The sequence below is a fragment of the Ambystoma mexicanum genome, chromosome 12 (genome assembly GCF_040938575.1).
Source record: "Ambystoma mexicanum isolate Mex_15411 chromosome 12, UKY_AmexF1_1, whole genome shotgun sequence".
NCBI classification, from domain to species: domain Eukaryota; kingdom Metazoa; phylum Chordata; class Amphibia; order Caudata; family Ambystomatidae; genus Ambystoma; species Ambystoma mexicanum.
Window position 1 is genome coordinate 783876030 of NC_090936.1, and position 288358 is coordinate 784164387.

Here is a 288358-nt window from a genome sequence, read left to right on the forward strand (position 1 = left end):
GTTTCCAGATCCATTTCCCATTTGTCTATCAGTTTGAATGTGGGAATGGCTGGATCTTTTGGGAGTTGGTGGAACATGGCTTCGCTGATGAAGCTCTTACCGTTGTTCACACACACTCAAGCGAGAACAGAATCCTTCCCATCATTTAACTGAACAGGGATGAACAACTGCTCTCCAATTTGCTGAATATCAGCCAGGCTCTGAGCTGATTTCTCATCTTTCTGAACTATAGGAGTGGGAGTGTCTGATTGTGGATTGGTAAAGAATTTCAGAGTGTTTCCTTCCAGTGTGGAATACCACCTTAAACTGGAAGGAAGGTTGATTTTCAGAAATAGAGAGGACCCCCCATCACCAGTCTGTTGTCCTACTGCTATTACTGTCACATCGGGAATTTGGTTGTTGTGGAAGTGAAATTCTACTTGGTCAGATTTGTGTTCAACCATGTGGCAGGTGCCGTTTAAACTAATATGGTTGACGCTCTGTTTTAATTTTATTGGTCGGCTAGTCTGGGTCCAGAGGACCTTGTTTACGCAATCTATTAGAGGTGACAACCTTCTCAGGAGGTCATTCCCTAGTAAACAAGGGGTGCCCTCTGGAGTCACTACTATGACTGGGTGTTTCACCCTGTGTCGCTCAATTTTAATGTCCAAGTCTGCAGTCCCCTCGACGGGAATTTCCTTCCCATCAAAGTTCTGCAGTTGTCCAGGAAGAGAGGTGAGATGAATGCGGTAATTCATTTAGTTCATCAAAGGCCCTTTTGGACAGAAGGGTAGCTTGGGATCCAGTGTCCACCAGTGCCAAAATTGTACCCTGCCCCTGTACTTGTACCGGGGCATAGTATCTTCCCTCCTTCTCCTCAAGGGGGCACAGATAATGCACATTTTTGGACAACTGGTGGGCTAACTTTCTGGTTTTGGACATGGCGAGAGAAGAGATTTGGGCAGAATTCTGCGGAGAGTCATGGAGAGTCATGGGAATCTGAAAGAAAAAGTTTGCAAATGGATATTGATGCGGTTTTTGGTCCCCCTGGTTCCGGTTCTGGGCCGCCCCCCCCTTTTTGGAGGCAGTCACCTGAATGGGTTTGAACCAGGGGTTTTCGGTCTTGTTGGTTCTGGGATAGAATGATGGGCGGCGACAGCTCAATCCCCACATCTACCCAGTCTATTGATTCCGTTTTAGGTTCCCCTGGTTTCGGTTCTGGGCCGCCCCCCGCTCTTTGGAGGCAGTCACCAGGATGGGTTCGAACCAGGGGTTTTTGTTATTGTTGGTTCTGGGATAGGATGCTGGGCGGCGGCAGCTCAATCCCCACACCTACCCAGTGTGGGTTAGAATCCCTTGGGACCCATTTTTCTTTGGGAGGAGTTCCCCCATCTCTGAAGGAGAAAATACTTTTCCCAGGATCCTCTGAGGATCCCTCTACCTCAAATTGGAAGACCTGTACCTCCTCCACAAAATGGGTCTGTTTGGGTCCTTTGTTTCTCCTACCTCCTCTCTGCTCCTTGGGTGGCAGACTTTCAGGGGTAGGAGATTTTGTTTCCGGTTCCTGGGTTTCCAGGGGCTGTTTACAAGTTGGGAAGGAAGCTTCCTCCAAGGCTTTACACCCCCGTTCCCCTTGTGCCTCCTCCCAGGGAACCAGTGGGTTATCGGGGTGCTGCCCCCGTCATTGTTCTGGAGCACTAGGTCCAGAGTTTGGGGCATTCTGTGCTGGCATGCCCATCTGAGGGTTTTGTTGGGCCCTCAGCATGCGGCCCAAATCCTGTGCAATGTTCTGATCCTGGCGCTCTAACTGGGAAACCTGCTCAGGCTGATACGGGGTCCGGTTTTCTCCCCTGGGCTGATCCAGGGAAGGGTAGCTATCCCTTCTCTGGTAATACCCTGGGTTGGGAAGATTTGGGTACCCCTCCACCCTTGGCCTCCCCTCTCCCGGATTAGGTTGTCTGGGCTCAGGGAATTGGGGAAAGAAGGATGGATGGTTTTGGGGTTGGAATTTGGGTGGATACCTGGGGAAAAAGTTCTGCCCAGGATTTGGTGAATTTCTGCTCTCCTGGGGGAAGTTAGGAGGGAAGTTCCCCGGGTTAGGCGCTTGGCTGGATCCCCCCCTTGGGCTGGAGGAGTCCACACATAACCCAGGATGGGTCGGTTTCCCTTTTAGCTGGGACTTACATAATCAGGGGAGCAAGGGACCCCATTTGTGGGACTACCTCCTTGACTCCTTGTCTGTGACTGGCCTGAGGGCCTTCTGGTGTTAGAGTTATTCTGCTCAGGCAGGTTTTAAGGCCCCCCCATGTCCAAATCTAAAACAGGGGCAACCTTTACCTCAGCCACCTTGGCAGCAGCAGGGGTGCTGTTGGTTTTGGGGTTTTTCTGTGCATTACTTTTATTTTCTATGGGCTTCTGCACCTCATATATCCGGGTGGCTTGCTCAATGACCCAGTCTAAAGATCTTTTCTCGTGAAAATCTCTCACGAGCTGGGTCATTATGTACTTGGGAAGAGCATGAAAAAATGTGTTGTTGAATTCTCTGCTGTCCATGCGCACCCTTCTGGTGGTCTGCGCAAAGGCATGCTTCAATTCTTGCACGAATTCTTGTGGGGCCTGATCCTCCCCACATTGCAAATTGTAGGCTGCCTTGCAAGCCTCTTGGGGATTTCTATGCACAGAAAAGTGTTTCAAGATGGCCGCCCTATAGGTGGACCATCTTGAATGATTTCGGTCCTCCAGCCCCGCAAAGAAACTGGAGTATTCTGGGGAGAATGTCCATTTGATGTACTGGATGCAGCTACTGCTCTCCTTCAAATGGAAGGTCTCCATCATTTGCTCAAAGAGCTCCAAGTGTTCCCACACAGAATACTTGGAGTTCTTGTGATAAGGCGTGATGACACTCCTGATTGCCTTAATCTGTTTTAAGGGGTCCTTAAGCAAGGCCCTTTTTGCCTTATTGGCCTTTTTGGTTCGGGTAACCCTGGTCCATTCATCCTCTGATTCAGAAGCACTGCTGTAACTGGGCAGAGGTTTTCAGGATGCCCTTAGTGGGCCTACTCTCCTGGGGTTCCCCACTAAATTGCACTGTGCTTGGGTGCCCATACCCGGATGCCCACCCATCCATTCCTGGGTGGTACTGGCCTATGAGCCCCAGTCTTTTGGCTGGATAGTAATCTGCCATCCCTGTGGCCCTGTGCTCATGTGCGCCAGGGGACATGGGGGTGCAGAGTCCAGGGACTTGGAGAGATGAAGGCCTCTGGTGCTAGGGCTCCTGAGGTTATGCTCAGGCGTTTCCCTTTCCCAGCGAACCTCATCTCTATCAGCCCCTGCTCCCTGTTGCAGTGCAAGAGCCTGCACTCAGTTCCTCAGTTAAGGCCTTACTAGACTCTATCAGTCTCTCCTGCCTGCTGGAGCCTATCATTGTGCTGGCAGAGAGCCTCATTCTCTCTCTGTGCCTCCTGATCGGTCCTGGAGTACTGGGCCAGTCTTTGCTGCAGGAGGGCTACCTCCTGAGTCCCATCCCTACTGGCCTGCTCCTTTCTTGCCAGAGCCTCTTCCACCCTCCTGGTGTGCTCTAACAAAATCTGATGCTCTTTTTGGAGGTCACCCAGCCCCTGGAGGGCCAAGTGATTTTCTTCAGTTTTTCTTTTTAAATGGCAGACTTCCTGGCCTAAGGTGTCCCTTTCCTGACTAAGAGTCTGCATCTGTGCCGCCAGGTCGTCCCTTTGCCTTTGAAAGGCACCAGCTTTCTGGCACTCCTGATCAAACTCTGCCTGGGTATCCAGGTCTTTCAGGATCAGTTTATTGCTCTCTGCCTTTTCCCTATCTAGGTGGCTTTGCAGGGTAACTACCTGCTCAGCACATGCCCTATTGAAATCTAATTGTTGCTCCAGCTTTTTCTGGCTCTGCAGTAGGGAGTCCAAACCTTCTTGGTACTCCTTCTGCAAGGCCAGAAATCTGGTATCCTGGTCAGACTTTTCCTGTTGCAGGATACACATGTCCTCTTTGATTTTAATGAGATACTGTCTGCTCTCATTTTCTGACTCCTGGCTTCTGTGCATCCTCTGCTCAGAAGAGACCAGGTCAGATTGGGCCTTCTCTAACGCGATCTGTTGCCTATTTGCCAGATCTTGGCCTTCAGCACATTTGTCCTGCATTGCTCCCATATATAGATACAAATATGCTACTATCTTAACCATCTTGTCGTGTTCATCTTTAGCTTTAGGAGCCATGTATAATTCACTCCGGGCCACATGTAAGGGACCCTGATCTCTCCAGATATCTAACCCAGTTGCAGTGACCTGTTGTGTGATTGCCTGCAACCACGCATCCTGGCCCTGCTCAATCCATTCACCTCTCACAAATAGCTTATGTAAGAAGTGCTCTCTGGCTATTTTGATGTCTACCAGTGTTGTCATTCTGGAATTTGAGTTCCTTCCTGACTTACAGCAGTTTGTATGTTATTTTGCAAAACAGACCGTTTCCTTAGAGCGTTCCTTTGAGGGGTGCTTTCACAGTGTAAAACAGCATGGTGATCTAACCGGATATGTGTATCCGGTCAGTTGGCACACTGTATTAAGCTGCACAAGTGGTAATTCTAACCCAGAATCTCCCGGCTCCAAGCCCCCACTTTGTAAGCGGATTCAATTCAACACTACAGCTAAGTCAATGCCTAGTCTGGGATGCTGAGGGAAACCCTTATTGATATATTTTTAAGTCCAGTTCGTTTACTCTGGATGACAACCCTTATATAACACCCCTCTCTTAGAATCCCCCTGACCCCACTGAGCCAAGAAGTAGGTTTGTTTTGCAAATTAAAAGGTTTATTTGAAAATTAAATAATATATAGATATCACACTTTTATAATAAATTAATATTTGATATCACACTTGAGAATATGATGTTGATCAACAGTGGATAATGTTCTAGTGGTACACTCTTTTTAATGGCTTGGAAGTTGATATAGAGAGGATAAAGTAGCTAAGAATGCTCATATGGCTTCAAAGACAATGCAATGATGAATGAAATGCAGTACAGAAAATAAACTTGATATGATTTCAACCAAAACAATGTAATCACTTTTCCCCCTGGTAGCAATTCACCCCCCTCCCCCTTTATGCAATGTAAAGAGATGGAAGGAAAGCACACAGTTCTCAGGAATGCAATCAAATATAATTCAGTTCCCCCCCTAGCAAACTTAGAGGAAAACAGGAAGAAGTTTTAAACACAGGCCCAAAATGCTTTGAGTGTGATGACAATGAAGTGAGAAATGTGCTAAAATTGCTTTTAATTCCCTATAGGAGGCTCAGGGTAGGTGATAGATACTTGGAATGAGTTCAGGATCACTTTAAGCAATGCTCTATGGATGATTGTCAGGTTGCAAACGAATTTCAGCAAAGGAAACAAAAGGCAACTATTTTTACACATGGCTGAAATGAAGCAAAATGTCAAATCGCGGCAATTTAGTCGCGTGCGTCAAGCGCAATTACGGAGGCACTATAAGGAGTAGCAGCTCGTTGGAAAGCTTAGAGTACCTAGGACAAACGGTTCCGGAGATACGGGTGATTTTGAGAAGGTAGTTGTTCAGAAATGAAATCACAGTTTCAGAATGACAGATGACAGTTTTCATCTTTAAAGATCACAGAAGGAACACACGATTTCTAGGATGCAGTTCTCAATAGGTTAAAATAGTTTGAATTAGATTATTTTAACTAAGAGATTGGGTTTTGCACAGTTCTGGCGGTACTCACACTATATTTTGGACAGGAATGTGACTTCGCCACGGATCGGGTCAGGATTGGACTGTGGTTCCCTCGCCACGGAAGGTCTCTGCCTGGTTCTGCTCACTGGATAATTCTGCCTTCTGGGTCTGTCAGGCACCGGTTCTGCTTACAGCGGTCTGGTCTGGGTACAGCTCTGCTTTCTGGTCTAGTCTGTGGTTCAGGATTCCGCACTGCTTTCTGGGTACTGGCACAGGGTACTAGCCAGAATCAGACAGCTCAGCCCGGCTGTCTGAATAGTTTGGTTTGGTTGCTAGGTTTTGAAGGCCTGCTGATAGGAGTTCAGCTGTTGGGTTCTAGAGTTCTTGGAGTTTTGTTCTGGAGTCAGGAGTCTCTGGATGTGGAGTTGTCTGTCAAAATGCTCCGCAGAAAGTGAAAAAGAAAAAGTGTCTATCTAGCTTCCAGTGGCTCTTTTTATGTGTTTAGAAAGTGGGTGGGTCGGCTAATTCTGCATGCCCAACCCTCTCAAGATTTGATAGGTCAAAGGATTCTTTGGTCCCTATTTTGAGAAAGGATAGTGTGTCAGAGTGATGTCAGCCATTTACGATCTATTGAAGAAATGCCCCTTTGCTTTTACCTTAGAAATCATTTTTCATAACTACACATATTTCCCAGATACACAGTTGTTTGACATTACATGTACAAATTACCGATTACTTAAGGTACATTCTGGCCCAACTCTGATCTTCCTGGGGGCTTGCATTAAAAAATGACAACTTATTTTCATTTTTAGTTGATTTAACAATATCGGACGTTTACCAAAAATGGCACACATGTACACCGCCTTTCTACCCATATTCCATTAATTTACTAGGTCTATAACATAAACACAGTGTCTGTAGTATTAATAAATAGCGGGGTTTTGCCTCAGATCATGGTACAAAGTTGAATCAAGTCTTGAATTGTGGGTACATTTCTTATATTAAGGATCTTCAAATTGCACATTTTTGTAAGCTTAATACAATATTTTAGAAGCATTTAACTTAAACATATATTTGCTGCAATATGTTTCCACAAAAGTGTCTGAGCCCACCCCCAGAAACTTGGGAGTACCACATGTCTCTCCTCTCCCAGGCAGGGTTCTGTTTATAGTCCACACTGAAAATCAACATACTCCATTCAAGGGAAAGAGTCTATTGTGTTGTGTCCGGCAGGCTGAGGTCAACAGACCAGGGGGGCCACTCTGCATTTGATTAACAGAAACCTGTGATTTCCTGGCCTGTTGTGTGGGTCTCTGAGGTGAGAAGGTTTCCCAGCCTCTTGGCCTGTTAATGCAATCAGATTGTCTCTGGGGACAGCGGGTGGTTAAGAGTTTTAATTAACCAGTGGGCCTTTGAAGTTTCCAGCTGTCTCAGGAGGCTGATTAGCTTCTGAAGTATCAGTTCTCCTGTCAGAGTTTACACCGCTAGTGCCGGCTTGTGGACAAAGCTGGTACTGCACCCCCATGATTTTAGCAACTTTTTGACATCAAGAAAATGAATTCCCAACAGCTCTGGGTTGCTTTTGGCAATCAGCCTTGCCATTCCCAATGGTTTCAGGCTACTGTGTGTGTAGCCCAATGGTGGTTTTAGGCAGTGCCCTCCTGTGCTCACAACATAGGCAAAAATGGGTGGCAGCCTATTCTTCATGTTTTCCCGGTGCATTTTCTGGGGAGTTCTGGCCATCATGATGTGTTCAATGCCAGTAATGCACAGCTTTTGTGGTAGGGCTTGGTTGCATGGGTAAAATATCCCACAAAGCCCCAGTTCATCAAAACATTTGGGAAATGTTATGTTTGTGGGTCAACTGACCATGTGAAAGGGGATCCCAGGTCCCAGGTGTAAGAGTAAACCTTCAGGGGTCCACATTGTCACCTTACCCTTCTCCCCAGAGGAAGAAGTACCTATGGCAGGTGGAAACTTTCACCTAGTGGCTGATGAACCCATGAGAGTCACAGCTAGTGTTTCTTTAGTGTCCCTGGGTTTGTGGGAACAACAGAACTTAAATGTCTATAATTCTAAAGAGTATTATAAAGATAGTGTTCTTTTGAATGGTCAGGAGACCCCTGTCATCAGAGACACTGGAGCAAGCATAACTGTGGTTGATGAATCATTTTTCAAGGTGGAGGATGTTGCTAAGCCACCCAAATGCCTAACCAAGTTAGCTGGAGGCCCTGTGCAAATGCTTCCCCATCAACCAGCTCTCATCTAGTGTAATGATATGCCTGTCAAGATACCTGTTTGTGCAAAGTGACATGCCTGGGAGAATCCTGTTGGGTAATGACCTGAAAATTCTTGGCGTTGTGTCTAGTACCCCCAGGCCTCCCAGTAAAAGGAAACAGGAGCTCACTAGGTCTACAAGGGAGAGGACCTTGAGAGGCTCTCCGGAGGAGTTGGTAGAGGAAACTATCACTCCCAGTCCACAGGAGTTACTCACTGGTATTTCGGGAAACAAAGAGGCAAAGGGGAAGCCTAAGACCTCAAAGAAAAAGACAGATAGCACCTCTGTGCTACCAACAAGGAAATCCCCAAGATTGTCCAAAGTCACACCTGTGACTCCGCCTCCTGCTGAGGCAGAGTGTGAGGTACAATCCTGCGTGGTTAAACCAGTTTCTGAAGAGTCAGATCTGGAGGATGACATTGTTTTAGTTGGAGATCTAGACCCTGTTGACCATCCTGAGCTACAGTCTTTACTGTCAGAAGGTGGACCCAACAGGGCAGACTTCAGCAGAGGACAAATAGAGTGTCCACTCTTGAAGGTCTTCGCCTACAGGAAACTTCTCAGCTTGATGGGCAAGATCCTGGGAAGCATAGGTTGCACAGGGAAGATGTTCTCTTCTACAGTGAACCGACTGAGTCTATCCCTAGGACTGCAAAAAACTTGTAGTGCCCCTATCAAACAGACTCCAGTTCTTACAGTTGGCCCATGAGATACCTTTGGCTGGTCATTTGAGTTTCAAAAAGATCAAGGAAAGGCTCTCCTTATACTTCTACTGGCCTAAAATGGGTTCCGAAGTTGACAAATTCTGTAGGAGCTGTCAAACTTGCCAAACCTCTGGCAAGAGTGGAGCCAAGAATGTGGCAATAGCAAAACAAAAGAGTTGATGGCTGGAAGGTTTAGAATAAATCTTGACCTCTGGCATTGCTCTGGGCAACCCTCCAGACCATCGTTCTTCGCCTGCCAAGCCATTACAAAAGGGGAAAGACCATATGCAAATCAAGCTTGGTCCCACCCCCAAAAGGGTAGTCCAGCCCGAACTGCTAGGTCACATCCCTTTTGCACGAGACCACAAGCATCCCCAGACATGTTTCAGCCTTGTTGGGCGTCATCAGTGAGGAGTAGCTTGGGTCTCTAGGCCCAGCAGGCAAGGGACCCACGTCTGGGCATACCCTTCCCACTCGGGGTGACAATAGCAAAACAAAAGAGTTGATGGCTGGAAGGTTTAGAATAAATCTTGACCTCTGGCATTGCTCTGGGCAACCCTCCAAACCATCGTTCTTCACCTGCCAAGCCATTACAAAAGGGGAAAGACCATATGCAAATCAAGCTTGGTCCCACCCCCAAAAGGGTAGTCCAGCCCGAACTGCTAGGTCACATCCCTTTTGCACGAGACCACAAGCATCCCCAGACATGTTTCAGCCTTGTTGGGCGTCATCAGTGAGGAGTAGCTTGGGTCTCTAGGCCCACTGGTGGGAGTTCCTTTTGAGAGGGTGGGCATCGACATTGTTGGTCCCCTTGACCCTCCCACATCTTCAGGGATCTTGTTTATCCTGGTGATAGTAGACCATGCTACTAGGTACCCTGAAGCAATACCTATGAGGACTGTTACGGCTCAGGCTGTGGCTAAGGCTTGTAAGTGATTTCAACCCAGCACTCCACCTAAGTCAATGCCTAGCATGTGATGCTCACCTGGAACCTTTAATTATATATTTTTTTATTTCTAAAGTTCTTTTATTTCTGAATGATGTACCCTTATATCACACCCCTCTCTTTGGACCCCCCCCCGGTCTCAATGAACCAAGGAGTAAGTTGTTTTGCAAAGTTAAAAGATTTATTTGATGTATTTGAACAAGATATATATCACACATTTGAACAATATCTAGTAATCACACTATTAATATTTATACAATGATCAGCATTGGGTGATATTACAATCAACAATCTCTTTAATCAATAGGAGTATGGATGAGAAGAATACTGTAGCATAGAATAAAACTTTGTGTGGGTTCAATGAAATGCAATGCTAGGAAATTGATGCAGCACAGAAATAAAACTTGGTATGAATTCAATGAAATGCAATGTAATCACTCTTTCCCCCTGATACTACTCAACCCCCCCCCCCAATATGCAATATAGAGATGGAAGGAGAGAAAACAGGTTTCAGGAATAAACACTCTACAAATGCAGTTTCAATCCCAATTCCCAAGCAAGCTTAGAGCAAGCAAGTTTAGAGAGAAACAGGAATGATTTCCAAACAGGTCAATTGCTTTTGAATGTGATTTTAAATGAATGGGAAAAATGCTAAAAATGGACTTAATTCTCTAAATTGGATTCAAAAATAATGGGAGCCGCTTTGGATAGTTCCAGGTAGACCCTAGCAATGATGGTTGGCTAACTAGCAGATAGGAAACTGAATTCAGAGGTTGAATGCAAGAAATTGCTATTTTACATGTGATGAAATTGAGCCAAATGCAGATTCTCAGCAAACTTTTCAGCGTGTTTCTAGCATGTACGGTTCAGAAGTTAAGAAGGTTTTAGTAGAGGTCAATTTCTTTTAGAAAGAGTCAAGGTTTTCAAATGAAAGATGCGCTTTTGACTATTACAAACAATAATTTTCTTGGCACTAAGGAGGCTATGAAGATGCAAGATACCCAACGGTACAGCCACCAGAACAGTGTGCCTCCGCTCTGACTTTTGCCCGCCAAGACACTTGTCTTTCTTCAGTAATATATTAGCGCACAGATGAATTTATCACTACAATTAACACAGGACTATATGGATGAGGGAAAGATTCAGGACATACAAAAGAGATTCTACAATGCAGTCTGGATATGTTAGAATGGGTTGGATAAGATTACTTAAGAATAAGAGATTGGCTATGGACAATTGTATGCTAGATACTCACAACTATGGTTTTGGAATAGGCCCGTCAGGATCTGGTCTAAGATTTTGGACTGGAATTCTGCTAGCCCACCGGACAGGATTCAGGCACCCGGTTCTGCACTCAGCACGGCACTCTAGACTGGATCTGATGGGTTGGTTCTGGAGTTTACAGCTATCTGGTTTCAGCTCTGCTCTACTGGTTTGGATCTCTGGGTTCTGGCAAGAGTTCTTGGCATGAAGAAGAAAACAGCACAGCCAGGCTGTTCAATCTTGGAGGTCTGGGGGTAAAATCAGGTTGCAAGATTTTAAAGGCCAGCTGAGAAGGGTTCAGCTTTGCAATGGGCTTTCTGCTTTCAGAGTTCTGGAGTCTTGGATTTGGGTCCTCCTGCAGAGCGCTTTGCCAGTAAATCAGTTGGTGGGTGAATCTGTGTGTCTTCTCTAGGTCCTAAACAGTCCCTATTTATCTATTTCCCAAAGGGGTGGGTAGGCTGATTATACTAAGCCCACCCTCTAGGGTTCCAATTGGTCAGAGTATTCCCCCTCTCCTGATTTGAGAAGGAAACCTAGTTTCATAGTGATGCTGCAATTTACAATCCAGGGAAAAACCTCCCCTTTGCATCTACACAGAAAATCTATTTTTCATAGAAAGCATATCTACAATATCACCAACTTGCTAATAATACATATTCACATCACATATTTAATAAAGCACATATCCGTCCGAGTCCCATTTTCTTGAGAGTTTCGGTTCAAAACTGACAGTTTTTCACACTTTTGGTTGATTACCCAGTGTCAGATCTGTACACATTTTTCCACATACATGCGCATGGCATCTGTGCATAATCCTGTAAACTTTCATATTCCTAGCATTATCACAATTGCTACAATATCAACATTTTATTAGTCCGGTCTCGCACAGGGTTCAGAGTAGTTTCAAACTGTGAGCAGCATTTTCATATTAACAACCTATAAAATACAGATTTTTTCCAAATTGTTCACAGTCTTCTATGAGTCTTTTTCCAAAAAGATATTTCCTTGAAGTTTCAGATACACATATCAGTCTATCTCCGTCTCCAAGGTTTGGCTGGGACAAGAGCAACCTGAGCCTCTCTTCCTTAGCAGTTGGTTTCTGTTGACGCCCAAATTTGCATTTCCTTTTAGTCAAGGGAGCCTTTTGTCCCTACTCAGAGCAACAGGCCAAAATCTCCTCCCACTTCCATTAACAACTCAATGCCAGTTCCTGAGCAGAGAGGAGGAGGAAGATTCCTTTGTTTGGGGAGAAGCTGTGGAATGACTTTGAAGTCCAGTGTGGCTGACATTAGCTCACTTTAAAACACTGATTAAAAATGGGCTTTTCTAAAATACAATTTTACATTTTCTACAAATATCCACACAAATCTCTTCATTCCAGTCTTTTTAAAACATAGAAATTGAAATGTAGCAACCCGTATTGCTTTTGATGGCAAGTCTGTTCTTTTCCACAATTTGATTTTAAGACACAAGTTTTAAACTGACAGTATAAGTAATGAGAGCTTCTGACACAGGCGAGCTGTGGTACTGTGCCCATATCTGACATATTTTTCCCATGCAAGCACCTTTTGTATGTGGATTTTTTTTATGATGAAATGTGCTTCTCCTGACATTGTGCTTATGGGGATTCCTTAAATAAGGTGATGGTGAACACCCCACAAGGATGTTGGATCTTCTCTGCTGTTTGGGAGCCATGATTTTGCACTTTCAACAGCCAAGGAAAACCAGATTTTAAAATACTTCTGGGTTTTCCTTGGAATGTAGCACTGCCTTTTCAAGCAGTTTTATTTTATCTGTGGGCAGCCCAATGATAGGTTTTGGCAGTGTGGCCTCCTGTTTTACCACTTACATAGGCAAAAATAGATTTGGCAGCCTATTTTCCATGCACACTTCTCACAGATTTTTAGCGCACATAAGGCTTTTTGGCAACCATACTGTTGTTGTTGATGAAAGCAGCACACAGTGATGTGGCAGGGCATAGGCTAGTGGGTCAGAACATCCCACAGGCTCTACTTGGTATTTGTTTACCAGAGTATGGTTTCCTAAGGATGTGATATCCGACAGGGGATCCAATGTTATGTCCCACTACATGCAAGCGATGTGGAAAAACGGTGGTGTCACTTATAAGTTCTCTGCAGCCTACCATCCACAGACAAATGGACTGGTAGAGAGGTTTAATCGTACTATGAAGAGCATGACAGGTGCTTTAGAGGAACCCCTTAAAGGAAAGTGGGTACTACTACTGCCATGTCTTCTCTTTGCTTATAGAGAAGTCCCTCAGGAGGGAGTTGGATACAGTCCCTTTGAACTTCTCTATGGCCATCCAGTCAGAGGTCAATTGGCCCTGATTAAGGAGAGGTTGGAGAGTGCTCCTTCCCCCAAGTCAGTCAGAGTGACTGACTATGTGATAGGTCTCTGGAGGAGAATGTCACACATGATGGCAGAAGCTAGTGATAACTTAAAAGCAGGTCAGGCTCCGGTCAAACATTGGCATGACCAGAAGGTCAGCAAGGTTGAGTTTACTCAAGACCAGCTTGTACATGCTAAGGTGTCAACAAGGCATAGGGCCTTGCAGGACAAATGGATAGGACCCTTCAAGATTGTGGGCAAGATTGGAGAGGTGAACTATTTGGTGGATTTAGGCAGACCTAAGGAGGCTCCCAGAGTCTTTCACACCAACCGTTTGAAGGCGTATGTCTCGAGACCAGAAGTGGGAGCTTTGCTTCTAGCTTCATCTCAAGAGGAGGAGGAGAGTGAACCTCTACCTGACCTTCTCAGAGGCCAACCTTTAGGTGAGAACATAGAAGGAGTTAATCTCTCTTCTAATATGACATTTGGACATCACGATGAGTGTAATTTTCTGTTGAATCAGTTTGCCTCCCTGTTTTCACACTCACCAGGCTTGACCCCTTGGGGCCAGCACGATATTCTCACAGGCAATGTTCCCTCTAAGCTGTGCGCATGTGCGCTTGCCCAACTTCCTTCTGAGTGCCGCTCAGAAGAATTTTAGCAGCGCACACAGGCAATTCCCATCCTTAAGAATTAATAAGGCACAAGCCACAGCAGTTATCTGGCATTTGCTTTCTCTCCTAATAAAACTAGATTATTCAAACTAGTGTTGATATTCTGGTAGCCTATTTACGCTACTATCAAAGTGTAACCTTAAAAACCTCAAAATCCTAAAACGGAACACAGCCTCAAGAGGTTAAAACTAATATGAAAAAGTGTCTCCATGAACAGAAGGTATAGCTCAGATATGCCAACATACATCATTCAAATAGCCTTCCACCCCCCAACATGCCTCCAATATTTGACTCTACCACACTTGTACCTTATGGCTCCAACTTCTGCCTCAGTCCACATTTAGATATTACAGAACAACCTTACTCTGCCTAAATTGGCTCTGAAAAGGTTACCAAAGTTGTACCTATATCCACTTGTTTTATGTTTGTTGTAATATCAATAATATTCAGGCACCAGCATTTGTGTTACTCATGGTGCCTTAGCAAAAGCATCAGCCACACTATCTAACCCAACTGTGAGCTCAAACATCCGATACAGACTGTCAGTAAGCAGGCTACTTGGATGTGTAACCTCCCCCCATGGTTCCTATTTTTGTACATATGCATCCTTTCCAGGTTTTCAGAGTTCCCTTGGGCATGGGCCTTAACAAATTATACGAAAACTCTGTTATGAAAGAGAAAAGGTTTCACTGAGCCCTTATGTAATCCTACCCAATAATATTATGGTGAGTTATGTTGCATATAATCTTATATGCACTGCAAAATAATTGTGTACATGCAGATTTGTGACATTTTCTTAAACTGCCCATACAAGTACAGTGAAGCTTTAAACATGTTTTGCTTGCAAAGTATTGTGGGCATGCACATTTACTAGTGAGTGTTTTACAGCTAAAATCCCTCACTTTTTACAGAGCCCTGCCAACTAGAATTGGAGGCTAGCACTTGAGCTGTGAATTGCCTTGGCTGGGGGAGAAGACTCCTTGGGGGTGAAACACTAAATCAGCAACTTTCAAAAACCAAGTCAGATGTTTCAGCAGTACAGCACAGTGAATTAAATGTATTTTGTTTGCTGAAGGATAGGAAACTCTAGGAGCAGTCTAAGAAACTGCACCTTCTGTTTCTTTCTACGCTCATTAGCGGAGGGCTTTTCCATATAATCATGTGGTCTGTGTTTAGTGCCCTTAGCATCCCCATACATCTTGTTTAACTGATAACAGTCAATTGCAGAAGAGGGGTCCCTAGTTACGGAAGATGGAACTCAAATTGCTGTACCTCTGAGAATGCTGATATTAACAGAAAAGGAAAATGCATCTGCTTCCCTTCCACATGCTCCATAAGAAAACTCAGTAAGGCTCGTGTTGAATTTTGTCTAGGCCGTGGCGAGGAAGGGTGGGCAAAACTAAACTGTATCATGTGCCCTCGCATTTCATTTCCTATGTCGGGGTTGCAAGTAGGGCTGTGATGATCTTTTACTCCCTACATGGAATCAAAAAAGATTTTTCAGGGAGTAGAAAAGTAATTTGCTTTGCCAATAGGGATACTTTATGCCTATTAAAAGATGTTCTTTCCCCTTAAAATTCCTCCTGAAATCAGCAGAGTTCCGTCCTATGCCACTGCTCGGCTGGCTACTGTTTCGAAAATATCAGTGGAGCTTTGTGGGTAGAAGCAGGGGGTAGGCTCAAATTTTTATTGTTTACTGTTTGTTTGGCACATTTTCCGGTTTTTAGTGTATAGAAATGGGTGATGGTATGCCTACTAGTTGCAAGACTGGCTTTGAGTAAGTGTTGTCACAGCTCTGTTCACAGTACAATGTAATGTGGATGGTAAGCAGAGGCAAAGGAATTTTCATCATGTTCTGTGGTGCAGTTATTCTAATGTCATTTTCATCCTTATACACATTTTCTCTTGGCCTTTAAATTACTTCATTATAGTGGAGGTTCCTTTTAGTTACCATTAATCCATTTTCCAATATTGTATCCTGTCTAAATGTGTTGCCAGCCACATCAGTTATGAAAGATTTTTTGTAATAAAGATGAGTTTTTTTTTCCAGTGGAATAAAACGATTTTTCTGCATTGTCTAAGAAGGATTACTTTTGATAAGTAGTGTTACCGATTCGGAAAGGAGAAACTCCCTTACAAATGTGTTGGGAATTATCGCTGACCGTCTATGCATGTTGACAAAGTGGCTTACCTCGTTAGTCAGTTGTGCACATGGAAAATAATGTGCGCACAAAGACCAGCCATTTCCGCAAATAGAGAACAATAATTAGAAGGAACATTGCTCACAGGTGACTGTTTACCGGTGAAAAGCAGAGGTTACAGAATGTCAGAACATGTGAGATCCCACATAAAGGAAGAGGTCAACAAGATGCTTGATCTCAGGGTTATAGAGCCCTCTACAAGTCCATGGTCTTGTCATGGGTACCAGGCATATAGTCGGGGCAAGCTGGGTGGAGGCAAGGCAGGCCTGGCATAGTCACACAAAAAACCCATAGCAGATACCTCCTTTTAAATTACTTCCTGGTGTTTGTTGTAACTTCCTGGTTACCACTTCCTGTTGCCAAACAGGAAGTGCATAACAGTTCATGAGCTCTCTAGTGTTCGGGTGTGGCTGGCTATATAAGCCACACCCAAGATTCTTTCAGTGCTTCATGTTGCTTACTGTAAGCTGCATCAGTAACACACTCGCCGTGCTCCAGATCAACCTGCTTCCGCTTACCTGCTCTGGATCATCTTGCTTTTGCTTACCTGCTCTGGATCATCCTGCTTCTGCTCACCTGCTCTGGATCCTCCTGCTTCTGCTTACCTGCTCCGGATCAACCCCCGTGCTTTCTCCACGCCGCAGCTTTCTCCGGTCACGAGGTGAAACCTACACTGGCACCTGTAAGCACAAAAAGAACTTTCATTAGCGCGCTCGCTCCAGTAACACTGTGCATACTCACAGAATCTTCCCGCTGCGCTGGAATCCAGGTTCGTAGTCCGAGTGTGCAAAGTCCTGCAAAAGAAAGGAGAGACATTACTTACTGCGCTCGCCCCAATAACGCTGTGTATACTTACTGAAGCCTCAGTGCATACTTACCGGACCACGGAGGCCCTCAAGTAGCAACGAACCCGGGCTCGTGGCACAAGCACTCCATAAACCACTCCTGCAAGGAAAAGGAGAGACATTACTAGGTGTGCTAGAACCTATAAAGCTGTGCATACCTACGGCTCTGAGTTCTACACGCAGCGCTACCCATCCAAGATACCTTTGGCAAAATAAATACAATTCGGACAATACCAGGCTCTCAACATCCACTGCACAACGTTCACCTTGGGGAAAAGGCTTTCTTGCTAGTGAAGGAAGAAGTACATTGAACACTCTGCCTCTCTGTGAAGACATATAACAGTGTGTCGCATCATAACTCGGCAAACGGACATTGGTATCAGCCCTACGAGTGTAGGGCTGGGAAACTCCCATAGAATCATGCCCCTGCAGATGCAGGATGTTGAGCACACCCCACTAAAAACCAAGGTAAGCCCTTAGAAGACATCATAGCACCCAGTACAGAGAAGGGAAGGAGCTCAGGGGAATCAGGTGAATCGTGGTCTAAGTGTACATCTTATCTTTGACAGGTGTTCCTCTGGGTAAACAAGGGAAGTGAGAACTCTGGGTCAAAAGAGGCTCATCCATCGCTCCTGCAGAGACACAAGTGAGTGTGACAAGGCTAGTCCAGTTGTTCTAGTACCAAAGGCAGGATCCAAGGAGTTGAGATTCTGTAAGGACTATAGAGCTCTTAATGCAGTCACTAAGACTGATGCCCATTCCTTACCAAGTACAGATGAACTGGTGGATAAACTTGGTGCAGCCAAGTACCTCAGTACATTTGACCTAACGTCAGGCTATTGGCAAATAGACCTGACAGACCATGCCAAGGAGAAAACTGCATTTTCAACCCCAGCAGGCCTCTACCAGTTTAAGCTTATGCCTTTTGGATTACGTAATGCACCTGCTACATTCCAAAAGTATGGTCAATCAAGTTCTGAATAGGTTAGAGGACTTCTGCATGGCATAGTTGGATGACATTGCAGTGTTCAGCCATACGTGTAAAGAACATGTTGATCACTTAGGGTATGTTTCCAGGCTCTTGAGCAGTCCTATCTTACCATAAAGGCAAGCAAATGTCAAATTGGTCAGAGCAAAGTGCTCTACCTTGGTCAGGAGATAGGAGGAGGTGAAATAAGGCCATTGCCTAGCAATGTACAAGCTGTACAAACCTGGGCCAGCCCTACTACCCAAACACAAGTGAGAGCCTTCCTAGGTCTCACTGGGTACTACAGAAATGTCATTGAGAACTATTGGTCCATGCCTTCTCCTTTGAATGTAATCTCCTCTCCAAAATTCCCTAAAAAGGTTAGATGGAATGAGGAGTGCAGTAAAGCCTTTGAAAACCTGAAGAAAGCCCTTTGTCAAGCTCCAGTCCTAAGTGCTCCTGATTACCACCAACCCTTCATTGTGCAGACAGATGCATCCAATACAGGTATTGGTGCCGTCCTTAGTCAACTGGATGAAAAAGGTAGGGGGCACCCCATTTGCTTCATCAGTAGGAAACTGAAGGAACCAAAAACAAGGTGGGCAACCATAGAGCATGAGTGTTTTGCTATTGTGTGGTCTCTGAAGAAGTTTAGACCATACTTGTATGGATCTACTTTTGTGGTTCAGACAGACCACCAACCCTTGAGATGCTTAATGCAAATGAAAGGGGAGAACCCAAAACTTCTAAAATGGTCAATCTGCCTGCAAGCATTTGATTTCACCATTGAGCACAGGTCAGAATGTCACCACCAAAATGCTGATGGTTTCTCTAGGATGTTTATAACCGACTAGAGTGAAGAGATTCATCCAGGAGTACATTAAATCCTCCTGTCCCTTAGTCGGATGGGGCGAGTGTTAGGGAGAATTCTTTAGAATGACTAATTTCCCTTACCTTCTGGGTCCCTCAGCAGCTTTTCTGGATTTCTAGGATTTATTTTTTTCACCTGGTAAGCGTGTGAGCCTTTTTCCCACTCTTACATGTGTTTTGCTGTGTGTGTTTAACATTTATTGTGTTCATGGACTGTGGAGCCTTACCTACTCCACAGGCATAATCGTTTTACTGTGTGTCACACAGCACCTTTCATGCAGTGACACAGGGTTGTGTTTTTGGACTTCCCAACTCAGACTACATTTTCTGGGACTGACTACTGTCTCCCAGAACATGTAAAGTTGCCATTGACTTTATTAGTCTTTTTAAATTCACAGACCCAGTACAAACTATTTTACGTAGAGTTTTGGAAAGGGTTAATAGTTGTCCTTTTTGTCTTTTTCTGGTGGAACATTATTGTGTTCCCCTTTCTTTAAAATTTGGCTGGTGGCAGTGGTATCTACCCTATTTTTCCTACCGCAGTCTATTTAAATACCCTTGGTACTGTTTTAGGCTATATTAGTAGCCTTGAACATAAACCTGCTGTACCCAATTTACTTTAAGGTGGTTCTGGCTAGGTTTATTCGCCATTTCTTTTTGTAAAGGTCTTTCTTGTGTTTTACTCTGCGCGTCAAACCAGGTTTGGTTCCTTTGTTCACCGTCCTTTGGCGGGCTTCTGCACTGAATGTCTGAGGGGGACAGGATGTGAGGGAGGGGTTTAAGACTCCCTGCTCAGGGTCTCCTTGGAGACCCATGTTGCACTTTGTATGATTGGCTGTGGTGACTGTTCCGCCGGACAGCCACCCTGCTGTGTGATTGACAGCCAGGCTGTGTGAATGGGGGAAAACTGCATAAAAAGCAGCTCTCTGGGACTGAGAAGGCAGAGTCACCACTGGATCAAGAGAACCGAAGAGAAGTTGACAGAAGAGGACGTCTACCACAACTGAACCTCCCGGTGAAGCCCTGCTGCTGGTCCGAATATCCAAACTTCAACGACAGGGAAGATCTACAAGGAATCTTCTCCTCTTGAGCTGGTGGGACCAACCAGTTCACCAAACTACAAGCCAGGCCTCCCTCCTCTGGTCGAATTTGCTGTGCACGGCTACAGTGAACCGGATAGCTAGGAGGACCGGACCCTGCTTGGGTTTTAAGGAGCAAACCTTTTATGTTTTGCTTTGCTCTGCTGCTGGTTTCTTCCCTGGTCAGTGCAGGACCGTCCAGTCTTCCTACTTCGTGTCGGTCCGACAGTTGCTTCAGGAACCGTGAGCCTGCAGGACCTGCCAGGAACGTCTGCCTCAGCTACAGACTTCTTCTTCATTTAAGGTACTGTTCAAACCCGGTTGTTCATTCCGTCTGACCGTGGTGAAAGTGTTTAAAACCTTTCGCCAATCCGAGGGCTTGTTCTTCTCTATTCTTTAAAGTAACTTTTCATCCTACCAACTTCGTTCTGAACTCTTGGCAAAGACTTAACCGCAAACTACCCTGAACTGTGTGATCCTTTGCAAAGACTTTGGTCCAATGACTTTGAACCAGGCCTCTTGATTTGATTTCCTCACTGTGGTTACTTTTTCTAGATTGCCCTGCTTACTTACTTGTTAGTCCTGCTCAACTTTTGTCTAAGCTTGTCTTTCCCTCCCTTTTAAATTGCTGGCGTGCCAATTTGCTCACACTTCATTTTGAGCTAAACTTGTCCAGAATCTATTGGGTAGCGTGTAGTACATTAAACGTTTGATGTTTCTACTGCTTTACTTTGTTGAATTGTTTTACAACGATGTGTAAATAAATGTATATTCTTTTACTCAGAAACCTTGAGTCAGTGTTTGTTTGAACCATAGTAACTGCTGTCATTTGTGTAACTATTGGTACTGCTCACTTTACTCTTGAGATACGTCTGGCTGCTCAGCCATCGCTACCACTTTACTGTGTAGTACAGGCTTGTACCAAAAGTAAATTTGTTCTGCCACTTGTAGTCTTAATTCATAATTGGTTGTGGTGTTCCCAAAGCGTACTATACATGATTCTGCCTAACACTGAATTACACAAAGTCAAGAGGTTCATTCACCCATAAATTACTGCATGGTTTCTGAAGGATGCAGAAAGTAAACATTGGACCCACTGACTGACAGATGATTCCTCTTGGCACATACTGTCATGATGCCTACCCCCGGAGCACCAGGCCAGGCCCAGCACCCCTGGGAGCAGGCATCATGCCCCCGAGTAAAAGCCCAGAGGCCCGTTATAGGGGCTCTTTGGACTCTGTCCTGGCGCCGTTGGCGCCAGGCTCATGTTGGACATCAGTCGCCAGGCTCATAAAGGAAGGTGTTTTGTGCACTTACCTGATGCAGACCATGCTGCAAGATTCAGGCATCCCTGAGACCTGAAAGGGACTATTTTTTCATTGGGACTATTTTGCCACTCGGGCGTGGCCAGGGAAGGATACTTACCTGGAACTACTTTGGGGGCTATTTAAGCCACGCCCTGACAGTAGCTCACGCTTTGCGTTGTTCTGCATCCAAGCAGCTGAACGCTCACCGTGTCTGCTCCTGCATCTGGTCTCCAGCCACGCCCGCCTCGATCCTGGAACACCTGTAAGGAAAGAAGAGAAGAGAAAGGTGAAAACCAAGAATCTTATCAAACTTCTTACCTGCATCCGGAGCCTTCACGCCAGCGTTCCTGAGAAAAGAGTTTAATTTAAAAGCACTGCGTTGCAGCGCTGCGCTTCACTCACCTGTCCTCGGGAGTTCTTCTGGCTCCACCGCGACTGTCTGCACCGGTCGCCACATCTCTGCGCCTAGGGGAGAGAAGAAGAGACTAAAGGTGAGCAGAAGGAACATATGAGGAAAGCCTAATTTTCCGCCATAACACTTACCGGTCTTCTGTTGGTGGACCATTCTTCATTTCGGGTCGGCGCCGCTTCGTTGGCAGGTACCACACCCCGGCCCCTATGGGGAAAGGACAAAAGACATTACTGGAGGAATATAAAGACATTAAGAGGGATCGCCCCCATCGCTAACTCACCTGAGTTTACCATCGGCAATTCAATCCCTCAACGCATCGCCTTCATTCTGCACCTGAAATAAAGGACAGATCACAGGTTAGGAAGGCAACAGAAAAGGAGGCTCAACACTTGAACTTTTGTAATCTTCATACTTACAGCGTTCCGCTCGGAAAAGTCAAGTGGATTTTGCCAGCGCCATTCTGAAAACCAGTGAAGTAACTGGACAAACACGCGCCCCAGCACCAGAAGCAGGATGGAGAGTTCATCCTTTCAAACCATAAGGTGAGCTTCAACCGGGGATTTCGGAGGAAGTTAGAGAAGAACGAAGGGGGGAAGGGGGGAGCATGCACACTATTCTGCAGACTGTTAATCCTCTTTCTCATCTGCAGAAGGATATTCCTACCGACCAGACAAGCAAGATTTGAGGGTCCTGTTCAGTCGGTGTTCCAAGTTCTGCGCATCACGCTCGAAGAGGCCACAGGAACCCAGACTAGACCAGCGCCTCCGTGGGAGTCAGGTGAGCGTTACAGAATGCGAAGACTTCCTACAAATTCCCACCGAGGCGCTATGGAAACTTCTGAGACTGATCAGTTGGCCCAACTACTGGGGGAATTACGGGCCGAAGTACACACCGCTCGTCAAGAGACTAATGCTCTCAGGAGGGAAGTGATTGTATCAAAGGAAAGAACTGATGACCTGGCTAGACAATTTTTGCAAGGTCAAGCTGGACACACTCCTCTACCCGGTTCTGGGGGAACCCCGCTCCTGTGGTTCCCAGTAACCCTGTGCAGATTAATCTACCTGGAAACATGCCGCTGGCCCCACCCGAATGCTTTGCTGGGGACCCCAAACGATTTGCCGTATTCATGAATCAGTGTCGTTTGCACTTCCTATGCAGACCTGGGGCCTTCCCTAATGACCAGACCAAGGTAGCCTTTGTATTGTCATATCTCAGCGGCTGTGGAATCTTCTCCTCTTGAGCTGGTGGGACCAACCAGTTCACCAAACTACAAGCCAGGCCTCCCAATCTGCCAGGCCTCCCAATCTGCATTGGTCTGTTCCACTGGTTACTCAAGATGACCCGATTCTCTGTGATTTTCAAGGATTTCAAGCAAGCATGGAAAGGTTATTTGCTCGACACTCTCAGGGGCAGGCTCTGGATGACGAACTCCTATCCCTGCGACAGGGCAATCAGGACCTTCTATCCTACATTGCAACCTTTAATAGACTAATTGTGGAAACTGGGTGGCCAGAGGATAAAAGAATCATGTTATTTTATCGAGGTCTACGCGGAGAACTTAAAGATGTCCTGGCCCAAGTTGTAAATCCGCCCCAAGAATGCACAGAATATATAGACTTAGTGGTCCAATTGGATCACAGACTTCAAAACAGAAAAGCAGATCGGTCCAAGTTTGAGACCCGGGTGTTGGTCAAGACCCACGCTAACCCCAAGGGTGCTGATGTCTCTGAGCCTATGCAAATTTGAGGGGTTAAAGGACCTTTCACTCAAAAAGAATGTGAAAGAAGACGGCAGATGCAATTATGTCTTTATTGTGGGTCCTCTGGACACTTTCTACGAGATTGCCCGGCAAAACCGCCCAAGAAGGTGGTAGGAGCCGCTGATAAAAACCATGAAGACTCTGTTTCGGGAAACGACCACGCCCGACAAGCGTAGGGGTCCGCTTGCCGAGCTTGAAAACTAACTCTCAGACCTCGCATTTCATTGTGCCAATGGTCCTCGTACATCCGGAACAGCCTAAGCGGTTGCATGCAATAAAGGCATACATCGATAGTGGGGCTATAGGAAATTATGTGGATTGTGAATTGGTCTCTAGGATTAACCTCCCTCTGCGTCCTAAAACCAGCAAAGATGTCATCACCACAGTCGATGGAACCGAAATTGCCTCTGGACCGGTAACACATTCCACTGCTGAGGTGACACTTATAGGTCCGGACGGCCATCGGGAGGCAGTTGTGTTTGATGTAATCAAAGCTCCACAGTTTCAGGTTATTGGTGACACTTATAGGTCCGGACGGCCATCGGGAGGCAGTTGTGTTTGATGTAATCAAGGCTCCACAGTTTCAGGTTATTCTCGGAATCCCTTGGTTAGAGACACATAATCCTCGAATTGATTGGCGAGCGAAGAGAATAACCTTCCCGGATTGTGCACAAACCTGCTACCCAGAAAATCTGAAGATTAGTCTAGCGTCTGTAACCTCTGTCTCCATGCAACTACCTCCGGAATATCAAGACTTTCAGGACGTCTTCCAAAAGGAACAGGCCAACACGTTACCTCCCCACAGATCGTACGATTGCCAAATCGATCTGGTGCCCGGTGCACAACCCCCTTGTAGCAGGATTTATGCCCTTACTGAACCTGAGAATCTGCATTTGAGACAATATTTAGATCAATACCTAGCCAATGGTTTCATTCGCCCGTCAAAGTCTCCGGCATCCTCGGCTTTGTTCTTTGTGCCCAAAAAAGAAGGCGAATTTAGAACTTGTATCGACTACCGCGCATTGAACCAGATAACTGTTAAAAACTGTTACCCTCTGCCTCTGATCCCTGAACACCTTGACCAGGTGAAGGACGCTTGCGTATACACCAAGTTAGATCTCCGGGGGGTTTATCATCTGGTGCGAGTAAAAGAAGGCGACGAATGGAAAACGGCCTTCCGTACAAAATATGGATTATTCGAATACCAGGTGATGCCTTTCGGGTTGTGCAACGCGCCTGCTGCCTTCCAATTCTTCATGAACGATGTCCTTTGGGAACTCATCGATGTTTGTGTTGTTGTATATATCAATGACATTCTTATGTACTCCTCTTCGGAATCTGATCACAGAAAACATGTCAGGGCCGTCCTTGAGAAATTGTGCCAGCACAAACTGTTTGCAAAGCTGGAAAAGTGCGTTTTCCATACCATTGAGGTTGAGTTTCTTGGATTCATCCTGACACCTAAAGGGGTCCGAATGGACTCACGAAAAGTGGATGCCATCCTCAAATGGCCATCACCTAGTTCGGTGAAAGGTGTCCAAAGCATGCTTGGTTTTGCTAATTTTTATCGCAGATTTATCCCGGAATTTTCACGTGTGGTACAACCCATCACTGCACTCTTGCGAAAAAATAAACGCTTCGAATGGACCGTGGAAGCCGAACAAGCCTTTCAGGAATTGAAAGCTAAATTCACGTCCGCACCTATTTTGAAGCACCCGCGTCCTGATCTCCCTTATATAGTCGAAACCGACGTGTCCAGCTTAGCCATGGGAGCTGTCCTGTCTCAGAGAGACCCTGAAACCAACCAACTGCACCCCGTAGCATTTTGGTCCAAAAAGTTCTCGCCGCCTGAGGTAAATTATGCAATCACCGACAAGGAATTATTAGCCATTAAGTCCACCTTTAAGGCTTGGCGGCATTATCTTCTTGGTGCGAGGCATACCATCACCGTGATCACTGATCACCGAAACTTACAATATTTAAAAACTGCCAAGGCACAATCGTCACGTCAGCTCCGATGGGCTTTGTTCTTTGCTGAATTCGATTTTGTAATCACTTACTGCCCCGGCTGTAAGAATGGCTAAGCGGACGCGCTATCTCGAATAGGAATGGGAGAAATAGACACACACTCAGAACCTGTGCCGATAATTCCCGAACAAAGAATTTTGGGGATAACCTCTTTACAAACCCTTGAAGACATTCAAGCACGGGTAAAACAACTCCTGGACTCTACAGCCTTCCAGGATTGGATCCAAAGGGGGTCTTACTTTTCGGTCAACGATGGCCTACCTTACTTCCAAGGATGCTTATTTCTGCCAGAAAAGGAATTGCAAGAACTGGTTATTTCCCGTCATCATGATACCCTGATGGAAGGACATCCTGGCATTGCCAAAACTGAGGAAAAAATTAAACGACAATTCTGGTGGCCTTCCTGGCGAAAGGATATTAAATCTTTCGTGATGTCCTGTGGAGTTTGCGCCAAAAACAAAGGCCAAAAGACAAAACCCGCCGGTCTTCTTCAGCCTTTAGACATTCCAACAGCACCTTGGCACACCTTGTCACTAGATTTTATCACAGACCTGCCCCCTTGTAATGGATACAATACTATTCTGGTTGTGGTGGATTTATTTTCCAAGATGGCCCATTTTATTCCGTTGAAAGGATTACCTTCAGCTTCTGTCCTAGCCAAGGGATTCCTCGAAAATATCATCCGTTTGCATGGATTCCCATCCATACTAGTCTCCGACCGAGGAAGCCAGTTTATTTCTCATTTTTGGAGAAAGTGTTGTCAACTGGCACAAATCGACGTAAGACTCTCAACCAGCCACCACCCACAGACCGATGGTCAGACGGAGAGAACGAACCAGACCCTTGAACAATACCTACGATGGATGTTGCACCAATCGGAGGGTAATTGGAAGGATATTTTATGGGTGGCCGAATATGCATACAATAACTCGGTACACTCTGGAACTGGACAAAGCCCCTTTTTTACCCTATATGGACATCACCCTCGTACTTCAGACCTGGACTCACCTCTGAGCCTTGAAAAGCCCACAGTGGACCATTTGCATTCCACGATTACTCAAGCCTTCAAGGATGCAACTGCACATTTGCAACAAGCGAAAGGGAAATACAAAAAGAATGCAGATCTGCATCGGAGTGAGGTGCCTCCATACCAAATAGGGGATCAAGTATGGTTGGCTACCAAACACTTATTGCTCAAGGGACCTCGAACTTTTAATCCAAGGTATTTGGGCCCTTACTCGATCAAATCTATAATTAACCCAGTGGCAGTCAAGCTCGATCTACCAGCTAACATGCGGATTCACCCCGATTTTCATGTGTCACTTTTGAAACCAGTGCAACCAGGAACCAGATTAATAAAACCACCAGAACCAATCCAGATAGATGGGGAGCCTGAATTCGAGGTGAAGAACATTTTGGATTCTAAGATCTCAAAATCAAAACTTTTCTATCTAATTGATTGGAAAGGGTACGGGCCTCAGGAAAGGTCTTGGGAACCCAGCGACCACGTACATACACCTCGGCTGGTAAAAAGGTTCCATCGGAATTTCCCAAACAAACCGAAACCTCCAGAGGGAACAACCTTGGGAGGGGCCTTGGGGGGGAGTGCTGTCATGATGCCTACCCCCGGAGCACCAGGCCAGGCCCAGCACCCCCGGGAGCAGGCATCATGCCCCAGGGTAAAAGCCCAGAGGCCCCTTATAAGGGCTCTTTGGACTCTGTCCTGGCACCGTTGGCGCCAGGCTCATGTTGGACATCAGTCCTGGCGCCATAGGTGCCAGGCTCATAAAGGAAGGGGTTTTGTGCACTTACCTGATGCAGACCATGCTGCAAGATTCAGGCCTCCCTGAGACCTGAAAGGGACTATTTTTTCATTGGGACTATTTTGCCACTCGGGCGTGGCCAGGGAAGGATACTTACCTGGAACTACTTTGGGGGTATTTAAGCCAGGCCCTGACAGTAGCTCACGCTTCGTGTTGTTCTGGATCCAAGCAGCTGAACGCTCACCGTGTCTGCTCCTGCATCTGGTCTCCAGCCACGCCCGCCTCGATCCTGGAACACATGTAAGGAAAGAAGAGAAGAGAAAGGTGAAAACCAAGAATCTTATCAAACTTCTTACCTGCATCCGGAACCTTCACGCCAGCGTTCCTGAGAAAAGACTTTCATTTAAAAGCACTGCATTGCTCGCTGCAGCGCCGCGCTTCACTCACCTGTCCTCGGGAGTTCTTCTGGCTCCACCGCGACTGTCTGCACCGGTCGCCACATTTCTGCGCCTAGGGGAGAGAAGAAGAGACTAAAGGTGAGCAGAAGGAACATATGAGGAGAGCCTCATTTTCCACCATAACACTTACCGGTCTTCTGTTGGTGGACCATTCCTCATTTCGGGTCGGCGCCGCTTCGTTGGCAGGTACCACACCCCGGCCCCTATGGGGAAAGGACAAAAGACATTACTGGAGGAATATAAAGACATTAAGAGGGATCGCTAACTCACCTGAGTTTACCATCGGCAATTCAATCCCTCAACGCATCGCCTTCATTCTGCACCTGAAATAAAGGACATATTACAGGTTAGGAAGGCAACAGAAAAGGAGGCTCAACACTTGAACTTTTGTAATCTTCATACTTACGGCGTTCCGCTCGGAAAAGTCAAGTGGATTTTGCCAGCGCCATTCTGAAAACCAGTGAAGTAACTGGACAAACACGCGCCCCTGCACCAGAAGAGGATGGAGAGTTCATCCTTTCAAACCATAAGGTGAGCTTCAACCGGGGATTTCGGAGGAAGTTAGAGAAGAACGAAGGGGGGAAGGGGGGAGCAAGCACACTATTCTGCAGACTGTTAATCCGCTTTCTCATCTGCAGAAGGATATTCCTACGGGCCAGACAAGCAAGATTTGAGGGTCCTGTTCAGTCGGTGTTCCGAGTTCTGCGCATCACGCTCGAAGAGGCCACAGCAACCCAGACTAGGCCAGCGCCTCCGTGGGAGTCAGGTGAGCGTTACACATACAGACTCGCAGAATTAAAGATGGTGGACAACTGAGGAAAGGGCTCATTCTGTGAAGCAAGATGGGGGGAGTCTAAAATACAAACTGGCAAGAAACACTGCTCAGGAAGAAACGCAGACCAATGAACACTCAAGAGGCCAGACTACACACGCCTACACAGCATCGGCTTGGGCCAAGTCGTTGGGTTGGAAGAGTATATGAGGGGTGCACAAAAAGGGGTATTATCAGTGTTTGGTAAAAGGGAAAGAAAGAAAAAAGCAGAACAAGATCAGGAGGGGAAAGGTTTGGGGGTGGTTGGAAGAGTGGAAACGTGGTGACTAGGAGAAAGAATAAGGGGGAAGCGATGTAGAGGATAGAAGGTGACTGGGAGACTGGGAGATGAAAGGCAAAGGAGGAGAGATGGCAGATAGGGTATTTTTGGGAGAGATGAGGAGGAGATTTGGAGAGGGGCAGAGGAATGACAACTCACCCACCAATGAATCATCCAGCAAAGTGGCTTTGTACAAAGAGATTGTGAGTAAAATGGGGAGAGCCTTTCTAAGTCCCGGGAGGATAGCTCAGAGGCAATGTGCTTGCCTTGGAAACAAGACGACATGAAGCAACACAGGTTCGAACCCCCGGTCTGCGCTTAAAAAACCACTTAAAAAACCGTGCGTTATAAATACGCAATTAAGAGACATATTCCTGTTACAGCGCCTCGATGCCCCTTGAGTGCTTTAAAAATACAAAAATAAATAAATAAGTTACAAAAACGTTCTGCCATTGCAAACCTTTTTGAGTTGGCCAACTGTGCATATATCCACAAACAAAGCTGGTGAAATGAATCCCTAAATTGTACACATTGTGCAGCCCACTTTTCTTGAGAACCTGTAAGGAACTCATGGTGACAACAGTAAAGACAGACACAAGTGATCACAGATCAAGGGTATTTATTGAACTATAAATTCAAGGTGGAAAAATGCCTAAACCAAAACCTAAATCTAAGATGGGAGCAAGTGTCGACCAGCAAATGAAAAATAAGGCAGTCCTAGTGGTGTTGTGTCAAAATAAAAGGGTCTATACTAAGAAATCCTATTGTCAATTCCTTGCAGCTAATTACAAAAAGAATGTGGGATAGGGTATCAAAATAAAGAAGAAAGTGTCCATAAACAATAAGTCAGGATGTGATTGCCTCAAGGTCTCCCTTCCCCACGTTTTTAGCACGGGACAAGGTGGGACTTTGGAGCATTCAGACGTACATTTTGGACGTATTTAACAAATTAACAAGACAGTTCCTTTTTCAACGAACTTTGGCTGGTAACTTTCTACCCCTGGATCTTCCTCAGCTGGGCACGGACCTCAGAAGACAAGGGGGACACTTTGTTTTCCCTTGTCTTGCAATGTCCATGCTTTCATAAATCTAAATGTCCTTTTAACCAGTTTTTCAGCCTTTACCCCTGATTGTCGGCTTCCCTCTGCTGGGTTCACTCTCACCGACTTTTGGTTGTCGGCTTCCCTCTGCCAGGTTCACTCACGTTGACTTTTACCAACAATTCCTCATGGAACATTTAGACTCTGTCCATTTCTATTAGCATCCCTCACCCAGATTCACTCTTTCTAATTTCCACATGCGGGATTCACTTTCCTTAGCTTCCACAGTTCTCTGTCGGTCAAAGACTTTTGACGGTACAGAGGATTTTTCGAGACCCTGTATGATCACTTTGACCATTCTTCGCCTCTCCCGAAGGCCCTCTGGTTATAGTAGTCTTTTTACCATTGGGTAATCACCCAAAGTTTCCTGCGTGAACACCCACATGGTGCTGAACTTCCCTGTATCTGGTTTTACCCCTCTTTCTCAATAGTATCCTTTAGCTTTTCAAAGTTCAATTTATCCTATGGCTACTTTTAATTCAACACAGTTCAGTTTCCTATCGACACTCCCCTCGACTCACCGGCTGGGATGAACTGCTTGGCGTTCTGATGTCATGGAGTCAAGGTGTGTACCACTGAGACCAGTGTCTGTTGCCGACTTGGTAATCAGCAGAGGAGGATCTTGCCTACTCGGCACATCTGTTGAAATAAACGTTGACTCTTGTTCACTGACTTATTGCTCCCTCTGCGGAGGTTCCACGTGCCTTGGTTGGAAAGGGCAAGGTCGGCTCTCTCCTTGACTCCCTCTCAGTCTGTTAGCTCTTATGTCGTGTTGTCTGCCTTGCTCATCCTGTGCTCTTGTTTTCCACCTTTTATCCCTGTGGGGAAGGGAAAGTGCCGTCAGGTGTGTGTGATTCTGGTAAATTGCCTGAATTTTCCCGACCTTGGTATTAGAACACACCAGGTAAACTGCTCTGGTGTTAGTCCATTGTCTTTCATGTTGTTCGAAAGTGTTCATGTGGAAAAGGGGTGGGGGGCAGTGTTTTGGAATATCCTACGTGGTAGGAGAGGGAAAAGGTGTTGAAAGAAGGGGGGTAGTGTGTTTTGCACATCAGTGTCCCATTCCACTCTCAAAGGACTTAACATCCAGGTGAGCCTCCTTCACTGGTCCACCCCCAGGGACTTGATCCAATTACGATGGCCGTGTCCTGGCCACTTGGATGACAGATCCCCGGGAACTAGCTAGGGAGACACTGTCAGGTTTTCTCACAAGCCCCAGAAATCAGTAAATGCCAGCTTACTTCATTTATGAACAGCAATAAGCAGCAATTTCCATCGTTCCACCTCAAGATTTCCGGCATATAGACTTGCATATAGAGCTTCCATGGTTTGATTAACGTCATTTACAGGGGACAGTGCGTACCCGCTATCACCATTCCTAATGATGCCTATCTGAAATACCACCACACCAGAAGAGGACCACTACAATGCAGCCCAGATTGCCACCAGAGGCATAGTCGAAGGCACATTTGGAGTTTGCATTTGGGTGATGCAGATTATTCACAGCAAATCTTGCTAGTTTGCACTTGCGCCACGTAAACCTAAGAACAATCTGTCACACCGAATTCCAAAAAGCTCTGCATCCTTAAACCATTTGGATTATACAGCACAGATGCATTCTGCGCATGTGCCCCCTATTTTTAGTTAGCACCGCATGCGCAGTTTGCTGCGTGTGATACGCGTAACTCACGTGATTTGTGCCTTGCTTTTTTTTACCAGCTGATGCTGCCACATGGTGAGGCTGCTTCTAGTTGTCAAATTCCTCTGCCTGCTTCCTGCATCCTGTTCCTGATCCAGCATTGCTTGCCCTCACACTCCTGCTATTCCTCCAGTGTGCAATCTGGAGACTGTTTGCTGAACACTGCCACTGCCTCATCTGGAAATTGACACATCCTCACTGCTCCTCAGTACAAGTAAGTGGGGGAATTGCAAAAGGGAAAGTAGTGGTTCCCTGGATGCATCCAAGAAGGTCGGAGCGGGATGGTGACACAAATGGGGGGAACTGCTGTGTGATGCACCGTGTGTGGTAGGTCAGTGCTGTGGTATGTTTTGCTATGTTCCTGTGGAATGGTTACTGGTGCTTTGGATAGTAGTACACTTTCAATTGTACCATCATGCATATGGAAGCGTGTACTGCAGATGTAAGATTTGTGTTTGCAAGGTGCTTAAGGTGGTTATGCTGCAGAGCCAGGTAAGGCTGGGCTGGTTGTGGTGTGTGTGTGCCTGTCCATGCCTGTGTGTCACTTCTGATATTAGCAGTGCCTGATTGTCCAGTCCCAGCTGAATCAATATTTGATCAGGGACAAAGAGAAACATCCAGCGGGAATGGATGAAGAGAAACATCCTGTGAGAATTATTGAGCCTTTGAGCAGTAGGCACGCTCTCTAGGGAGAAAATGAAATGGTGGTACAGCATACCAATGATGAATTTTACACTTCCATCTCTGTCTCAGGTGCGTTCAAGAGACCGTTCCCAGCCACCAGCATCAGCACCACCATGTCTGCCACCTCCACTAGCACCTCCAAGTTTGTGAGGATGAGGGCTGCAAACTTCTCGACATGCTGTGTCCATGGTGCATGCAAGGTTCTACACTGTGCTGGTGCTAGGGGTGGGAGGGTCTGAGGGGGATGTGCAAAGAGGGTCTGTGTCTTCCGCTGTGGCCTTGAGGAGTTACATTATAGCGTTATTGGGGTTGATTCATCAGTTACAGGACAGTGATCCCTTCTGGATCACTATCCAGTTGTCTTTTGACTGATGACATATGTGCTCCAAAGCTAAGGTGAGGGCCCAGACCAAAACAACAGGTGAAGGGAACTTGTCTGTTGGTGGCTGATGTGATACGTGTGAGGGGGTTGGGAGCCCTGTATAGGCATTGATTGAGATGGGTGATGGATAGCGGACTTGTCTGGAGGCTGTTGGAGTCAATGGAGGAAAGCAGGGAGTCTGCCAAGGTCCAGTGTTCCCCTGACCATGTTCCATAGTGGAAAGCGGGAGGAGGGCCCTTGGTCAGTAAAGGGTGAGGAATAGTGCTGTTGATAGTGCAGTGATGATGGCTGTGTGTCTTGCCAATATTAGTGGTCAAGGAGGAAGTGTGAAGATCAGTTCAGGGAAAATGTAGATTGTGTATGGGGTGTGGCTTGCGGTGTGTGTGTGGGGCCTGATACTGGTTGCTTCAGGTGGTCTGTGTCCACGTTCATGATTCTGACTTTGTGGCCAGCAGCCAATCAGGGTCACAGGACCAGATCCATCTCAGCTGCTGGGGATCACTCCTCACACACACACGCACACACACACACACAAACAGTCCGCAGGACTCATCCTTGGAATTGCATCTGCAGTCTTTTTGCTGTAGTGTCCTATGGTCTCACAGATATCCCACTCAAACTTTGCTCCTCACACGTGTGACCCACACTGGTGCACTCAAACAGTCACTGTAATGTCCCACATCCTCACAGCATAGGCCTGATGTCTTGTGATGGCTGCAGCCAATGCTTGCAAAATGTGTAGGCAATGGGATCTCAGGTGCAGATGATGAGTGTAGGTGAGATTATGTTCCTGGAGGGTGTTCTGATGTCAGGGAGACACATAGTATCTGACTGTCAATTAGTCGAGTGTACTTGTCATACTGTTTTGTTGTTGTGAGTGGGTATGTACCCATTGTCAGATGTTCCAGATGCAAGCTGTGACATTACTGTGTCATACAGTTGAGTGGGAGGATGAGGCAAATGATCCACTGCTGAGATATACACATGTGGCTAGTGAGGGGACATCATCGGATGGCACTGTTGATGAGGTGCAGGACGCTGCCAGAGTCATGGAGGGTGAGTCCTCAGAGGCAGAGGGGCAGGGACATTCCGCCGTACCCATAGACAGCCTGACCAGCACATAGGTGCCATCTGTGGTGTCAGGGTCAGGTGTGGTGGAAGAGTAAGGTGTCATTGTGGGCCTGTCCTTGGTGTCTGATGCGGGTATAATATTGGATGTGCAGGCTGCAGACTTGGACCTGGGGTAGGAGGTTGTCCAGGACACAGTGGTGTAGTCAGCTCTCTTCACTGTCCCAGAACCATCAGTTGCAGGGCTACACACCTTCAGTGATACCTCAATGCAGACGAGCCCCACAGTGAAGGCCAAAGAGGCGATACATGATGCAGTGTAACCCCTTCTCTTGTCGGGCCGTGGGACGCAGGTGGCTGCACTCGTGACCCTTGCCTAATCCGTCGTTAGGTCATGGGCCATCACGGACAGGTGTGCCACATCATGTTCCAAATGGCAAGTGCCCTGCTGTGCGTGGTCAAATTGGTACAAGCAACACCATTGCCACACACCTCCTCCTCAGCAACTGTGCCCCTGGCACCATGAGGTGTGGCCTCTGTGCTGATCACCACCTGTCATGATACCTACCTCTAAGGAGCCAGGCCGGGCCCAGCAACCGCAGAGGCAGACATCATTTTCCCCAGGGAAGTCTCAGCGGGCCCAAGTCGGGGCCCTTTGGACTCAGTCCTGGCGCCTTAGGCGCCAGGCTCATAGTGGACCCCAGTCCTGGCGCCTTAGGCGCCAGGCTCATAGAAGAGGATATGTGTTTAAGTGCTTGGGTGCACACTTACCTGATGCAGACATTGCTGCTTCATCCAGGCCCTCTTGAGGCCTGAATGGGACTACTTAACCTGTAGGACTAGTTCACCACTCGGGTGTGGTCGGGGAAGGATACATACCTGATTGGTGGAAGGATACATACCAGGAACTTCTTCCAAGGCTATTTAAACCCCACCCGAACAGCCACACATGCTTCGCGTTGTTCTGCACCTAGCAGCTGAACGCTCACCATGTCAGCTCCAGCATCCTGACTTCAGCCACGCCTGCCAGCACCCTGGAACACCTGCAAGGGGAGAAAGGAAGAGAACAGGAGAAGAAAAGCCCTTACCTGCTAAATCTGCATCCCGGAGTCATTTCTCCAACGGCCCTGAAAAGGAAGACATCATTTTAAAGGCATTTCGTTTCGATCGCTGCAGCGCTGCATTTTACTCACCTTTGCAAGGCGCTTCCATCTTCAGCAGCGATCTTCCGGATTCAGCTATGCCCCGGCGCCTAGAGGAAAAAAGACAAGAACAAAGGTGAGAGGGAGAAAAGGAATAAGAAAAGCTCAGTTTCCTTTTAAGTCTTACCTGTTGGATTATTCCCACTGCATTTCGGGTCCTGCCGCTTCCTGGCATCTCCGGACCCCGGCCCCTATGGGGAAAAAAGACAAAGACATTGAATGAGCGAATGCAAAGACATTACCTGAGCGCTCATCCAGAACTGTTTCACTTCGGGTCGGCGCCATATCTCCGGCACTCCGAACCCCGGCCCCTAAGGGGAAAAAGACATAAGCATTAGCGCTTGCTACAATTAGACAACGAACATTATTATTAAGCTTGAACTTTTGAACAGAACTTTTACAGCGCCTTACCTGAACAGTCAAGCTTACCTGAACTCCCATCAATCCTCAATCCAGTGAAGTAACTGGGTTTCAACGCGCCCCTGCATCAGAAGCAGGATGGAGAGCTCATCCTTCCAAACCCTAAGGTGAGGCTTCACGGGGAATCGTGGAGGAGGTATCGTGGAGGGTTGGAAGGGAGTGGGAGGCTTGAGCATTGTTCCACAGTTGGTAATACTCCCTTTTCACGCACAGGAGGGAATCCAACGAGCCAGGGAAGCCAGAATAGAGGGGCCCTTCCTGTCCATCTTCAGAGTTCTGCGCCTTCGACGCCGCGCCTCCGTGGGAACCAGGTGAGCGTTACACCACCTCAGGCTCCTCTGCCCTGTTACCCTGTCAGCATGTCTGGTGCCTCCTTCATGCTCATTGGGGGTGCACGTGGCCACAGAGGCTGGTCAGGTGATCCTACAGGCTGTAATAGCCTTTACAGAGGAACAAGCAGTGCAGGGTGACATGGCACTGGAGGCGATTGGGTGGTGCAGTACTCCCCTTCAGGAGTTGTTCATCTCGCCGGAAGGAGTCCCAGCTCCGGAGGTGGGCTGCTAGGCAGCTGGAGCTGTTGCGGAGGCAGGAACACCTTTGACTTATGGCACTTATTGTGCAGTAGGCATTCAATGTCAGGCAGGAGAGGCAGGTGGCAAGGCACAGAATACGTGTAGCCACCTTCTGCCAGCTTGGACACCTGAGGCAGCAAGAGGAGCAGAGACAGCAGGCAATGGAGGAGGCAGCTGCCAGGGCCGCAGCACTGGAAAGGATGGAGGAGTTGTGTACTGCCATTCTGGAGGAGAGTATGAGGGCTGCACAGCAAATAGAACTGACCACTAAGGAGGGCCTGCAGGCCCTCAGAGATACCACTGAAGCTTACCTGCAAGAAATCGAGGTGGAAATACAGGCAGCCTTGGGCCTGGCATTGTCAGACATTGGACTGCGGCAGTGACTGTACATAGTTTTTCTACAGATTTACACCATTTCATTTTTTGAAGGAGGATTCCTGTGATTTTGTTTTGTGCTAGTGTTTTCATGGTTCATGTTCTGTTTGCATTATAATACGGTTTTGTCTTTGGATCGATTGAATTCATGTGGTTATTTTGTTTTTTCTGTGTAATTCACTTTCTCTGACGTTCATGTCTGTGTGCATTCATCTTTTGGTGTGCATGTTACACTGGGGTGCTTTAATGGTTGCATGCAACATACTACCCTACACAGAATATAAAAGGGGGACCTCCCTCCAGCTCACCACAATACATGACAATAGCATGGACGCATTATCACAGGTGGCCAAAGAGGAGGAGGTATGATGGAGCGTCACCACTAACCAACCCACTGAAAATCTCATACTTCTGTTTACACCTCACAAATTCTACACATAACACAGCCATACCTATATCACACAACAAACCACATGCACTTCAGTACAACACCACAACAACAAAAGAAATCACACACAGCCTTGCACAACAGCACATGACAACTACCGACTGAAAAATAAATCACCTACATGCCCAGCGAACGGTGTGATTTTCCCGTTCAGTCAAACTAACCTACCCTGTTGCTTTTCAGATCTGCCAAAGCACCAAGGGACCACTCTGGTGGTGATAGTGTGCGTTATAAATGTGCTTTAACATAATATAACACACTCATGTGCTATGCTTGTCTTGATTTATGAGGCCTCAGTCATGGTTCTGTGTAACAAGTACACATTGCCAGCAGGCACTATGCGTGCTGTATGCAGGTGTCAGGCTCACAGCCATGCACTTATGGATCAGCATTGTAAATGCAATCATTGTGACCTTCTCAGCCCATACATGTAGTCGCTGCATGTGCATAGGATTGGTACATGTATTTGTGTTGAGTGAAGACTGTCATGTGCATCTCTGGCTATATGCATGTAAAGGTGGTGGTGGTGTATTATTATGATATGATATGATATATGTGTGTAAAAGGTGTGTTGGGCGTGGTGATGTTGCCAGTGAAGGTGTCTGTTGCTCTGTGCTTTTTGAGATCCCAGTGATGGTCACTGTCAAGCTCAGTATATGTAATGTAAATGTCTGTGCTGCCTGATTTGGCCTTTTGTGCAGAGTTGCGTTAATTGCCTCCTTGTGCGATGCATTGTGCCATGCAATCCTAGTGCATGCACTGGAACTTTTGCACACACATTGCACATTTTTCTGTTAATCAGGCCCAGTGCATGTTATGCTTGGGCCATAGCTTAAATAGAAATGGCTGAATGCCATGCCCTAGACAAAGTGTGCCATGAGCACAGCCACAGGGCATGCTTACTGTTGACTCACTAGCAACATACACATTCTTTGAATATTCGTTGATGAAACCATCAGGACATTATCATTAATAAAGAAGCCTTGAGATTCAGTGCAAATACTTTGTATAAGTATGGTATCAGGTAATATTGTCCCTATATTTATGGTTGCTGTACATAATGTTGCCGGGAAAAGGTTGCGGCAACATTAAATAGGTGAACATATATATATAGGGACAGTGGGAGTGGGATTGTGGGGGTGCCCTCCCTCACCTTGAAAAAAATAATAATAAGATTTTGGGGGTTGCGGGGGTGCCCCCTGCATGTTTCATGTAATAATGTCTCTGCAAAAAACAGCAATTATTTTGGGCCAATTTTTGGGATGACGACATTTTTGCAGGGACATTATCACATGGAACCAAAAGAATGGTCAGTGAAAAACCAACGAAATCACAAAAAATAAGGCAGTTATGGCTCCTGATGGATTCACGACTCTGGCATCGCTGTGCACTGTTCAAGCCATCTTACAGTTGCAAACTGACTTGGCAAATCAACTCTTAAAAATAGTCTGTTCCATTTTTATACTGAGCCTCAAATGTGTTTAAAAGTGATAGCCAGGTTGGACTTCCACTGGTTTCCTTGGCGCTCGGTCCTCATTTCGTGTGAGAGCTGCAGATGCAAACATGACATTTGTCAAGGCGTGTGTGGCATCATGACCATAACCGCTCTATTTGAGGGGGTTTCGTTGCTTGGCACTGCACCATCATTTCCCCCGTAATATATCACGCTTATAAGGATCAATAGCATCGACCTTACATAAATGCATGATGCAACCATGAATGTTGTGCCTCAACAACTATTCCTGTCCTAAATGTTCACATTCTTTTCAATAAGACTCACACACACGGATTGTCTCTCTCACACACAGAAACAGCACTTCTGCCTTCCAGCCAGCTACGCTCAATCTCTGAAGCCCTGTTCTCTGCCCTTGGCCAGTCATATTAATAGTTTGGACACATTAATGGCTTCTGTGAAAGCTTTCCTTGGCTCTGCCACTTTGATTTAAGCTTTCTTTGTTCCTTGTCTCGCAGGGGGACCGTGCACTTAGCTTCTTGGTGTCATTCTTATTCTTCCCATCATTCTCCGAGCTGTCATTTAATATGTAACTTTTTGATTGAAGGTGCTGACAATCTGTCTTTGTTAGCATCTGACAGATTTTCTTGTGGGTGTTGTCAAGTGCAATGCCCTGCTCTTAATTTGAAGCATCCTAAGCGTGTCTGCCCATTTCCATAAGACACATTTCTGCATGGACTTCTGAAAGCTTTAGCACTGCTGTTTCATTTATGATGTTATGGCAGACGCAATTACATTATTCTTTATATCCGTGCGGATTCTTTTTTCTGCCTAACATGCCGTGCAGCAATCTGTTTGCTTTGCCGGAAGATTATTGCTTTGATACGTTAGTCACACAGCCCAAATGTCTTACACTGTAGTCTGTGAGCCAGCATCATCATGGTCAGATGTGAGAACTTGTTAGCAGGCGCTAATGAGATTGTTCTGCAGACACACCATCACTTGGCAAGGCTGGCGGTTTATTCTCCCCGTCAATGCCAACATGACTGCTTCATTTGGGCTGAAGGGGAGATGCAAACCCGCACATATCACTGTGTATCCAGACAACCTTGCAACATCTGCGACAATGCAAATGGTGCGCGTGTGTGCGTGTGATCTGCAGGTGCAAGCATGTCATTTGTGAATACACGTGTGGCATCATGACCCCGATCATGGTGTTACCTTTTTTTTTTTATAGCAACGATAACTGCTGAATTTTTTGGGGTGTCGTTGTTTTACTCTGCACCATAACCACCCCCTTAGAATGTGCTATGCCATGGCCAGACCTTAAGTACATTTTATCTATTGTGCATTTGTATGGCGCTTATGCATCAAGTAAATTGTGTTTCAAAGTGCCCATAGGGCAACGGGGAGGGGACATGGGAATGAAAGGCAATTATAATAACGATGAAGAGAGAGAGAGAGAGGCGGTCCTACTAGGCCTTGTGAGCAGAGCATGTAAGTGCAGAGAGAGAGCGAGAGAGGGCATGGGGGTGTATGCATGGGCATAATTTTAGGGGGGGCAGGGGTGTTTGCCCCCCCCCAACTTTCATGGCACACCATTTTCCCCCATTCATTTGGCTGGGGCACCTTACCTTTTCCTCAGATGTCATGTCCCCCCCAACATTTTCAACAAAGTTACTCCACTGGGTGTATGTGCTAGGAATGACATGCAGGGAAGTGCAAGAGAATACGTTTGCAAGCAGCTGTAAGTGCCTGGCAGAGATCACTAGGTAAGAGTGGTCAACTGGCAGAAACAAGAAGTACAGGCCTGTGAGATAGCACAGGCCAGTTGGAGCCAAATGGCAAGTGCTGAGGAGGCCGTAGGCTGAAGGCTATTGGGGTGGGAAGCCAGGACCTGGAGGGACACATAAGGTCCCTGGTGCCCAATCACAGTGACTGAGGGATTTAGGAAGGGAGAGGGGGGAGGAGGAGGAGGTGAAAAGGGAAGTCTTGAGGAGCTTCCGGAATTTAAGGAGATCCAGCTCAAGACGGAGACGAAGGGGGAGGCTGTTCCAGATGAGGGAGCCAGCTGAGGAAAGAGATAGGCCACCAGTCCGTTGTTTAAAGAAGAGCTTGACATTCGGAGAGTTGGCATCAGGGAGCATAAAGTTCTGGACGGAGAGTATTTGGTGAGATCCAGTTATAGATAGTGTGGTCCCTGGACACAGACAGCCTTATTGATGATGCAGAGGGATTTGCATTTGATCATTCCAGCAACCAGGAGTCAATGGAAAGATTTTAGTGCTGGAGAGATTTGGTCCCTGGGATTTAGGCCAAGGATAAGTCTTTTAGTATTATTCTGGATAGGCTGGACGGGATGTAGAGAGGGAGAGCATAGATTGAGGAAGAGGCTGTTGTAGTAGTCCAGCCTAGAGAGTACCAGAGCTGTGGAGACATTGAGCTTCTGGGGGAAAGTGAAAAAAATAAATAATTCCTTTGAGGAAGTAGAGTTGAAAGTGGTCCTTCTTGGAAAGGTCCTGGATGTGAGGGAGGAAGGAAAGGGAGGGGTCGATGATGAGTCCAAGGTTTCTTACTTCAGATGAAGGTGAAGGCGGAGAGGCCATAGAGGGTCGCCAGAGTGATGGGAAGAAAGAGGGAGCCGGGGTCCCATTGGGTAGGATCTCAGTCTTGCTGGGGTTGAGGCAGAGATCATTGGAGGCACACCAGTACTGGGTGGCAGATAGGCAATCAGGAATGATGGGGGAGGTATGGAGAGGATCAAAGGGTAGTTTGAAGAAGAGTTTTGTGTCCTCTGCATAACACTGTAAATAAGGGAAGAAAGTTGAAATTAGGTGTACAAGCGGAGCAAGATAGATGTTAAAGAAGCAGGGAGAAATGTTGAAGCCCTGGGGAATGCCACAGGTGGAGATAGAGGTGGGAGAGGAGAAAGACCGTAGGATAACTTGGGAGGGGTGGTCCCTGAGGAAGGAGGTCAGCCAGTCCACTGTCCGCTACAAGATACCAAGGGTATCATGGAGCTGTTTTATGAGGATGGAGTGGTTGACCATATCGAATGCAGAGGAGAGAACGAGTACAATGAGAACTGCTGGACAGTTAGAATCAAGGGATGTGAGCAGTTATTCGCCTGTGTTCAGGAGATCTGTTTCCATGCCTCTGGATACTCGAAATCCAGATTGATGGTCATGTAGGCAACCAAAAAGCTCAGTGTGCTGGGACAGTTGGAGGAAGACCAGCTTCTCCAAGATTTTCCAAAGGAAGGGAGTGATAGCGATTGAGTGGTAGTTAGTTTGACATGAGTGGTCAGCAGAAGGTTTTTTTCAGGAGGGGTGCACAACAGAGTGCTTGAGGGAAGAGGGGGAAGAACCAGTATTGCAAAAATCAGCCAGTGCAGGGGGAAGAGTGCCTACATTTTCACTAATTGTTCTGGAAGAACAGGGGGAGATTTGTTTGGATGAGGCCTTCATAGAGCATACAGCTCCAGTGACCTCATCAGAGGTGATAGGAGAGTAAGGCATATGGGGATGGCGGGAGGATGGGGTGAGGTGGGTTGAAAGGGAAGAGAGAGTGCTCCGGATGTCCTGAGTGTTACAGTGAAGTGTGTGGCCAATGCACTGCAGAGGGCCTGGGAAGGAAAAGGTGAGGTGGCGACTGTGGAAGGGTTGGCTAGTTCCTTGCAGATTTTAAAGAGTTCAGCTGTGTTGTTGGATGCCCCAGAGACACAAGCTTGGATGTCGACCCTTTTGTTGGAATGAACCAAAAGTCAGCAATGCCTTTGGAGAAGGCGACAGGCCATTTTGTCAGAGTATGAACCTTAGGTCTGCCACTCTCTACCGCAGCTCTGCACTTGCGTTTCAGGGCTGCAAGTTCAGAATCATACCAGGTGTAACACTTAGATTAATGACTGAGGCAAGAATATAGAGAGTGTTAGTGATGGCAAAGTGGAGGTTACTGAGAGTGGAGTCAGAGGTAGAGTCAGCAGTGGGGAAGAGGGGGATGAAGGTGGATGCAAAGGCAGCAGCTGACACTTGTTTCATTGGGTGGATGTCTGTGAACAATGTTGGCAGAGCTGGGGGAGGTGAGATCAGATGACAGAGAGGAAGCAGGGTGAGAGGAGAACAGGGAGTGGCCTGACCAGGAGAGTAGGGTGGTGAGTGGGGAGGAGAGCAAAAGATCAGTATGGATCAAGGCATCAAGAGTGTGTCCAGCCGAGTGGGAAGGACCAGAGGCGAGAACAGAGAGGGAGAGCGAGGTGCAGAGTTCAAGGAAGAGAGAGGAGACTGTGATTGAGGAGTCAAAGTGGAGGGAGAAGTGAGTCAAAAGGATACATCCATACATGTTGTGCCTCTCCAATTGCTCTTGTCCTAAATGTTCATGTTCTTTTCAAATAAGACTCACTCAAACAAGGTGTTTCTCCCACACACAGAACCAACACTTGTGCCATACAACCAGCGGAGTGTGTGTGTCTGTGTGTCCCAGACTAGCATGCATGTTGGGCCTGCACTTCAGGCATTGCCCACTAGGCCAGTCCGAGCATGCTTTGGCCGAAGGATGTGAGGCAACTATTCTACCAGCAGTGATGTATGTGCCAGGGATGGACTCTGCCCAAGCCGAAGATACCCAGAGCAAACCACTCCTTGAACTTTCCCTACACCTAGGTATGTATTGGCTGGCAGACCCTCCATGGGTGGGAGGCTGTTGCCAGCACTCTACCCAGGTGTGGCACTATGCATATTTACAATGGAGGACCTTAAGGAATATGTCACCACAAAGTACAAGTTTATTTTTCTGCATGTATTGCTGAAATGGAAATGTACATTTCAAATAAGAATGTTCATGCTTAGCATGAACATTACAACTTGTGTCAGTCAAATGCTGTCAGGCGTCTGTACAAATCTGTGGTAGCATTGGGAATTCTCCTGCCCATAGGTTTCTGAAAGCGGAGACCACGTGCAAGGGAATGAGTGCAGGGCTAGCCACAGTTCAACATGCGTGCATATGTGAATCAGGGATGCACTTTCAACTGTGTCAGGCCCTCTCCAAAAAGCTCATATCCGGATTCAGGAGGAGCGGCTTAACATTAGTGAATCGGTGTGTGCACAGACATGTGCATGTACAATTTCACTTTTGTTAATTAGTGCACACCAAAATGAGCGGGTTCTGTTCAATTGCTTGTGTCCAGTGCACTTGCAAGTGGAGAACGCTTCTTGGTTGATTAGCCCAAAAATAATGTGCATTAGCCCATAACAAGCAGGTGGGAAACCATTTAGTCTGGCTGTAGTAGAATGGTTGTAGATATTATTGTAAGAACATATCTTCGCTTCTCCACTGGGATGTTGCCACATTACCGTTTTCCTATTCACTTTCCTGCAATTATACAGTGTGTATGAATTCATACATGCTGTGACAGGACAGACCAGGGACCTAGTACCTTGTTTCAGAACGGTCACTCTAGCTTTATTATCCTTGTTCCACATCCATCTCTGTAGTTCCTTGTATTGGAACAGGGAAAGTGCCCACAGCATATTATTCTTTTGTCCTTACTGCGCCTCTTTCCCTGTAGCACCAAATGTACATGTGTCCACCTATTCTGTGTACACATGTATGGTGTTTAAATAGCTCTCTTGAATTTCCAATTTCTTTTCAGCCCCGAACGTGGATGGAGGTTCATTGGGGAAACAACTGTCATGTTAGCTCTAGTAGATAAGTCCTTTTTGGTACTAGGCCAAGGGAAATGTTTGATGCTAGGGCGAACATGTGGGATCGCATGTAAGGCATTGAAATAAAGGAAAAGACGTCCAATGCTGCTACATTTTGTCCACACTTTATGTTCATCCATCTTCTGTCATCGTCATGCTCTCATCAAGCTGAACTCTTTGATAATCATTTACTAACATTGTCTGCCCCGATGTTTGATGTTTGTATTATAATGGCATAGGTGCTTTACCAGTTTAGAGGCTCACGTAAACACACAACTAACATTGCTGGTCAATCATTTTTGGGACCAATTTAGACAAACGAGCTATAATGAAACTTCTCGTCGCTGGGACAGACTTTAACAGACGAAATGAAAACCACTTTACTCATTCCCAAATTCTTTATTGTTTGTCTGTATTTATATAACTTCCTTTCTCCAAAGCAACATTTTTAGTCAGGCGACGTGGGTGAGGTAAACAAGCCAGTACTGTACATTTACATGTTTCAATCTGAGTAGAACATCCTCAGGTGGCAAAAGTACAGACACCAGGTTGTCCCTCCATTCTACAGTGATTACCTCATCGTGCTAGAAACGGTAAAGGACTGGGTCTGTGTCTTGCCCTTTGTTTAGGGAGTTGTTTTCCACAGCTCTCTATCTATCCTAAGGGTAGCCCTGGTTCCAATCAAAAGACTCTTTGGTGGTAGCTATGACAGGGCAGTCAAGACTCTCTTAAGTGGGATAGGAATGTTGGTGATTAGCTACTGCTAGTGCCAAATAATCATCCCATAAGAATACACCACATGTCTATAATGAAATTTAGTAGCCCGGCTGCCATTGTCCAGCTTACCTGTATCCTCCAATTGGTCCTTTCACAGGCCTTACCTGCTTGAGAATCCCTATGCTTCTGTTCTTTCCTGCTCCAAACACCTCTCAACATTCTTTCCCTTTCTGCGCTTGAGATAGCAGCCTGCAGCTGGGGCATTCTCCATCATCCTACCGCATTTCGGTCAACGACACAGCTTCTGACGCCATTTCCACCTTGAGCCCATTTTTCAGCTCTCTCCAATGATCTCGGCCAATGTGCGCCCTGTGGGCCGCAAATGCCGGCACTCAAGTGTCTGATCAAGCCCCCCTTCGAGACCACTCCTATTATGATGATGAAGCCACACTATATAATCCTTGACCGGTTTTTCAATGATTGTGCTTTTCATTTGAATTTTCTCCTTTCCAAGTTTTACTTTCCATGTGTTTTACATGTTTTTTTCAATAAAGTAATTTTTTGGCAAGTTGAAATGCTTTTTTATATCACTTTCGCCAGTGGAAGATCCTTCCAATGAATCTAAATGTGCAGTCTAGTCTTTCCAAGCAAAGCAATGCTTGCCTTAATTGGTTTGTCAGAGACCGGACACGGCAGAGCTTTCAAGCCACTTCTTTCCTATTAATATCGCTATTAATCACTAGCAATAAGCCTCTCACTGGGGGGTATTACTGCTACTATGGGCTCAAGGTCATTACCTGATGTTGTAATGCAAATCCCCCCTCACTCCATCCCGTGGCTCTGGGATTATTTCTTAAATATACACTTTTTTTAGAAGTTCACGAATTCCAACTAGTAGTTCATATCAGACCTTGGATTAAACATACCACACAGTAAAACACAGTGTGCCTCCAAAATAGTAAAGGGCCAAAGACAGACCCTTCTCACTCACACTTCCAAGCTAATGGCATGACTATTACCTGGTGGTAATCCCTGTACCCATAGCAATAGGAACAGGGAAGGAAAAGGAAACCCTAGACAACAGTAAAATGCACTTACACAGACATAACAAGGTCCCAAAAAGCCAACAAATAAACTGTCACTGAAAATCGCATAACTTCTAATATATAGTGAAATGATGTATACACATACAGACTCCATACCCCATACAGTAGCTAGAGTGAGTAAAGGGGATTAACAGTACATAGCCACCAAAAGTCAGAATACTCTCAGATTTACCAATGCAGACGGGCATGGTTTCATTTTACTTCTAGAAAGTAATAGCTAGAATGTAAACACAGAGAAAAACGGTATCAAAGGCATTTCTATAGCAGGAGAGATTTAGTATATTTGCATCTGCAAAACATCAGGGTAATTTCTAAAATTCCAATCTTTGGGGGCGACCCAGGAAAAATGTAAATTTTTAGGTGAGAAAATTTAAAGTAACTATGTGGAGTTTTAGATGTGGTAAAAGATTCCTATTGAAATCAGTGTGACAAGTCCTAGAGCTGGAGCCACAGATACAGGATAATGTCAACCATATACTTTGTTTATGCCATATGTTTGGACAAACAAGCAACTGACCCGAGAACATTTCCGAAGAGGGTTCTATGTCATTTCTTCGACGGGTGCAATTTTGATGTTTTTTTTACGAGTATGTTTTACCGAAAAACCTCACTGAAATTGATTGATTTTTATTTTTGGGGGTTCCACTCCACACCCCCATCCCCTATTGTTTTTTTACCTATTCTTGATCCCTCCACCACTTATATATAATTTTGCAACTCCCCCATATATTTCAATGAGTTTTTTTCTGTAGAGCTCTAGTCCTCTAGTCACAGTTTACCAGAGATGGAAGGAAGCAGAGCACGACTTAGGCCAAAAGAAGTTGAAGGGTAAGCATGGTGAACGGGGCCTGCCATGGTTCCTTGTGTGGGAAATATGATGTATAAAAGTATAAGGGTTGTCACCACCAATTTTTGTTGTCATTAATATGAAAATGTATAAAGACATAAAGAAAGGTGTTGAGCACTGCAGAGAAAATGCCCTTGGTCCCAGGGCACCAATAACGCATTTATTGAAATACCCACAGCATCTCCTTAGGTACTGAGTGCTCATCAAATGAGTCTGCAAGACTCTTCAACATATTATTCCATGCATTAATATTCAAAAAGGCACTTTAAAATTACACCAATTAACAATTTAATGCAAAACAAAAATAAATATAAAGAAGGATAACAGATGCAATTAGTCTAGTCAATGAATTTCGGACAGAGTCCATCTCCAGGGCCTAGACTGTATCTCTGCATTGTGACTGTGATTGCGCAGGTACACGCCTTCTTCGCCTTTATCAAGGCTGCAAAGTCCATGTTATTATCTGATAGTGCTTGTGCAAGCTTCCATGTGGTGGGTGCTCGCAGCTCGGATATTGTTCAATGCTACCTTGCAGAGGCATTGTTTATAGCACCAGTTGGTGCTACTATGATGTTAAAAGCCATAGAGGGTCATTCCGAGTATGGAGGTAACCATGCCGTTATTAGCAGCATGGCTAACCCCATACCGGGTACTGGGCCATTCTGACCTTGGAGGGCCCGGTAATTCCTCATTCAAGGAACCTGGACCCGGTACATCCCCATTCCCATTTGAGCCCACATAGCGCTCAATGGGAATAGGGAGGATGCTAACAATGGCCCTGTTGATAACGGGCCCGTTGTTAGCATCCTGGTCTGCTCGTGGTACACGCTAAGGACGCCTGGTTTTACCAGGCGTCCTTATCGGGTTTCCACGAGCAGACTCGTAATGGGGCGGTAAGGGGTTGACGGCTCTGGCACCTTTACCAGCGCCATTAACCCCTTACCGACAAGGTTGTAATGACCTCCATAGTGATGAAAGCGGATGGTGCTCAAGTCGCTCCTATTAAGGAATCTTAACCAGCAGACCAGTCCCTATTGTGGGGAGTGCCACCTGTGCTTGTTAGTGACCAGTCTTTAACGGGTTTGGGCAGAATAAGGCAGAAGGGAATGGAAAGAAATGTTCGCCTGAATGCCCAGAGTGCTTCTACATTACTGTAATAGGGTGAGCGTAATGAGTTGGGCTCTGCAAAGATTGGTATGCATAGACCCTTTCCACTTGTTAGTAGGAGCGTGTGTTCGAAAAGAAGTCATATGCTTGTTTAACAATACTGTTATTAAATTAGGTTGCTGTGCATAATATCAAAACAACTAATTTGGTGGTCTCTTCTTGCCCATGGACAGATCTGTTTTTTGTTCATTTAAGAATAGTCTTGGAGAAACCCATAAAGACTAAGGCCATGAAAAAAATCAGTATTACAGCAATGAAATAAAAAAACCGACCCCAGAACCTTGGAGCCCTGGTTACTGCCTATGCTTCAGGAGGTCACTAAACTGGTGGCGGCAGAGGATATTGCCAATGAGTATCTGCAGTCTATGCAGGAAGCCACGCATACCCTGGCGCCCTTCAGAACCAAGTTGGCCAGCCATTGAGAAAAAAGGCAACAACTGGTTTCCCCCACCTACAAAAATTAAAAGCTACTAAAAATAAATGCTTCCATGCCTGGAGATCCTCTCAGGATATTCCTAATAAAGAGGCATACAAGATGGTAGCAAATGAATTTAAACTAGCATTCATTGCAGCAAATTTCTTTTTCAATGATAACATGGTTAGTAGAAGGCTAAAGAACTCTTTAAAATATATTGAGGGAATTAGAAATCCCATATCAGAAAAATTCTAATATGGCGGTAAAAGATGTTGCTTTCTGTACACTGATCCAAGATGCTATGCTTGGGAAGCTGGACCGGATCAAAAAGAATATTGAGGCTAATAAGAAGATGCTTGGTCCGGTTGTTAACATTGATGACATGGTGGTACCCATACAAAAAGTGCAAGACACTCAGTTTAATTTTATTTCTATATCTGAATCTCAACTGGAGAAGATTATTGATGATCTCAAACTGACCAGCTGTAAAGGAGATCCTTACCTGACAACGATTATAAGGGCATGCTCTCCTATCCTGATTGGTACTTTATGTCAATTTGTGAATTCATCTTTTGCAGAAAACTACGTTTCAGCTGGGCACTAGAGTGCCTGGATTACACTGTTACTGAAGAAACCAGGTTTATGCCCAAGCAGAGCAGCTAATTATTGGCCAATTACTAATACACTGTTTCTTGTAAACATTTTCAGGCCGATTCATGGAATAATTAGCGCGGCGCAAGTGGGCAAAAACGTGCGAATCGCAGTGGAATAGCGAAAATCGCAGTGCAAGTGCGAAAATCGCACGAAAAGCAGCGCACGTCGATTCATGGAAGGCCGTGCGCGAGAAAACCAGCGGATGTGCGATAAAAAAGTGCACGGCGCACGTTGGCGCACAGGCCATCTAACAGCGTGCGCCAGGTCACAGCGAAAATCGCACAGGCCACAGCGAAATTCGCACATAGCGCGGCGCACGCAACAAAAGTAGGCGTAACACGGGCGTAACACTCGGAATGGGGAACAACTTGCCAAAACGTGGGCGTCACGGGGGAAGTACAGGGCACAAGTGCGCGGAACGCCCACACGCTCGCCTACAACAAGTATTCATGGAATAGAATAGGGGAAAAAAGCGCACGCTCAAACCAGCGCACAGGCACAAACACGACCGCCACAAGAAAGCAGGCGGTAGCGTCTCTGCGGCTGTAAAAAATGTGCGCCAAAAGGTGCGCCAACAAATAGCACCTATATACTGCCATGATGAATGTCCCATACTGTGGCCCTCCAGGAAAAATGACGTGCAAAGGGGTACCCACAAACACGGACACCCGCTGACAAAAAATACGTGTGCGTGTATACCGGGGTGCACGGGAAGTCAAACACGCGATTTCAGCAGGGTACGTGCATCACAGGGGTTTGCGTGAAGTTATTCACGCGATCGGGCCTGGGGGAGCGGGCTACGTGTATTTCAGGGGTTCGCGTGAAGTTTCTCACGCGATCGGGCCTGGGGGAGCGGGCTACGTGTATTACAGGGGTTCGCGTGAAGTTCCTCACGCGATCGGGCCTAGGGGAGCGTGCTACGTGTATTTCAGGGGTTCGCGTGAAGTTTCACACGCGATCGGGCCTGGGGGAGCGGGCTACGTATATTACAGGGGTTCACGTGAAGTTCCTCACGCGATCGGGCCTGGGGTAGCGGGCTACGTGTATTACAGGGGTTCGCGTGAAGTTCCTCACGCGATCGGGCCTGGGGGAGCGGGCTACGTGTATTCCAGGGGTGCGCGGGAAGTTCCACACGCGAATAGCCTGGGCGCGTGTATTTAAGGGGTGCGCGGGAAGTTCCACACGCGAATAGCCTGGGTGCGTGTATTTCAGGGGTGCGCGGGAAGTTCCACACGCGAATAGCCTGGGCGTGTGTATTTCAGGGGTGCGCGTGAAGTTCCACACGCGAATAGCCTGGGCGCGTGTATTTCAGGGGTGCGCGGGAAGTTTTACACGCGATTTCTGCACGGTACGTGTATTTCAGGGGTGCCGGGGAGTCCCACATGTGATTTGACAATGTGGGTCCTCCCAGGTGTACCCTGTACACCCTCCACGGCCCCTGCAGGCAGCCCACACCACAGGGGACTACCCTGCATCCCTGGTCATGTCCCGCAGGCAGCCCACCCAACATGGGCATGCCCCCCAGCAAAGGCACATGTCTCCTTGAACTAATGAACACCAACTCATGTCCCCTTGCGCCCCCACCCCCCAGCACTGTGGGGCACCTGCCAGCAGGCCCCCACCCATGTCCAACTCATGTCCCCCACCACCCCCACCCCCCAGCACTGTGGGGCACCTGCCAGCAGGCCCCCACCCATGTCTCCCACCACCCCCACCCCCCAGCCACCAGGGGCACCCTCCACCAGGCCCCCACTCATGTCACCCACCACCCCCACCCCCCAGCAGTGCAGGGGCACCCTCCACCAGGCCCCCACTCATGTCTCCCACCACCCCCACCCCCCAGCAGTGCAGGGGCACCCTCCACCAGGCCCCCAATCATGTCTCCCACCACCCCAAACCCCAGCAGTGCAGGGGCACCCTCCACCAGGCCCCCACTCATGTCACCCACCACCCCCAGCAGTGCAGGGGCACCCTCCACCAGGCCCCCACTCATGTCACCCACCACCCCCACCCCCCAGCAGTGCAGGGGCACCCTCCACCAGGCCCCCACTCATGTCTCCCACCACCCCCACCCCCCAGCAGTGCAGGGGCACCCTCCACCAGGCCCCCACTCATGTCTCCCACCACCCCCAAACCCCAGCAGTGCAGGGGCACCCTCCACCAGGCCCCCACTCATGTCTCCCACCACCCCCACCCCCCAGCAGTGCAGGGGCACCCTCCACCAGGCCCCCACTCATGTCTCCCACCACCCCCAAACCCCAGCAGTGCAGGGTCACCCTCCACCAGGCCCCCACTCATGTCTCCCACCACCCCCACCCCCCAGCAGTGTAGGGGCAGCCTCCACCAGGCCCCCACTCATGTCTCCCACCACCCCCAAACCCCAGCAGTGCAGGGTCACCCTCCACCAGGCCCCCACTCATGTCTCCCACCACCCCCACACCCCAGCAGTGCAGGGGCACCCTCCACCAGGCCCCCACTCATGTCTCCCACCACCCCCACACCCCAGCAGTGCAGGGGCACCCTCCACCAGGCCCCCACTCATGTCTCCCACCACCCCCACCCCCCAGCAGTGCAGGGGCACCCTCCACCAGGCCCCCACTCATGTCTCCCACCACCCCCAAACCCCAGCAGTGCAGGGGCACCCTCCACCAGGCCCCCACTCATGTCTCCCACCACCCCACCCCCCAGCAGTGCAGGGGCACCCTCCACCAGGCCTCCACTCATGTCTCCCACCACCCCCAAACCCCAGCAGTGCAGGGTCACCCTCCACCAGGCCCCCACTCATGTCTCCCACCACCCCCACCCCCCAGCAGTGCAGGGGCACCCTCCACCAGGCCCCCACTCATGTCTCCCACCACCCCCACACCCCAGCAGTGCAGGGGCAGCCTCCACCAGGCCCCCACTCATGTCACCCACCACCCCCACCCCCCAGCCACCAGGGGCACCCTCCACCAGGCCCCCACTCATGTCTCCCACCACCCCCACACCACAGCCACCAGGGGCACCCTCCACCAGGCCCCCACTCATGTCTCCCACCACCCCCACCCCCCAGCCACCAGGGGCACCCTCCACCAGGCCCCCACTCATGTCTCCCACCACCCCCACACCCCAGCAGTGCAGGGGCACCCTCCACCAGGCCCCCACTCATGTCTCCCACCACCCCCACCGCCCAGCCACCAGGGGCACCCTCCACCAGGCCCCCACTCATGTCTCCCACCACCCCCACACCCCAGCCACCAGGGGCACCCTCCACCAGGTCCCCACTCATGTCTCCCACCACCCCCACCCCCCAGCCACCAGGGGCACCCTCCACCAGGCCCCCACTCATGTCTCCCACCACCCCCACCCCCCAGCAGTGCAGGGGCACCCTCCACCAGGCCGCCACTCATGTCTCCCACCACCCCCACCCCCCAGCCACCAGGGGCACCCTCCACCAGGCCCCCACTCATGTCTCCCACCACCCCCAAACCCCAGCAGTGCAGGGTCACCCTCCACCAGGCCCCCACTCATGTCTCCCACCACCCCCACACCCCAGCAGTGCAGGGGCAGCCTCCACCAGGCCCCCACTCATGTCTCCCACCACCCCCACACCCCAGCCACCAGGGGCACCCTCCACCAGGCCCCCACTCATGTCTCCCACCACCCCCAAACCCCAGCAGTGCAGGGGCACCCTCCACCAGGCCCCCACTCATGTCTCCCACCACCCCAACACCCCAGCAGTGCAGGGGCAGCCTCCACCAGGCACCCACACATGTCCCCCTGCCCCCAGGTCCTGACGATACTCAATCATGGCAGTAATGGGCAGCATACCCAGCACAAACACCCAGGCAAGGATTGCATCCACCCACATAGTGAATGCAATTACATGATACAACCCCAATGGCAAGTCTGTAAATGAACACATGTCCGTCACACACACATACACAATGGGTGCAAGTCAATGTCAAAACCCATATCATGACATGTATGAAACCAATGAGAAAATACCACAAGTGAAAGTTAAAAAGAACATGTATTAAAGATGAAAAATAAGTAATAAAATCAAACATACAACAATGGGGATAACAAAATAAATGGTCCATGTCCGAGAACAAATGCAAAAATAAAAATAAAAAAGTAATCCAAAAACAAATGTTGTCCAAAGCAAAATCATGTGGAAGTAAAATAATGAAAAACCATTTCCTCATGGTGAACACAATAATTAATAAAAAAAATGTTTCTTCAAAAAGCAAACTATATACACGAAATTTCCAGGGTCCATGAGCCCACACCATAAATGAAACCTACTACTACCTAATGAAAATAATATATACAAAAAAGTGGCCATTGTCCGAGCAGTCCTAAAAATTAATAAAGGAAACCTAACACTAACTAACTAAATAACTATATACAAAGGCAGCGGGAAAGTCCTGCGGCTCACTCGGTGATGTTGCTGGGCAGGGCATCATCGAACTCCATGTCGATGTCCTGGAGGCGGGACTCTGTCCTGGCCCCGAGGTCTTCCAGGGATAACCCCATGTCCAGCTCAAACTCCCTGCGAGCTTCCTCGAGGCACTCAGCCCGCCTCAACGCCCGACGCATGGAGAACTCCGCCCTGACCATGGTGAGCCGCTCCTCTTCCGCCCGCTGCCGCTCCGCACCTATCCGCTGGACCAACTGCTCCCACACGGAAGACACCACCATCCCAGGGTTGCCCTGCCCTCCGGCCGATGCCTGCCCCTCTGATCTTGATGGCCCCGAGCCATGATGCCTCCCACGTCGAGCCCGCTGCTGCCTCCGACGCCACTGCCTCTGCCAGCACGACGGCATCCAGGCTGATGGAAAACACCGACGCCGTCGTGCACGTGCCCTGCCTGATGATGCTGTCACATCTTCCATCTGCTGGGGTCCAGTTGCAGTGTTGTCCACCCCTGCTGGACCTCCGACTCCCAACTGTGGCAGGGATGGGATCCCCTCCGAGCTGGCTGCATTGGTCGGGGCAGGTCCACAGGGGGCCCTGGTGGCATCTGGGCTGGAAGACGGCAAGGAGAACGATTGGTGGATAGCCTGCACAGAGGAGGAGAGAGCCGCCACATTGGCCAACACATGCAGGAAACCCCCGAACATGGCCGATCCTAATTGGGCCACGTCGGCACGGTGCACTTCGTGATGACGTGCGTGCTCCTCCCGGGAAGCACGCACGGCATCACGAATCACAGCCGTGCGCATCGCGACCCCAATCAGGACCTTCTCCGCACGGCCAGGGGTTCCCACGTCCGCAGGTGGAGGGGAGTCAGGTGACATGGACATCCCCTCTACCTGCGGACGGGCCTGGGACGGGGCATCCCTGCTGGTGCATGGTGGTGCACTCACAGGGTCAGGGACAGCGACATGCACAGGCCCCTCCACGGTGACCTGTGCTGCCTCCAGCCCCTGGCCCTGGACTGCACCACTTGCACCAGCAGGGATGCCCCCACCAGGCCCCATGTGTGCCCCAGTGGCGGCCTACTCCTCCTCTGTGCAAACCACCAACCTGGATGGCTCCTCACCGTCTCCCACTGTAGCAGGCCCCTGTGGGGGCTCACCCACCCCTTCCGCTGCAGCCGTGGGGGCATCCCCGCCGCCTTGCTCCACAGCGCCGTCTCCGCCCTCTTCTTCACTAGCCGCTGCGTAGAGGGAGACAAAGAACACAAGCATCAGGGCACTGTACAATGGTCCCCTAGACAGGAAGCAATAGCAGATGAGCACCACTGTCAAAGTACACTTCCATCATGTCCCTCCACAACACATGGGTCAGTCCAGGCAAAACACACACAGTAACAGGCATGGTGCATGCCATGGACATTTCCATGCATGTCCAATGGACTCTTGAAACATTCAATGATATGTAACTCACATGCATCATGGCTCATGCCTATCACATGCACACACTTCACCTCAGTCACATCCATCTGGCCCCAAACACACCAAACACAGCGGATACAAGGGTAATTTGGCTGCTTCACTGAATCTGTGCATTGTCACACACATGTGTCATGCATCCATGGCATGCACAAGTCACAGACACGCAGGTCAGGCACACAGACATGGCTACCATATATGTACCTGGCATCAGCACCCATCCCTCACTCCCACCCATGTCCAGGTACAGAGACTGGCATGCTCTCATGTTCAAAATCTGCATAGGGCTCCCCATGCGGCATTTCAACACATGCAACAACCATGTGGATCACACATCACTGGTCGCACATGCATTACCATGATGTCCCTGCACACATACATGCATACATGGCCTATGGCACACATACAGGCAAGTATCATAGAACCAGCACACCACAACATGCCCTGTCTCACACAGTAATGCTTGGACACTTACCGCTCAACTCCAGACGGGCCTCCCTCTCAAGGATCTGGGCGTGGAGCGCTGGGCGTACGCGTTCCAGGACCCTCATCTGGATGGAACTCATGCGGCCCCGGCCCTCCTCCACGAGGCGCCGGGCCTTCACAAGGGTCCTGGACCTCAAGTCCTCCCAGCGCTTCTTGATCTTCAGGACGTCGCGGGTTGCCACCCCCTCCGCGTTGATGGCAACCACACAGTCGGCCCAGATCCTCTGCCGTCCTTCCTTGCTGGCGCGGGACGATCCAAAGAGGGCATCATACTGCCCCAGGACATGCTCCACCAGGACACCAACTTCGGTGACAGTGAAGCTGGTGCCCCTCTGCCCCTCTGGCCTGGGGTTGCCACTGGTGCCAGATGTGGAAGTGCCCGACATGGCAACCCCAGAGGCAGGTGTGGGTGGGCAACTGGGTCCTGGGGCTGGGCTGTGGAGCGATGTAATCCCAGTCGGGAGTCTTCAGTTCCAGCAGGGGTGGACACAGCAACTGGACCCCTGCAGATGGCTGATGTGCAGGCACCAAATGGCAGGGCACAGTGGCAGCAGGCAGGCAGACAGGCAGCAGCAGATGGCACGTGGGAGGCTGCTCGGGGCACTGGGGGGCAGTAACTCGGCCTTCTGGGCAGGATCGTGGTCTTCCGTGTGTTTTCGCGTGGCCAGCTTGATACGGAGTGATTTGGCACGTGAAAATCCTGCACGTCAGCGTGAAATCCGAGGAAAGGCCCTTAGCGCGTAAGCGCGTCAGCACGCATACGCGATTCTATTGGACCAGAGTCCCTCAGCGCGTAAGCGCGTCTGTGACGTGACCCGCACGGGTGTTCCCCGCTCAGCACGTGATGACGGGGCACACGTGGAAATACTGCACGTCAGAGTGTCATCGTGTGTAATTGGACAAAAGTGCGCGTACACGCGATTGGCCTATGTACGTGTATTTAATGGATGCGCGGGCACTTACACACGCAAGTACGTCAGCGAACTTGTATCCCGTGGTGCGTGTGAATTTCCACACGCTATTGGACTGGGAACTGGATTCCAGGGGTGCGCGGGTCACACGCTGTATCCCGTGGTGCGTGTGAATTTCCACACGCTATTGGACTGGGAACTGGATTCCAGGGGTGCGCGGGTCACACGCTGTATCCCGTGGTGCGTGTGAATTTCCACACGCTATTGGACTGGGAACTGGATTCCATGGGTGCGCGGGTCACACGCTCGCCTAGAACACGCGCAAAGCATAAATTTGCGCACTTTAACAATAACAAGCTCAGACGCCAGGATGAACATACCGTTCCTAGCAGCAGTGGCAGTGGGCTACCAAAGGAGGAGGAGGAGGATAGTCAGGGCCAGAATATTCACACCCAGAACCAGCCTTTTCGGGATGCCTGATGACCAGGTGTATGGGAGGTACAGGTTTCCACCACACATTATACTGGACCTGGTGAGTGAGTGGGAGGATGACCTCACATCACCCACCCTGTGCTCCCAAGCACTCAGCCCCCTGGAGAAGGTCCTCAATGTACTGCACTTCTTAGCCACTGGATCATTTCAGCGGACAAGTGCCATAGTGGGTGGGGTGTCACAGGCCACCCAGTCACGCTGCCTACACCAGGTCTTGAACATCATGACTGCACGGCCATCAGTCCGCAGGCACATATACCTGCCCAGAACACCTGCAGAAAGGCATGCTGCCGCCCTGGATTTTTACGGTGTGGCACGATTCCCCAAAGTGCTAGGTGCCATCGACTGCACCCATGTGGCTCTACGTCCCCCCAGGGCATCTGAGCACATCTATAGGAACCGCAAGCACTGGCATTCCATCAACGTGCAGGTAGCATGTAATGCCAAGGGAATCATCACCTCAGTATATGCCAACTATCCCGGCTCCACCCACGACAGCTTCATTTACCGAATGTCCACCCTAAGCCGGGACCTAGAAGCTGGGCGGCATGGCGATACATGGCTGCTTGGTGAGTATGTATGCCACTGCACATGCATGCATGTTGGATACTGAGCAAGGTCACAACCCCACCAATGATACCAATCACCACCTCCACAGGGGACAGTGCCTACCCTCTCAGCCCCCACATGATGACGCCAATTCGGAACCCCACCACGCCACCCAAGGTAAGATATAACACAGCCCACATTACGACCCGGGGCATAGTGGAGCGCACAATCGGAGTGCTAAAGTCACGCTTTCGCTCCCTTGACCGTTCTGGCGGCCAGCTGTTATACACTCCCCCAGTAGTGTGCAGGATCATAGTGGCAGCATGTGTCCTGCACAACGTTGCAACACGCCGGGGCCTGGCCGTGGACATGGTGGTGGCCCCACATCCCCAACCACATGCACAGCCGCTGCGCATGGGAGGGGAAAGGGCACGGGGGGAGGCAGCCCGTACACAGCTAGTGGCTAATTACTTCACATAGAAATCACACCCCTGTGGAGTGCACACTGCCCTGGCACATTCCATCTGACAATCAATGATGACTCAACCTGACACTGATCCTGAATGTCTGGAGAATGAACCGTGAATACCATATCAGCCTGAGATTGTTCACCTGGAAGTGTCACAATGTGTGCATCCCTACCCACACAGACACCACCAATGCAGTTTTGTGAAGTTACGCATTCAAGCAGCTAAAATGATTACCCACTTGCAAAATGCAACAAGAGGACAGTGCCATGTCAGCCAACCCAACCCCAGCACCACCACACGACACACCGTGCCATGTCATGCTAATTGCAGGTAAACAAAGTAATCCCCACAACATGACACTAGTCTCACTATGTACAGTGTCCCTATTAGAAACCTGCAACACCTGAAATGCTCGCAGCAATGCCGGACCAACTACATACTTGAGCACGTAGTACCATTAACATGACATCACAATTGTTACATATTTGTAGTCTCACCACCTGGAAATGCCTGCACTCCCACCACTACCAACTGTGCAGTGTTGGCGCCATGTAGACTTGTAGGTGCAATGCTGCCAACATGGACACCATCTCCAGACTAGAGGTCCTTGTGTAGACATGAGGAAGGGACCTGCAAATTGGGAGGTAGACACAGAAGATGAGATACACATCAATGCAACATGCAGCGTACAACACAACAGCAATATGCACTAGGAATGTATACACAGTATTGACTACAGACTGCCCACACAGCTCATGGGAGTCCAACGTCACTGTGTAATTCACTGTCACTTGGGCACACCCTTTGCAAGCCCATGGAAACGGGAAGCAGGAGGGGTGTGTGTGACTCAAACCCAAGCATCTGAACCAAATACATTACAAGCCTGCATGTGCCCAGCCACAATGCAGCGTATGCCCACAGGAACCACGGAAGCCAACAAATCGTCCCAAAAAAAATAGGGAATAAAAGAAATAACAATAAAAATAAAAATAAGAAACAATCAAAAATGGCCATTGATGGGCCCGGGGGGGTTGGGGAGGCCACCCAGGAGGTCCGAGGACAGGATGCACACCAGAACCCACCTGCGTGGATCCTGGGAAAATAAAACACCTCCATGGGCTCATGGCCCACAAGGCTACCCTGTTGTGGGAGTATCACTGCTGTCGCTATTATCACCCTGTGCAGCTGCATCCGGAGGTGGTTGCACTATGGGAGGCAGCCCACGCAAGGCCCTAGTCTGCTCCTCCATGGCTGCAAGCATGCGGGTGTGGTAGGTCTGGTTCTGGAGGATGAGTGTGCGGAGGTCCCCATGCAACAACTCACGGGATGCCCGGACCTCCGCCCTCGTTGCCTGCATCTCAGCTGAGAGCGTACGGGTGAGACGCTCCAGCTGCTGTTCTGTCCTTCGGTGTGTTGAAGCCTCAAGCTCAACAAGAGTCGTCCTGAGGTGAAGGAGCTCCTGCCTCAGGGCTTCCCTGTGGCCCTGGGACTCAATGGAGATGGCCTCCTGCAGAGTCGCCAGTGCCGCCCGCCTGTCCCTGTTGGACCCCAACATGTCCTCCCTGTGTGACTGGCAGATGGAGTCGGTTGCCTGCTCTAGTCGCTCCATCAGCCTTTCTGGGGGGACAATGGAAGTGTACAAATATCGGAGAGGTGGGCACCACTAGTTTCTCTTTTATTTTCTTTGCTTAAATTAAATCTATAAGTTTCACCTTCGGTGTCAGGTAAGAGTCATTTTTTGACCTGGAGCTGCCAGTTTAAATTTGATCCTATAGCACAAGGATCATAATGAACTGAAATTGGAGAAACAAGGCAAATCTGCCTTATTATAACTGGCGCATCTCAGTTGGCCCTACTATGGGGCTGCAAATTTTCAAAAGATATTTTTCAAAAAAATTCACGAAAAAATTCAAATTCAAAAATCTTCTTCTAAATCTTATTTCAATCAATGTTTACAAAAGTTTTTAACCAAGAATGTTTATTAACATTCTTCTTTATTGTTTCACTTAGTGCTATGTTGGGCGATCAGATTTTGCCTTCAATATACATTTTGCCAATGCATTTCGGTATAAACCTTCGTCAGGGCTATATAGAGGCACTTGATTGCATCATCAAGCTCGTAATAATTTTATCTTCATTAATTTCAATACATTTTATGGTTTCAATACAGAATTTTAACATATTAACATAATCACACATACCGTTTGGAATGTCCCACGTATAAGCAATAGTTCCGCCAAATGAAAAATAAACAACCAGAGAAAGCCATTTAGTTTCAGCGTTACCAGTTCTGTTTACATTGATTTCTTGCCAAAAACAAGTCCTACCTGATCGCTCTGTATGTGTTTTTCTCTCGCAGCCGTGTGTGTTTGATGCGTTACGAGTCATATATTTCCATCGTCTCTCTGTTGAAGAGATAGGCGGTTAGGGCGGCCATTCTCATCTTGTTATATCTAAAGCGCGGCGAGTGTTCACCGGTGCTTACCTCAAGTACTAACGTTATCCTGTTGTCTGTAGAGAGATGTGCGCGCGCAGGCGTCTATGTGTGTCATTTATACGTAGTCATGGAGACGGAGGCGAGGCGCCGTGGTCCAACCATGTTGCCGGAGCACGTACGCCTCGCGCCCCACTCCCGGGTGGTAACCCAGGGGCGGGGAAGTCTCCATGGCAACCTATGTTCCGCTAAGTGCGGTAAATCGAGCTAGCAATGTCTAACACATATACTCTACTTTAAATTCCGATGGCTAGATATACTAATAGTTAAATGTTATATGTGTGATTTTACGTGAGTTCCTTCAGTACCTTACGTATATTATGTGTGTGCTGTGTTATCATTCATCTACGAGTTCAAGCAGCAGACATTTCCCCAAATCGACTTTTAAACAATTAAAGCATGCAATGATTATTCAGCATAACTTGAATATTAATATACATCTCAAAGTAAACCCGTTACATGTTCCGATGCCTGAAGTGCATCTTTAGTTGTCCAGCATCTGTGAATATGCATATACAATCGACAATACTAGGTTACAAGAAACACATATAGTTAATCTCTTCGTTCATTCCTTTAGGCATCAGAGAGCTCAATCGGTCAATCCAAAAGGTTTCTCGTTGGTCCATAGTTTTCTGGAAATTTTCATGTGGATCTCTCTTCTCCACTAACTCCAGAATTGCAAAACGTATTTGTGCCAAGTTGTGTCTCTTCTCATGCCAGTGTCTTGCCACAGCCGAGGTTATGTTTTTATTGCGTATGCAAGATCTGTGTTCGTTCCATCTTGTTTTGGCTGTTCTCATGGTTTGTCCAACATAATGTAATCCACAGGGACATTTAATTGTGTATATCACATTTACAGAGTCGCATGTCCCGAAACTCCTTAATTTAATGGTTTCTCCTGTGTACGGATGTTTCAAAGTATCCCCTTTCATTATGTAGCCGCAGTTGTTACAATTCAGACAGGGAAAGGTGCCACATCTTTTCGTAGTTTTCTTTTTTTGTGCTGGTCTGGTTTTTACCAGTTTATCCTTAAGATTATGGCTTCGTTGGTATGCGAATACCGGGACTTCTTTGAAGAGGTGTTCAACTCGGTGGTCGCAGGTCATTGTGTTCCAATGTTTTTTGATGATTGTCTTGATTCGGTTACTCTGTCTTGAATATTTTGTCACAAAGACTAAGGGAGATTCATCTTTCTTTTTAGTTTTTATTTTCAATAAGTCTCCCCTTACCTGTGTTGCTATGCGTGTTTCTGCTGCCAACACTTCTTCTTGCTTGTAACCGCGGTCAAAGAATTTCTTTCCCATTTCTTTAACCTCCCTTTCGTACTCTATTGGATCGCTCACTAATCTTTTCACACGGAGCATCTGACTGTATGGTAAATTTTTAATGAGGCTTGGTTGGTGAAAGCTTAATCGATGTAGTAAATTATTTCGATACGTGGATTTACGAAAAATGGTTGTTTGATATCCTGTATTTGTTATTCTGATTTGTACATCCAAGAAATGTATGCTTTCGCGAGAGTGCTCATGTGTAAACTGTATTCGCGTGTCTATACTGTTGAGATAATCAAAGAATTCAAGTAGTTCCAATTCACTGCCTTTCCATATTCCGAATATATCGTCAATGTATCTTATCCAGATCCCTAGCTGTTGTTGCCACCGTTGGTTTAGTAGGATATTTTCAGTTTCGAATTTGTGCATGAATGAGTTAGCGTAGGACGGTGCCATGGTTGCTCCCATGGCTGTGCCAGCTACCTGTAGGTAATAATGTTCTTCGTATCTGAAGTACGAGTTGTTGCTAATGAACTCGAGGAGTGCCATTATGAATTCTTTTTGTGCTCCTATTTCATCAGCTTTAAGGAGTATCCACTCTACTGCTTCATTTCCTAGATCGTGTGGGATTGACGTGTATAAGCTTTTAACATCGATTGTGAAGCAAATGTTTCCAGGGTCGAATGGTGTTGAATTCAGATGTTGCAAGAAATGGGTGGAATCTCTGATGTATGTACTTGTTTTTTGTATAAGGGGTTGTAAGAAGTAGTCCACATATTTACCTAGGGGTTCTAGGATGCTGTTTATTCCTGCAACAATAGGTCTGCCTGGTGGTTTCACTGGATCCTTGTGTACCTTTGGGAGAGTGTAGAAATGTGGTATCCGAGGATATGAGTTTATTAAGAATTTCTTTGTGTGATGATTGATCCATGCGAGTTCCTCTGCTTTATTCAAAAGGGTCTCCAAGTTCTGTCTGATCTCTGCTGTCGGATCATTCACTAGTCTTGCGTAGGTGTTACTGTCTCTGAGTTGTCTTTCACATTCCTCATTGTAGTCGGTCGTATTCAACAGTACTAGACCACCTCCTTTGTCTGCTGCTCTTATTGTAATATTGGCATCACCATATAGATCTTGTATTAGTTTTAGTTCATGTGGTTTCATATTTCGTCTACTTTTAGACTTGAAATGTATCTTTTCAAAATCTCTCGTTACTTGTTTTTGGAAAATATCTATTGATGGGACACTAATTGGAGGGATAAAGGTACTTTTACTTCTGAACTCTTTAAGGTCTTCTTCTTTTTCCCTTATGCTTTCAGTCTCCAATTCTTCGAAAAATACTTTCAACTTCATCTTTCTGATTAGTTTATATAGTTCAATTTTGGATTCAAATAAAGTACTATCATATGTTGGTACAAAACTTAAGCCTTTTTGTAGTGTCTGTAGTTCTTGGGTCGTCAATATCCTTGTTGATAGGTTTATCACGATATTTTCTTTTGTTGTAACCTTGTGCTCGGTTTCCCTCTTTGTCTTTCTCTTCCCCCTTCTTGTTCGCCTCTGCCTTTTTCTAAAAAAGCTGTTCTTCCTCTTGTTGAGACTTCTGAGGGTCTTGTATTCTCTGAGGTTGTTGGCAGATTTTCTTCTTCCACATTAGTTGACTCTCTTTCTGTATCTGTGCCTGAACTGGACGTTTCACTCGTATTCGTGGGTTTAGGTTTTCTTATAGGAGGACCATATCTGTCCATCCAGGTGTAAACTTCGTCCTTTAAATAATCGTATGTATCTCTTTTGAATTTTCGAATCTTTTTTGTTTCCAGCTCTGCCTTGTATTCGGCTAGTTTGTTATTTATTTCTTCCAAAATTATATCAACTTCTTCTCTATTTAATGTTGCCACCAGTTCTTTTTCTATCTCTTGAATTTCATTGTTGAGGTCTGCTAGATTATTTGCTAACTCTTGGATAGTCAATAGTATGAGGTCCAGTGAGCATTTATTCAATATGGCTTCCCATTTCTTAACAAAACTTTTGCTCTCTTTGCACAATGTCGGTCGTAGTTGTATTCGTAGTCCTCTTGGGATCCTTTGGCTCTTGTGATATCGTCCTAGTGTGATTGCATGCAATTTGCGATTTATTTCTTTCCGTATCAGATATTCCAATTGTTTAATCTGTTGTTTAGGATCTTGTGTCTTCTTGCTACTTGCTCCAAATCCGCTGTCTTTGATTAACCCGAGAATTGTTTCTGCTTCTTCTGTTGTGAAGCCCAACGTATCCGCTCTGTTACTTGTCAGAGCCTCAATCTCTATATATGACATTCTTGCTTAGGGTCTTCTTTTTGTACAATTTTTCAGATCGGTGTGCCTCCGCCTCAATTGTGCTGAGAAAGAGAAATTATACAAATATCGGAGAGGTGGGCACCACTAGTTTCTCTTTTATTTTCTTTGCTTAAATTAAATCTATAAGTTTCACCTTCGGTGTCAGGTAAGAGTCATTTTTTGACCTGGAGCTGCCAGTTTAAATTTGATCCTATAGCACAAGGATCACCGAGTTGAACACCTCTTCAAAGAAGTCCCGGTATTCGCATACCAACGAAGCCATAATCTTAAGGATAAACTGGTAAAAACCAGACCAGCACAAAAAAAGAAAACTACGAAAAGATGTGGCACCTTTCCCTGTCTGAATTGTAACAACTGCGGCTACATAATGAAAGGGGATACTTTGAAACATCCGTACACAGGAGAAACCATTAAATTAAGGAGTTTCGGGACATGCGACTCTGTAAATGTGATATACACAATTAAATGTCCCTGTGGATTACATTATGTTGGACAAACCATGAGAACAGCCAAAACAAGATGGAACGAACACAGATCTTGCATACGCAATAAAAACATAACCTCGGCTGTGGCAAGACACTGGCAAGAGAAGAGACACAACTTGGCACAAATACGTTTTGCAATTCTGGAGTTAGTGGAGAAGAGAGATCCACATGAAAATTTCCAGAAAACTATGGACCAACGAGAAACCTTTTGGATTGACCGATTGAGCTCTCTGATGCCTAAAGGAATGAACGAAGAGATTAACTATATGTGTTTCTTGTAACCTAGTATTGTCGATTGTATATGCATATTCACAGATGCTGGACAACTAAAGATGCACTTCAGGCATCGGAACATGTAACGGGTTTACTTTGAGATGTATATTAATATTCAAGTTATGCTGAATAATCATTGCATGCTTTAATTGTTTAAAAGTCGATTTGGGGAAATGTCTGCTGCTTGAACTCGTAGATGAATGATAACACAGCACACACATAATATACGTAAGGTACTGTAGGAACTCACGTAAAATCACACATATAACATTTAACTATTAGTATATCTAGCCATCGGAATTTAAAGTAGAGTATATGTGTTAGACATTGCTAGCTCGATTTACCGCACTTAGCGGAACATAGGTTGCCATGGAGACTTCCCCGCCCCTGGGTTACCACCCGGGAGTGGGGCGCGAGGCGTACGTGCTCCGGCAACATGGTTGGACCACGGCGCCTCGCCTCCGTCTCCATGACTACGTATAAATGACACACATAGACGCCTGCGCGCGCACATCTCTCTACAGACAACAGGATAACGTTAGTACTTGAGGTAAGCACCGGTGAACACTCGCCGCGCTTTAGATATAACAAGATGAGAATGGCCGCCCTAACCGCCTATCTCTTCAACAGAGAGACGATGGAAATATATGACTCGTAACGCATCAAACACACACGGCTGCGAGAGAAAAACGCATACAGAGCGATCAGGTAGGACTTGTTTTTGGCAAGAAATCAATGTAAACAGAACTGGTAACGCTGAAACTAAATGGCTTTCTCTGGTTGTTTATTTTTCATTTGGCGGAACTATTGCTTATACGTGGGACATTCCAAACGGTATGTGTGATTATGTTAATATGTTAAAATTCTGTATTGAAACCATAAAATGTATTGAAATTAATGAAGATAAAATTATTACGAGCTTGATGATGCAATCAAGTGCCTCTATATAGCCCTGACGAAGGTTTATACCGAAATGCATTGGCAAAATGTATATTGAAGGCAAAATCTGATCGCCCAACATAGCACTAAGTGAAACAATAAAGAAGAATGTTAATAAACATTCTTGGTTAAAAACTTTTGTAAAAATTGATTGAAATAAGATTTAGAAGAAGATTTTTGAATTTGAATTTTTTCGTGAATTTTTTTGAAAAATATCTTTTGAAAATTTGCAGCCCCATAGTAGGGCCAACTGAGATGCGCCAGTTATAATAAGGCAGATTTGCCTTGTTTCTCCAATTTCGGGACAATGGAAGTGGCCACCCTATCCATGGCCTGAGCCATCATCTCGGATGATGCAGCCTGTTGGGTTGCCATACCGTAAATGGATTGCTCCCATGCGATATTGCCAGGTGGCGTACGGCCACCACGTCAGCGGGCACCACACCTGTCTGGGGCAAGGCGAACTGCGCCTTGCTGTGCCGGCACTGCCTGAGGCTGCAGGACTGCATTCCCCCTCTGATCTGCTGGCCCAGGAACAGGATCAGATGTCGCGGAGTGTGACCCTGCATCCGTAACCACCGAAGGCGTAGCTGGCAACACTGACATCCCCAGGGAGGGTTCTGACCCTGGTGCAGGTGGGTGAGACAGAACAGAATCCCTCCCTGGAACACTCACCTGCGACGGCATGTAGGTCTCATCCGAATCAACACCTGAGTACAGCTCGGGGGAGGTGCAGCCAGAGACACCCCTTGAGAGCACGACCTGCAGCACTTGTGGGTTCTCCCCCACCACCACACCACGTCCCTCACTGGTGGTTGGTCGGCCCTCGGACCCCTCCTGGGTCTGCACCATCTCCACAACCCCAGCAGTATCAGGTGCGTCTTCCCCTGCAAAGACATGAAAACAAAGAAATGGAAACAGGCATTAGCACCATGGCACACAATGAGGGCTGAGAAGCAAGAGAACCAGTACTTGATTGACACATGTCCCACATGACTAAAACCCTCCCATGCATGCACCCTCACTGCGTATGAAGTGCAGGCAAATGGCACACACTGATGACACCAAGATGGAAAATGAACACATTTTCTGCATGCTGCCTGGCAGTGGCATCACACATTGGCCTGTGATTGCCAGGTGAAACACACATGCCATCACACAGATGGCATGTACCATTGCTATTTAGTGAAGATGGAGAGGAGGGCAGCACCTATTCATTCAGTCCAGTTCCCGCATGTAATTGCTTTTCTAATTCTAACAGGTCAGATTTTTCACCTGGAGCTGCCAGTCTGAAATGGTCCAATTGCACAGGGACATGTGTGTACAAATGATATCCAGGTAACAAAGTCACTCCACTTCACCATTGCCATGTCAGACATGTGACTAGTGGACAGTGACATGGCTAGTAAAAGTGGGGGAATGCAAACAATCTGACTGAATGAACAGTGAAAAATAAGCAACAATGTTGTGGCAAGGTGACACTTCAAGGGCAACTGGCGTGCAGTTGGGCTAGATGTCTACTGTTGGCAGAAGGGATACTGCTATGGCCAAATGCAGCTGCGCAGGAAGTATTGCATGAAGCACATGGCTGACCCATACGACTCAGGCGCACACACTCTCACCTGGCACACAAACAGAAGCCCTCACACACACACCATGCACATGGATGACACACACATGCATGTGCACTCACCGGACAATGCCTCGTAATCAGCCAGATCTCCCACGCCTTGGATCTGTTCCTCCGTGACGTAGGTCCCAGTGACTGACTCATGTGGAGTGAGTTCCATGTCTACTACTGGAGACCCACCTCCAGTCACTAGAGTTGCGGCATGACTTGAGGCCAGCTTACTCTTTGCCCTGCGCTTTAGGTCATTCCAGCGCTTATAGCAATCATTGGCTGTGCGCCTCACGATTCCAAGGGCACTTACGATGTCCGCAACGGTCTGCCAGTGTGCCTGGCGTTGTGCAGGTGTGGTCTTGGATCCTGCAACAATGACCATCTCGTTGTCATGTCCGGACACATACTCGACAAGTGCATTCAGTTCGTCATCCTTGAAGCTGGGCTTCCTGGACGGGCCGGACTGTGTAGCCGTGTCTGGGGCATCAGCCTGTGCCAGACGAGCACTCTTCCTCTTCCGCTTGGAAGGTGGTGGTGATCCTGAGTGTCCTGCGCCGCTCTGGACACTAGGGGCAGGAGCCCTGGTGGACTCTGTATCAGGAGTGTGGGATTGCACACTCAGCATGGGAGTTGGTGCAGGCATTGGCTCTAGTGTGATGGTGTCAGGGGGAATGTCAGCAGCATGGACTAGGACCGACACTGTCCTGGCTGGGTGTGTGAGGGCTGGGGTGGATGGAGCCGCAGCTGCCCCTGCAGCCTCTCCGCCCTGCCTCCTTGGTGCAGCAGATGACCTTGCTGCCCCAGATCCACGTGGCATGATGGCATCAACGTGCACCAGCGCACGTGTCGTAGCCCTGCTGACCTGGAAGTCAGCCATGGAGTCAGCCAGGTCTGGTGCCACAATGGGCTGGTCCAACAAGGGCTGAGCATGGATGGTGTCCGCCACATCAGCCTCAATGGGAGGGGGGGAGGGGGGGATTATGGGTGCCCGTGACTGGTCCTCCACACATTGGGGGACAGGCTCACCCTGCAAGTTACGACCACGTCCCCTACCGGATCCACCACGGCCACCACTTGTGGCTCTTCCACCTTTGCCACCCTTACGGAATCCTCGCCTCCCAGCCATGGCACTGATGTTAATGTGCGTATGGGAGTGGATGTAGACTATTGTCCTGGGCAATTGGGGGTCAAAGGTGTTGGGTACCAGATGGTAATTGTACCCTAGTGCTCTAGCAAGGCTGATTGTAACCCCTGGGGAAAGATGACGGGTCACGCAACGCACAGGAGGCCAAAAAAAGGGAGATGACGTGCACGCAACCCCTCCTAGACCACGTGTGCAGAAAGAAAAACCTGCACTACGCTGTGGCACCCAGTAACACAAGAATGAACGTATGCTTGTCACACGCAGCCTAGAATGACCTCTGAAGGGGTAGGCTACACACGGGGCAAGCACAGATGTTAGATACGTGCGTGACTCACCGTCTGCCTGGTAAACGAGCGTGTAAAAGGAGCACGTTTGGTTGGCAACACCCCCGCCAAAAGAAGATTTGTACGCTGTCTGAGGAGACAGGACAGCAGTAGAAGGGAACACTGTTTGAGGGAACAGGCCCAGGTAAACCAGTAAAAGAGTAAAAAGAGAAAAAGCTGTCAGAGGTAACAGGGAATACGAACTTGAAACGCCGTGAAGTAAATCGCGTTTGAAACGACAAGAAGTACAGAATTCACCCACTCGCTCTCCACGAAAAGCACGTACAAGGAAAACGTGTTCTACACGTACCTTTTATACAGGCCCACACGTCCAGCGTCACTTACGCGGCGTGTACGCGCTAGGGCCATTTCCACCAATTACATGCTTTGTCACTTCTGCGTGTAGGGCCATTTCCACCAATTACACGCTTTGTCTTACATGCTTTGTCACTTCTGCGTGTAGGGGCATTTCCACCAATTACACGCTCTGTCTTACATGCTTTGTCACTTCTGCGTGTAGGGGCATTTCCACCAATTACATGCTTTGTCACTTCTGCGTGTAGGGCCATTTCCACCAATCACACGCTTTGTCACTTCTGCGTGTAGGGCCATTTCCACCAATCACACGCGATTACACTCTGACGTGCAGTCTTTCCACGTGTGCTCTGTCATCACGTGCTGTGTGGGAAACACCTGTGCGGGTCACGTCACAGACGCGCTTACGCGTTGAGGGCCTTTCCTCAGTTTTCACACTGACGTGCAGGATTTTCACGTGCCAAATCACTCCGTACCAAGCTGGCCACGCGTACGCACACGGAATACCACGCTCCTGGCCGGAAGGCCGAACTACTGCCCCCCAGAGCCCGAGCACGCTCCCACCTGCTGCTGCCTGACTGCCTGCTGCCCCTGCACTACAGGGGGGTGGGGGTGGTGGGTGACATGAGTCGGGCATGAGTGGGGGCCTGGTGGGGGGTGCCCCTGGTGGCGGGGGGGTGGGGGTGATAGGGGACATGAGTGTGGGCCTGGTGGAGGATGCCCCTGCACTGCTGGGGGGTGGGGGTGGTGGGTGACACGGGTTGGGGCCTGCTGGCAGGTGCCCCACAGTGCTGGGGGGTGGGAGTGGTGGGAAACATGAGTCGGGCATGAGTGGGGGCCTGGTGGAGGCTGCCCCTGGTGGCTGGGGGGTGGGGGTGGTGGGAGACATGAGTGGGGGCCTGGTGGAGGCTGCCCCTGCACTGCTGGGGGGTGGGGGTGGTGGGAGACATGGGTGGGGGCCTGGTGGAGGCTGCCCCTGCACTGCTGGGGGGTGGGGGTGGTAGGAGACATGGGTGGGGGCCTGGTGGTGGGTGCCCCTGGTGGCTGGGGGGTGGGGGTGCAGGGGGACATGAGCAGGTGTGCAGGGTAGTCCCCTGTTTTGTGGGCTGCCTGCAGGGGCCGTGGAGGGTGTACAGGGAACACCTGTGAGGACCCACCCAGCCTAATCGCGTGTGTAACTTCCCACGCACCCCTGTAATACACGTACCAAGCCAAATCGCGTGTGAGAATTCCCGCGCACCCCTGAAATACACGTACCCTGCTGAAATCGCGTGTAAAACTTCCCGCGCACCCCTGAAATGCATGCGCCCAGGCTATTCGCGTGTGGAACTTCCCGCGCACCCCTGAAATACACGCGCCCAGCCTATTCGCGAGTGGAACTTCCCGCGCACCCCTGAAATACACGTAGCACGCTGGGAGACATGAGTGGGGGCCTGGTGGGGGGTGCCCCTGGTGGCGGGGGGGGTGGGGGTGATAGGGGACATGAGTGTGGGCCTGGTGGAGGATGCCCCTGCACTGCTGGGGGGTGGGGGTGGTGGGTGACACGGGTTGGGGCCTGCTGGCAGGTGCCCCACAGTGCTGGGGGGTGGGAGTGGTGGGAAACATGAGTCGGGCATGAGTGGGGGCCTGGTGGAGGCTGCCCCTGGTGGCTGGGGGGTGGGGGTGGTGGGAGACATGAGTGGGGGCCTGGTGGAGGCTGCCCCTGCACTGCTGCGGGGTGGGGGTGGTGGGAGACATGGGTGGGGGCCTGGTGGAGGCTGCCCCTGCACTGCTGGGGGGTGGGGGTGGTAGGAGACATGGGTGGGGGCCTGGTGGTGGGTGCCCCTGGTGGCTGGGGGGTGGGGGTGCAGAGGGACATGAGCAGGTGTGCAGGGTAGTCCCCTGTTTTGTGGGCTGCCTGCAGGGGCCGTGGAGGGTGTACAGGGAACACCTGTGAGGACCCACCCAGCCTAATCGCGTGTGTAACTTCCCACGCACCCCTGTAATACACGTACCAAGCCAAATTGCGTGTGAGAATTCCCGCGCACCCCTGAAATACACGTACCCTGCTGAAATCGCGTGTAAAACTTCCTGCGCACCCCTGAAATGCATGCGCCCAGTCTATTCGCGTGTGGAACTTCCCGCGCACCCCTGAAATACACGCGCCCAGCCTATTTGCGAGTGGAACTTCCCGCGCACCCCTGAAATACACGTAGCACGCTGGGAGACATGAGTGGGGGCCTGGTGGGGGGTGCCCCTGGTGGCGGGGGGGTGGGGGTGATAGGGGACATGAGTGTGGGCCTGGTGGAGGATGCCCCTGCACTGCTGGGGGGTGGGGGTGGTGGGTGACATGGGTTGGGGCCTGCTGGCAGGTGCCCCACAGTGCTGGGGGGTGGGGGTGGTGGGAAAAATGAGTCGGGCATGAGTGGGGGCCTGGTGGAGGCTGCCCCTGGTGGCTGGGGGGTGGGGGTGGTGGGAGACATGAGTGGGGGCCTGGTGGAGGCTGCCCCTGCACTGCTGGGGGGTGGGGGTGGTGGGAGACATGGGTGGGGGCCTGGTGGAGGCTGCCCCTGCACTGCTGGGGGGTGGGGGTGGTGGGAGACATGGGTGGGGGCCTGGTGGTGGGTGCCCCTGGTGGCTGGGGGGTGGGGGTGCAGGGGGACATGAGCAGGTGTGCAGGGTAGTCCCCTGTTTTGTGGGCTGCCTGCAGGGGCCGTGGAGGGTGTACAGGGAACACCTGTGAGGACCCACCCAGCCTAATCGCGTGTGTAACTTCCCACGCACCCCTGTAATACACGTACCAAGCCAAATCGCGTGTGAGAATTCCCGCGCACCCCTGAAATACACGTACCCTGCTGAAATCGCGTGTAAAACTTCCCGCGCACCCCTGAAATGCATGCGCCCAGGCTATTCGCGTGTGGAACTTCCCGCGCACCCCTGAAATACACGCGCCCAGCCTATTCGCAAGTGGAACTTCCCGCGCACCCCTGAAATACACGTAGCACGCTGGGAGACATGAGTGGGGGCCTGGTGGGGGGTGCCCCTGGTGGCGGGGGGGTGGGGGTGATAGGTGACATGAGTGTGGGCCTGGTGGAGGATGCCCCTGCACTGCTGGGGGGTGGGGGTGGTGGGTGACATGGGTTGGGGCCTGCTGGCAGGTGCCCCACAGTGCTGGGGGGTGGGGGTGGTGGGAAACATGAGTTGGGCATGAGTGGGGGCCTGGTGGAGGCTGCCCCTGGTGGCTGGGGGGTGGGGGTGGTGGGAGACATGAGTGGGGGCCTGGTGGAGGCTGCCCCTGCACTGCTGGGGGGTGGGGGTGGTGGGAGACATGGGTGGGGGCCTGCTGGCAGGTGCCCCACAGTGCTGGGGGGTGGGGGTGGTGGGAAAAATGAGTCGGGCATGAGTGGGGGCCTGGTGGAGGCTGCCCCTGGTGGCTGGGGGGTGGGGGTGGTGGGAGACATGAGTGGTGGCCTGGTGGAGGCTGCCCCTGCACTGCTGGGGGGTGGGGGTGGTGGGAGACATGGGTGGGGGCCTGGTGGAGGCTGCCCCTGCACTGCTGGGGGGTGGGGGTGGTGGGAGACATGGGTGGGGGCCTGGTGGTGGGTGCCCCTGGTGGCTGGGGGGTGGGGGTGCAGGGGGACATGAGCAGGTGTGCAGGGTAGTCCCCTGTTTTGTGGGCTGCCTGCAGGGGCCGTGGAGGGTGTACAGGGAACACCTGTGAGGACCCACCTAGCCTAATCGCATGTGTAACTTCCCACGCACCCCTGTAATACACGTACCAAGCCAAATCGCGTGTGAGAATTCCTGCGCACCCCTGAAATACACGTACCCTGCTGAAATCGCGTGTAAAACTTCCCGCGCACCCCTGAAATGCATGCGCCCAGGCTATTCGCGTGTGGAACTTCCCGTGCACCCCTGAAATACACGCGCCCAGCCTATTCGCAAGTGGAACTTCCCGCGCACCCCTGAAATACACGTAGCACGCTGGGAGACATGAGTGGGGGCCTGGTGGGGGGTGCCCCTGGTGGCGGGGGGGGGGGTGGGGGTGATAGGGGACATGAGTGTGGGCCTGGTGGAGGATGCCCCTGCACTGCTGGGGGGTGGGGGTGGTGGGTGACATGGGTTGGGGCCTGCTGGCAGGTGCCCCACAGTGCTGGGGTGTGGGGGTGGTGGGAAACATGAGTCGGGCATGAGTGGGGGCCTGGTGGAGGCTGCCCCTGGTGGCTGGGGGGTGGGGGTGGTGGGAGACATGAGTGGGGGCCTGGTGGAGGCTGCCCCTGCACTGCTGGGGGGTGGGGGTGGTGGGAGACATGGGTGGGGGCCTGGTGGAGGATGCCCCTGCACTGCTGGGGGGTGGGGGTGGTGGGAGACATGAGTGGGGGCCTGGTGGAGGCTGCCCCTGCACTGCTGGGGGGTGGGGGTGGTAGGAGACATGGGTGGGGGCCTGGTGGTGGGTGCCCCTGGTGGCTGGGGGGTGGGGGTGCAGGGGGACATGAGCAGGTGTGCAGGGTAGTCCCCTGTTTTGTGGGCTGCCTGCAGGGGCCGTGGAGGGTGTACAGGGAACACCTGTGAAGACCCACCCAACCTAATCGCGTGTGATAATTCCCACGCACCCCGGTAATACACGTACCCAGCAAAATGGCGTGTGATAATTCCAACGCACCCCTGTAATTCACGTACCCTGCCAAATCGCGTGTGATGATTCCCACGTACCCCTGTATTACACGTGCCCTGGCTAATCGCATGTAAGACTTCCCGCGTACCCCTGTAATACACGTTCCCTGGACAATCGCGTGTTGAACTTCCCGCGTACCCCTGTAATACACGTTCCCTGGACAATCGCGTGTTGAACTTCCCGCGTACCCCTGTAATACACGTTCCCTGGACTATCGCGTGTTGTACTTCCCGCGCACCCCTGAAACACGTACCCTGGCACCGTGGCTAATCGCGTGTATGACTTCACGCGTACCCCTGATATGCACGTTACCCGCTTTGCGTTCCTTGTTTGGCAGCCCTGTAAACTGGTCCAGGGTTAGCGCAGCCCTTTGCGATGATTTAGCGATTTTGATGGCTTTTCCTTGCGCGAGGGCGTTCTTGGGGGCGTTACTGGCGCTGCTGCAGGGTCGCTGCGATACTCTGCGCCACGGCTGGTTTGGGAGCCTAAAATCCATGAATACGCTGTGCGCGGAAATTGGTTTTAGCGCACGTGCCTGGCGCAGACAATCGCACGCGGACACTCTGCGCCAGCCGCTTGCGACACTTTTCTGCGAAATTCTATGAATTACCCTGTTTATATCATGTGGTTTATATTCAAATTTCGAAATACTTCAATGAACATACGATTTTAAATAAATGGCAGTCAGATTTTAGGCATGGGCATGACATGGAAATGGCATTGCTCCATCTGAAATTGAGACTTTTACAGATCATATATAAAAGCCAAACTACTCTGTTTATGCGTCTGGATCTTTCCACAACTTTTGGCCTGGTTAACCACACTCTGTTGTCACCAGGTTAAAAGAAGTAGCTTATTTTTCAGACAATGCTCCTCTATGGATTACTTCCTTTTTTGAGTGACAGATGAAGTAGCGTTGTAGTAAGGAAGCAGAAGCCCAACCAGTGTGTTGGGCTTATGGCGTGCCGCAGGGGGCATGTTTGTCGCATTCTTTATATTATGTCTTTACGGTTCCCTTCTTTTATCTCTTGGAAATAAATTGTGTCCGTTTTACCAACTATGCAGATGACACACAATGTGTCATCCCTTTATCTGGTATGCACATAGACAATGAAAGAACCATCAACAAAGTGTATGATCTTATACAAACGTGGATGATAGATAATGGCTTATCACTTAATAAAGAAAAAACAGTGTTGATGGTAGTAGGGACTGAGCATAAAATAAGAAGGCTAGGCATAGAATATAATCACTTTTCTGTGGCAGGGTGTAATATTTAGACAAAGAAGAAAATGAAATCTCTAGGGAATGTCCTAAACCAGAATCTGAATATGCGGGCTCAAGTAAGCAGCCTGGTGTCATCCACGACCAATTACATAAAGTTGCTAGTACAACTCTGGCTATTAATTTCTCAAGAAAACTCTGAGACGGTGGCAAGGGCCATTGTGGGGTCAGAAATTGACTACTGTAGTAGCCTATTAGTGGGGGTATCAAAATAAGATTTTAGCAGACTCCAAATCATACAGAATGGTGCTGTAAGTGCCATCACTGGACTCAAAATGAGAAATAATGGCTCAGATGCTAGACACAACCTGCACTGGCTCCCAGCTGAGGCAAGGTTTCACTATTGTTTGTTATTGATCACCCACAAATGTGTTATGGGGTCCATCCCACTATATCTGAGTGAGGTTTTGAGGAATAAATTGAGTGTAAGGACCCTTAGGTCCAACAATACGATGCAGCTAAAAACTCCAGCCTGCACATCAACCACGGCCATGAGTTGCACATTTTCTATGGCTGCACCAAGGGCATTGCACGTGATTCCGCCAGACCTAAGAGAATTAAATTCAACAGCAATGTCTGGAAAGATGGTTGTTTTCTTAGCCCCCTTCTGTTTGACTCATGTATAGTGGCTCTTAAACTAAATTTGTCCTTGTTGTCCTGCCCTGTCGTCTGTTACTTGTTTTGTGTGTGATTTTAAGCCCCAGGGTCAGTGGTGTGCGTTATAAATATATTAAAGTATTACATTAAAGCAGATCTGAATGATCAGAATATGTAACCAAAATAGGAACCAGTGTGGTCATTAATGTGTGACAGGCGATGAAAAGAAGACATTGCCAGCCTGGATACCCAAGAAGGTGCAGGACACTGTACCAGCATTCAATCATGTATTCGAATATGATGTATAACCAATGACCAGAGGATCCAGGATTAAGTACTCACCGAATCAGATGCAGAAGACTTACCTCATGAATGGCAAAACAACTCAGTGAGTACAAGGCTTATTTTGGACACAATTCAGACTTTCTACCCAGGCCAACGATCACACAGATGGCCAAAAAGTGGAAAATACACCATTATAGGATGATTATCAACCATCCAGAAGCAGCATTAACAACAAGGAAGGTGCCTGGGAGACTGGGCAATGTGACCAAGTGAATCCATATGCCTTGAAACTGTAGGTATATTACTGCACAAATGTCATCCTTGGACAAATTTCATCAGAGCCACTGATCTCAATGGGGGAGTAAGCACTAATGTAAAAGGAATCCCAGTGAGCAGCATAGGTGTGATTTGAGGCGGATGTGAGACACTGATGAGATCCCTACAAACCAAAAAATGTAGTTGGGATTTAGCATGCATAGCATAACATAGCAATGCACAGTGCAGTGTAGTGTAGGCATTAACAATTAACCTGACTAATTATTAATCAACTAATCTTAACAAAACTCATGTTATAGTATATTACCAATTAGAATGGGTTTGCCTAGATCATAACCCAGCTGTTGGACTAGAGCAATAAATGCACATTAAAAGCTTTTTGCTGCGTGCTGTATGTGAGGTTTAGAGGCAGGCAAATGCGGTGGCAAGAACAACGTTTTGTTTGTACAGAAAACTGCAGAGGAAGCTGCTTTGGAAAATGCTTCATTGAAAACGTTACATGCCTATGGGTGTAGATTCAAGGCTGTACAAAGGTGATTGTCAAGTAGCTAAAAGGCTTCTGGAAATGTACTAGGCATTATTTAAAGGGGAGGTGTTTTATGGATGGATGACATCAGAGCAGGAAGTATAAGAATGGGTGGTAAGACAATTTACTTTTTTTATAAAGATATATGCAAAGGAGAAACATGGGTGTATAAGGCACATAATGAAGAGAGGAAAGGGGGGCCAGAGTGTGATTGGATAGAAGAAGAATGAAGGGGCAAGAAGGGAGAATATTAACGAGTTTGATGTGTTGGCTGTCTGTGTGCTGAGCTAAGTTGCTGAGAGACTGCAGTTGAATTCAGTGCAAGAAGCAAGCAGATGGGTAAAGTCCCTCACTGGATGCTGAGCAAGCACCTGAGAATGGGAGAAAGATGGCTGTTTTGACTGAAGGTGTTTCCAATGCAAGCTGAATCCTCTCTCTAGGATTGGTAAGCATACATGTCAAATACAGGGAAATATGTTTTTTTGGAGATAACCTTACCATAATTAGTGAAATACAAAATGAGGCACAAAAAGGGAAAAGCCATTTCTTCTTCATTCACTGGCGAACAAACATATTTTATAGGCACGCAGGAGTGTTTTTGCCTGGTGTGTGAGAAGCCAGTGGAATTTGATGATGAAAAAACTACAAAAATAAATGCCCTCATTCACAAGTTGCGAGAATGTATTATTTGCCAAGGTGGAATTAAATTTTCCCACTGTTTTACATATATAATGATATTGCTCTATGTGTGACTTTGTTATGGTCTTCAAAGAATCTATAAAGTGAATCACAGAATAACAAAAGCTGTATGTGGTTGGTTCTTGTGTGATCTGTTTATTTTTGTGATGCATAGAGTTTCAAGTCTCCTGCATCTGATACCATCGGTGGCAAAAGGTTAGTGTGGCCAGCACTGCACTAGGTCTGGAATTGTAGCCAAGAGGTCCCAAATAAAATAACATAACAGCATGCAATTCACCATGTTTTAAAAACCAAAGAATCAGAGATACATAATGCATGCTCTTGCAAGTGATGGAAGTGACCTAGAGATATAAAAAGAAGGTGGCCTGCAGAAAATGGTCCTACAACAAACACAATGGTGGAGGTGGCCCTCAATGGCCCAGAAAGGAGCACAGGTGAAGCATTGGTGACTCACTACACTTCTGGTTGGCATACACTCTGTGCTTTATTGAGTCAGAATCAGGTGTGTAACATGGAGGGGCAACACAAGAACAGCCCAGAAACAGTGCCAGCATTGCAAATCCAGTCCAGCTCAAAAGGAAACCTATGTAGTAGAGAAAGAACAGCCCACAACTTACATCCAGAAGCCAAAACATTGAACTGGAGGAATGTCCCATGTCTATGTCAGCAAGACACACCTGGCCCTATGATTCTGAAGCCGACGTGAGGCAGATCCTCCATAAATCCAGGTAAAAATTATATGATCTGAGGAATGTGCAGTGTCTCTCCTAAATATGCACATTCATTTATTTGCTGGCATATGCCTAACCTCCAATCACACATCAGTAAGACACACACACACTGATTTTGGAGGGCAGCCAGCCAATCATTCTGCCCCAACTAACAAACACTCAGGTACAACCTCAATGGATGTGTACTAGGGATGTCTGGGATGGGAAACCACTCAAAACCAGACCAAACCATTCAAGCGGGTGCAGAGTTGGGCTCATAGTTTGCCCATGTTTGCACAACTGGCATCTTTGGCCTGCCTCATGGTCTGAACAGATAAGGGGATCACCATAAACTAAGTGGAGGGGGTAGGACCTAAACATGTATTAGAACCCCTATGTCTACCATAATCTAACATTGGGCTAATGCCCACTTGACCCCACAGAACATCAAGGATCTAACATCCCTGACCTGCACCTACCTCCACCTTCTTGTCACCATCTGTCTCTTGTATCCAAGATAATATTTCTAGATAGATTGATATTGTGTTTCCCAGCCTCAAAGATCACTATTGATCCTACAATATCTGAGCACCTATTGTTCAATCCTCTCACTTCATACCTGTAGACTGAGGCTAAATGGCAATCTGGATTCTGCATGAGGACCTCCATGGACACAACACTCACTCAAGTATCCAACATCCTCCCTCCTGCACACCACTCCAAACCCTCCTCCATTCGCATCCTCCTTTATCTGTTTGCTGCATTTGACACCATCAATTACTCCTCTCCTCTGCTTGCCCTTTCTATCATTGGCATCTGTGATTCAGCTCTTGCTTGATTGCCTAGTCTATGTTGAACCACTCCTTTTCAACCTCCAATAACATCAATATCTTTGCTTCTCTCCCAGTGCGTGTTATTCAAGAGATTGTTCATGGCCCACTCCCATTCAAACCCTACCCATCCCCTGTCTGCAAACTAATATCTTCTCTTGGCTTCTCTTACCTCCTACTTATTGAGGACACCAACATCCTTTCTCCATCCCTTTGTTCACAACCGACTTTCCACCCTGCATCCAACTGTCTCTCTGCCATTCACCACTGAATGGCCCTGATGCTTAAATCTACCAATACTAAAGTTAAGAAAAAGGTGGGGTTTGTTCGGTCACTCTGTGCTTACCACTCAATTATATTTTGCTAGGTTGACTGTCACTTCACGGGATGATCAAAGGCTTCCCAGACCTTACTTTTTTTTAATATTGAAGGGTATGTCACCCCTGTGGAGTGCCTGTCCACTTAAAATATAATTTAACGCTTGACTCTGGTGGCTGTACAACACATTATGGTTTTATTAGTACTTGTGATATACCCTTTAATGTTCTAAAAAAGTAAGGTATGGGGATACCTTAGCTCAACCCATGAAGTGACAGTCCAACTACCTAAATATAGTTGAGGGGTAAGCACAGATTGATGGAACAAACCCCATGTTTTTCTTAAGTTTCCTTGATGTCACACAGCAGCTCAATACCAATCTAAAAAGATGACAGAATATTTACTCACAAGAGATGACACTGCAGCCTTATTTCTGCCAAGAGGGAGCACCGCCCATAATTTTCAAACAACAAGAATTTTGAAGGAGGACCTTAGACCGAATCTTGAGAGACTGTCAAAAAAAGAGATAAAAACGTACTTGGAGAAGGTCACTATGAAATATGACCATCAGAATGAAAAGATATCAAGAGTGCTGCGTATATTAATTTTCCCAGATTTCAATCATTCAGAAGATAGTGACCTAACTAAGCAATGGAAGGCAAATCTAAATCAAGGATCTAAGAATATGATGGAGCTCCTAATGGAGTATGCCACAAGAGAACATTGCCGGATTATGGAACAAATTGATGTAAAAATAAAAGAGATTGCTGACATGAATGACTTAGAAACAACTAAAACTGAGAATGTTCAAACCATGTATGAGGTTTAAATGAAAATATATCGATGAAGTGAAAATGAGAAAGTGGAGGAAATATTTTTGAGGTGATAAAGATTTCTGAGACAATTGTGTATATACATTCCAAGACAAATATTATTCACAGAAAGAGCATTCAAGAAAAAGCAGACCAGGAACCTCACCAGCGACCTCAGATGTGTTGTTATTATTATTATTATTATTATTATTATTATTATTATTATTTGCTTGTATAGCGCCACTTCTCCATAGGCCCCAGTGAGCAGGCAGTCCAGAAAGAAGTAGGAGTCAGTCAATCATATAGGGAGAACTCAAAATAATTAAATAGAAAGGTTTTTAGAGCTTTCTTAAACTCTGGAAGAGCTGAAACATCAGGAAGATGACAGAGAAAGGAATTGCTGAGAGAGGGAGCATAGAAATCAAACATAGTGAATTGGACAATGAAGCAACAGCCACAGGCAGTACTTCTCTAAGTGACAAATCAATGGTGGTCCCACTCGCAAAAATGATTTTCTTATACCAAATGAAAAGATACAAAAGCGGCAATCCCGTTCAAACAGGTCAGGTTCCAGGTCCCCATAGTCACTGGTACTGCAGCACAGACAAGATGAGGAGAGGAATGAGAGGGGAGGGGAATAGATCAAAACATTCAAGGAGATCCAACAAGGAGCGTGACTAGAGCGAGCAAAAGACTACAAACACAGATTATGGGATACAAGATCTTGTTATTAATCTATCAAGGACATATTTGACTCCTGCTGAAAGCACAGTACTGAATAAAGGTCTGTCATTTGCTCAATCTGTAACAAGTGATCTTATTGATCTACAAGAGGACCTTTTTAAGTTTACTCGAAAATTGAAGCTCAATCAATGTTTTGCAAATAAAACAAGACAAACGGATGCACGTGAAGAAGTTTCACCCCTAAGTGATCTCACTATTAGTGATAGTGAGAACACTCACTTGTAACAATGGGAGAAGAGACAAATACCAATGTTTTAGACACTATAAAAGAATGAAGTTCCAGGAACCTTGAAATTCAAGAACTAAGACCCAAATCTCGATTTATTCCATCAGTACAAATGGACAATGTGATAGACACTTTTCAAAAAGCTGAATATCAGGCCATTCAAGATCTAATGAAGGATAAATCAGTTGCAATAAAGGAGGCAGTCAAAGGGGCAACATCGTAATCATGAATGAGGATGACCATATCATAATGGCTAATAAAAACTTCAAACCCCTGGTTGCTACTGGATCCTGAGCACAAAACCGAGATAGGAAGTGGTGAATGATTTGAAAGAACAAATTGTGCAATGTCACAGGCACGGCCTATTGATGGACCAGGAAAAAACATATCTAACAGTTAGAGAGCGCACTGTGCCCACTGTGTATTTCCTACCTAAAAGCCATAAAACGTATGAAGGAATTTCGGAAAGCAAGACCAATAATGAGTGGGGCCACCAAAACTAAGTACCAATATCTTTACACTCTTATTCACCCATATGTGTCAAACTTGCCATCATATTTATGAAACACTACACAAGAGTGAATATCTCTGAAAGAATTGGAATGGAAAATCACTACACATTAGTGACTATGGGCGTTAAAGCCCTGTATATGTCCATCCAAAATGAGCTAGCAATTAAATCACTTGAATAAACATTAAGGAATATTTCGGCATCACACTACAAGCATATTAACATGCTGAAAGAAATGTTAAAGGCGACTTTGAAACACAACAAATGTATATTTAATGACCAGTACTATCAACAAATTCAATGGGTGTTCATGTGTGCATGTAATGAATCTCTGTGTTAATATTGGGGAGAAAAGTATATTGTTGTAACCAACCAGTCTAAGTGCAATCCACTATGCAAATGGTTAACACCATGCCATGCAAAATTTCAAAAGGTAAACACAGTTAGTTGATTCACTGCTGTACTTTCAAAAGTAGGGGTGCAGCTGGGCATTTCTACTGAACTCGAACTTTAACCTCAAAGACCTTTCCTCTGCTTGTCCCACAGAGGTAGGTCTGGTTGTCAACAATGAATGAGGTTCATTACTTAAAAAACACAAAGACATACATAGCCAGATATGTGAACCATGGTGGAAATAGAGAAGCCCGGCTCAGCTGAAGTGACCTTGAGGTCACGACTCACATAAAATGTGCATTAAGCTATAACCAGGACCATTGGGAAGCCGAAGGGGGATAGGCTAAGATAAACCTGAGCCAGCATCTGGCTGGTCACATGTTTCAGGATACATGAAACCTAAAACCAGGTGGGGGCTCGGACGGTGAGTGAGGCTTGTGAGGCAGGAGTTTAATTAATAGAAGAATATATTTTGTTGCATAAAGAGGGCAGCGGATATGCCACAAAACTCACTCCAGACTTTTATTAAAGTTGACAGTAAACCCATTTGAACAATCCCAAACCTATTTTTGTGTGAAAACACAACATAAGTTATTAAAGAAAATCTGATTAAGGATTTCCTATAATTCTGCAAAAATTTAAACTTGATGAGGTGATCAGTCATGGAAGTAACATTGGAACTACGAACTGTATCTCTGCATAGGAAGGGCATGCTGACTTTGGATTAGCATCATCTGTTTTGCCTTAAAATGTAGTTCTTAAAAATGTATCCAAACATGTAAAGATTAGAAAAATCAGGGTACTTGCCATGTCGATAGACTTTCAGAGTTTAAACATGCAAAACCCACATGTCAGTTTGGGATTACAAAGCTTTCTCCTTCCTCAGCTTTCCTAACCCACAACCTTCAGCTCTCCTCGACCTATGAGCACACAGGTGGGAGGTGGGTTGAGAGAAGCAACCAATACATACCACAGGAATTCTGACAAAATAGTGATGTCATTTGCCCTATAAGAAGGCAATTGTGCTTTAAAACTGGGCTTTTTGTGAATTATTCTGAAAGAGAGCTGCTTCTGGACTCTTGCGAGGAACAACTAGCAGAGAGGCCTCAATCCTTGCATTGGAGACAGTGGCTGGGAAATAAGAGTAAGCTAGCTGGAGAAAATCCCTGACTGAAAGCCCTTGACAAGACCTGTGCTATCCTCTGAGGAGTCCTGCTGTTTTCCATGAACAAAGCTTCCAGTGTAAGTACATATCCCAAAGCCATTAATTGTGTGGGGAGCCACCTTCCTTTATCTGTTCCCATTAGTGGGTAGAAGGGGCGAACCTTCGCACAATTTATTAAATCTTAATAAAACGTATTTCTCCATTAGAAAACCACCCCTCTGTTGAAATTCTATGGGGTTGGAGCAGCCATCCTTAATCCATTCCATTAAAGTGTCTGGAGGGGGAAACTGTGTACATCCTTAGCACAGGATCAAGATCTAGACAGAGGCAGAGAGGCGATCCCGAACCCCACATGGGGAAATTACATAAGACCAGCACCTCAATTCAGGATAAATATGCCAACTAACCAATTGCACTAACAATTTCCCACTCTGCATACACATCTCAAACTCCAAACCAAACACAACCACAAACCTACAGCACAACAAACTGCAAAAACTTGACTACATTGCAACAACAAAGCAAAAAACACACATAGACTCGCACAACAGTACACAACGACTACCGGCTGCAATACACCCCAGGCCCAGCCAACGGACCCACCGGGCTGAGGCCGCCAACAGCACATCACTGCTCTCTTGTACTTTTCCTGCTACTTCCCACTAACCACCCTTCCCTTCCTCTTTCAGAGCCACCAGAGCACCAGGGGACCACTCCAGTGGTGATAGTGTGCGGTACAAATGTCCTTTACCATTAACATTAACACAATTGATTGAAGTAAAACAATTCATTCCCACATAGAAAATCATGGGATGAGGGTGGTTGGAATTCAAAATTAATAAAAGTTCATGCCCAGTGTGTTAGAATTGGTATGGCCTATAAAGACTTGGTTGACTGTCTCTGAAATCCTTGACTCCAACATAGAAAGTTGGGCAGTGTCAATGATCTACAAAAAGAAGTCACCCGTAAACACCACCTTTGAAGTCTGTGTGAAGGGTGTGATACGAAGTTCTCCATTCATTTTAAACCAGAATTGCAAAGTATTGTATCTCTTCTGCATGTATGTTGCAAAACAAAATGTTTCTTTTGTTTTCATTTTACTCTGACCTCAAACTATCAAGTCCTGCTTTTTATTTTCAAGTGTGTTGAAAAACGAGATTCACTTGATTTCCTTTTTCCCAGCCTTGACTTTTAAATAATAAGCCCAAAACGATTTTTCCCATTGAACATCTTTCCCAAACAGCGCCTTTAAATCAGCAGCAAAACGATTTTTCCATTTTGTCCTCACTCTCTGCATCTTGCTTTTCAATTAAAGGGGTCATATTAAATTGCGGACTGGAGGGTGGGGGTTGCTGGGAGAAAAGTATTGTTTCAAAGTAAGTAATTCCTGAGCACCCTGTATTAGATTGTGAAAGTTTTCTGTTGGTTAAATTGAAATTAAATATGTGTTATTTTATATGATCAAGTTATTGTGTGATCTTGGCTGTTGCCGCAGCATAGGTGGCTGATGTGTGTCTGTTTGTCAAATCTTGAGTAAATAAATTAATAAATATATATATTTTATTTTTGTTTTGTTTTGTTTATTGTTTCAGGTGATAAATCAACTTTTCAATATAAAAATAAATAAAAATAAATGATATATATTCTTACTACACATCGTCCTGGTTCCTAGTCCATTGGTGGCAGAGGGTATTTGTTGGGGTTGGGTGCGAGACGGGTTGGAGGGCTCACCACATTAAACCTAATCTAAACAGTGCTTTGTTGTGCGCCTCCTTCCTTAGAGGGGTAAAGGAACTCCCTGAGTTGAGTGTGACCACGTAATAAACCACGACACAAGTATGGTCCCAGTACCAAGTGTTAGCTGGTTACAACCAATGAAGAATATTTTTTCAATATGTGGCACATGTACAATGTGTCGATATGCGCACACAACTACTCAAGAATTCTTTGGTATGCAAGGAGGCAAGATTAAGATTGAAAGTATGATCAACTGTAGATCAAGATGTGTTGTTTATGGGATTATATGCAAATGTAAGAAGATTTATATTGGAAGAATGATTAGAGAGTTGAGAATTCATATTCAGGAACACTTTTTAACCATTGGAAGCCAAGATCAAAAATTCCCATTAGCCACTCACTGGCAAGCTGCACACCAAATGGATGATAAGAAAGATCTCACATTCACTGGTTTAACTAAGATAACCCTTGGAAAAAGAGTGGGAGATCAAGAACTCAAATTGAGACGAATGGAGGCGACAATAATATGCAAAATGCGTATGATAGAAATTGGATCATACAGAGAATATGACATGAGTGTATTTTTATGAGTTGACTTTTGACTTTACCACCATTAGTAACCTTTTTTGATAAAGGAACAAAATGCTGTCTGTATGAAAGAATTACAAACAGAATGACTAATTTGTGAATCTTCGATCTTTGACTACACTACAAGTTAAGAATGTGTTTTTTTGGATGTTTACGCTTTGGCTGTGGCACAATTGTTTGCGGCCGAATTGACTGTGGTCAATTCGGTCGCAAAGCCAATTTTGCTGCGGCCAAAATAACCCTAATTATAACCCCCCATCCACCACCAAACAGCCCCTTACCAACCACCTACCTACCTTTTTGCTGTCATTGCATGTTTTTACCCTGCAGCATCGGATCTGTACCTCCACAACTTGGCTGAACTCTTTAAAATCTGCAAGGAACTGGCCAATCCTGCTGCAGTCTCTACCTCTCCTGTCCCTTTCCAGGCCCTCTGCATGGCACTGGCTTCTCATTTCATCTCTAAAAATCAGGACATCCTGTCCTCTCTCTCTCTCTCTCCCTCTCCCCTTCTCACTCTGCTCTCTGCTCTTCCTCTGGCCCTTCTTCGGCCACCTCTCCTCCCTCCTTCTCTGCCTTTCCCCTGTTCTCCCCTGATTAGGTTTCTAGACAAGTCTGATCTATGAAAGTCTCATCAAAACCGGTTCACCCCTGTTCCTCCAAAATCATCAAGGACCATATTGACTCCCTGGCTCCTGCCTTGGCTGATTTCTGCAACCACTCCTTTGGAACTAGAGTCTTCCCCTCCCCCCAGAAGCACTCCCTTGTGCACCCTCTTCTTAAGAAACCCTCTGCCGACCCTTCCTGCCTGGCTAACTATCGCCCAATCTCCATCACTCCTTTCCTGGGCAAACTCCTGGAAAAGCTGGCCATCCCCAGCTTAATCTTTACACTGAATCTGTTGGCTGTCTCCATGACCATCAGACTGGCTTCAGAGCTGCCATAAGCACAGAAACTGCACGTCTGAACATCTGTGATGACATGCTCTCCAATCCTCATTCCAACACCCGTTGTGTCCTCATCTTACGATCTCTCTTCTGCCTTCGACGCGGTTGACCATGCCATCCTGCTCAACCGTCTCCGTGATAACCTGGGGATCACCCGTCAGGCCCTGGCGTGGCTGACTTTTCTCTCTGATCGACCCTCCCAGGTTCAACTTGGGTCCTTCCTCTCCTCCATCTCTCTCTCTACCTATGGTGTTCCGCAGGGGTCTAACCTCTCTCCCTGGCTATTGAACCAATACCTGGCACTTCTTTCCCACCGCATTCCCGCACTCTGCCCCAACTTCCAGTGCTATGCGGATGACACTTTCATCTTCAGGCTTCCCTCAGGCACCTCCTCTCCTTCTCTCATCTCTGACTGTCTGTCTGCCATTCAGGACTGGTGTGCCGTAAATGATCTCTGCCTTAATGCCAGTAACACCGAGATTCTCCTCATTGGCACACCTACACCCTCCTTTCCTGCCACTCTCTGGCCGGCCTCTCTTGGCCCTCTTCCTGCTCCCACCTGTGAGGCAAAAAACCTCAGGGTCATCTTCAACTCCACACTCTCCTTCTCTCCTCGCATCTCTGATGTCTCTAGGAAGTCTCACTATCAGCTGCACCTCCTCAGAGGGATTTTTCCTTTCCTCTTCTTCCCCCAGAAACTCACGGGTCATTACGAGGTTGGAGGTAAGGGGTTAACGGTGCCGGTAAAGGTGCGAGTGCCATTAACTCCTTACCACCGCATTACAAGGTCCTTTAGCGGGTCCCGCTAAGTGCAGCTCGTTTTACCAGGCGCCCTTAGTGGGAGCCGCTTAAGGACCAGCATGCTAACAAAGGGCCCATTATTAACTGGCCCGTTGTTAGCATGGTCCCCATTCCCATTGAGCCCTATGGGGCCTCGAATTGGGATGGGTTCCCTGAATGGGGTAATACCGGGTCCTCCAAGGTTGGAATGGCCCGGTAATTCTCCATTCAGGGAACCCGGACCCTGTATGTGGTAAGGGGGTAGCCATGGCGCTAGTAGCGCCTTGGCTACCTCCAACCACGTAATGACCCCCACTGTCTCTAGAGCTCTGGTTCTCTCTAGGCTGGACTACTGCAACAGCCTCTTTCTAAATCTGCCTGCCTCTACTCTCCACCCTCTGCAACTCATCCAGAATCGGACTACAAGACTTGTCCTTGGCCTCAAGCCCAAGGATCATATCTCTCCAGGCTGCGAGGATTAAGTTCAAAACCCTCTGCATCGTCCACAAGGCCTTCTGGGGCCTGGGGACTCAATACCTTCAACTCTCTCTTCCTACATATCTACCATCTCAAGCTCTTCGCTCATCTGCCTCCAATTCCCTCAGGGTCAGTCGCTTCTCCAAGTAACGAGTAAGTGGTAGATCACTCTCTTCTGCCTGGGCCTCCCTCTGGAACAGCCTCCCTGCCCCCCTGAAACTTGAGGAGAACCATCTCTGGTTCCGGAAGCAACTCAAAACCCTTCTCTGTGCTTCTGCGTTTTATCCTCCTCTCCCCTGCTGATTTCCTGGCTGATACTGAATCTGCACTGGTTTACCTGGCCACCCTCTGATCTCGGGCCAGGTCCCCTCCTCTGCCAGTTGCACACCTGCATTGCCCTCCTGGCTACCCCTGCACTTGGGGACTGTTTCTGTATCCCTACACTCCCACTACCAGCACTTGTTTATTATTGCCTGCACTTACCTTTTACCCTTGCACTTGCCACCTGCTGCCTGCACTTGACTTGTTATTATTCTATTATCCCATGTACTGTACTTCCATTCTCTCATGCACTTCTGCGATCTGATTGACACCTGGCCTAGTAGGATCGTTGTCTGTCTTCCATCTGTTCTCCCTCCCTTGCCTCGTCGCGCCTTGATACACTTGTGTATAGGTGCGTTGTAAATGCCATATCATATCATATCATATCCTACGTGGGTCGGATCCGACGCCACAGGGTCTGCTTTTCTTTTTTTTTTGGTCCCCTGCTTGCAGACCTCCAGAAACTACCCCCAAAGGCAATCACTTCCAAACATGGAGTGTGGGGGACAGCCCCGCAACCCCCCGCTCCCCATGTTTGGTAGTGATTACCCAAATTGGTTGTTTCTAAACGACCAAAATGGTACTGGCCGAATTCAGCCAGTTGTACCATACGGTCAATTTGAAATGAGCAATTTGGGTAATACCGTTTTGTTGACTAGATTATATGCTACACGTGTGTTTGGGTTTTTCGAATCAATAGAAACTGATTTATGATATATGCATGACTGTTATTAGTGATTACTAGACATATTCAAGTATCACATAACCAGAAGAAATGGAACAATCGGTGGTGAAGTCTTTGAATTTATAACATGCGGTATGCCAAGGAATGTTTGACTGTATTATATGTGATATGTGCTACAAGGATTTCCTAGTTACCTGTCAAAAATAGAGGTCGGAGTAGCGCCCTTACATATATTAATGGGGTAGAACCCATTACTTAATAATTGGGCAAAAGGTTATTGGAAGGGCCAATTAATCAATATTATCTCAGTTAATCTGACTAGGAATGTGTAGGGACTTTATGATCTTTAATAAGAATCAGCGTTGTGCCACACTTGCAGTAGACATGAGTGAGAAAAGTAAAGCATTAATGTTAGGGGAACTGTCAGCCTGAATACTCAACAACTGTAATAAAGGCCAGGATGATAACCACAAGTCGTATACATTATGATTAAAGAACAAATAACTATTACTATAATTGTATAGAACCCTATTGGTTTGCCAGGTAAAAAAGGGATAAAAAGCAACAACTAAGGAATGATGGAACTAATGTGCATAATCCTTAATACAAATAGGTATTAATGACACAGGAAGGAAACGGAAGAAAACAGCCGCCAGAAACATACGATGTTACACATAATGCATGTGATGTCCTAATGTAATGAAACATAATAAACGAGACCCAAAATGCAGCCCACGAGAACCAGGAACACGTGGAAAGCTGGTGGAGTGTTGTCTTTCCTTAAAACAGGGAAGCATTAAGGTAAGCAGTGTATATTCAATACAGCAATAGGCTGTGAAATGCTGTGACACTATTTTTCAGTGCAATGGGCTATAAATATCCGTGGCTGGCATAATTCCTATATATCACCCAAGTTGGTAATGCGATTACTGAGGGGTGCATTAGAAACGTCTGTCTGAGTAGAACTCGGAATGAGCAAGACAAATCAATATTATCGATGGAATAATAGATCATTAATAATTGATAAATAATGGAGTAGAATGCTTGGAATATAAGGACAATTACATAGAATATATGTAAACATGGAAATTGTTATGAGGGAAATGGAAAACTACAGAGGATAAAATGATTGGAATAATGTAAGTAATGGAAATGAACACTTAGCATATGAACTTTCATATCTTGGGATTTACAGGTAGAAATAATTAAGCAACACAAAAGCAATAACAGAAAAAGGGATTGTTACCCAAAGGATAACACCGATGGAGAAAGCGTCAATTCGGAATTTGAAATGTGAATGATTAGAAAAGGCGAGCAAACCTGTTGCTAATGCAACATCAGGCACTAGATGCAATACCAAGCCAATCGGTACATCTAACCTAAGGACACTGAGCATGGTCTATGATTAATGTTAAATATTTAGGTGATGGACACTATTAGTAGCCCAATGACAATTATGTTGCAAATAAACACAATTGAAATCACACCTCAGACTGGGAGAATCACTCAATAGGAACACAGATACTAGAAATATCACTATGGTGACATAAATTAGAAGGATGTGAAGGACTCACTAGTATATCTATAATGAGGTAGCACATATACGGTGTGGACTCTGATACGAATCAGCTAACTAATATTAATGTGCATGTATGTATTTGTTGTCTCTCCTTCCTTACCAATCCTCCCTTTAGCAGCCCCATATTTTCTGTTTTTGGTCAAATTAAAATTTCTGTTTGGGATGATTTAATGTTGGGATGGACAATTTAATCCATCATGTCATGTTACATTATTTAATTTGAAAATATGATGATTATTACTCACAATAATGGATGATATTTGCACATATGTAAGATTAGCCCTGTCTTGAAGAGGACCAAATGGCCGAAACATGTGTCAGAACAGACATAGGTGCAAAACAAGTACTAATAAAACCATAATGCGTTATACAACCACTAGAGTCAAGCATTCAATTATATGTTAAGTGGACAGGCGCTACACATGCCATTCAATACTAAGGTTATCTAACTCCAGGTTTTCACCAGTCCTCATCTTTCCTAAACAGACACTCTGTCACCCCTGATCATTTCAACCCTGCTACTAGGGAGCTGCACCTTGGAGGTTCTCTTTAGAAGTGAACTATAGCTCCACCAATTCCTTATATTCAATGCCTCAATGACCAGGTTAAACTGCCTCAATATTCGAAAAATGCATCATCACTGCATATACCAAACTACTAAAACCTTGGCCTACTTCACTACTCTCGTCTTATACTTCCTCGGTACTACTTTCCTACCCTATTTAAAATTTTCACTTTGGCAACTCACACTCTCTACAACCATCAACAGTCCTCTCCTACAGCATACAACTGACTCAATCCAGGCAGGCTGACTCTTTATGAAGCACAGGCCCCATTTTAAATTCCCTCTTCTGGTTTTCAAATCTTCTCCTGGAAAGTCTCCCTTGACTTGGCTAGCTCTATCTCCCTTTACTCACACGTACATTCTCAAACTCAAAAGAACAGTTGTGCACATATCCTTGAACTGCCTCCCACTTCCCCTCCTTCATCGTCCATGAACCCTACCATGGCAACTTCCTCCCCCAGAAGTGAAACATATAGCCAACCTGGCCTTCAACCTTCTCTGAGGTCGCTCCTTATATCCCTATAAGGAGTGCTAACATTCACCTAGCACTTGATCACCCCAACCACCATCAAGCACCTACTTCCAACCTGCATTTAATATCTCCATTGTATTCGAAAGCCCAGGGTGGTTCTCAATTCGATATATCATGTGTGCCTGTACACAATGTACATTATATGCATTGCTAGATTGTGGTCTTCCCCTTGAATGTTCTACATTTACTCCTCGCTCCTCCACCAGATCACCAACACTATCATCTTTCACTCCACCCTCTGTAAAACACCTTCTTTAGGATTACCCCACTTTTATTGTGCAGGGTTTTATGCCTCTTGTTCAATAAAAACAAATGTAACATATTAACACATGGCTCACCTTGTCACGTTTTCAATAATTGTAAGCCCGCAACGACCTTACCTTTACTCTGCTTTGAAAAGCTGCTCTAACCATAGTGGTAGAGATTGCGTAAATTAGTTAGTCGGATTAGAAACCGTGGCATTGTGTGACGTAGGTAGGGAGGATGTAAACCAGAGAAATTCTGCTTCTTCTTCATTATTTTCAGGCAAATCCTGTGATTAGGCAGCCTTGAGGTGGACAGGCCATTATGGTATGAGCGTTTTCCATGACCCATGTCTCAGTTTTGTTGATGAGACCAATCTTTTGCTTGTAAATTATACCTGAAAACTTTAGGACATGGCTTGCAACTCATCTAGTGTGGTGATGGAGGCTACACGGAGTTTAAAGTAGAGTTTGACAGCAGATTAGCAGTATTTCAGTGAGTTTAGTACTTTTCACTGATGTGTCTGCGGAATTTGATTGGTCCATTTAATTTATTTTGCCAGATTGGGGCGTGGTCTATTGCACCCAAAGAATACCTGTTACCTCCACGACCAAGTAAGCAAATGCATGTTTACGTGGCAAAAGTGGTTAGAGAGCAACGTGAAGGTTTTGAGATGTGAACAGAAAAAGAGAGTCACACGTATTGTTTTTGTAAAAGAGAATGAGTTATTCTTTAAGCCTTTTTACTTGAATGTGTATGTGTGTTTGTGTTTTTATTCATATACATTCTTTATTCCCCTATCATTGCTAACATTCGAGGGACATTTCTTTGCAAGACTGAAGTATATTATAGCCTGTTTCATTCCAACTGAATGATCCTTTGCATTAAGTCTCCCCAGAACAATTGATGTGGCTGTATTCATTGCGTTATGAATAATTACACACATGGCTAATGGCTTGAATTTTACATTATATAAATGAAGCAAATAATTATCAATATTCAGAATGCCATATTCAATTGAAACGCCTCAATAATTTATCTATATTTAACGTTGTCTGATTGTAATCACCTCTGTGCTAACAGCATGTGGATGCAGCCTTTTTGCAAGTATAACGCGTTTCCCCACATCAAGAATGTGAAATGGACACATTGAAACCGTTTGCATGCACAAGCAGACAGAATTGATTGGAGCTCGCATTTAAACCTTACCTCCTGACATTTAGTCAGATACCTGAACAAATAATCTCAGGCTCTATTGTCTGTGAATATCTGGACAATTCACGAGTTAACCATAGGACAATGAATTCATGAATGAACAAACAGGCGTACTAACAGGCCGATTCATGGAATTAATGTGCGCCGAAAATTTCGACGCAAGCGTGCGAAAACATGCGATTCGCATGCCGGCGCACAGGTCATCTAACGGCGTGCGCTAAGCCCACAGCGAAAGCGCACATAGCGCGGCGCACATAACAAAAGTAGGCTGAACACGGGGCGTAACACTCGGAATGGGGAAAAACTCGTGAAAATGTGGGCGTCACGGGGGAAGTACAGGAGGCAAGTGCGCGGAATGCCCACACGCTCACCTACAACACGTATTCATGGAATCGAATAGGGCAAACCAGCGCACGGGCAAAGACGCACACTGATCCAAACCTGTCCGCCACACGAAGGCAGACAGTAGCGTCCCTGCGCTGGAAAAAAATGTGCGGCAAAATGTGCGCTAACAAAAAGCACGAATATAGAGCTCTGATGAATGTCCCATACTGTGGCCCCCTAGGACAAATGACGTGCAAAGGGGTACGCGACAAACAGCGACAACCGCAATGTGAAAAATTAGCTTGTGCGTGTATTTCGTGTGTGCGCGGGAAGTTTCACACGTGATCGGGCCTGGGGGAGTGGGGTACGTGTATTTCAGGGGTGCGTGTGAAGTTCTACACGCGATCGTGCCTGGGGGAGCGGGATACGTGTATTCCAGGGGTTCGCGGGAAGTTTCAAACGCGATAGGCCCTGTGAGAGTGGGGTGTGTGTATTCCTGGGGTTCGCGTGAAGTTGCACACGCAATTGGCCTGGGTACGTGTGAATCTCGGGTTCACGGGAAGTCTCACACACGATAGGCCCTGTGCGAGTGGGGTGCGTGTATTCCTGGGGTTCGCTTGAAGTTTCACATGCGATTGGGCTGGGTACGTGTAAATCTGGGGTGCGTGTGAAGTTTCCCAAGCGATTGGCCTTGGTCGAGCGGGGTACGTGTATTTCGGGGGTGTGCAGGAATTATCACACACAACAGACCCTGTGCGAGTGGGGTATGTGTATATCTGGGGTGCAGGGGAGCCTACAAGTGAATTGGCAGTGTGGGTCCTCCCAGGTGTTCCCTCTACACCCTCCACGGGCCCTGCAGGCAGCCCACACAACAGGGGACTCCATGTCCCGCAGGCAGCCCATCGACCATGGCCATGCCCCCCAGGCAAGCCACATATCAGCTTGCACTACTGATCACCAACGCATGACCCCCTCCACTGCCACCCCCCAGCAGTGCAGGGCACCTGCCAGCAGGCCCCCACTCATGTCCCACTCATGTCCCCTTGCACCCCCACCCCCAGCATTGTGGGGCACCTTCCAGCAGGCCCCCACTTATGTCCCACTCATGTCCCCTTGCACACCCACCCCCAGCAGTGCGGGGCACCTGCCAGCAGGCCCCCACTCATGTCCCCTTGCACACCCACCCCCCAACAATGTGGGGCACCTGCCAGCAGGCCCCCACTCATGTCCCCTTGCACACCCACCCCCCAGCAGTGCAGGGCACCTGCCAGCAGGCCCCCACTCATGTCCCCTTGCACACCCACCCCCAGCAGTGCGGGGCACCTGCCAGCAGGCCCCCACTCATGTCCCCTTGCACCACCACCCCCCAGCAGTGTGGGGCACCTGCCAGCAGGCCCCCACTCATGTCCCCTTGCAACCCCACCCCCCAGCAGTGCAGGGCACCTGCCAGCAGGCCCCCACTCATGTCCCACTCATGTCCCCTTGCACCCCCACCACCCCAGCAGTGTGGGGCACCTGCCAGCAGGCCCTCACTCATGTCACACCCATGTTCCCTTGCACCCCCACCTCCAGCAGTGCAGGGCACCTGCCAGCAGGCCCCAACTCATGTCCCCTTGCACACCCACCCCCCAGCAATGAAGGGCACCTGCCAGCAGGCCCCCACTCATGTCCCACTCATGTCCCCTTGCACCCCCACCACCCAGCAGTGTGGGCACCTGCCAGCAGGCCCCCACTCATGTCACACCCATGTCCCCTTGCACCCCCACCCCCCAGCAGTGCAGGGCACCTGCCATCAGGCCCCCACTCATGACCCACTCATGTCCCCTTGCACCCCCACCACCCAGCAGTGCGGGGCACCTGCCATCAGGCCCCCACTCATGACCCACTCATGTCCCCTTGCACCCCCACCCCCCAGCGGTGTGGGGCACCTGCCAGCAGGCCCCCACTCATGTCCCCTTGCACCCCCACCCCCAGCATTGCGGGGCACCTGCCAGCAGGCCCCCACTCATGTCCCCTGGCACACCCACCCCCCAGCAGTGCGGGGCACCTGCCAGCAGGCCCACACTCATGTCCCACTCATGTCCCCTTGCACCCCCACCCCCCAGCAGTACGGGGCACCTGCCAGCAGGCCCCCACTCATGTCCCCTTGCACACCCACCCCCCAGCAGTGCGGGGCACCTGCCAGCAGGCCCCCACTGATGTCCCCTTGCACCCCCACCACCCAGCAGTGCAGGGCACCTGCCAGCAGGCCCCCACTCATGTCCCCTTGCAACCCAACCACCCAGCAGTGCGGGGCACCTGCCAGCAGGCCCCCACTCATGTCCCCTTGCACCCCCACCCCCCAGCAGTGCAGGGCACCTGCCAGCAGGCCCCCACTCATGTCCCACTCAAGTCCCCTTGCACCCCCACCCCCAGCAGTGTAGGACACCTACCAGCAGGCCCCCACTCATGTCCTCTTGCACCCCCAACCCCCAGCAGTGTGGGACACCTGCCAGCAGGCCCCCACTCATGCCCCACTCATGTCCCCTTGCACCCCAACCCCCAGCAGTGTGGGGCACCTGCCAGCAGGCCCCCACTCATGTCCCCTTGCACCCCCACCCCCCAGCAGTGTGGGACACCTGCCAGCAGGCCCCCACTCATGTCCCCTTGCACACCCACCCCCCCCAGCAGTGTGGGGCACCTGCCAGCAGGCCCACACTCATGTCCCACTCATGTCCCCTTGCACCCCCACCCCCCAGCAGTGTTGGGCACCTGCCAGCAGGCCCCCACTCATGTCCCCTTGCACACCCGCCCCCCAGCAGTGCGGGGCACCTGCCAGCAGGCCCCCACTAATGTCCCCTTGCACCCCACCACCCAGCAGTGCAGGGTACCTGCCAGCAGGGCCCCACTCATGTCCCCTTGTAACCCCACCCCCAGCAGTGTGGGGCACCTGCCAGCAGGCCCCCACTCATGTCCCCTTGCACCCCCACCCCCCAGCAGTGCAAGGCACCTGCCAGCAGGCCCCCACTCATGTCCCACTCATGTCCCGTTGCACCCCCACCCCCCAGCAGTGTAGGGCACCTGCCAGCAGGCCCCCACTACTGTCCCCTTGCACCCCCACCACCCAGCAGTGCAGGGCACCTGCCAGCAGGCCCCCACTCATGTCCTCTTGCACCCCCATCCCCCAGCAGTGTGGGACACCTGCCAGCAGGCCCCCACTCATGTCCCACTCATGTCCCCTTGCACCCCACCCCCCCAGCAGTGTGGGGCACCTGCCAGCAGGCCCCCACTCATGTCCCCTTGCACCCCCACCCCCCAGCAGTGCGGGGCACCTGCCAGCAGGCCCCCACTCATGTCCCCTTGCACACCCACCCCCCAGCAGTGTGGGGCACCTGCCAGCAGGCCCACACTCATGTCCCACTCATGTCCCCTTGCACCCCCACCCCCAAGCAGTATGGGGCACCTGCCAGCAGGCCCCCACTCATGTCCCCTTGCACACACACCCCCCAGCAGTGCGGGGCACCTGCCAGCAGGCCCCCACTAATGTCCCCTTGCACCCCCACCACCCAGCAGTGCAGGGTACCTGCCAGCAGGCCCCCACTCATGTCCCCTTGTAACCCCACCCCCCAGCAGTGCGGGGCACCTGCCAGCAGGCCCCCACTCATGTCCCCTTGCACCCCCACCCCCCAGCAGTGCAGGGCACCTGCCAGCAGGCACCCACTCATGTCCCACTCATATCCCCTTGCACCCCCACCCCCCAGCAGTATGGGGCACCTGCCAGCAGGCCCCCACTCATGTCCCCTTGCACACACACCCCCCAGCAGTGCGGGGCACCTGCCAGCAGGCCCCCACTATTGTCCCTTTGCACCCCCACCACCCAGCAGTGCAGGGCACCTGCCAGCAGGCCCCCACTCATGTCCCCTTGCACCCCCACCCCCCAGCAGTGTGGGGCACCTGCCAGCAGGCCCCCACTCATGTACCCTTGCACCCCCACCCCCCCAGCAGTGTGGGGCAACTGTCAGCAGGCCCTCACTCATGTCACACCCATGTCCCCTTGCACCCCCACCACCCAGCAGTGTGGGGCACCTGCCAGCAGGCCCCAACTCATGTCCCCTTGCACACCCACCCCCCAGCAGTGCAGGGCACCTGCCAGCAGGCCCCCACTCATGTCCCACTCATGTCCCCTTGCACCCCCACACCCCCAGCAGTGTGGGCACCTTCCAGCAGGCCCCCACTCATGTCACACCCATGCCCCCTTGCACCCCCACACCCCAGCAGTGCAGGGCACCTGCCAGCAGGCCCCAACTCATGTCCCCTTGCACACCCACCACCCAGCAGTGCGGGGCACCTGCCATCAGGCCCCCACTCATGTCCCACTCATGTCCCCTTGCACCCCCAACCCCCAGCGGTGTGGGGCACCTGCCAGCAGGCCCCCACTCATGTCCCCTTGCACCCCCACCCCCAGCAGTGCGGGGCACCTGCCAGCAGGCCCCCACTCATGTCCCCTTGCACACCCACCCCCCAGCAGTGCGGGCCACCTGCCAGCAGGCCCACACTCATGTCCCACTCATGTCCCCTTGCACCCCCACCCCCCAGCAGTGCGTGGCACCTGCCAGCAGGCCCCACTCATGTCCCCTTGCACACCCACCCCCCAGCAGTGCGGGACACCTGCCAGCAGGCCCCCACTCATGTCCCCTTGCACCCCCACCACCCAGCAGTGCAGGGCACCTGCCAGCAGGCCCCCACTCATGTCCCACTCATGTCCCCTTGTACCCCCACCCCCCAGCAGTGCAGGGCACCTGCCAGCAGGCCCCCATTCATGTCCCACTCATGTCCCCTTGCACCCCCACCCCCAGCAGTGTAGGACACCTGCCAGCAGGCCCCCACTCATGTCCCCTTGCACCCCCACCCCCCAGCAGTGCGGGACACCTGCCAGCAGGCCCCCACTCATGTCCCACTCATGTCCCCTTGCACCCCCACCCCCCAGCAGTGTGGGGAACCTGCCAGCAGGCCCCCACTCATGTCCCCTTGCACCCCCACCCCCCAGCAGTGCGGGGCACCTGCCAGCAGGCCCCCACTCATGTCCCCTTGCACACCCGCCCCCCAGCAGTGTGGGGCACCTGCCAGCAGGCCCACACTCATGTCCCACTCATGTGCCCTTGCACCCCCACCCCCCAGCAGTGTGGGGCACCTACCAGCAGGCCCCCACTCATGTCCCCTTGCACACCCACCCCCCAGCAGTGCGGGGCACCTGCCAGCAGGCCCCCACTAATGTCCCCTTGCACCCCCATCACCCAGCAGTGCAGGGTACCTGCCAGCAGGCCCACACTCATGTCCCCTTGCAAACCCACCCCCCAGCAGTGTGGGGCACCTGCCAGCAGGCCCCCACTCATGTCCCCTTGCACCCCCACCCCCCAGCAGTGCAGGGCACCTGCCAGCAGGCCCCCACTCATGTCCCACTCATGTCCCCTTGCACCCCCACCCCCCAGCAGTGCAGGGCACCTGCCAGCAGGCACCCACTCATGTCCCACTCATGTCCCCTTGCACCCCCACCCCCCAGCAGTGTAGGGCACCTGCCAGCAGGCCCCCACTAATGTCCCCTTGCACCCCCATCACCCAGCAGTGCAGGGCACCTGCCGCCAGCAGGACCCCACTCATGTCCCCTTGCAACCCCACCCCCCAGCAGTGCGGGGCACCTGCCAGCAGGCCCCCACTCATGTCCCCTTGCACCCCCACCCCCCAGCAGTGCAGGGTACCTGCCAGCAGGCCCCCACTCATGTCCCCTTGCACACCCACCCCCCACCAGTGAAATGGCGATCCCACGACACAAACCAAAAGTCAACTATGTACATCAACACATGTCCGCCGCACGAATGCAGGCGGTAGCGTCCTTGCACATTAAAAAAATGTGCGCTAACAAAAAGCTGTATATACAGCTCCGATGAAAGTCCCATACTGTGGCCCTCTAGGACAAATGACGTGCAAAGGGGTACGCAATAAACACGGGCCCCCACTATGTCAAAAATAGCGTGTATTTCGGAGGTGCGCAGGAAGTTTCACACGCGATTGTGCCTGTTCGAGCGGGGTACGTGTAATTCAGGGGTTCGCGGGAAATTTTACACGCGATTGTGCCTGGGCGACCGGCGTACGTGTACTTCAGGGGCTTGCGGAAGTTTTACATGTGATTGGGCCTGGGCGAGCGGGGTACGTGTATTACTGTGGTGGGCGTGGAAGGACAGGAGGCAAATGTGCAGAACGCCCACACGCACACGCCAAACAAGACGTGCTAATCCGGAAACACGTACGCAAGCAGGAAGCAGGCGTACATCGACCCGCGCAGCATAAAAGTGCGCGCAAACAACAAACAAGCTCAGATGCCAGGATGAATATACCGTTCCTAGCAGCAGTGGCCGTGGGATACCGCAGGAGGAGGAGGAAGATCGTCAGGCCCAGAATATTTACTCCGAGAACCAGCCTTTTTGGGATGCCTTATGACCACGTGTATGGGAGGTACAGGTTTCCACCTCACATAATACTTGACCTGGTCAGTGAGTGGGAGGATGACCTCACATCACCCACCCTCTGCTCCCAAGTACTCAGCCCCCTGGAGAAGGTCCTTAATGTACTGAACTTCTTGGCCACTGGATCATTTCAGTGGACAAGTGTCATAGTGGGCCGGGGTGTCACAGGCCACGCAGTCACGCTGCCTACACCAGGTCTTGGCCATCATGACTGCACGTCCATCAGTACGCAGGCACATATACCTGCCCAGAACACCTGCAGAAAGGCAGGCTGTCGTCCAGGATTTTTACAGTGTGGCACACTTCCCCAAAGTGCTAGGTGCCATTGGCTGCACTCATGTGGCTCTACGTCCCCCCAGGGCATCTGAGCACATCTATAGAAACCGCAAGCACTGGCATTCCATCAACATCCAGGTAGTATGTGATGCCAAGGGAATCATCACCTCAGTATATGCCAACTATCCAGGGTCCACCCACGACAGTTTCATATACAGAATGTCAACCCTAAACCGGGAGCTAGAAGCTGGTCGGCATGGCGATACATGGCTGATTGGTGAGCATAAATGCCACAGCACATGCATGCATGTCAGATACTGAGTAATGTCACAACCCCACTAATGATACCCATCACCACCTCCCCAGGGGACAGTGCCTACCCTCTGAGCACCCACATGATGACGCCAATTCGGATCCCCACCACGCGACCCGAGGTAAGATACAACACAGCCCATTTTGCAACCCGGAGCATAGTGGCGTGCACATTCGGAGTGCTCAAGTCACGCTTTCGCTCCCTTGACCGTTCTGGCGGGCAGCTGTTATACGCTCCCCCAGTAGTGTGCAGGATCATAGTGGCAGCATGTGTCCTGCACAATGTTGCAACATGCCGGGGCCTGCCCGTGGACATGGTGGTGCCCCCACATCCCCAACCACATCCACGCCCGCTGCACATGGGAGGGGAAAGGGCACGGGGTGAGGCAGACCGTACGCAGCTGGTAGCTAATTACTTCACCTAAAATTACACCCCTGTGGAGTGCACACAGCCCTGGCACATACCAGCTGACTATCAATGATGATGAGTCAAGTGACAGTCAACTGTCACAACCATACCAGCCTGAGATTGTTCACCTGGTAGTGTTCCATTGTGTGCATCCCCACCTACACAAACACCACCAATGCTGTGTCATCAAAAGACACACTTCTATGCTGCTAAAATCATTACCCCCTTGAAAGATACAACATGACAACAGTGCCATGTCACCCAACACTTCCCCAGCACCGCCACCCAACACACCAGGGCATGTCATGCTTGTGAGAGCAAACAAAGGAATCCCCAAAACATGACACAAGTGTCACAAAGTACAGTGTCCCGAATGGAAAATGGCCACACACAATATGCTCCCATTAATGTAGAACTGACAACACACATGACCAAAGACTTACCACAATACAATGCAGGTAGCCACCCCAAACATAGCATTCACATGACAATACTAAGTTAAAGGATACGTAGTCTTACAACCTGGTGATGGTAGCACATCAACCACTTCCAACTGTACAGTGTTGGTGCCACTCAAATCTGGAAGTGCACTGATTACAACATGAACGCCATCTCCAAAGTAGATGGCCTTGTGAAGACATGAGGAATGAACCTGAAAATTAGGAGGGAGACATGGATGCACAAGCACACATCAATACACCATGCAGTGTACAATACTACAAGAATATGCACTCGGAATGTATCCATAGTATTGACTACAGACTGCCCACACATGTCATGGGAGTCCAACGTCACTGTGTAAGTTACTGTCACTTGGACACACCCTTTGCAAGCCCATGGTAACAGTAAGCAGGAGGGGTGTGTGTCTCATGAACCCAAGCATCTAACCCAAACTCAGGACAAGCCTGCATGTGCCCAGCTGTAATACAGTGGATGCCCACGGGAGCCACAAAACACTGTAACAAAATACAAAAAAATCAAAAATCAAAAATGCCCATGTGAGGGCAATGGGGGGTGGGGGAGGCCACCCAGGAGGTCCGAGGACAAGGTGCACACCAACAGCCACCTGTGTGGATGTTGCGAAAAAAAAAAACACCTCCATGGGCTCATGGCCTGCACAGCTATGCTATTGTGAGAGATTCAGAATCACTGTGGTCGCTCTCATCACCCTGTGCTGCTGCCGCCACAGAAGGTGGTGGTGCTATGGGAGGCAGCCCACACAAAGCTCTAGACTGGTCATCCATGGCAGCAAGCATGCGGGTGTGGAAGGTCTGGTTCTGGAGGAATATGGTGCGGAGATCCCCATGCACCACCTGACGTGATGCCTGGACCTCCTCCCGAGTTGCCTGCATCTCTGCTGAGAGGGTACGTGTGACCCGCTCCAGCAGCTGTTCTGTCCTCGTGACAGTGGAAGCCTCAAGCTCCACAAGAGTCTGCCTGAGGTGCAGGACTTCTACCCTCAGGGCTTCCCTCTGGCCCTGGGACTCTAAAGAAATGGCTTCCCGCAGAGTGTCCAGGGCCGCCCGTCTGTCCATTTGATTGGCAATTGGAGTCTGTTGCCTGCTGTAGTTGCTCCATCTGCCTTTCTGGGGGGACAATGGAAGTGGCCACCCTCTCCATAGCTTGAGCCATCATCTCAGATGCTGCTGCTTGTTGGTTTGCCATACCGTATATGGATTTCTCCCATGCGGTATTGCCTCGTGGCGTATGGCCACCGCGTTGGCGGGCACCACACCTGTCTGGGGCAAGGCAAACTGTGCCTTGCTGTGTCGGCATTCCCCCTCTGATTTGCTGGCCCAGGAACAGGATCAGATGTTGCAGAGTGTGGCCCTGCATCTGTAACTACCAAAGGCGGACCTACCAACACTGACATCCCCATAGTGGGCTGTACCCCTGGTGCAGGTGGGTCGGACAGAACAGAATCCCTCCCAGAAACACCTACCTGCGAAGCCACATAGGTCTTATCATCCGAATCAACACCCAAAAAGAGGTCTGGGGAGGTGCACCCAGAGACACCCCTGGAGAGAACGGTCTTACAGCAAGAGTGGGTTCTCACCCACCACCACACCCTGTCCCCCACTGGTGCCCGGTCCTGCCTGAGATCCCTCCTGGGTCTGCACCATCTCCTCACCCTCAACAGCATCAAGTGCGTCATCCCCTGCAGAAACATGAAAGACAAAAAATGGAAACAGGCATTAGCACCATGGCACACAATTAGGCCTCACAAGCTACATAACCAGTACTTGATTGACACATGTCCCACATGACTATAACCCTCCCATGCATGCACTGTCACTGAGTTTTAAGGGGAGGAACATATCAGACACTGATGACACCAAGATGGAAGAGCAACACATTAGCTGCATGCTGGCTAGCAGAGCCATCACACATTGGCCTGCGAGTGGCATGTCCAATCCACATACATGACACATGCCATCACACAGATGGCATGTACCATAGGCATGTCACATATCGTTTGAGAATAGGGCTGAGAAATGCGTAGTGAAAGTGGGGGGATCAAAACAATCAGCCTGAATGAACAATGAGAAATACGGAACAATGTTGTTGCAAGATGCCACTTCAAGGGCAACTGGCGTGATGTTGCACAAAAAGTCTACTGTGGGCAGAAGGGATACTGTAATACCCAAATCCAGGGGCGCAGAATGTTTTGGATGAAGCACATGGGTGACCCAAACCACTCAGGCACACACACCCTCACCTGGCACTCAATCAGAACCCCTCACACACACAACATACACATGGATCACACACACATGCATGTGCACTCACCGGACAATGCCTCGTAATCTGGCAAATTTCCCACACCTTGGATCTGTCCTCTGTGATGTAGGTCCCAGCAACAGACTCATGTACAGTGAGTTCAATGTCCTCTTGTGGAGACCCACCTCCAGTCACCAGAGTAGCGGCATGACTTGAGGCCAGCTTTTTCTTTGCCCTGCCTCTTGAAGGCAGCGGATGCTAAGGGGCGCCGGGGCCACCTGTCGGAACATCAGATGAGGGTCCTGGAAAGCATACACCCAGCGCTCCAGGTCCTTGAGAGGCAGACCCGTCTGGAGTCGAGCGGTAAGTGTACATGCATACTGATTGGAAGCTGTGTGTGTGATGGTGTGCCAGTAGTGTGCAGGTTGTACATGTGGTTTTGTAGGGCCATGTATGGATGTGTATGTACAGGGCTGTGAGGCTGACACATGCAAGTCCTTTCATGTGTGAGACACATGGATGGTGTATGTGTGGGTAAGCATGCAGGCCAAATGCAGATGTGTGAGCACACATGTTTTGATTACTGTGTATGTAAGTTGGCATGGTTGTGGTGTCACACATGGATGTTGGTTCCAGCTGCATGTATCTGCACCGTGTACATGTGCATGTGTGTGTATTTGACATGGGTGCAACAGTGATGCAACATGGATGCATGTGAGACTGATATGTAGAAGACTGAATGCCAGATGTGACATGGATACCCATCCCATCACTGCGACAGTTGGCGGAGGTGTACACATGCATGTAATTGTGGTGGCGTGTGTGCATGTCTAATGCACTCCCTGTGTTTCATGTGATGTCTGGCTCACCTTTGGCTGCTCATGCTGTTTGTATGTGTATGGATGGTGTTGGCTGTTGCAATATGGCTGTGGAATAGCTCATGTGTGTGAGTTGCAATGACATGTGTGTTGGGGATTGTGATGCCATGTCTGAAGTTTGACAATGCCACTCATGTACAACTGTCATGTGTGTATGAGTCCATTGTACAGTGCCCTGATGCCTGTCTCCTATCTTTCCCTGTCTGCAGCGTCAACTGATGAAGAGGGCGGAGAAGGTGCTGTGGAGCACAGCGGCAGGAATCGCACCGCCAGCCGGAGACGCAAGGCCCGGCTCCCCTCCCAGGTTGTCATCTCGTCGGGGAGTGAGGAGTCCGGTGCCGCGTCCCAGGTCGCAGCTGCCGAGGGGAGGTCCAAGAGGCAGAGGTTGGAGTTGGACTCCTCGGCAGCCGAAGGGGCAGCTGAGACCCCACAGTGCCCAACGGAGGAAGATGGCACGGAGTCATCCAGGTTGGTGGGGGGTTTGGTGGAGGAGGATGCCGTGCAAGGGACAGAGACGGGGTCTGGAGCTGGGGATTCCACAGGTGCTAGTGGTGCAGTGCAGGGGCATTGACAGGAGGCAGCACAGGCCGCCACAGAGGTGCCTGTGTGTAATCCTGTCCCCGATCCTGTGACTGCATCATCTTGCACCAGCAGGGATACCTACGTCCAGACCCGTTCTCAGGGAGGGGACTGGCTTACACCAACTGGCCTTCCTCTCCCTGCGGATGTGGCTATCCAGCACCGGTTTGAGTCTGTCCTAGGTGGGGTGGCGTTGCGTCAACGTGCCATGCGAGCTGACCTGCAGTCTTTTCATGAGGAGACTGCAGGTCTTCTCGCATGGCTCGTTGACCGCGTTGACCCACTGGGACAGCTCACCATGGCCGGATTCCTCTGTTTTGTGGACCTTGTTCCGAGCCCCTCCTCAACTGAACCCCCTATGCGCCAGTCGTCCTCCATGCCATCTTCCCACCCATGTGTCACCTGGGTGCCCTGTGGAGCTGCCTCTGACCCTGCGGCCAGGCTGGTGGAGGACACATCCCTGCCACAGTCGGGAGTCGGACGTCCAGCAGGGGTGGGCACCTCAACAACTGCACTCCAGCTGGAGGAGGATGTGCAGGCAGCAGGAGCCAGGGCACAGGCAGCGGCACAGAAGCAGCAGCAACAAGGTGGGAGCCATGATGGCTCGGGGCTTTCATCATCGGAGGGGCAGGCATCGGCCGGAGGGCAGGAGGACCCTGGACGGGAAGTGTCTTCCGTGTGGCAGCGGTTGGGCCATGTGATAGATGCAGAGCGGCAGCGGATGGAAGAGGCACGGCTCACTATGGTCAGGGCTGAGAACTCCATGCGTAGGGCCCTGAGGCAGGCCGAGTGCCTCGAGGCCATTCGCAGGGACCTGGAGTTCCAGATGTCATCGTCCCTGCGAACCCTCGGGGCCATGGAAGAGGCCCGCCTCCAGGACATCGAGCAGGAGTTCGATGATGCCCTGGCCCGGAACATCAACATGTGAGCCGTTGGACTTGCCCGCTGCCCTTGTAAATAGTTAGATAGTGTTAGGTTTCCTTTGGTTTTTTCTTTATTTTGGTTGCGCTTGGACAATGCACCACCTATCTGTATATAGTTTTTCATTAGGTAGTATTTTTGATAGGTTTCATTTCTTCAGTTGGGATCATGGACCCTGGATTGTTCTTCTGTATATAGTTCACTATTGGATTCATCTTTTTTATTATTTTATTTCCCCATGGAGCAATGGTTTTCACTTTTGTTTTTCCCTTGGATTTCATTTTTTGAACTGTGACTTTGGACACCTTGCCTTTGGATTTTGATTTGTTGTTTTTCATTATTTTACGGACATGCAGTTTTTTGTTTTTAATTCCCTTTGTTGTTTGTTTGTTTTTTATTCCATTCATGTTGCTTTTAATACATTTTTTTGGTCATACTTCGATGTGTGGTATTATCTCATTGTTTTCATGCATGTCATGATATGGGTTTTGACATTCACTTGCACCCATTGTGTGTGTGTGACAGACATGTGTTCATTTACATACTTGCCATTGGGGTTGTATCATGAAATTGGCATTTCTATGTGGGTGGATGCAATACTTGGGCCGGTCTTTGGCATGTGGAGGCTGGCCATAAGGGCCAGGGATCTAGATTGTGATGACGTGTTGGCTGGGGGATATGAATGGGGGCCTGCTGGCAGGTGCACCACAATGCTGGGGGGTAGGGGGCAAGGGGACATGAGTGTGACATGAGTGCGGGCCTGCTGGCAGGTGTCCAACACTGCTGGGGTTGGGGGTGCACTGCTGGGGGGTGGAGGTGCAAGGGGACATGGGTGTGACATGAGTGGGGGCCTGCTGGCAGGTGCCCCACACTGCTGGGGGGTGGGGGAGCAAAGGGACATGAGTGGGACATGAGTGGGGCCTGCTGGGAGGTGCCCCGCACTGCTGGGGGCTGGGTGTGCAAGGGGACATGAGTGGGGGCCTGCTGGCAGGTGCCCCTCAGTGCTGGGGGGTAGGGTGCAAGGGGACATGAGTGGGGGCCTGCTGGCAGGAGCCCCTCAGTGCTGGGCGTGCAAGGGGACATGAGTGGGGGCCTGTTGGCAGGTGCCACACACTGCTGGGGGGTGGGTGTGCAAGGGAACATGAGTGGGGGCCTGCTGGCAGGTACCCTGCACTGCTGGGGGATGGTGCTGCAAGGGGACATGAGTGGGGGCCTGCTGGCAGGTGCCCCACACTGCTGGAGGGTGGAGGTGCAAGGGGACATGAGTGGTACATGAGTGGGGCCTGCTGGCAAGTGCCCTGCACTGCCTGGGGGGTGGGTGTGCAAGGGGACATGAGTGGGGGCCTGCTGGCAGGTGCCCTGCACTGCTGCGGGGTGGGGGTGCAAGGGGACATGGGTGGGACTTGAGTGGGGGCCTGCTGGCAGGTGCCCCACACTTCTGGGGGTGGGGGTGCTGGGGGAGATGAGTGTGTGCCTGCTGGCAGGTGCCCTTCACTGCTGTGTGGTGGGGGCGCAAGGGGGTAATGCGTTGGTGATCACTAGTGCAATGTGACATGTGGCTTGGCTGGGGGGGGCATGCCCATGGTGGATGGGCTGCCTGCGGGACATGACCAGGGGTGCATGGTAGTCCCCTGTGGTGTGGTCTGCCTGCAGGGGCCGTGGAGGGTGTAGACGGAACACCTGGGAGGACCCACACTGCCAATTCACGTGTAGGACTCCCCTGCACCCCCGGAATACACGTACCCTGCTGTAATCGCATGTGGAACTTCCCGCGCACCCCAGTAATACAGGTACCCTGCTGAAATCACGTGTGAAACTTCCCCGCACCCCAGAAATACACGTACCCTGCTAGAATCGCGTGTGGGACATCCCGCGCACCCCAGTAATACAGGTACCCTGCTGTGATCGCGTGTTACACTTCCACGCACCCCAGAAATACACGTACCCTGCTGTAATTGCGTGTTTAACTTTCCCGCACCCCAGAAATACACGTACCCTGCTGGAATCGCGTGTGGGACTTCCCGCGCACCCCTGTAATACACGTACCCTGCTGTAATTGCGTGTTTAACTTCCCCACACCCCAGAAACACAGGTACCCTGCTGAAATCGCATGTGTAACTTCCCGCACACCCCTGTAATACACGTGCTCTGCTGAAATCGCGTGTCAAACTTCCCCGCATACCAGAAATGCACATACCCTGCTGAATCGCGTGTGTAACTTCCCGCGCACACCAGTAAGACACCTACCCTGCTGAAATTGCGTGTTAAACTTCCCTGCACCACAGAAATACACGTACCCTGCTGAAATCGCGTGTGTAACTTCCCACGCACCCCTGTAATAATCGTGCCCTGCTGAAATTGCGTATCAAACTTCCCCGCACACCAGAAATGCACGTACCCTGCTGAAATCATGTGTGTAACTTCCCCGCCCCCCAGAAATACACACACCCTGCTAAAATCGCGTGTGTAACTTCCTGCGCACCCCAGTAATACAGGTACCCTGCTGGAATCGCGTGTAATAGTTCCCCGCACCCCAGTAATATACGTACCCTGCTGAAATCGCGTGTGGAACTTCCCGCGCACCCTAGTAATACTAGTACCCTGCTGAAATTGCGTGTAGAAATTACCCGCAACCCAGTAATACACGTACCCTGCTGGAATCGCGTGTGGAACTTCCCGCGCACCCCTGTAATACACGTACCCTGCTGAAATCGCGTGTGGAACTTCCCGTGCACCCAGTAATACACGTTCCCCGCTCGCCGTTTGCTGTTTGGCAGCCCTGTATAATGGTCTAGGGTTAGCACAGCCCTTTGCGATGATTTGTGAATTTTGATGGCTTTTCCTTGCGCGAGGGCGTTCTTGGGGGCGTAACTGGCGCAGCTGCAGGGTCGCTGCGCCACTCTGCGCCACGGCTGGTTTTGGATGCTGAAATCCATGAATACTCTGTGCGCGGATATCGATTTTAGCGCACGCGGCTGGCGCAGACATTCGCACGCGCACACTGTGCGCCAGCCGTGTGCGCCACTTTTGTGCGAAATTCTATGAATTACCCTGTAAATACCTGCAGGTTTGTTTTCTATAATAAAATAATTTGAATAAATCTCTGTTTTACTTCCATTTTTAGGTGCATCCCAAGAGGGACACAATAGCACCACCAACAGCACCCTATTTTGCCTGCACACATGCGCGCATTCTGCATTTGCTTAGTAAAATACTATCCTTGCCAATCCAGAAAACGGCAGTTTGTCCAGGCACAATGAGCCTCATTCCGAGATTGGAGGTAGCCATGGCGCTTTTTGTGCCATGGCTGCCTCCAATACCGGGTCCGGCACCGGTCTGGTTGAATGGGGACTGACCGGGTCATTCCAACCCTGGAGGACCCGGTAAATCCCTATTCACCAAACCATTCCCCATTCCCATTGAGCCCCATAGGGCTCAATGGGAATGGGGAAGGCGCTAATAATGGGCACGCGAATAGCAGGCCTGTTATTAGCCCCCTGGGCCGCTAGGGGGACCCGAAAAGGATGTGTGGTCAGACCACATGTCCTTTACAGTTCCCTCTAAGGGACCTCGGAATTGGGCGGTAAGGGATTACCGGCACCAGTCTCCTTACCGGGGCCCGGTATCTCTTACCACCCACCTCGGAATGATGCCCAATATTTGGATTGATGAAATGCCAGGAAATAATGCAAAAGAGGATAGGTGTCGTCTTTTTTATAGGGACTGTGTGGATGGGGACCAAAACACGCAATTAGAATACAAGTTCCACAAACCAGCTACCCTACTTTCACACACAAAAGCCATGGATATTCACAAGTCAGAATATAGGAATCTGTCTTTCGTTATTTAGGCAGTGGCACAGGATCAGTGAAAAACATTTTTTAATCAGTATACACATTGTTTAAAAAACATACATCTTAATAAAATGCATGCAACACAATTTGTGTGTCTAACTAACAAGTATTATCGACTGATATAATAAACTCTTCTTAAACTCTATCACTAATTAGAGAGACAAAGGTGAGGTTAGTATTAAGGGTGAGAGGTATATTTACAATACATGCACACATTTTGACCCTCTCTATTGTGTGTCTACACAAAGTGGTGTTTGTGGATCCTTGACCAAGAGCACACCCATGACTCAATATGATTTGTGGGCTCCCTCAGAACCGTCTTCAGGACACTTTATGTTATTAGCACGTGTCTCACTTCCATGTGTCTTCAAACGTGTGTTCACATGTGCGTTGGGTACTATAACAAATCAGACACTACCAACAATTAAAAATCAATAAACACATCCCTGTGCAGTCTCTATTCTATCTGATGTCTGTGAACCCCACTGACCTTCAATTGCTTTGTAGTGTGCAAAGTTAATTCCCTGGATCTCGTGTTCATGCAACTATCCTGTGTGTTCCTCCTACTGCGCACTACAGATAGGATTAAAAGGAAATCTATTATTTATTTCCACCACTGGCCTAATTATCATTAACGTCAATTTTTTTACTAGCAAGTGTGACCTGCAATACACATTGTTTCCATATTGTTATTGCCCATCACTTCATTCGCTGGGGATCATATAACAGTATTTCAAAGGGTATTGTGTGCTTGTCATTAGGTAGAGCGTGTACTGACTCCCTTATTTTCCAACTTCCCAAATCTAACATATGCATAACGGCAAGTAAGATTTCCGATTGCCCTTCCACTGCCATTTATTAGTTTAGTTTTTCTTATTATTACTTAACATGACCCTTTGGTCATACGCTCTTAAATATCCCTTTAGATGGGAAACATCTTCCGCGTTACATCAGTGGGCAAAATATTTACTTGTGCTTCACGTTCAGAATGGTGAATTGGTTTTATCGGGTATTACATCCGAAGTAGAGAATTCAGCCGACTGTTCCAGTTTGCCGGACTAATGACCAAGTGTCATATATGTGTTGTAAAGGTGGGACGACTCTGTGAATAAATGCTCATATAGAGCGGGTTAAACACACGTTTATAAACCCTTTCTTAATACGCACAGCATTATTTAATCTCTCTGTTGAAGTTACAGATTAGGTTCACTTACTTTTGATAGTTCGCCCTGGGTCTCATTTGAGGTCACCATTTTGATCGGGGAACTGCAATGTTGCCGTCTGTCATGTGATTTATAGATTTTCCATCAGCGTTAGTCCAGTGGTTGCTATTACTGATGAACTAACAGTGGACGCCATATTGGATATCCTCTTATTAAGACTGATACGGATTCCATCAGCGCCCAAAAGACTGCTTTGTTCACCTTACATGTTATTTGAAATTGTTTATGATCTTCATGTCCCAATTTGTTGGTATTGCTAACACACAAATTGGGACCATTTTCTTAGATAAAATAAGTGTCAATGCATTTTCCCAACACCTATCCATTGAAAGCCACATCATTTGATTCATCACATATAATCTTACCCCAGAGTTTAAGTGTTATTAATACATGTGTTGGACCGATTTATTTGTCAAAATGGTGCGACGGACCAGTGACTCTATCTAGTCTCTCCAAACTGCATTTTCAGATAATAGATCTTATTTGGCACGAATGTTATTTTATGAAGGCATACCTGGGCCGTGGTACAAATGTATCGACACTAATGCAGGTTGACCACTGTAAAAATGTTTCCCACGTCAATTAGATTAGTGGATGAACAAATTCCACTCAATGGAAACATTCAACACTTTCTTAACCGAGTTAAGGTCAAAGATCCATTTCTGCTCCAGTTTTCTTAGGGACTGTAGGATTATTTAGCGTGTTTTGGGAGCACAGCACCATTGCATGGGATTAATGTATTGCTATAATGTGGTACAGCAAGCCATGTGTTGCCAATGTGACATGTACATGTAAATGAAGACAGGCTACTCAGTCAAAAACACAGCAATTTTTATCACATTTAAAAATGCATTTTTTTTCTTCTCTCTCACCTGAAATGCCTTTGTTTCAGGAGACACATTAGAGGATTAATGAACTAATATAATTAACAGTACTAACATGATTCTAATCAAATAACATCATAATGTGTTCTCCAGTGCAAAATGAGGGGGAAAAGACAGGCTCTGAAAGTGATTTTAAACGTGCACTTGGATTCATTATTTTTTTTTCTTCTCTGTTCACTGTGTTAGCTGGATGCGAAATCTGCATGCCAAGAAATGAGTAGATACAGTTTCTAAACCGTATAAACCAAGCCATTTTTGAAAGAGGAGGATAGATTATTGTGTATTTTGATTGGTGACACGTCACCTTAAGGGCTGTAACGGAGGATTCCTGAAGAATCTCACGGAGAGAGAAAGGCAGTGGACATTTTTACACAGTTTGGGTGAGAAGCCTGAGGGGAGTTGCTGTGGGGCTGCCTGATTGAGGGGCATCGTTCCAGTGTATTGCTGACCTTCACAGGCTGGAGATTCCAAAGTCAATTGGCACCGGTTTGAGGACCAAAGAGTGCAGATTGGAACTGCATGTCCTCGCCTGGTGTTACAAAGGGAAGCCCTGAGCCATTTAAAGAAGGTGACTTGTCCAGAGAGTTTGCGTGCTGATCTGCTACAAATGTTGCTATTCAGAAATGCAAGTCAAATGATGCACTGTTCTTTTTATTGTTGCGAAGAATCTAATGAAATGCCATGTATTTTGTAATTGCTTCTCTTATGTTTATTCTAGAAAAGACTGCCTCGCAAAACTGGTAATGTATGATTTTGAAATGAAATTGATGTAAAAAACAATCTGTGTAAAGGCTTCTATTTGCTTCTGTTTTTCTCTGGTACAGTTAGCCCATATCACCTGATAAAAAGGGAGGTTATTAGGTAATATATGTCAAGCATCCCATGTGGAAAAAGTTATGTTATGAGTAATTATAAATAGCGGTGTGCGTGGTTCCACTCAGTGTATGTGTGTGTGACTTCTGAGTGGAACACAATCTGATAGTCTGTTGGACGTACATGAGTCAGCAGAGACAGAGGCCTCTGGAAATAGTTTCACTAATGTAAATAAATTAGTGATTATACCACATGTTATTGTGAATGCTTTATGGAAGCATAGCTCACTGGTGTAGATAAATCAGTGATAACAGCCCTATGTGGCACTCCATATGAAAATGTGGTGTTCTTGAATAATGTAGAAGCCTGAGGCCTCTAGAGATCACAAGAACAGTCTAAACAAAAGAAAGGGGTTTTGTATGTTGGGGCCACAAATAAAACAAAGAAATTATGCTCATCACTATACCACAACAAAATGCATACCAACTAAATGTATCTGTGTACTGAAATAATGCATAGCCACGATACCACCATAATACCAAACCCAATCTGAATGCAAGGGGTGATTGTTGCTAAATTACTTTTATTCTTGGTGGTAAGAAAATACCGCTAGGCCCAAATCTACACAAAATACCCTACAGGACAAGTCCCTGTCTCCCCCACAGTGGTGGGGTGGAACAGTTTGTACGATAAACCAAAACATATCTTCATGGCTATGTTTGGATTCCTTATAGTCTGCAACTAAAGACTTATCTGCCACTAGGTTGTTCACACATGAACGATGTTCACAAATTTGTTGGCATACTGTTTTTTTTTTGCCTATATAGAGAAGCCCACATAGGCATTTATTCCCATATATAGCCCACTTAGTCTGACAATTTGTAAATCTTTTCAAGAACCACAGCGTGCCATTCTGATCTATTTCTTTGATATTTTTTGTTAGGTGACAAACCAAGCAGTTGCCACATTTAAAGAATGCAACTATCAGTAGTGCAAACACTACATCTACAAACATTAACATAGCCAAAAGTAAGCATTCCAAAACAATTATTTTACAAAAAAAGTCCCACCATAGAATCCTTCAGAACCTTATAAAAACAGAGGCGAAATCATGCTCCACCCTTAAAACAGAATGAAATCACTAACAAAATTATTATTAAACTATAAAAAAAGTACTTTGCAACAGATGCAATATCAGCATAGAGACCTTTGCAATCGTCTGTGCAGGTGAGTGGAATCACACCACCAGCAAAGATCCATATTTCAATGAAGAAGCATACAAACAAGAGCAAACAAACCCAATTGCCATACATACCAGTGGCTGAGGGTATGAAAAGGTAGACAAGACCATTATGGGAGAAGAAACGCTGATTGCAAGAATATCCCCAGCACACTTCCAATCAACTCTACATTCCACCAGACCAATACATACCGTCTGCAAATGGCTGTGTACCTCAATATGTAACGTGCAAAAACAATCTTTCACATTTTTGCAGCAGTTCCTCAATCAGTATGTGAAAGCCAAAGACAAATAAAAAATTAAAATACTACAAACTATGGATTCCTGTCCAGTTCACTAATACACAGGAATATGAGCACATTCATTAGCCTGCATTTCCGGACCTGCTTGCAAAAGCACCTTCCACCACATCCAAATGTTAGCAACACAGCCTTCTACTATAGGAAATTTTGTTCAGAAACTGAACTTTATAAAAAGTCCTGCTTTACTACTGGAGCATTTAAATGGCATTCTCCTACATGGTACAGCCAAAGAACTGCTCAAAGAAATAGACTACATCCAAATCAAATATTTTGGAATCTGAAGTGCACTTACAAAATCCAGTAACTTTAGAAGAGTGTAGCAACATCTTGCAGATGTCAACCTTCTATTACACACTACAAAAAATAAATAGAAAAGTTTAAAAGTACATCTGCTGAAGTACCAAACCAGGTATGTGTGTGTTGCTGCAGAACTTTTTATACAAAGAGCACCAAAACAGTAGATATAACGTACAACATAGAAGACAATGAGGAATCCCAGTGGTTCCAATTAGCTCTCTCTCTTATAGCAGAAAACATGTACAAAATTACTAGCCACTTGATACTTTGCACATACTGCATTGCAGAACTTGACAATAACCAAATGCCTTCATGAGCTATCACCAATAAATATTCCCACTGCCAAAACCACTCCAACAGTTTAATTTATATGAGACCATTTTCATCCAAACAGTGCATCAATTTCATGCGATAATACGCCTTTAACTGAAAATAGCCAAGTTGCCTCCTTCTAAATTATTGAAAGGCATTTGTGGCAACTTAGTTTATTTGCCATTCGATCCTAAAGAAAATGTACACACTCTAGGAGTGATACGGCTAATAGATCAATCTGTGATTATCCTAATGAATGATGTACCTACAAAATAAAAATAAAATTGACAGCAACGTGTAGACTTAAACAAAGTTAGAGAAGCAGTGCAATATCTTAAAGACAACAATGAATATTCCCACTGCCAAAACCACTCCAACAGTTTAATTTATATGAGACCATTTTTATCCAAACAGTGCATCCATTTCATGCGATAATACACCTTTAACTGAAAATAGCCAAGTTGCCTCCTTCTAAATTATTGAAAGGCATTTGTGGCAACTTAGTTTATTTGCCATTCGATCCTAAAGAAAATGTACACACTCTAGGAGTGCTACGGCTAATAGATCAATCTGTGATTATCCTAATGAATGATGTACCTACAAAATAAAAATAAAATTGACAGCAACGTGTAGACTTAAACAAAGTTAGAGAAGCAGTGCAATATCTTAAAGACAACAATGAATACTTCAAAGAAATAAACATTGAAGAAAACCTGAGAGAAACCACTGAAATAATTCAGGATTCCTTATCAACTGGCCTATTTCAACTTCTAGATCCTACTACAGCCTCCAATATTTTAGACCAGTATACAATTAACCCACTGCACTCCAAAGACACCATAGACGATACACTAGAATCATATCAAATGCGGAATGCCAAATGATCTTCAATCAGCATATGGGGAAACAGTGTAGGGCGCAAGCCTTTCCTCTACTCTTTCCTACAGGAAAAATTGGAAGGTACGATGAAATATGCACACAAATAATAGCATCAGAATACCGCTCTTTACGAATGTATTCAGAAGATTCCAGATTCAGACAAAATGTTGAATACATATTGCACCTCCTCTTTGAAAGTAAACTAGCAACTTTATGCTACAGAGTTGCACTTATATTGAAATCAGGGACCCATTTTCAAAATATGTCAGCTATGCAATTATTACAAAAAGTGCAAGAAAAAGATGAGGTTCTACAATCAAGAATTCCAAATCTTTGAGCAAAAATGCGTGGTACAAACAAATACTGGTTCCGATGTCACGGAGATGTACGATGTATGATAAGAAACATTGGCCCACCCACTTGGTTTGTTACATTAAGTTGTGCAGAATATGCATGTGAAGAATTACGGAGTTGCACACACATTGAAAACAGGCTCCAATGTTGTAAACATGTCTGTGCCGCAGCTACTTCAAAAGGTACAAGGGAAAGATGGACATGGTTTGTCACTTTAAGTTGTGCTGAGTATGCATGGGAACACTTGCATGATTTCCTACGCATAGCAAATGAAAACAAAACAGGGATTGACATGAAAACACAAGGAGAACTCTGTTCTCTTGACCCTGTAAATGTGTCAAGGTAAATGAAATGAAATGATATTTTATTTATATCGTGCTCGTACACTATTGTTTCAGAGCGCGACCAGGCAAAAAGGGAGGGGAACAGGGAGAGAAAAAAAAAACAGCAATCTTACTAGGCCCAGTGACATTTAAGAAAGCGCAAGTGCATGGGAATGGAAAATGGGGGAAAAGTGCAAGGAAGGAGGTGGGGGGAGTGGAAAGTGCGAAGCAGAGGAAGCAGGGGAGAGAAAGCATAATACATATTAAATAGAATAAATAATAAATAAGGGCTTTAAACCATGGTAGTGCAGCCAGCAAGTGGCATGTGAGTGGCAAGGTACTTCCATCATCGCTGTATTGTCATGTTGCACTTCATCTGTAATAAAACAATTCCTCCCCTCGGAGAAGTGGAACACTTTTTTGGAGAAAGGAATATCAAGCCAGAGGAGCACCACACATCCACATGCTTTTGTGGATGAACGATTCTCCTAAATTTGGTCAGGACAGTGATGCCACTGTTGTGCAGGTCATTCACAAACATGTCACTTGCGAAATCACTTCGGAAAGTGCACATAGTGAACTACATGCACACATTTTGCAGTTTCAGAGACACAAGTGTGTCAGGTATTGTCAGCGCAAATATAAAAACAAAGACAAATACTACATCAAATGCCGCTTTGGTTTCCTAGGCCAGTATCAGCAAAATGACAAGTAAACGGCTTCATATTTTCTGGTAGACACAGTGTGAAAGGCAAATCTCCTAAGAACACATACTGCATAAAAAGACGCGAAGCAACAAAGTACATCAATGATTACAATGCAATCATTGCCCTCCTATGGAATGCAAACGTAGATGTGCAGTACATTGCAGACAATTCCACTGCAGTTGCACGTTATGTCACATACTACTTAACCAAAGCAGAGAAAACAGAGCTGAAAGACCTCTGGGATGACATATCATCTGACAAAACACTGTCACAAAAATTATACAACTTTGGCATAAAAATGCTCTCCCATAGAGAATGTGGCTCCCATGAAGACACAACTGGTTAACCAGCACCGCCTTGTATGGGAAATCTGAAAACATAGTCTGGCTAAGCTTTGGTACTGCTGCATCCAGAAAAAGAGTTCTCAAATTGTACCAAGATATAGAAACAATAGCCAAAAAATGATCCCAGCAACCAGGACATTTTGAAAAACAACTTATTGAACACATACTACCCAAACAAGAGTACTGCTTTGGAAACCATGTGACTATACCACATAGCCCAAAACTTCTCATACAAAAATATTATTAAACCAGATGAGAAAAAAATACATAGGGCCTCATTATGACCCTGGCGGAGTGGGTCTACGCCAGCGGTATTCGCGGCGGACCCGTCCGCCCTACTACGAGTTCCCGTAGCGCCATGGCGACGTTTTCCGCCTGGTTTTACCAGGCGGAGAAAACCATGGCGCTACGGGACCTCGTTGTTAATTACGCCACCGTATTTTACGGTGGCGTAATTAACTCCTTCCCCACTCCCATTATACCCTATGGGGCGAAAATGGGAATGGGGAAGGGCAGAATGGGGATTGGGGATTTACCGCCCCGCCAAGGTCGGCATGGGGCGGTAAATCCGCCAACCCCCATGGCGGTATCGGCAGCTTTCCGCCGTGCTCGATGGTGCATATTGCACCACGAACTCCGCCAGGGTCGTAATGAGGCCCATAGTCAAGTATTGTGAGGGCAGCCTGCTTAAACTGACCAAATGCAGCATGATTAATCATATAAAACTATCATTAAAAATTCCTCGACATAGAGAACGTTATTACATGTCCCAACTGAAACTTTTTAAACCATGGAGAAAAGAAGAAGATCTATTGGACACCATTGCCTCCCATGAAGATGTTTTCAATGCATGTTGAACAATGAACGCCAACAAAAACAAGAACCTCAAGCACAACTAAATGTAGACACTCCTGAGAGCAGTCAACCTTCTCTTACAGGAAGCCGAGAACTACTTGGACAGCCACTCATAGCAAATGAGGCAGAATTAGCCATGACTGAAGTAGAACACACTATGTGTCAGTATGGGCAATATGAAGAAAACTTTGCTCTACTGAAATCACAGCTAAACAATGAGCAGCATAGCATTTTCCCAGAAATAACTAAAGAAAATAAACATGGTATACAGCATGAAAGTAAAATGTGTACCTGTCAAAACTATACACTTGTACTCCTGTATGTAAGTAGTCAAGCTGGTTCAGGCAAAATATTCTTAATACCAATCTTCAGCAAGTTCCTCCAACAATTGACAATCAACAAGCTTTCTGCTGTTGTAACTGTGCGCACAGGTTTATCTGACTACAACATAGGTGGTGTTACTTTACAGTGATTGCTACTCCTTCCAGTTGAACACCAAAACAAATTAGACAACTACAAACTTTCAGCAGAAGCTGCTATGGAGCTACGCAGAGTTTTGAAACAAAAGAAAATGCCCCTAATAGATGAGGCAAGCATGGTCTCCAACCTAATGTTGGTTTTGATTCACCTCAGATTGCAAGAGGTCCTTAAAACAGACTATGAAGAACTCTTTAGAGGAAAACAGGTTATTGTTTTCAGAGATCTTCTTCAATTAACACCAGTGAAAGGTGAACCTATTTTTAAAACCTTAGGACACAAACTGTGCCGTAAGACACTTGGCAGCATAGGAAATGTAAATCTCTGGCAACATTTACAATACAGAGAACTAAATGAAAACATGCATCAGTCTGCAGACCTCATCAATGCCAACATTTTGAAAAGTATTTGGATTGATGTGCTTTCTAAGAAAGCACAGTCTATCTTAAATAGCGGACACATTCATGAGCTATGATATCATGGAATAATTAGCACCCAAAAATGTAAACTGTATGTATTTAATGCCAACCCTAGCAAGCTGTGCACAATTCAATGAAACAATGCTGAAAAGAGAAATGCAACCACTAGTGCAAATTTACTCCACAGACAAACTGGATGTGCACGGTATGACAGTATCTATATGAAAACAAGGCGGAGTCCTGGGAGTCCCTCTGGCGGACATTAGACCTGAATACGAGAAACTTACCCACAATCTTTAGCTCACTATCTTCTACAGAGGAGAAATATCTAAAACATATCAGTCTAGGTCAATCCAGCACCGACATGCTAAGCAATTCTCCTCTGAACAAGAGTACCAACAGCAACCCCAGACACGTGTTTCGGTCTGGTTGGACCTTATCAGTAGGGTGGTGCTGTGCCTCTCTAAGCATAGTGAGTAAGGGGTCCACATCTGGATTCCCCTGGTATCTATGTGTCAACAAGCCACAGCACGACTAATTACCTTAGAAAACTCTATCTCCTACACAGCTGGTTTGGAGAAAGTTTTAACATTGGGCCTTATTACAAGATTGGTGGTAGTCATGGGGCTATTTGCGCCATGACTGCCACCAATAATGTTTCCGGCACCGGTCTCATTCAATGGGGATTTACCTGTGTAGTCCAACCTTTGCGGGACCGGTAAGTCCCCATTGAAAAAGCCATTCCCCATTCTCATTTGAGCCCCCATAGGGCTCAATGGGAATGGGGAAGGCGCTAATAACGGTACAGCAAATTGCGGTACCCTTATTGGCTCTGATTTCCCTTAACGGGTCCTGTCCATAATGCCTGGTCAGACCAGGTGTTAAAGGAGGGACCCACTAAGGGAACTCGTAGTAGGCCGGTAAGGGATTACCGGCACCGGTCCCCTTACAGGTGCCCGGTATCCCTTACCGCCCCACTCGGAATGAGGCCCATTGTGTTTAAACTGTAGATTAATGCTAAAGTGTAACCTTGATGTGGAACAAGGTATAGTTAATGGAACACTTGGTACAGTTGTTGGCTTCCGGACATACCCATGTGACAACAGCATTCAGTTTGTCAACATTCACGTTGACAAACTTTCAGAAGTTAAAAGGATAGGAGGCTCAACAGCCCGATTCCTTCTTTTCAAAGACATGTATGTATGCAGAGAACAGTTTTCCCTGTCTCTAGCATACACAGTAACACTATTCATAAATCGCAAGTTATAACCCTAGATCATGCATTGATTGATACTGGCAGCACAGTCTTCAACCCTTTAAGTGCCATGGGTATTTTCCCCCAGTGCCAAGGCCTTTTTTGGTGATTTCGGTAAGTGGTCATTCAATGCCTTGTAACTTTTTTGTTACATAATATCTCAGCCAAATTTGGCTCCTTTTTTTCCCACATGGAGGCGGTCGTAACGCCACCCAGGGATCCTAGGTTGCTCTAGGGGGGTGAGAGAAAATAACCAAAAAGGGCAAAAATGGTGTTTTTTTTTTTAAATGCGAATAAAATGATGTTCAAAGAAGTCTGTGGTTTTATCCTTGTAAGAGCTTGGAACAAATTGTTTGCTGTGCTGAATTCCCCAATTTCCTGGCTTTCAGGAACAGGTTGAGTGGAAACAAAAAAAAAATATTTTGATGTGGTTATCAACCGTTTTGTGAGAGGTAGGCAATATTTGCAATTTTAGCCAATTGGACATATATGGACGGAATGGAAGAAAAGGGTAGGAAGGCTGAATTGGAGGACAGAAAGGCATACATTTCTGAAAAGTAGACACAATCCAAGTTTAGGAAAGGGTGATTTGCGTAGATTGGGCAACAACTAGGTTGGGGAAAATTCTATAGATTGGGGGAAAAACGGGAAAATGACCGAAAAAAAAGGTATGTGGTGGACATGGTTGGCTTGGTACAGCAATGGCTTCTATGAATTTTGAGGAAAGCCATGCTCCACTACATTCCCCCGACTCTTGCAGTTAGGAAAGCACACATATTTTGTAGCGTTTTACAAAACAAGCAATACCGCAAGCCAAACACTCAGCCATGGTACACAGGAGATTTATGCTTACGGCCTGAACAGACATACTTAGCATGTGTAAAGCAGGAAAACCAATGTGGTAAGGAACAGCAAGCATGCATTTTTTGAAAGAGTATAGGCAGACCTTTCCAAGGGTAGGTGACTTGTGCAGGTTACTAAAGTGTATGGTGCCTAAACCTGCGAATAAATGTATGGCACATTTGGGAAATGAAAGGGTTGTGTGACAAAGGGCACCAGCAAATGGGTCAAAAAGTTATGAAAACCACACAAACATAACAAATGGTATACCTTCCCGCATTTCCACACATGTACCGATGAATACGGTACCTCACATGTGTGGGTGCACCTCCTTGGGCGCCAAGAGGAAAGCCAAACACACCCCTAACCCCAAGTCTTTTCAGACATCTGAATTTCACGATTTTTCCAGACAGGCACACCATACAGATATGGGTTTAGGGTGTCCAAGCCACCAAGGAAAACAGTGAACCCCATGCATTTCTGAAAAGAGGACACCAGTGGGAATCCGCAGAGGTCTGACTTGTGCAAATCAGCCCACAATATATTACACAGACACCCCGGTAAAGTCCAAAATGTGGCAAAAACCCCCGAATTTTCCGCCCATTTCACTCGGCTCACCCACCGAAACACGCCGCCAAGAACACATAGCCTACCGTCCCACGTTCCCAGAGGTGTTCCGATGAAAATAGTACCTCAGATGTGTGGGTGCACCTACCTGGGCGCCAAGGGGAAAGCCTAAAACACTGGTAACCGCCAACTCTTTTCGCACAGCAGGATTGCAGGATTTTGAGTAATGTACACACCATACAGATTTGGGCCTAGGGTATCCAAGCTACCAAGGAAAACTCAGAACCCCATGCATTTCTTAAAAGAGGACACTCGTGGGAATACAGTTCAGAATTTATTATACAGAATCCCTGACAAAGTGAGGGGCGGCACATCTCATGTAGCCCTCCCGGGGGGGCAGTTAAGGGGGGGCTCTCCTGCACTCCTCCCTGGGCTCATGGGTCCCTTCCTAGGAGAAGATATCTGGTCCCAGGGAGGGCTGCATGACATGGCACCCACTCCATTGTGGGTGGGGGGGTCAATGCCCCATCCCATTAGAAAGGTCCCTGTTTCTTTCTTTGGGGTGCCCCACAGCCCCCCTAAAATGCGTTCCACCATTTTGACTGTTTTCCTTTGGTAACCCAACTCCCCTTGGCGCAGAAGGGCACATTGGTGTGCCATTCTGGCCCCGGGGTGCCCAAACCTTACTGCCCCACCCACTGGGGGGCCTGTCCCACAATTTTTGGGGGCCCTCTCCCCCCTCACCCCAAATGGATGGCGGGGGCACCTCATGCAGGCCTCCCTGGGCCTCCTACAAATGGCTGCGTGAGGTACACCCCACCTCCATTTGGTGTGGGGGGAGAGGACCAACACAAATTGTGGGACAGGTCCCCCAGTGGGTTGGGCAGTAAGGTGTTGGCAACCTGGGGCCAGATTGGCACACCAATGTGCCCCTCTGCGGCAAGGCAACTTTGGTAAAGAAAAAAAATGGAAAATGGTACACTATACTTTAGGGCAGGCTGAGGGGCACCCTAAACCGCCAACTAATTTTCGAATGTAATGGGGAGTGACCCTCTACCACCCACAGCAAATGCAGGGGGGCATCTCATTCAGCCCTCCCTGGGGCAGATAAGAGGGGGAATCTCATGCAGCCCTCCTTGGGGTCAGATGCCTCTTCCTAGGAGCAGATATCTGCCCCCAGGAGGGCTAAAAGGGGTGTCCCCATTTCTCCTTGAGATGAGGGGGAAAGGGCTACCCCCTTTCCATAAAATATATCCCTGGTGGCTAGTGCCCCCCCACTGCCACCCAAAACTTCCTTTTGTTTTTTGTTTGTTTTTTTATTGTGCCCCCTTCCCTGGGGGCAGATGATCAGCCACCTGCCCCCAGGGGAGTGGCTAACCTGCAGGTCCCCTCCTTTGAGGGGCCTGCACTTATTCCTGGTGGCCCTCCCCCCTCCAATTGGATGGGGGCCACCTCATATACACCTGCCTGGGGGCAGAAATCTGCCCCCCACGGAGGGCCACAAGGAGTGCCCCGCCTTTCCATTTAGTGTGAGAGGTGGAGGGCCATCACCCTTTCATGGGGCAAAAAAATTCCTTTGGGTCTAGGCCCCCATCATCCCCACGCCCCATCCCAGTTGATAATGTTTTTATTATTTTTTATTTTATTTTGCCCCCTTCCCTGGGGTAGATGATTAGCCATCTGCCCCCTGGAGGGGCCTAACCTGCAGGCCCCATCCTTTGGGGGGCCTGCACGTATTCCTCATGCCCCCTGCTCCAATTGGATGGGTGGCCACCTCATGTACTCCTGCCTGGGGGCATAAATCTGCCCCCAGGGAGGGCTACAATGGGTGCCTCCCTTTCCACTTGGTGTGGGAGGGGGAGGGCCACCACCCTTTCACTGGGGTAAAAAAAATCCCTGGGGTCTAGAGCCCCCCACCACCACGCCCCATCCCAGTCGATATATATTTTTATTTTTTTTTATTTTGCCCCCTTCCCTGGGGGCAGATGATCAGCCATCTGCCCCCAGGGTTCAGCACATATGTCCCCCCATGATTTGGGGGCTGAGGGGGGAGACGGCTACTTACTGTAAGCAGCCCCCCTCTACCCCACATCACAAATGTACCCCTGGTGGTCCAGTTGCATTGCATAGCACTGTCACTCCTACGTACATTTAAAGGACTATTTCTAGTCAATGTTGATGCAAGTAAAGTCAAAGCTGGTATTCCTTGCATCTTAGAGTACAATGGACTACGTGCACTCTACACACTCCATCTCAAAATGTACCCTGTTCCACAAAAAGACAAACATTGTAAAAGAAAAGTAGAGCAACCACAACCTATACATGATCTCCAACAGTACCTCCAAAGAAATTGAAAGCAGCTAGTACTCCATCAATTACTACAACCACAAAAGGACATACTCATGCCCAACTGCACAAACAAAGAGAACTACCTCTTCAACAAGAAAAACACATGGGGCCTCATTACACGATAGGCGGTAGCCATGGCGCTAATAGCACCATGGCTACCCCCTTACCGCATTCCGGCTCTGTGTTCCCGGAATGGGGACTTACCAGGTCATTCCGACCTTGGCGGGACCGGTAATTCCCCATTCCGGGAACCATTCCCCAATCCCATTTGAGCCCGCAATAGGAAGGAGCTAATAACGGACCCGCCGTTATTAGCTCTGAAGTCCCTCAACGGGTTCATTCCTTAACGCCTGGTAAAATCAGGCATTAAGGAAGGGACCCGCTAAGGGACCTCGTAGTAGGGCGATAAGGGATTACCGGCACCGGTGCCCTTACCAGTTCCAGTAATCCCTTACTGCATACGGTGTAATGAGGCCCATGGACTTCCATCAAATGAGTCAGACACAGAATTGTCTGGTCCATTTAAATTTTCCAACACAACTGGGGTAAATTGCTGTGCAAATGTAGCAATCAATGTTCTGTTCCTATTGCCACCAATTGTTGAAAATATTTACTTAAACGGCACAGACCAGTTGTGTTAGCAAATGCTACTCCTTCACAGAAATGCAACAAACAAACCTGAGAACACTTCTCAGGAATAAGGCAGGACTTGGAATACTGTTCGGGAATGGTGGGATTCATTATAAACACTGCAAGTACTGGAAAGCAAAAATATACCTATGAATGACATATTCCAGATATCATACATGTGGAAGCATACATGCACTATTTCCCTAACAATGTATCTATACCTAACTGTGCATCCATTCCATTTCAGCAGCTGGTACTAAATGCAAACCATGGGATATTATGTACCTCTTGCAATTTAGACAATCGTACCACCTTACGAATACAATCACATAGCAAATATGTAATAGTAATGCTTTTATGATACAATGCATTTGGTACCAAAAATAACTGCAAGCTTACTAGCTTCACACGCAGACAAGCATCACTTCCCAAGAAAACCTTCACAACAGTAGGTATAATCTTCCACACGGGTGCCACAACCAGTGCAGGTCACTAAACTGTGTACATTAAAAAGAAATGTGGGTGGTCTGAATGCTATGATACTTCCATTACTTTGACCATAGATTATCAGCAAATCTTTCAAATGCCTACTTAATATTCCTGAAACCAAAATGTACTCACTGATCTACAAAAGTAGCATGAGCCACTGCCCAATACCCACCATCACATATGTAATTGCAAAAGGAAAATAACCTTCTACCCTGTGAAATGAGCAACTTCGCACATAGCAAGTCGCCCATGAAGTCAGTGCTATACAGTTGTCCCCCCCAATGACCCAATGGTTACAGTCACAGAAACAACAACTGTACAACGGACACCCTTAATATTGTTTCCCACATAGTACTTAATAAGAAAAGTACTGAGTATGAGGGTCTACAAAGTGTCCTCAATGACCTGTGAAACCACCAACTGATAGAATAATGCAACAGTTGTCTAACAATGCTCATACCAATGCAAGAAATAACCAACTACATGTAAATACACCCATAGTACTGCAAAGGCACATCATAATAGTGAAAAATGTAAATACACCCACAAGAATGAACGTCCCTGAACACATACCTTGCAAAACTGAGAAACTGTTAACAGTTAGAATGCATCAACTGGTATCTAACTGCCCCCAAAATCCAGAAATATTAGTTTGCAATACCACACTACATAGAAAACACCAACTGCAAGCAAACGCATAAACAAATATTGCTAAAAAGAGGAAACAGATAACCAGTTAGAATACACCAACTGGTATCTAACTGCAACCATAGTACCACCACTTCCAAAACGAAAATCATACACAATTTCAATTTCTCCTACGGCAACATTGCTTATAACCAGAAGACCACATATATATGCACCTTAAGCATTGCTGTATGTAGTGCACACGTCAATGAAACAGAGTATGCCAAATAACAACAAATGAATGTAGAAGTTTTTTATTTTAATCCTGCATCGACTTTTTTTCCCAACAGGCCCAATGATTATACGGACAAACACAGGAAATGAGCACATTGCATAGTACTTACAAAGTACTAATTATGAGGGTTCAAAAAGTACACAAATATCTGAAATAGAATGCAATACGACATCATGTAATACATACACTAACATGTTATGTTTTCTTTTATCATAGACAATGAAACAACAATTCCTCCTGCATTTCAACATGCCACAATATTGAAATCTGGTATTGCCACTTGAACAGTATTCTGTACTGCGAACACCCTGTTCACGTGTGTACACATGCTATTACACTACTTGCAGCCAGTAGGCAGACTCTTGGGTGCATAGCCACACCTAAGACTCTAGTAGTGGGCTGCAATTACCACAGCATAATACAATAATGCACCCAATAATCTGCCCAGTGGCCACAACCCTCTGTGCAGTCCAATAAGCCACCTGCCACACACCCTGTCCACTTCTGCACACATACTATTACACTACTTGCAGCCATTAAGCAGACTCTTGGGTGCATGGCCTCTAGCCATGCACCCAAGACTCTAGTAGCTGGGCACAAGCAGCACAGCATAATACAGTCACGCACCCAACAATCTGTACACTGTCCAAACCCCACATACATAAGCCAGCAGCCTGAGGCCCTGTCCACTTCAGTATATATTACACTTCTTGCAGCAAGTAGGCAGACACTTGGGTGCTCCAGCCATGCGCCCAAGACTCTAGTAGCTGACCAAAATTACCACAGCATAATACAACCATGCACCCAAGAATCTGCCCAGTGGCCACAACCTTTGTGGCAGTCCAATAAGCCAGCTGCCACACACCCTAACCACTTCTGTACACATACTATTCCAGTACTTTGGCCATGCACCGAAGAGTCTAGGGCCTGGCCTCAACAATTGCAGCATAATACACCCTATACAAACATCCTCATATAATCTACTTTCCACTCCCCTACCCTAGTGAAGCCTGCCTGCAGTCACCAGATAAGCTGCTGTCTTGAGGACCTACCCGAGAACTGCTGAGGTGTCCGCAGACACCGCAAACACAACACAGTCTTCTTCCAATTAAACAAATACATCATATGAACAATCTTGCAGCCTCCCACCATTTGCAGTCCCTCTACACAACACCAGATGCCCCAAAACATGGTGTCCAGCTGTTTTTGCTGCTGTGCTATCCATGGATATCTGTGGATATCCACTGATACAACATGGCGGGTGGTTTTGGAAAAACTTGATTAACATCACTCTTCCCTCCAGCCAATCAGTGGGCGTGTTGATGTCTGCAGACATGACGCAGCCTTCTGGACCTATCGCAGTCAAGTCCATGGAGAGAACCGGGATATGGGTCTGCTGAGTGGAGCCAGATAACACTATTTTATTTTTCCTACATTTTGGCTGTTTTGAAAAAAACTACTGGATGGATTTTCACCAAATTTACAAAAGCACACTTTTAGGACCAAGCCGACACTCCTGCCGCAGATTTGGTGAAAATCTGTTCAGCGGTTTGAGCTGTAGGCATGAGCAATGTTTTTTCCATTCAGTCTATGGAGAAAAAAGATTTTGGGACCCCCCTATACCCTCCCCCTTGATGAAACCTCACCAAAACTTACCAAAAAATTCATCCAGGGGGAGTTATAAGTGCTCTTCCTATGAGTTGAGCAACCTAACCATAACTACACGGCCGCTACCTCAGGCCGTGTAATATATATACTTGCTAGGATACCCGGCGCTTACCCGTGTCCTGATCGAGTGATGCCTCATGTGCCCTGAAGGATGTTGCTCTTGTCCTCTTGTCAGCTAATCTTGCTTCAGTTTGCTCTGGTGTCTCATGTGCCCGAGAGGATGTTGCTCTTGTCCTAATGCAGGCAAGTCTTGCTTCAGTCACTCAATGGCTTCAGCACGTTTGAGAAAATGTCTAAGAAAGATCGATTCATTGTGCTCTCTTCTCGTGAATGAACTTAAGTAAACTGTAACCTTGCCATTTGCCATATTTGGAGTGGCATGATACAAATAAAATGTACATTTTGTTTGTTTAATTCCCTTTAAAAATGCTTTAATAAACACTCAAACTGGATACAGTAGAACTACATTTCAAAGGAATAACCAACACATCTAACGTTTTGCGTCAGACACTTTTCAAAATGTTGCCTCCTTCTAGTACCCACTGTAGTGAATGAGGGTGAGCATCAGTAAATGAGGGTGAGTACGGAGTGAATTTTTTACATCCAAACGTAGACTGCAATCTTACTCCAGACAAATGAGAAAATCCATGCAAAATTTGGTAGCAGTGGGTTCAATGGTGTGGATGTGTATAGCCAGACAAACATACACACACACATCCAACATTTTTGCTGCATATAAGATGTTTGCACCCAAACATAGACTACAATCATATTCCAGACAAAAGCTGAATTGTTGCAATATTTGGTAGACGTGGGTTCAATGGTGTGGATTTGTATGGCCGGAATAACATAAACACATACATGCATTCAGCTTTATAGTTATGGTTAAGTTGCTCAACCGATAGGAAGAGCACTTTTTGGGTGGCTTATAACTTTGCCCCCCTGAATGTGTCCTCACAACACTTTGCAAGAAAAGAATATGGCCCCGTCAGATTGATCCTGCAAAGTGTGGTTTGGTTTTGTCAAGGGGGGGCAAAATTATATGGGGATCCCAAAATTTGTGTTTTTATCACATGGATGCAATGGAAAAATATATTTACTTACGCCTACAGCCCGAACCGCTGGATAAATGTTCACAAAATGTGCAGCCGGAGCAGTGGCTTGGTCCCAAAAACACACTTTTGTAGATGTGGTTTAAATGTTTCCAGTATTTTATTTTAAAACAACCAAAAAGTAGGTAAAAACTAATTAGTGATATCTGGGTTCGGTCCGAGGATGCGGCCGCTGATTGGATGATGAAAAGTATTAGGTGCGTCAGATTTTTGGAAACTCCAGCCATGTTGGATTTGCGGGCAGGGACCAGTGTCCGCGAACATTGTGGTAAAAGCATATTGAAAAAACAACATTGCACTTGGGAATGCTGAGGGGCGATGAGGATGGGATGGGATATGGCCTTAAAAGGACAAAAAAACAGGTGTTTGTCTTCTGCGATGTCCGCAAACAGTTTGATGACAGCACTGTAATGTTTGTGAACATCTCAGATGTTCAGGGGCATCTATGCTTATTTGAGCATTACAGGGTTGGTGAAAAGCAGTTTCTGGATGGATTATAACTTTGACGCCACTCAATGAAACTGCATGAAATTTTGGAATTTCATTCTAGATCTGAATCTTAATGGTTCTGGAAAGGGTGGTGCTGGTTTGTCAAGAGGGAACACAATATAAGGGGGTTCCCAAAATATTGTAAAGGGTTATAAATGTGGTGCCATTTGAACAATCTGCACAAAAGTTTGCAAACAGATTTTAGATTTAGATATAAACTCTTTTTTCAGAGTTTGGTGGGATTTTGTTTTGAGGGGGCAAAATTATACAGGGGTCTCAAAATATTGTAAAGGCTTAAATATCTGGTGCCATTTGACGAATCTGCACAAAGGTTTGCAAAACGATTTAAGATCAAGATATAAACATTTTTGCAAAGTTTGGTGGGATTTTGTCAAGAGGGGGCTGAATTAGACAGGGGTCTCAATATTTTAAAATGGCTTATAACTTTGTTGCTGTTTGACGAAACAAAGATTTGCAGAATGATTAGAGACCCAGGCTTGGCTGTTTGATCAAAGTCTGAATGAATGTTGTCAAGAGGGGGCCTACGTTAGTTGACTATTGTATGTACATACATTTTGACACTTTTGAAAAAATAAAACATGGGGGGATTTTTTTTTAGCAAACTCTTGTAAGGAGTATTGACAAGGACCTGAAAGCATGGTTTTGTAAATGTATCTGTGTTTTATTTTTTGACAAGTGTCATAATGTAGGTACAAAAAATAGTGATATACCTTTGGTGACTGAGGCGTGACCACGGGCAGTGGCCAGATTGTCCAGGTCATCGCATAAGGTAATTACCCAGACAATCTGTCTACCGGCCATGGCTACGACCACAAGGGCCGACCAGCTATGAGGTCAGGTTTTTAGAAATTGGGATAGGTTTGAAAGGGAAAAAAGAATGTGTGATGGTAATATGGTCATAGGGTTCTATCTTCGCCTTCTGCAGCCTGCCATGGGAAGGGATGAGGGGCTCTCTACAGAGCCCCACTTCCCTTTCCATGGTGGTCATTTTGGAAAAGGATTTTCCTTCCCATATTGGGACGCCGCGCACGTCCCGGTGTTAGAAGAAAAATCCTTTTTTTTAGCACCCTCGGTTACCGCTTTGGCAACCAAGGGTGCTAATGGCCTTCATCCCTCATTGTAGGGGCTGGAATGGGGGATAACGGTCCAGAAGCTTTGTTATCCACTCTCACTTTGCTTGGGCCAATAACTTGGGCTGGCGGGCTGTTCTCCTGCATTCCAGTCCCTGGAACAAGGGATGAATGCCAAATTATTCCCATTAGCATAGCACAAAATGCTAATGGAAATGTTGGAAAATCTTATTGAGTCTATGGCATTCATTACAATGCCGGCAGTAGCCTTGCCGGTATAACAGGCATGGCTGCTGCCGGTATAATTTTATTTCCGGTGCCCACGAATGGGCAATTACTGGGTTCTTAAGGCCCTGCCGGACCCGGTAATTGCCCATTCGCGGGCGCCAGAAAGAAATGCTTCCCATTCCGATTTGAGCACCATAGGGCTCAATGCTAATGGGGGGAAGTACTCGTAGTTTGCTGGTCCGTTAACAACGGTATCGGCAAGCTTACCGGTACCATTGTTACTGGACCGGCAAACTTATAATGAGGCCCTATGTACTTTACTGAGAAATGTAAAGTAGATGGAGTCTATAAGAGTTTTTTTTAGTTCTCTTTTAAACTGTGAAAGGTGATTATGTTATGGTATGATTTCTTTGCACCGAAGTACAGCTCAACCAACACCCAAAGGCAACCTGGTGCTATGACTGAGACCAAATGATTAGAAGAGAGACAGACTAAAAGAGTAGAGTTTTCAGAGCCTTCCTAAATTGCAGGTTGAACATAGCATGAAGGGCAGCCGGAAGGGCATTCTACAGAATGGCAGCATTGAGTGAGAAAGAGTGGCTTCCAATTCTTGTGCAACAGACCGTAGGGAAAGCCAGAAGAGAGCAATCCTTTTTTTTTGTATATTTTTTTATTTGGCTTTTTTTGTGCAGGATAGGTTAGAACATACGGTGGGGAGGAAAATGAGAGAAGAGGCACCAAGCACTAATATGGAGGGACAGGTGGACAGGGGAAGATATTGCACATGTGTTACTTCCAAGGTAGGGGGCAGTGTTTCTCATGCTCCTTGATTACAGCTTCAAATGCACTTAGAAACTGCTCCCCCCTGCAGAATGGTGTGTTGCAGTATGTCTAGAGGACTGTTGTCTTCGAACGATATGGATGAACAGCCTCTTTTATTGCTTGCAAGGTAGCTGGTGTGATTTTGTGTCCCACAGAAGTAGGCTTTGTGGTTACAGTATTAGTTGAGGAAGATGAGGTGGAGGAAGACAGCCTACTACTTGTTATGAAAGGAACAGCCTTTCTGAGAGCAGTGCAATGGTTGGATTGGGTGTGCCGGCACATGGAGGTGGTCCCATAGGAACTGTCTAGGTAGTCTGTGACTGAGTACACTCAGTGCATTTCACTTTGGTAGTTTTAGCTTTTGGTGCATTCCCAACAGTGGTAAAGAACTGCCACACCCATGATTCTCTCTTCGTGCTAGAGGTAGGCACTTCCTCTAGCTAATCTTCCTGGTCCTCTTCATTGTCTTTGGAAGTACTGTGCTTTTTTTGTTGTGTAGGTCCTCCAGCTGGTGGTGGTGGTGGCTCTTGGGGAAGAGGGATGGCAATAGCTGATGCCATGTTTAAGATAAATAGCAGTTTTGCTAACATTCCTCCAAGTATCTACTCTGTACTACATTGTTGATGGATAATGAGTAAGAATAGGTGTAGGAGCTGTGCCAGGGGAACATTTTGAGCTTGAAAGTTCCTAGATCAGTAGAAAGTGCAGTTCCAAACTGTCTGCGAAGCACGGACCCGATCTTGAAGTGCGGACACGTCCAGGAACACATCATCATGCTGCGCGCACGCCTACGGTCATGTGACCCTGTCCGAAAAGTCTGTAATGACATCAGACGTTCACGAACACAGACAGACACAAAACCAGAGCAAAAAGTTGCAAAAAGTGTATAGATGTGATAACAATGATGCTAGAAGGTGGGAAATGGCAGAGTTTTAAGGTGAAACTTGGTAAATTGGACAAACATGTTGCTATATTGGGGTAAGTAGGATATTTGTAGGTTGTAGGAAATTAGCATGAACTGGTAAAAAACTTTGAAATTCAATGAAAAAACATTGTTAAAGGGATGCTATGGTTAAGTTGCCCTAATACAAACCTATGAAATTCACTGAAAAACTTTGTTAAAGGGATGTTAGGTTACAAGTAGGACCAAAAAATCTCCGAAATTCACCAGTTATGGTAAGCTAAGCAACCATAACTCGTGCTACTACCGTGCACTGCTATGACTAACTGTAAAAAAGAATTGCACTTTTTTAACAGAAACTGTATAAAATGGATCATATAAGGATTATTGATCCATTCATACAGGCTGTGTATTTTTATATCTGGAAGGGTGGCTCTAAAAGAGCCGTTCTGGGGGTGGAAAGAGGAGGGTGGAACTTGGATGGAGATAACATTCGGGATGCAACATGTAACAACGGGTTAAAAAAATGTAACATATATTTGTTTTAGGTCTGATGTTTTTTACTTTTTTTTTTTTAAGAGGGGGAAAGAAATCAATAATCCTTGTGGTGACGGTTGACATGGGCCCTCATTAGGACCCAGGCATTAAGGGGTTTACGGCGCCGCAAACGGCGCCGACCCTTAACGCCTGATTCCAAGGTCCCTTTGCGGGATGGTGATTTTAACGCCTGCTTTTTGCAGGCGTTAAAACCCATGCCGCAAAGGGACCTTGGTGCTAATTACGCCACCGTAATTTACGGTGGCATAATTAGCGCCTTTCCCGATTCCCATTATGCCCTATGGGGCAAAAATGGGAATGGGGAAGGGTAAAATGGGAAATGGGGATTTACCGCCCCACTCACCTTGGAATGGGGCGGTAAATCCGCCATCCACCATGGTGTAAACGTAGTTTACGCCATGGTGGTAAGGGTACGACCCAGGCGGTAACTTACCGCCTGGGTCGTAATGAGGGCCATGGTGTCCACTTATCAATGCTGGAACCCCCCATGGCAATCCTTTTGTGAAAAATGAGGAAGATCACCATGCACTCATTTAAATTGATTGCCGGGCGAATGACAGCAGATTGGGGCACTGGTCGTATGGACACTGTTCCCCCACTGGTTGAAGATGCCGCAAGTAGTGCAGACGTCGATTTAGGTGATGTGGGTGAAGCCGATGTTGAGGGTTAGGTACATGGGCCTTAACCTTTTGCTGTTGGTGTGCCTTCTGATAGGGCTCATCGACCTCAACCCAGAGCACATGTACCAGATGTTGAATTAGCCAAGACTTTGGGATGGGCCTTGGACAGCCGCTGTGGCAGGACTTCATGCAGAAGGTACACTGGACCTCCTCCAGATCCTTCAGGCTGCAGTGTTTCTTTACCAGATAGTACTCTTTTTTCTGCATCCTGCACATCTTCTGGTGGTGGTTGATGGTGTGGTGACCCAGGAGACATCTTCATCTGCTCCAGAAACAGAGACACACTGGATATCATTGCTGCTGTCACTGCTGTATCCATACTTTTTAGGAACTGTTGGACAGGGGAGGAAAATGTAAAAACAGTAAAGAAAAGAAAGACAAAAAGGACGATATGTAGGCATATATATCTAGGCCACTTTCACCATGTGCAGAAATATGCGTTTTTCTGCAAACACTTGTATAACCTTGTCACTAAGATGTAGGGAACTAGTTCATTGGCTACCAATGTCCTGCTATGCTTTTATTCCTGGATCCCTGGCTAGAGACTTAGTGCTGAGCTAAGCACACTGGATTTTCCCACTAACTTTACCAGATGCATATGCACCAGACTTTGACATTGCATATGAAAGATTGACTAGGCCAGAATAAAAACAGACTATCGCACAGGCTTTCATAATTCAGCAGCTTTGTTAGGTCATCCACCTGAATGTGCCTTTGGTAATAGAAAGAACAAACATAACATGCAATTTCACATTTTACCATCCACTTTGCATTGGGAAAGAAAACAACTCTACACTTTGTGGATCAGTGCAAACTCCTTTGCCATTTACCATCCCTCCCTTGTGTACTTTTAGTGTACTGATAGTAAAGTTGGAATACACCTTCACATTCAGTTCAGTGAGGCAAGTACACCTTAGAAATAGCCCCACTTGTTATCAGCCCCTTTTGCCCTCAGCTAAACTGAGCTTAGGTGTTTTGAATTTGACCTACCTGCAACCACTGATTGACTTTGCTACCTTGTTCCAGCAACTGTATTACCTACCTTTACCTGTATACTTGATGTTGCCCCTCACCTTGAGGCATGTCAGGTCAATGTTGCATTGTACCCATTTGTTCTGCATAGCTTATGTAACCCCTCATTCCATGAGGCTAAACATGAAGGCGAGAGGGAAAAGAAGGGAAGTGAGAGAGGTGAGAGGTACAATAATGTAAAACAGTTAAAACGTTCAAGAACAAGTAGGTAAACTGCACTGAGGAAAACCAAATATGCAATTATAACAAGCAGTGAAGAGTGACTACAAATTGGAACAGCCCCGCCTCATGGAATGAGGGGTTACATCAGCTATGCAGAACAAATGGGTACAATGCAACATTTACCTGACATGCCTCAAGGTGAGGGGCAACATCAAGTAATCAAGTATGCAGGTAAAGCTAGGTAGTACAGTTGCTGGAACGAGTGAGCAAGTCAATCAGTGGTTGCAGGTAGGTCAAATGCAAAACACCTGAACTCAGCATAGCTGAGGGCAAAAGGGGCAAATGCAAAACACAGCAAGGTGGCAAAGTCAATCAGTGGTTGCAGGCAGATCAAATGCAAAATACAGTAAGTTATCAAAGTCAATCAGTGGTTGCAGGTAGGTTTGAAAGCATAACGATGAAAAGACCTTGCAGACAAGGTTAAAAATCCAGTACAGGGGAGAGAAGAAATTAAGCCAGAGTTTGCAGATTGCCTCTTGGGAAGCGGCAGTATAAGAAAGAGCAAGCCAATATATATTGTTGAGAACAAACAATGGATAGTGAAGAAATCACAGGTGTGGCAAAGGGCGAACCAGCCAGGACGGCCTTGGAGGGCTGATTCCTGTGTTGCATGCTGAGCAAGTAGAGAATGTGAGCAGGCAAGACCAAGTAAATTCAGGAATCCAGCATTCAGTGGACGCTAAAGGGGGGAAGGCTGTGCATGGTGTAGCGAAGAACAGAAAGGAGGGGGAGATAGTGGGAGCAAAGCTGGGAGATTGTACCGTGACATTTGGAAGCATCAAATTGATGCAGGGACTACAAGCAAATACTTGAGATGGGACACGTGAAAGGGTGGCAGCCTAGTTGGAAAACGCCAAGCAGCTGGAGCCAAGAGAAGGGTAAGATGGCGTTGGAGTGGAAAAACTATTTAAGTAGATGCTTTACGAGCAGCTAAGCAGGTAGGAGGAGAATGATTAGAGTTGAGCAGACAAGGCTAAAGAAGGACTAGCAATGCTTACCATGTAAAAATAGAGGTGGCGCTGCTGTGAATGGTCAGTGAAGGGAGGCTGGATCCAAACCAGAGCGGCAGCCATAGAAGTAAGAACAGCATGAATGGGGGGTAGCCGGTACAGCACTCCAGCCACAGCCAGATAGGCCAGACAAAAAGAGGCCTTTGTGTGGGATTAGTGTGGAGCTGTTTTTTCGCCTGCCAGCTCCCCAGGATTGGCTTCTAGATAGAGACAGCAGCCAATTAGCATGCCAGGCAGGGGGTAGAGTCATCATGGAAAAATGCTGCAGTGAAAATCAAAATGGCGTCAGACATTTTCTTTTTTAAAGCTACAAAGCCATATTTATGTTGCAAAAGCCCAACAGGGCTTACCTTGTAGTCAGGACCAGCAGTCCATGGTAATGAGGGCATGCAGGCTTACAGCACAGACATTTGTTCCTCTACCAGAATCCCACATTGTGCACCAATCTTCAATCTTTGATATCCGTGTAGAGCCTGCCCACACAGGTTATAATCCTGGCAAACTCAGCCTTTCATTCTTATGAGGTCGATAAATGAGCACATCATGGGTAATAATAAGCAGCGCTCAGATACCTGAGGGTTTTATAGCGCTATATATTATTATCATTATAATTATAATTATAATTATTATTATTATTATTATTATTATTATTATTATTAATAATAATCTAGTCTGATAAATCAACTTTGGGGTGATATAAAGAATACTCAGCAGAAAACCTGACTCCACTCGTTTTACATCTATATATAAGGGAATCACACTCACCCATTTCAAATAAATGTTTCACTTGGATCATTTCCACCTCTCTTTGCATGATCTGTGCCATCATTTGCTGCATGATATCAGATTACACACAATACAATGGAATGTGACCTCGTAAAAAACTGAGACACTCCATATTCTACTTCCCATAAGAACTGTGATCATATACTTTCCACTTGATTGACCACATTAAAAATGTATTCTAACAATGTGCTGTGTTTAACCACGACATTGTTGTTTTGAATTAAGTATTTAACCACCTATTTCTGCTCATCCCAAAGTTCATCCAACTTCTGTTGAATTATTTTCAAATCTTGCTCTAAATCTCTGGCTTTACCACACAACATATGTACAGACAGTGCATTGGCTGTGGATACCATTGTCCCAACAATAGTACAAATTATGGTCATGAACATTTCTGCAACCAGAAAACCAGCCATTCTTCGCACCATCTGTTTTTTAGAATGGGAAAAATGTATGAAAGTATTCTCCAACAGGATCTCTCTCACTGCCCTTTAAGCTCCTTCCTTACATATTTACACCCATTCTTTCACTTGGGCAGACTTAACCTCAGATGCATTAAGACATTTTTCCATGACCAGCTCAGGATATATGCTAGTGTAAATGCTTTGGTATATTAAACGTCCATTTCCTAAAATGAAACCTGGGGCCTCCTCCACTACAATACCGGATGCTAGCCCTGGTTCTACTATAACTTGGCTTCTTACTAGAGAAGTGCACGTTGATGTCAATAAACATGCTACAGTCAAAAGGTTTTTGAACAAAAGCACACAATGGGCATCATTACCAGTCTGGCGGTATCAATGCTGGTGCTTCCAGTGGGTAGCCGCCGGACTCTCACCACTTTACCGGCACCTGACTTCTCGGTGCTACTGGAACATTACAAGTCCCAGCGCATCAGGAAGTCAGGCACTGGCAAATGTTAATCCCCATTTGCATGGAGCCACAAAGGACTCCTTGGGAGTGGGGGGATGGAAGCACCAGCACCGTTGCTAACAGTGCCAGAGCTTCCGTGAAAACTCTGCAAGCTGGTGCCGTCGCGCCTGCAGGGTTCTAGTGTGGTGGTCTGAAAATGGGTGCCTCCCGCCCCTTCCCTGATTGTGTTATCCCCGCATTTTAACAGTCCCTCCCAGAGCAGCCCTCTACCCGTGCAAACCCTGCAGCTAAGGGTCCCAAGGCAAAGGTACAGTACAGTAGCGGCTCCAAACTGTGTCTGCAGGTGACAACAGGGGAACGCAGGGCCAGCCATCAAACAGCAGCGACCATCAAGGAAGGTGTGCCCTGAGTGGGAGTAGAGCAATCACTGTACATCCAGAAGCCCTGCCACATCACCTCTTTTGTTTTGCTACTCTACTGACCCTCAGCACATAGCACACTAGACCATTGATACTAACCGGCTTAGCAACCAGATAGAACTGTGAATATCAGCATATGCCACACTGAGATATAATTGTGAATATTAGCTTGTGTCATATCAGACAGGATTGTAAATGTTAGGCCAGTGCCACCTTTAGACATAATTGTGAATATTGGCTTGCGTCACATCTAGACAGGATTGTGAATGTTAGCCAGTGCCACATTTAGATATAACTGCGAATATTAGCTTGAGTCACATCTAGACAAGATTGTAAATGTTAGACAGGGACACATTTAGATATAACTACGAATATTAGCTTGTGTCACATATAGAAAGTATTGTGAATGTTAGCCAGTGCCACATTTAGATATAACTGCAAATATTACCTTGCATAACATCTAGACAGGATTGTGAATGTTAGCCAGTGCCATATTTAGATAAAAATGTGAATATTAGCTTGCGCCACATCTAGAGAGGAATGTGAATGTCAGCCAGTGCCACATTTAGATATAATTGGGAATATTACATTGCATCACATCTAGACAGGATTGTAAATGTTGGCTTGCGTTGTTTCTAGACAGTATTGTGATTATTTACCAGTGCCACATTGAGATATAAATGTGAATATTAGCTTGCACCACATCTAGAGAGGAATATGAATGTCAGCCAGTGGCACATTTAGACATAATTGTGAATATTGGCTTGCGTCACATCTAGAAAGGATTGTGAATGTTAGCCAGGGCCACATTTAGATATAACTGCGAATATTAGCTTGAGTCACATCTAGACAAGATTGTAAATGTTAGCCAGGGCCACACTTAGATATAACTACGAATATTAGCTTGTGTCACATATAGAAAGTATTGTGAATGTTAGCCAGTGCCACATTTAGATATAACTGCAAATATTACCTTGCATAACATCTAGACAGGATTGTGAATGTTAGCCAGTGCCATATTTTGATAAAAATGTGAATATTAGCTTGTGCCACATCTAGAGAGGAATGTGAATGTCAGCCAGTGCCACATTTAGATATAATTGGGAATATTACATTGCATCACATCTAGACAGGATTGTAAATGTTGGCTTGTGTTGTTTCTAGACAGTATTGTGATTATTTACCAGTGACACATTGAGATATAAATGTGAATATTAGTTTGCACCACATCTAGAGAGGAATATGAATGTCAGCCAGTGGCACATTTAGATATAATTGGGAATATTACCTTGCGTCACATCTAGAAAGGATTGTAAATGTTAGCCATTGCCACATTTAGATATCATTGTAAATATTAGCTTGCATCATATCTAGACAGGATTGTGAATATTAGCCAATGCCACGTTTAGATATAACTGTGAATATTAGCTTCTGTCACATCTAGACAGGATTGTGAATGTTAGCCAGTGCCACATAGATATAACTGTGAATATTAGCTTGGGTCACATCTAGACATGATTGTGAATGTCAGTCAGTGCCACATTTAGATATAATTGTGAATATTACCTTGCGTCACATCTAGACAGGATTGTAAATGTTGGCTTGCGCTGCTTCTAGACAGTATTGTGTATGTTAGCCAGTGACACATTGAGATATAAATGTGAATATTATCTTGCGCCATTTCTATGGAACCGTTACACCTATCATTCTCTACTGGTTTCTCCAGTCCGTACTAGCCTCTTGCTTTCATGTTTTGGCTGGAACAGTTTTATCTGGTTCACATGGACAAATTGTTCCACAGCCATATCTCCTTCCTTCCTCATAATACTGTATACGACCAGCGAAACGTTGTTCAAGCTTTTGAATGTGCTATGCTAGGATGTCGGGAACTTAGCATTTTTGTTTTTCCATTTTGATAAATTGTTTTTGTACATCTGATCAACTACTTCATACTCCTTAACAGATGTGTTCCTGTCATAGTATGATTTGGTACTCTTAGCTGCCCTTTTCCAGATTCCGCTATGCAAATGTAAACATGTGCTGCAAATGCTTGATCATCTCTTCCACAAATTGATGAATTGTGGATGCATTTACTAGGACTTGTTCATTGGTCCTGTACAACAAGTGTTGTGGCAAAACCAGTTTCCTACCTGTCATAATTTCATATGGGCTGAGGCTTATGGAGTGATGGTGTTGACCTAATGGCCATTATGAACAAAAGAAGTATTGCAAATCTCAACTGGACCCGGGTTCACCCACACATTTTTTAGAATATTAATTATTGATCTATTGCAACATTCCAAAACACCAGAAAAAGATGGCTGAAAGGAAAAAGGTAGCTTCATTTTTACTCCCAGAATCTGCCACACCTTGGTCATCACTGCGCTAGTAAAATGACTTCCACGTACTGACTCTATTCTTTGAGGTAAACCAAATATAAAATATTTGATTCACTAGCAAAGTAGCAACTGTTTGGCCACTGCAGGCAGGTGCTGGTATGCACTCCAACCATTTAAACATTAAACTGTTAATGGTTAACATGTACCTGTTTCCCCATTCTGATCTTTGGACTGGGCCTATGAAATCTATCTGAAATTCTGACCAGAGTAGTGTTAGACTTCTTTTCATTAACGGTGCTCTATGTGTTGGGGAGGCAGACTGATAATGTGCACACACCAGACATCCCTGGGTATACAACTTTTTATCTTGGGACATATGCAGCCATTAAGGATATTCTTTCTATATTTTCAATGTTTTCTTTGTCCCTCTTTGCCCCACTGGTATTGCATCCCCCTAAATGACAAGGGGACCACCCATTGGATTTGGCCTGACATGGATTCTCAAACAAATAGTCCATTTTGCAATTTAAATATCTTGTTATTCTTTAACAACACCCCGAATTCTTCTCCCCCTTTGAAGACCTCCTCTGTTAAAGGACTTTGTTCTGCATCTGAAAAACTATTGTAGAACAGACCTAAGATGGGATCCTCTTTGTGTGCCTAGATCAAGTTCTGGTCTGGCTTGTCAATGCTCCATTGCACCAGGGGCTGATCAACTGTTCCCTGAGATTTGGAACCTGTTAGCTCATCCACTTTCATCTCACCGAGCAAATGCTCAATGTGAAACAATTTCCCCATTGCTGCCCCAATTTTGGTCAACTGATCTGATTTGTCATTCCCCCCGTGGTGTTTCCCTGGTGTTTTCAAAGGGCCTTGTTTCTTTCTCCAGTGAATGATCATGTATTTCTGTGAAACAAGGTTATCGATGGCCTGAATCAGTTTTCCATGTCTGAGTGGCGTTTTGTTACAAGTAACCATTCCTCTCTGCTTTCACCCCAGTAAGTACTCTACAAAACTGTTTTTAGGCATAATAGGAATCGGTATGCAAACATATTTCTCTGAATTTGTTCTCCACAGCTGTGGATATTGCCTTGTAAATTGCAGTCAATTCTGCCACTTGACTTCCTTTGGAACCTAGCTTCATGCTCACACCTGGGGTACCACCACATTTGACCCATATATTCCCAATTCACGCCACCAATTATTTTACAGAATCACCCCCTATGTGGTATCCACATCCATTCACATACACAGTTGTGAGATCCCTGCCCGCTTCTTCAGCAAAGGCCTTGTGTGGTGGCTGTTCAAATTCTGCCAAATGTGTTTCTAATTCTGCAGCATCTGTAGCATCCACAGCTGCACAGTCATGTAATTCTGCCAGCCCTTGAGCAATTGGACTCTTTTTATTCTGCCCATATCTCACTTCTACTGGGAATCCCTATAATACCAATGTCCATGATGTGATTCTTGACGGACATAGCTTCCCTGACTTGATTCTTTTTTTTCTATAAAAGAATTGCAGGGGCTGATGATTAGTTTCAACAATTAACTGCTCCCCTTGAATAATGGGGCAGAAATGTTGTAATGCCCACACTGTAGTCAACAGTGCTTTTTTTACATTCACTAAATAATGTTTCTACCTTTGACAATGCCATTCTACCAAATGCAATGTTTGTTTTGTTTGACTCATGTTTTTGATATAAAATCACTGACATACAATGATCTATGAATCCTGTCTCCTAAAAGAAATCTTTTTTCTTCTTCGGATAAGCTCAACATGGACATTTTATCAGACATTTTTTTCAGTTTGGCTACTGCTTCACATTGCTCCTTTCCCCATTTCCAGGGCACTCCCAGCTTCAGTAATTTAGTAAAAGGTTATTTAATTTATTTATAATATTCAATACATTTCCTGTTGTAACTTGTCATCCCCAATAAACTCTTCACACCCTTCAGATTTGTGGCATCTTTTAATTTTTGGATAGCTCTAACCTTTTTCTTTTGTGTGTTTAACCCTTGCTCTGTTGCTTCATGCCCCAGGAAATGTACACTTTTCCTACACCACTGCACTTTCTGCAAATACACATTTGCCCCAGTATTTTTCAACTGGATGTGCAACTGGATGAGCACATGTTTAATTTCATTGAAATGGCTTGTAATGGCTTGTAGCGCCTTTGTCTTCATTTTTGATCAGGACATCATCCACGTAGATCATGGTCCCTCTCTCGGCTGCATCTGGGAGTGTGTTGTTCAGGAAGATCCCAAACGTGCACTATTGATATACCCGAAAGGAATATGATTCCACACTGATATTGTAGACTATTAAACTAGAAGACAAATAGATTGTGTATATCTTTGGCTAGGGACACACACCACTACCCTGCTGTTAGATCCAAGGTAGTAAAGCACTTTTGATCCATGAATCTGTGCATGACCTTGATCAATAAATAGAAGTGGACACCTTGAAACAGGAACCCTCTTATTTAGTTCTCTCAAGTCTGCACACACGCCACTGACCATCTGGCATCAGCACATCCAATATGCGTGTGTATTGAAATACTGTGGATGGGTCTAATGTTTCCTCTGGACTCTAAATATTTCATTATTTCTGCCAAGGACTCTAAACATCCTATAATGTCACAGAAATACAGGCTCCCTTCAATATCCTTCTGGCAATGTATTTACATACAGATTAGTATGCCCACAATCATAGGTGTCTTTGAAGAAAACCTCCTTGAATTCAATATACATATTTTCCTCAATTAGTCTTCATTGGTACACGCATCTCAGGTCTGAATTTGCTCCTCAACCATTTTAGAGAAATCAGGAGTAACCTCTGGACTTTCTTCTAACTGTGTGGCAGTATCCCTTTGGAGAGATGCCACCCTCAAGCATCTTGGCATTTCAGCCTCTACTTCAATTTGCTGTATTTCCTTCCAACCTGAGGGGCTTGAGTGTTTCTTTCAAATCAATGGCATGATTGTCCTTTTTATTTTCAATTGGACCACACCCCTCACCCCTCGTCGATTCTGGAACTGTTTAGACATAAAAGGAACACTTTCAGTCATTGTTTTCAAATAATTATGCATTTCAGAACCTACAGCCCTTGCTACACTATGGGTGTCTGTATTTGCCCTTGCTGTCAGAGTGAGAGGAGTTCTCATACAGCGCCTAGTCACCAAGTCATGAGGAGTCAAATGGTGATCTGAGCCAGGCTGATTTCACAGTGCATACAGTGCAACGAGGAGCTATAGAGCGACCCCTTTTTAAAGTAACCTTCAGCTTCACTTTTCTTTCTTTCAAAAGTCCATTTAGTTTTTCGCAAATACCATTTTCTTGCAGATGATAAGCTGAAGCAAACTTCTGCCTAATAGCAGAAATATATTTTTTAATAGCTCATTTACGAAGTGCAGTCCACTGTCAGATTGCACAGCTTTGCATGCACCCCATCTTGGAAATACTTCATGCACAAGGAACTTGGCAGCACACGCAGCATCAGGTGTGTATATGGATCCACCTCAATCCATCTGGAAAAGGGACACACTACAGCTAACATATATATATATATATATATATATATATATATATATATATATATATATATATATATATATATATATATATACTCATTACAAGTCTGAAGCATATCTAGGTAATCTATATGTAGTTGTTGATATGGTCTATTTGGTCTGGGGTTTACTCCTCTCACTGTTCGTAAATGGTGTCCTGCAGTGAATTTCTTGCACACAATACAGTTTATAATGAACTGTGCTACATGTTCAGCTAAGTTTGGTACAAACCTTTCTTCTGCTATAGTAGCTGCTAGACTCTCTCTAGTAACATGCACTGGGTAGTGAAGCTGCTCCAATGCTACCCTCAATAATGCTAGAGGCATAACTGGCTATCCAGTGCTATTCTGCCTCCATATTGCCTCAGTAGGGGATAGAGAACATCCCTGTTTTCTCCATAACTCTTTTTCTTCTTGCAATGCTAGTCCTTGTATTTAAATTCACTGTACAAGGGATGTCATATCCCTCCTTGAACAGCATGCACCCCCTGTTCTCTGCCTTATATTCTCTATTTCACTTTCAAATGTGCTTTGGTAATAGGCTGCTTTTTTGGCCTCTAAATCTGCAGCTTCGTTTATGAGAGACTTCTAAATCTGTTCTCCTTGAATGGGCTGGACATTTTACTATAGCTATGGTCCCTGGAAAACATAATGCTTCCATAAGCTTTTCTAATAACCCTGCTTTTGGACTGGAGTGCCATCTGCACAGAGGAAGCCCTCCTTTTCCAGCATGACAGGCCACCCTGAACAGTTGACGTAATGTAGGCGGAGTCAGAGTACACCGTCACTTCCTCATCTCCAAAGCATCACAGCACATCAATAAGTATCGCTAAACCTGCATCCTGTAGTGAGTAAGTTAGGGACAATCTTCTGCTGATCATTATCTCAAATGTACCCTCTCAGTTCAGTTTTATCAGTGCCGATCCAGTATGTTCCACACCATCTTTTGATCGATTCTCGATGATCCATTAATAAAGGCCACTTCCCCACTTCCTAGAGCATTAACTCTAACTCGGGGAATATCATCATAACACTCGGTATGTGTACTACGACTGGTTCAGCTATAAACATTGCTGGATTCACTGTGCTACACCTAATCATTTTAATTGCAGGACTTGAGATAATTACCTCATACATAGACCCTCTTTGTGTGGTCAGTGTACTTTTGGGTTTACCTAGCATGGCAAATAATGCATGCTCTACGAATAATGTCACTGAACACCCCATGGTTATACTTGAGGCCTTTTCAATTGCAAATGCAACTGCAGATAAAGATTGCTCACAAGGATAATGTCCCTTCATGACTGGATCTAAAATCCCACTATAAAAAGCCAATGGTTTATGAATATGGCCTAGTGTTGTTTTTTGTGTAAGTACTGCTGTCATAACTTCTCCATTTGAATGAGATAATAAGTAGAATTTCTCACCTTAGAAATTTCTTCTTTCTATATTATTTCTTTTTTAGCCATCTGTGCCTCTTTAAGTCCTTTGAAAGTGGACGAATATACATTCTGTAATAACAGACCCAGACCCTACAATAATTGCATAGGCCTAAAAATGGTTTCCTTTTATCTCAGTGTTTTTGGGTGTTCTGACCTCATAATAGGCTCTGCCCTTTCAGGTGTCACTTTTCCTCCGTCGTGAAAGATCAACTGTCCTATTGTTATGCTCACCTGGTCTCAGCAGGGGTGTTGGGGCATGGTTGGAGCACTCCCTCGATTTGGCTCCCCTGGATAGACTCTCTCCCCCAGCTGCTGCTGAACCTGCTGTTCTGGACGCTGGTATTGCCCCTGAGAGAAGATGAGAGGCAATGAGAATGGTGTGGTGGTGTTGTGAATTCCCTCAACACTCTTGTGCCAAAATGAAGTACGCAAGCATTTTCCCATGCAAGCGCACCTGTGGTTTTGTAACATTGTGTTCTCTGTCCTGCTTCTTGTAGCAGGGGCACGTAGAGTGGACCTAGTTGCTTCACTAGTCTGTGGAAGTGGTGATCCAGACTGGCTGCGACCAATCCACTAGATGGTAAGTCTTTTGTTTATGATTAATGTTTGTTATATTATAATGACTTTTGCCTTGATTATTAATAGTAATTCTTGCAATGCTTTATCTCTTCCCAATAGGTGTGAAGATGGTAGATTGGAGTTGTGGAGCGGGGCTGGGATTCCCTGAGGATCATGGAGCTCCTGAATTAGCTGGGAAGTTGGCCTTTATAATGGAACTCTAGACTCAGGTATGGTGCGGCCAAGCGTTCGTTATTTATATGGCTTCTAACCTGTTGTGTTCTTTTTCCCTTGCAGGAGAAGACTGGCGGCGTAGAGCGGGGTCGGGATGCTCGGGAGCAGCTCCGTGGTTGCATAATGAAGGTACCACGAAGATGAAGAAAAGAAGAGGAGCTCCCACGTTGCTGGACGCCTGGATCAGGTGAGGAAAGGCTCCGACTCTGATAGCGATGGGATGCAGGTAAGATGCGTGCATAGCAATGGAGTGGCTGGAATCAGGTAAGGTGCGCCTTCAGCGATGGAGTAGCTGCAATTAGGTAAAATGTGCCTTCAGCGATGAGGTTGCGGGATCCAGGTAAGATGGTCTTCAGCGATGGAGCAGCTGGAATTAAGTGAATGCACGACGAGATGAAGAACAGATAAGGACAGTGGTAACGTTTACACTGCTGAAAGCAGAATAACATGAATCGGAGGCATGTGGGTGGGTTGGCCTTAAATAGGCTGGCCCTGGCCCCTCCCTTTGGCCCCGCCTTGTGGCTCCACGTTGCCCCTCCCAGGGACTCTTGCACGTGCCTTCCAATGATGTCCTAGGGCCACGCCTAGTGCTGTTCCCTGATGCATGTGCCCTAGGCACAGAGTGTGCAAAGCACATTTGTCAATGAGCCTGGCACCATAGGCGCCAGGACTGGGTCCATTTGCGCCTTGGGGGTGAGGAAGGCCTGGACCCTTGTCCAATGGCCATGACAGCTAAATACAGTACTTCTACTTGACAATGTTGTAATTTCACCTTATCTACTCTGTACCCTTTCTCTGCCAGTATAGTCATACGTCTAACAGTCTTCTCTGCAGGTTTCTTCTGTCTCACTGCACAATAAAATGTCTTCAATTTATTGAATTATGGTGTTTTCTATTTGGACATTACCCAAGTCCATGTGAAAGACTCTATTAAAAATTGATGGGGACTCACAGTACCCTTGGGGCAAACAAGTGTGTTTCATATGAATCGTTCTATATGAAAAGGAAGTCAAATCTTGTTAGGCTTCATGAAGGGGAATTGAGAAAAAAGCATTTTCAAATCTACAACGGTAAAATATTTTGCTTTTGATGGGATATTTCACAATATCGTTGCAGGGTTTGGAACTAAGGGAAACTCTGCTTCAACTATATGGTTCAAAGGGCGAAGGTCTTGGATACATTTTCATGACTCCCTTTTAATTTTTTGATAGGGTGAATAGCCATGTTACACAGGGAATCAGATGGTACCAAAATGCCCTGCTTCGATAGAGCAGATATGCTTTTGAATATACCTTCATCTGCTTCTTGGGGCATTGCTCCTGGTAAGCTTACTTTTAACTGCTCCTACTCCTTTCAATAGGCCCACGTTGTAGGGACTTGTAGTCCATAAGATACTTCGTACCTTTTCCAAACGTTCCTGAAAAAATGGTGGTTTCTTTTTTTACCATTTTCATTCTCTGCAATATTTCTATATTATCTATTTTGATCCAATAAGTGAGATTTATACAGACTACTGACTCATCATATGATTAGACATCCCTAAAGAACACATTCCGAGTATGGCGGTAAAGGATAGCGGCCACCGGTAATGAGACCGGTGGCGGTAATCCCTTACCGCCATACTCCGTGTTCCCTTTGCGCCTCCGCCCTTACCGCCTGCTTTGAGCAGGTGTTAAAGTCGAGGGCGCAAAGGGGCCTCCAAGCCAATAACGGTGACCGTAATGAACGGTCACCATTATTTGCATCTTCCCCATTCCCATTGAGCCCTATGGGGGCTCATTTGGGAATGGGGAAGAGCCTTGGTGAATGGGGAATTACCGCCCCGCCAACCTTGGAATGGGGCGGTAATTCCGCCATCCACCAAGGCGCTGCCGGTCCGGGTACGGCGTCAACCAAGGCGTTAATAGCGCCATTGGTTAGCGCCGTACTCGGAATGAGGCCCATTGTCTGTCAAGTCTGTCAATCGATATCCTTCATTAAGGACTATCACTGTTTTCATCCCCATCCCTCATCATCTGTCCCATCAAGCACCACTCTTTCTTCACTAACTATGGCTGCTTCTAGGTCTAAACGGATCATTTGCCCTTCCTCATAGTCCATAGGGATCTCTTGGCTGAACAAAATGGTATCAGGTATTCTCAATAGATTACCAATCAGCTTAGGCAACCATGATAATATGACAGTCACTCCAAACAAAAATATATCCTTGTTTAGAGGTACTCCTTGTAAAGCTATCCTTCCTGTAAATGCTAATATGAGCACTCTCATATTTACATAATGTATCCAAGGAGTTGGACACACTGTTCCATCATCAGTAAAATATATTGTCCTTCCTTTCATCGATCTCCCTCACTACATGTGGTGTTCCCCAGGGGTCTAACCTCTCGCCCTGGCTTTTCAACCAATACCAGGCAGCTCTCGCCTACTGCATTTCCATTTTCTGTTCAAACTTCCAGTGCTATGCTGATGACACTCAACTCAATTTCAGGCTGCCATCAGCCACCTCCTCTCCCTCCCTCATTTCTGATTGCCTAATTGCCATTCAAAATTGGTGTACTGCCAACGATCTTTGTCTAAATGCCAACAAGACTGAGATCCTCCTCATCAGCAAACCTTCACCATCCTTTTCCCTTACTCTCTGGCTGTCCTACATTGGCCCTCCTCCTACCCGCACCTGCGAGGCCAAGAACCTCGGGGTCATCTTTGACTCCAAGGTTCCTTCTCCACACACATCTCTGACGTCTCTAAAAAGTCAAACCTCTTACTCCACCTCCTCAGAGGTACTCTGCCTTTCCTCTCCTTCCCCCAGAAGCTCACTGTCTCTCAAGCTCTGGTTCTCTCCAGTTTGGACTACTGTAACAGCCTCTTTCTAAATCTACCTGCCTCCAATCTCTGCCCTTTACAACTAATCCAGACAGGACTGCAAGACTTGTCCTTGGCCTCAAGCCCTGGGATCATATCTCTCCAGCTCTGAAATCACTTCATTGGCTCCCAGTGGATGCAAGGATTACATTTAAAACCCTATGAATTGTCCACAAGGCTTTCTGGGGCCTAGGTCCAAAATACCTTCAACTATCCCTCCGCAAATACCTCCCCTCTCGAGCCCTTCGCTCCTCTATCTCTAACTCACTCAGGGTCAGTCATTTTTCAAAGAAATGAGCTAAGGGCAGATCTCTGTCTTTGGCTGCGGCCTCCCTTTGTAACAGCCTACCAGCCACCTTGAAACTTGAGGAGAACCATCTCCGGTTCCGGAAGCACCTCAAGACTTTCCTCTTTGCTTCCACCTTTGCCCCTCTTCTCCCCTGCTGACCTGTTTTTCTCTCTTGGCACTGTGCACCTGGACACCCTCTGTCCTTCGGGCCCAGTTACCTGCTCACCCTGCCTCCCTCCTGCACTGCCTCTGGGCCTCGCATTGCACTGGGTTCTGTACCCATACAGTCCCCCACTCTTCCTCTGTACTTATCAGATATATCCTATCTGACTAATCTTGCACTTGCCACTTGCTGGCTGCACTACCACTTTTTCATTGCCTGTATTTATTCATTTATTTAATGTATTCTTTTCTTTCCTCTTTTCTGCACTTTCCACTTCTCCCACTTCCACACACTTCCCCCCTTTTCTGTTCTGCATGCACTTGCACGTTCTTAATGTCACTGGGCCTAGTAAGATTGTTGTTTTCAATTTTTTTGCTCTCCCTTGTTCCTGTCCCTTTGCTTGGTCACGCTCTAAAACACTAGTGTACGAGGGCGATATAAATAAAACATCATATCACATCATATCACATCATGTTATGTTTTGTCATCAAATCATTTGTCTAGGGTATAATAACGGCATAGATATGTCGTGTTCACTTGTAGAAATTGGTAATTTGCCTGTGAAAGGAACTAAACTCATCGCTCTAGAGAACCCTTGAGCATTCATGGCAGTGCCTGACTTTGGGTATTTTCTCTCGTGGACACAGGAACGAGTAGCCAAAGTGTCTACGAGCAATGAAAACGTCTTGGCTCCTATCGTCACCTTGACCCTTGGTTCATCTTGGTGTTCTGATGTCACCGATACTACTGATCACATCAGTTCTCTCTGCCGGCTGTCCTATTGTGCATATAAATTCATCCCTATCCCCGTGAAAGGATTCCCACCTAGCACAGTCATACTACCTGATTTGGGTGCGGCTACTTGCATGGCACACGTATCCATGTGCCATTGGAATATATTGTATTTGTTGTGTCAGTGCCTGCTGTTGTTTCCCCTGCATTGATTGTATCTGCATTGGGACTTGTTGTATTTGCTGTGATTGTGGCGCATATGTCCATGTTTGTGTGTGATCTTCGGCGTAATATCCTTGTGCACCTGCATTATACTGTGGAGTATATAACATCCCGGCTCTTGGAGATTGCCAATTCTGTTGTTGCATGCCTTCCCTACTTCTTCATACTCAAGCTGAATATCCTAATTTACCACAACTCCAACAAACTGGTGTCTGTCCACAATTAAATCCTCCCATTCCTTGAAGGTTTTGAGATCTGCCTTGTCGTCTTCAAGGCATATTCCCTCTCGCTCTTGCCATAACGTTATACACACTCTGATCCATACTATATGCCGCATTACCCTGCTATGCTAACTGTCAATACCGCTCCTTCTATAGCATACTTTGATGATTTTTTCTGCACCAACTTTTCCCCTTCCTGTTTTCTACTCTCTGATTTCTTTTTATCTTTCTCCCTTAATATTCTACAGTAATGCACAATTGCCAATTGTATCTCTGTCCATGGGTTTGCTTCCATTCCCACCTGTTTCTTTAGTTGCTGCTGCACCGGCTCTGGCAGCCCTTGACATAAAATGTGATAAAATAATGCTACCGTTTTATCCCATGATTAATGTGTCTCCAAATTCCACCTATCCTGAATCTCCTGAATAAAGGCAATGGGGTCTCCATTCTCTCCCATTTTCCTAGGCATTGTTGCTCCAATATCCAATGTATCAAGATATTGTACTCAAAGTGATTGCCATATATCTGCTGTACAATTATTAAATGGCACTCTATTGTTCACTGTGCTTTGAGCTGTGACTTTCGGATATCCTGCTCTTTTCCAAAAGTCACCAGCTCTCTCCCCTAGAATGGCTGATAATAGGCCTTTAATGTCTATGGCCAGAGTCATTCCTGATGTTCTTTTCTCTAATTCAGAAATCCACTTCTCTGCAGCGGAAGTTAAACTTTGTAGTGTACACTTTAAATTCTCCTTATCCATTTGGGGCCAAGGTATATATTGTGGTCGACCCCCTCCTTTCTCTTATAATGGGGATTGGCCAGTCCTGGTTCATATCTAAACACAATGTTATGGACAAGGGCCTAAGAACAGCAACTTCTGCCTGATGCTCACAGTTTCTTAACACAACACAGGGAGAGGTTATTGGAGATGTCATTCATTACTTCTATCTTTTCAGTGGCCTGCATCTCCCTACATTTCCCTATCGGAAAGTCTAGCTGTTCCTATGTTATTCACTCTCCCTAGTTGGCGCTGAGGTGCCACCTATCTAGGAAAGGGGATAGAGAAGCAAATGTCCCTTGCCTAGCTCACTACTTTCCTGTTTCTAAAACACACTTTCAGAAGTTTACAATTATTTATTACTTCCTTCTATAATGAAAACGTGAAATTAAAATCTATTTATGTCAATGACTTGTCAAACAGAATCAATCGACTGAACAATTATTTATTTCTCCCAAGCTTGCAATTATTCTGAGTGTCTTTGGGGTTCAGGGATCCACCCTGAACCTCTAATCTAGTCAACCGGTTTCAGCGAGAATTGCCTAACTCTGACAGCTTTCTTGAGTACAGTGTCCCAGCCCTAGGGTTGGGATCATTCATAACATGGTGGCATCATTTTTCATATAGTCAAGGGCTCCATCATTTTCTTTTAGGAGGTTTTGTTCTCTTATTAGTTTTCACTATGTTCAAATCCTACATGTGAACACAAAAAAGACATGGGAACTGTCACTGTATCTGATGTCCTTATTGGAATACTCATATGGAATGTTTTTCTCCACATCTATCATCTTACCCTTGATGGCAACGCGGTAGGATCTCTGTGATTAACCAGCTTGTCGTAGTTTACTTGCACAGAAAAAAACATAGGTGTTTTGTCTTGGCTGTTCTTAAAAGCAACTGTCTCATAGTATTAACATTTCAGTGGCTCAATGTCATATTGCTTTCTCACCATGCATGTGCCACATTTCTTTGCTTACCGTTGGATCTGTTCTCATATGTATCACAGTACTTTTCTTTCTTGGTTATGTTTCCTCTTTTTTCAGGACCTGTAATTTACAATGTCCAATGAGTGTGTATTTATTATATTATATTACTACTATCTCCTATTCTGTAACATGTTATGCCCAGTCACTGCCCATATTTTGTTTACTTAATTCATTATTTCAATTGGAAACAGCAGGATCACTGTCCCCTGGTCCCTATCTGTCTTTTAGCAAGTATCTGCTTACCATGACCTTTCTGCTATTTCCCTTTGCTGTGTGCTTCCCTGGTCACGGTGCTCCATGAGTCCTCCCGTTCGCATAGTCTTTCATTTACTGTGTGCAAGGACATATCACATAATGTATTTGGACATTGGGGCAGCCACATCACGTGATGCAAGCATCATTCACGTCGGGTGTGCAGTCTCTTTCGATCCAGTCTGTACTCTTTCAAATTCTATGTTTTTATTTATGCCGTAATGCAATTGGCTTGTAGCAATGTTAGTACATTTCATTTCCACTTATGTATACTTCAGAGGTGCTCATCGATGCATCTTGTTATTTTAAATACTTTTAATATAGTTCAATATTTTAAACATTTCAATATTTCAATCTATTAAACAGTTTACTATTTTAATATTTTAAACATGTTTTTCACCCATATGTTCAATATATTGAAGTCCATAACGGAGATTGTTTTTTCTCATCTCTGTTTCAAACGTGCTCATTTTAGTACTTGATTAACCATTTTTGCAAGGTTCCCAAGTTCTTGCAGATGGTCATATGGATGTCTATATGTCTCCATATGGGTACATGAGTATGGTCTCAATTCAACATCCACATTTGTATATCAGGCCACTCATTTTTTATAGATCTTGTGATGTGCAATGTAACTCATGGAGATCTTTGTTCATTTTCCTCACATTGTTTAATCCCATCATCTATTTGCCTCCATTTATGTATCAAGCCACTCCATTTTTTACAAATCTTATGTAATGTAGCTCGTGGAGATCTTTGTTCATGTTTTTCACATTGCTTAATCCCATAATCTATTCATACATTGTCCATCACCTCAGAGTGGCCAATGTTCGTCAACAATTGTCTTCATTTAGGCCATCTTTGAAACTCTTGATCGAAAGATCCATAATTGTTCTCTCTTCAATAACATGGATCCCATATCACCTCCTCTTTTTGCTGTCTTTACTTTTTCTAATGTGTCCACTTTAGGTCATTCTCAGTATGTTTCATTTTCACAAAGTATTCTACCAGTGGTGCTGTCATCCGTTTTGTTCGGATGTTCGAACTGTGTTCACATATTCTTACTTTGATGGCCCTGGTGGTCATTCCTATATATCTTTTTTCACACGGGCACACAATTTGGTTTCCCACATTGGTTGTGTTACAGTTCGTATGCGCTCTCTGTTCCCAAGGGAATATCCATTCTATGTCTATTTGGGTTGCACAATTTGTGAATGGACAGGCTGAACATTGGCCACACGGAGTGTGTCATTCAGCTTTTGGTAGGCCCCACAGTCTGTTTTGGGCTCCCCACTCCTCATTATTTTCTCTGTATGTATTCACCAGTGAGTCTCGTAAATGTCTTCTTCTTTTAATGGCGAAACAAGGGACAACTAAATTCCCATTGCCAGTTTCTTGATTTCTTGTTTGATCCTATTGACCACAGGTGACTGGCTAAATACTGCTGTTAGTTGACTCTGTTACCATGATATTTTATCATGTTTGTTTATTTCCCTCGGTATGTTTCAGGCTCTCTTTCTTGCTCAGTATATGCTTTTCTCCGGGTAGTTCCTTTTTCTTAGTCACTGTGATAGTTTTTTTTTTTGCCTGGTTGTCCTATTCGCTTCTTGATGTTCAGTTTTGCTTATACCTCAGGAACTGTCCAAAAGGTAAATTCTCTTTTAGGCTCCTAGGGTGGAACCTATTGAATTCCAGGAGAGAGTTCATATCTGTTGTTTTTTGCTAGACTGTGGTTTTAAAATGTTCTCCCTTCCTCATCATTTTGAGATTTAAAAAGGTAACTTCTGTTTGACTATACTCATGTTTGAATTTCAAAAATGGGCTTTGCTCATTCAGTCTTGTGATGAAGTTTCCTAGGGTTTCTTCATCAGCATTGAAGATCATAAACACATCATCTATGTAGCGTGTCCATCCACTGATGTTTTTCAAAAATGGATTGGTCTCACAATAGATTGCCCTCTCTTCGAAGTCCACTACTTAGAGGTTCACTAGACTTGGGGCATATGTTGCACCCATGGCAGCGCCTGATGTTTGTTCGTAATATTTGTCTTCTAGAATGAAGTAGTTCTTTGTAAGTGCTATTTCCGCCAGCTGCATTATACATGTCACTGGAACTTCAGGACTTTTTGCAATAGTACTCTCTCCATTAACCTCAATGTTTCTTCTTGGGGAATTTTTGAATATAGTGACTCTATGTCTAAAGTCACTATCAGGACCCTGTTTGGTGGCAAAATATTTTCCTCCAGGAGCCTCAACACTGCCGTTGTGTCTTTATGGTACAACTTCATCTTCATGACTTCCCCTTTGATGAATACGTTTACAAATTGGGATAAGGGCTCCAAAATGGAACACATTCCTGAGACATTGGTCTCCCTGGTGGGAGCACATGGCAAAGGGAAATAGCAGAAAGACACAGTAAGCAGATACCTGCTGAAAGACAAGGAAGAACCAGGGGACAGTGATCCAGTTGTTTACAATTGAAATACAGAATTAAGTTGCCAAAATAATGGCCGTGACGGGGCATAAACTGTCACAGAATACGAGAGAGTAATAATAGAATATAATAAATACACACTCATTGGACTTTGTAATTTACAGGTCAAGAAAAAATAGGAAAGATAACCAAGAAAGAAAAGTACAGTGATACAGACGAGAACGGATCCATCGGTAAGCAAATAAATGTGGCACATGCATGTTGAAAAGCAATATGACATTGAGCCACTGAAATGTTTATACCATGAGACAGTTGCTTTTAAGAAAATCCAGGTAAGATGATATATATCATCAAGGGTAAGATGATAGATATGGAGAGAAACATTCCATATGAATATTCCAATAAGGACATCAGATACAGTGACAGTTCCCATGTCTTTTTTGAGTTCTCATGTAGGGTTTAAACATGAAAGAGAACTAAGAAGAGAATAGAACCCCCTCAAAGAAAATGATGAAGCCCTTGGCTATAAGAAAATTTACCCCACAATTTTGGTTGGGACACTATCCTGAAGAAAGTGGTCAGTCTAAGGCAATTCCCACTGAAACCGGATGACTAGATTAGAGGTTCAGGGTGGACCCCTGAACCCGCAAGACACTCAGACTAATTGATTGCTTGGGAGAAACAAATTGTTTTTTAAACAGCGGATTATTTCTGCTTGACAAGTCAATGACATATATAGATTTTAATTTCACGTTTGCACTCTAGAAGAAAGTAATTAATAACTGTAAACTTCTGAAAGTGTATATTAGAAACAGGAAAGCAGTGAGCTATGCAAGGGAAATTATTTTCTCTATCCCCTTTCCTAGAGAGGCGGCACCTCAGCGCAAACTAGGGTAAGTGAATAACATCTAAAGATAGCTAGACTTTCTGATAGGGAAACATAGTTAGATGCAGGCCACTGAAAAAATAGAAGTAACAAATGAAATCTCCACTAACTTCTCCCTGTAGAGTCCTGATTCATAATCATACCCACTCACGCTCCTTGTCCTCCATGCCACGTTGTCTTCTCCTATTAGTTTCAGTCCTGGCAATGCCCTTAATCTGCTTACATAAGGCAGTTATATATTCCCTGCATTGCGTGATTGTACCTGTGATCATTCAGTATATGTTGTTGGTTGTGGTGTTTTTTCTATGGAGAGGCCACATGGAATTCTGGTATCTGTAGTCAATGCTGGTAGCCAGGCAGCAACTCCCCTCCAATTGCACAATATAAATTCCACAGTGGGGCGAAGAGGGAAAACCAGCATTATGGCTCTCCTAAGTGGGGCATGGGTCACCCCGGTGCTGCGCCTCTGGAGCCCGGGACTCCCGAATCAATATTTAGAAAAAAGAGGGGGTGAGGCACGCCCTCTAGTTCCCAGCTTTGTGTACCTTCTGCAGTTCAGTTGCTCTTCTCCTCCAAGCGCTTTCAATCTTCAGGGAGGCAGTCTTTTCAGGTGTTGCTGATTAGTGCCAATTTTGAGTTCCAGACCTTCCTCTATCCCTCATTTTCCTGTTTAGGTTCACATGCCTCTTCTCTGTTTTCTGTATCCTGCCCACCAACCCATGCTGATTGCAGCATTCCTTGCAACTTTCTTAAGGCTGTTGTAACCCTCTTTCTTCTTCCAATCGTTCTTGTGTTTCTATGGGTACTATGTTCCTATGACATAAATATTCAATCTCATCTTTTAATCCCCTCCTTAAATTCATTTCTTCCTCTCTTCTCCTTATTTCCCTTAACACATCTTCCCCTCACCTTTTTTGCAACATATGTACTTTCAATCTTTGGGCTTCTGCCTCATTTCGTTTCTCTTTTTCTAATCTGTCCTTCCTATTTCTCATTTCCCATTTTTTCTATTCCTCCCTTTGCTTATACTCTTTGTCCCTTTCTTCTTTATATAATCTCTCTTCTTCTTTCTCTTTTTCTCTCTCTTCTCTTGCTCTTCTCTTTTCTCTCTTTCGCGATCTCCATCAATGCAATTTTCATCAAGTTTAAGCAATGTGTCCTCCCATCCATTCATTCTATACTATTGCCATACCTTTAGCTGTATTCCTTGTTCTCTGCTGTCTCCCTGCCTTTTCCCCTATCTCTGTCTATCTGTCCTGTCTGTCCTTTCTCTCATCACACTGTTTGTCTTCATCGCATGTTACTATAGATGTGCAATATATATGCGCATTATCGATTCCCACTTTCTTCCTTAGGATCATCACTGCTGTATGCAGGTATGCAGGGGGCTCATACGTTGCATTAACATACCCCGCTCCTGCCATCCCTTGAATGTTTACATCTTGTTTTTCAGCAGTTGGCATAGGAGCCAAAGGTGTTACATCTTCTCCTGTATGCTGATTATGCATCCAATCCCTCTCAGCTGGATCTTCTTTCTCACTAGTATATTTTCCAGTGTTATAAAACTGCCAACCTTTTCTCTAACTTTTTTCCATTGTGAGTGGCATGTTAGTATGCCATTATGTGACACATCATTGATTTCGATAATGATCCCCCAGGGGGCCATGACAAAAGTGTTTTATTAATCGTGCCCTTGACTCACTCAGAATGATATTTCCTTATTTTGACTGTACATCTCGGCAATGTTCTGCATAGGTATAAAAGATGTGTATTCTCCATAGTGACAAGTAAATTTAGGCTCCCAATACTTACCCAGTTTATTCTTCTTCTTCCTAGGTTTATTAAATATATCTTTTCAGTCTTTTTGAGAAAGCACAATCAATCGCAGCTCATAATCCATAAATGAAACTGTTTTGAAAACTTTTTGCACAACTGTTCTTGCTCCTCGATTTACACTTTTTACAAATCATTTTTATATCTTTCTTGGTATTTTAGTATATTAAGGTTCTCTTCTTTATTTGTATATTAATTCATCTAATCATCTAATTGTAGCCTTCTGATTGAGGTCAATCCTTTGTTTACAAAATGTACCAAAAATCACTTTTATTTATTTATTTTTGCTGTTGTTTCATATCTATCAGTTTAAACATGGAAAAGCTTTAAAAACATATTATATCCCCTACACATAAGCACTTTTCAATGTGTTGCTCTATGTATGTCTTTCTTTACTGTTCTTAGTAAATGTATCACTTCTCCTTCATTTTCTCTGTCTCAGAGTTCAATACACACCCTTCTTATTGGCTCTATGCCTCAGAAATCTTTTAACACTCCTATATGGGTGTTATGGATTTTACGGCGTGGCCATGTAATGGTAAGTACACATAAAGTAATGGTTATCAATTTGCTTATATAAGAAGTGTCTGCCATTAGTATCACAATCTTCAGGCATTTCCTCATGTGGGAAATGTTCTTCAAGCCATTCCAAAGTACTGGACATTTGTTTAAAAATAAATATATTAATTTTAGTGTAACTGATATAGAAAGTTTTGAAATATATCAGAAAAATGAAGTTTACTTATTGGTTTCTGGTAAGATTTTTTGTTACTGTTGTGTAGGTCTGCTGTTGCTTCTTGCTGTGTAGTTTCTGTGAGGTAATTATGTTGGAGGCATATCTTATTTTTCTGGTGTATTCCATTTAGTGCATGAGCTATTTAAATGGACGTTTGATGTGTTACATATATAGGTTCCACTTCTTATTTATTATTACATATAATGTGTTTATGTGCTGCTTTTTGAACTTGTTCAGTGTTTATATGGCATGATAGAACAATCTAAAACACCGCCTGAGTTTTTGGGTAGTGTTGATGTTATCTGCATCTGTCCGCGGACATACGCACAGTCTGCGGACATCAAAATCACTGGCAGGGAGTTCGACATATTCTAAATGTTACATGTATATAAAGTAAGGGAATCCTAGTAAACATCTATCAAATTCACACTAGTATATTCAGTGAAAAAATCTTTGATAAAGGGAGGTTATGGTTAAGTTGCGTTACTAAAAACCTATGACATTCAGTAACAAAAACTTTGTTAAAGGGACGTTATGGTTAAGTTGCGCTACTAAAAACCTATGAAATTCAGTAAAAAAACGTTGTTAAAGGGACGTTATGGATCCAAGCAAAACCGAAAAACCCTTGAAATTCGCCAGTTATAGTAAGCTAAGCAACCATACCTCGCGCCACCACCATGCACTGCTAAGACTAACACCAGGGACATCAAAGATGACATCACAAATGTCATTGATGACATCACTGATGACATCACATGTCTGGCTCACTATTTTTTCTTTTGCTGACATATCTAGGCCACATGGTTTTCTTCAGTAACAGTCAGAAACTAAGAATTTTATTTTATTTGTAGACATATCCTTCTAGTAGGTTCTTACAGTAATTCCCTTAGAGTACAGTCACATCATATGCAACATATACATATGGGAAAACACAAGCTTGAAAGATAGCAATCCTTTTTGTGCATAAAGATAATCACTAGACTTATGAGCACTTTCTGATAGTTCTGCTGTTTTCTTTTATGGCTGTACTTTCCCTGTATATGGTCATATTTGTATACATTGTACTCACACTACTTTCCTTAGGGTCCAATCACATCAAGTGATACATATACATAGGGTAAATAGCAGCTTTGAAACAGAGCAATCATTTATTTGCATGAAACTAATCAGTTAAGTTATGAATTGTTTCTGCTACTACTTGTGCTTTTTTGCTAACTTCACTTTCCCTGTATATACCCATATTGGTATGTGTTCTTGTGTCTTTGTGTTTTGTCTATAGTAATGCAATTATGTAATACATGGGTTTTATTAGCTACTTATTACATATTTCACAGTACACAAAAATCTATTAAGAAAACAATTATCATTTCATTATTCAACATATTAACATTACGAATATCATACCTTCATCTTGTACGCTGCACACAATGTTAAGTTTCTGTATGAGTAGCTTAGTATACTAGATAGAACCCAATAATAGGATGCTATTTATATCAATGCATCGTTCAATGCACTTATTAGGGTATATTTCTTGCAATGATTCTTGACACTTTTTTCGCAACATAATAAGAATCCCTTCTACACATATTTCATGAGAAGTACATACACATGTGATGTCATCAGTGATGTCATCAATGACATTTGTGATGTCATCTTTAATGTCCTGGGTGTTAGTCTTAGCAGTGCACGGTGGTGGCGCGAGTTATGGTTGCTTAGCTTATTTGCTTGGAACCATAACGTCCCTTTAACAAAGTTTTTTCATTGAATTTCATAGGTTTTTAGTAGCGCAACTTAACCATAACGTCCCTTTAACAAAGTTTTTTTCACTGAATATATATATATATATATATTTTTTTTTAACAGACCATACACACAGTCAAAGTAATATAGCAAAAGAGACATTATAAAATGCTCTGCAGCTCATGGAAGAAAAAATGGATATGCTTATGGATAATGTCAATCTTTTAAAACATTTTGTGGAGGACCACATAAAAGAAAAAATGAAATATCATTGTCCCACATGTACCTGTTCTCCCTCTCCATTTCCCAGTCAACTATCTCCAAATCCTCACCACCAAGAAAAATGTTATGATGAGACTTCCATCCCTTCATCCCCTCCCATTCAGCCTCTCCAAACCCCTAATTCCCCTGTATTTGTGTCAGTTTCTGCTTCCCCTCTCTTTCATACATTTTAAATCTGTATACAATAAAATAAAATGTTATGTGTGTTTTAATTCAGTCCTTTGTGTCTTATTTTTTTTTAAAGGCAGTTGGGGCATCGTACTGTTCACAAGCAAGATGGAACTGTTCTTAGAACACACTGAGTGTCCCTAATGTCTGCAATTAACCAAAATGGAGGTGTCCTGAGGACATTATACCTGTCCATATTGTCCGCAAGCAAGATGGAACTGTTCTTAGAACACACTCGGTGTCCAGAATGTCCGCAATTAACCAAAATGGTGGTGTCTTAGGGACACTATACCTGTCCGTACTGTCCGTAGAACATCTACGCACATGCGCACCACATCCATAGGTCCTACGAACATCGCGCCTGTCCCTAAATGTCCGTCTCAAGTATGTCACACTTTTAATTAGTTTGAGGACCCAAACACTGTCCGTAGAACACCTGTGCGCATGCACACAACCGTTCTGAAGCATTTGATGTCCTGCAGACACCCATCCCATTGGTGGACGTGTTCGCGACGTCATCTTGTGACCACACCCACGCTGAGCATGTCTCCTGATTTGCGGACACTGTCCGAGTCCCCAAACATTTTAAAAGTACTTTTTCAGACAATCCAAAGTATTTTACTGTAAAAATCCTGGCGCTCTACATCCTTTTTGAAACTTTTTGAGCCTTTTTGGGGTGTTCAATTTATCCGCAGACAGCACGGCTGTCCGCGAAGTGAACACAGCACCCCTAAAAAAGGCCACACCCCAGAGCTGATCCTCATTCTGTCTTTCTACTATTGAAGATTGACCTGCTTTTGCTGCCTTTGCTGCTCTTGCTACAATTGTCTCATCATACCTGATGGTATCCATGGCTGCTGCTGCTGCTGTTGGTGCTACTTCTGAGGATGAGGTAGTGGAAGTCCCTACTACCAGCACTCGCTGTGTGTCTTGGGTGTGTCGGTTGTTTACCATTCATGGTGGAGTGCCAAAGCACATGAGAATAAGGTCGCCTGCAACCAGTGCAAAATGGTGCTGAGTCATGGGAGGCCTGGTTCGTACAGCTTTGGTACGACATCCATGAAGCGACACCTAAGGTCGTTCTACGGTGGGGCTATTTGCAAGGTTGTACCTTGTGATAAACGTAGTAGGTTGAGTTCCTCTACAACATCCTACGTTTCCACTCCTGTCACCACAAGAGACAATCCTGTGGGACAGCACATCCCTCCAGCTGACTCACAGGCCATTCTTGATGCCGTTCACCCTTACCTTTCGAGGGTCACAATATTGTGTATGTACTGCAACGCAGTACTCTGCAGGGGGAAAATCTTTAGAGTGCTTTCGAGACTGCGGTCACGGAGCATGAGAAGGTCTGCTACCTACCTAAATAAGGCCCACCCTACATCTTTCTCTCTCCACCTTCTCTTTCTTATCCCTGTGGTTGGTGTCCCTTCCTTTCCCTCCTTTCCCCTCCTTTCCTTGTGTGTCGTGTTTAAAACCCCCCAAAAAAATATAAAACAACAAAACACCCCCAAAAAAGTCTCTTTTCAGAGCCGCATTTCACAGTTTAAAAATAGAAGTGGCAGGGCCCTGTGCATTTTTTAGTAGTCCGCGGACAGTTTGCGTACATCTAAAATTTTGGGGTGTTGCCCTATCAATACCATTGCACTTTTCTCTGGGAGGAAGTGGTGGCTCTGAAAAGAGCATTTTGGTGGTGTTTTTTTGTGTTTCAAAATCTTCAAATGATTAACACCTACTGCAAAATGTATTAATGTAATTACAAAAAAGGTTGGAATGATTTTGTACATTTCGCATAAAAAATCTGATTGCCAGCATAAGTAAGATGAACTCCTTCACTTCGAAAAATGTATGTGCTATGAAACATAATATTTTCATTGTGAAAAGAGGAGATGCCAACATCTCTTAAAAAGGCACAAACAGAATTATTGACATTGCGTCTCGCTTTCTCCATTTGTGGACCAAATGAAGAAGAACGCAGCCACATTTGTCTCTGCGTAATACGAGAAAAAATTACTTGGGAATTTGGAAACATGTCCATGACCTTCCCAAGTCTTTCTTTCATTGCAAATTGCAAACAAATTCCAGACACATGTCCTAAAGTTTTCCCTCCACAATGAATCATAATTATGTCTGGATGATGCTGTGTCTCCAAAGTAGCACAGAGAGGAACCAAGTCCAGCAACTTCATTCCACGCACTCCATGCCAGTGCACTTCCACATGAGGGAATCCAAGATCTGCAGCTACTCTAAAGAGTTTTGCATGCACCTCCAACCAATGTATCCATGGGTCTCCCAAAATCCAGATAATCTGTTTTCTAAAACAGACAGCCATAGCTATCTCTTCTTCTCTCAGGAAAAATATTTCTGACAAACTCTCTACTTACACAACACACCCATTAAACTTTATTGACCAATCCCTTGTTGTACTCTTTCTCATTTGCAAGCCTCTCCACCTCAAAATCCCTGTATGTAATATGCGGTGTCTGCAGACTACCACCATGTCCGCGGACATATCGAAAATCTGAGCGTGGTGAATTTAAATTTAAATAGTATGCCCCATTTCCCCTTTCAGGTTGGCTCTCAAAAGAGCCGTTTTTTTGGGGGGGGGTTTGCAGATGCTAGACAGACTCCTGTTATTTTGTACTGATTTTTAGTTTTTTTTCTTACTTTACTCCTAAAATCTTCACATAACCTTCTCCAAAGCAACCCTTACATTCCAAAACAGCATGGCATTTCCCATAAAAGATAAAGAAATGCCATCTTATTTAAAATAAACAGCATTACTGGAATCAATATTCTCATTATTACAGAAGAACATACCAGCTCTAAGCATGAAAGCACACATGCCTCGGTTGATTGCAAATCTAGCAATGTTTTGCTGAGGGCAAAAAACAGAACTATTGTCCAATATTGCCCTAGGTACTAAACAGAAAAAATAACTTTGGCATTTGGAAGTATGTTCATTACTGCTTGAACCAAGTGTTCCAAATCAGCCAACAAAGTAGGGGCACTGACATAGCCCAAATGCAAAGCACCACAGTGCAAACCTAGCACATGGGGACTGTTCCTCCTGCCCATATCTTCACAAACTTGTAAAATTCCCCGTGCATTGAAATCAGGCATAGTGCTCCACACCACCTCCACACCTATAATATAAAAATTGTTTGCCACATGCCTGCATTGAGCTTACTGCTGTAAACCAGGCACGAACAGATCTCCAACCACCAACACCCTGACTTTCTCCATCTCTGCCATCTGCACTACACACAGCCTCTTTCAACACAAATCCACACCCTCAACACCTGATTGGCTAATCGCTACAGTCCCCTTTCCATGCTGGATTTGCTGGAAAACCCTGGATGTGGTACGCCCTGTCCGTAGACAGTCGCAGTGTCCACGCAGCGCGTAACTCCTGGACAGCCCTTCTACCCTTTCCACTTTACTCTCTGTGCCATTATCTCATTGGATACAGCTAAGCAGTCACACAACCATCCACCAATCACATCCAAGACCTCTACATCTAACTCCATCATCAAAGTTCAGCACTTCTAATGTACTGTGGATCATTCTGAGTACAAGTCTCATATCATTGGAAAGCACCTACTACAAAAACTACTGTACAAGTCTCCAAGATTTCTACTTGCTGCTGCATGCATATCCACATGCATGAATACAAACTACAGGTGTGCATATTTTATGCAGAGTAGATGTACAATTCTTATAAATGCATATAAAAAGAGTAACTGCCACTTAACCTGTATAACCTCTAAAATGTACTTACTATTATTTTTCCCATCTGCTATAATCAACTGTCGCTTCCAAACCTGTATGCTATCTATATTATTCATTTACACACACAACTATCTAAAAAATTATAATATTAAAAGATGGGAGAAATAACAGTATATACACTTAGTAGTGTATTATAAAATTACACACAGCCAGGATAAATTCATGCATCTTTATAGACTCACACAAATAGACACTATCATTGAAAAGCTCCCAGCTGAAATAACATGACTGCCTATACATCACATCCTTCTGCGTTATTACCCACACCATCACAAATGCATACATTATATGCTTTTCTATACAGTTTCTGCCATTTAGCTTATACAAATTGCAAAATAAGTATGTCATTATTTCTTCTATCTCCTAATATGCAATAACACAACCTTAAGAAACCAAGTGAGTTTCATACACTTAGTATTCTACTCATTTGCAAAGCATGTTGAACTAATATAAAGGCTGCACATAGTCAAAGGAAACTGCATGCACACATTATGTTCAGTTATCAAACACCAATACTACTACAAAAACATACAAATAAACGTCTAAATTCACATCAGTGCTATAAACACACACAATTATTAACTTCTTTCTTTTTAATTGCAGTGAAGACCACTCTCCTGAAAAGCAGCAGCATCTGAAGTACAAACAACAACTCTGAAGAAACTGCTCATTCCAAACATAAAAAGTAAGTACAACGCTACCATAATATTCTTATTGTTACTCAAACACACTGTGGGGTTGATTCATGGAATGTGTGCACTGAAAAACTGGGATTTGTGCACCATTCTGCCCACAAATCCCCATTTGTTAAACAGCGATTTGCAGGCAGAATGGCACACAAATCCCTGTTTTTCGGTGCTTAAATTTCATAAATCAGACCCTAGAATGTTAGTATTACAGAACAAAGAACTCTTTTAATTCTATACCTTTAGATTTAGTATTAGTGCTTCTCCTCACCACTAGCTCACTTTTTACTGTCATCTGAACCCCACTATGGTAACACACAAATACAAGAATAGCCTTCCCAACTAGTTGTAGCTGCCCAATGCACAATCACACACCACCACATAAATCCTTACCATCATACTCAGACACTCATGCACACAGCACACATACATTGCATAACAGCCCAACCCATACCTTCTTTTTTTCAACAGACCCCAAACAATGCCTACCAAAAAGCAAGTCTGTAGAAAGCAATGCAGAAGTAGAGCAAATGAAAATAAGTGTCCAAAATAAGCATCCATCTCTAGCAGAATTTCTACAAAAAGTTAAAACAAAAGATCTAATAGAGTCATTAAGCGAAACAAAACAAGCTCACAGTACAAAACTTTGCCTCTTCTTTCAAAATGTAAAACAAAACTGAAAGTGATTAACAAGAATTCAGCTACCACTAAAGCTAACACAGCTCCTATAAATCTTCATGTAGTGGCAAGTAACCATACCAAAAAAAGTATTTTACAAAAAATGTAATGCCACAGAGTCCTTCAGAATCCTACAAAAAGAGTAGAGAAATCATGCACAACCCTAATCCGTGTAATGAGGCCCTCAGTGTATGTATCCATACCTAACTGTGAATCCATTCCATTTCACCAGCTTGTACAAAATGCAAACCATGGCAGATTATGTACTACCTGCAATTCAGATAATTGCTCCACCTTACAAGTTACACCAGCTGACAGTTTGTTGTTTGTCAATTGTTGAAGGAACTTGCTGATAATTATGAATATGTGTGTTTTGCCTGAACCAGCTTGACCACTGACGTATAGTAGTATAGGTTTGTAATTTTGGCAGGTACATTCTTTATTTTCATGTTGTGCACCATGTGCAGTTTCTTTTGTTACTTCTTGAAAAATGCTACACTGCTCATTGTTCAGTTTTGATTGCAGTACAGTTAAGCCATCTGTATCTTCTTCATAGTGACACATGGTGTTTTCTACTTCTGTCATAGGTAATTCTACCTCATTTGCTATTAGTGGCTGTCCCAGTGGTTCTTGGCTTCCTGTTACAGAAGGTTGACTAGTGTCATGAGTGTCCTTATCTAGTTAGGCCTGGAGTGCTTCTTCGTGTTGCTGTTCATTGTGCAACATTGTTTTGTACTGTGTAAAGTTGACATCGGTTATAGTGTTTTCATTTGCTTTGAAAGCATCTTCATAGGAATCATAAATACCTTGTACCTCTTCTTCTTTTCTAGATGGTTTAAAAAGTTGTAGCAGGGACAATGAATATAGTTTTTTTTAATGTTGAGGAGTTTTTAATGACAATTTGATATGATTAATTAAGCTTCGTTTGGTACGTTTCACTAAGCTGCCTTAACAATTTATCACTCTGTACCTGCAAAGTTTTGGGCTATGTGGTATAGACACATGGTTTCCAAAGTGGTACTCCTGTTTGGGTAGTATGTGTCTAGTAAATTGATTTTCAAAATGTCTTGGCTGTTGTGATCATTTTTGGCTATTGTTTCTATGTTGTCGTATGATTTGAGAACTCTTTTTCTAGATTTAGCAGGACCAAGAATTAGCCATACAATATTTTCAGATTTTCCATACAAAGCAGTACTGGTTAAACGATCTGCAGCTTCATAGCAGCCACATTCTCTAGGAGAGAGCATTTTTATGACTAAACTGTACAATTTCTGAGACAGTGTTTTGTCCGATGATAGGTCATCCCAGAGGTCTTGCAGCTCTGTTTTTTTCTGCTTTGGTTAAGTAGGCTGTAACATATCATGCAACTGCAGTGGAATTGTCTGCAATGTACTGCACATCTATGTTACCATTCCATAAGAGGGCAATGATTGCATTGTAATCATTGATATATTTTGCTTCTTCTGTTCTTTTTATGTAATATGTGTTGTTAGGTGATTTACCTTTAACACTATGTCTAACTGAAGACATTAAGTTGTTTACTTCAGCTGTTACTGTAACTGGTCTAGGGAACCAAAACAGCATTTGGTGTAGTATTTCCATTAGTTTTTGTATTTGCAACAACATTTCCCACATTTGTGTCTTTGAAATTGTAAAATGTGTGCATGAAGATCACTATTTGTTGCTTCTGAAGTAATTTCACAAGTGACACATTTTTCGTTAAACTGTAAAACACTGGCATCACTGTCTTGACCAAATTTAGGAGTATCTTTAATCCTTAAAAGCATGTGGATATGTGATGCTCCTTTGGCTTGGTATTCTTTTCTCCAAAAGAAGTGCTGCTCTTCTCCGAGGGGAGCAACAGTTTTATTACAAATAATGTGTAGCATAGCAATGAAGCGATGATGGAAATATCTTGAAACATTAACAGGATCTAGAGAGGAAATTCTCTAGGTGTTAGTATATCTATGTTTGTTTTGTTTTTGTCTGATATTCGTAGGAAATATTCTGCAAAACTTAATGTAACAAACCAACAAACCAAGTGGGTGGGCCAAGATTTCTTATCATACAACGTATATCTCTGTGATGTCGGAAGCAGTACTCTTTAGTATCATGCATGTTTGCTAAAAGATTTGTAATGCTTGATTGTAAAACCTCATCTTTTTCTTGCACTTTTTGTAGTAATTGCGTAGCACGTGCTTAAATTTTGCAATATGCTGATTGGTGATCTTTTGGTTTGTTCCATTTGATATGTTTCTAGTGCATCATCTATGGTGTCTTTAGCGTGTAATGGATGAATTGTATAATGGTCTAAAATATTGGAAAATGTAGCAGGATCTGGAAGTTCAAATTGACCAGTTTCTGGTGACTCTTGAATTATTTCAGTGGTTTCCCTCAGGTTTTCTTCAATATTCAAATATTCATTTTGTTGTAGTATTGCAAGGCTTGTCTAACTTTATGTAAGTCTACGAGTTGTTTCCAACATTTTTTGTCTTTTGTAGGTAGACCATTTACCAAGACAATTAAAGATTGCTCTATTGGACATTGCACTCCTAGAGTGTGTACGTTTTCTTTCAGATCTAGTGGTAAATAAACTACTTTTCCACGAATGCCTTTCACTAATGAGGGAGGTAATTTTGCTGTTTTTGGTTGAAGGCGTATTATTGCTTGAAATGGATGCACTGTTTGAATTGTGATGCTCTCTTATAAATTGAGTTGTTGCAAGGGTTTTGGTAGTGGAAATAAGTTATTTGTGATAGCATGTGAAGGAGTTTGGTTGTTGTCAAGTTTTGCAGTGCAGTAACTGCAAAGTATTAAGGGGTAATTTATTTTGTATTTGTTTTCTGCTATAAGGTAGAGAGCTAATTTATTTGGAATCTTCATTGTCTTCTATTTTGTATGTTATGTCTACAGTTTTTGTGCTACTTTTATAAAAAGTTCTGCAACAACACACACACACATGGGTTGGTACTTCAGCAGATGTACTTTTAAATTTTAGTATTTCTTTTTTGTATGTGTGGAGTAGAAAATTGCCATTTGTACAATTGTTGCTAGTCTGTTGTAAAGCTATTGCATTTTGTAAGTGGCTTTCCCTTCCAAAATATTTTCTCTGGATATGCTCTATTTTTTCGAGTAGTTCTTTGGCTGTACCATGTAGAAGATTGTTATTTAAATTGGCTAGTGCTAAAGCAGGACCTTTAGCATAGTACAGTTTATGCACCAAATTTCTTATAGTTGAATGATGTGTTGATATAATTTTGATATGATGGAAGGTGCTTTTGCAGATATGTCCTGAAATGCAGTCTAATGATTGTCCTTGTAGTCCTGCGTATTTGCGCACAGGACAGGTATTCATATTTTGTAGTAGTTTCTTTTTGAATTTGTCTTTGCCTTTCACATACTTATTGAGGAACTGGCGTAAAGATTTGAAAGATGTTTTGGCAATGTTACACATTGACATGCACAGCCATTTGTACACTGGATGTTTTGGTTCAGTGGAATGGAGAGGTGATACTGAGTTTTCTGGGGATATTTTCGTGAGCAGCATTTCTTATTCCATTATGGTATTATTATGTTTTTCATACCCTTGTCACTGCTATGTATGGCAATTGTGTTTGTTTGCTTTTGTTTGTATGTTTCTTCATTAGAATATAGTTCTGTGCTCGTGGTGTGACTCCATTCACCTCCTCAGATATTTAAGAAGTTATTTTTGTTGACATTCCGTTTATTGAGAAGTCTTTTTTGTAGTTTAGTAGTTCGTTTTGTTAGTGGTTTCATTCTGTTTAAAACTAAAATAAATAACTTCCTTTGAGAAGGATTGCACTGTCTATGAGATCTTCTAAGATTAATTTTCTACGGTAGGTTTTAAGGGTTGTGCATGATTTCTCCCCTGTTTTTATAAGGTTTTGAAGGACTCTATGGTGGAACATTATTTGCAAAATACTTTTTTTGGAATGGTTACTTGCCTCTACATCAAGATTTATAGGTGCAGGGTTAGTAGTAGTGGTAGCTGAATTCTTGTTAATCACTTTCTGTTTCATTTTACATTTTGAAAGAGGAGGCAACATTTCTGTACTGGAAGCTTGTTTTGTCTCGCTTAAGGACTGTATTAGCTGTTTTGTTTTAACATTTTGTACACATTCTGCTAGAAATGGATGCTTATTTTGCACACTTTTATTTTGATTAATTCTACTTCTGCGTTGTTTTCTATGGAGTTGCTTTTTGGTAGGCATTCTTTGGGGTCTGTTGGAGAAAAAATGAAAGTGTGGTTTGGGCTTTTGTGCAATGTATGTGTGCTGTGTGCATGAGTGTCTGAGTATGATGGTAAAGATGCATATGGAGGCGTGTGATTGTGCAATGGCCAGCTACAACAATTTGGGAAGGCTATTCTTGTATTTGTGTGTTACTGTACTGGGGTTCAGATGACAATACAAACTAAGCTAGTGGTGAGGGGAAGCATTACTACTAAGGGGCTGATTCATGGAATTATGTGCGCCAAAAAACGGGCTTTGTGCGCCATTCTGCCCACAAATCCCTGTTTCACAAATGAGGATTTCTGAGCAGAATGGCGCACAAAGCCCGTTTTTCGGCCAACATAATTCCATGAATCAGCCCCTAAATCTAGTGGTATCAAATTAAAAGAGTTGTTTGTTCTGCAATACTAACATTCTAGGGGCAGATTCACGGAATTTGTGCACCGGAAAACTGGGATTTTTGCGCCATTCTGTCCGCAAATCCCTGTTTAGCAAATGGGGATTTGTGTGCAGAATGTCACACAAATCCCTGTCTTTCGGCACACAAATTCCATGAATCAGCCACACAGTGTGTTTGAGTAACAGTTAGAACATTATGGTAGTATTGTACTTACTTCTTTGTATGGAAAGAATAGGTTTCTTCTGAGTTGCTTTTCGTACTTCAGATGCTGCTGCTTTTCAGGAGAGTGGTCTTCACTGCAATTGTAAAAGAAAGAAGTTAGTAAATGTGTGTGTTTATAGCACTGTTTTTAATTTAGACATTGATTGTTTTTTTTTTGTAGTAGTAGTGTTTTGTGATAACTGAACATAGTGTGTAAATGCAGTTTCCTTTGCCTATGTGCAGCCTGTATATTTTATTTAGAATCTGTTAGTTGAACATGCTTTACACATGAGTATAATAGTAAGCGTATGAAGCTCACTTGGCTTCTTACAGCTGTGTTATTGGATGTTAGGAGATAGAAGAAATAATTATATACTTATTTTGCTATTTTTATAGGGTAAATGGCAGACACTGTATAGAAAAGCATGGAATGTATGCATTTGTGAAGGTGTGGGTAATAAAGCAGAAAGATTTGATGTAGAGGCAGTGGTGTTGTTTCAGCTGGGAGCCTTTCTATTGATAGTGTCTATCTGTGTGAGTGTATAAAGATACATGAACTCATCCTGGCTGTGTGTCATTTTATAATACACTACAAAGTGTTGTTCTACAATTATACTGTTATATCGCCCATCTCTATATATGAAATAACACTTTTTTAGATAGCTGTGTGTGTAAAAAAAGAAAAAAATGGAGAGCAGACAGGTTTGCAAGTCACAGTTGATTATAGCAGATACGAGAAATGACAGTAAGTTCATTTTATAGGATATACAGGTTAAGTGGCAGTTACCCTGTTTATATGCATTTATACAAGAGCTATACAAGTACTGTGCAGAAAATATGCATACCTGTAGTTTGTGTTCATGCATGAAGCAACAAGAGTTCCGCGCTCCGTGGACACCGTGGCTTTCCACGGACAGGGCGTGCCAAATATGGGGCTTCTAAACATATTTGACATGGAAATAGGACTGTAGGGATTAGCCTATCAGTTGTTGAGGTTGTGGTTTGTGTTGAAAGAGGCTGTGTAGTGAAGATGGCAGAGGCGGAGAAAGCCAGGGTGTTGGTGTTTGGTGATATGTTTCTGCATAGTTTGGAGCAGTATGCTAAATGCAGGAATGTGGCAAACAATTTTGATGTTAAAGGAGTGAAGGTGGTGTGGAGCACTCTGCCTGATTTCAATGTGCAGGGAATTGTACATGTTTGTGCAGATATGGCCAGGGTGAACAGTCCCCAGGTGCCAGTTTTGCACTCTGGTGCTTTGCAATTGGGCTTTGTCAGTGCCCCTACTTTGTTGGCAGATTTAGAACACTTGGTTCAAGCAGTAATGAAAGTCCTTCCAAATGCCATGTTCTATGTTTTTGTCCTCAGCAAAACATTACTTGGTGTGCAATCAACCAAGGCATGTTTGCTTCCATGCTTAGAGCTCGTATGTTCTTTTGTAATAATGAGAACATTGATTCTGGCAATATTTTTTATGTTAAAGAAGATGGCATTCATTTATCTTTCATGGGAAATGCCATGCTGTTTTGGAACATAAGGGTTGCTTTGGAGAAGCTAATGTGAATATTTTGGAGTCAAATAAGAAAGAAAACCCAAAAAGAAATACAAAATAAAAGGTGCCACTCAAGCATCTGCAAAAAAAACCAAAACAAAGGCTCTTTTCGGAGCCAACTTCAAAGGGGAAATGAGGCACACTATTTAAATTTACATTCACCATGCTCAGATTTTTCGATTTGTCCGCGGACACTGTGGTTGTCTGCGGACAATGCGTCTTACATACAGGGATTTTGGGGTTGAGAGGCATGCAAATGAGACTGAGCAGAGCAAGGGATTGGTCAATAAGGTTTACTGGGTGTGGGTGTAAGGAGAGAGTTTGTCAGAAAATATTTTTCCTGAGAGAAGACCAGATAGCTATGGCTGTGTGTTTCAGAAAACAGATTATCTGGATTTTGGGAGACTCATGGATAAATTGGTTGGAGGCGCATGCAGAACGCTGTGGAGTGGCTGCAAATCTTGGATTCCCTCATGTGGAAGTGCACTGGCATGGAGTGCGTGGAATGAAATGGCTGGATATGTTACCTCTTTGTGCTACTTTGGTGACACAGCATCATCCAGACATAATTATTATTCATTGTGGAGGAAACAGTTTAGGGCATGTGTCTGGAATTTGTTTGCAATTTGCAATGAAAGAAGGACTTGGGAACATCTTGGACATGTTTCCAAATTCCCAAGTATTTTTTTTCCATATTGCACAGAGACAAATGTGGCTGTGTTCTTCTTCATTTGGTCCACAAATGGAGAAAGCGAGGCACAATGTCAATAAGGCTGTTTGTGCCTTTTTAAGAGATGTGGGCATGTCCTCTTTTTACAATGAAAATATTATGTTGCGAAACACATACATTTTTTGCCGAGATGGAGTACATCTTACTTATGCTGGCAATCAGATTTTTCTGCGAAATATACAATATGCATTGCAACCTTTTTTGGAATGACACTAATACATTTTGCAGTAGGTGTTAATCATTTGAAGTTTTGAAACACAAAAAAAACACCAAAAGGCTCTTTTCAGAGCCACCACTTCCTTTCAGAGAAAAGTGCAATAGTTCTAATAGGGCAGCCCCTCAAAAACGTGAATGTCCGCGGACTGTACGCTGACTTCTAAAAAAGAAATGCGCAGGGCCCTGCACTATTTATTTATCACTTCTATTTTTAAACTGTGAAAGGCAGCTCTGAAAAGAGTCTATTTTTTAGTTTTGTTTTTGTTGTTTTAATTTTTAGTTTTTTTAAACACGACACACAAGGAAAGGAGGGGAAGGAGGGGAAAGGAAGGGACACCAACTATGAGGATAAGAAAAGGCAGGTGGAGAGGAAGATGTAGGGTGGGCCTTATTCAGGTAGTGGGCAGTTCTTCTTGGGCTCCTTGACTGCAGTCTCAAAAGCACTCTGAAGATTCTCCCCCCTGCAGAGTACTGCGTCGCTGTACATGCACAATATTGTGACCCTCGAAAGATAAGGGTCAACAGCATCATGAATGGCCTGCGAGGCAGCTGGAGAGATGCGCTGTCCCACAGGAGTGTCTCTTGTGGTGGCAGAAGCGGAAACGGAGGATGCTGCAGGGGAACTCAACCTACTACGTTTATCACAAGGTACAACCTTACGAATAGCCCCACTGTGGAACGACTTCAGGTGTTGCTGCATTGATGCTGTACCAAAGCTATACGAACCAAGACTCAGCACCATGCGCCACTGATTGCAGATCACCTTATTCGCACAAGCTATTGGCACTCCATCAAGAGTGGTAAATAACCGCCACAGCCAAGACTCACGGTGAGTGCTGGTAGTAGGGCTTTCCACTACCTCATCCTCTTCATCCTCTTCATTCGGCTCCCCTGCATCCTCACACCTGTTCCCCTCTGCAGGTCCTTGGGGAGGTGGTGGTGGTGGAGGTGGTTGGGGTGGCGATGAAGCCAAAGCAGCCATGGTTGCTATGTGGAGGATAGCAGGCAGAAGTCAGCAGCAATGTGGTGAATGCAGGTCAGAAGCAATGCTCTGTCAGGTAGCCAGAAGCATAATGAGGAGCAATTCTAGGGTGTGGCCTTTTATAGGGGTACTGGTGTGTGCTTCACGGACAGCCGCACTGTCCGCAGATAGATCAAACACCAATAAAAGGCTCAGAAAGTTCCAAAAAGTATGTAGATCGCCAGGGACATTGGGCCTCATTACAAGTTGTGTGGAATGTGTTTAACGGCGCTGGTAATGGTGCCGGCGCCGTTAAACACATTCCGCACTATTATGAGGTTTCCTCGCGGGACCCGATGTGGACGTCTGGTTTATCCAGATGTCCATACCGGGTCCCGCGAGGGAAGTAGGGAGATAACAACAGGCCCTCTTGTAATTGGCCCATTGTTAGCTCCCTCCCCATTCCCATTGAGCCCTATGGGGGCTCGAATGGGAATGGTCAAGGTCCGGGTCAGGGTTCCCGGAATGGGGAAATACCGGGACCTCCATACTCAAAATTGCCTGGTATTTCCCCATTCAGGGAACCCGGACACGGTTTTGGAGGCAGCCATGGTGCCAATAGTGCCATGGCTACCTCCAAAGTCGTAATGTGGCCCATTGTCTGGGACATGTGCATTGGTGAACTTTTGCTGTAAAATACCTTGGATTGTCCAAAAAAGCACTTTTAAAATGTTCGGGGGCCCTGACAGTGTCCACAAATAAGCCTGGGTGTAGTCACATGATGACGTCACTGACACATTCGCGAATGGGACGGCTGTCCGTAGGACACCAAATGTGCAAGATCATTTGTGCGCATGCGTGCGGGTGTTCTACGGACAGTGTTCTAGTCCCCGAACTAATGAAAAGTGTGACACATGTGCAGCGGACAGTAATGGACAGGCACGATGTTCGTAGGACCCATGGGAGTGGTGCGCATGTGCGCAGGTGTTCTAAGGACAGTGTTGAAGACCCTGAATAAAATAAATGTGTGTCAAAGCATTGCGGACAGGCGGACGGGATACGTTTTCTACGGACATATCCATTCTGGTTGCGGACATTGCGAACAGGGGGATGTTCTTAGAACACCTTAATTTAAATAATTACGGACATGCAAATGGATGTCGTGTCCTGCGGACTCTCCCATTTTAATTACGAACAGTAAGAACAGGCACAGTGTCCATAGGACACCCCCATTTTGGGAAATTACGGACATCCCGGATATCGAGTGTGTTCTAAGAACACCCCCCATTTTGATTGCGGCAGTACGGACAGATATAATATAGTGTCCTTAGGACACCGGCATTTTGGTTAATTGCGTACATCCCGGACATCAAGTGTGTTCTAATAACAATTCCATTTTGATTGCGGACAGTACGGACAGGTATAGTGTCCTTAGGACACCTCCATTTTGGTTAATTACGGACATTCCGGACATCGAGTGTGTTCTAAGAACATTTCCATTTTGATTGCGGACAGCATGGACAGTATAGTGTCCTTAGGACACCTCCATATTTGTTAATTATGGACATTCCAGACACCCACGCTGTCCGCGGACACCTTAACTGCCTTTTAAAAAAACAATAAGACACAGAGGAATAAAGTAACAACACACATAATATTTTATTATTGTATACAAATATAAAATTTATGAAAGAGAGGGTGAAGCAGAAACTGAAACAAATACAGTGGAATTAGGGGTTTGGAGATGATGGATGGGAGAGGATGAAGGGATGGAATTCTCATCATAATGTTTTTCTTGGTGGGGAGGGTTTGGCGATAGTTGACTGGGACATGGAGAGGGGGAACAGGTACATATGGGACAGTGATATTTAATGTTTTCTTTTATGTGGTCCTCCACAAAATGTTTTAAAAAGATTGACATTTTTCATTAGCATATCAATTTTTTGTTGCATTCACTGCAGAGCATTTTCTAATGTCTCTCTTGGTATATTATTTTCACAGTTTGTATGGTCTGTTAAAAAAATGTGTTAAGTACACATAAAGTGGTTATTAATTGGCCTTATATAGAGAAGTGTTGTCCACCATTAGTATCACTGTCTTCACTCATTTCATCACATGGGGAATTTTCTTCCAGCCATTCCAAAGTACTGGACATGTCTGTGTAAAGTAAAATGTTACTTCTAGTGTACCTACTACAGAAAGTTTAGAAATATATAAGAAAAATGAAGTTTTGTTGTTACTGTTGTGTAGGTCTGCTGTTGCTTTTTGCTGTGCAGTTTCTGTGAGGTAATTATGTTGGAGGCATATATATTTTGTTTTGGTATATTCCATTCTGGTGCACATGCTATTTAAATGGACGGTTGATGTCTTACATATATAGGTTCCACTTCTTATTTATTATTGCATATAATGTGTTTGTGTGCTGCTTTTGAACTTGTTCAGTGTTTCTATTGCATGATACAACAATGTAAGATACCCCCTGATTTTTTGGATACGCACAGTCTGCGGATATCAAAATCACTAGCTGGGGGTTCAGTATGTTCTATGTTACATGTATATAAACAAAGGGAATCCTAGTAAACATCTATCAAATTCACACTATGTATATCTATATTCTATATTCAGTAAAAACAAAAACTTTGTTAAAGGAACGTTATGGTTAAGTTGTGCTATTAAAAACCTATGAAATTCAGTAAAAAACTATGTTAAAGCAACGTTATGTTTCCAAGTAAAACCAAAAAACCCCTGAAATTCACCAGTTACGGTATGCTAAGCAGAATTTCAGGGGTTTTCGGTTTTACTTGGAACCATAACTTATCAAAGTTTTTTTCACTGAATTTCATAGGTTTTTAGTGGCACAAGTTAACCATAACTTCCCTTTAGCAACGTTTTTTTACTGAATATATATATATATATATATATGTATGTATAAAACACACACCACAATACAATCCCTCCCCCCTTATCTTTTACCACATTTGATGGTCTACTTACATCCGTTATTCAGCTCGAGCCCCTCAGCATCGACTCGTCCACAATCAATGGGTTTGCCGTCAGTCGATAGGGCACTTGTGGTGACCGGACAAGAATTTGATCAAAGGGGGACCTGCCAACCAGATTTTGAACATGTACTCTTATACACGCCGTTCTCCGCAGGAAATGCTGTGATTATCTGTTTAATGGTTGGAGCAGGTGTTTGTCCAGTGTCTGAATCTGGGTCTAGATCTAGGTGATTAGATCAGCGCCATCCTCTGCTCCCAAATGTGCTGTAGCACTTTGAAGCATCCTCTATGTGCTAATTAGAATTACTAATAAACATCTCAGATCAAATAATCGGACAGCACCAAGAAAGTTGTTAAAATACTGCTTTAATCTCAATGAAGAAAGCAGGGAGTTGTACAGCTATCAAAATAGATGCTTGCATAATCACACTTCCTCTTGTGTATACAAAGTTTATATACATTTTTGAACGTCATCTAAGTAGTCATCCTATGTGGTATTTTACAAAAAATAATAACGGGAGGGATTGGTTAAGGGGAACATATCTAGAATATATACAGGTTAGTACTTCATTGGCTGTCCCTTAGCAGTTGGACACCATGAGCTACATCAACATACATAATATACTGATTATAGCAGAGAATATGGCAGCGGATGGGTAATTGCAACATTGTATGTGAAAGTGCTTGGCAGGCCATATGATTGGTTGGCAACCCCATCCAACCTTGGACCCTCAGCTTACTTAGCCACACGTGAGTAGAAACAAAACCTAGGTGCTCAAGATGCATCAATTCATGTCTTGTTTTCCCAATTAGTCCATCATATGTCATCAACAAGATCCTTAGCCAAGGCATTTTGTTTGTATTTGACCTCGTAGTCTGCTCACGGTTCTGGAACATTGAGGGGGTAAGAACAGACCACTAACTCCATCTAGGTTTTAATGAATAGCGCTAGTTTTTGACTTCTGTTAGTAGATCATGATTTTGTCCATTTCAGCCCCTTATTTAGCACCATTTTAGCACTATTTGATTTTATTAAACAGGGTGCCATTACCCTCTCTAGCCTTTAGAGACTTGCTCACTCCATCTCACATAGGCCTCATGCTTGTTCAGTGCTTGGCACTTGCAAATGTCCTTGTTTCTCCTAATCCTAGCAAAAATATGTCTTACACACATGGGCCATTCCTTCAACTCCCTTTGTGCCTTGCACTCATCTCTCGAAATAGCCTTCTTGATCCTCAGCCAAGGTATTCCCTTATTCTGCATGCAAGAGCAGCATCTTCATAATTTCTCCAATTTGCAGGCTTGTCTTTTTGAGGTAACATGGTTGATTCTTAACACAGGTCGTCGTCCATTTTCTTCCAATGGCCATCTTAAACGTTGTATGCATACCTCTTTTCTGCAAGCCTCTATGTATCTGTTCTACCTTGTGTTACAGTGTATTTACAGTTCTTGGTCAGCACATTATTTCATCTTCTTACATTTACGATCGCTTTGTCTTTAGGTACATGTTTCTCATAGTGCTTTAGTTACATTGTCCATTTTAAGTATTTTCATATCATTTCAGCATAGGTTCATACATCTGGTCGGGAGGATAGCTCAGGGCCAACGCGCTCACCTTGGAAGCAAGATGTCATGGAGCAACACAAATGTGTTCCCCAGATCCGCGCTTATAAGCCTATGTGTATTAAGTGCATTATAAATACTAAATTATACAATTATAAATACATTATATATCTCCTTTATGACATCCTGTCATCTTCAGACTTCATTTAGAGTTCATCCATATTACTCATAATCACTCACATCCTGACATCTTGTAGTAGGTACCCTTCCAGCTAGCATCCTTCCACTGTCACAACATGAGGGTATCCTCTGAATGACTGTCTGAGTGCATATCGTCTTTCATACAACCAACATGGTATGGACATGTTGCATATACTTGTGAATGGGTTCCCAACTGTAGCTCTTTGTCTGCTACTCCAATAAGACAATGATGAGGGGACAGGGACCAGAGCAGCGGCATACACCTGCTCCTCTACATTGGGGAAGCTCTAGGTGGATTGATCCCACTTCTAACAACAAATGTCACAAAGATGAGTGGGGATCAATAGGATGCATAGATTGGGTAGTAAGTTTCAAGTGATGGGAGGTTAATTGTAAGCAAAAAAAGCGAAAACATTAAACCATACCAAGATGTCTTTTTTTTGGATTAAAATCAGCAGCAAACAAATAACAGGATGATATCTCCCTAAGTTGAAACAGAGTGACAGCAATCAGCAGGATCATTTCTCCTTGGGTTCAAGCAGATGATAAACAAATAGGATGATGTCTCCTCGATTTGGGAACAAGTAAAAATGTGTCACCTCCTGAACTCAATAGTCTCAATGCCATGGTTCTCTGGCCTGATCATCCATAGGGGATAAATGTTTCTCACAACCACAGGTGTCGTAATGTCCCTCGAGCACTTCTTTCTGGTAGTTTTCATAGTCTTTTTCTCTGCTTGTCTTTGGTGAATTTGGACAAACATCGCACCCTAATGTACTTCAATCATCAATGAACACTGCTACAAGGCTGAGGTCTCAGCCTGTATTTTTGCAGGTGAGGTGGGGTCTCAGAGAGGGAGAGACAAATGACCCCTGTTCAAGGGCATGTTTAGTCCTCGTATGGCTGCCCTCAGAATTATGCTCTTCTGCAGGAAGATTCTTACACACTCTCCTTGTTTCATCTTCCTTTGTTCAAGACATCTGCACCTCCTTGATGCTCCACATGTGCTTGCACCTCAGTCCATCCCTACTGGTCTGGAAACCATAGGTAATATCTCTTGGACCTTTCCACTATATCCCTGACACTCAAGGATTCCCTTTGGGTCTTCCTCTTCTTTATTTTCTACTATATAATTTCCCTTGGAATCCTTCTCTCCTCCCTTCTCATTCTTGCTTACTGTTCCATTTATCTGGTTGGTTTCTTCTCTCCTTATCTCTTCACATATTCTTACTCCTTCCATTTTCTGTGATATATGCCCCTCTACCTTTTTGCTGGTAGGTCAATTATTTCTCACCCCTTGGGTTCCACCTCCTCCTTGTCCTGTGGCTTTCCCCTTTTGGTCTTTCCCAATATCCCTGTGTTCTACTCTGACCAACCCTTTTTAGTCTCAATATACCAATCTCTGGGACCTCTCTCTTAGCAATGTCCTGGTATACGCTCTCCAAAACCTTTGGGTTATTACTCTCCTTAACTTGTAGTGCTGCTCTCACCTCAGGCTCGGGCGTCTTACTCTCCCTAACCTCTGTGACCTTTCTCTCTGGAAATGGTGGTGTCTTAATCTCCCCAAACCCAGGGATCTGTCTCCTCAAGCTATGGGCTCTTTCGCTCCGTAATCTCCAAGTTCTTTCTTTCCTCAACCTCTGGGCCTATTTTATTTGTAGCCTTTCTCTGCTGTTCTTCACTTCCTCCTTCATGCTCCTTAGCCAATCTCTTTATTGTTCTCCATCTTTTCTCCTCCTCCTATGTCACTTATTCCTCTTTGCCTTGTATGCTCCCTAAACCTCACTCCTGAGTTGTTCATCAGGGTTTAGGATTCAGGATTTTGTTTTCCAGACCCTATGTTGGTGATTGGGTGGGATATACTTATGGGTGGTCTTTTCTTGCAATCAGTGCCTTTAGTCTTGCACCTTTCCTCTCAGTGGAGTAAGTCTTCTCAGTGGCCATCTGCCCTGAGATATTCAAATCATGTGTGAGAGCAGGGTGTTTGTCTGGCAGACAATGAGCTTTCCTGGACATTTATGGTCATGCATATTTCAGTTATTCTTATGAGTTGTAATGCCTGGATATAAGTTGTTTATTGCAGGTGGCTTGTAAACTGCAACCAGAGGCCGCATTTGGGTAATATTGTTCTGTAGGATTTGTTTATCCATGTACATTAGTCCCACATCACTGTGCATTTGTACTGGCTGTACAGACCGCCATGCTGACAGTTGGGCCCTAGTGACAAGTCTCTACCAAGCTCACAGTTGGGGGTGGAGTAGAGAAGGAGATCCTGCACAATTATATGTACTGGGTGCTGGTTCTAAGCCCACTTAGCTACCACATCCCATACGCCTAAAGAATGGCAGCATACTTTGTCACAAGACCCTGGTTGGAGATAAATAATAGTTTGACTTTGAGGTATTGCTGTCTCCTAATTTTACTCAATGTTGGTATTATGTTGAAAATGTGTGGATCCATTGGTATGGCCCCGCCTTCATTTTTGTATGTTTGTTTTCTTCTTGTATGTAACCTGCTTATGATCAAGAAAATAAGGACATTGAGCAAGAAAATGTGTTGTTTTATTGACTCTTCAGAAATGTGCAGTGGCGCATCTTCATTGTTTAAGTTTATACTTTACAACTATGTGCTCAGGAAATGATGTGCATAATCATATTCATATATTTTAGCTCTGCTTTTTTTGTTGACCTGGTATCCTAAATAAATCAACTAATGATAATGAGAATAATTTACCAAATCACGGTATTGGCCTATCGACTAGGCCCCTTTGCAAACAACCTGCAACATGCAACATGATGCAGACTCAGCAGATAGGTCAAAAGCTGAATGAATGGTGTCATAAATGCCTTCTCACATATCGGTACAGATTGAATCACACTGACCAGTAGAGTGGGTAATTTGGCACTGATAAAGAATGCTCAATATCTAGTGTCTCTCATAAACACTAAGAATAACCCACAGAAATCCCCATACACCATGAATATCAATGCAACAACTGACATCTACATTTCTGAAAGAGCCTGTGTAGATAAATGGAGACTAAAAGTTTGATCTAAAGCATGACATGTGGAAAAGGCTGCAGTGGTTCTCTCAAGTGTGGTGCATTTTATCCAACAGTGAGGAGAAACTCTGTGCTGATCAAATAAGCTGATAGGTGTCCCCAAATGCAATGTAGATCAACCTAAAAATAACAGAGTTCCCCGCACACAAGGAACATCCTTTGAGCTAGCCCTGGGTAGGGGTTTAACCAACTTTAAATTGACAACAGGAAATGCTCAAAACCTAAGTTCAAAATAGAGCTCTCTGCATTCTTGAAGATTAGTGGCGTTGCTGCAGGCAGAAACAATCTATGTTTCTGGATTTTGCAAACAAGACATTTTGGTGAAGTTCAGAGAGGCATTGCATTTCATCATTAATCATTCACTGTAAATCATGGAACTGCATATCCTAAAATGTCAAAGTATATTTTATATTCCCACAACAATTGATACCTTGGCTTATTGTTCAAGAAAATACATATTTGAAATATAAAATTGATACCTTTACAAATGCATATAGAAGCCGATAGATCCAGTTTGTTCAGATGGACTCATCTAGATTGCCAATGCTACCCATCAGCTGTGAAGTTCCACAGTGTTCCATTCTCTCCCAGTGATTGTCAATGTATACATGGAGACACTGGAAGCCATACTAACCACACATAACATCCATATCCACCAATATGCCAACGACACTCAGCTATACCTCAAGAGCAACTTTATTAAGGACATCCATAGGCTCAGAATCTGCCTCTTGCTGAAACAGTGTTGTATATCCAGTGCATACTTGAAGCTCAACCCTCCCAAGACTGAATTCCTACTCCTCACCAACAACACCAAACACCCAGACATGAAGACCTGACTATCAACCATGAACCTTGAGGGCTTCACACCTGAGCTCGCCTTCTGTGCCAAGTCCCTCAGTTTCCACACCAAAAAACACATCTGCTTAAAAACACACATAACGCAGACAGCTTGGTATCAGCTCTCCCACCTGCATAAAGCCGACCCCTTCCTCCATCCGTATATCTTTAGATCCACTGTTCAAGCAATGGTACTATCTGACCTTGATCAGGGCAATGCCCTCCTCATAGGACTCCTGCTGACCTCCCTTGTGCCCCTCAAGAGTCCCACACACAGCCACATGCCACATCAAGGGCCTATGCATATACAACCTCAACACCTCAGCCCTCCTAAATCTTCACTGGCTCCCAATGCATCCACAAATCACTTTCAAGTTTTGCTACATGACCAATAAGACAGTCACCCTCAAGTCACCCAGCTATCTTGCACAGACACTCAGCAACTCCAGCGGACAACATACCACCAGAAGACAGATCATGTGCAGACTGGAAAAACATCACTACAAAAAGGAATGGACCAGAAAACAAGCCTTCTCTGCCTACACCCCAAGACTATGGAACCTCCTCACCATCAGACTTTCCCTATACTCCTACAATTAAGAAAATAACTTGAGACCACGTCTTCAAGGAGTCTCTCAAAGAACTCAAGACCAACTCTTTAAGGAGTCTCTCCTCCTCAACACCTAGGCCAACATGCCACCCCCTTCGCCACCTGACTTGCCAGACACTGTCCACCTCTCTCCTTCCCACCACCCTGTACAGCTGTACTCCTCCTCTGTGTCTCTCTGTATACTACCCCTGCTGTATATCTGTTATGTTGCTACCTCTGAAGTTGCTCGTCATGCATCTGTACTGTTGTATACCTCTGTAAATTGATCCATTGCTTCTTGAAAATAGGTCAGCGCTCAATACGTACCCTAATAATAATAATAATAATAATAATAATAATAATAATAATTAAATAATTGTGACTAACATACTGTTCAGAAATATCATAAATCAATGGCTTTCTAACTTGGCTTTGGTATGACTCATTTTGTTTCCTCCAATGAAATCTCTGACTCATTTATTTCTTCTGTTTATAGCCCTGCATACAGGATAAAATGGGGAAAGGTTTTCGTGGCCCAGGAGATTTCCCATGGCCAGTTTAGAGTAAATAGGTTGTCTTTTATAATGGAAACACATGTGTTCATAGTGCAAAGGGAAAATTGGACCATGACCCCTGAGTAAATGAGAAACATCCCACCCACATGCAAGATGATACTCTTAATAAATACATCTTTAAATACCAGCATGCATGTGCTCATGGTGTTTGCAAATATACAGATCTGTACTGACCACGTGGTCAGAGGCCTGTTCTCTTGATTCCAAGCCTCAAGGAGCTGTGATGCACTTCAAGTCTCACCCTTTGACGTCAGTTAAGGCAATAAAGCCAACCAGATGCCTAATATAGGAACATAGAGAGTGGGGCCTGTGATAGTTGTTTGCATGAATCATGATGCTATCAGAAAGATTTCACAATTTTAAGAAACACATATTAAGGTTTGAACCTTGCCTGAGAAATATAATAGGCCATTGGAATCAACATTATTCATGCATTTAAAAACAGTTGTTGATGTAAATCCACAATTAAAGGACTCTGAATCAAATGTAAGGGTATGTTACAACTGTGAGATTGTCATCTATCAAATAAGTCCAGGTTTGTAGGATGATTAATTAATGAATTAATGAAATTAGAAATATTAATAAATAATTCACTTTTGATTGTACAAATGCAAGGGGAATCCAGAAATGTGTATGTCATCCATGCCATGTTGTCATGATTAAATATTGAATGAGAATGGTTTACATTCAATAGTATTCAGAGCAGGCCACCCCAAATCTTTCACATATATGGAACATACGATTAACCTATGAATATTGGGGGCTGTACACTCTGGAAGTGTCTGACAGATGGGCAAGATAATGGAAAGATTCGGCCAATCAAAAAGTGTGATATCATCATGACAAGGTGTGGAAATAATACAATTATAAATGTTGAAACACACAGGGAATAGAGCCAACTAAGAATTTGAAATCTCCCTAGAAATGGAAGCTCTTTTCCAAATAGATGAGTGCTGATCTTGGATCTTGGAGATATGAAGGCCTTGTCCACGAGGGAGCCTCAGGCAGACATGCTCATGTTGAAAAAAGGAGAAAGGGGCCAAGAGAGGCCAGCTGAATGTGAGTTCCTTTAAAAACTCATGAGGGTCATTCCTATCTCAGTTCCTTTAAGAATTATTCAAAAGGCAGTATACAAACAATTCCCCATTCCAATTAGATAAGTCCCCTCAGATCATGACCCTGCTAAATCCTTGGAGTCAGAGAAATGGGGAGTATTTTCCACTAGGGGAGCTCATTCCAAATAGATTATCTTGCTTTTATAGTGGGACATCCACAGTACTTTCATGCTGTAGTCAAAGTCAAGCTAAATTCCATTGTAATAAGAATCAATAACATGTGTCAGTGATTTGTATGCAGTGTAGAACTGATAGTATATATGTGTAGTTTTGTAAATTAAATCTAATCAAATCATATCGAGATTGTTTTTACAGATGCAGTCAACGCCTAACAGAGGACTGCTTGACAACTTGTGATCTGTGAAAGCCATAAACACATAGAAAGAAACATTTGGAGATGGTAGTTTAGGTGTGCCATGTCCATTCCTGTTGAACATGATGGAAGTATAAATGGCATTCTCTTCTCACCCTTGCCATTGTATAGTTGGGGAATGGCTTTGCACCTGTGGCACCCAATCTACAAAATGAGGTTGGAGGGGTATTCATCGCTTTATTAGAAAATCATAAAGCCATTCTTTGTAGGGTGAGTGAACCAATATCCGATGTGTTCTAAATTGTTAGCATTGCTTCCCTTACCCAAACATACAAAATTAGGTGAGACACATGATAGACTGCATTCAAACTGCACGCAAATATTAGCAACCCTCAGCACCACATATACAAGGGGAGGGGATTTGATTTCTGTTGAAGGATGATAATGATATTTATGCAACCTTTAGCTGGTACCCATACTTGTTATTGATACTGGAGAAAGTAACGTGTTTGACAAATAGTTGCTTGATTATAAGGAAATGAATGCAATGCATAAACCACTCACATTTCTTTGAATGTACTGGCTGTCAAGAAACATGTAATGAAATGGAATAAAATGGTGTAATATAAGAGTAGATGTTTAGAAATATGTGTAGTTGCTTCAAGAAGTGACATTGTGTGTGCCACCTCCTACCAAGACTTTCACAGGCATAGCAACTCTAATTGTGTAAACACGTTATTATTGTTTATGTATCTCATTGTGGGTTTGTCCTCAGCATAAAGCAAGTGGACCACCTCTGATTTTCCGTTATTTTAATATAATTGAAATGTAACAATAAACACAGCCTGTTACTAAAACTGTGGGGTGGAAGCATATATCAGTTAGCGTTACCAGTTAGTGTTACAACATGGATTGCTGCTTAGTGAAAAAGTGACAAATCAACAAATATAGCAACAAGCCATTTGCACAAAGCAGTTCATACTACAATCCAGGGACAGTTGTTCTTTAAAAGCTTATAGGGGTGGCACTCACATCCATTATACCAAGCACACTCCATTGACTCCTGCATTAATGTTAATATCCCATGCACATTCTTCACTATTATGCACTAAATCTAGCTAGGCATAATTACAACGTGTATTTCCATCCATTTTTGGAGCACATATCCTATCCCTCTCACATAGACCGGAAGAAAGAAGTTCAAGAGGGACATACTGGTTGCCAACCCTGGCCTGCCTATCACTGATACCTACATCAGTGCTTCCTCCAGACAGATTCTCACCGACATACTCATTGTCATTCCCTCACCGGACATATGGACCTGTCATATGCTCTTGGCTCTCTCTCCTATCTCTTCCTCTCCCATCAATGGTGTCACTCGGTGGGAGGTCCTCTTGGCCTTCTTCCACTCCTCCAAGACTATCATTAATGTCTACCGGAATTGTACTGCCTTGTTCCAGGGCCCTCAAACCAATCTCCTTGTTTTTTAATAGGTGTCTCCAGCATCTTATCAACATTCTTCCTTCTCCTGCCACTCCTACTAGCACCTCTCCAGCTCCTCTGCATCCTCCTTCTTCTGCTGCCTCTCTGGCACCTTCTCCTTCCTCCTCTCTGGCTACCTTGCCAGAACCTGCTATCACCTCTGCCCACTCTTTGGTCCCTCAACCACTTTTGCCAGGTGTACCTCAAGCCTGGACCCCTCCCTGAAAGTCTTTCAATGTGCCAACCTGCTCCACATTGCCTCTCTCAAGTCACACTCTGCTGTCAAATAATCCTCTGATATCTGCCACCTCCTCAAAGATGTTGACCTGTATGTCCTCGCACACACTGAGATTTGGTTCACGGCCAGATCTGTCAACAGTTTGGACACTCTCCTTTTTGATGTTTGCAAGATCCTCTCCATCCCCAGAACCAACTGACCCAGAGGGGGAGTAGCTCTCATCTTTATGGAGTGGGGCCCTGACTCTGTTATTCTTACGCAGGCCTACTCCTCCTTTGAATGCCTGATCTGCATGCTCTTTATCTCTCCTGGCCTCTCTCTTACTGTGGCCACCATCTACAGGCGTCCTGGGCAGGCTGCCCTCTTCCTTTATGAGTGGGCTGACTGCTCCACATCTCTCCTTGCCTCTAACTCTCAACATCTCCTCCCCTGAGACCTCAACATCCACCTGGTTGCTTCTGATCCCTCCTATGGGCCCTTCCGCAACCTCTGTGATTCGCTCTCTCTCTCCATGCTACCCTCTGGTCCGACACACACTGCCAGACATACACTGGATGTCTTCATCTCCTCAGACATCCCTCTCTCTAACCCTCTCACTACTCCTCTCTCTTGGACTGACCACTTTCTTCTCTCCTATCACTTGACACTCTCTGTCCCCCAGGCAAAGCCCACCCCAGCACCACCAACTGACTACCTTATCGGTCATTTGGCCCATGATGTAGGTGAATGTGGATGCCTTTGCCTCTACGTTCTCTGCTCCCACTACTACTGCGGCTGACTCACACCCCGACACGGCACTTTCTAAACTGCATCCTGCTATTTCCAACACTCTGGACATCCTTGCCCCTGCCATGAGAATCCATCTAAAGCCTACCTCCAAGTGCAACTCTTTGTATGACTCTGACCTCGTCAGGCCTACAATGCAAGTGTAGGGTGGCTGAGAGGAAGTGGAGGGCTTCTGGAGCATCCTTTGACAAACTGGCCTGTGGCCTGCTCCAAAGGCAATACAGACTCTCTGTCCTGTCTAATCAGAGAGTCCACACCAAAGCCCACCTCTCTGAGGCCTCTAACAACACAGCCAAACTCTTTAAAATCTGAAAGGAGCTGGCCAATCCTTCTGCAGTCTCAACCTCTCCTATTCCCTCCCAGGCCCTCTGTACGGCCCTGGCTTCTCACTTCAATACTAAAACTCAAGACATCCTGTCCTCGCTCACCCCTTCCTCTCTCTTTATCGCTCTCACTCTCACTCTGTCCACCTCACCCTCTCCTGCTCCTTTCTCCTCTTTCTCTCTGATAACATCTGATGATGTTTTGCGACAAGTCAAGTTCTATGGAAGTGTTGTTCGAACAGGTGCGCCCCTTCTCCTCTAGAACCATCAAGGACCACATTGACACTGTCGCTCCAGCCTTGACCATTTTCTGCAATCACTTCTTCGGCACTGGAACTTCCCCTCTCTCCTCAAGCACACCCTTTTGCACCAACACCTAAAAAAGCATTCAGCTGATCCTACTTGTCTGGCTAACTATCGCCCGATCTCTATCAGTCCTTTCCTGGGCATACTTCAGGAAAAACTGCCCATCTTCCAGCTTACTCTTCGCACTGACACTGTTGGTTCTCTCCATGATCATCAGTCTTGTTTCAGAGCATCCAGAGGCATGGGAACTGCTCTCCAGAACACCTGTGAAGATTTGCACTCAAATCTCCACTCCAGCATCCCTTCTGTCCTCTTCCTCCTTGACCTTTACTCTGCGTTCGACACAGTCAATCACACCATCCTTACCAATCGACTCTGTGAGAACCTGGGCATTACAGACCAGGCCCTGGATTTGTTGACCACTTTCCTATTGGGCTGACCTTCCCAGGTCCAACTTGGGTCCTTTCTTTCTACCACCTCTCTATCTAACGGTTGGGTTCCAGAGATTTCAGTGTTATGTGAATGAAACACAGCTCTCTTTCAGGCTCCCTACAGCCTCCTACCCTCTCGTGCGCATTCCAGACTGTCTATCTGTGATGCGGGAGTGGTGCGCCTCTAATGATCTCTGCCTTAATGCAAGTAAGACGGAGATCCTTCTCCTTGAGACCCCTACTCCTGCTTTCCCTCTCGCACTCTGGCCGCCTTCCATGGGCCCTCTTCCTTTGCCTTCCTGTGAGGCAAATACCCTTTGAGCCATCTTCGACTCCACTCTCTCCTTCTCTCCGCACATCATGGTCCTTTCCAGGAAGGCCCATTACCAGCTACACCTACTCAAAGGTACTCTTCCTTTTTTCACTTTCCCCAGAAGCTTATTGTCTCCAGAGCCCTGGTTCTCTCTAGGTTGGACTACTGTCACAGCCTCTTTCTCAATCTGCCTTCCTCTACTCTCCGCCCTCTGCAACTAATCCAGAGCAGGACTACAAGATTTATCCTTGCCCTCAAGACCAGGGACCATATCTCTCCAGCCCTGAAATCTCTCCACTGGCTCCCGGTGGCTGCAAGGGTCAAGTTCAAGACCATCTACATCATCCATAAGGCTTCCTGGAGCCAGGGCCCACACTACATCCAACACTCTCTTCCCAAATACCTTCCTTCTCCAGCCCTTCGCTCTGCTGCCTCCTACTCTCTGAGGGTCAGACACTTCTCCAGGCAGAGATTAGGGGGAAAATCAATTTCCTCTGCCAGTGCCTCCCTATTGAACTGCCTCTCTGCACCTTTCAAACTTGAGCCGGACCACCTGAATTTCTGGAAGCAGCTCAAAACGTTCCTTTTCTACTCTGCTTTCTCTCTCGCCCTCCTCTGCTGACCTATATGCCAGACTAACTGGTTGCTCGGATACCCTCAGAAACTCACTTAGTACCAGGCTCCTCTATGGCCTGTCTCATCCGGGACTGTCTTCAGACCTGTCACGCATCAGGGGCTGTAGCTGTTTCCTCTAACATCCCCCGCCTCCTTGAACTTACCCAGAGCTGCGCTGCCCTGGCTGCACTTCCTCAGAGCAATGCTACCCTGATCCCACTTTTCCTTTCCCTCTCGCTTCCACTTCTCACATCCCCTTCCCCTGCTCCTTACTCTTCTGCAACTGCACAATCTGAATGACACAAGGCCTAATAAGATCGTTTGTCTTGTCTTCTCGCCGTACCCTCCCTTGTCTTGCCATGCCTAGAAACACTTGTGTACAGGAACTTTATAAATTACTTATCATTTATCCTATCATAAGTTTTTAGTTTTCCAGTGTATGTCATGACATCCTTTCTTCTTCTCTTCAGTGGATATGCCATTGTTCTAACAAAGTAAGTTACTTTGAGGTACTTTACTTCATTGTGGTTACTTCGGATTACTTTGTGAGAAAGTAGTTGTGTCTATGTTTTTAATGGTTGCGAGTATAAGGGGGCGCGGGTGGTTGGTGGTAGGGCTGGTAGTGAAGGTGGAAGACAGGGAATGGGGGTAACCCCCAAAACAAGAAATACAAAACAACCAAAGTAATTACAATGAAGTAATTTACCTCAAAGTAATTTGCTTTGTTAAAACAACGGCATACCCACTGAAGAGATGAAAAAAGTCATTTAATTTGGTATAATAGCGTAGAACCCTTCAGTGAATTTCCGAATGCACTATTTCAGTCCAGGATGCAATTCTGGGTGTTGGATCTCTGTCAGAGCAGCCCTCTTTCACTAGGTAGGCAGATGTGGTCTGTATAACAACTCTTTCTTTCAATTCTGGTGAATCACAATTTGTTTGTCTCTGATGCTAATGTATTCATTGCCTATCCTCTTCCCAGAGAATCTCGTGGTATCTTCCTTTTCCAATCCAATGCTTTACCTACCAATTCTAGGTCTAACAAACTGCTTGTTTGTTGCCCTTGAACAATTGCCAATCACACAAGTTGTCTTCATTTACATTGCAATGGAATACTTCTTTCAGCTTTAACCATACATATGACACAAATGTTCCTTAACAATACTTTAAACGACTCAATTTTTGCTATGATGGATCCTCCTGTCATGTTCAAATGTATGCTACTAAATTTGAATTCCTAATTTTTGGGAAAGAATAAAGCTAAATGTATGGTTGCCAGAAAACTCTTTAAAAAAATAATAAATTAGAGGGTTTGCGGTAGCGGCCCTGTAGTTATGGTTAAGTTACTCAACTCATAGAAAGAGCACTTTTTTGGCAGCTTATAACGTTGCCCCCAGTGGATTAATTCTCACCAAACTTTGCAAAAAACAAATATGACCCCTTGGAATGATTCTGCAAAGTTTGGTGTGGGTTCCTTAAGGGGGGAGTCCCAACATTTTTAAAATCCTCATAGACACAATGGAAAAACATATTTGCTTGTGTCTACAGCCCAAACTGCTGGACGGATTTTAACCAGACGTGTGTTTGAAGCGGTGGTTTTGTCCTGATTGTGCACTTTTGTGATTTTGCTGTAAATATGTCCAGTAATTTACAAATGGACAAAAAGTAGGTACAGTCTGTAAAAAGTAGATATAGAGTTATTTTTATAGGTGAAAAATATCTTTGCAGATGCTGCTGTATGTGTTGTTCATTTTTCTGTCGACAAACATTATTGGGATGGGGGATGGGTGGGGGGGTCTGCGTGGGTTTTGTTAGTTGAAGGTATATTGTACCTACTTGTTACATGATTTAATTATATTGTGGTGGTTGTGGCCAGATTGTTAGGGGCATAGGCCGTACCCACAAGAATCTGGCAACTGGCCACATATACTATAGTAAAATGTGTAGAGTTATTATAGGTACTGTAGGGGGAGTGAACCGTACTTGTAATATGGTGGAATGATATAATTGAAGTGTATATGATATTTATGATCATAGGATTATTGAGGATAGTGTTTCTTGATCTCTCCTCTGCCTTTTACACGGTCAACAATTCTATCTTCATTAAACGGCTACATGATACTTTCGATATCGCGGACCGGGCACTGAACTGTCTGACCTGTTTCTTCACGGAATGCCCTTTCCAGCTGCAACTGGGACATTTCTCCTCCACCACTTCACTCTCTACCTTCAGCGTTCCCTAAGGTTTTATCCTGTTGCCATGGCTCATCAAAACAGGCCAACCCCTGTTCCTCTAAAACCATTAAGGACCACACCGATACCCTTGCTCCGGCCCTTGTTAATTTCTGCAACCATTCTTTTGCCTCTGGATCTTTCCCTTCCCATTTGAAGCACTCCCTTGTGCACCCTCTCCTCAAGAAACCCACAGCTGATCCCTCTTGTCCGGCTAACTACCACCCAATTTCCATTACTCACTTTTTGGGGAAGCTCCTGGAAAAGCTGGCCATCTCCCAGCTTAACTTTCTTTCTGACTCTGTTGGCTCTTTCCACGATCATCAGTCTGGCTTCAGAGCTGCCAGAAGCAAAGAAACTGCTCTCCTGAAGATCCGTGAAGACCTGCTCTCTAATCTTGGCTTAAACATTCCCTCCGTCTTCAGCCTTCTTGATCTATCTTCTACTTTCGACACGGTCAACCATACTATCCTGCTCAATCGTCTCCGTGACAACCTGGGTATCACCAATCAAGCTCTGGCCTGGCTGACCTGTTTCCTTTCTGAACGACCCTCCCAGGTAACACTTTGGTCCTTCCTATCTGCTATCTCCCTCTCTACCTGTGGTGTTCCCCAGGGGTATAACCTCTCGCCCTGGTTTTCCAGCCAATACCTGTCAACTCTCGCCTACTGCATCTCCATTATCTGCACAATCTTCCAGTGCTGTACTGATGACACCCAACTCATTTGCAGGCTTCCTTCAGCCACCTCCTCACCTTCCCTCATTTCTGATTGCCTATCCGCCATTCAAAATGTGTGTGCTGCCACTGATCTCTGTCTAAATGCCAACAAAACAGAGATCCTCCTCATTGGGACACCTTCATCATCCTTTCCCCTCGCCCTCTGGCCGGCCTCCCTTCGCCCTCCTCCTACCCCTACCTGTGAGGCTAAGAACCTCAGTGTCATCTTTGACTCCACACTTTGCTTCTCCGCACACATCACAGACATGTCTAAAAAATCAAACATCTTCCTACACCTCCTTAGAGGTACTCTGCCTTTCTTCTCCTTCCTCCAGAAGCTCACTGTCTACAAAGCTATGGTTCTCTCCAGGTTGGACTATTGTAACAGCCTCTTTCTAAATCTACCTGGCTCCACTATTCACCCTTTACAACTTAAACAGAACAGGACTGTGAGACTTGTCCTTGGCCTCAAGCCCCGGGATCTCTCCTGAAATCCCTTCATTGGCTCCCACTGGATGAACATATTAAATTCAAAACCCTCTGCATTGTCCAAAGGGCTTTTCTGGGGCCTGGGTTTGAAATATCTACAACTATCTCAATGTAAATACCTCCCTTCCCGAGCCCTTCGCTCACCTACTTCTAAATCCCCAAAGGTCAGTTGTTTTTCAAAGAAACGAGCCTGTGGCAGATCTCTGTCTTCGGCTGGGGCATCCCTTTGGAACAACCTCCCGACCACCATGAAACTTGAGGAGAACCATCTCCGGTTCCGGAAGCACCTCAAGACCTTCCTCTTCACTTCTGCCTTTGCCCCTCTTCTCCCCTGCTGATCTGTTTCTCTCTCTCGGCATCATGCATCTGGCCACCCTCTGTCCTTCAGGCCCAGGTACCTGCTCACCCTGCCTCCCTCCTGCACTGCCTCCGGGCCACCCCTGGCACTGGGATCTGTATCTGTACCCATACAGTCCCCCACTCTTCTTCTGCACTTATCAGATATACCATATTTGACTAAACATGCACTTGCCACTTGCCTGGCTGCACTACTTTTTTCACTGCATTTATTTATTTATTTTTTCTACATATGTTTTATTCTGTTTCTCTCCTCTATTCCGCACATTCCACTTCTCCCCTTCCACGCACTTTCCCCTTTTTTCCCTTTTCCATGCACATGCACATTCTTAATGTCACTGGGTCTAGTAAGATTGTATTTTTGTTCTTCCCTGTTCCCCTCCCTTTGCTTGGTCGGCTCTGAAACACTTGTGTATGAGCGCAATATAAATAAAATATCATATCATATCTAGTCTCCTGCTTCTCTCCTCATTTCCAGTGTTATACCAATGACACACAGTTTTCCTTGAAACTTCCCTGTACTACTTTTTGCTCCCCATCTTTTATACCAGATTGTTTGACCACATTCAGGCATTGTATGTGGCTAACAATCTCTGTCTCAATTCCAGTAAGATGGAGATCGTTCTTATTGAGACAGCTGTGCTCTGTTTCTCTCCTACCCTCTGGCCACCCTCCTTGGGCCCTCTACCCTCACCATCCTGTGACGCCAAAAACCTTGGGGTCATCTTTGACTCCTATTTCTCTTTCACTCCTTACATCTTGGACCTTGTCAAGGAGGCCCACTTTCAGCGTTACCTCCTTACAGTCATTCTATCTTTTCTTGCATTCCCCCAGAAACTCAATGCCTGTACAGCCCCAGTCCTGTCTAGACTGGACTATTGCAATAGTCTCTTCCTTAACCTCCCACTTATTTTCCTACGCCACTTCAGCTAATCGGAATAGGGCTGCAAGACTTATCCTTGGCCTCACACCCACAGATCATATCTCTGGAGTCCTAAAATCTCTACACTGGCCCCTGGTGGCTGCAAGGATGAAATTGAAGACCCTCTGTATCATCGACAAGGTTTTCTGGGGTCTGGGACCACACTATATTCAACTTTATCTCCATAAATATTCCCCTGCTAGAGCCTTCTGATCCAATATCTCCAATTCACTGATTGTTAAAGGGTTCTACCAGCAGAGAACAGGAGGCAGGTTTCTCTCTTAGTCTGGTGCCTCTTTGGAACAGCCTCCCTGCTCCTCTCAGACTTACCCCCACTTCAGCACTGCCCGTATGGGCATACTTCCTGGTGGCTGTGCACCACACCCTTGAGTCTCCTCTGCCCCAGCACTTAGCCAGTGGCCTCACGCTTTGGCATCCCTAGGCACTTCCCTCCCAAGCTCCCATCAGCACCTGTGTATCCCTACTCCCCCTTCCATTCATGAACTCCTCTCACTGCACAATGCATATGTGCATTTATATCAGCACAGTGTACAATTTCACTTAGTATAAGTAATGGAAATGCAGATACACAAGATTTCTAGAATATTTTTAAGTGGCAGTTGGTGTGTGGAAGTTTATTATGTTGATAGGGTTACATGTAGCATTTTTTTAAGTGATTTGTGAATGGATGTGTGACTGTTGAGGCAATGAGGAAGTGTTACAAACATAAAAATAAAAAGGGTAGAAGGGCTGCCCTGTGCAATGGTGTACACATGACATCCAGGTCTTTTAAAGATACCTGGCCTGGAAAGGGGTTTGCGATGACCGTTGATAGTCATGAATGTCCATGGATCATGGTCTTTATTATATGCTAGAGAAAAGTATTTGTGAAAGAAAATTATTTCTGTCCTTTTTTGTTTTTCCATAGTATACAATTATCCATCACCACCATTAGCATAATACACAATGTTAATGGAGATGTAGGAGAATCTTATTGAGTCTAACTACTTTGTTGAGAAATGTGAAGCAGATGGAATCTATAAGATGATTGTTTTAGTTCTATTTTTTAACTGTGAAAGGTGGCTTTATAATTGGTGTTTTTTGATTTAGTATTTTTTTTTTGCAGGAGAAGCCATGTAGTGGGGTGGGGAAGGGAAATGAGGGAAGGGGCACCAACTACATATACTGAGGGGCAGGTGGCCTGGGGATGATGTTGGGAATGCTTTACATCTAAGGTAGGGGGCAGTGATTCTCATGATCTTTGATTACAGCCTTGAAAACACTTTGAAACTTCTCCCTTGCCGAGTGATGTGTTGCAGTATAAATTGTTGTCTTGGAAAGATATGGATCAACAGCCTCTTTTATGGCTTGCAAGGTAGCTGGTGGGATCTTCTGCCCCACAGGAGTAGCTTGTGTGGTGACAGTAGTGGTTGAGGAAGATGAGGTAGAGGAAGACAGCCTACTACTTCTTGAGAAAGGAAAACCCTTTCTCAGAGTACATTGGTGGTATGAGCAGGTGTGGCGGTGCATGGACACGGCACCAAAAGAGTACTGCCTGTGTTGTCTGCGACTGAGTATGATTACACACTCAATGCATTTGACATGGGTACCCGAGCCTTCGGTACCCCTCATATGGTCTTAAAGAACCACCAGACCCATGATTCTTTGGGTGCTGGAGGTAGGCATTTAGTCTATCTCATCTTCCTGATCCTCCTCTGCATAATGGCACCTTTTCCCTTGTTCATGCCCTCCAGCTGATGATGGTGGTGGTGTTTGTGGCTCCTGGGGAGGAGGGATGACCATGTCTGATACCATTTTTGAAGTTAAATAGCAGATGTACTATTACTCTTCCAAGCAGGTGCTTTCTCATGGATTGCAGATGAAAAATTAGTAAGAACAGGTCTAGGAGCTATACAAGGGTAAACTTCCTAAATTAGCTGAAAAAGCAGTTTCCAACTGGCCGTGAAGCATGAACCTGTTCACGAAGCATGGAGCTGTTTGTGAACATGTCCCCACACGGTGCGCATGGTCACGTGACACTGTAAAGAAAGCCTTCGGTTAGGTCAGACCTTAGCGGACCTAAGCGAACAAAAAACCTGTGTAAAAAGTTGTAAAAAAGTTGATAGAAATGTTAAGCATGTTGCTAGAGGTGGTAAAAGCACCGTTTTCACTTGAAACTTCCTAGAATGGATGCTATATTGGGCTGAGTTTTCACATTAGGAAAGTAGCCAATTTTGGTGCACTGGACATTATTCTTACAAGTACAATTGAAAACCCCCAGAAATGTGCCTATTATGGTAAAGTAAGCAACCATAACTTGCACCACCACCGTGCACTACTAAGACGCAGGCCATCAAAGATGACATCACACATGTCATTGATGACATAACTGACACAACTGATGACATTACATATTTAAACCAACTGCTTTTGCTCACTGATATTTTTAGGCCAGATATTATTGTTCACTGACAGAATATGACAATTCAAAAGGTGCTATATATTAATAAGTTAACCTTCTCAGATGTTCTTAAAGTACTTTCTTTAGGGTTTGGTCTCAGCTCATGGCGCACATACATGGGGCAATAAGCAGGCCTCAAGCAAACAATCAATTTGTATACATGATAATGAACTTTAATATTATTGTTATTTTCTGGTGATGTTTCTTTTTTCCTTGCTTTAGTTTCCCTGTATGTGCCTCTGATTTGTATGCATTGTGCACCTTCATGTGTACTGACTCTACTAGCACACGTGTGTATTATGGTTTTTTATCTTTTTATTCCATGCTTAACATTACTGAAAACTCTGATAGGGTATCATTTATTATTTTACTGGACAAAATTACCAGATTAAACATATTGTACTTCTATGGTGCATGCTGCTGCCATTGCACATGTGTATGTATGATTAGGGTCCTATATTAACAACAATAGTCCAATATAATGTTTTGTTTAAAGGAGTACATTTTTTAAGACATCTATTAGTTCATGAGGGTATTCCCGATCACCCCTGAAATCTTGTTACCAACATTGTAAACACAACCACTTGTAGGGACTTTTCATCAAAATGAATTTCATATGTGATGTCATCAGTGATGTCATCAATGACATTTGTAATGTCATTGCTGATGTCCTGTGTGCTAGTCTTAGAAGTGCAAGGTGGTGGCATGAGTTATTGCCGCTTAGCATGGCGAATTTCCATTTCTTTTTATTTTACTTGTAATCATAACGTCAATTTACAAAGTTTTCCACTGAATATAAGAATCATTTCAACTTTATATATAGTGCATCATGCCCAATTCCTCCTGCTTTAAAGTACTGCAATAACATCAGCTAATATTTCCAAAGGAAGTGTATTGTACATATGTTAACAGTAAGCAGTTATTTGCTGTACTTTTTTTTGGGATATTGGCACTGCCACCATGCGCAATTCTAATTGGATCTTGCTTTAGCAACATTGCATTCTTTCTTTAATTTACTCCCTGGCATATGACAGTATCTACCAAAGGAAATAAAAATGGGCTTTTAAAAACGAGAATCAATTTAAATATTAACTAGGACTAACAGTTTTGTGAGCTTCTGCAGATTAATACATCTAAAATGAAAATGTATTTATGAAACTGATGACAACTTTAATAGAGTCTGTATGCCATGTTTGTGACTAGATTCTGAATTGGAAATGGTCTGTTTGAAAAATACGCTCTTTTATGCATGGTAAACTAGTTTCTGCTGGAGTTACTGCCGTACAAGCTATGCCAGCTCCTTATTCATGCACATATTTAAGATTCAAATGCCAGTGGCCAAAGATTAGATCTGTTCTCTTTGTCATTTTATGGCAGATCAATCAATAACTGTCAAAAAAGGCCTTTGCTCTGTGAAACGAGGCTTTTATTTTTCAAAAGGATGAGAAAGTGTGTATATGTTTTCATATAATGCGGAGATCAGGAAAATATGCTTGTGCCTATTGATTGTAAGGTGACATTTTATAGGGTGTGTTTGGAGACGCCATGAACTATGCTAATATAAATCTTCAACACAAACATGATCTTTCTGAGTCTGGCTGTCATAGGACATTTATGGGTAAAATAGTTCCATCCAAAATGTCCCATTGCTTAGAATGACTGGCTTAACATCGTGGATTAACAACATATATGGACAACTGTCACATATGCGATGCCACTCCATTCATTGTTATGTGGATATTCTGAAGCCCAAACACAAGTGCATTTTGCTGGTTTGAGTCCTGATATTCTCTTCCATTTAAGAGAATGCACAATCCATCACTGGGAAAGGACAGTGTTTGCTATGAAGGCGTCCCCTGCACCTCCCTGCTCTGCATCTGCACACAGTATTGCTAAGGAAAGAGATGTGTGAGAATTCACCATATGCATGCGATGAAAGGGCAATTATTTTAGGAGTTTCTGCACACATGTGGGAGCTCACAATTCCTCCTCTGTAGTGCCCAGTGAGCTGGATTGTCCTGAGTTTATCCTGATAACGCAACACATCATTGGTTAGTCCCAGAGATATGCACTGAGGAGCTGAAAGATTCCAACAGATGACAATTTAATGAGGTGATGTACTGACAAAATGGATGAGGCACACATGTTGGTACGTCCTGGCAATCCTTCCATTGCATGTGTACCCATAAAGAAACAATTTAGCAAATAGTATGATAGAAAAAATGACAAATAATAAGTGTCATGGAAGAGACATGGAAGAGTCACATGGAAGAGTCGCAGTGTTTGTGAAATACTTGATGGTGATACATGTTCTTCAATCACTGGTGTCTTGTAGGCTTACCTTGTCAAGAGGGTCTACGATATCTGCACAACTGGGGGTGGGGGGCCTGTCAAGCGGAGTCGTGGAGGCAGCCGTATCACAGAATAGTAAGGTGGGAGCTGGGAGGGAACCAAGCCTTACCCCTTCCCTTTGTGCTTGTTTTGTTATAGTGTACCTTTAACTCAGGCCATACCTCTCAACAATACTGGTCAGGATTTCCCTATCCAGCCATTATGGGGTAAGCCTCATCCATGTCAGACTAACTGGAAGCATATATTTTATTGGCAACTTCACTTCCCTAACAGTAGATTCCAACAGTAACTACTAAAATGTTACTTCTCCAAGAACATTTGGCTGATTAATCACGACATGGAATATGACAACAAAATCGAAATATGGTGTATTACCAATATTTATGTCACTATCATGATCTTTGCAGGATTATATAACAACACAGAGCTCACTAACTGCAACATTGCCGCTATATATGACAGAACAAGGACATATAGATGAGTGTGGTGCAGTGGCTAAGCCGGTGCACCCTAATATTAAGCCTGACCTAAGACAATTTGAAAATGTACAGCTAGAGAAGAAAATCTACCAGAGCATAACGAGAGAACCCTGGCATTGTTTGAAGGATTATACACTGCACGTGGGGAAATGACATTCAAGCCAATGTTTTGTATCAGGAATGAAAAACGTTCACACAACTATTGCTAGATTGAGCTGATACATCATTGTCTCATGTATCCAATAGGTAAAATCCATTAGACACCAATGGTGAGTTTTCAACTTCATTTTATTGCGCATAACATGGTATCAGTGCTCATGCTACTCCATGGACACACTTGCATGTATATAAGGACCACCTTTATCTAATTAGCCCAATCACGCTGTGTTAATCACATGCTCGTAGTTGCCATATTGCATGATCACCTTAGGGATCAGCTAATCACTATTTGGCTTGACAGGATTTTGGGTGCTTCACCTCATCCACAACAAATATATTGATTTTAACATGGAATTACTGCTAGCTCACTGCAACAAATCAAGTAGTGATATAATAATATTGATATAGAGGATGTCAATTAGATATGTTTTGATGAACTGAATCAGAATGTTATTTCATTTCGTTCACCTTTGTATTTTGTTTGGATGCCTCCTCCTTCTCTTACTTGTTTTCCTGCACCTAACCACGGTAATGCTATGTACAATTGACTCTTTATTTGACATTTTCATTATTAATTTACATCACTGTTATGATTATGCATTAACATCAGCCTTGAGAAAGATATTTGGCCTCATTCCGAGTATGGAGGTAGTCATGGCACTATTTGCGCCATGACTACCTCCCATACCGGTACCGAGTCCAACATGGTTCAATGGGGACTTACCGGGCCATTCCGACCTTGGAGAGACCGGTAAGTCCCCACTGAAAAAGACATTCCCCATTCCCATTGCAGCCCCCATAGGGCTCAATGGGAATGGGGAAGTAGCTAATAATGGTACCGCAATTTGCGGTACCGTTATTAGCTCTAAAGTCCCTTAACGGGTCCCATCCTTAACACCTGGTCAGACCTGGTGTTAAGGAAGGGACCCGCTAAGGGAACTCGGAATGGGGCGCAAAGGTATTACCGGCACCGGTGTCCTTACCGGTGCCGGTAATCCCTTTGTGCCCAACTCATAATGAGGCCCATTGTGTCGAAACGCATGTTGGCTGTTCTCAATATTTTTATAAGACCCCACTCCTTGTTCTTAAAAACATAAGAAACAACTAACACAAACAATTGTACAAATATGGCATAGACAATGTTTCCCAATAAAAATATGTGCAGCTCATACTGATTTTAATCACAACTATGAATCTTGTTGCTGAATCCACGTGTGTGGATATTCAAGGTTGTGTGTCAGTCTCACAATTACAATATACACCAGTGGATGGTTGCACAAATCAATAATCCATTGAGCCATCACATATTACAACATCCCGACATGCACATTTTTCATTCCTGTTGATTTTAATACTTGAACATTCATCAATGGAGTTAACATGGGATATTGAAGTAGAAACTCCTCATAATGTAGGTGATAAAAACTGGAAGGACAAAAAAGGGGTAGAATATAATCATTAAATACATTTTTAAAGAAACACGTTACCATTATTGTTAGTCTAATGCCTATAGGTGAGGAATGCTCCTGTGTAGCTTGATAATTCCAATTGCCAATTCAAATGGAGGTTATACACTTCTCATGTCATGACCTACAAAAATAAATATTGTGTTCTTCATTTTTTTATCTGTTTGTTTTCATTTTTACAATTTTTACAAGGCAACTTCTGATAAAGAAAACGTTCTCCTTTACTTGCTTAAAATATTAAGATCACTTTGAGTTTACCAGGGTTGTATTTTAGACCGTTACCCCCCAATGTGTCTTCTTTTGTCCTCCTCTTACAAGCAGTGTTCTCATTGTAAAAAATATATCAATATATGTATATACATTTTGTCATCCATAAGTAAATCATTAAACCCTATTTACGTAGAAGTGCCACGTATATCATTCTTCTATTTCTTCTCCCAAACACTAATTTGCAGCGTAAATAGTTTACCATATGTCAAAAGGACTGCTTCTATTCTGGTATTCATGACCCGCGTCTTGCAAATTTGCCGCAACCAAAGGAGCATATATACATTACTCCATACTTTTGCTGCTCATGAAGCATACATACATTGAACTTAATGCAGACCCATCATATCATCAGCTACTCACTTCTGTCAGAAGGTCAGCTTCACTTGACGAAAGTTCCTCTTGGCTCTACCGTGCCATCAACACCCGTAAAAAGCTGCCCTCATTCAGCATTCCGCTTACTCTAACTGGAAATGATGTCCCTCTCTTGGACCATCCTTACAGGAACGGATCATCAGGAATTGGAATCTGTATTTGTTTTTACCATAATAGAAACGGGTAACTATTGAATCCCATGAGTCGTTTAAATATATTTCTGGTGAAAAAAGAATTAGCTGGAAAAATATGTGTTAATGGAATGAAAACAGTTATGGACGTGGAAAGACGTGCTCACTTTCTGTTACCTTACAATTTTATTAATTTTCATTATTTAATATCCTCAGATATCTATGCAAGGTCATTCCACTCAGTGTTGTCCTTCATGCCAAAACGGTCGCTCTGGAATCCGTCGATAATGTTTTTCTCCAATATGGACAATGTGTATTTCCTTTGATTGATGCCTTTGCCATTTTCTTGCTGTAACACAACCAACCTATTTTCTCTGTGCTGTGGTTGTTTTACTCAAAATGTTTCACGAATGGTGCTGTCATTATCTTCCTCCTAAAACAGTTTGCATGTTCAACCATTCTTGTTTTAACCATTTGTTCTGTTTTTTATATATATATAAGCTGACCTGACTTCCTCGTGGTATAGGAACCCCCTTCCTCCTGTACCCCTTATACATGCTTGCTAAATTGTTAATAACATTTGTACTGTATCCTCTGTATGCACTATTGTATGTAATTAAGCTTAAGTATTCTTGTAACTGCTGCGCCCGGCTACCCCTGTGTTTTGGTGCGCATTATCAAATAATAAACTATATATATATATATATATAGCCATGTAATATATATATATATATATATATATTACATGGCCGCGGTTGCGGTAATGTAGTTATGGTTAAGTTGGTGTTTCCATAGGAAGAGCACTTTTTGGGCGGCTTATAACTTCGCTCTCCCTGGACGAATCCTCACCAAACTTTGCAAAAAAAGTATTGCTCCCACTCTGAATATTTTTGCAAAGTTTGGTGAGGATTCGTCCAGGGGGGGAAAAGTTATAGGGGGGGGTCCCAAAACTTTTTTTTTCCCCATAGACTGAATGGGAAAAAACTTTGCGCACGGCTACAGCCCGAACCGCTGGACGGATTTACACCAAATTTGCGGCAGGAGAGGGGGCCTGGTCCCGAAAGCGTGCTTTTGCAAATTTGGTGTAAATCCGTCCAGTAGATTTTTAAAAAATGACCAAAATGTAAGGCAAAAAAATTAGTGCTATCTGTGTTCGCTTCGCGGACGGACTTCCCTGTTCGCTCCGCGGACGGCACCCCAATTGGCCCAGCGGCTTGCGTCATGTCCGCGGACATGCGACGTGCTCGCTGATTGGGCGGCGTGGTGCGTGATGCGCGTCAGATTTTCTGTCGCGCACGCCAACTTGCATTTGCGGACATCCGCGGACAGCGCGGTGAAAGTTTGTTCAAAATGTGTATTTAGTAGAGTGTGTTGGTGTGTAGAAGTCTTTGGGGAGGATGGGGGAGTATGAGATAGGTTCAAAGTTGTATTTTATTTATGTGCTAGACGCTTTTGTTGTGTTCAATTTGTCTGCGGACAACACGGCTGTTCTGGAATGTTCGTAAATAAACAGAATGGATTCGGTGTCAACTTGAAAGTGTTCTAAGAACACTCGTGGGGTCTTGAAATGTTTGCAGGGGGTGTCCTGGAGACGCTGTCTGTATTGTTCATTGGCAAGGTGAAAATGTTTTAAGAACAATCGCGGTGTCCAGAAATGTTCGTACATAAAGAAAATAGGGGTGTCCTGAGGACGCTGTTTGTATTGTCCTCTGGCAAGTTGAATGTGTCCTAGGACCTTCCCCCTGTCCGCGGACATAACAATGGTTACAATGTTTGCATCTATGGGATTGATATGCTGCGGTGGTTGTGGCCAGGGTATAGAATGTTGGGTGCATGGCCATTTGGCCATGCACCCAAGAGTGTATGCCCTGGCCACAACCACTGAAGTGGGAGAATGGGAGAAAAGACTCCCCCAATCTCCTCGCGACCCTGGGTCAGAGGATCGCGGCCCAGACACCCGCCACAAGATGAATTTGTCTATCTACCAGACGACCAAATACCCTGGTTCAAGAACATACGGATGTGCCCACCAGCCTGCCCAACTCAAGCCGACACCTGCGGCATGGATGAACTCGACTAAGACCTCAACAACAAGCACCCACATCGTTAGAGATGCCGTGACGACCTAGCCAACTGTCAAGAACACGCATGCCACCGTGCACACTGGACACTCCCACACCAAACCACACGACGAATATACTCAGTGCTATGACGAAGGTGACGGATACCCCATTGACGCGCATCTTTATTATTTTTCACATAGGTTTTCTGAAATGCAGAAACGCAAGACGCACAAAGCACTCACTTACACGCTTGCTGACGGTTATCCCGACCCTTGCATCGTGATGAAAATACAACAAAGACATGATACTGCCTATAAAGCCATGTCACACTGCAACATAAGTACCGTGCATTACATATCCCCACCTATGAAACAGGCCCAAGTAGGCCGCAAGCAAGAGCAGCCATGAACACTGAACGAGCAAGAGTACAAGTGCTGACCCTGCAGAACTGGCCCAGCGAGAGCTGACAGTCAAGGGCGCAATGTTGCAACTCGTATGCTACCAGCCAACGCCAAGGTCACACCTGTAAGCAAAGCCAAGCACACAGAAGCAAATACAACTTTAAATGTGCAGAATTCTGCCTCAGCCACAGTCTCTCCTCACGTGACCAAGCCAAACCTGACAAGGTGCCAGACCCAAGAGGGAGAAGTCGCCTGGGTCCCACGTCTGGGACACAGGCTGCAACAATGAAATGATCCAAGGGACACATACAGCGATGGGAATGGTCTGCTCTCAGGCCTATGAGCAAATCCACGCATTGTCTGCACGAACACATAGTTACATATTGTTGCAAATGACAGGTACACCGCGAGAACAACGATGGTCCCAGGCTGGGGGGCTCGCGAGTGGACCAATCAGAACATGGGGGCACTCATCACTGATGCCACTAACATTAGCCAATCATTAGGGGTCTTCGTGTAACAATTTTCAACTATCTAATAGAAGGGAGAGCCCAAGTATACCACCTGACTGACCCTCAACCACTAACCATCTTCTGTATATGTATGCTATACTAACCCTACCACTCGAGGAACCAATCCAGAGTGGCGTTAGGTTTTTTGATAACTTTCCCAGGTGACGCAAGTCACAAGTAGCGCGTCATACTGAGGCAAAAAGGGGCCTCCGAGCCCCACAAATTTTGAGAGACTGGACGGACGCGTACGATCCTAGACCCATCCCTGCCATTGTTCAATAAACAGCAGAACCACCTTGCTTCTTGCGTGTGTCTCATACTCATTTTTGGGAAATACGGGAGGAGTTGGGGCCTCCCAGCCCAGAGGTCCGCGGACGGCCCAGCCTACCCCGGGAGAAACACCCCGACAAAACCGCAGCATATCACACCCATAGTGGCTTTTAACTTTGGGTCAAAAACTAATTTATAAGGAACAATGTTATAAGCTTGTATGGGTGAGATATGCTGCGATGGTTGTATTTATCTTGTTATACGTACTATTTGGTTTAGTAATGGGAGTCCATGTTTTTCTTGTTCATTTCTGTAATAAAAGAAAATAGCATGTTAGTATTAGTATTTTATAATGACTTATTACATTGTACAATCAACATTTTCTTCTTTTTATTGACCCTCATATTTAGTAGATTACAAACCAGAGTACTGTGCAATGTGCAAAGTTTCTGTGTTTGTTGCTAAAATCATTGGGTCTGTGGGAGAAACAAAATCCATGTTGGATTAAAAAAAAAAACTTTTTCTGTTATGCTACAGTTTATTTATTTGTTTGTTTTCCGCGTTTACTTGTTCTTTCTGCCTAATGGTTTATGCATTGGATTGTTCCAGTTTTTGTGAGCAGTAAGATATTAGGTATTTGTTTGGATATTGTAAAATTTTGGCCCAGTTAGATACCAGTAGGCGTATTCTAACTGTTTATGTTTTGATATAATTTCGTGGTATTGATTTATCTGTTTGCATATTTGTAAATTTTGGGACAGTTAGATATCAATTGGCGTATTCTAACTGTCTATTTTTTGCTCTATTTGAGTGGTATTCATTTATCTGATTAGTTGTTGTAGAATCTTTGGCCAGTTAGATAGGTTTTGAAATATTGTGACAGTTTATTTTTTTTACTACAAGTGTACTTAAGGTTTAAGTACAGTTCAGTTATCAAATTTTGGTTTTAAGAACATTAAATACGCGTTTGTAAGATTAGCTGGTAATATTCTGCTTTAGAGTAACGGTACTATCATTACATTCAAACCATCCACATTTTTTTTTAATATATGCAGTGTAGTGCCCTGAGTTGGTTGTGGCTCCTGCGTGGTAGATTATACCTATTGTTGTGAAGGTTTTCCTACCAAGTGAAATTTGACCATGTGTGAATCCAGTCAGCTTGCAGTTGTTTTTCGTACCATCTGCATTGTAACATAGAAGCATTAGTATTACGTATTTACTATGTTTTTGTATTAGTAACGTGGAGCGATTATCCGAATTGCAGGTAGAACATAATCTACCGTGGTTTGCATTTTGTACAAGTTGCTGAAATGGAACGGATTCACAATTAGGCATTGATATATAGACAAAGCGCTCATTGGGGATTTGTTCTTGTGTCACATTGTTGCAGAGAGTGCATGTATGTTTCCACATGTATGAAATCTGGAAGATTTCATTTATAGGTATGTTTTTGTTTTCCAGTACTAATAGTAAGTACATTAGAAATTCTTGTGGATCTTCCTGTGAGTTTATAGTGAAATTCACCATTCCAGCACAGTAGTCCAATTGTCGTCTTATTCCAAAAACACTAAACGTGTTGTCCGGATTGTTTGCTGCAATTCTGTGAAGTACTAACATTTGCAAACACAATGGGTCTGTACTGTGTAAGTAAATGTAGTCAACAATTGGTGGTAATTGAAATAGAATATTCATTGCTACATTTGCGTAGCAACTTACACCAACTATATTTGAGAATTTAAATGGTCCAGGTAGTTCTGTATCTAACTGCCTTTTTTGGAGTTTGTCTTCCTTCTTTAAAGAAGTACCTGGTTTACTTTCCCTAATTGATTCTTTTTTGCTTGTGGTACTTGATGAAGTTTTGGTTTCTTTTAGTCTCTTTGGAGGATTTGCAGTGACATCCTGTTGCATTTCTGTTTGATTTAGTTTTCTTTTAGAAAATGTTCCTTTTTGTGGAACAGGATATGTTTGTAGATGGGCGGTGCATAGTGAACAAAGTCTATTGTATTCTAAAATGCAAGGAATATCAGCGTTTCTTTACTTGCATCAAAGTTTATTAGAAATAGACCGTCAATTGCACGTAGGCGTGACAGTGCTACGTAGCTCATGCCTTCTTTAAAGACTGTGTTACCAATGTCTATCATTGCTTTGTCTAGAGTAAGACCTTGTGATTTATGAATGGTGACGGCGTATGCAAGAGTTAGAGAAAATTGTTCTCTGCGTACATACATGTCTTTGAAGAGAAGGAATCGAGCTGTTGAGCGTCCTATTCTTTTTACTTCTGAAAGTTTGTCAAAGAGAATATTGACAAACTGAATTTTGTTGTCACATGGGTATGTTTGAAAGCCAACAACAGTACCCAGTGCTCCATTAACTAGTCCTTGGTCCACGTCAAGGTTACGTTTAAGCATTACTCTGCAATTTAAGGATAATTTTAATATCTTTTCCAAGCCTGCTGTGTTTGAGATTGATTTTTCTAAACTATCTATTCTTGCTGTGGCTTGGTCACACATGGGTAGTGTCATTCCATGTACATCTAGTTTGTCTGTGGCGCTAATTTCCAAAATTGGTTGCATTTCTTTGCTTAACATTATTTCATTGAATTTGAAACAGCTTGCAAGAGTTGGCATTAAGGCCATACAATTGACATGTTTGTGGGCTAATTGTTCCATAACATCTGTAGCACATGCATTATCACCATAAAGTGCATGAATGTGCCGGGTTTTCAATATTGCTTCTGCTTCTCTGGAAAGTATACCAACTCTGATACTTTTTAAGATGTTGGCATAAGTGAGATCTGCAGATTGGCGCATGTTTTCTGTTAATTCTCTGTATTGGAAATGTTGCCAAAGGTTAACATTTCCAATGCTGCCAGCAGTTTTACGGCAGAGTTTGTGTCCTAATGTTTTAAAAATAGGCTCACCTTTTACAGGCGTCAATTGAAGAAGATCTCCGAAAACAATGATGTGTTTTCCTGCAAATAGCTCTTCATAGTTTGTTTTGAGTACTTCTTGTAATCTGAGGTGAATCAAAGCCAACATTAGGTTGGACACCATGCTCACTTCATCTATTAGTAGCATTTTCATTTGTTTTAATACTCTGCGTACTTCCATTGCAGCTTCTGAAGAAAGTTTGTCATAATCTAACTTGTTTTGGTGTTCTACTGGCAGGAGTAGTAATCGGTGTAAAGTGACACCACCTATGTTGTAAGCAGCTAATCCTGTGGGGGCAGTGACAACAGCTGACAGTTTGTTGTTTGTCAATTGTTGAAGGAACTTACTGATGATTTTGATTAGGAATGTTTTGCCAGAACCAGCTTCACCACTGACATACAATAGTATAGGTTTGTAATTTTGGCAGGTGCATTCTTTGTTTTCATGTTGCACACCATGTGCAATTTCTTTTGTTATTTCATGAAAAATGCTATGTTGCTCTTTGTTTAGTTTTGATTGTAGTGTAGTTAAGTCTTCTTTATCTTCATAGTGACACATGGTGTTTTCTACTTCTATCATAGCTAATTCTGCCTCATTTGTTATTAGTGGTTCTCCCAGTGGTTCTTGGCTTCCTGTGACAGAAGGTTGACTACTGTCAGGAGTGTCCTTATCTAGTTGGGCCTGGAGTTCCTCTTCGTGTTGCTGATCATTGTGCAACATTGTTTTGTACTGTGCAAAGTTTACATCAGTTATACTGCTTTCATTGGCTTTGAAAGCGTCTTCATATGAGTCATAGGTATCTAGTATTACTTCTTCTTTTCTCCATGGTTTGAAGAGTTGTAGCAGGGACATGTAATATATTTCTTTATGTTGAGGAGTCTTCAATGACAATTTGATATGATTAATTAAATTTGGTTTGGTGAGTTTTACTAAGCTGCCATCACAGTTTGTCATTTTGTATTTACGGTTTTGCTCATCAAGTTTTATATTATTTTTGTATGTGTAGTTTTGGGCTATGTGGTATAGACACATGGTTTCCAAAGTGGTACTCCTGTTTGGGTAGTATGTGTCCAATACATTGTTTTTTAAAATGTCTTGGCTGTTGGGATCATGTTTGGCTATTGTTTCTATATCTTCGTATGATTTTAGAACTCTTTTTCTAGATTTAGCTGGACCAAGACTTAGCCATACTATATTTGCAGATTTACCATACAATGCAGTACCAGTCAATCAATCAGCTGCTTCATAGGATCCACATTCTCTATGGGGCAGCATTTTTATGCCCAAGCTGTATAATTTCTGAGACACTGTTTTATCTGATGACAGGTCATTCCAGGGGTCTTGGAGCTCTGCCTTTTCTGATTTGGTTAAGTATGCTGTGACATATCGTGCAACTGCAGTAGAATTGTCAGCAATGAACTGCACATCTATGTTTGCATTCCACAAGTGGGCAATGATTGCATTGTAATCATTGATATATTTGTCTTCTTCTTTTCTTTTTATGCAATATGTATTTTTAGGTGACTTACCTTTAACACTATGTCTAACTGAAGACATGAGGTTGTTCACTTGACCTGTATTTGTAACTGGTCTAGGGAAACCAAATCGGCATTTGGCGTAGTATTTCCCTTTGTTTTTGTATTTGCGACGACAATATTTGCCACATTTGTGTCTTTGGAATTGTAAGATTTTTGCATGAAAATCACTATTTGTGGATTCTGACAGAATTTCACAAGTGACATATTTTTCAATAAATTGTAAAACAGTGGCATCACTGTCTTGACCAAATTTAGGAGCATCTTTAATCCATAAAAGCATGTGGACATGTGGTGCTCCTCTGGCTTGGTATTCTTTTCTCCAAAAGAAGTGTTGCACTTCTCCAAGGGGAGGAACAGTTTTATTACAAATAAAATGTAGCATAGCAATGAAGCGATGGTGAACATATCTAGAAACATTAACAGGATCCTGAGAACAAAGTTCTCCAGGTGTTAGTATATCTATGTTTGTTTTATTTTCGTTTGATATGCATAGGAAAGCATGTAAATCTTCCCAAGCATATTCTGTGCAACTTAATGTAACAAACCAAGTAGGTGGGCCAAGGTTTCTGATCATACAAAGTACATCTCCATGGCGTCGAAACCAGTACTCTTTAGTACCTTGCATATTTGCTAATAGATTTGTAAGATTTGTCTGTAAAACCTCATCTTTTTGTTGAACCTTTTGTAATAATTGTGTGGCTGTCATATATTGAAAGTGTGATCCTGATTTTAACATGTGTGCAACTCCGTAACATAAAGTTGCTAGTTCACTTTCAAAGAGTAGGTGGAATATGTATTCCACATTTTGTCAAAATCTGGGATCTTCAGAATACATTCGTAATGAGCGATATTCTGCTGATATTTGAACAGGTCTATCATCATATCTTCCTCCTTTGCCAGTAGGAAAGAGTAGAGGAAAAGCACGGGCTTCTATACTTTTTTCCCATATGCTGATTGGCATTTGACGCATTTGGTACGTTTCCAGTGCATCTTCTATGGTGTCATTAGAGTGCAATGGGTGAATTGTATAATGGTCTAAAGTGTTTGCTATTGTAGCAGGATCTAGGAGCTCAAATTGACCAGTTTCTTGTGTCTCTTGAATTATTTCAGTTGTATCTTTCAAGTTATCTTCGATATTAATTTCTTTGTAATAATCATTATTCTCTTTGAGATATTGCAGGGCTTCTCTAACTTTATGTAAATCTACCAGTTGTTGCCAAATTTTTTTGTCTTTTGTAGGTACTCCATTTACCAAGATAATTAAAGATTATTGCATTGGACGTTGCACTCCTAGAGTGTGCACATTTTCTTTTAGATCTAATGGTAAATACACTACTTTTCCACGAATACCTTTCACTAATTCAGAGGGAGGTAATTTTGCAGTTTTTGGTTGAAGGCGTATTATTGCTTGAAATGGATGAACTGTTTGAATTATAATGCTCTTATATAAATTAAGTTGTTGAAGGAGTTTTGGTAGTGGATATAATTCCAAGTTATTTGAGATAGCACGTGAAGGAGTTCGGTTGTTGTCAAGTTTGGTAGTGCAGTAACTGCAAAGTATTATGGGGTCAGTTATTTCGTATTTGTTTTCTGCTATAAGGTAGAGAGCTAATTCAAACCATTTAGAATCTTCATTGTCTTCTATTTTGTATGAAAGGTCTATAGTTTTTGTGTTACTTTTATAACACGTTCTGCGGCAACATACACACACGTGGTTTGGTACTTCAGCTGAAGTGCTTTGAAATTTTAGTATTTCTTTTTTGTATGTGTGTAGTGAAAGGTTGCCATGTGCAGATTTGTTACGAAGTTGATTGACAGCTATTTCATCTTGTAAGTGGGTTTCATTTCCAAAATATTTTTTCTGTATATACTCGATTTCTTCTAGTAGGTCTTTTGGTGTACTATGTAGAAGAATGTTATTTAAATTGGCTAGTGCTAAAGCAGGACTTTTTGCATAATACAGTTTATAAACTAGATTTCCTTTACTTGCATGATGTGTTGATATCCTTTTGATATCATGGAAGGTTGTTTTGCAAGTAGCTCCTGATATGCAGGCCAACGAATGTCCTTGCAGTCCTGTGTGCTTGCGTACTGGACAAGCATCCATACTTTGCAGTATTTTAATTTTGATTTGTCTTTGCTTTTCACATATTGATTGAGGAATAGGCGTAAAGATTTGAACATTTTTTTGGGAATGTCACACATTGACGTGCATGGCCATGTGTAAATTAGATGTTCTGATTCAGTCGAATGGAGGGGTAAATCTGAGTTTTCAGGGCATATTTTTGTAAGGAGTACTTCTTGTTCCATTATGGTATTATTAACTTTTTCATAACCTCGACCACTGCTATGTATGGCAATTGTATTTGTTTGCTTTTGTTTGTACACTTCTTCATTAAAGTATGGTTCTGTGCTTGTAGTGTGACTCCATTCACCTCCACAGATATTTAAGAAGTTATTTATGTTCACATTTCGTTTATTGAGAAGTCTTTTTTGAAGTTTAGTCATTAGTTTGTTAGTGGTTTCATTCTGTTTAACACAACAATAAATACGTTTCTTTTGAGAAGAATTGCACTGTCTATCAACGCTTCTAAGATTACTTTCCTACGATAGGTTTGAAGTGTTGAACCTGGTTTCTCTCTTGTTTTTATCCGATTTTGGAGGACTTTGTGACGGAATATTTTGGCTAATATACTTTTCTTGGTATGCTTACTTTGTACTATATCAAGATTAATAGAAGACATTTTATTTGTAGTGATAGTTGATTTTCTGTTAATAGTTTTTTGGGTCGTTTTACTGTGTGATAGAAGAGGCAAAGTTTTTGCACTAGAAACTTCTTCTGTTTCACAACATGACTGTATTAGCTGTTGTGTTTCAACGTTTTTTACGAATTCTGCTATAGGTGGGTGTTTATGTTGGAGACTTTTCTTTTCATTTGCTCTACTTCTGAGTCCCTTTCTACGGAGTTGCTTTTTGGTGGGCATTCTGTAGCTTCTGTTGAAAATAATACAGAAGGTATGGGTTGGGGTTTTCTGCAATGCATGTGTGTTTTGTGCATGATTGTTTGAGTAAGATAATAAAGATGTATGTAATGGTGTGTGATTGTGAATTGGGAAGTTGAACTACCAGGGATGGGTATTCTTCAATTAATGTGTTACTAAACTGGGGTTCAGATGACAGAAAAAAGTAAGCCGGTGGTGTGGAGAAGAATAAATAATATAGGTAAAGCTATACAATCAAAACAGTTGTTTGTTCTGCAACATCTACATTCTAGCGGCTGAGTTGGGTAATTTGTGTGCCGAAAAATAGGAATTTGAGGGCCATTCTGACAGGAGATCACTGTTTAAGACGCGGGGATTTTTGGTCAGAATGGTGCAGAATCTCTATTTTTAGGCACAGAAATACCATGAATGCACCGTACAGTGCGTGTGAGTTATACATCAAATATTATGGTAACAATCTACTTACTTTTTTTTCAAAAATGAGTAGTTTGATTCTTAGTTGTTCTTTGTAAATCAAAATCGGCTGCTTCTATTCAGGAGTATGGGCTTCACTGCAATTGTAAAAGAAAGAAATTAGTAATTTGGTTGCTATATAGCACTGTTTTCATTTTAGACATAGATTTTTTTTAATTGAAATGCTCATGCCATTAAAACTATATTATGACTAAGAGTAGGAAAGAAAATATCTTTACTGTGGTTTGTGGAATTCATAATCTACCAACGTATACCACTATTCTTGTAACTATGCTTTTCCACGTAATAGTGAGTCATTGTCATCATAGCTCTCAACCATGTGTGTCGCAAAGGCGGGTGAAATCACCTGATTTTGTTTTTGGCGGGTGAGATGCCCATTGGAATGAATGGGCGTGCTGAAGGCTTGGTGGGTGAGTCAGTCCTTTACAAGGCAGGTGACACCCGCCAAAAGCGTGTGAGTTGAGAGCTATGTGTCATAGCCTGCTTTTGCACGTAACAGTGAGTGAATGTCATAGTCTGCTTGTCCTATATAAATGTATGTAAGTACTTATATAAAAAAAAAATTAAAACCAATTATGTGTTTGTACAAATATTATTGTTTGAGATTTGATCATAGAGTGTGTATGTTATTTTGTGTGATTATATGTCGTGTATATATTTTATTTAAAAAATGTTAGTTTAATAGTATTTGCATGTGTGTGTGTGTATGAAGAAATTAAACGATATAAAGGTTTGTAAGTGACAGGTCATTTTAGGACAATTAAACAATGATCGTCCATTCATTTTTCAGATTATAGAAGGTAAAAGTCGGCTAGAAAATGTGTTCATGTACTGTGTAGAAAATATGCATACCTGTACTTTCTGTTCATGTATATGGATATGGACCAAGCTGCAAGTAGAAATATTGGAGATTTGTATAATATTTTTCGTAGATCGTGGTTGTCAATGGTATGAGACTTGTACTCCGAGAGATACACCATACATTTGTAGTGCTGCTCTATGATGATGCAGTTACATGTAGAGTTATTGGATTTGATTGGTGGATGGTCATGTGATTGCTTAGGTACATCCAATTAGGGAATGGCACAGAGAGTGAAATCGAAATGATAGAAGGGCTGTACATGTTACGATACGTTCGCGGACATGGCGGTAGTTCTAGGACACCGCGTATTACATCCGGGGAATTTGGGGAGGGCAGGCATGGAAATGAGATTGGATGAAGCAAGGGATTGGTCAGTAAAGTTTAGTGAGTGTGTTGTGCTAGGAGATGTTTTCTCAGATATTGTTTTTGCAGAGAGAAGAACAGATAGCTATGGCAGATTGTATGGATTTTGGGAGACTCGTGGATTCATTGGTTGAAGGTGCATGCAGAAAGCTGTGGAGTATCTATAGATCTTGGATTCCCACATGTGGAAGTGCACTGGCATGGAGTGCGTGGAATGAAGTGGTTGGACTTGCTACCTCTCTGTGCAACTTTAAAGATAGAGGAACATCCAGACATAATTGTAAATTTATTGTGGAGGGAACAGTTTAGGACATATGTCTGGAATTACTTTTCAATTTGCAATGAAAGAAGGACTTCAGAAGATAATGGACATGTTTAAATAATTTTTTCACGGATTGCGCAGAGACAAGTGTGGCTTCGTTCTTTCTCATGTGGTCCACAAATGGAGAAAGCAAGGCGTAATGTTAATAAGGCTGTTTGTGCCTTCCTAAGAGATTTTGGCATGTCCTCTTTTAACAATGAAAATATTTTGTTTCGTAGTACATACATTTTTTACAAAATGGAAATGGCTATGCTTTATGTATCTTCAATTCTATTTTTTAACTGTGAAAGGCCGCTCTGAAAAGAGCCTTGTTTTTTTTTTGATTTTTGTTGTTTTGTATTTTTTTTGTTCTTTTTTATACATGACACACTAGGAGTGGAGGGAAAGGAGGGTAAAAGGAGGGGGACACCAACCACAGAGATAAGAAAGGGCGAGCTGAGAGAGGAAGATGTAGAGTGGGTTTTATTTGGGTAGTGAGCAGGTCTTCTGGTGCTCTGAGACGATCGTCTCACAAGCACTCCAAAGTCGTTCCCCCCTGCAGAGTACTGTGTCACAGTACACACATACAACTGTGACCCTCGAAAGGTAAGGGTCATCAGAATTCTGTATGGCCTGTGAGGCAGCTTGAGGAAGACGCTGTCCCACAGAGGTGTTCCTTGTGGTGACAGGATCAGGAACAGAGGATGAAGTAGAGGCAATCAACCTACTACGCTTCTCGCAAGGTACAACCTTGCGAATGGCCCCAGTGTGGAATGAGCGCAGGTGTCGCTTCATGGTAGTGGTCCCAAAGGTATACGAACCATGCTTCCAGCGACTGAGTACCATTTTGCACTCATTACAGGTGACACGGTTCGCATGAGACTTAGGACCGTTTCCATGAACGGTAAACAACCGCCACACCCAAGATTCACGCCGAGGGCGGGTAGTAGGGATTTCCTCTACCTCATTCTCGTCATCGTCTTCTTCCTCCTCTGTATCCTCACTCCTGTTCCCCTCTTCAGGCCCTTGGGGAAATGGTGGTGGTGGAGGGAGTGGGGGTGGTGCTGAGGCAGATGTAGCACCATGTGGTAATAGTCGAGCCATGGATGTCATAGGCTTGGAGATGGAAATCTCAAAATCTGCAAAGTATGCAGAAAAATGCAGTGTGCTTTGTGGAATAGTTAGAAACACAATGAGAATGCGCTCTAGGGCGTGGTCTTATATAGGGGTGCTTGTGCACGGGTCGCGGACATGCGCGCCGTCCGCAAGACAGATCGAACATCAAAAAAGGTTCAAAAAGTCACAAAAACTATGTGGAATGTTAGGATTAGTATGTGGGATTTGTGGTATGGTGATCTTTTAATGAGAAATATTGTGGATTACTTGAAAATGTACTTTTAAACTGGTCGGGGACACGAACAGTGTCCGCATTTAGAGCACGAGATGAGCGGGGACGTGGTCACATGATTGTTTTGTGAGCATGTTCGCTAAGGTAGCGGTCGTCCGCAGGACACCCAATGTACGGACATTGTTTTGCGCATGCGTGTTGATGTTGTGCGGACAGTGTTCGGGTCCTGAACTAATTAAAAGTGCGTCACATGTAAAACGAACAGTTACGGACAGCCGTTTGTTCTTAGCACAGTTTAATTTATTTGCTAACAATACGGACAGACATAGCGTTTCAAGCACACCTCCATTTTCGTTTATTTACGAACAATTCAGCACACCACGAGTGTTCTTAGAACAGTTTCTGTTTGCTATAGAACACTACGAATAGGCATAGTGTTCTTAAGGACACCTCCATTTTCGTTTATTTATGAACATTTCAGGACACTACGAGTGTTCTTAGAACATTTTCAACTTGCATGAGAACATTACGGACAGATGTAGTGTCCTCAGGACAGTCACATTTTCGTTTCTTTACGAACATTTCAGAACAACCGCGGTGTCCGTGGACACCTAAATTGGTTTTATCACAAGTAACTGAAAGTAATTCCAACACAATATAAGAAAAGTAACTTTATTTCATATATATATACAATTATGACTGGGAAGGTGGGGCAGAAACGGAAACAAAAACAGGAGAATTAGGGATTTCTAGATAACTGGGATCAGGTGAAGAAGGGAAGGAAAGCTCATCGAAACGCTTTGGTCCATAGACAGGGTTTTGGGTTAACTGCGTGGGATAGGGTGAGGGGGGACAAGTGCAGGTTGGACAATGGTGTGCTGTTGGGGGTTTCACATAATTTTCCACAAAGCTTTTCAAATCCATAAAATTTTGCATAAGGTCGTCCATTTTTGATTAATCTGCTGTAGAGTGATATCCTATAATTGTTGTTGTGAGATGCTTGTAATTTTTGTATGGTCTGTAATAAAAACAAATATGTTAAATGTATACAGAATAATATTTATTAAATGGTTTATATAGTAAAGTGTGTACCATTAGGTGGACTATTTTCTAACATTTCCTCTCGTGGGAAATGCTCCTCTAGCCAGTCGAGAGTACTACACATTTCTGTGAGAAAACAAAAAAGTAATATGTTTTTTTTCTAATATAGAAAGTTTATAAATATATGAGTAAAAAGAAGTGCACTTACTATGTCTGGTGAGAGTGATGTCATCAATGACATTTGTGATGTCATCTTTGATGTCCTGGGTGTTAGTCGTAGCAGTGTACGGTGGCGGCGCGAGTTATGGTTGCTTATCTTACCATAACTGCCGAATTTCAGGGGTTTTTCGGTTTTACTTTGAACCATAACGTCCCTTTAACAACGTTTTTTCACTGAATTTCATAGGTTTTTAGTAGCGCAACTTAACCATAACGTCCCTTTAACAAAGTACTGAATATATATATATATATATATATATATATATATATATATATATATATATATATATATATATATATATATATATATGTATATGGGCAGATAACTAGATAGACTACCATTTTGGTGTTGCAATTTGATAGTGTGCTGAGTTCCCATGTATGCATGAGACCTAGGTCTACAGCATTAGTTCCCATAGTTTCAGCACACATAATAAAATAGCTACAATGAAAATGTCCTTTTGTCATTGGCAGGTCCCATATCTCTTCAAGCATCAGGGCCTGTCTTGTTTTGATGTTATTATGGATGACTCTATTTTTAATGCTAACACTTTCTTTGTATGGAAAAATTAGTTTGTCAAAGTTGGATTTGCCAGTATTCAGAATCTTCTAATTATTCAAAATGTTACTCGTTTATAGCTTAAATTATTATAGGTGTTGACAAATTCCAGCTTAGGTTAATTACTTTTGAATTGCTGCTTAGGCTCGAGTAACACCTCCCACAATTATTCTTTTCAACGATTTTCTCAAGTTTTTTCAGAACAATTTCTTTCCTGCAATTTTGATATTATTAAGAGAGCTTCTTTTTTCATAGACCGGCTTGAAGTTAGTCTTTCTTCTAAGCCTAAGGAATTGTCCTCTAGAGGCATACCTTAGAGGATCTATAATTGTATGTGTATTTCTCGTCCATTGTTATTTTGGAGGCTCTCTACTCTCCCATCATCTACCATTATATCTTCCAGGTACTGCATTATTATACACCCTGGTGTAACTGGTCTATCTGTGTGACTTCACTAAATATGTAGGTATACCTGATTTGTTCTCTTGATTTTGTTAATTCTTTTCATGATAATTATGTACACCCTACTAAGTCATAGGGTTCACAGAGTAATTATCCATTTTGATATAAATACATAGCAAATTCACTCACTGAACCCTTCAGGAAAAATACTTGGTGCAAGGTTTGGGGGAAAATCATCACTGTTCATGGAAAATCTCTAAACACATCTCTTCAAAAAACACCCCTGCTTATCTTTTTTACATTTCTGATTTATCATTACTACCACGCCAGCAGCCACCCCTTTTTCTGCCCATCCCCTCCCCTTACCTCTAATATCACACAGTTACTTGTCACTCTTCCCCATAGAATCTACTGTTTTCATGTTCATTGCTATTTGCACTCATTGCTAGCACTTGTTCTTTGTATAAGTTGCTGTCTTTTATGTGGCACATACCTGTTCTCGTTTTACTTGTTTTCTGCACTTACCTGATCTGAAATTGTCCTTGATCTGCGAATGACCAGATGTCTCCTCGCCCCTTCTCCTTAGCTCTGGGCCACTGTGAAGTAACATTGCTGTAGTAGGTGCCTTATAAATCATCAAATAAAATCCAGAATAAGGGCTACAACTGCAGCTACTTTTGTTTTGCTCTTAAACTGAATTTAAATTTTACTGTATGTATCTAATTTATGGAGACTTGATGGAAACCAAGAAGAGCAGGAAGGAGATAAGTAGGAAACAGCCCATTCCTTGATGCAAATATCACATCGGATTAGCCCCTTCTTTCCTGGCCTGTAGCAAGAAACCAAAATAGGTTTGTATCCTCCAAACATATGCATTTCCTTGCTCCTCAGTAAGGTGTGTACTTTAGAATGCCCTATACTTAAATACATACATAGGTGTTTCTGTAATTGTGTTTTTGAATTCATTAAATGGAATCTCCCCAGAACCCCCGTAGGTAACAAGATGACTAGAAAGGTCAGTGGCAACACATTTGCCTTGGCCCGTTCCTGCACTTTGCTACTGGTCCCCAGTATTAAGTGTGTTATGAAAAATATATGAATTAATTAACAATGGTTTATGTTACTCAACAATCCGTCCAAAATAAGTCATGTTATACAAGCTTAAACAAAGCCACAGATAAAAGGGAAAGGGCAGGGATGATAATAGCATGATGTTCTTTACTTGTGCTTCCTAAGCAATTCCAATACTGTCTCTTAGAGCTACAGAGGACCACTTGACTTTGATCTAATTACTCTAGGCAGGACAACCTCAAGACATAACCCAATAGAGGTCATCGGTTATGCAAAAACCATTAATGCGCAATGCAGAACATTACACAGAAAACAATAAATTAAGGTGCATGTAAATGATGATTTAAAACGTCAACAATGTTTTTAAATGCAACTAAATGATTAGGTTGAAATTAGGATAATCTGAATTTTAATCCAACTCACCATATCACACAGGTAGTCATGGAATAGGGGTCTATGTGAGGATGGATCTTTCAACATTGTTCATACTTAAAAGGATCAACGTCAAGTTGGACCTGGAAAAAATCTGACCAGACAACAGTTAGAGTTGGGCTCTGTTAAAGTAATTAACCTGAACTTTCGACGAGTGTATGAACCTCAATTCAGTTAAGGGGATACTGGTTGTATGAAAAATCAATAGTGGGTTCTACTGTCTCCAGATGCCTCTAAATGAAGCAGTTTTGAGTGGTTGTAAAGGAATTCAGGCAGGATGAAGCAAAGCTGGGTAAGCGTCTATCAGATCAACGCAACCCTTTTGCTTAGTTGATTTTTTCACCCATGGAAGTATAAAGCAAAGTTCAATGAAGTTGGGACAGGATGCAGCTGGTGTCTGTAGATGGGCCATGCAGAGGCGTAGCCTGGATTGTGTAAGAAGTGTGTCCTGGAGATAATGTAGTAGGGCCCACCTTAAAGGGAACCCACAGAGTGAAGTGGGTTTGTTTTGCACCTGGCTGAAAGTGAAGGAGTGACTGAACATAGCAAATGAGCATGAACTAATCAAGGGGTTTCGTGCGGGGGAGTCATCTGCCTAATGGGTACAATTGGTGCATTTTATTTTACAGTACACTTTTTGTGATAAATTAGGTAAAAAGCCACACAGATTACAATTCCATATTTAGGGTAAGACATGAACACAATCCTTTATATGCCAAGTCACCAGCAATGCACATGAGCTTTTTCCAATTCATTTTCATAGGGCCCATTGTATTTCCCTGCCTCCATCCCAAACCCTACTTCACATAATAACAACCAGGTCGGGTTTGCTTTGCCCATAAATGTCAGCAAAACATGCCATGCCCCTGTCAAAAATGATCATGGTCCACTGCCCCTCCCCAGGCACCAGCCTCGCAGACAGGCAGAAGGACAGACAGACAGACAGACACACACACAAATACACACATTCACCCACCATTCATGCATCCATACAGCGTATCTGTCATTCACACAAACACCCACAAATTTCACACTGCATTCTTATTCGCTCTCACACACATGTACATCATTCAAATTGCATTCATTCATAGGCCTGCACTTACAGACACCCCCTCGCATTCATACATGAGGGCATTTACACACACCGTTACATGCATGCACACATACATACATACATACATACATACAATCATCGCACACATGCAGAAACACAAAACAATGTTTTTCCTTACCTGTTTCCCTCCAGACTTGCCACAGCACTGCCTCTTTGGATGCTTGGTAGACCTCTGACTACTGCACAGACAGGAACCAGAAAGCAGTGAGAGCTTCCTGGTTCCTGACATGCATGCGGAAGGAGTCCTTCTCCACTGCCTAGGATGCACCATGACATTTGTAAATGCTCACACTGGGGAGTGGGCATTTACAGATGTTGGATGTGGTGGGCCTTCCACAATCAGGCCCTACCCTGTCTACTGCTCTGGTGCCATATCCATGCATCAGCAAGGAAGGTACGCCATGAAGAATTTTGAAAATATTGGAAATGCACTTAAAAGGAAAAACGGTGGTAAAGGAGGCTGAAAAGGTAAAGAGGCTGCTACATGAGTACTGCATGTAAGCCCTATGGTATATATTGCGGTTGCTAATAGACTCACATAGAGGCATGGCTGCAGCAGATGTACAAGGATGTCAGATTACTCTTAGATCTGTTATTCAAACTGCTTTTAGTCATACTACCATTTGTTGCAGATCAGCACAATTTTATTTTCTTGAAATAATGTTTCCTAGTTACTGAGTTCTGCATAATACATGCCGTAGAACACATGTGGTGGGTGCAGGTTCCAGCTTACACTGTGTTGTGAGGTATTCCATTTACCTATAATATGCTTATTTCCCCAGTTGTATCAATTCTTCAGCTGGACTGTGAACTGCATTTAGAATCCAGAGGGAGCCTCAGGCCTAGACACTGATGTCCTAAGCTTCTTAGCTGTATTTGTATCTTTTTGTAAACAGACACATAATCCCTCCCCTCACGAAGGCTTGTATTACTGGAGCATTGTGGGCGTGGGATCCCACACCAAAGGCTGCTTTTAATAATGGTGCACACAGGATGCCACATACACTTCGGTCTGCCGGCTCAGTACTAAACATTGTACGTTAAAGTGCGATGGGAAATAAAATGTTTTCTTCTAATTAAACGTTAACCCTTGTGTTGATAGCCACTGTGTAATAATGGCCTTTGGGTTGTCAAAGGTAAAAGCTTGAACCTTAAGAATTGCATTGAAATCATAATATTACCAAGGGGTACAGTGATATACAAATTACATTTCTGCACGTTTTAAGGGGATAATTAAAATGAATCTGGAGTCAAATTAATCATGCAAATTAATGAATTTGGTGGAACATTGTAATAGCAATCATTTGATCATGAATGCATCTAAAACAAATAGCTTGATAATTACCAACACTTGAAAGTATTCCTCTTTTTTTCTGAAATTTGAATGACACCAGGCTACATATATTCTGTAAAGGATTTTATTTATCTAGGTTTTCGATTTTCTTCCAAACCTTGCCTAGATACTGAAAGTTTGATCTTCGCAGCTCAGAGGATAAGAATTGTTCATAAGTATGGCCCACTGTTCTCTACTACATATTATAAAATACTCTATATCAAAGGTAGTTCCAACTGTGCTTTAGGGTGCCAAACTACTTTTATTGAAGGATTTACATTGGAATCAGTTGGAGGCTATCCGTTGGAAAAGGGTTCTTGCCTTACCAAATTCTACACTTTGCCCTATAATTAGGTTTGAACTAGGGCTTACATCCCAAATAGCTAGAATTAAGGGGTCGATTCATGGAGCAAACGTGCGCCGAAAATCCCAGCGCAAGCAGGCGCAAGGTGGCACAAGCGTGAGAAACCCAGCGCACGCGCACACTGTGCGCCAGCCGTGTGTGCCACTGGTGCCCTTAATTATATGAATTACCCCCTATGTTGCAAGGGTTTCTTTTGTTTCGAAAAAATGTGAGACTGCCCAGTAAACGCTTTAATCTCAGTCTTGCAAAATTCAATTATGATGAGCGATTGCTATGTTTTAACAACATGGGCTAATACTTGCATTCAAATTATGTCTGATATTGCCAGGATAAGGACATCTCTTTGGGATTCCGATTGGTGTTCCACCAGGGATTCCGTTTCCCTTTATAGGCTATTTTCCAACTTGGCCTTGGAGTAGAAAAAGTTCAATTGAATCCCTGCTTATTTAGTCAAATGCCCTTCTGAAAAGTTATGTGATAACATTATAAGACTCAAACCCACTAATTATATTACTAATGTAATTAACTTTGTTTAATCCTTTCTAGTTTTAAGGTCTACAATTGATTATTTGATGATGAATTATTGACCCTTTTATTGGTTTATTTTAAGTAATTCAAATGCGTTCTATTGTGTTTTTCTATAGGTGTATTATGACTATCATAATGAATTGTCTGAAAAGTAAACATTTTTAACTAACACTCACTAAATAAAATTAAAAAATAGAACATAAATAATGATTCAATTAAAAAAAACACAGTTTAAGAAAAACACTTGCCGCCTCACATTCAGCCTTTGTTTATTATTTCTCATGCGTTAGCTAGTTCTGGGTTGCCTGTCTTGGCAAGTGTCTTACACCTTCCATGGCATAGGCCTAGGAACCTTCACCCCAGTCGTGCAAGGACAGAATGGCCATTTCTCACCGACACTAGAGGGGATGAAGAGCCCTTTGAACTTGGAGAAGCCAAGCAAGAGTGGATGGCTCTACTTACAGCAAGTAGCCCCACCTCCTGAGCAGGCTTTCCAGATTGTTTCCGCATTGAAGGTTGTCTGAAAGGTATTTCAATGGGAGAGTCGTATTCCATTAATTGAATGCCTCTGTTGGTAATGGTATGGGAACACAAGTGTGACCTTCAAGAATTGAAGTGAGGTCACAATGTAGTAAAAGATGGTTGGACATTAGTTAAGGGATTTCCATTATTGTTCATTGTTGCTGGGCTTAGGATTTGCATAAGGGGTACATAAACCTCATACTGCAGAGCCACTCACTTGTACCATGCATGGATTCAGTACTGCCTTTGGTCCATACTTTGCCTGGATCAGCTAACCTTAAATGATTTCTTAACGGCATTAAAAGGAGCTTTAGGTGGAACCTGCTGCTTTTGAAAAAGGAATATCTCCTTGCTTTTCTACTAGACCGGTTTCCATAGTTGAAGAAGCTAACTAAGCAAATGTATCCCTGGGAATAGGACGACAGCACATGACTTTGCTTTGCGATGGAATGCCTAGAGGCCTGGCATGGGGTCAATAGCAGTTACTGGTAAGGTATGGTATGTGATCTGTGCAAATACATTTTATTGAGTCTCTTTAAGGGTAACACCCTACTAAAAATTGACTAGATAATGGAAATGAATCGACCTTTGGCTACATGAGTGAGTGATGTTCAGGAGAAACAAAGTTGCTAGAAAATAACTCCACATTTGGAAAGGTTTTACTGGATCACATAGTGATGGACGTGTGGTCTGAAGGCATAATAAACTTCTATTCTACTTTTCCTGACCCCCACAAAGTGGTTGCTCTTTTTGTGTGTTTTTGTTAAATATGTGAAAGTAGTCTACTGTTTGTGTTATATGTATCTGTAACTTATATATATTTGTATTTTTTGTATTTATTTATTTGTATAGCGCATCAAGACCCTGAGGCAACTGAGCGCTTCACTTACATGTTATATGGTTTGCAGTTTACAGAAAGATATGTACGAATAGGATGTTTCAGGTATTATACAAGGAAAGTGCATAGACAAAAATCAGTGAATAGACAAATATACAATTACAGAGCGTATATACAGTAGAGACCTTGCCACTGAGGGACATGTGCATGCTCAGTTATGGTCCTGATCCAAGAGCCAAGATTTAACCTTGTTCCGGAATATCATGAACAATAGCTCAGCTCTAATGGTGATGAGGAACACATTCTATTTTTTGGCAGCAAGGACTGGGAAGCTAACTCCACCCGCCCGTTGTAAGTTAAAGCAAGGTATGACGACACAATGTGTTTGTGCTGTTCTGCTAGGTTGTGATGGTGTTTGACATGAGAACATGTCGGAAAGATATATAGGTGGCTGATTGTATAAGCACTTATGTGTTAATTCAAGTGTTTTGAGTTCAATTCTTTGCTTGATATTTAGCCATTTTTGGTTCCGTCTAAATGTAGTAATATGGTGTTTCCTTGGGATGTTACATATTGATCTAACTGCGTTATTCTGCATGACTTGCATTTTATTTATATTCTGTTGGGACATTCCTAAGTAAAGGGCACTGCAGTAGTCTAGCTTAGATAACTCTAGGGCTCTTCCTATTGTTATGCAATTGGTTGTAGAAAGGTATGGACGGCAAGCTGTAATAAGCTTACATGTGTATGCTGTGGCTGATGCTAAGGCGTTGGTTTGTCTCGTGAGAGATAGTGAAGAGTCAATGTATATGCCTAATGTTTTCTCATCGTTGGCTACATTGATTGTGTTACCATCGATAATGAAAGTTTTAAAGGATGCTTCTAGTTTATTCAATTTGGATGGGGAGCCGAGTAGGAGTAGTACGGTTTTATCATCATTTAGACATAAACCGTGCTTAGCCATCCATATTTGTATAATACTAGAGATGTCATTCAGGGTTTTACTGTCTGCAACGTAGTCACCAGTGATAGGGATGAGTATCTGGGTGTCTTCCGCATAGTTCGTATACGTGACACCCAGATAATCGAGTATATCAAATAAAGGCTTGGTGAAAACATTATAGAGTGTCAAGGACACGCAGGATCCTTGTGGCACTCCACAGGAGACTGGTGAGAGTAGTGCTGAGGCAGATGGTGCAAAGACTCTCATCGATCTATTTCTGAGGAACGATTTAATCCAAGAGTTAGCTTGGTTGGAGAAATGTGCAGCCGAAGACAAGTGCTTGCATAGAATATCATGGTTCACTAGGTGAAATGCCGCAGATAGGTCAAGTAGTAAGAACAGGACAGATTTGCCTTTATCTTTTAGAGTCTGGATTTGGGTATTTAGGTCAATAAGTGCTGTCTCGGTCCCATGTCTAGATCTAAAGCCTGACTGTCTTAGACCTAGCAATTTATTTGTTTCCAGGTATTGCTGAATTTGTAGATAAGATGCTCGATCCAATATTTTCAGCAGGAAAGGGACGGTAGTGATCGGGCGGTAGTTAGATGGGTTACTAGGGTCCAAAGTAGGTTTTTTTAGAAGTGGGAGTACCCATGCATCTTTCTAGTTGGTGGGCACAGTACTGGAGGCAAATGAGGCATTAATGAATGTGGTGATAAACAGAGCGAGTGCAGTTGCAGCTTCTTTGATTAGCGTTGCCGGGCAGACATCGTCCTTACATGCATTGTAGGGAAATACTTTAAATATTGGCCACATGTGGTGTGCCTTTAGCCTCAAACAAGTATAATGTTTGCCTTAAACGCTGTTGGGAAAATGTATTTAGTTTAATGCAAAACAAATGGTACTGATGTGTCATTGTTTCCATGAATAAAAGGGCCAGGTATACAAAAGATGTGCAGGAAAACATAACGGAATTGCCCATGGATTCGAAATCAATGCTTGAGGCTTGCATTTCCACTAATAATATGCATTGAAGAGGCATAACCAAACATGTGTGACATTGCTGCTAGCAGGTTGCCAGTGAAAAAAAGGCAACCTGCTTTGGTTTATTTTAATTCTGAATCATTCTTCTTTGTTTTAACTGTATCTTGCACGACGTAGTTTATACGCCTAACACGGATGCATCATTTGAATAAGTAGTCAGGCTAATTGATTTCACATGATACAATATAACATTTTTAATTACAACCTCACAATGTAATTTTGAAATACAAAAATGCAGGTCATGTAATATGATAATAAAACGAATACCTCACCTATAATGGCACACTTCAAAACTAAAAGAAAGAATGATTTGGATGGACAACTATTTTATTCTCATTTATTGACCTTAATGTTGCTTGTTTGTGGGCACCCTGAATATAAATGAGCAGACTTACCAGAGATGTTCCTCATCAAGGGGAATTAACAGCCTTTTAATGTATGTATCCCTGAACTTAGGTTTATTTTCAAACGTGTAATTTCCATCAGCCTAAATCAATTTAACCAGGAACAAGGCGAGGATGTGACTCATTCGCTTCGTGCTGGTGGTGAACTCTGCAGCACTGAAACAAGGAAGCCTGACAGATTTGTGAGCCGGGGGCCTGACTATTAATTACCAGCATTCAGAGTTTCTTCATATAGCAGCCTGCCAAGAGCTCTTATTCATTTCTCTTCAAGGAGCTATTTTTCTGCAGCGTTGATCCATTTCTTTGTCAGTATTTATATAAGAACCCAACATAAAGAAGGCATCAGGGATGTAATATAAATTAATATGCAGTATCAGTTTGGTGGGAAACAAATGAGAGATTGTAATATATTTCATTGTCAGCATTAAAATAAAAGGCTTTCTTAGAGGACACGTGGGGGACATATTTTAAACGACTCTGCAGCATGAGCTCACTGGCTAAACGACCAGACATGCCTTGTGGAAAATATAGTTTTTTTTACATGTTATCAGTTTTGTTTCAGATCTCATGAGAACCAGTTATTTATTGTTCTTTTATAAGCTTAAAGAATAAATAATTACGCTGGTTGAATTTGAACAGTTCATAAAATTATGATTGTAGGATACGATTTAAATGTAGTCAACATATGTATTTTCCTTGTTGGCAGCTGGTTAAGCGTTTTCATTTTGTTAGGTTTAAATTGCCAAAAACAAGAACACTAAACCTTGCGTATCCAAATAAAATTGATCCATAATCTGAGCCCACGATTTAAGTGTTGGCTTCCTAACCTTGATGCAATTTCTAATCTTGTAAGGGCAGTGGAAACCAACCACTCTGAAGTAGAACCGATTCCAAGGTGTTTTTTACTTCAACTTCTGAATGTATTTGCAAGGTTGATGGTTCCATTTATTTACCTCTGGGACCGTGCAAATCCCCCAGAACATGTGGCTGGGACCATCTATCCCATTGATGAATAAACCCAGCCCAGACTGCAGTGTCCTTTACAGTTTTATACCAATCAGAACAGTACCAATTGTATCTAAAGTGAGGGAAAAAGTAGTGGTTATTCCCGAATATGGCTGACTGCCTATCAACATTGCAATCCAAGATGTGGAACGGAAACCGTGCTACTAAGACAGGCATCTTCCTTGTTATTATTGATTCATTTGCTGAAATTGACACAGTCAATTATCAGTTACTAACATTTTAGACTAAGTGATTCACATGTCAGTTTCCACCCGCAACTCGTTTGTCTTGTTTGCATGGCAGAACATAATGTGCTTGCTCGGTTCATTTTCTACTTAATTCTCTTCAGTCCTGCATGGAATAACTGAGGGCTCACCCCTTCTCTCGGTGTGGTTCATTTTCTACTTAATTCTCTTCAGTCCTGCATGGAATAACTGAGGGCTCACCCCTTCTCTCGGTGTGGTTCACTATATACCTGAATCCGACTTTTTGGTAAAAATAAAATCACATGCAGATGATAGCCTGGATTACATTTGGGTAGCAGGCTGGGGGGGAACATTCACTGCCTTTTACTGGAGACCATACAGGCCTGATAATGAATCCCACTCTTTAATTGAGCGGATTCCCAAAATAAAGTCATCTTGTTCATAACAAACAACCATCCAAAGTTATCCTTGATTTCCATCCCTCCTTTGTATGGTCTATCGTTCATTTTAGCCCAGTGATTAAAAAACAAGGGGCCTAATTAACAAATCCTTTTTCAATGATATTTTTTCAATCAGGCACCAAGTGGCCTATCTGTTGGGAATATGACTTTGAAACCTCTGATTAAAACTATGGTCAGTAATTCCCATAAATGACTTTTTTGACACAAAGTGTTCCTTGAATTAGGTGTCCCAGTCAATGCAAGTTTAGTCGACTGAAATAAACTCTGCTGGTCACCATAATACTCTGATTAACAAACCACAGATGACCCAAATTACCACATTTAAACTGCCTTGGTTAACGCACATCACTTCACTGGCTTAGATTGAAAGACAGAGTCGATTCCAAGCCAGCTTTTCTGGCCTACCCTTGCATGCTTCTCACTGCACGGGCTGTCCCTTATGGAAATATGTCTCCTATGATCCATCCCATGCCTTTAGTTATAGTCATTACAATTTGTTATCCCCCACCCCCATGGATTGGACCTTGCTTGAAAGGGGGTGTCTATTTGCAGTTCTACCTGTTCAAATCTATAATCACCTTCCCCTGATGTCAGACGCCTTTTCCCCTCACTTTGCTTCAGAGCAGGCCTGAATGTTCCCCTGTTACAACGGGCAATTAGATGACCAGTTCCCAGAGATCTTCAAGAATGTGGTGTGCTCTATAAAAGGGCTTTGCCAATTACTCAAAACATTAACATTTGAAAAGCATTTGAAATGTGTCCGATTTCGTTTCCCTAATGTCAAGTTTGGCTATATTTGCTATAAGCAAAAAAAGAACTAGGATGCTCTAACATACAATTCACTGGTACCATAATATATAAACTCAGATTATATTAAAGTTCATTCACTGAGGTGAGCTTACTTTTCCAGCAAACACAACTAGGTATATCTCATCTTAATGCATAATAGTGTCAGACTGTTGTTTCTCCAAGATTTGCTTAGCTGTTTCACCGATACCACAGCAGTCACAGCTGACATATGGGAGGTGACATGGCTTCACTAGAAAAGTGGATGGGGCCGTAATGTGAGGGTCCCAAAAGGGAAAGGATGTAACAGGAACAGCTGAGAGAGGCGTGGCAGAGGAGGTAGAAGAGTGGATGAAGATATATTGAGAATTGGTTTGAGGACAGGGCATGGTTATGTTCATTCGTGCCGTGGAGAACAGAAGGACTGCAGCAGAGTAGGAGGGCACCCAATTATCTCCATCATGTTAAAAGCAAAATAAGTGGCGAATAATCATTCCATTCACTGATCTATAAATACAGAGCCTTTCTCGTAAGATGGATGCTTACACCTTCCTTTTTCAACTTTCCTTCCTTATTATGTGCTTCCAACCAGAAAAGTAAATTGTGTTAATTTAAAGGAAAATACACTTTTAGACTATCTTAAATGCTTCAAAATTGAAAAAGGACTAAAATATGAGCAGCGTGTCATTATTTTCTTCGTCAGGAGTCTGATAGGGGTCATCATTTTTGAGGGGTGCGCTGGTAGAATGCATATTGTCTAATGAATTCACATTTAATTTAACAAGTGCTTGACATACATAAAAAATATGCTTACGCATGTATTGTACCACACTCCTCCTTCCAATGTTACAACTAATAATCAATAAAGTAGCTCTCCTCAGCATATCATAAGCTGATCTATCATTTTCCTACATCCCCTCCCTCTCTCTCTCTCTCACTCTTTCTCTCTCTCTCTCTCACACACACACACTACGCCCTGCTTTTCAGATTCTTTCTTGCTCTATGGGCCTCATTATGAGTGAGCCTGCCCAGAAATAAAGGTGCGGGTAACAAGTTACCGGCATGTTTTCCAAACCTGCTCACTCCGTGTTTGCCGATAGGGGCACTGAACTACTGATAGGCCTGACCTGCTGGGAGTTCAGGCCCCTACGGCATGTTTTTCACTGAAGGATCGGCACCATTACTACCGTTACCAATGCTTTAGGGTTCCCATCCCAGCCCCATGGATTCCAATGGGAATGGGAACTTACTGTACTGCTGCCACTTATGATATCCTGGTAGCAAGAGGGCCCATGCCTCTGTCTCTCTATGTAGGTGAGAGTTGGGTAGTAGGGTGTACATTTTCTAAAGCGACCCCTGTCATTGATAAGAGATGCCAAACAAGAGGAAAAACACGATTATTTTGAGGGGACAGATGTGGTTTTTTTCAAAAACATCTATTAAAAATGTATTATTTAATTGTATTAACATTTCAAACTGGCTCTTTTTAAATCACCACTTCTGGTACCTAGTGTATTCATATTATGGATGTTAAAATTATCTTACTGAGAAAAGAAAATTATCAAGACCTAGAATACGATTTTATTTATTTTCAGATAAAAGCGTTATCATTCCAAGATGGGCAATCTTTTGCAGTCGTGTTGTACTCTTTCCAAACACACTTTTGATAATGGAGAAAGGGACATATAGCACTAGCAAGGGTTCCATTTTGCTTTTCATAAAATCAAAGACCATTTTGGGGATCATAGAACTAACCACAGATCTTAATATGTGACCAATATGTCTATGAAAAAGTGTAGTATGTATGTTTGATTCACTAAGTACATAATGCACACTGGGCTTGGTGCTCATTTTTCTCTTAAGACTTACCCTAATATTAAAATGTTTGGAACATTGTTTGTAATTTGAAACATACATACTCATTTTATCAGCCTCATAGTTTGTATGACAGAATAAAATGGCTGTTACATCAGTTCTTCCTTTGAGGGTCCAATAGCAGTTAGACATAATGTCTACTTTCCCTGTACACAATATTATTCTGGTTTCAGTGTAACAATGGTTGTTCAGCTCAATTCCCAATGTACAGACACCATAAGAGAATCATGCAAAGAGAGTTAAGATTACACTAATAAAGTAAATCTTCAGAAAGTAGTCATAACAGTACAACATTACACACACTCACTCTATACCACTAAAAATGAAACTATGAAACACAAGGAATAAAGATACTCACTGCATACCACTACATAATCAACATTAACACTAGCTTTGAATGTGTTGTACATTTTTATAGCAGTGTTTTTCAGGACACTTTTTAATGGAAACATCAGTACTGCAGCAAAAATAAATCTGTAGATCCAACTCACGAGTCAATCTTTACATTGTACTACGTACCTTTATTTATATTCCTCTTGTTTGCATAATTGTTTCTTCTTTTTCTCCCTGTCATATCTCCCTTGAGAGTGTGCATTCTTTCTTTCTTTCTTTCTTTCTTTCTTTCTTTCTTTCTTTCTTTCTTTCTTTCTTTCTTTCTTTCTTTCTTTCTTTCTTTCTTTCTTTCTTTCTTTCTTTCTTTCTTTCTTTCCCCTGTAGATAAAGGGGATTTGCTGGACTAAATTCCTTGCATTCTTCTTCCTGCAGCCAATGGATTTTAAAGTGGGAGAATTTTTATTTTTTTATGTACAGGATATGTCTAGTTCTGTGTGTTGTAGGATGTTTTAATCTGGTGACATCTAATTCAGGGGACCTTTACACCCACCCCACAACAGGCATGCACAAGTTTTCTTTATTTGATAAAGTTCTTTTTATGAATCTGGGACCAACGATTTAACAGCATTTATTCAATACAACCAACCTCCCATTTCAGGACAAAAAAACACAGGGTTACGCAGAAGGTATATTTATTAACCAAATAGAAAGGATTGAACCACTTTACAGATAATTAATGAGAAATGCTTCACACAGGCAAGAGGATATTTCCCTTCTTCACCTTCCTACATAGAACACTTGCCGGCATTTCTCTCATGTCAAGAATAGACTACGCCAACCTGCATCTATCTCGGAATGCCAGTATACCTTATCAAAAGCTACAACAAATACAGAACGCAGCAGCATGACTACTCCTCCTACTCACTAACAGCAAGCACATCACACCACTAACTTTTCATGGTAGTAATGTGTATACATCTTCGAATGAATGTGTCTGTAGCCTCTACCCCATGGGGTCCCTTAGGCTTTGTCACAGGTATGGACCACTGGTGATTCCTGTAACACCACAGCTATCTCTTTGCAAATAATAACATACAAAATCACAAGTATGTTTCTACTATTGTTTGGGGGCTACCACCTTGTGTGATATATTGTATACCTCAGCTTTAGGTTCTGCGTTTAGGGCTGACCCTTTAGTTAACACACCTAAAGAAATAAAGCATTCTACCGTGAATCATCCAAGAATGATATTAATTTGATGGATCAACATAACCTTGACAAGTTTTCCAAAATCCTGAGGGAAGGGGTATCACAAGAAATAATGCATTAATACTGAAAGAGGCACATGTTAGTGCGGCAGAAATGTTAGAACAGTCAAAGTCAGGAGTGGGCATTTTATCTGTGGTTTAGTCCTTGATCAAAATCATACTGTCTTAGTTCCAATCATGTAATGTTAGATCACTCTACAGAAAGGAGTAAGGTATGACAAAGGATAAAAACTACATCCAAGATACTGCCAACCTATTGCCATGATAAAAACCAGACCAAGCGAGATCCACACTGTTAGAATATTCTACTCAAATATGTCAAAATCATGTGAAAATTATTCCTTTGAAGTGTGATCTTGTGATAGAGCGCTATGACCAAACGAGTTAGGTGACTGCTTACATTATCAGTTGCCACAGCCCATATCCATTTTTTACCTGTGATTTACCAGCAAAACGTTATACAAGTGAGCATATTTTACATTTACAAATGCCTAACGCCTCACAATTTTGGGTAGCCATATGTCTCCGATTCACAAGGGTTCAGTGAATGTATTGCATGTTCGCATTTGTAAACTACATATCTAAAGTTCTGTAAGAGGGCATAGTACTGCAAGTATGTGCTCTGCCCAATACGAAGTGGATATTAATGAAAACGTCCGAAGGTTTGTGCTCTTTATTTATTCAGATGATCAGTCGACACGTGTTTCGACCCTCTGGGGCCTGGGACCATTCTCTTACACTGAAATATCTAAGGATATCCATCCAGGACTAGAGTACTATTATAATCCAACAGATTTTGGGAACCATTAAACAAGGCATGCAGTGCACAACACTTGGACACATTCATTAGCATTTTAGAGTCCTGGGAATGAGCCGGTCGAAACACATGTCGGCAGATCATCTAAATAAATCAAGAGCACAATCTGTTGGACGTTTTCATTAATATCCGCTGCGTATTGGGCAGAGTGCAGACTTGCAGTAATATCCCCTCTTACAGAACTATGCTAATTGGTCGTAGTTGAGGTACTCCAGTTAGGACTGCTGGGCAGCCAGCCTTTGGATGTGAATTGAGGGCCTCAGTGCCCCAGTTATATGGGTTACCCCGCTTAGATTCTAATCCATCTACATATCTAAAGTGCTGCTTTCTTTTGGTTATCAGTCCCGTCATGTTTTGTAAATTAGAGTACATTTGAAAAAATTAGTTGCCGTAGTAAAATAATATTGAGAGTCAAAAGTGTTACTCTTTCCAATCTCGTGAAAGTGCTCACATTGGTGATTATGAGCACATTTGTAGTAGTCCAAGGAGGCCTTAGTGAACTGTGCCCTGTGCAGATGTTCTAGCCTTGTGCCCAAGGTACTTCCGAGTGATGCTATGGCGTGTTTTGAATATCTCTGTCCCTTAACGCAGGGCACTCTCAGCACACACAGCTGCTTGATGTACTGGTTGACACTGCAAATCATACATTCACACATTCTTTGGCTCAGGTGACCCGTAAACCAGGTACCTTCTGTAGAGGTTCCATTAGAGGTTCCATAGAGGTAGGAATTAATCACAGAATCGGGAGGATAACTCAACGGCAACGTGCTCGCCTTGGAAACAAGACGACACGGAGCAACACAGAAAACCTCTAGGTATTAAGCACATTATAAATAACCTATCATATCATTAAGTGTCTCAGCCTGGAACATGCACTTGTGGATGAGTATAGTGAAATTATTTTGAGGCATGGTTGAAACGCTATTTATAGAGCAATATACATCTGTATGAATTTTACCTTTTTTCTAGGTGCTGTAAAGTAGTCTGCGTAGAATGTTGATTGGGTCTTCTTGTATCACTTTATACTTTTAAAATGGGAGACCTGCAGATAAATAATAATCAGTTCTATGTGAAAACATTAGTGGTGATTTTATCACATTAATTGATTTCTTTAATTGTAAATTTGACCTTGTCGATTTGGCTTTGCTAAGAACATTGCTTTGTTGAATAGCAGGCCAACCTGATGTCTGTTTATTTTTTGGAGTCCGAAATCCGATTCAAAGACTGTCCTCATCAGATGGTAACTGGAAAGACACATTCTGAGAGTTTTACTGAGGCTGGCATGAAAGGAACGCAGTGCTGAGATCATCTTAAATAACTGTTGCCATCCTATACTGCAGAACAGTGAGCTTGTAGATAGCACAGTTAAACAAAGTTCACTGTTTAACGGATGATAACATTTACATAGTGGACACGGTCCAGTCTTTTTTGCTTTCCCACACATGTGAGAAGTGATTTATGATACGAGGAATACAGTGAATTTGCAAAAGATACATATGTCTATTTCGGGTAAACATGTTGTTGAGTGCAGGGATTGTAAAAGCAGAAGAAACGTGTTATAGGTAAATGCCCCCCAGCATTCCATGTAAAAAAAAGTGGAGTCATGCAAAGATTTTGGCAAAGTGCGCTCTAAAATAACAAATCAGGAGTATATCCGGCGATGTTACACATTTGGATGAATGCCATGCATTGACTTGAAGTGCCAAATATAAATATACTAACTGGTTTAGGAGGCACAACATATTTTTTCTTAAAAAATAGACAATGACAAAATATCTTTAAAATCCTTACGGTGGGAAATTAAATTGATATGGGATTCATTGGGGACGTATAAAGGTAACACTAAAAAGCGTAGCTGGAATCCTATTTCTGCTGCGAACTGGGTGACATATATTGGAAAATCGTTTAATAGTAGAGTGGACTCAGCTGTGATACAGCTGGTACAACCCATTGTCCCATTTGAGTTAATGTATGACAAAAACAATCTATGCATTCTAATACAAAACCTGAAATGATCAAGGGCACCGCTCCCTAACGGACTGGCCAATATTGTCCTAAAAGAGACATCTGAGCAATGGGCATCCCTACTGATGATCCTGTTTGACAAGAAATGTGCTTCAGGGTGATCCCTTAGTCTTGCCGCCGATCATTAATAATACCATTGCATTTTATCCATGTTCGATGCCACTGGGAAAATGTTTGGTCTCCTGCTGTTGAAAGCATTGCAGGAGTGGGTAGAGGCACGTAATATTCTGGGAATGCTTCGGGTTGGTTTCAGGGCCAGATCTTTTACCATACATAATGTATGGTAAACACTTGCGTACAGGCGCATTATGAATGAAATATATCATATCATATTGCTGTTGGATGATCTGATTAGGAAAGCAATAACCATGAATGCATTACCGTTTATGTATTATATGTGGACTTACGGCCGTGTTTGATACAGTGGATCAATCTAGGTTATGGGAAACACTTAATCTACTGGGAATCCCTCCCTGGTTATCAGCTGCTCTCAGAAAGTTGCACAAACAAGCGTGTGTATATGTGCAATAGAACGGTAGCAGAGCAAGCACCTGCTCGAGTCCCACAGACAGTGGAGTTAAGCAGGGCAGTGCAATCACTCCCTACTGTTCAATCTGTACATTTCTGATCTACTGTGGTATCTGGCAGGAATTCATCATTGCCCTCCAAAGCTGGGGGGAACTCATGTTGATTGGCTTTCCTACGCGGATGACATTGTGATATTAAATTACACCTATGTGGGTCTGCATAGGGTGGCCAGAGAGCTATTGAGGTATACCGATTTGAAAAGTTTGGTGGTGAACTTCAATAAAACGATGTACATGTTTTATGGAAAGGGCTTAAAAAACTGCTTCTTAAAGGTATTGGAAGGTATAATTGAAAGAGTAAGATTTTATAAAATCCTGTGCCTCGAAATAGACATGGGTAAATATGTTGAAATCAAGGCTGAAAAAATATGCAAAGCCAAGCTGCAAACAATGACTATACATAAATGTGCAACTAACACGGCAGGCTATAGCTATGCTGCGAGTATAAAGATTTATAATCAGGGCTTTTGAACTGCAGTGTTGTACAGGCTTGAAGTGGCTTGCATGAGTGATTTGAATTGGTTGGAAAGGATAGAGGGCAGGTTTTGGTGATATCGCTACATATTATCCCCACCAAAAATATTGCCGTACATATGGTCGTCTGTCCCATAGGCACTATTTTTGGGGGGATAATTTGTGGGAGCGGGGGTTTTAGTGGTATCACCCCACGTTTAAAAATAATGCAGGGGTTGCGGGGGTGTCCCCTGCAGGGTCCATGGCTCAATATTGCCACAAAAATATGGCGATATTTTTATATCGCAATAATTTTACGGGGATATGAACACATGGAACTGTTTTGGTGTACCCTTCTGGGCCTGCCTAGCTCCTTTCCAATTGAGCGGATATGTTTGAAGCTTGGACTGTCCTCGCTCAGTTCTCAGGTATTGAGGAGAAGGGGCACTTTATTGATAAAGGCATGGAAGGATGTTCAGTGCCATCTATTGACAATTATGGACCAAGTGATGCATAATGAAGCCATGGGAAATGGTCTCCAGGAGTGGGCTTAGTATCATTAGATTTCTTTGATTGTTTTTATTGGGTGCATAATTGTTCATTAGACTTCTACAAGTTATAAGAGGAGTTTGCAACCAAAGTAAAGTCCTGGGACTGGATTGTCAACTTTTCCCGTTTAGATAATCGAAAAAGGTATCAGAGGCACTATGCATTATATTATAAATCCATGACATCACAGCAGTATTTAATTAAGGCCCTGCAATTTTGGTGCAATGAGTCTGCCATTTTTTAAGATTAGATCAATTGTCTACACTAACTACACTTGGCCCTCAACTGGACATATCTAAGGAATTCTGCACATGTCGTATCTGTCTAAAACCTGAAGTGCTAGAAACAGCCCAACACATGTTAACCTCTTGCCCAAGCATGAAATCAACACATAAGAAACTATTGGCCTGTTTTGTCATAGGATTCATGGGTTGTGTGAAGATGCATTCTGGAACTATTGCCTTAACTTGTGTAACACATCACTGATGATTGCTCTGTTTAATATTTGGAGGGTAGTGGAAATGAAATTTGAATTTGGTTGTGGTTGTAGATAATTAACATTAAGATGTGAAATGTGCTTTATTTTTTATAATTAAGGCATACGTTCAATTTCGGTCTTAAATGTGAATAGGTGTATATACTTAGTTCTTTTATTGATTTATATGCATGTGAAATACTTTGTTTTGAACTAGTGGACACATATTAAATATAAAAGTTATAGGGCCTCATTAGGACCCTGGCGGAGAGGGTATTACGCCAGCGTAGTGCATGGCGTACCTCTCCGCCATACTACGAGTTCCCGTAGCGCCATGGAGGTTTTCTCCGCCTGGTTTTACCAGCCGGAGAAAACCATGGCGCTACGGGACCTCGTTGTTAATTACGCCACCGTATTTTACGGTGGCGTAATTAACTCCTTCCCCACTCCCATTATACCCTATGGGGCAAAAATGGGAATGGGGAAGGGCAGAATGGGGATTGGGGATTTACCGCTCCGCCGAGGTCGGAATGGGGCGGTAAATCCGCCAACCCCCATGGCGCTATCGGCGGCTTTCCGCCATGCTTCGCGGTGCATTTAGCACCGCGAAGTCCGCCTGGGTCGTAATGAGGCCCATAGTTTATTAATTTTAGTAAACTGGATATTTCTGTTCAAGGTAAAACTATGTCTGGGTGCAGTGTTTAAAAAGGCAGAGGAAGCCTTGTGTTAGAGTGTAACCATTTTGCAGGTACAATTGCATAGTTGAAAACTTTTATACCACAGTGAGCATTTTGAAACCAGATTTCTTTTTACCTTGGCCCAGTACGACTAACTGCAGTGCTTGTAACCCTTAATCATATTTTCCAGGACTTTGCACTGCTATGCATATTTATCAATCAGCCTTTTAGATATGAACAAAGGCCTTGTGCGTTCTATGTCTTGGCAAGAGATTATAGTAACTAACACATACATGAAATTGAGGGGTATATAACCACTGTTTACGTAGTCTGTTACCTGATTGGCTAGGCTTCAAAGTTCGCTACAGTTAAACATATAGCTCACGTCTCGATTCAATCCTCTGTTCTTTAGGTTAAGCATCTTCAAATATGTGTGTTCCCATGTGCTTCATGTCTTTCATTTGGGAAACAGGCCTTCAATACTAAAACCTACCAATCCTCTAGTGTGTATCCATCTTGCATACAATTAAGTTCTACTGTTTTCTTTTTTCTTTTTCTTATGGTTCAAGATGGTATGTCTGTGTCCATTTCTTTTGCCCTGTTTCTGGCATGTTTCACCTGTATGCTTTTCTTGTTGGCATTTCTTGCATTGGACAACGTACACAATGTTTGATTACTCTTTTGAATCTGTATTGTTTGGTTCTGTTTTTTTTAAAGCAGATTCAATGCAGATCTGTGGCTAGGTCTTGCATCTCCTCATGTTTCATTGTACGTTACAGGTCTCATTTGTGATTGATTGAAGTACTTCTGCTCAGCGACTGTGCTAGGTTTCTGGTTGATTACATGCAGTCAAGGAAGTGTTGAACAAAAATGTCTTTCAGATCTTCATTGCTGCTGAATGTTAGTTGTAGGTCCTTGAAAATTCTGTTCAGTTGTATTATTGCTAGATGATAGATGTCAGCTATGGGTACAATTCTGCAGGCATGCTTTCTTTGTATAGTATCTGGTTCTCGCTTGGAATTTTTAGTGAGCGATCAAACTCCCTTTAGAGTGGGGCGAGAAAAGTTGCTTGTCCCCTGTCCTCATGTAGAAGCATTTGTATTGGGAACTGTAGGGTATTTTGTGGAGATTTGGGGCCTGACGGTATTTTCTTACCGCCGAAATATAATTTAGCAACAATCACTCCTTGTATTCAGATTGGGCCATGTACGACAATAATACAGTGAACATGCATTATTTCAGCACCCAGGCATGCATATTTGGTATGCGTGGGTGGTAGGCGCGGTTGGTGGTATTTTGGTGAGCATAATTCCCTTGTTTTATTTGTGGCCCCAATGTCCAAAATCCCTTATCTTTGCTTAGATTTTTCGTGTGATCACTAGAGAGACCTCAGACCTACATTTTAGGAATACCACATTTTTCAGTGATAGTGTTGGTATGCCACCATGGGCGAACTCACTGACTTATTTACGACAGAGAGCTATATATGGTAGTCTTGTGGTAATTTCCACTACCTTATATACGGTAGGGAGCTATGTTCAGAGAGTCTCTCTTCCCGTTGGCTCATGTACCTCCAACAAGCTATGCTACAGTCACTCACAATTATTCATACTGATTCTGACATGCACACATCTGTCTTAAAATGACCATTGCACTGTTTAAAAATCTCCCCACATCATCGGCATTGTAATGGTAAATAGTAAATACACCACCCGTCTGTTTTCAAATATTTTTCTGTATTATAAAAGTTGCATTTAAACACGATCTCACTCTTTACAGAAATAAATAAAATGGTACAGTAAAAGCATTGTCTATGACACACTGCAAAGAGAGTGGCGGAGAACAGAACTCAAATTGCAACATTAGCATTTGATTAAGGCATGCACAGGAATCCTACACTGACTGCATATTACCGTACACACTCAGCTCCCACACTTCTCATTATCTTATCTTTTTAGTTGTTCTCTTTGGCTGTTCTCTTTGTGAATGTGGCTCCCTTGAAGATTAACTCCAGCAAAAAGGAACGCTTGCCTTCTCAAACCGGGGTCATTGCCTGGAATTCTCAGCTTTTGCAGATAGGAACGCCTCAGCCAGTGGAAAGGTCCTTCTTTCAGCTCTCCCCAATCTCGACTGCCAAATCTTGACTGTAGCAGGATGCAGGGATCTGCATTCAGTCAGGAGTCCCACAGCCAGGTCTTCTCCCCAGTAGTGCAGAAAAATGTCTGCCTGTCTTTTTCCCCGATACTGCCCACTAAAACTTTCATCTCAGCCCTCTGTATGACGTGTCCCAATGAAATCCATCATCTCTCATCCTCCTACTCTCAACAATAGCTTCGCTTATACATTTGTAATTGTTGCAAATCTGACTTCCTTCTTCCTGCAGTTCCTGTGCACAAAAACACGGAGAAGCAGGCAGAGAAGAGAAGAAAAAAAAATCTGCACACACATTTAAATGGCTTTCAGAGTATGCCTAATTCTGCAGTGGAGAACACATTTTATTAGTGGGTTATGTTAAATAAGGTTTTATTAGTCAGGTTAATGGTTAATAGGTTAGCTGTTAATTTTCAAATGTGTCTCTCGCACCATAGGCATTTCAGGTGAAAAATAGTGTGCATTTTTAAATGAGCACTTGTGCTTTTAACTGTAAAAATAGATTTGCATCTTATATGTTAAAATCGTTTTTGACTGAATAGCCTGTCTTTCCTTGTTAATCTGGTAACCCATATAGCAATGCACCGCACCCTTGTGGTGGTGCTGCAAAAAAAAATTGCTACCTGTGCAGTAGTGCTGTACTCTGTGCTGTTTGCTACCTGTGCAGTAGTGCTGTACTCTGTACTGTAACACGCCAAATATCCTTACAGAACAAATTGCCGGGCTGCAAAAGACAGATCTTTTTTTGTTTGATGAGAACTAGCCCTGTGTACATACTTGTTCCTGTCATTTTGCGTCTTGTATACAGCTGTTTTGAACTGGTCATTCCTTCCCACAGATAGTGGTATACAGAAAATCTATGCTCATCTTGGCATATGCCATGGTGAATTTAATGTGATAGGGAAAACTGTTAATTGATTCATGGAAATGTTTAAGATAACCTTCACATTATGTCCAAATCTTTAAAATTGTGTTGATGTATTGCAAGTGGTTCCTGAGGTTTTTGTTGTAGGAACTCTTTCATGAGTTGTGCCATAAGCAGGTTTATACATTATGTTGTTGTTTCCATGGCCATGACTGTTCCTCTGTTTTGTAAGAAATGTCACACTTAAATAAATGCTGTGTGTGAGTATGTATCTCATTAGGTCAGTGATCACTGTGTTTGTGGTGTTTATGTTCTTAAACATTTGTTCAGGAATCTCTGGCAAGCAGCTATACCATCTTCATGTGGGTGTTGCTGTTGAACGAGGTGACATACTTTGTTGACAGGGTTTCATTAGGTGGTACACACCCTATCTCTTGAATCTTCCTGAGTAAATCTGTTGTATCCTGTAACAGGCTGTTTGTGCTATTTCCAGTTGTTTCAAGGTAGACCACATGTATCCATATATCGATTTAAATAATATATTAATGCCTCAAAGATTGGATGGCCTGGACTACCCAGTTTGTTGATCTTCAGCCATGAAACAAATGTCTCAAGAGTTGGTTTTTCATTGGATGAGGTTCATCTGTGTTGTTAGTATGGACTTGACGATTTGTTCCACAATTCTTTTTTTATTCCACAGTGATTAATTACTAAGTTCATCATAGTAATTTGTGTCAAGGAGTTGTCTGTATGCTTCTCTTCACCCATAACTGCAAAAAGCCACACACATATCAGACAGTTTTATTATGAACTGCTTGTTTTTCGGAATTATTCAGATGCTCTTCTCTACATGTTTGTGAAGATCTCTTTAGTAGCTCCTTGCTCATTAACTATGTCAGATTTTAAATGTTACAAGTTTTCTCAAGCAATTGATGTAAGTTTCAAGTGGTGCTAATACGGAGCAGACCAGTTTTAGCATTTGTTTTGTTACATCATAATCAGTGGTGGTCTTTTGTTCATTGTTCTGTCCATGGACATTTCCTTTGAGATGTACCCATTGTGTGTAGCCTTCAGTTTCATCACAAAGACCCATTTAGTCCAATTACCTATTTGGGGACCTAATCAACCTTTTAGAGAGTCCATAGTATTTACTTTATGTGAGTTGGTGCAAAGGGAGGTTGGTAATTGATAGTTGCTGAAGGCACGGCCATAAACGCTCACACCAGAGAGAATACAACCTGCTAGGGAAGAAAGGCCCAAGTCAATATTGTAAGGATAACAAGTTTTAATCTCACACGCACATAGAGCAACAGCAGAGAACTCTGCTGCTATGAAAGTTCTGCCAAAGAGTGGTACAAGCAGAAACCTGTAAAGGCACACAGCATCGTAATGATGCAACAACATACAGTAAAACCTGTGCAGCTGATTGAATGGACCCTATGCATGTTACACGTTTACCCATAAGGGATGCTGGTCTATTGGTCCCAGCCCAGTCTGTCCATCTTCCATGGGTCTGGGGGTGGCGCATACTGTCACTGCACACTAGCAGATCATATACTGGATAAACATACTAGGCACCTGAATATTCCCCAGATCGACATGCAGTAGTTTGTTAAATATGCTTGGCCTCTCACAGTACCCCTGAGGTAATCTAGTGGTTTTCAACTGCCTCTGACCCTGTTTAAATGCCGTGAGGTACCTCAACTCAGGATGACATGGAATCGAGAAGAATGCATTTTTAAAGTCCAGTACAGTAAAATATGTGGCTTGTTTGGGGAGGCTACATAAACTTGTCACAGGATTCTGTACCACATCATTTATGGGGTGCAAGTGCTGAATCAATCTCCAATTGCCCCCTGTTGATTTTTTTGACAAGCTATTTTGCTGTATTACACAGGGATGTAGATGGCACGATGATCCCCTGGTCCAGTACGGCCTGTATTGTCTTTCTAATACCCTCCTCTGCCTCACGTGATAATGGATATTGCCTTACCATGGGCAGCACTGCACCTGGCTTCAGTGCTATATGCACATGGGCCACGTCTTTCAGTAACCCTACAAAATGTGGATTTGTAGTCCACAACTGCAAAGGCAGGTGCTGTAAGTCCTCATTAAAAACTTGAGGTGGAGTTAATACTGCCATCAAGGGACACTGCACTCTTCGGTACTGTATCATTATGTCATAGTGGCTGCAGATCATTCTTTGTCGTTATCTTCACAGAATTAATAATCTGTCATTTCCTTTAGCTGTACCATTGGATCTACACAGAGCACTGTGCACCACTCACATCCATCCCTGTCCATTCCCAACAGGACAAGACTCTTGTCTGTAACCAAGAACCCCTGTAAATCCTACATCACTATTTTTCCCACCACCACCTTAGGTGACACTGCGGGAAGAAAGATCAAATCAGTGGGTACTCATCAACACTGTTTGGCAATCTGGGGCACCACCTTCACAAGCACTGTAATACCATAAATAAACATGCCCGGGTCTATGGGAATCCTGCAGACCACCACCTCCCTTGTCATTGTGTACATTATCAACGTTGCCCTTACAGCGCACATCCCAGGCATGGAAAAGACTACACCATCATCTGTAATGTGTATAGTCACGTTTAACTTGCTGAGCAGGTCCCGACCCAGTATATTGACTGGTGAACTCTCGGAATATAGTAAGGGCACCTTTACTACCTTACCTTCCACCTTTATGTCCAACTCCTAAGTGTATGGATCCTTGGAAATAGCCACAGAGAATCCCTGCACATCAGTATATTTTCCTGATAGTGGAAAGTTTCCTTCCATGATACATGATTTAGTTGCACCAGAATCCACCATGAGTATGAACTGCTTATTTCCTATCTTTGCCCCACCAAAGGGTGATTGGTTGTTGACAAGGCCAGACACACGAGTGCAACCTGTGGTCTGTCCTAATCAGGGTATGTGTTCATTTCAGGAAACGAGAAGGGGATACCTCCTCCCACTGCTGCTCCCCCAAAGGGAGCAGTAGTCTCACTTGGTACCCTGTTTACCGGGGCAGCACCGCCCTGAGGCTGCTGTGGCGGATGCTGCACTTGCATGTCTGATGCTCGAGGTGATTATATGTTTGGTGTTGCCCCATGGAATACCCTTGGTTCTGATCCCCTTGACCATGCTGTGAATGCCCTAATCCTTGAGACCCTTGGGGCCTTTGGCCCTGTTGCTGCAGCCCATAATTATACCCCACAGCAGATCTGCTCCTGCAGTGTCTTGTGAAATGCCCCCACCTTAAACAATTCCAACATTGAGATGGTCCGAACCCACCGCCTGGGCCCAAACCCTCCTCCTCTTGCTCCTCAAAATCCCACTCTTCCTCACTGTGGCCCTCCATGCTGCCACTGTGGATGGGTGTACTGTTGCCCCCCACCCCACTGTCCATGTCCCTCTTCAGCCAGAGCAACCCAATAGTGGCACTCACAACTTGTTGGGTACTCTCTGTTCCTTCCACCTGAAATGGCATCGATACAGGCACATGGACAACAACCTTTGCCAATGTTTTCTCCACCAATTTTGCTTCTTCCCCCTGATGTCTTGTGACTGTTTCCCTCTCCCTCCCCTAAATCCTTTTACAATGATGCACTATTATACTCTGTATTTTCGGCCACCCCTTCATCTCAGTACCCACAATCTTATCCAATGCCTTGTGCACTTCCTTTGGCAAGGCCCTCTTTTCAATAAAATAGAAAAATGGTATTGACTGATCCCACAGCCCTCCTGTTTCAGCTTTCCACATCTCTTTGCATTTTAAGAATAAATCTAACTGGGTCCTCATCATCACCCATAGTATAATGTTTACATGACTATAAATCAGGGGTATCTGCGAATGCCCTATGTAGTGCATCCCATATCAGTACTCTACCTCCATTAAATGGTGCTCCATCATGCGCATCATCCCCAGTGTTACTGCTAGGCATCTGGTCTAAGTCCGCATGTCCCCAGCCTAGTTCCCAATTACAGCAACCAGCAAGCTCTTAAGATCCCCTATTGCCAGGGGAACCCCTTCTGTTTTTTTTTCAAATTTGTATATTCACTTGCTCGCCTCTGCTGTGAGCTGCGTATGTGCCTTAATTAAATGATTCTTATCCATTTGGGGAGAGGGCACATACTGTGTCCTTCCTGCCCCTTACGTATGAGGGGCATCTGCATCATTGCCCTAGTTCCCACACCCTACCTGACGACTCCTCTTCCCTTTACCAAACGCCATCCAGCCGGCCCTGTTCCTCAACCTGCCCCTCGCCCACAGAGCTTCTACTTGGGGGTATTCTGAGCCACCTCTTCACCCATTCCTTCTCCTTCCTTCTCCTTCACTCTAAACTTCAGCAAATGTATAATCACCCTCTTCCTCCACATTCTCTCCTAACACTGTATTCTCCTCTCCAGGATGATCCTCCCACCCTGGCTTCTTTCTTTCTGACCACCTACACATCTTACTCCTTCAGTATCCATCCTAAGCATCATTTCCCCTGATTTCCATTCTCCCGACCCTTCTCTTGATGCCCCTATATCCTTTACTGGTCTTGTGGATGTTTGTATTTGTGGATGCATGTATTCTTCTCAGTACTGTTAGTAATCCTATCAACCTATCCTTCAACTCCCTTGGCCTGTAACCCACTGATGCCAGTACTTCAGGCGGATGGGTATACAGAGGTGGAGGAGCGGTAGCCTGTAGTGATACTGGTGCTGCAGGGGACCGTACCACAGCAGAAGGGGTCCCTATCATAACATGTACATTGCTTGGATTGGTGTACCCTTCTGCGGGATGTATTGTCAAAGAATATAATCCCCCACACTCCACTGGCGCCCCGCCTTCTCCTTCTCCCTTTCTGCACTTCCCATCTTTCTGTCTCTGCACCTCTACTCCATTCTCTTGATCTTCATCTTCGAATATATGCCAGATATCTAGAATGTCTTTCCTCTTCTGTAGCTGATTCCCCTTATATTTTGCTACTAAAAATGTGGATTCTCTTGTTGTGTGAGCCATACCCTCGCCATGGGCAGGGCATCCCCCCTCCTCCTGTCTCCACAATCCACTGCTTATGATATTTTTCCACCCTGTCACGATACAGTGGCAGGGCATGTGAGAAACATGAAGGTGTTTCACCCGCTAGTCCCCAAGGATCTGTCATCCATGTGGCCAGGACATGACTTTCACTTTTGGATCCAGTTCCTAGGGGTGGACCCGTGAGGGAGGATCACCTGGATGAGGTGTCTTTGGGGAGTCGAAGTGGTACACCAGATGGCGATACATGGTATCCCCTTCCCTGTTACACCTTTTCCCCATCCTACCAGGCAGGATACTTAGGAACTCACCCCCCACTTTCCGACATGAACACTTTCTCATGGACAGCTCGCTGTGAGAGAAAACAGACTAACACCCAAGCTGTATAACGGACATGTTCCAATACAATAGTCAGGCAGTTACTGATCATTACACACACCTGACTTCCATCATACTTCCGCACATGGATAAAAGGCGCTTCACACATGCACACTCTGAGCAAGGCAAAGCACATGAGAAAGCAGCAGTTCTAAGGTGGCCAGTAGAAAGATGGCAAGACCGAAGAGGGTTGCAAGGAGAGAAGTGCCCTTGACCATTTCAGAGGACGACCATTACTTTCATGAGCCTTTAAGTACACAGGGCTCTCCTGCATTGATAGCCAAGGTGAGGAGGATTGTTTGTTTGTTTTGTCATATCAGGCCCTCTGCATGAAGAGACTTTGATAGGCAAAGAGACTTGGGAACAGAAGGCCCTGATACTAAAGATTGAACTGTATTCTCGTGCTAAAGATGCCAGAGATTGTGCTATGCTAGAGTGAACCGCCTTGTCCCAAGCTGAAAACCTGCTGAACATCCTGACTTATCATTTTGTGAACACTTCTTTATTTTTCATAAACCCACACTATTTCTATTTAGAGGTAAGGATTGGCAATAGATTTTTTATTAGAGGTCCTTTTATTTTGACAAGACACCACTAGGACTGCATTATTATTATTATTTGATGGTCATAGCTTGCTCCGATCTGTAGATCTAGGTTTACATGGGTGTTTACCATACCCTTGTTAAACTTCAATAAACACCCTTAAGCTGCGGTCACTTGTGTCTGTCTTACTTTTGATACCATGCTTTCCTTACAGGCCCTATACATATGCTATATTGGTGGTTAGCCCCATGCTAGTAATGTCTATGTCTTACTGACCACACAAAGTCCAGCTAACGCGCCGTGCATGCAGCTGCTTTCTTACAACAACAAAAACAAAGGAAATCAACTCTGCCCTTTTCTATCCCCCTTTCTTGCACACAAACACCCCTCCACGAACCCATCCAATACCACACCACACCATGATGCACACACTTACCACCACTTCTAGGGCCTGCTCCTTATTCAATAAAACACAAATATTATGTAATAAAATAACAAGCTAAAATAACAACCACTACTTATTCCAGGCCTATTGTGAAACCACTCATTTTATTTGTATGTTCCTCCTTTAAATAATATACTGTCTTGTGGTACCACGTTCCCTCCCCTTTCAAGGAAGGGCTCCCTGACTTACCCTTGCCTTACCTTAGAATGCCTTATTTTATAAAGCGTTACCGAAACATTCTCTTCATAGTACAAATATTAACAAAAAATAACCCTAACCTCATTCATGTGACATCAATGACCTCACTCTCCACGTACTCACACCTTTCACACTTCTCCATGCATCTGTCCCCTACTTGTTATATCTTACAAGAGTCTACTCACATGTGCGTGCTCACCCAAACTCCTCTGTCACAGGGTTCCAACACCGGCCTGCACTCTCCTCAGAGCTGTTCCCCACTTCAAAGGGCAGAGAGGTCTTCTCTTAAAATGTATACTGCTAAACCACTCAGAATACATGTTTTTTCCGTGACCGGTCACTGTAGTTGGCCGTGTCACCTTCTGGAGAAGCGGCCTGGAAGCCTCTGCAGGTACGGGGTGCTGGGATCACATCGGGGTCACCAATTGAAGGCACGCCCTTATACACTCACACCATAGAAAATACAACCCGCTAGGGAAGAAAGGCCGTAGTCGATCTTGTAATGATAACAAGATCTTGTAAAGATCTCTGCTGCTAAAAATCTTCTGCCAAAAAGGTGTACAAGCAGAAATGTTAAAAAAGCACACAGCATCATAATTTCTTTTTTATTTTTATTGAAACGTCAGCCTAAAGTACCACATTGCAAGCAATGTGGCATCAGACTTTTATTACAAAATAACATCATTCATCAAAATTCGTCCAGCCAGAAGCCAATTCACGGTACTGCATCGGATATTCTGAATGGGAAGAAAGATTCAATTTCAGAGAATCATTTGCAGATCTTCAAGATTTAAGGCGTCTATGTAGTCTATTACCGCACAGCTTAATTTTATGCTGTGTCCGGCTGCTACGTAGGACCACCAGTCTCGGGTGATACAGTCTACTGGGATATATTCTCCTAGATGTTGCATCCTCTTTGAGGTGGTCTTCGTGCATTTGGTGATAAGATGTTCTAGGGATTCTATTTCGCTATGACAGAAGCGACATAGATTATCCTTTGCTTCTTTAAGGTGACGACCCCACATAATTTCCTTTGTTTTGATTGCGTTTAGTCGGAATCTTAGAAACTGCTCGCGATGGTGACGAGATGGACAGTTCGTTAAGTATCTACTTGTAACATTTAGTTTGTGTTCTCCGATTCCAGAGTCTAGGGTGGTCTTCAACTGCAAACGTCGCTCGTTGTTCTTAATCCAGCACCATTGCTCAAATTTTGTTTTTATGGATTGTGGTCTCGTCAGCAGGTCATGCAAGGTCAGATCGGCATTAGATAAGGTTGATATCATTATTTGTTTCCACTCGTCTAGCAGTTTCGAATTTCCTGTAGTTTTTTCCCCAGCAAAGATTTCAAATGCTGGCGCTATGGGGATCAAATTCATTTTGCGTAGTAACGTTAGTGATTTCCACATTACGTAAGTGTGTAGGGAATTTAAGGAAAGTTCATGTTTTATGTGGATCATCGAGATGTATGAAGGAAGCTTCAGGACACGCCGCCAGTAGATCCCTTCTAGCTTTTGCCAAAACAAGGCATCGATGTTCCAACCAGACTCTGAGCCAAAGGTAATTGCAGGAATCACCTTTTGGATGTAGAAGGTCAGGACTTGTGCTAGAGTGAACTTTCTAAAGTTTCTATTCAGCAGCTGGCCTTGAATGCTGTATTGAGTCATTCTGTTGACCATATCGACCTTCCAATGATGTTCATGCACTGAGTTGTTGAATGTTATTCCCAAGTATCTGATCGAATTAACTACATCAAGTCGATTGTCGTCAATTTTCCACACAAAGGCTTTCTGTTTGTCAGTGCGGTGTTGACCGATGATGACAATCTTGGATTTTTCGATGTTCAGCTCCAAGTCATTTTTTTTTAGATAATCATGAAGATTTGTTAACTGGCGTTGCAGACCTATCTGTGTTTGGTCCAACAAAACCACGTCGTCAGCATAAATTATGCATCCTATTTCATTATTGTTCATTTTCGGTGGAAAACAACGCACATCTTTACGATATGCTGGGAGGTCAGAAATGAACAGTTTGAAAAGTTCAGCTGCTAGTGGGCATCCCTGTTTCACACCTGAGTTTGTTGAGATCGGCTTAGATAGTGAGCCTTGATTGTTTAATCTTATTTTGATGGTAGTCTCTGTGTGTAGAGCTCTTATTGGTGCAACCAGGTCGCTCGGACTCTTCCAATTTATTAATTTTTGCCATAGTTTACTACGGTTTACGCTATCAAAAGCACCCCTCAGATCGATGAATGCCAGATATAATCTCGACTTTGCTTTTAGGCTTTCAAGTTTTAATATATTTATTAGCAGCAGGTTTACCTCCACACCTACGCCTTTTGTGAAGCCTACTTGCCGGATGTCAAAGATTTTCTCTTCTATGGACCATGCCGTTAGCCTTTGTCGTAAAAAAGAGGCGAAGATTTTTCCAATGGTGTCCAACAGGGCAATCGGACGATAGTTGGTTGTATCAGCTCAGTTGCCCTTTTTATAGATTGGCACTATGATCGCCACACGCCAAGAATCTGGTATCGTCATTGATGTGGACAGGCGTGCAAATAATTGTACAATAAAGATAGCCCATTGTTGTTCATTCTTCTTCAGCATCATGTTGGATATTAGATCTGGGCCTACTGCATGCGAGCTTTTGAGGGTCCGTATTGCAGCTCTGATATCTTCCACAGTTATTTGAAGATTCCAAGATGTTAAATCATTTATGGGTATTCTTATGTCTTCATTAGATGGTTTATTGAAGATGTTAGTAAAGTGTTGTTCCCATGTAGCGGCATCAATCGTATTGGATGGTATTTGATGATGTCTCGAATTGCCTGTATTCAGGATTATCCAGATTTCCCGTAAATTCTTCTGAATTAGATGTTTCATCAGATGCTCGGCTTTGTCTTGCTCAATTATTAGTTTCTGAGATTTCAACCAGTTACGGTATGCTTGGCGACGCACACGTATTGCGGCTTTGATTGTAGTTGTCGCGCTGGCTGAATTACAAGACTTCTTTAGGGCTCTAATGTCACGTCGCATAACCTGTTTAGCTTGAGTCAGGATTGTGGATGAAAGATGTTTGTGAGTTGCACCCATTATACGATTAGCGGCTTTAGTTGTGATAAAGTCCAAAAGCAAGGGAGCATAATTCACAGACAGATCGCTGTCCTGACAAAATTGCTGGCGTAGTTTTTCGATCTTGAGACTGTCAATTCTAAGACAATTACCGCCAGTATTTACGGAGATTGTAGGTTCGTAGGATCTTTGTTCGAATGACCATTCTATCGTGCAGGCCAGTCTGAGAAGCTTATGATCACTACTTGGCATAGTTCTTATTGACAGTGTCAGATCGCTTTCAAATAGATGTTGAGATACCCAGAAGTAGTCAATTATTGACTGCGCATTCTGAGATGACCATGTTGACTGAGGGGGTTGATCCCCTATAGCTTGGCCATTTACCATGAAGCAGTTTCGATTCCGTAGTGCCTGGCTCCACTTAAACTCTCGTCTTTTTTCTTCGTCTCGAGTTAATCGTTTAAACGTCTTTGTGACAAGATCGTGTTTAAACCATGAGCAATTTAGATCACCTGCACAAATTATGGATAAGTTCTTATTGACGGTTAGTGATTTGTCAATACAAGATGTTATTGGTTTTATAACATTTTTGGTGCTGATTTTGTTCGGATTCCAATATCCGTTTAAGACAAGCAAATGTTTCCTTGTGTCTAAATTTTCATCTGTTGTCTGGAGCAGTGCACTTTGCACAAAAGGATTGGGATTAGAGGAATCAACAAGGCGCCACCTGGTGTTTATTTTAATCATCATTAGTAAACCAGAAGAAGGTTGCCCCTTTAAATTTTTGATTGCTGGGTTTAATAATGTCAAGAAGCCATCTTGTGACGGAGGGTCGCATAACCAAGTCTCCTGCAGACAGATGACGAAGACTTTTTCTAAATCAGCGTCAAATTTGTTGAATAGGTGAACAAATCCTCGAGTATTCCAGGAGATGAATTCACGAGTACACTTGTTTCCGGTCCGTGGTGGCTAGCATCGTTCAACATCCTTATTATGGTTAATGATTTTCGCAAAGTGGTTGTTATTTGATCTTGGGTTCCCCTTAGTGGTCGTAGCTCTGCGTAGCTCAGCACATCTTTGCTTTTGCGTTTCTTGAGAAGTTTTTTGTCCGCTTGTCTTCGACCTATCGAATCTTGTGCTCGTAGGTTCCACAGAGATATCGAACCCAAACGCTAACAATTCCTCTGAGGCTTTCACAATTGTGTTTCGAACTGAGACCGAGGTAATATGTAATAGAACCTGGTCACAGCGTTTTTCTGTTACATACTCAACAATTCGTATGTCTTCAGTCAAGATCGTTCATAGAGATGGAATGCAGGCAAATCATTTCAGTACATTATTGCGATTCAGGTTTAGATCACAATCTTCTCGATTTAGATTTTGTAGTCTCAATTTACAGTTCGTAGGACTTGAGCCGTTTCTTAGGGATGAGGAGGCATGAGAGATGTAGCGAGCTTGCTTCTTTTCTTGGAAGCGTGTGTATTTGGGATTCAGCCGCGACAGCCGATTGGGGGATGGCCTCAAGTTCGTCGACCCATTTTTGTGGTTCATGTCTTCGTCCACATCAAGGTTTATTCTGTGTGGCAATTCGTGATGAGCGTCATCAGGCACCACAATAGGGACAATAATGGGCTTTCCAGATGCAGCGTCGTCGGAGTAGGTTGAAAGATTGCAGAGGTCGATTTCTGCGTCCGATGACTTACTCATACGGCTTTCGCAGTCTGATTCCACTCTTTGTCGTTTTCTCACTGGAGCAGTGAGACGCCCATGACCTCCAGGAACGTTGTCCGCATAAGCAATGTTTTCTTTGCTGGCAATTCTGTTCTGCTAGATGGAGCAGACCTGTTATCTGGCATTGCATTTCTGATGAATTTCTGTGACTTCGCGTTGCTAGCGCGTTTTTTGGTAGCATATATTCCCTTCCCAAAAGCTGGTTGTCGACCATGTGTTAGCAAGGCTTTTTGGTCAGAAATCGTGGAGGCCTTTATGGCTTTTGCCGCGCCTTCGAAGATTCCAAAAGAAGTCAAAGGCAATTCAGGTTGCGCACTTATAGCTGAACTGGGTACTTGTTCGCTCAGCGTCGGCACGAGAGCAAACGCAGGCAAGGGCGCAGTCAGATTTCTTTCTCCATTGTTGACAGCCGCAACAATGGAGGTTGTTTCTACGGCTATTGACTTCAAAGATTGAACAGAATCGTTTGTGTTTTGTGGTCGTTTTTGCGATGGTATTGAAGCCTTGGTTGATCGTGTGGATGCTTGAGGGTTTGATGAAGCGATGTTTGAACTCATCATGATTGATGAATGTCTCATCCATTTCACAGCTTCAAGTAACCCATCAGATAAGGTGTCGTTTTGGCAATGATGCCGTGCTGCGAGGTCACTCAAACGTTCTTGCCATCGCATCGTATGTTCAGCTTCCTGAGACAATTGTGATTGTAAAAAGTTTGTCACATTGTCAAATTTGTCCATCTTTTCTTTAAGGGATAAGATAAGTGATGTCTGGTCTTTGTAGGCCTCCTGCAGTGACTCGTACATCTTCAGAAACGGAAGCAGGGCTGCAGAAGAAGCTGCTAAAACGTTGTTATAGATCTGCATCGCTGCAGCTGAGGAGAGACTTGGTTTTGAGTCGGTAGTGGTTTTATCCGCCGAAGATGAATGTGAGCAATTTGTGTTTTCTATTTGAGGCTCACTAGAAGACGACGTATTCACTGCTGCAGTGACAGGGATGTTCTGTGGAAGTTGTGAAGGTTTTGGCCGTGGATTCACATTTCTTGGAGTACTAGAGGAGGCCGTGTTGGAGGTGTGAAATCTCGTCTTGATATAAGTTATGTTACTGGTGCTATCGTCTGCACCACCAGTATTTCTTTTGTCGCATGATGTTGGACACATTTGGTTTCTTTTCCCCATCAGACCACGATCAGAAATTTCGCGTGATCTGTGCAAGTAATCACTTGCAGTTTCAAGATTGCGGCTGAGTTGATGAGTTACTTGACCTTGATTAGCATGAAAATTCATAGGCCCGTGAGGGGGCTGAGTGATGCCTGGCATCACCAGTTCCTTTGCTTGTTCTGTCGAAGAGCAATCCGGAAAACTGTGTGACGGCGTTACATTCGTCGTCCTAGAATTGACAGTTAAGAGTTTGAGTTCCAATGAGGCACTTGATTGAGTTTTATGTATATGACGAGATTCAGCGTCAGCGAGCAAGGGATCAATATCCGCAACCACAAGATCTTTAATCAAAGGTATCACAGTTTGCATTAGCCCATCGAGTGCAGTCGAGTTGTCAATTCCTTCCTCATCTTGCGAGGCTTCCATAATTTCTGCATCTGTAATTTCGAAAGGCGTGAAAAATTCCTCAGTGTTTCCTATTGAGTTTAACGTTGGCTGGAATGTGTAATTAGGCTGAAAAGATCGTGAGGAATCTAAAGAAATAGGAGGTAGGTTGGTTAAAGTTAGTAGTGGTCGTTGTAAGGAAACGTCTGAGTGCCCGACATCATTCACAATGGGAGCACTCGCTTCAGATTTATCGGACTCAGACTCAAGCGTAGCCTCCTCTGCATTGGGTTTGGGAGTGATTTAATCCGCCACGGAAACTGTTTGATTAGTTACACAATCGAACAAAAATGCAGACTGCCCACCGACGTTGGAGTTTTTATGAGCAGAAATAGATTGTATGTCAATGCTCGCAAACTCTACAGAAGTCGCGGCGCAATCTTTCTTTGTCCGTTCCGCACTCTTCGCTCTAGCGTTTGTGCATGACGTATTTGCGATCAAAGCTGCAGGGTCAGCGAGGGGAGAGGTGGACACTACGGTCGCAGCGATCTCAAGCGGGGTCACAATTGTAGACATAGGAGACACAAGCGGCACCGGTGCTGCTAGTTGGTGCTTATCAATCGTTAAGTCTACAGATTCAGGTGATCCTTTAGCCGCGTGTCTCTTTAAAACAGAGCTTACCTTTGAAGACACAGGAGCAGAGTCCGCCTTCAAGGGTGTCCACGGATTCTGCATCCAACGTTGCTGTATTGTTTTGTGCCTTGTTTGGGGGCCCATATGGCCAGTTTGAGCAGTCATTTCACAACTTTGTGCACAGTGCTGCCAGACGCGGACTGACACAGACTGACTCTGCGCACGACTCCGCGCGCGCTCCGCGCTTGTTGTGGAGTTATATAGTCGCCGCCCACAGCCCACAGCCAGCAGGTTTAAAGCAGCAGTGCTTGATTTAGAACTTAGACAAAGAACACATAGCAAAACACTCGGCAAACACTTGGCCGGACACGTAGCTGCAGCTCCTCACAACCCAAAAAAGTCAAGTGGACTGACGCAGACTGACTCTGCGCACGACTCCGCCAGCATCATAATGACGCAACACATACCGTAAAAAGCCACACAGCTGATTGGATGCCAGTCTCTTGTTCCCAGCCCAGTCCATCCATCTTCTATCATGTGGATGCGGCAGGGCTCATCTTCTTCTAACATCGAAGGTCAGAAAACAAATGAATTATACTCCTACCATAAGACTATGTTATAACTCATACTGTGCACTTGGCAGGCCTTAGGATGGACACAAAGGAGGTTCTGGGGGCAATGTAACCTTTGTACACATATTTAATTCACTCCCATAGACCCCATCCAGTTCCAAGGTCTCCACCTTGTTTTGAACTATAAATTATCCCTCCCAGCACCTTGCAATACAAATCACACAATTTCCTCTTCAAGAATGTGCCCTGTCTGTCCGCTTTGAACATCTCAGGACTTGTTACTTTGGGGTTGGCAGTCAAATGGCACCTGGTGCCATGGAATTCAGAGGTCTTAAGTCAATTATATGTGCTATAACTCGTGGTCGCCTGGGGATGGGCCGGGTCATGTTTTGGCCAGTCTGAGATTACATGCACACCAGGCACTGGTCTGTGATCGTGGCCTTGTAGGGCACATTCACCTTGAACATCTTTGCAACACTGTTAGAATAATAAATAGGCATTTGTGGTAGTTGGAGTGTGGGCTGCACTCATGGGAGCTCGGGCATGGCTGAGGATTTCTCTTGACTTGCGATTTTGGGCATAGTGCATGTAATTCTGCATTTACTGCACAGCCTTTCCTTTTACCTATGATTACTAATATTTATGGCAAATAGCAATGCTTCTCATGCCTTATGCAATACTGTGTGGATAGACTACATTTGGTTATATTGGAGTATGGTCCTGTTAAACTGGGAGGTGTCCATCTCATCGTCCCCTACCCACCCTGGCCAATCATAGTACTTCAAATGCATCTCACCTCACTCTAAAGCACCTAAGGGTGTGGGACGGGGCTACCCACTTTCCAACATTGGTTTGTAGGCCTGTTATAAAAAAAATAAAATATTTAATTGGGCTTTTACCTTGCTCTTCATGACAGTGTTCAGCCTCTAAGAGAAAGATCGGGTGTCAAACCCATGCTGCTCAGTGTTTGTCTTGCTTCCAAGAAAATCATTTTGCCACTCAGCTATGCTAAAAGCTACATAGTTCTCACTGCAGAATGTCTTTTAAGTGGATCTCAATTTCAATTTTCAGAGCCTGCCATGGCCCTTACGTCTCTCTGAATCATGTTTTTCTTAAATACTTATTTTCTAAATTCATAATCCAGTTGTGGTTCAGGGCCATTTATTTGTTCCTGTAGCCGGGTTATATTTTGTATGTGTTTCCTTAGACTGGATTGCTTAGATGTATCGTATTTAAAAGTTGAAAATCTAAACTACAGAACAATTTGTTTGCAGACAGAGCCATTAAATTGATGCTTGCATTTACATTAAAATATATATTTTTTTGTATGGTGAACATGTCTTGGAGTGTAGGGTATAAAAAAGTGAAAACGTGTGTTATAGTGTATTGATTGTACTGCAATGTATATTTCAGATCATGGTAAACAAAGTCTCATAGCACAGGGTTTAAAAAGACAATGGACGTTTTAAGAAATGCCCCTTCTGATGCCAATACAATAATCCAAAAAGCCAAAACAATGCAATGTACTAGATACAGGAAACAAACACATTTATTGCAATAGACTTCCAGGCAGGGAATTATGCATCAGACATTCACATTCTAACGGTGTGAGTACATACTATATACTTATATTATGGTTAGAGAAAGCACATGTTACATTTTAGTTTCACATTTTTACAACAGTGATTGGTTGGCAAGCATTGCACTGTACATGACAGTATACATGTCATAATTGCATTGGCCTATTCAAACCATGTGGTAGATAATGCGCTAGCTAGTTAGCTCATTGAGCAGTGAAATCATCTTGCTTCTCACGCACTAACATTGGAAAGAAGCATTAGGCACCAATGTACTGTTGTCATCATTATAAACAGTACTTATGACATTATTTTGTAACCTCGCTTAGTGGGAAGGTTACTCACATGCATGAGTTAATTTGTCCTGTGTGTGAATTTATGTTTCGAGACTTTGCTGCATGCAAGCATTGCTCTTTGGCAGTCATGCTAATATGCATATGCAGGCAGGGGCGTACATTATGAATGATCATTTAAGTGGCTGCATTCAATATTATCTGCATGTGGTGTGGTTCCATTATACTGGTTGCAGGATCTCAAGTAATTGTAGTGTGGGGCACAGGTGCTTATGCAAGATGTGTTGCCTGCATCATTGTAGTGGCTAGGTGGAACTCTCTGTGGTTTCTATTTATTAATTAGGGTTGAGCATTAAAGAACTATTTCTGCATAATTGTTTATGTTTGACACAAAGAAAGCTCTGCAAATGATGTCTACCCTATGGGTGGCAGTATTGTGCTGCACTCATTCTACCTCTATGAACATGTTTTTGTCTGATTGCTCACTTTCTGTCAGAGTGCAACCTTCATGCTTTTAGCTAAGGAACACAAATTGTAATCTGTTCTGATCACTTGGCAAAATTAAACTCTGGGTAGATGTTTACTCTGGCCTGTGGCCATGTACAATGTTGCAAACTTTTGAATGTGTGCATTTCAGTGAAAGCTCTGAATGTTGCATTCTACTGTGTGCTAATGGGGGAGAACCCCATGCTGCAACAATGATTTCCTAAATCTCTAAGCCTACTTGTTGTGCATTGAGCTAATGTTCTGCAATGGTGATTATTTATGTATTAACATAAGCACTCTGTATATATGTTTTCTTAACTGACACAAACTGAATTTAAGTGGCATCAAATCTGTGTGTGTATGTGTGTGCGTCCCTTTCTATGAGCGTCTGTTTGACGTTCGGTGCTGGGTAGTGGGGGAGGGTGCTTGTGCTTCGAGAGAGGCTGACTAAATCTGTAATTCTCATGTAATGAATTTAGATCATGTAAACTGGTGGCAATCATCTTTTTATCACTATGAACCCCTCTCCTATATTTCGTAAACTGATACAAACTGCTGCTGGTTTTGGTTAAAAGTACACATGTGCTTGCCTACAAAGGGTATATTTAGCCTAATTAATAACTAAATGTTGCTGCCAAGCCTTGTTGGGCCTGCATGCAATGCCATTCACTAAATGAGGCTGATTGCTTCTTTTGCTATGTGTTATTTTCTTTGGTGTATATTTCTGTGCATGTTTTGTAGCACTGAATAAAGGTGTGCATATTTGCATACTCTCCTACATTCCCACTATCATCCATTAGAGGGATGAATGTTTCTCTAACTCCTTCATAGCTTTAATTTTCTTCTTCTGGACACCCCTAAACACTTCTGGGTATCCATATGTCCCCTACATATCTAGATCCCCATCATACATGATATAATCCCAAGGAGTGCATTGCAAATAACTATTGGGCTATTCCAGAGTGGTATCTATGTAACATTCAGGGTACTCAGTAGGGTGATTGGTTTGGGACCAGAGGGCACTGTCATGGTAGCTGTGTATGTGTGTAGGGTACCTGCTCCTGTGTCTTCTTACCAGTGATGACTCAGCTGTTTGACAGCTTTCGTCTTTCGTTGCAGTTCCTGTCATTATTGTAAAGACATCGTCTTTATTGGTTTGGGAAAAAACAACATGTAGCAGTTGTTTGTATAAATACCACAATAAAATCACGAGGATCCGGATGGGAAATAATAATTGACATGTGTTAATGAGCCAGTGGGGTATCCATGAAGTAAGCAGCGCTAGCCAATTGTCGTTGTTACCAATTATTCCTTCATGTTCCATGTCCATTGCCAATTGGGCCATTTGCTTGATAGCCCTGAGGTTCTGGAGCGCCATGAGCCTGAGCACACTGAATTATATGCGTACAGAGTTGAGTACAGGTTCAGTTGCATTAGAGAGGTCCATCACGTCTAAACTGAGCCATGGTAGCCATTTTGTGTTGGTCACTGCCTGGAATCCAGGGTTGGGCATTGAGGTGAAGAGCACCTCGGTTTTGGTGATCAAATGAATTTGAGGCAGCATTTCTCCAGTGCCTCATCAGCTTCCTTTGGATAATATACACTAATGTTCTTTCTATTCACCCAAGGTGAGTCCAAGTGTCCTACATTTATTGTGAGCTTTTCAGGGGAACTGGGATTCCTTCTTGGCCAGTTCCCTGTTCTTTGCAGGGTTGACCATCATGGTGCATGTAGGGTGACAATGGTGCAGAGGCCAGTCCAAGTAGGTGGCAGATTGTGGTAGGCTTTTGACCCACATCGCCAGGTAATATCCATTAATGTGGAGGTGCCTTCACTTAATGCATGCATCAGGTACATTGTGTTGCGGGATGTGTTCATGCCCGCAGGCACACTGCTCTTGCCTCTGAAACAAAATGAAGATTGAGTGAGTTTCTGTACTTTATCAGGTTGTATCCTCATCCCAGTCAAAGCGGGAAGCAGGCATATGTCTCCCAAGTGCGTCCCTATCTGAGTGAGTGCACTGGCATGGGCTGAGGACACACATGCATCCCACTCCCAGTACACACGTCTGCTGCTACACACCTCTGCTGCTTCCAGGATGGGTGTGGGCAATGTTGCAGGCCCAGTGCTGTCGGAAGAAGCATGGCTCACTACCGGAACAGGCACAGTCTCCTGTCCCCCCTCACGCTTAGTTTCCTCCAAGAACTCAAGGAGGAACATGGGGTCTGGACTGCTGAGTGGTGGTTGTCCCGCCATCTGCCTCATCATCATCCTCACCCTATGACATCTGTGCAGGCATGCTGATGATGGTCTGCAACAGCAGTTGTTTCTCACCACGCACATCGCTTGGCTGGTGCCTGGTTGTGCATCCCCTAATGACTCCTCTGGTACCTGCTCCCCTTAGCTTTGCCTACAAAAAGTCAGCCAACAAAAGTCAGAGCTCCTTCTGGATATACACTTATGCCTCCCATTACATGAATTTAGGACCAAAGGCCTACTGACACATGCATCAGTTCCCAAACTGGCCACAGAGTCCTGTTCCTCATCCATACCAACCCTAGCAGGAGCACTCTGGTACCCCAGACACCCTGGATGGGGCAGACATGATGGCTGTATAAAACTGATGAGTGAGGACAGCAGTAGCCATGCAACTTGGACATACCACGTAAGCCTTCAGGACGTACATTGACAGTGACATGCATATAAATCAGTGTCACATAATCTGGTGATGCAAGTGCAATGTCCCATACAAGCAGTTATCATCAGCTTGCCATTAAATACCTAGCAGTCATGATATTGCCAGCAGAATTGGATGCAGATGCCAACATGTGCATGTAGGTGTTGGCTTCAGTACTCATATGTGGCCAGAGCGGGCAGCAACTGGATAGTTTTGGCTGCAGAGGCAAAAGGCATGGCAACATATAGCAGGCCTTGAATCTTTTGCCAATGCAAAATGTTATAGTCATTGAGACATGCAAGTAGGTGAATGATGCAGGTAAGAGCAGGAAATGGAGACACAGGGGCATTATTGCAAATGCAAGATCTGTGTGCCAAGGTGGCAAGAGAGCAGGATTGTCGATTACGAACCCTGTAACCTGGTCCAATCAAATGCAAAGCCTACATGTGTGGATGTGGCCATGTTCAGTCAGTGCCCTGTGAAATCCCCTTACTATCCCAGTGGGGACCACCAATGCCAAGGTGACAGGTATGCTTCCTGCAAAGGTTACACTGAAGGGTGTATCAAGGGCCAAATGCACACATGCATCACAGGTATGTCTGGCCAAGGATGTCACCGGTGTGCACTTTCATGTACAACAGAGCATGGGCAATCCAAATGCACCTGCACTTGAGAAAACATGACTATGCTGTCTTTTACCGGCATAAGGGCTGCAGTGGATATCACCCCCCTAAATTTCACTGGCATTTCACCCCTTACAGGGTCACTGTCTGACCGGAGCAGTGAATGATACAGACATGCATGACTCATTGGTAGTGGAGGGGCCATATGAGTGCACCCATTGAGAGTACACACTACACAGACATGGCACTGATACTGTGTGTGGTGACATGCAGTAATGTAGAACTACATCACTCCATTGCTGCTTGATGCTGCTCATCATCATCGTTGGCTGCATGCAAGACAGTGGGAATGGGATGGTGGCACTCATGGGGAGGGATTACTGCTGTGGGGGCATTGTGTGTGGCAGGTGGGTGCTGACCTATGTAATGCCACGTAATGCTATGTTCATGTGGCATGAGTGATGCCGCTTTGCATAGTAGTTAACTTCAAATTCTACCATCATGCATATGGCAGCATCTACTGCATATGTATGAATTGTGTTTGCAAGGTGCATGAGTTGGTTAGCAATGTACAACTGGTTGGGTATGTGTGTGTGTGTTTGTATATGTGTCAGCTGAATCAATATTGGGTTAGGGAACACTTGAGGCTATGAACTGTAGGCTTGCACTGTGGGGATAAAACTGAGTGGTGGTAGAGCGTACCAATGATGATTCCTACAGTTCAATCTCTGTTACAGGTGCATTCCAGACCCTGTGTCAGGCCATCAGCATCAACTGTGCCATGTCGGCCACCAGGTTGTGTGGATGAGGGATTCTAACTTCTCAGAGGAATCTTTGCAAAGAGGTGTTGCAGCACTACAGCGCCCTCTTCCACCCAGAGCAGCAGCATGGGAATGTTGGTCGTAGGAGGCTGTGGCGTGGCATAACCGCTGCCGTGAATGTTGAGTGGGATCCGGAGCCAGTAGTAGGCCAGGGTTGCCATTGTGGAAGGAACCACTGCAGAGGTGCACTTGGGTGGGTGCCATCGGAGTTCCCCTCTCCATGTCCAGATCTTGCAGAGGGTGAACCCATATCTTCACCCCAAGGTCCTCCACCTGCAGGCCCAGATCCAGGATGCTGGTGAGTCTACACTATCAGTTCAATGGGGCTGAATGGGTATGTCAAGTAAAGAGAATGCATTTTGGGAGGGCGCTGGTCGATGGACACAGCAATCTAGAATAATGTAATGTGGCATGCAATTGCACTCTGGTGACTTTGGCATGGCTTATTAATGTTGTGTCCATGATGCATTCAGGGTTCCTCTCTGTGTAGATCCTATGGGCGAGAGGGCATAGGGAGGATGTGCAAAGGGGGTCCTTGTATTCCGTCATGGCCTTGACGAGTTGCATGTTGACGTCAATGGTGATGAGCCACGTCTTACGGTGCAAGTGATACTCACCCTTCAGGTTAACTTCCCAGTGACCTATTTAATGATGGACACATGTGGTCCAGTTAAGGGTTGAGGGCCCAGGCTGCCACCTGCCTTGTAGGACGTGTGTTTACCTTTGGGTGATTTGAGGGCTAAGGTGACACATCTGGTGCAGGGGCATTGTCGATTGGTGGCTGATGTGATATGTGTGAGGGGGTATTGTGCCGTGGATGGGCTAATATTGATACAATATAATATAAATAGAGGAAAGATTTACTGCACACTCTCTGCCTGGATAAGCATCTGACCCTAAGAGAGTTAGAGGTGGCTGAGCAAGGGGTTGAGAAGAAAGGTGTTTTGGAAGAGAGAGTTGGATGTAATCCGGACCCCAGCCCCAGAAAGCCTTGTACACAATGCAGAGGGTCTTGAACTTGATTGTTGCAGCCGCTGGGAGCCAGTGGAGAGATTTCAGCGCTGGAGAGATACAGACCCTGGTATTGATGCCAAGAACAAGTTGCTCAGTCCTGTTCTGAATTAGTTGGAGAGGGTGGAGAGTAGAGGATGGCAGATTGAGGAGGAGGCTGTTGCAGTAGTACAGCCTAGAAAGAACCAGGGCTCTGGAGACAGTGAGCTTCTCTGGGAAGGTGAGGACAGGAAGAATACCTCTGAGGGGGTGCAGCTGATAGTGAGCCTTCTTGGCAAGGTCTGTGATGTGAGGAAAGAAAGAAAGAGTGGAGTTGAAGATGATACCAAGGTTTTGGCCTCATAGGAAGGTGAAAGAGGAGGGCCCCAGGAGGGCAGCCAGAGTGAGAGAGGGAAAGCAGGGGTCCCAATGGGAAGAATATCAGTCTTACTGGCAGAGATCGTTGGAGGTGCACCACTCATGAATCGTGGATAGACAGTCAGGAATGAGAGTAGAGAGGAGTGCCATCCACATGACACTGAACGCTAGAGAAGGTAGAGATAAGTTTGGCCAGAGGGTCCAAGTAGACAATGAATAGCCAGGGTGAGAGGTTAGAGCCCTGGAGAACACCACATGTAGAGAGAGAGGTGGTGGAGAGAAAGCACCCAAGTTGGACCTGGGAGGCTCCCTCTAGGATCAAGGAATTCAACCATGCCAGGGACTGATCGGTGATGCCCAGGTCCTCACAGAGACGAATAATCATGATGGCGTAATTGACCATGTCAGAAGCAGAGGAAGGGTCATGGAGGAAGAGAACAGAAGAAAGTCTAGAATCGAGATTAGTGAGCAGATCTTTACGGGTGTTCAGGAGAGCAGTTTCCGTACCTTTGGCTGCTTTCAAGCCACACCGATGGTCATGGAGACAAACAAAAGATTCAGTGTGGAGAGTAAGCTGGGAGATGGCCAGCTTTTCCAGGAGTTTGCCCAGAGAAGAAGTGATAGAGATTGGATGGTAGTTTGCCGGACAGGTAGGATCGGCATAAGGCTTTTTCAAGAGGGGTTACACAAGTGGGTGCTTGAGGGGAGAGGGGAAAGTTCCAGTGGCAAAAGGGCGATTGCAGAAATCGGCCAAGGCTGGATGAAAGGTGGCAATGAGGGCATTGATGGTTCTGTAGGAGCAGGGAAGCATCTGTTTGGACAACACTTTCACAGATTGGTGGCCAGCCAGGGGGAAAAGAGGTAGAGGGAGAAGAAGAGGAGAAAGAGTACAAGATGTCCTTAGTTTTATCGGTGAAGTGAGAAGCCACAGCCATACAGAGGGACTGGGAGGGAACTGGAGGGGTGGAGACTGTAGAAGGATTGGCCAGCTCCTTAAAGATTTTAAAGAGTTTGGCTGTGTTGTTAGAGGCCGCAGAGATGCAGTCTTGGATGTGGGCTCTCTTCTTAGACAGGACAGAGAGTAGGGACTGCCTTTGGAGCAGGCGGAAGGCCAGCTTGTCAGCGGATACACCCAATGCCTCCACTTCCTCTCAGCCACCCTACTCTTGAGTTTCATTGTGGCGAGGTCTGTGTCATACAAAGAGTGCACTTAGAGGTAGGCTTCAGCCTGATTCTCATGACAGGGGCAATGACACACAGAGTGTTGGAGATAGAAAGATGCAGGTTAGAGAGTGTGAGTCAACTGCATGCAGTGGTTGAAGTGGGCAGAAGTGGTGTAGGAAGTGTAGGAAGAAGTTGAAACTTTCACTTCAGTGCACTGCACTGAACGTTGCCTTAAACAACAGGCGTGTTTGTTTGGGGTTTGCAATGCATGTGGATGGGGGCTTGGCGATGGGGTTTGTAGGAAGCAGGGGAAGGCCAGGAGGGAACATAGTTCCACTACTTCTTTTCTCATACTTCCACCACTGGCTTCAGGTGTAGGAGGAGTAGAGAAAGATGCGTGAAAGGCATCCACTGACACAATCTTCATGGGCCAAATGAACGAGAAGATAGGTTGCAGTGCTGGGGTGGGCTTCACCTGGGGAACAGAAAGCTTCAGGTGAGAGGAGAGGAGAAAGTGGTCAGTCCAAGAGAGAGGAGTGGTGAGAGGGTTTGAGAGGGGAATTTCAGAGGAGATGAGAATATTCAAGGTGTGCCTGGCAGAGCGTGTTGGACTAGAGGGTAGAATGGAAAAAGCAAGAGTGTTGCAGAGGTTACGAAAGAGCCTGTAGGAGGGATTAGAAGCATCCACGCAGATGTCTAGGTCTCTGAAGAGGAGAATTTGAAGTCAAGGCAAGGAGAGAAGAGGAGAGGTCAGTCTACTCTGAGTGAAGGAGGACGACCTGGCCAGGTGTCCTGTAAATGGTGGCCACAGTCAGAGAGAGGCCAGGAGAGATAGAGATCCTGCAGAACAGGCATTCAAAGGAGGAGTAGGCCTTTGTAGGAATGCCAGAAGCAGGGACCCACTCTGGAATGATCAGAGCTACTCCACCTCCGGGACAGTTGGTTCTAGGTTCAGAGAGGATCTTGTTGCCATCAGGGAAGGGAGTATCAACAATCGTGATAGAGCTGGGCATGAACCATGTCTCGGTGAGATCGAGGACATCCAGGTCAAGTTCTTCAAAGAGGTGGCAGATGTCAGAGGAGTGGAGAGTTGAGAGTAGCAGCATGGAGCAGGGTGCCACATTTGACATACTTTTGTGCAGGGGTACAGGCTTGAGGTACACCCTGCAGAGGTGGTAGAGGGGCCCGAGAGTGGGCAGAGGAGGTAGAATGTAATGGAAAGGTAGCCAGAGAGGATGAGGAGGGTGACAGAGAGGTGCCTTAAGGAGCAGATGGTGGAGGAGCCAGAGAGTTGCAGGTAGGAGTAGCACAAGAAGGAAGGAAGTTGATAAGACGCGGGAGACACCTATCAAAAAGGAGGAGATTGGGCTGAGGGCCCTGGACCAAGATGGTGCCATTCAGCCAGATATTAATTATGGTCTTGGAGGAGTGGAATGAGGCCCAGAGGACTTCCTACCCAGTGCTACAATTAATGGGAGAGGAGGAAAAAGGAGAGAGAACAAAGACCACATGAAGGGTCCATATGTCTGGAGAGGGAACACCAAAGAGGATGTCTGTAAGAGTCTGTCTGGAAGAAGCACTGATCTAGGTATCAAAGATAGGGAGGCCTGGGTTGGAGACTAGGATGTCCCTCTTGAACTTCTTCCTTCCCTACATAGTGGGAGGGATAGGATAGGAGATAGAGTAGCAGTTAGAGAAAATAGGGGAGATGGAAAGCACCATAGAGGGTGCAAGGAGGACCTAGGAGGTGGAGGGGGCCAAAGAGAGAGGAAAGTGAGAAAAGTGAGATGCACAGCCAAGTGCCACGCAACACAGCATGAAAGGGGGTGGGGGTACACAGTAGGGAACACACAGAAATGGCAGAAAGTTACACTCAACAGTAAAATGGTACCCCCAATGTGGTGGGGTCCTAGAGAGTGGAAGAGAGCCTAAATGACACATATGACACACATATCACAGTACAACAAAAACCACAGTTAGAGGGGTGGGACCTAGGGAGTGGTTGAGAGTCTAAGGGACACAGATCACAGAACAACATCAACCACAATTAGGGGTGGGGGCCCTAGAGAGTGGGAGATATCCTAAAGGACAGAAATCACAGTACAACAGTAACCACAGTTAAAGGGGGGTGCTAGAGAGTAGGAGAGAGCCTAAGGTACACAGATCACAGTAAACAGTAACCATAGTTAGCGTGTGGTGAGACATAGAGAGTGGGTGCGAGCCTAAAGGACACAGATCACAGTACAACAGTAACTACATTTAGGCAGGGACCTAGAGAGCTGGAGAGAGATTAAAGGACACAGATCACAGTACAACAGTAACCACAGTTAATGGGCTGGGACCGAGAGAGTAGTTGAGAGCCCAAGGGACACAGATCACAGAACAACAGCAACCACAATTAGGGGTGGGGGGCCTAGAGAGAGGGAGAGAGCCTAAGGGACACCGATCACAGTAAAACAGTAACCACAGTTAGGGCGTGAGGGGACCTAGAGAGTGGAAGAAAACCTAAAGGACACAGATCACAGTACAACAGAAATTACATTTAGTTGGGGCCCTAGAGAGTCGGAGAGAGTCTAAGGGACACAGTTCACAGAACACTAGTAACTGTAAATGAGGGGACCTAGAGAAAGGACACAAAACCCACACAATCGCACTCTGCAGGCTACCCCTTTGTCCCTTTGTCACCAAACACCTGCCTCGCACAAAACCGCACAAAACAGCATCCTTGTCCTGCGTGGGCTTTGCCTCAGAGGGTCTGATCCTCGGTTTTTAAAGGTTTGGATGTGTGTGTGGACATATGCGTAGTGTATTATGTATCGACAGGCAGCATCTCCTGTGCACCTGCATCACACAACACTGTGGCCATGTCATGCGAGGGCTTTGGGATGGGTGATGGATAGCTAACTTGCCTGGAGGATGTGGGAGTCTATGGAGGGAAGCAGGGAGTCTGCCATGTCCAGTTTACCCATGGACATGTACCATAGTTTGCAGGAGGAGGGTCTTTGGTCAGTGGAGGGAGAGGGATGTTGGTGTTGATAGTGCAATGATGATGACTGCATGTCTTGCCAATATGCTACAATCCGTCATGTATTCCCCATCCATGTTCCCAGTTGGCCCTGATGACTGTCGTGCTTTTGGAGTGGTGACTGCTCATTCTCTGTAGATCCATGCATGCAATTGATGAGGATGACATCTTGTATTTTGAGCTTATGTGTATGTGTGTTCAGGGTAATTCATTGAAGTTGTGATGTGAGTGGGCCGTGGCATTTGTAGGTGAGATGGCAGCATGGTACCTTGCCAATCTTTTGACATGCACGTGTGTAAACACATATGCTGAATTGCCTCACCCCTCTCCCTTTTCAACCTGATTGCAAATGAGGAGACCAACACTGAGGAGGAGCAAGTTGCCAGGCCAAGGCCTTCCAAGAGGCTGTGTAAACTACGTCCAAGAATGTCATCATACACCTCAACTGAGGGACAGTTGGCTGCTGGGGGAACATCTTCGGATGGTGCTGGACACAACGTGCAGGGCGCTGCCATGGACATGGAGGATGAGTCCTTTGGGACAAAAGGGCAGAGAGATTCCACCTCCCCAGCAGACAGGCCAGTTGCCACAGAGGTGCCATCTGGGGTGTCAGCGTTAGGTGTGGTGGAGAGGGGTGCGATTGTGGGCCTGTCCATGGTGTCTGGTGGGGGTATATTGTTAGATGTGCAGGCTGCAGACATAGGCCTGGGATAGGAGGTTGTGAAGGACACAGTGGTTGAGTCAGCTCTTCACACTGTCCCAGGCCCATCGTTTGCAGGGCTACACTCCTTCATTGATCTATTGCTGTATGCATGTGAGGCTGGTGGTGGTGGTGGGGGTGGGGTACTTTTATGGTTCATCATTGTGGCTGTCAAGGTTATCCTACATCACATTCTTTGCACAGATGGTCATGTATCTTTATGCATTGCCTGTACAGGTCTATAATTGCCTGTGTGTAACGATGATGGCTGTTCCTTGCAGCGCGCATGGATGTTGCACTGTAAACAACTGTGATCATGAGATGTGGTTGGTGTATATGCCACACTACTCATACAGGGTTGTGATTGTGTCGTGGATGTGTGTGTGCTCTCATGGGTGACATTATTATCGGCAAGGATTTGTCGATGTTGCATGTGTTGGGTGTGGAGATGTTGGCAGGGATGATGTTTCTTGCTCTGTCATTTTGATGATTCCAGTGATAGTCACTGTCATGCTCAGTATATGTAGTGTGAATGTCTGTGCTGTTGGATTTTTCCTTTTGTGCAGGTGTTGCATTCATTTCATTCACTGTGACTGCTAATTCATGTGTCACACATCAGCCATCACTCTGACATCTGTAGGGCAGATGGGTGTGTGCTTAAGGGTGTTTAAAGCTGTAATGCACTGCACATGGCCTGCCACACCAAATATGGGGGAGGAATACCACCTGAGTGTATATGTACATCCACATGAATGTGTTGTCTCACCATCCCTAGATGTGTGAGGGTTCACTGGTCCATCACATCCCCACTCACCCTTGTACACCGGTCTTTCAGATCCAAATACTACACAGATGTTTCCCCTATGATGTACACCATGGAGAAAACAATGACTACCTACACTGAAGGCACCTGTGGTGCTGGTGACACGCATGCACCTGAAGCACATGTACAGCTCCAAACACCCTTACTGTCATGCCGCCGAGTTCCTGGCGTCTATGGAGCCGCTGGCAAGCTCAATATTGCATTCAAGCAAACAAACACCGTAGACCTGTACCAGGATGGGATGTGGGTACCAGAGTCATGCTCTCCACTAGATATTTACCTCGTTGGGTACATCCCTCCAAGTTATCTCCCAAGTATCTAGGGCCATAGGAGATCATACAGAAGATCAACCGTGTGGCTTTTCGCTTAAAATTACCCAACAACCTCAAAAGGGTCCACCCTGTTTTCCATGCCTCTCAACTCAAGTCATTTCATGCTGACACATGGGCACAACAGGTTAGACAGGCCCCGATTCCCCAGGGTTCCACTCGGGCGGAATATGAGGTCGTCCAACTCTGTGACTCCAGGTATCATAAGGGCAGGCTGGAATATTTGGTTAAATGGAAGGGCTACCCTTCATCGGAAAACTCTTGGGAACCCATCACACACATACTGTCATGCCGCCGAGTTCCTGGCGTCTATGGAGCCGCTGGCGACGCGGAACTTAGTCCTGTTCACCGGCAACTTTCGGCCACGCCCCCTGTTTCCTGGTTTTACTTTCTTTCTGTTCCTATTGGTTAGGCGCTCCGCGGCCCGGTGTTTTAACCGGCCACTTCCAGGTCACGGATGCATCGCAACGCTTACGGTTTCATCCGTTAGCCCTGAGTTGCTTGCTACCTGTTGCTATCTTCCTGGTTTACTAGCTTTTCCGCCGGTCGGGTCCTCGAGCCCAGTCCGGTCCCCTCAGTTCTTCCTTCGTCCTTCCACTGGTTCTATCTGCCTTTCTCTCGATCCCTTGGCTTTGTTTCACTCGCCCGCCTCCTCTGCCCTCCTTCCAACTTGCTTACCCTCCCTCCTTCCCATCTTCACTTACCGCTTTTCCTCCTCTTGTCTGTTCCGCTTACTCCGTTCTTCTGTTTCCTACTTCCTCTCGCTCTGCTCCGTACCTTCCATGTGCCAGTTCCCTGCCTTGTCCATTTGGACTTGCTCTCGCCTACCTTCAGGATTGTTTGCTGTGACCTTCCGTGTACCAGACTCCGGCCTGTTCCCCTGGACTGCCTTTGCTTGCCGTTTTGTTACTTCCACTTCTAGCCTCGTGTACCAGATCCTCGGACCGCTTACTGGACTGCCTGTGTTCTGGGGGGATTCAGTCCACGTGTTGCCTCCAGACACTTTCCACCAGCTCTCACCCTTCAAGGATTCCTGGTTCCACACCTCCAAGGCACCCAACGATAACACAGGGTTTTTTTGTGCCTAAGGGCTTTTTCCCCTCTTGGTCGATCCCGGGGGAGGGGCCCCCTGGTCTCCCTTCTTGGGGGGCACGGTGGCTTCCTCCCGGGGTCGTCCCTATCTCAATAAAATAAAGGTGCGATCTCGAAGAAAGGAAAAGAAGGGTTCTTGGAAGGAAGAAGAAGGTGAGGAGTTGGGGGAGGGCGAGAGCTCAGAATCTACACTGTCGGACGAAGATATCACTGACCCCGGTGACAGTTTGCGATGCCCAAAAGAGATGGCCACCCCACAGCAGGTACAAGAACTCGTAGCCGCTGTACAAAGTCTAAGTTTGGAGATGCAGAACCTTAAGACAGCTAACGCCACCCTTCAACAGCGTCTGAGGGACAGGGAAAGACCTTTAACCGATTTACCTCCACTTCCCCTAGTATCAGGGAAGTTCGATGGTTCCCCAAAAAAGGTTAAGGAGTTCCTGGACGCATGCAATCTTCATTTTTCCTTTCGCCCGCAGATCTTTGCCTCAGACCACGCCAAGGTGGGGTTTATGATCACCCACATGACCGGGAATGCCCTGGCTTGGGCTACCCCTCTAGTAAACCAGCCCCGGTTTTACAGGACTACAATGCCTTTAAGGCCCTGATTCAACAAACCTTTCTGCGAACCGAGAGTACCTACTTGGCCTCGGAGGACCTCCTTGACATCCGTCAGGGGAATTCTGATCTACTGATATACATCACCGCTTTCAAACAGGTGGCAGTTGAGGCAGGTTGGCAGGAACAGGCCCAGTATGCCATATTTCGGCAAGGTTTAAGGGAGGAATTGAAGGACGAACTAGCCCGGATAGAAAGACCAGTGTCTTTTGCCGAACTCCTGACAGCAACCCCCCTAATTGACTTCAGAATGACAGAAAGACATCAAGAAAAGAAGAAGACCAGGTTAAGTGTACCCCCTCTCTTGGAAACTCACTCACCCGCATCTGTACCCTTCCAACGTACCGCTAAGGAAGAACCCATGCAGATCGGAACCACCAGAGCCCCGCTCACACCTGAAGAAAGGAAACGGCGCAGGGAGGGTTCCCTGTGTATGTACTGCGGGTCTTCCTCACATTTATTAAGAGATTGTCCGGAAGTACCGCCCAGAAGGTCGGGAAACGCTCGCCCTCGGTAAACATTGGGACGCATTACCGAGGGGCTGCTCTTAGTCCCTACGCGCCTCTTTCTGTATCCTCTACTGAAACGTCTGAGGACTCCCGGTTGATGGTGCTCACAGTTTCTCTCAGAGTGGGCCCCAAGGAAGTAACCACTTTAGCCCTACTCGACTGTGGAGCAGCAGGGAACTTCATGGATACCCATTGGGCAGAACGACACAGAGTGAAAAGGATAGCCAAACGAGAAGATCAAAAGGTGGAAGGGGTTGATGGCGAACCTTTGAGCTCGGGTTTGATCACTCACACCACGGAAGCACTTACTTTGTCCATCCAACAACACACCGAAAGTATCACATTTGATATCATCAGGGCTGCTCACTTCCCCATTATCCTGGGTATCTGTTGGCTACACAGACACAACCCCAGTATTGACTGGTCTAGAAACTTACTTAGTTTTCAGTCCTCACTATGCAAATCGGAATGCTTGCCAGAGCCAAGATTCGAGACCGTCAAGACCACAAATTGCTGCGAGGTCAGAACTGTACACTGTCTCCCACACTACCTGAAGGAGTTCAACGAGGTGGCAACTGAAAAGATACCCGTTGAGCTCCCTCCGCACCGGCCTGAAGACTGTTGCATTGATCTCACCCCAGGTGCATTAGTACCCTTCGGTAGGATGTTTCCACTGTCATTAGAAGAAAAACAATACCTCCGAACATACTTGGACAGCAACATGGAAAACAGGCTCATAAGGCCTTCAAAGTCCCCTGCAGGGGCATCCTTGTTCTTCATCTCTAAAAAGGATTCAAAGGAGTTGAGGACATGTATAGATTATCGCGGTCTAAAGAAGGTTACCATAAAAGACCGGTATCCTATGCCATTGATCAATGATATCCTACAAGCTGTACAGGGTGCTACCATCTTTACCAAACTCGACCTGAGGAATGCTTATCACCTACTCCGGGTGCAGAAAGGAGACGAATGGAAGACAGCATTCTGGACTCCTTTCGGACTTTTCGAATACCAGGTAATGCCGTTCGGGTCGGTAAACGCCCCGTCGGCATTCCAACGGTTTATGGACAGACTATTCTCCGATCTCCTGTGCCAAACCACATTGGTATACTTAGATGACATTCTGATATACTCTCGCACTCCTGAAGACCATGTGGAACATGTCAGGGAAGTATTCAGAAGGCTACAGAGAAATCAGTTGTCTGTCAAACTCGCCAAATGTGTGTTTTCAGCCTCCTCCATTCCTTATTCAGGATACGTTCTGTCAGACCACGGTATCTCCATGGATCCTATGTCATGATGCCTATCTCCAAGGAGCCAGGTCGGACCCAGCAACCCCAGAGGCAGGCATCATTCCCCCTAGGGAAGTGCCAGCGGGCCCAAGCTGGGGCCCTTTGGACACAGTCCTGGCGCCTTAGGCGCCAGGCTCATGTTGGACCCCTGTCCTGGTGCCTTAGGCGCCAGGCTCATAAAGCTAGACATGTGTTCAAGTGTTTTAATGTGCACTTACCTGATGCAGACCATGCTGCTACATCCAGGCCCTCTTGAGGCCTGAATGGAACTACTTTACCTGTGGGACTACTTTCCACCTGGGTGTGGTCGGGGAAGGATACATACCTGATCGGTGGAAGGATACATGCCTGGAACTTCTTCCAAAGCTATTTAAACCACGCCCGATCAGCAACTCACGCTTCGCGTTGTTCTGCTCCTCGCAGCTGGACGCTCACCGTGTCAGCTCCTGCATCTGGACTTCAGCCATGCCTGTCAGCATCCTGGGTTGCCTGCAAAGGGAGATAAGAGAGAATTGGAGAGAAAGAAGACCTTACCTGCTAAAGCTGCAGCACGGGGACATCAGACCGACGATCCTGAAAAGGAAGACATCATTTTAAAAGCATTTCGCTTCGATCGCTGCAGCGCTGCATTTCACTCACCTTTCCTGGGCGCCTCCATCTTCAGCAGCGATCATCCGGATCCGCACCCACTTCCCAGAGCCTAGAGAAAAAAGACAAGAAAACAAGGTGAGAGAAGGAAGGGAAATAGGAAAAGCTCAGTTTCCTTCTAAGACTTACCTGTTGGGTCATTCCCATTTCATTTCGGGTCCTGCCGCTTCCTGGCATTCCGGACCCCGGCCCCAATGGGGAAAAAAGACAAAGACATTGAATGAGCGAATGCAAAGACATTACCTGAACGCTCATCCAGAACTTACACTTCGGGTCGGCGCCATATCTCCGGCATTCCGAACCCCGGCCCCTCAGGGGAAAAAGACATAAGCATTAGCGCTTGCTGCAATAAGACAATGAACATTATTATTAAGCTTGAACTTTTGAACTTGCAACAGAACTCTTACAGCGCCTCACCTGAATAGTCAAGCTTATTTTGAACTCCCATCAAACCTCAATCCAGTGAAGTAACTGGGTTTCAACGTGCCCCTGCATCAGAAGCAGGATGGAGAACTCATCCTTCCAGACCCTAAGGTGAGACTTCACGGGGAATCGTGGAAGGGTATCGAGGAGGGTTGGAAGGGAGTGGGAGGCTTAAGCATTATTCCGTCAGTAGGTAATACTCCCTTTTCACGCACAGGGGAATATTCCTGCGAGCCAGAAAAGCCAGAGTAGAGGGGCCCTTCCTGTCCATCATCAGAGTCCTGCGCTTCACCATTGAAGAAGCATCAGCACTTGAAGCCAGTCATGCGCCTCCGTGGGAATCAGGTGAGCGTGACATCCTAACAAAGTGTCTTCCATCATTGAATGGCCTTCACCCATCTCAGTCAAAGAGATACAGAAATTCCTGGGGTTAGCAAACTTCTACCAGAGATTTATCCCTAATTTCTCTCAAAAGATACTACCCATCACCTCACTTTTAAAGAAGTCTGCAACTCCATTCAAATGGTCAGCAGAGGCGGAAGACAGTTTTGGGAATCTTAAGGAAGCCTTCTGTTCGGCACCCATTTTATAACAACCAAACCAACATCTACCCTTCATTCTAGAGGCGGACGCTTCATCAGCCGTAATAGGGGCTGTGCTTCTTCAAGAATTCCCGGGTACAGAACATCCGGTGGCTTATTTCTCGAAGACCCTAAACACCAGTCAAAGGAACTACTCAGTCATAGAGCGAGAGCTTCTAGCCATGAAGGCGGCCTGTGTAGAATGGCGCCATCTGCTTCAAGGAGGAAGGTTCCCGTTCACCATGCAGACCGATCATAAGAACTTGCAGGTTCAAAAACATTTCGAGTACTACAACACTCGACAGGCCCGATGGGCTCACTTCTTCACCCAATTCGAATTCCACATAACCTACATCCCTGGCAAAATGAATGTTGTAGCCGACTCTCTTTCCCGCCAGTGTGATTACCTGCCAGAGACAGATACGCCTCTTGAACGGATGTTTCCCCAGTCCATGACTATTGCAATTATTTCTAATTTCCTTCAGCAGGTACAGGAGGATTCTGGAGGTCGTTTTGAAGTGGAAAGACATTCTAAGGATCTGGCCTATGAAATCAGGAACGGCCTTTACCTTGTCGGAGGAAAACTCTGTCTACCCACACCGGCTTTCCCAAGACAGCACTTGCCTGGTGTCATGATTCTAAACTAGCAGGACACAGGGGAGTGGATAGCACTCTCGACTACCTTCAAAGACATTTCTACTGGCCTACGATGAGAAAGGATGTAGATCAGTACGTTCAGTCATGTATCGTCTGTCTGCGGAGTAAGTCATCCCGTAAACGACCAATTGGTCTACTGGAACCAAGTGCTGTACCCAAAGGTCCTTGGAGCACGATCTCTACGGATTTGATAGTGGATTTGCCCCCGTCTCAGGGATGCACCTGTGTCATGGTAGTAGTGGATTAATTTACCAAATTGGCTCACTTCTCCCCATTGCCTGGTGTTCCTACTGCAGCCAAGATGGTGGAAGTGTTTCTCCAAGACATATTCCGTTTACACGGTCTACCTAACAAGATAATTTCAGACCGGGGTAGTCAGTACACCTCCCGGTTCTGGAAGGCCCTGTGTGTAAACTAGGTATCGAAAGAGCTCTCACCTCTGGATTCCATCCGCAATCCAATGGGCAAACTGAACGCCTGAACGGAACCCTGGAACAGTACTTAAGGTGCTTTATCAACTCACAACAAGACAACTGGTGCACGCTACTCCCTCTAGCTGAATTCTCTTACAATAACTCCACACATGCCGGTCTGGGGTTCAGTGCTTTTTTTGGTACTTATGGTTTTTACCCTCGCTCCATTCTTCCTGTCTCGGGCCTCTCTACTAGCATACCATCAGTAGATTCTTCCCTCTCCCTCCTTAGACAGACACACAAGAAGGTAGAGGAAGGCCTTAAGTCAGCCCAAGCTCAATATTGCATTCAAGCCAACAAACACCGTAGACCTGTACCAGGATGGGATGTGGGTACCAGAGTCATGCTCTCCACTAGATATTTACCTCGTTGGGTACATCCCTCCAAGTTATCTCCCAAGTATCTAGGGCCATACGAGATCATACAGAAGATCAACCCTGTGGCTTTTCGCTTAAAATTACCCAACAACCTCAAAAGGGTCCACCCTGTTTTCCATGCCTCTCAACTCAAGTCATTTCATGCTGACACATGGGCACGACAGGTTAGACAGGCCCCGATTCCCCAGGGTTCCACTCGGGCGGAATATGAGGTCGCCCAACTCTGTGACTCCAGGTATCATAAGGGCAGGCTGGAATATTTGGTTAAATGGAAGGGCTACCCTTCATCGGAAAACTCTTGGGAACCCATCACACACATTAATGCTCCTGTCTTACTTCGCAAGTACCACTTCTTTCATCCAGGGAAACCAGGGGGAGGAGCTTATAGAAGGGGGCATACTGTCATGCCGCCGAGTTCCTGGCGTCTATGGAGCCGCTGGCGACGTGAAACTTAGTCCCGTACGCCGGCAGATTTCGGCCACGCCCCCTGTTTCCTGGTTTTACTTTCCTTCTGTTCCTATTGGTTGGGCGCTCCGCGGCCCGGTGTTTTAACCGGCCACTTCCGGGTCACGGATGCGTCGCAACGCTTCCGGTTTCGTCCGTTAGCCCTGAGTTGCTCGCTACCTGTTGCTATCTTCCTGGTTTACTAGCTTTTCTGCCGGTCGGGTCCTCGAGCCCAGTCCGGTCCCCTCAGTTCTTCCTTCGTCCTTCCGCTGGTTCTATCTGCCTTTCTTCCGCTCCCTTGGCTTTGTTTCACTCGCCCGCCTCCTCTGCCCTCCTTCCAACTTGCTTACCCTCCCTCCCTCCCATCTTCACTTACCGCTTTTCCTCCTCTTGTCTGTTCCGCTTACTCCGTTCTTCTGTTTCCTACTTCCTCACGCTCTGCTCCGTACCTTCTGTGTGCCAATTCCCTGCCTTGTCCATTTGGACTTGCTCTCGTCTACCTTCAGGATTGTTTGCTGTGACCTTCCGTGTACCAGACTCCGGCCTGTTCCCCTGGACTGCCTTTGCTTGCCGTTTTGTTACTTCCACTTCTAGCCTCATGTACCAGTTCCTCGGACCGCTTACTGGACTGCCTGTGTTCTGGGGGGATTCACTCCACGTGTTGCCTCCAGACACTTTCCACCAGCTCTCACCCTTCAAAGATTCCTGGTTCCACACCTCCAAGGCACCCAACGATAACACAGGGGTTTTTTGTGCCTAAGGGCTTTTTCCCCTCTTGGTCGATACCGGGAGAGGGGCCCCCTGGTCTCCCATCTTGGGGGGCACGGTGGCTTCCTCCCGGGGTCGTCCCTATCTCCATAAAAAAAAGGTGCGATCTCGAAGAAAGGAAAAGAAGGGTTCTTGGAAGGAAGAAGAAGGTGAGGAGTCGGGGGAGATCTCAGAATCTACACTGTCGGACGAAGATATCACCGACCCCGGTGACACTTACGCACACACCCATCTGCCTTACAGGGTCTGGGACCCACATGGCCCACAGCTTTGAGCCTTACTTAAGCATCACTCTGTCCTCACTGCAACAGGGTGACACATGCACTGGGGGCACCCAAGTCTGGTGTGGGTTTCGGTGCCTTCCTGCCTTCCTGTTGCACATATGCAGGGGGTCATCCGCCAGCTGCACCACACAACCACTACATGAGGTAGACAGTTCTCATCTACCATTGTGCCCCCACTGAGTGTATGCTGATAGTGACAGCCAAGTGGCATATGTATACTTGAAACATTTGCCCTATGTTTTTATTCCAGGGGGATGCAGCGGAGCATGGTTGTGCGGATTTGGGGTGCACCTTGTGTGTGCTGGTCCTTTGAGGGGATGCATCTGGGTGGGGTGATGTGTGTGGTGTGCTGATTGGTGGTTTTACAGGGTGTAGGTATGTTGGGTGTAGTTGCACTTTGCATGTGGGTGGCTCTGTTTCGTGGTCGTACAGGGAATAGGAATGGTGGATGTGTGTGCACTTTGCTTGGGGGTTGAGATTGGTGGTTGTACAGGGAGTAGGAATAGTGGGTGTTCGTTCACTTTGCATGTAGGAGGATCAGTTTGGTGGGCTTACAGGGAGTAGGAATGGTGGGTGTAGGTGCACACTGCATTTGAGGGGTGCGGATTTGTTTCACTCCTGGGGTTGTTAATGGTTGTCATGGGTGCAAGTAATGTTGATTACTTGTGAATACTCGCCATACAATGTGTAACTTTTTCACTGCATCTGGTGTCAAGGGTCACATTCTGCGCAAAACAGTCAATTACAGTGGTTCCTTGGTTTGCACTACAAGTGTGTTGTGGGCATGTCAGGTGCAATTCTTTTTTTGTCACTGTTGGTCCCTGCTAGCACGTATTTCTGTAAATCACCTACTTGCGCACACTTTGCACGTTTTTTTGTAAATCAGGGGCCATTTATCTCTCTCTCTCTCTCTCTCTCTCTCTCTCTCTGTGCCTCACTATGCCCCCCACCCTCCTCTAAATTTCTCTCTGTCCTGTTTCTCACTTAAATAATGCTAATGGGCACAATAGCAATTGTATTGTTTTAATTATTCCCAAGGATCAAGAACGTAGGAAGAAAGACATTTCATATGACGATCTTTGCAAATGCTAATTTGCAGGCAACCATCAGCTATGAAAGAAGCAGAAAAAAAGTAATTTCTCTAAACACAATCATACACATGCAAAAGTGAACAATTTACCAATGCCTTGCATAATTACTTGTAAATTACAATTAGGTTCTGTCGCTTCATTCTAATAATTCTAGAAAGCCTATAATTATTGTTACAGTACCTTCATTAAACCTTGTAGCATGCTTCAATCAAATGAATACATTGAGAATTAGCCCAATGAGATTATGAAAAAAGATATCGTTTCAATTTAATATCTAGCAGTGCAGACTTAATTAATGGCAGAGTTCATGTTTACTCTTTGAAGATGTTAGCAATTGGTATGCTCGGCAGAGCAGCTATGAGAACATTGGATTCTAAGGGGACATCACCTAAGTCATTCGTAAACAATGGAAAACATCTTGTGCTAAAGAACGGCTGGAATTAAATGTTTGGAAGAAACACACTAGTGCTAGGGTTTATAGGTGGCTATTTGTGTAAAGAAACTACAAGGACTCTTAATGTCTAACAATTGCATTTATTAAGAACTTATTCTGTAGCAGAAATCGAAGGGATTGTTCAAACAATACTTAACTGAGATTTTTAAGAACCTTGTGATTCTGGGTATCATACGCACTGAATAAGATGCAAAATCTTGATGCTTCGTTGCTGCCTTAGTCAGGTAGAACAGCCAGTCACATTTTAGCAACACAACTATGCACTGTTTCCATGCAGATGAAGCTTGGATGGGTAGGCCCATGTGTCACAGACTAATAGTTCGCAATGTACTCTACTATTTTTGGTCTGTTCGACCAAATATGTGTTCATGTTTGCATATATAAGTGCACGTGTGCAAGGGGGGTAGGGAAGTAAGGGGGCAGAGGGTTTGTAAGGAGGGGATGAAAGACTGCTATAACCAAAAAATATTGAGCTTAGGTCTAAGGGAGTTGACCAAATTGCAGACTAATGTGGCCCTCATTAGGAGTGAGCCGGTCCAGAAATAAGGTGCCTGTAAAAAAGTAACCTGCACCTTTTTCAGACCGGCTCACTCTGAGTCTGCCGGGAGGGGCTGTGAACTACCTGCAGGCCTGACCTGCCGGTAGTTCATGCCCCTACCGGTAGATCATTCACTGAAGTACCACAATCGTTAATAACGGTGGCGGTGCTTCAGTGTTCACATTCCCGCGGAGTCCTAACAGACTCTGTGGGAATGGGAACTTCCCGTTACACCGCCACCCATAATTGCCTGATATTACTGGTGGCAGAAACAGTAAACTGAGGTTGCTGGTTGGCCGCCGGTACTACTGGAGGCCTACAATCAACCTCATAATGAGGGCCTATATTCTACTTAATAACATAGAACTGCCTGGATGAATGCTATATCCTAACACTACCACGTCGGACAATAATAGAAACACACAGATGATATCTGCAATGTTATTTCATGATACATAGGTAACAGGTAATCATTGGTTTTACCAGATTCTGACTGTTGGCACCATTTTCAGTTAAATGGTATTATTTAATTTTGATTTAATTTTGGTTTTACTTGATGTCATTTGATTATACTCTGATACTGGGCCTTTGTTTAGGTTCAAGTCCATTGTATATGATTACAATCAATAGATTCTTACTGCTCAAATAGGCTCAAGTATACTAGACTAATTACATTGCATTTTGACCAGGATTGTAGTAGGGCCTTTATGTCTTCTGTGTTAACATTAAATGTAAACAGGTGTCTAGAAATTGTCTATGCTCATGGGTGGGTACACTCCTAATTTAAATGGGCTCTAGGTTCAGGACAATCGCTTCAACAATGCCATAATGCAACTGTTTTATGAGAGCGGCCTTCCAGTGCCCCACTAACCAGCATCTGTGGGACACTAGAGCTTCCTTTGACCTGTAATAGGTAAAAGCACAGGACAGTAAAAGTGTCAGTGCCAAGGAACCACAAGGGTTTTAAGCAAATGACTCTTGAAACCCAACCCAAGTTAGTGTGATACAAAGAACCATGGCCTTTACATGCATGACTACAAGAACAATATGGCCAGTTAATTAATTTGTCTAGCATTTCAATATTCTGAGAAAATCTTTGACAGCGTATCACACAATCTCTGGTAATGTTTCTCTCTGGTTCTGTCATATTATATGCATGTGAGATAAGATTGGAAACATTATGCTAATTGCTAGCGAGTAACAGGCTTTTTTTAAACTTATTTGCTGACACTTCAAGTCACCCACATTTTTGTTGATTCAAGCAATTCAAACTGCAGATGAACATTTTAAGAAGTTCATCCAAATGCAACCTCATCGCCTATAAATGGGTATATATGGTTGGAGACCGTTTTCAACCTTAAGCAAATTTCAGAGTCAGGAAGTCGTTGTTGGACACTGGATGAGGAAATGTATGATAAGTTTAATAAACTGGGTTGCAAATAGTGTAGTTAAGTAGGAGAGAGAGATCTGTGGTACAGTTTGCTTATGCTATGTGGCAAAGTCAGGGATTTGAATTTGGGTGAACAATGCAAGAGCACAACCTCAGTTGTGTCAGTTTAGGGAGAGGGAATCCCTGTGTCATGATAAACTGCTAGGCGCTTGCAGTAACCTGCATTTGCACTAACCCACTGAGCTATCTTGTGTGTATTAGAGTCTATTCGAAGCGTGGAGGAAAATGCTGACATCAACCAGGCCTCTCGAACTGGGTGAGCCTGCATGCTTGCAAGGGGTTAATTGCGAAGGCCTTTTCTGAAGACATAAAACATCTAGCATTTGCAAGAGGCTCTATGCAGCCCTTGGGAGCCAGGCACAGCTTTGCTCGTCTTCGCTCTGCGAGTCAGGTGCACTGATAAGGCAAGAATGTCAGATCTTCTCAAAACACAGTGCCCGAAGCCTGGGAGCCAAGACTGGCTGTTTCCAGTCTTGTAACTTTCCAAGCGAAAACATGTTTACTGCCCGGAAGGGTGAGCCTAGAAGCTTCTCGAAGAGCTGACACATCATGATGATTGACGTGCAGCTCCTAATAAGAGAACTATACTTGGACCAGGGAAGGGGGGACTCATCCTGGGCTGTTGAAAAGACGCGCGTATCAAGAAGAACAGTGCCTGGACGACCAGCTGTGCACTATCTGGGCTGAGACTCCTAGCATCACATCCCCGCTCTGGTGTAGGACTGTGGGGGCTTGGCCAGTCCTCCCCTCTACTTCCGAGGAGTGCCGGGCACCTGTAGCGGCGAGGGTCCTAGGTGTGAGCAGATCGTACCTTCATCTACATTTCATTAGGAGCGTAAGACCAAATAATTGCATATTCATCTGTGATTGATAATTGGCATTATATAGCTTGCACTTTTCTATTTCCACATTATTGTAAATTGCTGCTTAGTTCTCATTAGACACTGTAGATAATAAATGCAAGCATCATATATTCTGTGTGATTGGCTTTTTTCCAGACTGAGTTCATCATGCGTCTTAAGCCTTATTTGTGTGGGAAGGTAATTAGGAGTGATTTACTTTGCACAAAGGGCTGGATCCCAGGGAGGTGCGGGTACTGTTTATCACTACACCCTGTGTCTCACTGATGCTGGCAAGTGACTTCAGATTTTGAGTGAATCATATAGAATGCCTTGGATTTTCTTTACGGTTCTGCCTACAGAAAATACCAGACATTCTGGGAGGCAGTCGGAAATACCAGATATTCTGTTGCTTTAAGTGACTTAAAAAGGCACATTTGTCATGAGAGAAATGACCAGTGTCCAATGTCACACTTGGGTTAGGAGGAGCAGAGAACTCCAGGGGCAGCTTGTGTGAGACTCATGCCCATGTGTTTTTGATGGAGAAAGTAGCTGTGATTTAGGGCGGTAGCAGAGCACCAGTCCATGTCCATCCCTTGAAGTGTTTAAATGAGACACATACTATTGAGTGACTCTCGGGAGGAGCAGAAGCAGATGAAACAGAGAATACCTGAGGGCAGCTTGTGTGTGACTCATGCTATAGTTTTTTTGAGGGACAACATATCTTATATTGAGGGAGGATGGAGATACACCACTCAGTGTCCGTCACTTAAAGTGAGCAAACAAGACGTGTGACCTTAGGTGACACTTGGCAGTAAGAACAGACAATCTCTGAGAGAAGCTTTTGCAAGACTAATGCTTTCATCATTTTCGAGTGATCAAGATGAAATTCAGCAAGGCAGGAGATACACCAGTCCATACCTATGTCTTAAAGTGAATAGACACGGCATGTGCCATTGGATTTTACTTGGGAGGAGAAGCAGAAGGATCAGAGAATCACAGAGGACAGCTCATTTAGAGGGAAGCTTTTGCAAGACTAGAATGGGCAGACTTTTTGTGGGAGAAAGTAGCAAAAGTTCAGGAAGGTGGGATATGTACCAGTTACTTTCCTTCTCTTGAAGTGGGTGAATAAGACACATAGGGTGATGCTTGGTAAGAGGAACATGAACATCTTAGAATTCCAGAGGCCATCTTTTGTAAGACACACGGTCCCAGAGTTTTTGTGTGGCAGAAAGTAGACATTTTGGGGAGGTGGGAAATGCAACAGCCAGCGTCTTTCTCTTGAAGTGCACAAAATAGGCATGTGCCATTGGGTGACTACTGCCAGAAGAAGCAGGAAGAGCAGAGAATTCCAGAGGGAAGTTTGTGGGAGACTCAAAATCATGAAGATTTTGAGGAAGAAAGTAGAAGATATTCTGGGAGGCAGGAGATACACCAGTCAGTGTCCATGTCTTGAACTGTCCTAATGAGACTCATGCAATTGGGTGACATGGGAGGGAGAACAGGAGAAGCAGAAAAACCCTGAGCTTAGCGTGTGCAATACTCATGCTCATGTGTTTTTGAAGGCGAGAGTACCTTAGATTTAGCGAGGCAGGATATACAATTTAACATGTGAACAACACATTTGTTTAGAAAGAAAGTAGAGATTCATGGAGGTGAGGGATACAACAGTCCATGTCTGCCTCGTGAAGTAAGCAAATGAGAACTTAATGCCATAATAGCATGTGGTCAATTGAAGGTGTCATGAAGTACCTATACTAAACCCTATCACAAGTTGTTTGAGAGTACATGCACCAGTACAAAAACAGCACCAAGACAATTGACATCCACCAGGATCTACATAGGACGTTTCACGTTCAGTTCCATTCACTATTTCAGGAGCAGCATCTTATCTACCAAATATCAGGAAAGAAAAACACAGAGTGTAGAAGAATAGCAGGAATTTGTAAATGACAGATCTCAATATCTGCCACACACATCCACTGATGTTTCAGCTGATAATAATAAAGATGATGATGACATGGATTATGATCAAGATAAAGATCAAGATAAATCAAAATGCAGGAAGGAATGTGCTTTGTTGCAGGAAACCAGTGACACTGAGGAGGAAAAGAATGAAACCACCTAACAAGACGGTGAGGTAGACATAGACATAGACATAGACATGTAAGACATAGAAGCTCAGCCCCAACCTGCCTACTGTCTCTTCAAGAATAAGGCTTCCTGTCACAGATCAGAAAATATATCATATCATGACATGGCATCTATAACAGCACCACCACCATGGCCATCACACCCATATGAGCCCAGCTTGTGTTTAGTTAGACCATTAAGAAAACTAAACATGCATCAGTATCTCACACAGAATAAACAGCAACCACATCTGCCCATGTACACACTCCCTTGATAAATGCTGTGCTAAGGGAAGGCAGAGTACAACACCTATGTGGTCCCATGTAGTGTGGCACCATACAAAGGCAGGGGAAATAATGAAAAGATCTGAGTAGCAACTGTCCCCATTCTATCAAACAATCAACATGCCACCACCAGTCTGCACAATTAGAACTGAAAATACTGAGGCTGTGTCATTGTTTAGGACAAGACTAACCACGTGTGCCCCAGTGATACATAACAGTGATCAACCAGTCTGTCTCTCCAGTTATATGAATTGGCTGAGCAGGGCAAAAATATCACAAGTTGCATGACGGCCAGTGCCTACTCAATGTCAGCCTAGCTATAATGTTGTCAATAGTACTCTTGACATACTCTTGTACAAAAATCGAGAGTTCATTGGCCAATGGGAAAAGCTGATCACCAGTGAAAGGTACCCAAACACTGTTTACCCCCCACAAGACTGTACCATAATTGTACAGTGAAGTCAAGAATACAATGGGGCGGATGCTAAAGCAGTCCATGTGCCAACAATCCCTGTCATCATGTATGTCATCATGTATGTGAGGAAAAGTGGTGGGAGCATTGACTACATTACTATCACATCAAACTCTCTGGCTTTTCCTTCGGCTGCCATCAGCAGAGGAATGTAAGGCGGCAGCAGATGTGTGGAAAAAACACCAGGGCATTTCGCACATTCAAGGATCTCCGGGAGGAGGAGTTGATATCTGGGAGAAGAAGAAAGAGGTGGTGTCACAGTGGGATTTGTGGTAGCAGACAATGGAGAGAATTTTCTTGCTGTCTTATGAAGTGGCAGAACAATGCACATTGCTTGCTTTGCACAGGTCTTTCACCTGATCCTCACATGCTTTATCATTAAATATAAACCTATGAAAGAAATTGTCACTGTGACCCAAAAGATCAGATCTCATTTCACCTGAAACCTCGAACAGTCTACTGCACCGTGCATCAGCACGGTAACATTGCTGCCTCTATGGTGCCTTTGAACTTTTGTTTACACTGATATTGCTTCCCACCCCAATACTGAAATATTACAGGCCAACGGGCCACATGCACACTTCCCCTATTCCACTCGAACACTAGGTGCCGCATAAATATGCTTAGCTCGAGCTAGATAATGCTACGATCATAGGTGCGATCCATCTGTATACCCTTGCTGTTGACGTCTCTGGTACATATAGTTGGATATACTCCGACCTATAACCATTTGTGTATTACTGTACGGCACGCTCTTATATTCAGGCACTGTACTGTCACTGCTGCATACATGTTACATGGTACACCCATACTGGCTGACAACCGATGTATTTACCCTTTCATTTGCTGCTGAAATCGTACTGTGTCATTCCTTCATCTCCAATACTGTTGTCTAAGGGGACCTGATGCCTAATTGACTCATGTGGTTTGTTTCATTCATGCGTGTTACCGAGAGTGTTTGCATCTTTAAATTGTGCTGCCTAATACTATTGCTTAAGTGGATCCGATGCCTAATTGATTCACCCGTATTGCCTCATTCATGCATGTTACTGAGATGCCACAGACACTAGGATGTTTTGCTTTTCTATGTCAACACAAGCTGACCTAGGCGCCAATCTACTGCATCAGTATTACCCCCCATCATTGTAGTACCACAACCTAACACTCAGTGCCTCTGATACTGGCCTCCTAATTGACTAACCATCTGCCCTTGGTGTCCTTTATGCATTGCCTTATCCAGACCGTTCTATTGGAAAAATGCTATCCCTAATAACGTTACTATATATGATGGCAACCCCGTTACCCCTAGGCCCCAGAAGCCTGTTTCAGTCATCTGAGCTCCCACTAGGTCCTTCACATTACGTTAGCCTGACTAAATTGACCAAGACATATATGTATAATGCTACATCTGGCCAATCTATGCAGCCTAACTCCCTAGTGACAGTGCCCTTTGTATCTCTACCATGTGACACATTCGGCAGAAACCTTGCTAGATTAGCTAAATTGCATGAACCTCTCTGAAGGTCTCTACCTTCTACCAACTTCAAAACTAACTATCAGCAGAATAGGAAACTTAGCCTTACTAAACTGTCATTGACACCGGCCGCACCTAATTCAGATGCCTGCCCAATTTCTAATAACAAGCCTAAGGTACCTAAAACATCTACAGTGATATGGCATCATTGAGAGAGGGTGGACTTCAACTCCCATAACCACCAAAAGTACTGAGGCGAGGAGGATGAAGGAAATGCTGCCGAGAAACAAGAGCCTCTAGTTCAATGTGCTTGCTGGTTGTTTTTTTAAAGCACCTATGAGCGGGCATTCAAAAATGTAAGCTCAGAAAGATGTTACATCTCCTGTGAAGGGGGTTGGAAGCTGGTGGCATGAGTCAAGTGACAGAGCCAAGGGGCTTGCCAGCAAAGAGGGCAGGAATCATTGTGGGAGCACGCAGGGCCACAGAAACGCCAGGTACCACGAGGCATTTCCCAGGCATTGAGCAGCTGCATGAAGCAGCGTTACCCTTACCTAACCCTGAAGGCAAGCAGGCGTGCAGTAGTGAAGCCATGGGAGAAGATGGAGGGACGTCAAGATAATCCAGAGTGGAAGGCAAGCAGCAGATCTGCCCCGCATGAGTGGGAGGAGGACTGAAGATGAAAGGAAGAACCAGTGAGTCAGCCCAAGTGAAGTGGGGACACCAGGACATTTTGGCAACTGCACCAAACACACGTTGAACTTTTTAATGCAATGAAACTTGAAGCGATAAGAAGATCATTTGTAAATCGAGTGGGCAGAATACAGGTGAAATCCCTAAGAATATTTGAATGCATGAGGTGCCAATATGCGGAAAACAGAATGTGAACATTGACAGCATTTGAAACACTAACTCAAAGAAGAGATACCTAACTGTGAAAGTAAAAGAGAGATTGTTACACTTAGAAGGAAACAAGAAGTCCTGGAAGGCGAATATACCAGGCAATTTGAAGTATTTGAGAAGGCCTTGCAAGGAAGTATACCAGGCAATTGGAAGTGCTTACGAAGTCCTGGCAAGGAAGTATACCAGGCAATTGGAAGTGCATAAGAAGTCCTGGCAAGGAAGTATACAAGGCAAACTGTAAACCTACCGTGAAGTCCCAAGAAAGTACAACATGTGATTAAATAAAGAGGGAACTTATAAGGAAACCACAAGGTTGAACAGTGTTGAGTCTAACAGGAGTATTTCTGGCCAAGGAGAGACCTAAAGAACTGTTGGAACCAGAGTTTGGACACAAGGACGTCTTTTGAGTTCTGACATCATGACAAAGAAAGACCCATATTTTTTGGATATAGGTATGGAATTTCCTTTTAGAGCTGGGTCAAAGAGGCATTTCTCCAACCAGTTTATGTTAATAAAAGTATTTTACCAAATACATGACAACTTTGTGTCCGGCTTTCATTTCTGACCCCTCACTGAAGCCACCTCCCAAAGATCACAGGCTTTCACTCGAAGCGCTGACACGTTATTAAATTCCTTGTGCTCTTCCAAAGAGTGCAGCTGCCCCCTGAGGTTCATGGACTCCCAAAGAAAGAACTGACACTCATTAACGTTCTCTGGCTCTGCCACAGAGTTTAGCCACCCCGCAAAGTCCACAGGCACTTTCACAATGCACTGCTACCCCCTAAGGTCGCAGGCTCTCTCATAGAACACTGCCACTCTCATTGGTAGGGAGTCTTCCACAGAAAACAATCCACTCTCCAATGACTTCCTCATGCCTTCCTCCCTGCACATGCACTTAGTGGAGAGAATGATGGCGCTCTATGCTTCTCAATGGCAGCCTTGATTGCTGTGGAGTATTTCTCCCTCTAACTAGAAGACACTGGTCATTGCCACAAATGGTTGTGTGTTTTCATCACCCAGTCCCACACAGTCTGCATAAATGCTGACACTTCCGCTGGCATGCTACCTCCAGCACCTTTTCGCCAGGAACCTGCTTCTGACTATAGTCTCTGGTGACACTGGTACGGATTGGTCAGGCAGGATGAGTGTGGAGGATCCCTGATTATTAGCATGGAGTGCCCAATACCAACATTTTGCTGCACTCTGTCCCTGGGAGGCACTTTTAATACCATAAGCAACACGATTAGA